Source organism: Jaculus jaculus, chromosome X (assembly GCF_020740685.1).
Source record: "Jaculus jaculus isolate mJacJac1 chromosome X, mJacJac1.mat.Y.cur, whole genome shotgun sequence".
In the NCBI taxonomy this organism is placed as follows: Eukaryota; Metazoa; Chordata; class Mammalia; order Rodentia; family Dipodidae; genus Jaculus; species Jaculus jaculus.
Window position 1 is genome coordinate 60,244,763 of NC_059125.1, and position 288,358 is coordinate 60,533,120.

The 288,358-nt window shown below is 44.5% G+C and overlaps 4 protein-coding genes, 1 non-coding gene and 1 pseudogene across 7 annotated transcripts; 5 read left to right on the top strand and 1 right to left on the bottom strand.

The window, feature by feature from the left end:
- Positions 1-396: 396 nt before the first annotated feature.
- Positions 397-719, top strand: LOC101609669 (DPH3 homolog). Its single transcript, XM_004661003.2, has one exon. It carries the CDS (start codon positions 397-399, stop codon positions 643-645), a length of 249 nt encoding a protein of 82 aa, XP_004661060.1. The 3' UTR covers positions 646-719.
- A 14,160-nt stretch (positions 720-14,879) lies between these two features.
- Positions 14,880-37,244, top strand: Yipf6 (Yip1 domain family member 6). Its single transcript, XM_004661001.2, has 8 exons — positions 14,880-14,898; positions 15,146-15,248; positions 21,767-21,895; positions 22,587-22,665; positions 24,860-24,902; positions 26,609-26,734; positions 28,000-28,157; positions 35,472-37,244. The coding sequence occupies exons 2-8, from the start codon at positions 15,192-15,194 to the stop codon at positions 35,588-35,590; spliced, it is 711 nt and encodes a 236-aa protein (XP_004661058.1). The 5' UTR covers positions 14,880-14,898; positions 15,146-15,191; the 3' UTR covers positions 35,591-37,244.
- Positions 37,245-42,978: 5,734 nt separating this feature from the next.
- On the bottom strand, positions 42,979-57,746 carry LOC101603798 (annotated as a pseudogene).
- Positions 57,747-72,467: 14,721 nt separating this feature from the next.
- Positions 72,468-158,311, top strand: Stard8 (StAR related lipid transfer domain containing 8). Of its 3 annotated transcripts, XM_045140225.1 has the most exons (15): positions 72,468-72,667; positions 90,246-90,279; positions 143,766-143,837; positions 146,831-146,912; positions 148,090-148,153; positions 149,659-151,049; positions 151,666-151,839; positions 152,447-152,606; positions 153,081-153,279; positions 154,198-154,408; positions 154,655-154,769; positions 155,016-155,240; positions 156,175-156,392; positions 156,498-156,674; positions 156,837-158,311. In XM_045140225.1, exons 1-15 carry the CDS (start codon positions 72,623-72,625, stop codon positions 156,952-156,954), a joined length of 3,285 nt encoding a protein of 1,094 aa, XP_044996160.1. In that variant the 5' UTR covers positions 72,468-72,622; the 3' UTR covers positions 156,955-158,311. The 3 variants fall into 3 exon arrangements, with proteins under 3 accessions (XP_044996160.1, XP_044996162.1, XP_044996161.1); XM_045140227.1 differs by lacking the exons at positions 72,468-72,667; positions 90,246-90,279 and adding an exon at positions 113,528-113,546; XM_045140226.1 differs by lacking the exons at positions 72,468-72,667; positions 90,246-90,279 and adding an exon at positions 120,155-120,274.
- LOC123456906 lies at positions 92,562-92,668 on the top strand. The gene has a single exon (XR_006634771.1). It is a non-coding gene; the product is annotated as a U6 spliceosomal RNA (small nuclear RNA).
- Positions 158,312-218,521: 60,210 nt separating the features above from the next.
- On the top strand, positions 218,522-231,531 carry Efnb1 (ephrin B1). The gene is made up of 5 exons (XM_004660999.3): positions 218,522-219,433; positions 227,900-228,177; positions 229,034-229,126; positions 229,310-229,435; positions 229,680-231,531. Exons 1-5 carry the CDS (start codon positions 219,306-219,308, stop codon positions 230,090-230,092), a joined length of 1,038 nt encoding a protein of 345 aa, XP_004661056.1. The 5' UTR covers positions 218,522-219,305; the 3' UTR covers positions 230,093-231,531.
- The last annotated feature ends 56,827 nt before the right edge of the window (positions 231,532-288,358 follow it).

The following is a 288,358-nucleotide window of genomic DNA, read 5'->3' on the forward strand; positions in this document are numbered from 1 at the left end:
GACAAATTTCCATAGGGACTTCCTGGTTTACAGTCCTAGATTCAAAAAATGCTTTCTTCTGTATCCTAATACATTCTGACTCTCAGTTCCTCTTCTTTTTTGTTGTTGTTGTTTGTCTGTTTGAGGTAGAGTTTCACTCTAGCTCAGGCTGACCTTGAATTCACTATCTAGCCTCAGGGTGGCCTCGAACTCACGGTGATCCTCCTACCTCTGCCTCCCCAGTGCCACAATTAAAGGCATGCCCCACCACACCAGGTCCTATTTGTTTTGTTAAATATTTTTTTTAAAATATTTATTTATGGCTTCCAGGTGGGTCACAATGGCGGCTCCGGACGGACACGCACATAGTTAGATCTTGAGACGCAGGCCTGTTCGATCCCCCTCATCCCCGTGACCATGGCGGTGTTCCACGACGAGGTGGAGATTGAGGACTTCCAGTATGACGAGGACTCGGAGACGTATTTCTACCCCTGCCCGTGTGGTGACAACTTCTCCATCACCAAGGAAGATTTGGAGAATGGGGAAGACGTGGCAACGTGTCCTAGCTGCTCTCTCATTATTAAAGTGATTTATGACAAAGATCAATTTATGTGTGGAGAAACAGTTGCAGCCCCTTCAGCCAGCAAAGAATTAGTTAAATGCTAGGAAGCCATCAGGAAGTCACATCTTGAACAGAGGAATGAACCCCGATGAACATAGCAAGTAGACAGTGACCACTTTGTCACAGGACAGCTATTTCACGTTGCTCTCTCATTCATGTGGCTCTTTTCATCAGCTGCTGAGTTCAGCTGAAAATACAAAAGTGAGCCCCTGGAAATCATGCTTAGACCTTGGAATTGGAAGGATTCCTAATTATTTATCTGAACTTTAAGGAAGATCATTTGGAATCAGTGCTTTCTCATTCTACCAGGTGCACCATTGTGATATCTTAAACCTAATTCATTATCTGGTAACATCACCATCGACCTCAGCCATTAGGTTTTTTTTTAATTTAAAAGATAATATTTTTTTAATATTTTTATTTATTTATTTGAGAGTGACAGACACAGAGAGATGGACAGATAGAGGTAGAGAGAATGGGCGTGCCAGGGCTTCCAGCCTCTGTTTGCAAGCCAGATACACAAAGTGCTGCATGTGTCTGAAGCTCATTTGTAGCAGCGGGAAGCCCTGGCATACCCATTCTTTCTTAAATAAATATTTTTTTTTCCAAAGAATGGGCTCGTTTTAATCATTGTAATAACCAAGTCAAAAATATTATCTTTTGGGCTGGAGAGATGGCTTAGTGGTTAAGCGCTTGCCTGTGAAGCCTAAGGACCCTGGTTCGAGGCTCGGTTCCCCAGGTCCCACGTTAGCCAGATGCACAAGGGGGCGCACGCATCTGGAGTTCGTTTGCAGAGGCTGGAAGCCCTGGCGCGCCCATTCTCTCTCTCTCCCTCTATCTGTGTCTTTCTCTCTGTGTCTATCGCTCTCAAATAAATAAATAAAATTTAAAAAAAAAATAAGTAGATGGCCTGTTTATCTGAAGCTTAAAGAAACCTCTAACCTACATACCATCCATGTATTGCAGAAACTGGTTTCCTGTAGTTTCAGAGTCTTCCCATCCAAGGCAAAAATATCTTCTCAAGAGGTATTGTTCTTGGAACAGGTGCTAACTCCAGAGGCACAATACTTTTCTAGCCACCATAAAAAATATTAAACTTGGGCTGGAGAGATGGCTTAGCGGTTAAGCGCTTGCCTGTGAAGCCTAAGGACCCCGGTTCGAGGCTCGGTTCCCCAGGTCCCACGTTAGCCAGATGCACAAGGGGGCGCACGCATCTGGAGTTCGTCTGCAGAGGCTGGAAGCCCTGGTGCACCCATTCTCTCTCTCTCCCTCTATCTTTCTCTCTGTGTCTGTCACTCTCAAATAAATAAATAAATAAATAAATAAAAATTTAAAAAATATTAAACTTACATATGGGCACATCTGACAAAAAAAAAAGAAAAAAAAAAACAAACAACTACATGCCTTTACGGGAATAGTGGGATACTGATAAATCTGATTTCCCAGTTTGAACTCATAGCTAAACCACTTTGTGAGGCCTTTAAGGAACTAGCCTCTCAATTGGCCTTCCAATATGGATAAGGCCCTAACTACTTCCCCCACCTTAGTCCAACCATATCTAAAAAGAGGGGGGGAAAAACCTTCTTATTATATTCTCCTGAAAAAAAAAAAAGGGAGTTGCATTGGATGTACTTCCTCAAAATACAAGGGCTAGCAACTAGGCAAGTAGCTTGCCTATTAAAGAGCTTAGATCTATTATAACGCTCAGGGACTGTGCCAATATCTCCAATCTTCAGTCACCCTTTTAGACAGAGAAGCCAAACTAACATTGATTTTTTTTTTTTTTTGAGGTAGGGTCTTGCTATAGCCCAAGCTGACCTAGAATTCACTATGTAGTCTCAGGCTGGCCTTGAACTCACAATACTCCTCCTATCTCAGCCTCCTGAGTGCTGGGATTAAAGGCATACACCACCGCACCAGGCTAAAGTAATACTGAGAGAAACAATTGCTGTATTTGTGTTATAAAAGATGTTAGATACATTAAAGTCTAAATTTTTTACTGGATTTCTGATATCCACATTCACAAGTAGCCAACATTCCTTCCATTGAGAAACCCCAGAACTCGGCATAAAACCTTGTCAAATGCTAAACACTGATACCTTACAGTCAGACCCAAGCTCTTCCTCCTTGCTGCAATCTTTTTGCCTAGAAATCATGGATCTTAATTGCGATATCAAAGAGGACCTTTAGGATACCTTTCTCCCTGATCCTGTGGCTACATGGCTCACTGGTGGCCATGGTTATATACTGGCTAGGACCTGGGTATTGAGGTATGCAACTGTCAACCTTATAGAGGTCATTAGTGCTGGCCCCTTGCCTTGCCATGTAGCACCAAGTCAGAACACAAGGCTAAACTTCTCCCCCTCACTGGTGGCCATTAGCTATAGGCAAATATGAAGCTTAATGTTTATACCAACTCAGCCTGTGCCTTCCATGTGGTTCATACCAGTGCCTTAATTGTGCAGCCAATGATGGTAACAATCATTCACCACATGGCTCACCAAAAAGAAAATGATCAAGTGTCTTTTAGAAATCACCAAACTGACAGACCAAGGCAGCAGCTAGCTTGCCCCCTCAGGCAGCTGGAATCTTTCTTTCTATCCTTCTTTGACCCCAGCACTCTGGAGACAGTTCAGGGAGCTTTAGCCAAATATTTCCCTGATGTCCCCAAGGGCTAGCCAAAAGGACCAGATGATTGACTCTTTATTTCCCAAGTCTTTCTAGTCAAATATTCTAAACAGCCTCCACCGAGAGTTCAGGCACTTCATGGCTTTGTTGACACCTTACTAATGGGTAAGAAAATTGCCCAAACTTTGAGGTCAATTTCTTCATCCTGTTAAACATGCTGTTTTTTATAACTCAGAAGGGGGTCCCAGACCAGCTCAGGAGAGAAGATTGGCAGATAGATTTCATGCCTATAACCCATGTTAAGGGACTTAGATGCTTACTTGTATATGTAAGTACCTTCACTGGGTGGATGGAAGCCTTTCCTACTCATATTGAAAAGGCCTCAGAGGTCATACCACTTCTTCATGAATAAATACCTTACTTTGGTCTGAAGTTTGTATTCTTCTGTCTTCCCTCCCTCTTTCCTTTCCCTCCTTTCACTCTTTCTTTTTTGTTTCTTTCTTAGTGTTTTATGATAAAGTTTCACATATCCCAGGCTAGCGTCTCAAACTTGCTATGTAGCCAAGGATGGTCTAAAACTCCTGATCCTCCTGACTCAACCTCTCAAGAGCTGGGATTACAGGCATGAGCCACCACACCTTCTTAATCTCCATTTTTCTCTATGATCAAATAATGGCCTAGCTTTCATGTCATAAATAACCTAAGGTATGTGTGGGACCCTTCCAATAAAGTACTATTTACATGGCCACATGTCACTTACAATTATCAGGGAAAGTTGAGAAGACCAACAAGACACTAAGGAGGTTCCTTACTAAATTAATACAGGAAAATAAACAGTCCTGGCCACTACTCCTCCCAGTAGCATTTCTAAATATGAGACATATCTCAGCCCATTTGAGGTCCTATATAGAAGGACCTTCCTTTGAACAGACTTTTTTTTTTTTTTCCAAAGCAGGGTCTCACTCTAGCTCAAGCTTACCTGGAACTAAATCTCTTAGCCCCAGACTGGCTTTGCTGTCATGGCTCCTAGATTCCAGTCAATTATACCTCTTCTGAGAAAAAGAAATCAACAATTCTACTACTGCTTCTCAATGGGGCAACATCAGATACTTTATATTTCTTCATTAGGAGCATGGGCACAAATTCATATTAACTCTGCTATCTGGATATTACCACTTGGTAGGCTTTCTTTCTGTGGAGCTCCAATGCATACTACTTCCCCCCACAACCACCAATTAGACTGATATCTGTATTTGGCATGCATTACACTAGACATTCAAATTTCTCCTGCCAATCAACCACTCCTAACCCCTCTCTTTGGTTTAATTTAAACAAAACAAGCTGTCAGTTAATGCCTCTACTTGTGGGACTAGCAAAACATTGGGAGTAGGCATGAGGACAGCTGGCATGGACACCTTGTATCCTATGCTCAGCATACCCTCTATATAATATTTCAACTGCTTTTGAGACAGTGCAAGACAATGTTGATTCATTGGTATCTATTGTTATTTAAATTCACCATGATCTTGATTTACAACTGGCTGCTTATGATGGCTAATCTCTATTGTCAACTGGATTAAGTCAGGAAACAACTAAAAGACATGTCTCTGGGCCAGCCTGTGAGGGTATTTCTAGGAATGATTAAATGAGAGAGGAAGACCGGAAGACCCTCCTATAGATTAGGCAACCCTTACATCAGGAGCCTAAATATAAAGATATGAGGAAAGAACAGTGCTACTCTTGCCCACCTTCCTTGGTTCTCGCTGTTGAGTGCACCAACTTTATTGCTGTCATTCTCCACTGACATCAGAACCCAGCTCCTTCAGCCTTCTAACACGGTCCAAAGACCACTGGCCCATCAGGAAACCTCGAAGCCTTCAGCACAAGATTGGGAGTGCTGTCAGCCTTGTGAAATGAGCAGCTGTTAGGTTCTCAGCCTCTCCAGAGTACAGACTGCCATTGTTGGAATACCCAGCCAGTCATGTGTAAGCCAGTCTACTAAATCCCCTCTGTAATATATGTTCATTCTATTGGTTCTATTCCCCTAGAGAACCCTAATATACCACCCAAGGGGACAACTACCTCATTCTAGAGGAGAACTACCCGTGTCTGGGTGAACCAGTCATGTATAGGTCAGGACATAGTAGAAACATTCAGAAATCAGACTACCACATTTGAAATTGCTTCCTAAGGTGGGTCCACATGGGAACAAACTTGGGAGTGCCTTTCAGTGGTTGCTTCCCTTTCTGGAACCACTCATTGTTACCTGCCCCCTGTATTTGATCCCTGTATTTTAAAGTACTAGTCAAATTTGTCTTCTGTCCAATAATGCTATAGCATGGACTCCAGCCAATGTCATCAAACAATCCCTTACCCCTAGGCCCTTTAGAACAAGCTTACAGACATTTCTATGCCAGCCATTCCTAATCAACTGCCCTTCTTGACTGCTCCTTGTGGTTCCCTAACAGACCAGCAACCGTACGTGGGGACAGTGATACAAACTCATTCAGCTTAAAGAAGTTCCAGAAAAGACCTTCACCCAAATGCCAAAGATTGTCTTTCTGTTCTGTCAAGAGGGAAGATAAGGAAATATACAAACCTGGGGGTCAGGCATTGCAGAAATGGTGTGACTAAGTATAGCCAATCAAAATTAATAAACGTTGTACCAAAGAACTGCCACCCTATAAACCAAGCCCTTACCTAGAGTCAAATATTTACTAAGCAGAACTGCCCTCAATTGCATGGTAGAAACTGGAGAAAAGGACAGGCTGCTCCTTATGAGACAAACCACTTTAAGGCAGGAAGTTCTGCTACTGCCTTCCTGTGTTTGTCTGCAGTGTAGTCAGATAAAGTAAATTTCTCTTGCCTACATCTGGTAGCAAACACTTGCAATCCCAGCACATTGAAGCAGGAGTATCAAAAGCTTAAGTCCTCAACTACATACAGATTTTGAGGCCAGCCTTGGATACATCAAACCCTTTCTCAAAAACAAAGCAAACAACAAAAACTCAGCATTTAAAGATGCTTGCTTGAAAAGTCTGGTTCAATTCTCCCCACATAAAGCCAGAAACAAAGTTACACATGCATCTGTGATCCCAAGTTCTTGAAGAAATGAAAACTCACAGGCCACCTAGACTGGAGCTTTTTGTTTGTTTTGTTTTTGCAGCCACAGCTGTAGTAGCAGCAGCAGCAAGAGATCTTGTCTCAAAGAAGGTATGTTGCAGTTGTCCTTTGACCTCCAGACACATGCTGTGGTACATGAGCACCCACACATGCAAACACACACATAAACACACACACACACACACACACACACACACACACACACAAATAAATATATACTTTTTTGGGGGGGTTTCGAGGTAGGGTCTCACTCCAGCTCAGGCTGACCTGGAATTCACTCTGTAGTCCCACATGGCGATCCTCCTACCTCTGCCTCCCAAGTGCTGGGATTAAAGGTATGCACCACCACACCCAGCTTAATATATACATTTTAAAAAACACACAAAAAACCCAAAATGTATGGTGTCTGTGAGCAGCATTATTTCTCACAGATTGTAGTAGAGACACCTTTAGTTGCTGGCATGAAGCTCTAAACCAGACACAAGTTATGGGACAAAGGGATTTATTGAAGGTCACAGATTCAGGGGATGTTCCATAATGGTGGAATCAGCTGGCCCACTTTCACAGGTTCAAGCAGAGAAGACAAAAAGCAACTATTACCAGCACAAGCAAGCACACTTCAGGAACCTCAGACAGAACTCAGGCACTTTGCATATCCTAGACTGGATTAAAATCAGATCTACTCCCAGTAACACCTCCCCCAGCCAAGTTACAAGCTTGAATAAAACTCCTGAATCTATAAGGGACATCGTTCAAACAATCACCTAGATATACTCAGAGATTTGTCTTGTGGGTCATTCTATATCTTTTCAAGGTGAAAATGTCAACCATCACAGTGGCCTTCTAGTCTTATTCTACTGATGTACTTGTTTTCAGAAAAGGAAGCATTTTGGGGCTGGGAGTTTAGTGGTAGAGCTCTTGTCTAACATTCAGAAGGACCTTTGTTCAATCTCTAGTACCACAATAAAAAAACAACAGTAGAATCTTCAGTATTAAAGTGTGTTTCTTTAATATCAGTTTCTTTAATATCAGTTATTTATGGAGCATTTCATCATTCTGAGTTGTTTGTATTTCTGAGAAAAAAGTCACAGGATATTATGGCTTTATAATCTTCCAGATTTTATTTGCTAACAGTTTGTTTTGGTGTTCGTGCCTATGTTGAAAAGGAAGGCTAGGCTGGAGGGATGGCTTAGCAGCTAAATCATTTGCCTACAAAGCCAAAGGACCCAGATTCAAGTTCCCAGGACCCACATTAGCCAGAAGTACAAGGGGGAGCATGTGTCTGGAGTTCGTTTGCAGTGGCTAGAAGCCCTAGCATGCCCATTCTCTCTCTCCCCCCACTCCCTTTCTCTATCAAATAAATAAATTGGGCTGGAGAGATGGCTTAGCGGTTAAGCACTTGCCTGTGAAGCCTAAGGACCCCGGTTCGAGGCTTGATTCCCCAGGACCCACGTTAGCCAGATGCACAAGGGGGCGCACCCATCTGGAGTTCGTTTGCAGTAGCTGGAAGCCCTGGTGCACCCATTCTCTCTCTCTATCTGTCTCTCTCTCTCTGTGTCTGTCACTCCCAAATAAATAAATAAAAATAAACAAAAAAAATTTAAAAATAAATAAATAAATAAATAAAAATTTAATATTATGAAAAGGAAGGCTAATATATAGCTTACTTATTTTTTTTACATTTTATTTATTATTTATTTCAGAGAGAGAGAGAGAGAGAGAATGGGCAAACCAGGATCAGTAGCCACTGTAAATGTACTCCAGACACACGCACCCCCTTGTGCATCTGGCTTATGTAGGTACTGGGGAATTGAACCTGGGTCTAAGGCTTCACAGGCAAGTGCCTTAAGCACTAAGCCAATGTTCCAGCCCTAGCTTACTTTAAAAAAAAATTGTTCATTTTTATTTATTTATTTGAGAGCAACAGACAGGGAGAGAAAGAGGCAGGGGGGGGGGAGAATGGGCATGTCAGGGCCTCCAGCCACTGCAAACAAACTCCAGATGCATGGGCCCCCTTGTGCATCTAGCTAACGTGGGTGCTGGGGAATCAAGCCTCGAACGGGGGTCCTTAGGCTTCACAGGCAAGCACTTAACTGCCAACCCATCTCTCCAGTCCTTAGCTTAGTTGTTTTTTTTTAATTATATTTTGTTTATTTTTATTTATTTGAGAGTGACAGACAGAGAGGCAGAGAGAGAGGAGAGTGGCCGTGCCAGGGCTTCCAGCCACTGCAAACGAACTCCAGATGTGTGCTCCCCCTTCTGCATCTGGATAACGTGGATCCTGGGGAATCGAGCCTTGAACCAGGGTCCTTAGGCTTCACTGGCCAGTGCTTAACCGCTAAGCCATCTTTCCAGCCCTAGCTTAGTTGTTTTTTTTTTTTTAAATTTTTTTTGTTCATTTTTTATTTATTTATTTGAGAGCAACAGACACAGAGAGAAAGACAGATAGAGGGAGAGGGAAAGAATGGGCGCGCCAGGGCTTCCAGCCACTGCAAACAAACTCCAGACACGTGCGCCCCCTTGTGCATCTGGCTAACGTGGGACCTGGGGAACCGAGCCTCGAACCAGGGTTCTTAGGCTTCACAGGCAAGCGCTTAACCGCTAAGCCATCTCTCCCGCCCCCTAGCTTAGTTTTTGATCACTGTATTTTTCATGCTTGGAATCATGTTTACTCTAGGTTCCTGGAATAGATTTCTTAATTATAATATATTTATTTAAGAGACAGAAAGAGATGCAGAAATAGGCAGCTAGAGAGAGAAAGAGAATCGGCATGCCAGGTCCTCCAGCCACTTCAGACGAACTCCAGATACATGTGCCCCCTCGTGCATCTGGCTTATGTGGGTCCTGGGGAGTCGAGCCTGGATCCTTTTGGCTTTGCAGGCAAGCGCCTTAACTGCTAAGCCATCTCTCCAGTCCTAGATTTCTTTCTTTTTTTTTTTTTGAATTTTATATATTTGAATTTTATTTATTTTTTTCTCAATTTTTATTAACATTTTCCATGATTATAAAAAATATCCCATGGTAATACCCTCCCTCCCCCCCCACTTTCCCCTTTGAAATTCCATTCTCCATCATATCCCCTCCCCATCTCAATTAGTTTCTCTTTTATTTTGATGTCATGATCTTTTCTTCCTCTTATGATGGTCTTGTATAGGTAGTGTCAGGCACTATGAGGTCATGGATATACAGACCATTTTATGTATGGAGGTTGCACGTTGTAAGGAGTCCTACCCTTCCTTTGGCTCTTACATTTTTTCTGCCACCTCTTCCACATTAGACCCTGAGCCTTGGAAGGTGTGATTGAGATGTTACTCGGTACTCCAGTCACTTCTTTCCAGCACTATGATACCTTCTGAGCTGTCTTAAGGCCACTGCCATCTGAAAAGAGAAGATTCTCTACCCAAAGTGAGAGTAGTGTTAATATAAAGATATGAATATTAAGAGAAGTGCTTACTGGGCAGTTTGATAAGCACAGTATATACATTTTTCCAGACATCAGCAGATGTTACACCTCTAGGGCTCATGAATACCCCTGTTTTAAGTTTTCAGTATCAGAGACGTATTCCCTCCCATGCAGTGGGCCTCCAGTCCAATTGGAGGGCAGTTGGTTTCCACCATGAAAGATGTGTCACTATTGCACCTGTTGGCTTGTTTGGGCTGGCTGGCCAATTATAAGGCTTGCAGTGTCCACTGTTGAGTATCTTCTCTGGTGGCATCTCTTTCTCCCATTGAACTACATGTAGAGTGGCTTCTTCCAGCCTTCTGTCAGCTGGTCTACATCGAGGAGGTTATCAGCTCAGTTCCAGCAGGATTTCTCAGTGGCCTTGCAGCCCAAGTATGTGGAGTCTTTAGCAATACAGCCCTAGATTTCTTAACGTCCATTTTTTTCTTTTCTCTGGAAATATTTATATAGCATAGGTATTATCTGTTTTTGAAGGCTTGAATGAGTGTCCTGTGAAACCATGTGGATCCAACACTTTAGGAATGGGAGGAGAGAGTATATTTTTTAAAACTCCAAAAAGTATCACATGAATATCCATGGTAAATATTTAAAACTGGCCAGATTAATAGCCCACATCTGTAATCCTAGTACTTAGGGATTATAGGGATTATTGCTGAGGCAGGAGGACTCTGAGTTTGAACACAGCCTGACCACATAGAGAATTTGAGGCCAATCTAAATTATATAGAAAAACCTTGGTACGAAAAGAAAAAGAAAAATATCAAGTCCAATTAAAGGTCACCATGTCCTCTAGGCCATACAATGGACCAGTCCTTTAGTGATAGTCAATTCACCTCTTATCACCAGCCCCATTTACATGCCCTGGGAGTAATCAGTCATCAGTTTGCTACGTAGTCTACTGGATTAGTTCATGAATATTTAAATATATACATATACATATACATATATACTTTTTATGCAGATGATGGCAGACTATACAAACTGTTCTATATATTTATATTATATACATATATATATGTGTGTGTGTGTGTTAATTTTTTTCTTTGAAATTTTGTTCTAATAAATTGTACTACTACCTTTGGAGTCAATTTTGGCTTTTTTTTTAAATTAAGGCTGTCTCACATTAGTCCATGCTGACTTGAACTAGCCTTCTACCTCAGCTTCCCATGTGCTGAAACTACAGACATCTGCCATGCTTAGGTCTTTCCCCAAAAACAAGGTCTCATGTACCCTAGCCTGGCTTCAACTTCAATATGTAGCTAAAGTTTGCTTTGAATTCCTGATTCTCCTGCTTCCACCTCCCAAGGGCTGGGATTACTAACATCTAACACCATGTCTGGCTTCTATCTCAATTTTTCATAGGGACAACCAAGAATGGTCTCCATTCTTGTTGGGTTAAATGCTAACCGGATTTCTACCACTTAAAAAATTTTCAAGCAACAATAGCAGATCTAGAAAGTCCTGTTGTACTGTAGATGTTTTGACACAAAGTAATTACTATAAACATACAATGAAAATAAATAGGGCTGGGACTGCATTTCAGTTGGTACAGTGTGTGCCTAGCATTTATGAAGCCCTGGGTTCTATCTTTAGCACTATATATACTAGGTATAGTGACTGTTGAGATCAAGCTCTGCCTTGCCTTAAATTACTTCATGCTGTATCAGACAGTATTTTTTTTAGCCTGTACCTTACCCTATAAGACTAAATTTTACAAACATTATTTGACTCCATTTTGAGGGTGGAGGATAACTCTTGTACCTTGGTAGACAAGTAAAAATCATCATCTGTTGGCTCAGCAGTTAAAGGCACTTGCTTCCAAACCCTGTCAAACTGAGTTCAATTTCCCAAGTGTCCACGTAATGCCAGATGCACCAAGTGGCACATATATCTGGAGTTCGTCTGCAATGGCGAGAAGTTGTGGTATTCTCCCTTACTCTCGCTCCTTCTCCCCCTTGCAAATAAATAAACATTTAAAAAACCATTCTCTGTCTAGCACCACCCATGAGTCCCAGACTGATAGCCTATACCCCTATACTTGGGAGCTAAAAGTGTTCCACACTGGGCGTGGTGGTTCATGCCTTTAATCCCAGCACTCGGGAGGCAGAAGTAAGAGGATTGCTGTGAGTTCAAGGCCACCCTGAGACTATGTAGTGAATTTCAGGTCAGCCTGGACTAGAGTGAGACCCTACCTTGAAAAACAAAAACAAGAAAGTATGCCACACTATATATTTATGAAAGTAATTTGGGACTGGAGGAATCCATTCAACCTACAGGAAATATTAAAATCATATCAGGAAAACCAGACTCAAGAACTTATTGGATGTACTAGGTCAAGGAAAGGGCAGAAGTGAACAGAACACTGAAATGGCAATGGCCCTACTGACTTGTCATCTGACACGTACACACATCCTTACACACATACACATTCCCAGTGTATATGTGTGTAAGGATGGGCAGATAGAGCACACCTGACTGTCCCAGAGGCTTCAGCTCAGCTCAGTCGTACTGTTGATGTGGCCTACTTGGGCTTGCACCCACCTTTTCTTTCTTCCTATTTTTCCATATGGATCAAGTTTTTGCCATTCACCTTTACAGGCTCCATAGCCCTGCACCTCACTCCTGCTGGTCTTGACTCTGAGGCTCAACTCAACTCTGATTCTGCAGACTGACTCTGAGGCATCAGAAGCTGAGCAACAGCATCTACAGTGAACTTCCAGCCTGGTTCCATTATCTTACTTCTACTGAGACTCTTTCTGCACCCCTGCCATCTTCTCAGCTTGTTTACCAAGCTTCTTTGAAATTTCATGAACTCTGTTGCAGCTACTTTAATGCTTTGTAACTTGTAACCTATAGGTGTTTATTGTGTGATGTTTCATGTGTGATGTGAGCCTTAATATCAATAATGAAGATCAGAACTAGCTTGGAGTGGTGGTCCTCACCTTTAATCCCAGCACTTGAGAAGCAGAGGTAGAGGATCACTGTGAGTTCGAGGCCACCCTGAGACTACATAGTGAATTACAGGTCAATGTGGACTACAGTGAGACCCTACCTCCAAACAACAGAAAAAGAAAACAAAAAGAAATCAGAACCAAAGACCCTGTGTTTGCTTTAGCCTGCTTTCAAGGAAACAGGGACTAATTGGCAAACTGCTAACAAAACCATGATACCTGTGAATTTATTCTTATTCAATAAATTCTGATATTGTAGAAATACATTAATGTGTTCATGGATGTTTCTGATATAGCATGCTCAGGACAGTGACCCATGGCTGCAATCTTGGCTTTCAGGACATAAAGGCAGGAGGATCAGAAGTTCAAAGTCACACTTGGCTACATAGGGAGTTCAAGTCCAGCCTGGGCTACAGACTCTGTTTCAGAAAAATGTAAAATAGTAAAAGAACACTGATTTTGGTAATTTGGGGAGATATATTTGCAATGAAAAATAGAACAATTTCACATTTAGGTGTCTGTCCCTATACCACCCCCTTCTTTTATAATCTTCCTTGTTAATTCAACATATCATACTCAACTCATATTAATTAACTGAGGAAAGTAAGCACTGTTGTTCTGAAATAATGCTGAAGTGCGCTGAAGGCTGACTTAATTGTTTTATGGTTTTTTCCTCTTCTTAACCCAGCAATTGAGGCTACCATGAAAAAGTAGAAAAGAGGCCAAGAGATAAGAAATGGATACTAGTAGTGAGAAATAGATAACTCTAACAAGTTATCAATGACTTCAGGGAAGTACCCAAAGTAAAGGCAGATGCACAAAGTGGCACATGCAACTGGAGTTCATTTGCAGAGTTTGGAGGCCCTGACACACCTATTTTCTCTATTTGTCTCTCTTCTCTCTATTTTCAAATAAATAAATATTTTCTTTCAAAAAAACCTTTAAAAAGTAGCTGGGTATGGTGGCACACCCCTTTAATCACAACACTGGGGAGGCAGAGGTAGGAGGATCACTGTGAATTACAGATCAGCCTGGGCTAGACCCCATCTCATAAAGAAAAGAAAAAGTGGGGGACTTCACATCTAGTAGCCTAAATTTTTTTTAAGACAGGCTCTCATTATGTTGCCCTAAATGGCTTGAATTCTCTGTATAGACTGGGCTGACCCCAAATTACAGGCATGCACTACCAGGCGTGGCCTAAGTTTTGATATCACCTCCACTTGTTTTTGTGCAAGTACTGAAAGTGCGTTTACTTTGAAGTAGAATTATTATAGTGCTATTTAAGCAAAACAAAGTAACAACCACTACTCCAAAAAGCTCCATTATTTGAGGAATTCTGTCTCTCCATATTCCACATTCCCCCCTCCCTTACATTTACTACTTGGGTTCTTTCTCGCACCGCCTATCCAAGAAACAAAGCATTATATTTTACACCAATTTTCTAAACCCATTGGTTAAATACTTAAAGTCAGTACGGAATTCACTGCCCCCTGAGAGGGCGTAGGCCTCTAGCATAGGGACAGTGTCAACAATGGGCTGTTCTGACATCATTAATACCTGGGGTAGAGGAGAGCGAGAGCGAGAGCAGCAGTCAGCTAGAGCCAGAAACAGCGCGACGGTCCCAGAATGAGGTAGGGTTAAGAAGTTGAGACGTGTTTGTTTTTTACACTATGTAACACTTCTTTTAGACCGTAAACATTTTCAGCGCTTTCCTCACATCGCTTAGGCACTTTACAAGTTGTAGTAGGCTTAAAAAATTTCGGTCGGTGAAGCCCTCCCTCCTCAGAGTTAAAGGAGAAAAGTTATTTTGGAGGGCAGGTGTGGAGTCAGTACAGATGTTTATAGAAGTCAAGAAGTAGAAAGCTGGCTGGGGACATGGCTTAGTGAGTAAAGTGCTTGTCGCACAAGCACGAGTACCTTTTTGTTTTTAACTGCGAGGTTGTTTGGCAGCGGGATGAGAACCTCAAGAGGGGCGATCCCTTTAATTTAAACTAGTAGGCGGCCGGAGTAAGGAGCGCCGGCTTCCTCCACCCCCACAGACATCCCCGCGCAACCATTCCCCGCCCCGCGGCGTGGAAGGGCGCCGCTTAGCCACCTCCTAAGAACTGCCAACCAGGACGTGGAGTCCGCGCGGTAAGGAAGGGAGCCGCGGCACGGCGCAAGGCCCAACGGCGCGCTCTGAGCCGAGGTGAAAAGCCCAGCGTTGTAAGCAGCGCCCGGGACCCCACATAAAAAGTGAAGCAGCGGCCACACACCCCGAGGACAAGGGAGAGTAAATAGATGGGACAGAGGGCTGAGACAGTCAGCTGTTACCGGGCGCCTTCTGGTGACGTTACCTTCGCGCGACAACTCGCTGACAGCCGTGTCCTCCACGTCTTAGGTTCCGCAAAGGCCTGTGGGAGCGACCCGGGAGAAGGAGGGCCAAGATGGCGGAAGCGGAGGAGCCTGCAGGAGACCCGGCGACAGCATCGCCCAGGCCCCTGGTGAGCTTGTGAACCGAACAAAAAGGGCCCGAGGGTGAGGCAGCGTGCCCCCTAAGGAAGTCGGAGGACGGGCCGGTGGCCTGAGAGAGCTCACGTCCCTTTGCCCCGACAGGCTCACGCTGTGCCCACCGCTAGAACCAGTACCAACACTACACCTGTTCTTTAGAATAAGCGCCCTCCCTCCGCCCGCCTGGTTCCCCACACGTTTTCGTGACTCTCCCCTCCTCTTTCCTTTCCCAAACTCTCGGGATTCCTCGTCCCCCACATTGTGTTAAATGACGAGTTTGGGGTGATTGCTGTGGTGTCTTCCACTGTCCAGATTTTTAAAACCTGTCACCAGGCCTTTGTGGGTTAGAAGTATTCTACAAGTAACGAGAAACTGCTTCCCATGAGGCGTTATAATTTTATTGCACGTCACTTGAGTCTTTACTTGTTCTGTGACACCCCCCCCCCAGTAAGCTAGTTATTATTTCCAGCACCTTGCCATCCTCTTCCAGATATTCTCTTGAAAGTATTTCAGAACACAGGTTTGGCAGCTGAACTTACATGGGTTCGAATTTCATCCACAGTGAAACCAGTGTGAAAATGGGTATGTCATTTTATGCAGGGTGTTTGATAAACAGAATTGAAATATCTACTTTGAAGAGTTTTTAGGACTATAAAATGATGTAATTTATGTAAAGTGTCTATTACAATCAAGACTATGAGTATAATAAAGTCAGTGTTCTACCCCTATGTCCTTCCTCTCAAAGAGTATTTATTTATATATAGTAACTGTTCAATCAATGGTTCCATTTTCTTTGTTTTAAACTGGCAACAGTGGAAAATTTAACTGAGAGGCAAGTGAATTTGATCCTTCTCCTGACTATGCTGCTTACTAGCTCTGTTTGTTCCTCTTATTATTATTGTTCCAGGTAGACTTAAAATATTTATTTATTTATTTATTTAAGAAAAGAGGCAGAGAAAGAGAATGGGCATTCCAGGGCCTCTAGCCACTGTAAATAAACTCCAGAAGCATGTGCCACCATGTGCATCTGGCCTGCATGGATACTCGGGAATTGAACTTGGGTCCTTGGGCTTTGCAAACAAACATCTTAACCATGAAGTCATCTTTCCAGCCCTCAGGCAGTCTTTTAGGCACTAGTGACATAACAATAAAAGGAAGGGGCAGGGCTGAGACTGTAGCTTAGTGGTAGCTTGCATAACATATACAAGGCCTTGGGCTCAATTACCAGCAAGGAAGGGGAATAAAGAGTGTTTTGAGGCCAAGTTCTTACAGTACAGTTTAAGTAACTCTAAACCCAAGGTTACTTATTTGGGAAATGATGAAACTCATCACAGTAGTCAAGACTAAATAAGCTAAGCATAGTGCCTATTGTGACATAGTTGCAGGTGCTAAGCTGTTTTGAGTTTCTCTTTCCTCCAGACTGCCCCACTACTCTTCTGTGATGATTGGTGTGTGTGTGTTGGCGGGGGTGGGGAGGGGGGGATCTTCTGTATAGCCTAGGCTGACCTAGAACTCCTGATCTTCCTGCTTCAGCTTCCTTCTTCGATTCTAAGTGTGCAACACCATACCCAACTTCAACAAGGTTCTTGCCAGTTAGTTCCAGTGGTGCTGCTCACTCATTCAATATACAAACCACTTCCATTCAGCAAATGTTTATTGAATTCCACCAGTGTATAATGCACTGTGCTACTTGCTTCAGGGATTATACAGGGATCTGCCCTTCAGGGACTATAAAGGGCCTGCATACACTTCTTGGTAGTGGTGATACAAATAATGCTAAAATAAGTCAGAGTATAACAGGAAGTTATATGCCAGATGTAAGGACAATTTAAAAGATGATACTATTGCCATTTGTGGTGATCAAGCAAGCTACATGGTAGAAGTTACTTTTGAGAAGGTCTCAAAGGATGGGTAAGCTTGGGAATTCCAGGTGATCATAAGAATTATCAGTGGTTCTTAAGTACTGCCTACATGGCAGGCATTATGGTAAACATCCTCTTGCATATGTTATTTTATTTTATTTTTTTCTTTTCCTTTTTTTTTTTTTAGGTATGGTTTCACTGTAGCTCAGGCTGACCTAGAATTCACTATGTAGTCTCAGGGTGGCCTTGAACTCATGGAAATCCTCCTATCTCTGCCTCCCAAGTGCTGGGATTAAAGGTGTACGCCACCACGCCCGGCCTGTTATTTTATTTTTTATTAGCATACAAAGTATTCCATCTTAGGGAATTCTTTTTTTTTGGGGGGGGGGATAGGCTCTCATATATCACAGGCTGGCTTTGAGTTTGCTATGTAGCAGATAATGAGCTTGAACTTCTGATCCTCCTGCCTCTACCTCCCAAGTGCTGGGGTTACAGATTTTTGTCACCACACTTGGTTTATGCACTACCAACTGAGCTATATCCTCAACCCTGAGGATGTATTTACTTTGAGTTACTGGAAAGCCATTCAGTAGACATTCAATAGGCAGTTGAACTTTCAGACCTGGATTTCAGGACTCAAAAGAGGTCAGAGGTTGGGGATGTAGCTCAGTGGTAGAGCCCTTGCCTAGTATGTACAAGGTCTGTGTTCCCTCCCTAACACTGGACAGCAATAAAATAAATAAATAATAAAAGGGTTAATAATAAAATAAATAAAATAATAAGAGGGTTAGAAGCTGGGTGTGTTGTCACAGGCCTGTTATATCAGCATTCATGAGGCTGAGACAGGAGGATTGCCACAAGTTTGAGGCCAGCCTGGCTCTATATTAAGTTCCAGGCCAATGTGCAAGTGAGCCACCATGCCTAGAAAAGATACTATTTTAGCCGGGTGTGATGGAACACGCCTTTAATCCCAGCACTTGGGAGGCAGAAGGAGGAGAATCGCTGAGTGTTTGAGGCCACCCTGAGACTACACATAGTGAATTCCAGGTCAGCCTGACCTAGCGTGAGATCCTACCTCAGAAAACCAAAAATAAGTAAGTAAGTAATAAATAAAAAGATACTGTCTTATAGCAGAGGGATAAAAATATAAATCCAAACCAGCAAAAGGGAGAGCTGCCCAACTTGAACTTTGGTGAGGTCCCAAACACAAACATTCCAGGTCTTCCCTTTTTTGACTCATTCATACTAGGCAGGTGCTCCACTACTAAGCTGCACCCCCATAACAAATGTGGACTTCCTTTCTTCATTGTATGAGGTCACTGTTACAGGAACAGTATCAGTAAAGTTGTGAGAAGCCCAACGCCTGATTACAAAGGGTTGAGTGGGAAAATAAAGAGCTCACTAAGAAAATAGCAGAGGATTTAAAATATATGAATTAAAGGAAGATTGATCAGTGATTAAGGGTGCTTGCTTACAAAGCCAGCCAGTCTGACTGCCCAGGTATTCTGGACACAAAACGTGGCACAAGTGTCTGGTATTCATTTGCAGTGGCAAGAGATCCTCGCAGTGCCCATATACACATACATACACATGTGGAAATAAGTAAAAAATTAAGAACAGTGTAATAAATCTTGTATGGACAATATTCAGTGTCTTGGCTATTTTTTTGCATGTGAGTGTGGACTGCTGTGTGGGTGTGTGTGTGTATGTGTGCATGTGCGTTCGCGCACACACACATAAAGGCCAGAAGTCAATGTCAGATATCCTCTTGCTCTCTAACATTTTGTTTTGTTTTGTTTTTTGAGCTAAGAGTCCAGCTCTAGTCCAAGCTGACTTGTAATTCACTATGTACTCTCAGGATGGCCTCAAATTCACAGCAGTCCTACCTCTGCCTCCTAGGTGCTGGGATTAAAGGCATGTTCCACCATGCCTGGCTCCACCTGACTTTTTTTTGTTTTGTTTTGTTTTGTTTATTGTTTTTTCAAGGAAGGGTCTCGCTCTAGTCCAGGATGACCTGTAATTCACTATGTAGTCTCAGGGTAGCCTCAAACTCATGGTGATCTTCCTACCTCTGCCTCCCAAATGATGGGATTAATGGCATATGCCACAACACCCAGCTTCTACCTAACTTTAAAAAAATTCATTTATTTGCAAGCAGAAAGAGAAAATGGGCACACCAGGCCCTCTAGCTGCTGCACACGAACTCCAGATACATGTTCCACTTTGTACAACTGGCTTTACGTGGGTACTGGGGAATCAAACTCTGTCAGGCTTTATGGACAAGTTCCTTAACCACTGAGCTATTTCCCCAGCCCAACCTAACTTTTTGTTTTAACAAGTCTCTTCCTGAATCTAGAGCTCACCAATTTGGCTCCTCTAGTTCTCCATCCCTTGGGCTGCTCTTTGTGCCCGCCTTCCCAGCTGTAGAGTTCCAGGTGACTGTCACCATGCCCATCATTTTACACAAGTGCTAGGGGTCTAAACTCAGGTCCACATATATGTATGGTAAGCACTTATTGAACCATTTTTCTTTGAGACAGGGTCTTGCTATGTAGCTTGTGCTGGCCTTGAAATCTTTTTTTTGCTGTTGTTCATTTTTATTTATTTATTTGAGAGTGACAGAGAGAGAGAGAATATGGGCGCACCAGGGCTTCCAGCCACTGCAAACGAACTCCAGACGTGTGCGCCTCTTTATGCATCTGGCTAACGTGGGTCCTGGAGAATCGAGCCTCGAACTGGGGTCCTTAGGCTTCACAGGCAAGTGCTTAACCACTAAGCCATCTCTCCAGCCCGGCCTTAAAATCTTAAATTTCCTGCCTCATCCTTAAGTGCTGGATTATAGGCATGTGACACAATACACTCCAGCCCCTCTAATCTTTTCTTCTGAGAAACCATTGGAAATCTATGGAGAAGAGTTTGTAAGTGGGTGTGATTGTCCCTTGTGACTTGCTTCTAAGCGCTCTGCACTTTCATGCTACACTGTCCTTGATCCTTGATCCTTAGCAATTCCTTTAAAAATGTGCCTGAAAACCAGGTATCATGGCACACACTTCAGTCTAACATTTGAGTGGCAGAGGTAGAACGATTGCAAGTTCTACACCAGCATAGGTCGTATAGCGAGAAAGTATCTCAAAAAAAAGCAATGTATACCTGTCTGCATGGTGACTAGTAGTGTTTTCTCATGATTTGCTACAGTTGAGCCAGTGCTGTTATCCTATCATTAGAATCATCTTGTCTTGTATTTAACATCCCAGAGGCTGCTTAGTTGCCTGCCCTACAACCTCAACTCTTTCACAGGTTTGAGGAAAGTTATGGTTGTTGTATTTAGCTTTTTCTCTTTGTTCCAAAGGGAAAGTACTCTTTCTGTATCTTAGAAGTCAAATAATACTGCTGCAGCCTTTCATTCCTTTCTAGGAAACATTTAACAATCATAAAGCTTATTCCTGTTTTAAAAAACATTATGAGTACGGTTGAAAGGGTTTTCATAAATTCTTTACACAGCGTTATTCTTCTAAAAGTTTTTTTGTTCTTTTTTTGTTTTTTCAAGGTAGGGTCTCACTCTGGTCCAGGCTGACCTGGAATTAACTCTGTAGTCTCAGGGTGGCCTTGAACTCACGGCTATCCTCCTACCTCTGCCTCCCGAGTGCTGGGATTAAAGGCGTGCGCCACCACGCCCAGCTAAAATTTTATTATACTGTCTTGTGTTTCATTTATTTGCAACTGCTGCCCACTAAAAATTTGTATCTACTGAGCAAAAAACTACCAGAAGGGATTGCTTTTGTTTTCTTAGAAATACGTACAGCCCAAAGTTATGAGTATAATAATCAAATTTGGCAGGCAAACAAAATAGTTAAAATATACATTCTATTCACGTTGAAATTTCTCTCTGGTCTGTAATTTTCAGGTACCTTGGGAAAAAGAATGTAGATCAAGGTGTGTTTTGCTGTTTCTGTTCTTCCCAGTCCCCTTTGTATTTTCTGTAATGCTCTTTCTTAGCCAGCAGAGGCCACTAAAACTTGTTGGGGAACAGAAGTGCAACTGCAGTAGAAATGTGCCCATTCATTGTAGCATGTGATTGCAGATCACTTTAAACAAATTCACTTGCATGCTTGCGTGTGTGAGTACGTGTGTGTGTGTGTGTGTGTGTGTGTGTGTGTGTGTGTGTAGGTGTGCCAGGGTCTCTTGCCACTGCAAATGAAATGCCTGACAGTCGCCCCACCTTTTATTTCCAGCTTTACATGGGTGGCTGGGGAATTGAACCCAGGCTGGCAGGCTTTGCAAACAAGTGCCTTTAACTGCTGAACAATCTCCCCAGTCCCAAAGATGACTTTTTAGTAGCTTTGCAGTTATTAAAACTTGCTTTTCAATGTTATATGAGCTTTTATGCATGAAAGAAACTAAATATTTGAGGGAAAGTGTCTTGGCATTTACTTTCAATATTTTTTCATTATATTTTATCACCTTAAATTAAAAGAAGTGCTTGAGAATTATAATTAACCACAATGCTTAATGTCTGTCAAGCTAACACATACTTTAACTATTGAGCCAAAGTGTACAAATGGAATATAGTCCGCACTCTAGGATATGATATTTTTAAGGAATGCTGCAATTTATTATAGGCTTAATATTTTTCCTATAATACTTTTCAGTTTGCAGGTCTTTCAGATATATCCATATCTCAGGATATCCCAATAGAAGGAGAGATCACTATTCCTGTGAGGTCTCGTACCCGAGAATTTGACAGCTCTACATTAAATGAATCTGTTCGGAATACAATTGTAAGTTGGGCTACTTGAGAGAATGCTTCAGCATTATTCACCTGTTAATAAAATTGTAAATGTTGGAAATTATATTTAGGAAGAATGCAATAGCTAGGATACAAGAGATTTGGTACTTGGGACATCATCATGTACGAAATGAGTAACATAATATATTCAGTGAGGCAGCTTTTCATGGTGACATTAGTTTCCTTAAGTAGAATCTTAGTATGGCTATGTTTCTCTTTGATAGAGTTTTCTTTTAAATTTTTTTGTTTTTATTTATTTATTTGAGAGAAAGAGGGAAAGAGAATGAGCATGCCAGGGCCCTTAGCTGCTGCAAACGAACTCCATATGCATGTGCCACCATGAGCATCTGGCTAACGTGGGTCCTAGGGAATCAAACCTGGGTCTGTTGGCTTTGCAGGCAGGCGCTTTAACTGCTAGGCCATCTCTCCAGCCCTTTGATAGAGTTTGTAAAATCAAAACACAACTAGTAAATGTAGAAAAGTGTTACATGTTAGCTTAAGGATTTAATAGAAAATGCATACCCTGCCACTCTGTTTGCATAATGAAGGAGTTGAACTAGAATTAGAGCCACAATTGAATATAAAGCTCATAGGAAATTGAAATAAGAGAAATTTTAGCAAGCTGAAAAAGCTGTCTAGTAATCTTGATCATTGCAATACGACAACTTGTTTTTATCTTTCAGATGCGTGATCTAAAGGCTGTTGGGAAAAAATTCATGCATGTTCTATATCCAAGGAAAAGTAATACTCTTTTGAGAGATTGTAAGTATATGAGTTGGTTGAGGATTTGCTTCATATCCTTATACCTTATCATTATTGCCTTATAAGGCAAAGATGGTAATAAAACCAGTGTTGTTTTGCAGGAGGGAAAAAGAAAAAAATAAAAATGTAATTTTTGATGTTTATTTTGCTTATTCTGTTCACCAATGAATATGACCTACCCTTAGCTAGAAATTACTATGATACATGCTGCAAAAAAAGAAAAAAAAATATATATAGATGTTGCTAGCACATAGAGTATCTGTTCAACCAAAGAGCCAACAATCTCCAAGGGAAGTTTTAATTTAGAATAATGAAGATATCTATTAATGACTAACAATAATACCTTTAATTATATTTCTTTTTTCAAAATTATCTTTTAGACTGGTGACTGTTTTTCTTGCTAAAGGATTGTATCAAAATACTGCAATAACTTATATTCATGGATTTTTTTCTTAAAATTATTAGCCTTTTCATTTTTCGAGCAATCTTGGTTTGCTTGGTACTCTGTCCCAGGGTCACACTATGCAGCTCAGCCTATCCTGGAACTTACTATGGAACACAGACTAGCCTGGAACTTATGATCCTCCTGCCTTGGCCTCCTGCATGCTAGCATTACAGTTATATTAAAGTATATTACAAACCTTGTGGAGAAAAAAAACCTAGGCTGACACAGAGTGAGCAACTTCTGACCAGAAATTTTCATTTTGTCCTGTACTGTTATCATAGCCTTTGGAAAAATTACAAGATAAAAATTCATAACTTAAAAATAGTTTTTAAGATATCCACTTGAGAGCCAGGTGTGGTGGTGCACACCTTTAATCCCAGCACTTGGGAGGTAGAGATAGGAGGATCACTGTGAGTTCAGGGCCACCCTGAGAATACACAGTGACTTCCAGGTCAGCCTGAACTAGAGTAAGACTGTACCTCCAAAAACCAAAAAATAAAAATAAAAATAAAAAAAGTCCACTTGAGGGCTGAGTAGTGGGCTCAGCAGTTAAAGGTGCTTGCTTGTAAAGCCTGCTGGCTCAGGTTCAATTCCCCAGCCACCCTCATAACACCAAAGAAGTATTCATTTGCAGTAGCAAGAAACTGTGACATGCCCATATATGCATGCTTGCAATTAATTTTTTTTAAGTCTACATATAACTCAGTGTTAGAGCACTTGCCTAGTCTGTACAAGAATTTGGGTTCAATCTCCATCAGTGAAAACAATAAATAAATAAGTTTAAGAAGAACCATAACACAAGGCTGGAGAGATGGCTTAGCAGTTAAGGCACTTGCCTGCAAAGCCAAAGGACTCAGGTTTGATTCCCCAATACTCATGTAAAGCCAGATGCACAAGATTATGCATGTGTCTGGAGTTCATTTGTAGTGGATAGAGGCCTTTGTGCATCCCCTCCCCCAAACAAATAAAATGCAACAATTACTTAAAAAACCATAACACAATGAAATAGAACTTCATTTATATTAGAATAGCTATTATGAAAAAAGTAGAAGATAAAAAGTGTTGGCAAGGATGTGGAACAATTGAAAGACTTCTGCATTATTGATGAGAATCTAGTGAAACCATTGTGGAAAATACTTTTTCCTTAAGATTGAACATAGAATTGCCATATGATCTATGATTCTACTTCTACACATGAATGTCAAAAAGAATTGAAAACTTGGACTTGAGCACATATTTGTATATCTATGTTCATAGAAGCATTGCAGTAGCCAAAACGTAGAAACAACCCAAAAGTCCCTCAATGGAGTGATAGAATTATGATTCATTTACCTCTTTCCAAGTTCATTGCATTGGTACCAAAATTACTTGTATAGCTAAAAAATTAAGTACATAAGTATGTATGAGTATACATATATATGTATATATGAATAACTTTGGTAAGCTTCAGATGTTCTTTCTAGTCCCTGAGGTCATGGGTAAAATTTTGTGTTAGAAGATTATATAAATTTTGGTTGACAGGTACCCCATAGTTCTCAACATGGTGGAATGTGGATCAGTCGATAGAGAGGTGATTCTATGGGATACAAAGTGAGCATAGTATAAATGGTATATACAGATGAAAGGCAGAAAAGCTTGGACAGTCTTGCCACTCAAATTCCAGTAATGGAAGAGGTAGGTATTAGGATGAAGATTTAGAAATACTGAATATTTGTTACTTAGTGGTCTCTATCTTTCTTTGCCTTGTAGGGGATTTGTGGGGTCCTTTGATCCTTTGTGTGACACTGGCACTGTAAGTACTTAGATTTTCTTTCTTTGTCATTGAGCTAACCTAGACTTTTTTTGTGGAGTTTCAGAATTAAGGAGAATTTTGACAAGATACTTCCTTTAGGACTTTTTGGAAACAGGGTTGTACTATATAGCCTGTGCTGGCCTGGAACTTGCTGTGTAGACCAGACTAGCCTTATACTCAAAATTCTCCTGCCTTGGCCTCCGAAGTGCTGGGATTATAGGTGTGTCTTGCCATACTTGGCTCAGTTAGGACTTCTGTAGCTTATTATTTAATCCTAAAAAAATCAACAAGCTTTTCAGAATAATTTTTAAATTATGGAATTAAAGATGTGAAAATTATGTCCACCTTGGTGTACCAAATACTTACCTACTTTTGTGTACCTCCCTACCATTAAACCTAGTAAATGAAATACTCCTTGGTTGAATCACTGGGTTTTAATTTTTGTTTGTTTGTTTGTTTGTTTGTTTGTTTGTTTCAGATAAGGTCTCATATAGCTCAAGCTGATCACTTAAGTTTCTATATAGCTGAGGATGGCTTTGAAATCCTGATCTTTCTGCATCTACTTCTCAAAGTGCTGGGACTATAGGTATAAGCCACCATGCCTGGCTTAACCACTATTTGTTTACAAATATAATTAGTTCTCTTATTAAAATATGAGAATTAATTAGTGAGAATAGAAGTGGCAGAGTTAAAAGCAAGATTATATTTCAAACTTAAATTTTTCCCTAGATGATGTATATAAAGGAGTGGGACAAAAGAAAAGAGATTAAGAACATAGAAGGCTGGCGAATCAAAAGTTTGAGGCTATGTTGAAATACTAGCCAGAGCAAATATTAAAAACAAACAAGAAGTACAAAGTTAGATGTGTCTTGGCGACTAGAAAACTAACCTAAATGCACACAGTACTGATATGATGACTGGAAAGCCCTTAATATGTTAGCTACACATGGTTATTGCCCTGTTGGAATGCAGGCCCAGTGTGAGTAAATTTCCTGATGTTTCACAAAATCTCTAAGTACAGATTCTTTTTTGTTTTCTGGATGATGTAACCCACGGCCTCATGCATCTTGGGCAAGTGCTCTGCCACTGCCAAAATCAGTCTTCCTATCCCAGAAATTTTCTTTTTGAAACAGGGACCCATAGTTGGGGATGGTATCTCTTGCCTTTAATCCTAGCATTCAGGAAGCTGAGGTAGGAGAATCACCATGAGTTTGAGGCCAACCCAGACTACAGAGTAAGTTCCAGGTTGGCCTGGGTTAGAATAAGACCCTATCAAAAAGAAGAAAAACAGGGACCCGCCATATAGCTCAGGCTGGCATCCTTCTTCAATATCCCCAGTGAAGCTTCTCAATTTAAAAAAAGTCAAGTTAAATTTAAAACTATTTAGTATTACATGAACCAAAATTCTCATGTCCGTGAGCCACATTTGGCCCTTTAGTTTATAACCTCTGCTTAAACAGAAAGGTTTTCACTAACCCATTTAAACATTCCAGCAAAGTCAAAATGCAGCACTCAGTATAGTCCTGGAGCATTTAAAATTTAAAGTAAGGTTGCTTTGCCAAATAATTTTTTACATTTTTCCTTTCTGCATTATCTATATATCACAGATGCTCAAATGACCAGCAGTACGGTTCAGTTTGCGAAATCATGTGTTTGTTGCTCTATATAAATGATTAGGCAGTTCTTATACTATTTTCTTGTCTTAGAATGCTGCAAAGGGGCACTGTGGATGGAGAAAAAGATGGAGGTCCCCAGTTTGCTGAAGTATTTGTGATTGTCTGGTTTGGTGCAGTTACTATCACCCTCAATTCAAAACTTCTTGGAGGTAACATGTGAGTATCATTAAAATGTATCCTTTGCACCCTTGCCAGATAGTATATGTTAAAATTTAAAGAAGCCATAAAAGTAAATGATAGTCAAAGCCAAATGTTTATTTTTTTGAAGCCAGGCATCGTGACACACCTTTCATCCCAGCACTTAGAAGGCTAAGGGAGGAGGATCACAAAGAGTTTGAGGCTGGCCCTGGGCTGTAAAGCGAGTTTCAGATCAGCCTGGCTAGAGTGAGATCCTACTTCAGAAAATTAAAAAAAAAAAAAAACTTTTTAAATACTACTGAATAGAGAGAGAACCTCATTAAAATAAAAGTGAAAGTGATTTACTTGAGGTCTGCTGATTAGCTTCAGGTCTTCTCTCTAGACCTTGAAGTCACAGGCAGAATTTTTTTGTATGTTTGTTTTAGAAGATGATGCATGTTGGGAGGGGGGTAATGGTACTTAGCTTTCAACAAGTTCTCAAATAGGTCTGTAATTAGAATGCATTAAGAACATATTCAGAAGTCCAATGGGAGGATATCTCTAGGAAGTAGAGCAGATCTCTAATATTAGAAAGTTAACTATTTTTGAATTAAATTTTAGTTTTTGACAATTGTATACAGGTATATTTTGATCATATTATCCCCATTACCTTCTCTTGTACCCCTCATACTCCCATTGAATTCCTTCTTCCTAACTAGTCTCCCTTCTACTTGGATGTCTTTTTTTTTTTTTTTTTTTTTTTGACCCAGTGACTTGAATTAGGATTGCTATTATAAGTATGGGTGAGGGTTCATTTACTTGAGAATGGGCAATTGACCAATGGCTACATGACTTAAAAAAAAAAAGTCTCCTCTCCCAGCAACCATTGAATACCTATAAAGCCTCAAGAACAGGTGGTATTGCATGAGTCCCTCCCCCATTCCCTATCCATAATGGAATATTGTTTGCCCCAATCTTGTGCAGATAACTACAGCTGCTGTGAGTTTAGCATGCATCAGTCATATCATGTCCAGGAGACAGAATTCCACAGCATTCCTTGCCTTCCTCTGACTCTTAGAACATTGACTCTTAGGGCTTAAAGCGGGGAAGATGAAAAGGATGGGTAGAGAAAATGAAAGTGTGTGTTTGATACAGAGGACTAGTGTCATAAAATTACTGTCAAGGTAAAGATGTAATGTAGCAGGAAGGGGACATCAGCCCATAATATATAGGCATCTCTACAATGAGCAGTGTATTGATACCATTCCACTGTACTTATGATCTTTGTGGATGTATGTTTTTAGTTCTTTCTTTCAGAGCCTCTGCGTGCTGGGTTACTGCATACTTCCTTTAACAGTCGCTATGATGATTTGCCGCCTGGTACTTTTGGCAGGCCCAGGACCTGTGAACTTCATGATTCGGCTTTTTGTAGTGGCTGTGATGTTTGCCTGGTCTGTAATTGGTAAGTATATACTTATCTCTACAGTAGCAGAATGGATAAAAACACAAATGAAAGCTGAAGGGCCAATTAGAAGCAGTGAGATTCCGGTGAAAATGTGAGTGGCATCACTCCTGCCAGTGTCATCCATGGAACCCTCTGCCCTTGTTAGGCATTGAAGGGAATGTTGTCTATGTTATCTGAGTTGAGTGTCTAGACCTAAAAGATGTGGAGGGTCCACTAAGCATGATAGTGAACACTTATAACCCCAGCCAGTTTGGAGGCTGAGATAGGAGAATTTTAAGTTCAAGGCCAAGCTCATCAGTTTAGCAATACCCTACATCAAAATAAAAATAAAAATAAAAGGCTAGACATAGTCTCTGAGGTAGAGTGCTTTCCTAGTATGTATAAAGCCCTGGGTTCAAATCTCAGTACCCAAGTACAGCAAAGCAAAATAGAGGTTCAAATGACCACATTTTTAAAGATAGGTTCTCACTATGTAGCCGAGGCTAGCCTCAAACTCATGGTCCTCCTGTCTCTCAAATGCTGAGATTTGGGCCCATACCATTTTGTCCCAGATCAGGTGGCTATAGCTACCTGGGCTCACATCTGGGTCCTCTATTCTGTTCCATTGATCTACATGTCTGTTTTTGTGCCAGTACTATGCTGTTTTTGTTACTATGGCTCTGTAGTATAGGTTAAAATCAGGTATGGTGATACCACCAGCTGTATTTTTGTTGCACATAATTGTTTTAGACATTTGAGATTTTTTTGTGCTTCCAAATGAATTTTGGGATTGTTTTTTCTATTTCCATGAAGAATGCCATTGGAATTTTGATGGGGATTGCATCAAGGTGTGTAGTAAGATTGCCATTTTCACAATATTGATTCTTCCCATCCAAGAACAAGGGATGTCTTTCCATTTCCTAATGTCTTCTGCAATTTCTCGCTTGAGCGTTTTAAAGTTTTCATTGTAGAGATCCTTCCCTTCCTTTGTTAGGTTTATTCCAAGGCACTTTTTTTTTTGATGCAATTGTGAATGGGAGTGATTCTCTACTTTCATCCTCTGTGTGTTTGTTGTTAGCATATAGGAAGGCTACTGATTTCTGTGTTTATTTTGTATCCTGCTACATGGCTATAGGTGTTTATCAGCTCTAACAGTTTGCTGGTAGAATCTTTAGGGTCCTTTATATATAGAATCCTATCATCTGCAACAAATGATAACGTAATCTCTTCCTTTCCAATTTGTATCTTTTTTTTTTTTTTTTTTTTGGTTTTTCGAGGTAGGGTCTCACTCTGGCCCAGGCTGACCTGGAATTAACTCTGTCATCTCAGGGTGGCCTCGAACACACGAGTGCTGGGATTAAAGGTGTGCACCACCACACCAGGCTTGTATCCCTTTTATGTTTGTCTCTTGCCTTTTTGCTATGGCTAAGACTTCCAGTACCATACTAAACAAAAGTGGACACCCTTGTCTTGTTCCTAATTTTAGTGGGAAAGCTTCCAGTTTTTCCCCATTTAGTAATATGTTGGCTATAGGCTTGTCATCAATAGCCTTTATTATGTTGAGATATGTTCCTTCTATTCCCAGTCTCTGTAGGACTTTTATCATGAAGGGATGCTGGATTTTGTTGAATGCATTTTCTGCATCTAATGAGATGATCATGTGATTTTTGTCCTTCAGTCCATTTATATAATGTGTTACATTGATGATTTGCATATGTTGAAACATCCCCACATCTCTGGGATAAAGCCTACTTGGCCGGGGTAAATGATTTTTCTGATATATTCTTATATTCTGTTTGCCAATATTTTGTGGAGAAGTTTTGCATCTATGTTCATGAGGGAGATTGGTCTGTAATTGTCTTTTTTTGTTCTATCTTTGCCTGGTTTTGGTATCAGGGTGATGCTGGCTTTGTAGAAGGAGTTTGATAGGATTTCTTCTTTTTCTATTTTATGGAAAAGTTTAAGAAGCATTAGTGTTAGTTCTTCCATGAAGATCTGGTAAAATTCACCAGTGAATCCATCTGGGCCTGTACTTTTTTTTAAGTTTGGAGATTTTTATAACTTCTTGGGTCTCCATACTTGTTATAGGTCTATTTAAGTGGTTAATCTCATCTTCATTTTGTTTAGGTAGGTCATATAAATCATTACTTTCAGATTTTCACACTTAGTGTAGTATATGTTCTTATAGTATTCCCTATGATTTTTTTTTTTTAATTTCTCTGGTATCTGTTGTGATGTTACCTTTTTCATCTCTAATTTTATTAATTTGTGTCTCTTCTCTCTTTCTTTTGGTCAGACTTGCTAAAAGTTTATCAATCTTTTTTACCTTTTAAAGAACCTACTCTTGTTTCATTGATTCTTTGGATTGTTTTTTGGTTTCTATTGCATTAATTTCTGCCCTAATTTTTATTATTTCTTCCCATCTACTGATTTTCAGTTTGCCTTGTTCTTCTTTTTCCAAGGCCTTACGGTGAAGCATTAAGTTGTTTACTTACAACCTTTCTAATTTCTTTTTTTTTTAATTTTTTTTTTGTTTATTTATTTGAGAGTGACAGACACAGAGAGAAAGACCAATAGTGGGAGAGAGAGAGAATGGGCGCGCCAGGGCTTCCAGCCTCTGCAAACGAACTCCAGATGCGTGTGCCCCCTTGTGCATCTGGCTAACGTGGGACCTGGGGAACCGAGCCTTGAACCGGGGTCCTTAGGCTTCACAGGCAAGCGCTTAACCGCTAAGCCATCTCTCCAGCCCATCTAATTTCTTTTTTTTTAATTTGTATTAACATTTTCCATGTATAAAATATATCCCATGGTAATTCCCTCCTAATTTCTTAATATAGGAACTTAAAGCTATAAATTTCCCTCTTAGGACTGCCTTCATTTTGTCCCAAAGGTTTTGGTATATTGTGTTCTCATTATGATTTGACTCTGAATTTTTTGATTTCTTTCTTGATTTCTTCATTGACCCATTCATGATTTAGTAGTGTATTGTTTAGTTTCCATGATTTTGTGTATGCTCTATAGCTGTTCTTGCCAGTGATTTGTAGTTTGATCCCATTGTGATCAGGTAGAGTGCAAGGAATTATTTCAAGTTTCCTGTATTTATTAAGGTATGCCTTGTGTCCTAATATATGATCTATTTTAAAGAATGTTCCTTGTGCTGCTGAAAAGAACATGTATGTTTTCTGTAGCATTTGGATGAAATGTCCGGTATATATCTGTTAGGTCCATTTGTTCTATGACCTCATTTAATAGAGATGTATCTCTGTTTTTTTGTTTTTGGTTTTTTTTTGTTTTGTTTTTTTTTTTTTGTTTTTTTCTTTGCCAGAACTACCTGTCAATTGATGAGAGAGGGTGTTGAAGTCACCCACTACAACTGTGTTTGGTGCTATCTGTCACCTTAGTTCTAATAACACTTGTTTGATGAAGTAGGGAGCCCCCATGTTAGGTGCATATGTGTTTATGTTTGTAATGTCCTCCTGTTGGGAGTGTCCCTTTAATCCATATAAAGTGATCTTCCTTATCTTTCCAACTAATGTTGGACTAAAGTCTACCTCGTCCAATATGAGCATAGCAACCTCTGCTTGTTTTCTAGGCCCATTTGTTTGAAACACTGTTTTCCAACCTTTCACCCTAATATAGTGTCCATCCTTTGTAGAAAGGTGAGTGTCTTGGAGGCATTAAATTGAAGGATTCTGCTTTTTAACCCAGTCTGCAAACATATGTCTTTTGGTTGGGGCATTGAGGCCATTGATATTAAAAGATATTATTGAAAGGTGTGTATTTATTTTTTGCCATTTTTTGTAGTTCTTCTGGTTTTACCTTTGCTCTCTTGTATTAACTAGTATTTGAATATGGTTTGTTTTTTCCAGGATCCTTATATATGTGCTTTTCTTTCTGTTCAGCATGGAGTATCCTTTCAAGTATTTTATGTAGAGTTGGTTTTGTCTTCAAATATTTCTTTAGCCTGCTTTTGTTGTGGAATGTCCTTATTTCTCTATTTAAGTGGATAACTTTGTAGGATAAAGTAACCTTGGTTGACAGTTGTTATCTTTCAATACTTAGAACATCATTCATCATTTCATCATTGCAGAACATTATTCCAAGCCCTTCTGGCTTTTAAAGTTTGTGTTAGGTAATCTGCTGTGATCCTGATGAGCTTGCCTTTGTATGTGACTTGATTTTTCTCTGCTTTCAATATATTTTCTTAGGTTTGTATGTTTGGAATTTAATTATAAGATGGCAAGGAGAGGATTTTGTCTGTTTGGTGTTATAAAGGCTTCTCTGTATTGGCATCACTCCCAATTTGGGGAAGTTTTCTTTTATGATTTTGTTGAAATGCCTACTATGCTTTTAGAGTGAAATTCTTCTCCTATTATACCCTGAATTCTTATGTTTGATGTTTTCATAGTGTCCCAATAGCTTGAAATTCCCATTCATACTTTCCTATTTGTTTGTCTTTCTCTTTGTTGGACTGTATTAGATCTGCTACCTGGTCTTATAGTTTAGATACTCTGTCCTCTCCTTCATTCATTCTACTGGTGAGATTTTCTACAGAGTTTTGTATTTCATTGACTCCTTCTTCCTTGCTAGTATTTCTGACTGGTTTCTCTTTATTATTTCTATTTCCTTACTTATGTCTTGTATTAACCTCCTTATTTCATTAGATTGGTTTCCTGTGTCTTCTTTGATTCCTTTGATTGCCTCTTTCATTTCTTTGAATATATTTATAATCATTCCTTTGAAATCTTTCTTAGGCATTTCCTCTAAATCAGGCTCACTGGAGATCATTTCTGATGCATTAATACTTTTTGGTGGATTTATATTTTCTTGATTTTTTTGTCTTTCTTGCATTATAATGTAGAGATTTTTTTGCTTCTTGGAGTAATTTAATACTTGGATTTCCTAATTATCTGCAGTATTATTATATGTATCAATCAATGTGATGTTATATAACTTCAGGGTAGGAGCTTAAGGTGCTAGGTGTGGCTCTTCAGACTCTCAGAATAACCATGAAAGGGATCCTAGGTATTGGGTTTGCCTGCTATGAGAGTATTCAGGTAGGCTGAGTGGAACAAAATACAAGCAAATTTGCTGGGCATAGTGGTGCACGCCTTCATTCCCAGTACTTGGGAGGCAGAGGTAGGAGGGTCACTGAGAGTTTGAGGCCACCCTGAGACTACATAGTTAATTCCAGGTCAGCCTGAACCAGAGTGAAACCCTACCTCGAAAAACCAAAAAAAGAAAAAAAAATACAAGCTAATTCCAAAATTTAACTAAACAATGTACACATTCATTTAAAAACAGCACACAGTATTTATGCAAGGGTAGGTATTATTATAACCGGATCATCTAACAAAATCACAGTCCCTAAGGATGTGTGTTGCCCTATACCCTTAATCCTGTCAACTGGTCTGTAGAGGGTTCTAAGTCAACTTGTAACTGAGGTTGTCCCCCAACAAATGACAGAAGAGACAAAGGCACTATAAATCAGGAATCAACAAATGGCAAGCCCAAACTATAGCTTATTTAAGAATGGCAAATCTGACCATCCATCAGATTTAATATATAATTTATCTTGACATGGAAGGTGCAATTAGCACTTCTGATGTAAGCCTATATACCAGGCTTATTTGGCAGGTACTGACCTGGTATAATCTCAATTACCTTTGTGGTGGCTTTGGTCTCAATTATGCTGTGCACCAGCTTGGGTCCCTCTTTCCTGTGCTGTGGGCTCAGGTAGGCTGGCTGGGTCAGTGGGTTGCCGCTTGCCTTTGCCAGATGCTGTGTAGATGAGCTCCCTTCCCCAGGTTTCTAGTGCTAGCTGGGACTTGCACTGGAGGTGGGGGGAGGGGAGGCTGTGGATAGTGGCATATGTTCTCCTGGTGGTCCTTGCAATCCTCTTCTTCATGAGCCACTCTGCTAGTCCCTGCCATCCTCCCTTTACATTTCTTGAGTTTGTAAGGAGGCTGGTGTGAGTGGACAATCTCCTCACCTGGCTGTTCCTGTGGCTCAGGCCGAGCCTGGCTGCTGTGGCCACAAGGACCTGATGCTGCCCCTGCTGGAGCTGCTTCTGCCTTGCTTCTGTGGTCTCTATATGCTCTGGATCTCTCCTACTTCTCTGCTGCAGTTGATAATTTCTTATACACCTTAACTTTTTTTGTAGAAGAGTGTGTTTTGCTGGTTTTTTTGTTGTTTATTTTTATTTATTTATTTGAGAATGCCAGAGAGAGAAAGAGGCAGTTAGAGAGAGAGAATGGGCGTGCCAGGGCTTATAGCCACTGCAAACAAACTCCAGATGCGTGCACCCCCTTGTGCATCTGGCTAACGTGGGTCCTGGGGAATTGAGCCTCCAACCAGGGTCCTTAGGCTTCACAGGCAAGTGCTTAACGGGTAAGCTATCTCTCCAGCCCCATTTTTTTTTTCTTGGACTAGAGAAATGGAATCTTTCTTTTCTTTTTTTCTTTTTTTTGATTTTTATTAACATTTTCCATGATTATAAAAAAATATCCCATGGTAATTCCCTCCCTCCCTACCCCCACACTTTCCCCTTTGAAATTCCATTCTCCATCATATTACCTCATTGCTGGGGTTTTTTGTTTTTGTTTTTGTTTTGTTGTTTTGTTTCTTTTTCTCCCCTAGGCTGCTTTGGTGTGGTTCCTATGCCACCATTTTAACCAGAAGTCCTAAAGGAGTTATTCTTGGTAGACAAAAGGATGGAACTTAAACATGTGTTGAGAACTTTCTGAGTGTGTTAACACAGGCTCATAATCCCACCACTGGGAGGTGAAAGTAGGAGAATCAGGAGTTCAAGAACAGCCTCAGATATGTAGTGAGCTTGATGCCAGCCTGGGCCACATGAGACTCTGCTTAAACACAGACACACACACACAACAATTGACACAGTATGAGGCCATTTACCACAGGAGCAAATCTGATACATATTTAAGCCTCTCTAGCCCAGTTCAGTAAATTTCCAGAAAAGAGCAAGAAATCTGTTTAGAAAAGATTTCTATCCAAACTGTCAAAAAAATGAAGTTTTAGTTTAGCACTTGAAACAAGAAGCCCTCAGCTATCAGAAGGTGACAAAACTAATTGAGTTTTTTTTGGGGTGTATTGTTGAGGATGGGCCCTGGGGCTTCATGCATGTTAGACAAGTGTTCTGCCACTGTCCTAGCCCTATAACTGAGCTTTCTCTGAGGCATCACAAATATCATTGAACTTTTAGTATATTTCTATATTCCAGAATATGCCAAGTACACTGAAGTTTGTTAAATGTTAGTACTTGTGATAATATGATTGCATTACATGTTCATTTTTGTTTGTTTGTTTTAGCTTCTACAGCTTTTCTGGCTGATAGCCAGCCTCCAAACCGCAAAATTCTTGCCGTGTATCCTGTTTTCCTGTTTTACTTCGTCATCAGTTGGATGATTCTCACCTTTACTCCTCAGTAAATCAGGAGACAGGCATTTAATGCCAGTGAACTGAAGGCTCATGTAAAAGATACATACAGTTCACCAAGGAATTTTGACACTAGCCCTCTGTTGACTAATTTTGGAGGTGATTAAAAAGGAGCCATACAGCACTGTTGTCACTTATATGAGGAATTTATGTTTGTAAGGCTGTTTTATTAATGTTATTTCTTTCAAATACATGTGCATACTACACCTAGTAATTTGCCTACTTAAGGCATGATGAAGTATGTCATTGTGGTCCATTTGAGTGGCAACCAGTGACTTGAGCACATGGATACATCTTACAAGTTGACTAGAGTTTAACTCTTTTCAGCTTTGGGAATATCTGTTCAGGTGCAGCTCTTAAACACATTGCCTTATGACTATTAGAGTATGCTCTTTTCATAATAAATTGCCTTTATCCATTTTATTTTTTCTGTCAAGTTTGAAAAGGCAGTGACCGAGTTTAGGAAGGGGCTTCATAGATGTGGGAGAAGAAAACACACATTACCCAATATTCAGATTTTGATCAGAGGCAATTCTATACTTGTTGCAGTGAAAAAAACAACAAAAAAAGCAAAGGACATCTAACAAATCAGCCCTTTGGTCCCTTTATGTCATGCTTAACAGCACCTCATTTGGCTCACTAGTTTTTTAATCTTGTCCCCTCATTCTGAATATGCAGTATTAGCAACCAATCAGCATGCAATACTCCTTTGGCTGAAATTCTGAATGGTCCGATGCTGGAGCTTCTTTCAGTAGAAGACTCAGAAATCTCAGTTCATAGCTCTCTACTGCACACTATCATATGGACACCTTCTCTTCAGGTGTAGTTTAGATGCTGCATAGCTAAAGGGAATTCTTGATTATGTTGTGTAGTCTAGACTCTGAATAGAAAGGAAAGCTGCATCAGAAGTGTGTTTTAACAATGTGGACACAGACTCTACTGTTCCAATGGCTGGTTAACAGAATAGATGCTTATAATATGATGTCAGAGTTGAGTTTGCACCTATTGCCTTTCCACAGTAAGCTCAGCTTTTTCATTAGATATGTTTTAGGGTTGAGGAACAGTCATTCATTTTCTGAGTTTTAGACTTTATTTCTAAAGTTAATTAGATCCCTTTTAGACACATACATTTTGCACATGTGCACCTACATGTACTTTCAGCTATTTATGCACATAAGTGTGAAGGCTTTTCAGGGAGCAGAGCATCTGGGACAGGCTGATTCTCAGCTAAACAGGGCTCCTATAAGGTAATATGAACTGTTGCTTTCTATAAATTGCACACTGAATAACTCTAATAGACAGAGATTAGGAGTCAGACAGAGGACATTCATTGTAAATATACAATTGCTTATAAAGATAGAAATTTTTTATTCCATGCTTTTTCTTTATCTTAGAATTTAAATATTTATTCATTTTGTATTTAAAGACTACCTAGACATAGACATATAATTCTAAAAGCATAATTTGTCCATCCCCAGATTAACCAAGTGAGCAACACTAGGCCAAATGGGTTCATGGTATACTGAATCACAAAGCATTATAAAGTTGATCCCCTCTGACCCAACCTTGTCAAGAGTTTTTGGGTATATATTTGTACTCATTGCAGTTTATCTTTTAAATTGTGAAATAAATCCTTGTGAGGACAAACCCAATGTTTCAGTCTTGAGTTGGTAAAGAAAAATCTTGAAACTAATCCTAATTTTGAAATTTGTCCTAAATTATGTCTGGGCTAGATTTTACTCAGGTAAACATTTGGTCAGAAATGCTCCAGGCCACAGTCTGAAAGTGTGTGAGCATGGGGGGGGGATGCATACTGGATATTTGTGCATCTTGGTCTATGCATTAATCTTTTGCTCTTGGGTGACTTGGGTGAATGGTTTTGTATGATTAAGTGAAAGCATAGGGCTGGGCATAGCTCAGTAGTAGAGCACATGAATGAGTTCAGTCCTCAATACTACAAAAAAGTGTGTTAGTTGGAGGTTTGATTACTTTTTTCTGAAAGTGAATGGTTCCTTTGAAATTGTAAATATTTCTGATATATGCAAAAAAGGACATTAGTTTCTTGACAAGTGAAGAACTGAGTGTCTGGAAGTTGTAACACTCAGGACAGCATTTCCTGGTTTGCTGAAAAGGTACATGGCTGCATCTGAGGACCAGAAGAGCAAGGACTCAAACATTGGAAACTGTTGTAGAATGGGCAAGTTTCATCTTCTAGTGAAATTCAAGCATAAAAACAAGTTATCACCAGGGTGGATATTTGGTTGCCACTCCCACATCTAAGATTAAGACTCCATTATTATATTCTCTAGCAATAGGGAGGGTGAAGACTGGATTTAATTGCTATGCAGATTATAAAACTACATAGTCCCTCATGGTTATGTAGCAAGTGCTCATACCCACTGAACCACCTCCACAGCCCTATTTGTCTTTTATAAACAGCATACACCAAAGTGTGGCTAGAAGGTTGACAATGCCTGCTTATTCCTGAAGACAACATTGAAATTTGTCAGTTCAAATTCTTAGGTGACATCAAGTTATTAGAATTTGCCCAAAGCTAAGAGATCCCATTACATGCACCTATTTTAGTCCAGTTTAAAGAACTAAAATTCTGATTCTTAACTGTTGGTTTCTGAGACATTTGGGTGCACGTAAATGTATGAGTATTAATTAACCAGTGTATATAAGTTAGTGATACTTTTTTAACTTCATGGGTTTTTATTAAAATACAGAGCTAAACATAAAAAATAAAATTTAAAAAAAGAAAAAAGCTAAAAAATAGAATTTATAGGGATTTACTTTGGCCATAGGATGGCTAAGCTTATAATAATGATATTACTATAATATATAACATTTATTGAGGACTTTTTTATATCAGGTTTTAGTCTTTTTTAAGAAATTTTATTATAACAGTTTTATTCAGATACAGCTTGTCATGAAATTTGCTCTCTTCAGGGGTACAATTCAGTGTTTTGTTTTTTTGCTTGGAAGTGCTTTTTTTAAAAATTTTTATTAACATTTTCCATGATTACAAAATATAACCCATGGTAATTCCCTCCCTCCCCACCCCAACACTTTCTCATTTGAAATTCCATTCTCCATCATATTACCTCCCCATTACAATCATTGTAATTACATATATACAATATCAACCTATTAAGTATCCTCCTCCCTTCCTTTCTCTACCCTTTATGTCTCCTTTTCAACTTACTGGCCTCTGCTACTAAGTATTTTCATTCTCACACAGAAGCCCAATCATCTGTAGCTAGGATCCACATATGAAGGAGAACATGTGGTGCTTGGCTTTCTGGGCCTGGGTTACCTCACTTAGTATAATCCACTACAAAGGCATAGTAGGCGTCTTCAACAAAATCATATTCAGTGTTTTTAACTGTATTTATAAAGTTCTGCATCTGGCTTTACATGAGGACTGGGGAATTGGACCCAAGCCATCATTCTTTCCTAGCAAGTACCTTTAACTCTTATTTATTTCTTTGTTTATTTTATTGACGACTTCCATGATTGTAAACAATATCCCATGGTAAATCCTTCCCCACTTTCCCCTTTGAAACTCTACTCTCTATCATATTCCCACCCCACAATCAGTCTCTCTCTTATTTTGATATGATCTTCTCCTCCTATTATGATGGTCATGTGGTGTCAGGCACTGTGAGGTCATGGATATACAGGCCATTTTGTGTCTGGTGGAGCACATTTAGCCATCTCTCCAGCCCTCTATTCACAAAGTTGAACAACTATTACTGTTACCTAATTTGAGAATATTTTCCTCACTCTGCAAAGAAATCTGGTATCCATCAGCAGTTAGGCCTGTGCCCCATTCACCTCAACCCCTGATAGCCACCATTCTACTTTCTATTAATCTTCCAAGAACTGTTTTTTGGTGTTTGGTGCACTTCCTCTACCCCTTGCCAAAGTTCTACAATTCTCATTTTACAAGTAGAAAATTAAGGTATAGAAAGGTTAAATGATTACCTGAAGTCATGCAGGAAATTGATTTATGCTTAGAATAATACATTAGATGAGTGTATTAGTTCCTTGTTGCTGTGAAAAAAAAAATCTGACAAAAGCAGCTTAAGGAAGGGAAACGGTTTATTGTAGTTTACAGACCCAGGGATTGGCTGGGGAGATTGCTCAATGTTTAAAGGCACTTGCTTGCAAAGCCTGCCAGCCTGGATTTAATTCCTTGGTACCCACATAAAGCCAAATGCACAAAGCGCACATGTGTCTGTAGTTTGTGGTAGCAAGAGACCCTGGCACATGCCCATTTAATTTCTCCCCCTTTCTCCCTCCCTGCCAAACTCTGTCCCCCTCTCCTCCTCCTTCTGCCTCCCTCCCTCTCTTAAAAACATTTTTAAGGGGCTGGAGAGATGGTTTAGTGGTTAAGCTTGCCTGTGAAGCCTAAGGACCCCGGTTTGAGGCTCGATTCCCCAGGACCCACATTAGCCAGATGCACAAGGGGGCACAAGTGTCTAGAGTTCATTTGCAGTGACTGGAAGCCCTGGTGCACCCATTCTCTCTCTTTCTGCCTCTTTTTCTCTCTGTCGATCTCAAATAAATAAGAATAAACAAAAAAATTTAAAAGAAAACATTTTTAAGTAGAATGTTTGCTCACAGTTCTAGGAATTACAGACCATCATGGCAGAGAAAGTATGGCAGCAGAACAGGAGACAGCTGGTCATACTGTATGCATATTTAGGATCTACTTCCTCCAACAAGGCTGCCTCTCCTAAAGGTTCCACAAAGTTTACAAACACACCATCAGCTGGGAACCAAGTGTTCAAACACATTATCCTATGGGCAACATTTCCCCTTCAAATAATGACCATATGCATGTGTGTGTGTGTTGTTGTTGAAGGATGGAAGACTTAAGCCAGATGTAATGGCACATGTCTGAAGTCCTAGCACTTGGGACTGAGGCAGAAAAATTGAGAGTTTAAGAGTAGTTTGAGTTACATTGCAAGATTCTTCCTAAAAGCAAAAGGATTATAAGGCATTGTTAAGCTCTTCCAAAACAGACCTATAAATTTGATTCAATCCTTAACACAATCAAATCAGGCTATTATTGTGGGGAGTTGAAAATTACCAAAAAATTCAAAACTTCATATAGAAATGCAAAAAGTCCTGGAGTATCAAAAGCAGCTGAAAAAGAACAAAATTGTAGGATATAAGATTTACTAAAATGTTGGCTGGGGAAATGGCTCAGTAGGGAAAGTGCTTGCTATGCAAAGATAAAGACCTGGCATAAGATTCCCAACACCACATAAATTCTGGTCATGGTGGTACATGCCTGCAGTCTCTGCTTAGGCAGAGACAGAAAGATTTCCAGGGCAAGCTGGCTAGCTGGAACTGGTAAGCTCTGTTTTCAGTAAAATAACTGTGCCTCAATATGGCAGAGAATGATTGAGAAAGACACTGGACATTGACCTCTGACCATAGTAGTACACACATGCACACCACATACATACACACAAAACAAAAATTATTGAAAGAAGAAATAAACGGAGATAAATGCTGTATTCATAGATTGGAAGACTTGAAATAAAGACATCAGTTCTTAATTAAGAAAAGACTAATTTTAAAACATTTTTATTTATGAGTGAGAGAATGGGCACACTAGGGCCGATAGCCACTTCAAACAAACCCGAGATGCATGTGCCACCATGTGTATCTGGCTTACATGGGATCAGGGGAATCAAACGTGGGTCCTTAGGCTTATAGGCAAATGTCTTATCCACTAAGCAGTCTCTCCAGCCCAAGGTATTATTTTCTTAACATCTTAAAATTTCGATCAAACCTGAGCGAATTTTTGTGTGCATACCCAGGCTTATTCTATAATTTATGTGGAGAAACTTAAACCATAGAATAGCTGAGTCAATCTTAAAACAGGAATTGACCCAATATTCAAGCTTATGTATAGCAAGAAAAATCATAGAAGTATTATGTTTGAGACTGGAAAGGGGTCTCAGTTGGGTAAAGTACTTGTCATGCAAGCATGAGGACCTGGGTTCAGATCCATGAAGCCCACATAAAACACTGGGCACACACCTGTAATCCCTTTGCTGAGGGGAGGCAGAGCCAGGAGGAACTTTAGGACTTGCTGGATAGTTTGACAGGGATTTTACTACCTGAGCTATAACTTCAGCCCGTCATCAGTGTTTTATATTGTACAGCATACAATCCCATGTATAAGTCTTCTTTGTTACTATAATGAAGTAATACAGTACATGAGACTTCACACATTTTTAAAAGAGGCTCTTTAGCTCATAGTTTTGGAGATTCAAGCGCATAGTGCCAGCATCAGCTTGACTCTGAAGACCTCATGAATGATAACATGACAGGAGCACATGGCAACATAAAAAGCCATAATATCACATCAAACTATAGCATATTAGAGAGAAAGTTTACAGTATCTCATAAGCAAGTATAATGTTAGCTGTAGGTTTTTGGAGATTGACTACATCAAGTTCCCCCCTTTTAAAACTGTTATTGTTAATTTTCTTGATTGATAATCCATTAATCGCTAGGACTTTGTGTATTTTCCATAGTTTTTCTTGTTAATTTCTAGTTTTACCATATTGTGGTTGGATGAAATAGAAGGAATTATTTTAATTTTCCTAAATTTGCTAAGACTTGCTTTGTGTCCTCATATATGATCTATTTTAGAGACAGTTACATGGGCCGATGAGAAGAATGTGTGTTTTGTAGTGTTTGGATATAGATCTCTAATTTTTAGGTCCATTTGATCTATAGTCTCATTTATGTCCAGTGTTTCCCTGCTTAATTTTGGCCAAAAGGCCTGCCTGTTGGTGAGAGTGTGGTGTTGAGGTTACCTACTTTATTCTTAACTGTATTGGGATTTTTTATTTTATATCTAGTAGGATTTGTTTTGTAAAAGTAGGTGCCCCTGTATATAGTGCATATATATTTAGAGTTATAATATCCTCCTCATGGTTTGTTCCCTGTGATCAGTATGAAATGACCTTCTTACTAATTTTGATTTGAAGTCTATTTTGTCAGATATTACAATAGCAACACCTGTTTTCTAGTTCAATTTGTTGAAATTTCTTTATTCTTTTACCCTCTGATACTGTGTGTCTTTGATGGTAAGGAAAGTTTCTTGAAGACATCGAAAGGATAGATCCTGTTTTCTGACTCAGCCAGTTTGGCACCCTTCGATAGCTCACCTGGTAGAGCAGAGGACTGTAGACTGAACCCGTGGTTGTGGCTATCCTTAGGTCACTAGTACAATTCCAGATTGAAAGACGTGTCTCCAGCTTTTGGGCTGGAGAGTTGGCTCAATGGTTAAGGTGCTTGCCAGGATTTTCAATATATATAAAATCTTGCTTGTTTGGTAAATTAATGTTTATTTTTTCTCTGATTTTCCTGGACACAACAAAGCAGGATCCAGTGTATCTGGTATGTTCGTAGCCATGATCATTTTAACTGTACAGAGTAGGAAATCCATCTGTGTGATTTATTAACTCCATTGAAGTTCTCTGAATCTCTCTGTCAGTTGTTGAAGTACCCTCTGAAAACCAATGACCACCATCTATTTCATCCTTTAAAATGATGTGTAGCTGATGACCCTTGGAATAATTAAACATTTCTCTAAATGAACACTTTCACTAATGTACTTGCCATGATAGAACTAGATAATGAACTTTAGGAAGTTTTAGTTCAGCTTGTTGGCAACAACTCATGCCAAGAACATTTTTCCAGTACCTGGTGGTCCAGACCTTTTAGCAAAAGAACTTATGGAGGTATTATTTCTACATGCTGGAATAATTCTGGATTTGTATGTGGTAATTGTATTATCTCTTTTAATTCTCAAACACATTTTGACAGCCCTCTAGTTTCAGAATAAGAAACATTCCCAGGATTCTTATGAGACATGTTGTAAACTAGTGGATTCCTGACAACTATCTCATGATAGCGCAGTCACATCCAAAGTAACTCTTGGCTTCAGCTTACATTTGTTAAGATGTGAACAACAACCTACAACCTATCTTGCTCCATTTGTAGCTTTAACAATTAACTATTCTTCAGTCAATACTTCACCCATTATCTGCCAAATACTTTGTAGCCTTCCAGATCATTTTCAGACTTTTAATACTGTTTGGTAAGTTCCTTTTTAAGTCTTTTTAGATATATTCATTTACAGCTGGAGAGATGGCTTAGTGGTTAAGCACTTGCCTGTGACGCTTAAGAACCCTGGTTTGCAGCTTGATTCCCCAGGACCCACATAAGCCAGATGCACAAATTGGCGCATGCATCTGTAGTTCATTTGCAGTGGCTGGAGGCCCTGGTGCGCCCATTCTCTTTCTCTCTCTCTCTCACTCTTGCTGTCTCTGTTGCTCACAAATAAATAAAAATAAACAAAATTACTCATTTTCAAGCAGAGAGAATATGAGTGAATGAATGTAGAGGCATGCCAGGGCCTCCAGCCACTGCAAACAAACCCCAGACATGTGCCTCTCTGAATCTGACTTACATGGGTACTGGGGAATTGAACTCAGGTCTTTAGGCTTGGTAGGCAAGTGCCTTAACCACAGAGACATTTCTTCAGCTTGGTAAGTTCTTTTTAATTGTTATCTTATTCTCTTGTCCTTTCCCACTTCCATCTCAGAACCATGGTTGTTTTTTATGTCACCTGGACCAAAACTTGGGCTATTTCCATTCCCAAAGCTATGCTGCACCCCAAGCTCATGGCTCAAGAACAAAGTGCCTTATCTCTGGACCCAGACCTTCACAGCCAGGACACTTAGTTGTCAGGGTTGGTCAAAGGCATCTACTTTGTCAGAAGTAGAAGTAAGTCTGGGTGTAAGATTATGTGGAGAGGTTCACTCACACTCCTTGAGACAGCCTTCCTTGTGCTACTTGTTTTCTTATTGTTGAGTTTCTTATATATTTTGGATACTAACTCCTTATCAGATGTATAGTTTGCTAATAAGTTCTCCCAATCAGCAATCATTTTGCTGATTGCTTCATTTGTTCTGTAAACTTTTTCTTCTTTCAATTCTGTTTTTCCTTTTTGTTTCTTGTACTTTGTGGATTATATCCAAAAACCAGCTTCATCCAGATCCCCTCAGCAGCTCTAGCGCATGCATAATATCGGAGAGGTAGTTCTACCAGAGAGAAGAGAGGGCTTAACTTCTAATGTTCCTCACCTTCCCTTGAGGACAATCCTCTATAGGAGAGGAGGTGCCTGAGAGTGAGAATGTCCTCATCTAGGGAGGCAAAATAGAGGGGACAGGTGTAAATGAGATTCATCACTTATTGTGGCAGGAAGTAAAGTGATGATGTATAAAATGGATAATAGTAGTGTTCAAAAGAAATACCTTAAAGAAACAGTTAAAAAATATAAATTTTGGAAGTCAGAATGGAGATTTTGAGCCCTTATGAACTATTGGAATTTTTTTAAATTTTTTATTTATTTATTTGAGAGCGACAGACACAGAGAGAAAGACAGATAGAGGGAGAGAGAGAGAATGGGCACGCCAGGGCTTCCAGCCTCTGCAAACGAACTCCAGATTCATGCGCCCCCTTGTGCATCTGACTAACATGGGACCTGGGGCACTGAGCCTCGAACCAGGGTCCTTAGGCTTCACAGGCAAGCACTTAACCGCTACGCCATCTCTCCAGCCCCTATTGGGATTTTTAATAACATATCCTTTACATTAAAAATTCTTTAACGTATTTGATAAGCAAGTCTTAAATGGTGAAACAGAAATTCTCATCCAGTGCTAATAGGAATTAGTACAACCATTTTGGAAAGTACATAAGACCTATTTAGTATTGTGTACTTGACTTTCCCTGGGGAAATGTGAACAAAAGTGTATTAAACTCAGGGCACTAATGACAGACCAATGTTTGTACTAAAATCTACCTTCATGAACCAATATGTTTACTAGAGTAACTTACAGGAGCATGGATGACTCAATGGCAGCTGCATCACAAAATGCCTACCCCAACATGGTCAATGATTCACAAAAACTGCATCCCTGGTTCTCACTGTGAGACTTGCAGGCAACTCAGAGATTCTTCTCACTAATTGTTTACTGCTTACAAAACCATAGGAAGGGGCCATGTGAATTTTGTAACTTTCTGAGCTTCCTGAGTCTTCTAAGATTCATGAATGTCCCAGGCCTGGTTTCATTTAGCTTCCTGAGTTTTATGAGCCTCCCTTCTCCCTCTGGGAATGACTCTTTCAATTCAGAGGAAAAGCCACACAACATTTAGTGAAATTGAAGATAAACATAGTCTGAGACTCAGTACATCTAATCCTAGATGTAGCTGAGGAGATGCATCTGTGTATAAGTTTCTGTGTATAAAAATATACTGTGCAGCAGCATTATTTCTAACTAAAAAAATAGTAACTGAACTGTCTATTGATACAGAAAACAATAAGTTACAATGTAGTACTTATACAGAAGTTTAATGAACTGGATTTCCATATATGAATGTTGAAAAAACCAAGAAAAGCACATTATAAAATTAAAATTAAGGCCAGTTCAGATATACTACAGGGTCAACCACCCAAAATCACATAATCAAAACTGAGACCATCTGATCCCCAAAATATTAACTTTAATCAAAGAACAAAAGGTAAGCATTATATCATTGTCATCATTACTCAGTGAAATTAAATGATACAGTTATTGGTATACCACCTTTTTCTGTTTGACAAAAAAAAATGCTAGTATGAAATATGTAACAAGAAACAAGTCAAAATACTTATTTAGCCATGTATGGCAGAGTATGCCTTTAATCCCAGCACTTGAGAAGCAGAGGAAGGAGGATCACCATGAGTTCAAGGCCATCCTGAGACCACAAAATGAATTCCTGGTCAGCCTTGAAAAAAAGAATAAATAAAACTGTAGTCATTATAACTATACTGGGATGGTTATGAGCAGTGCTTCTTACCACTTTAAGGCAATGTCTCCTGCCTCAGAAACTGTTCTTTAATGGGCATAATAAATATTTACATATTTAACTTGATTTAGTAGTAGTTTTGACAACTAGAATATGAACAAAGCAAGTTGTAGGAGGATATGAATATTTTGTAGACATGATATAGGAATAAGAAGTATATTCATAGACCGTTTTTCAAGAAAGAAAGTATTTTCTAAACCAATATCAAGATGTTGTGGGTCTCTTTGTGACCTTATCTCAGACCATGGGCTTAACTCAGGAAGTAGGGTGCCAAACTCTCAATGGTCAGCAAATGATCTACTGAGTCATGGCTCCAGGTCCTTTGCCTTGTAGAAAACAAAGGATGAAGATCATGGAGAATAAGAATGTCCTTTAAAGGAGAAACTATTATAGAGAGAAAGCCATTTTAGAGGGGGGGGAAGCTTATATTAAGTTAACTGGGAAGTGAAAGAAGCAAAAGTAAAAAGTTCTCTGTAGCAGAGAGGAACATAGATTGCTAATTGAAAAGCCAAAGAATTCAAAACTCTCAGCAACAGAGAGGGGAACTGGAAAGTTTGTTGCCAATGAGTTCCCCCCCCCCTTGGGGCATATAAAGCTTTTTGTTAAGAGAAATAAGTTGATTTTTAATATGACTGGACTGAGATATGGAGAAGTGAAGTTTGGGCCCTGTCTAATCCTCACAAGCTGTCTGGTGGTTTAAATGTAAAATGTTTCCCCACAGCCACATATATTTGTGGTTAATCCTCATATTTAATCCCTAGCTGGTGGTGCTGTTAGAAAAGTTTGTGGAGCCTATGGGAAGAATAGGTGTGTCACTGTGGGTGAGTCTTGGGGTGTTATAGCCCAGCCCTGCTTGCCACATAGCTCACTCTAGACTTCCTCCCTACTGCTGTGGAGATACTGCTGACTGCTCCTCCTATACTTCCCCCACCCCTCCCCAGCTCCTGGCTATCATGAAACTTACTCTTAAAACTGCAAGCCAAAAATAAACACTTTCTTTACATAAGCTTCTATGGTTAGGTGTTTTGTCCCAGCAACAATAAGATAACTACTACATTGTCACATTCCTCTTTGTCTCCGTGACTGGGGAGGAGGAGGGTTCAACACATGCCTGTAAGCTCTGTGATAAAGAAGCAAAACAGAATCAACAACAGAAAACCATGAGGACCTGACGTTGATCCTCAAAACCCATGTGAAAATGCTTTGTGTGATGGCAGATGCTTATAATTCCAGCAGCAAGTAGGCAGACTGAAGGATTCTTGGGTATCACTGGCTAGCCAATCTAATTTAATTGGTGAACTCTAGGCTAGTAAGACACTGTCTCAAAAAAATTCAAGATAGATGAAGCAGGGGAGATGGCTCAGTGGTTAAAGGTACTTGTTTGCAAAGCCTGCAGGTCCAAGTTCATATCTCAAGCCACCCATGTAAAGCCAACCCAATAATTGGTACACACATCTGACATTCATTTGCAGGCACAAGAGACCCTGAAGTGTATGCACATGCATGCGTGTGCACACACACACACGCAAATTTTTTTCTTTTTTTTTTTTTTTTTTTTTGGTTTTTCGGGGTAGGGTCTCATTCTGGTCCAGACTGACCTCCTGGAATTCACTATGTAGTGTCAGGGTGGCCTCGAACTCTCGGTGATCCTCCTACCTCTGCCTCCCAAGTGCTGGGATTAAAGGTGTGCACCACCATGCCTGGCAAACCCAAAGTTGTCCTCTGGCCTCCACATGCATATATGTATGATCACTGATACTCACATGCACTCATACACACATGAAAATGCATATACACAAAGACACAGATATTCCTTGCCTTGAGGGAAGAAAGAAAAGGGAGAAGGATGCAAAGGTAGCTAAAAGAAAAAAAACAAAAACTTGAAAAAAAATTGTTAAATGTGGGCAACAAGTGCTTAGATGTCAGTGTTGAAAGCATTTCTTAATTTCTTATCTATTGCTATCTATTGCTCATGTAGACTTGTCTGCTGCCAGTGCCAAAGGCTTTATATGTCATACTGTGCTTATTATTTGTACATACACACATAATGAATAAGGAAATGGTCAGATTCAGATGAGGCTTCAGGTTGCTAATGATCACTCTATCACTTACTTTCTCATTGCTAGGATAAAATACCCAACCAGAAGCAGCTTAGAGAAGAAAAGAATTTATTTTCAGCTGACAATTTCACAGGGAAGTGTTATATGGCAGGAAAGGCATGAGTGGGAATTCTGTGTCACATCTTCACATCATAGGGTGAAAGAGAGTCAATGGGGCTGGTCTATAAAACCCCCAGTGACATTTTTCCTCAGATTTCTTCAGTTGCTACCTCCTAAAGGTTCCACGTTACCACAGAGCACCACCAGCTGGGGATTATGTATTCAAGCACATGAGTTTATGGAGTGCATTGACTTTAAAACCACCATAATCACTGAACAATGAATGCTAGATTTATTTTGTCTCTGTTTAAAATAAGAAAGAGGGCTGGAGAGATGGCTTACCAGTTAAGGCGTTTGCCAGCAAAACCAAAGGTTCAATTCTCCAGGCCCCACATAAGCCAGATGCACAAGGGGGCGCATGCATCTGGAGTGCGTTTGCAGTGGCTAGAGGCCCTGTTGTGCCCATCCTCTCCCTCTTCCTCTCCCTCTCCCCCCCCCCTCTCTGCCTCTTTCTCTCTCTCTCAAATAAATAAATTAATTAAAAAATAAAATAAGAAAGAAAGAGGCAGTGGCTTGGCCAAAGACCATCATGAGGCTCATCCTAAGGACAGGTGAGGAAAATGCTCTCCAAGGCCTGTCAGATAAAGATATGGAGGAAGGATCCCTGAAGTGGCCTTCTACTTCCTAAAGGACAGGGCATCTGAAAAGAGGACAAGGGTGGAATGTCTACAATTGCCTTTCAGAAGGTAACTACATACATAAACACCAAGGAGGTAAAACCCTGCTCCTGGTAAAGTGTTCCATAAATTTATTCCAAGGATGCTCAAGAGTAGAATGCATATGATTCTGGTAAACTCAGCAAGGGAGTGCAAAAAGGAGGAATAGGAACTCTTGGAGGGGAGGGGGAATGAATACTGTTGTTACCTGCTGTATCTCACATAGGACCAAAGATGCTCTCTTAATAGGCCTCTTCACTTGCACACAAATTCCTGCAGGCCTCATCCAAGCCCAAGGGAAAATCTAGCTATCAGTGGGTTCTTAGCCTCATGAAAGAGAACTATCGATTAAGATTGTACAGCATGGAGTAGTGTGAAGGAGGAACAGGAGCCCTGAATAGGAAATGAATTATACTCAGATCTGCTGCACACAGCACAGGACCACAGATGCTCTCTCAACAGAACTCCATGTTTGTACCCATACCCTGCAGGCTTCATCCAAATCCACTGGAAAAGCATAGTTCTTGGTGGCCTTAGGCCCCCGTGCAGCCTCATGAAAGGACTATTGATGAGGCTCTTGCATGGCACGGAGTAGTCACAGTTCATAAAGTAAAATATTGCAGAGGTGGGGGGCTGTGGCAAGGAGGTGTGAGTTAGGGGCAGCCTGAACAGGGCAGATGGTTGGAGGCAGAGGCAGTGGTGGGGAGGATTGGGAAGGTACAGGGTACACAGGTACCTCAGTTTGTGCTGCCCTAGGTGGGGGGTAAGGAGCAGAGAGCTGCATCTTGGAAAACAAAGATCTCTATCAGCCCACAATATGAGGCAACCTGGAGCAGCCAGGCATAAGGGGCAAGGAACTTCATGCTGTCCAAGAGCCCTGGGCTGACAGCAAGGGAGGCCGGGGTACTGGACATCTAGACCTGGGCCTCCAGGCGTAGTTCTCAGCTCATTTTCTCCCCTATCAGTGCTCACAGATCATGGCTGCCTGTGGGCATCTGGGCTAAGCACTGGATGAAGAGGACCAAGGCCAGGCCCTGTCCCAGATACCCAAGAACTCTGTTTCCCCCAGCAAACACCAGACAAGGTGTGAGCCTGCGGGAAAGTTGGCCCCCCAAATCCATTCAGCAGAGTTCTATGGCTGGCAGTGGCAAAGGTCCCATTCCACACCCAGATGCACCCAGGTTTGGCCTGACTGGCCACCCACAAAGGGGTCAGAGTCTTGCATGTGTGCATGCACATGCACCCCCCCACACCCACACCCACACATGCACACACACTCAGTGGCTGCTGTGTGGTCCAAACAAAGAGGTGGGTCACCTTGGACAGTGTGTTTGGTGAACCTGGCTTAGCCACCTAGAGCAAGATGTCCACTCAGCCACTTACCACATCCCTGCCTTGCAGAGAAAGTCATAGTATGCTGATGGGACATGAGCAAAGGCAGATCTCCCCTGCCCCCCGACACATATACACACACAAAAGCTGCCTAGATCATACAGATTCTTGCTCTGACATTCACACTGCCCCTCACTAGGCCCTCAAGCTTGTTCTTCCCTCCCTAGGCTCTGTTTCTTCATCTACAAAAGCAGAGGCTAGACCCTACTCTCTAACATCACTTCTTTCCAGAACATTCTCTGACTCCTGAGTTTCTCTGTTTGTTCTTGTGGTGGGGGCTTCTGCAGAGGGAGGGACTGAGGAAGGCTGCCGTGAGGGCCCTCTGAAAGGCAGATGTGAGGGATGGGCCAGAAAGAGCAGAGAGAAAGGAAGGATGAGATTGAAGAAAAAGACAGGGAAGGGTTTCAGGCCAAGCTGGCTCACAAGGATGGGATGGGTTTTCTGCCCCATCACTGCCCTCAGCTTGCTCTGAGGCTGTGGGCACTCAGAGTCCCTGAACAGACCTCAGGCTCCTGCCTGCTTGCCTGACACCTTTTGTGAGTCTCTCCATGCCTGTAGGTCCCAAGACAAAAGCTGAAGGGTGGAACAGGAAGTCCAAAGCTGAGAAAGAGGGGGATCTTCTTTCCCTCCACAGGTTCCTCACCAGCTCCCAAGGCTGGATGCAGGATGCAGGCAGCCAGAATTGGGGCCCAGCAAGCTGAAGGGCTGCTTGGGCGAGGTAGACATTTACAGGTGCTGCACAAGCTGCCTCAGCCTAGCTCTGAGATTCTGGGTCTCCAGAGCGCACTGCCTTCCTCCTCCCTGCTCACCAAGACCTCTCCTGCCCCAAAGTACAGCCCTGAGAGCTCCACATGGACAAGAAAGAGGACAGCTGGAGTCCCTGCCATTCTGGAGCCGCCATTATCACTGGGTAGAGGAAGCAGGGTTACCCCACACAGAATGTCTAACCGTGGCAGCTGATCAGCCCAGAGTGGTCCCAGATGATGAGGAGGGAGGGACAACAAAGCTCTCAGGGTTGGTAGGGCCTTGTGTCTCAGATTCAATAGATTCCTCCCCATAAATGTTGCTCCTGTGCAAGACACTATCTGCTGGACACATCAAAGCCAGAGGCTAGGACACTTACTAACCTGTACCTTCCTTCTACCATTTACAACTTGTGAAGCATGGCAGAGTGCCTTGCACTCTGGACCTCAGTGTCCTCATACATATAATCAAGGTCGTATCTGAGCTTCTTTCAAGGCTCTGTCTTTCAAGTTCTTTGAGTCCTCCATCAGAGAAAATCCTTTTGGGCCTATTGTTTTCACTCTGCCTGCCTGGTGAAGGTACAGAGCTGGCAGTGAACTTCCTCAACAGGAGCTTGAGGACAGGTTTGATAGAGTTCAGGCATGTCACTTGCTCCCTCACAGTAGCCCAATCAAAGATCATTTCCAATTCCCTGGGTCGTCTTTCTTTCAGAATGAGTGCTGGGATTCATGACCAAACCCTCACCTTCATCATTCTATACATAAACTTGTCTCCCAATAGGGCTGACACAAAGAACTAGGAGTGAGACCCTGGAAGAGTAGCAATGCCCACTAAGATGTCATTTCTTTTTTTAAAAAAAAAGTATTTGTTCATTTATTTGAGAGAGAGGCACATAGAGAAGAAGACAGGGGGTGCTTCAGGACTTCTAGCCACTGTAAAAGAACTCCAGATGCATGTGCCACCTTCTGCAGCTGGCTTACGTGGGTACTGGGGAACTGAACCTGGGTCCTTAGAATTCTCAGGTAAGCATCTTAACTGCCAAACCATTTCCCCCACCATAAGATGTCATTTTATAGTACTGGTGCATTTTCTAAGGCAGCTAGGTACAATACAACATTAACCCAATTTTTACCTATGCGCTGGTAGCACCTGTGATGGTTTGAATGTAAAATGCTCCCCTTGCTGGGTGTGGTGGCACACGCCTTTAATCCCAGCACTCAGGAGGCAGAGTAGGAGGATTGCTGTGAGTTTGAGGCCACCCTGAGACTCCATAGTGAATTCCAGGTCAGCCTGGGCTAGAGTGAGATCCTACCTCGAAAAACCAAAAAAAAAAAAAAAAAAAAAGAAAAAGAAAAAAAATGCTCCCCTTAGCCTCATGTGTTTGTGATTAAGCCTCTTACTTATTATGCAGCTGGTGGCACTGTGAAATTTAGAAAGCCCATGGGAGATGGAGCCTTGTTGGAGGAAGTGAGTTTGCCACTGGGAGCATCAGGTTTGCCACTGAAGCAGCACTCTTGCTCATTCCACCAATTCTTCTGTGGTTTCACCTGAGACCTGGGTGATGTGCAAGGGGTACCTATAGTTATTCTTTTTAAAATAGTATTTTTATAGGGAGCTAGATAGATGGATTAGCAGTTAAGCACTTGCCGGTGAAGCCTAAGGACCCTGGTTTGAGGCTCAATTTCCCAGGACCCACATAAGCCAGATGCACAAGGTGGCACCTGCACCTGGTGTTTGTTTGCAGTACCTGAAGGCCCTGGTGTGCCCATTCTCTTTCTTTCCCTCTCTGTCTGCCACTCTCAAATAAATAAATAAATTCTTTTAAAGGGAAAAGTATTTTTTCTAAGCCGGGCATGGTGGCACACTCCTTTAATCCCAGCACTAGGGAGGTGTGGTGCTCAGCTGTCTGCTCTGGTCATGCTTTCCCCACCATGATGGAACTTCCCCTTGAAATTGTAAGCCAAAAATAATCCCCTTCCTTCCATCAGCTGCTTCTGGTCAGGTGTTTTGTCCCGGCAAATGAGAAGGTAACTGCTACAATATCTTTATGACAATTTAATGTTATTCACATCTTAGTACTTGGCCCATATACATCATAGCCATATCTCACCATGACCACTGAGTTACTATATACATGGGGTAAGTGAAGCTCCAAGACATGAATGTAAGTGACAGAGCTCTGTTAGGACTCCAAGAAAGATGATGGAAAGCTCTGGGACAAAGGGAGGTGAGTACTATATGGTTTTCTGGAGCTGCCTGTGAAGCCCTATCACTTCTTCCAGAGAAATCCTTGTTCTCTGGATCTACAGAGATGACACGAGGCTGGGATGCAAGTCTGTATCACTCCCCACTTCTTCTCTCTCCTTGCTCAGTTACCAGTCCAGCTCTTAATATGGAGGTGAAATTATAGAGAAATGTAGAATAGGAAACTAATCATGAAAGAAAGGTAGAAATTATCCAAAAGTCAGTATTCCTCCACAGGTAAGCAAAATGTAATGGTCTGAGTGTTTCCCAAGATGGTCTAAGTGTAAAAATAATTTACTGCAATGGAAATTCTCCTCTGAAATGCTCCAACAGAGGAATGGAAATGAAACAGGTTCACTTGGATTAAGAATAACAATAGGGGGACTGGGGGATGGATCACTGGTTAAGGCACTTGCCTGCAAAACGTAAGGACCCAAATTTGATTCCCCAAGACCCACATAAAGCTGGATGCACAAAGTGGCACATACATCTGGAGTTCGTTTGCAGCATCTAGAGGCCCTGATATGCCCATTCTCTCTCTCCCTGTCTCCCATCACCTCTCTGCTTACAAATAAATTAATTTAGAAAAAAATTGGTTTTTCAAAGTAGGGTCTTACTCTAGCCCAGGCTGACCTGTTTCAATGGTGAGCCTGACAACCAGAGCCAGGGTGATAGTGGAGAAAGACACTGAGGATACTCAACGTGCCAAAACAGAAATTCAGAAGCTCCTGAGAGCACAACACTAAAGAAGACTTAAAACACACCTAGCATGACTCAGGAGATTTTGCAGAAAAGGGGGTGGAAAGAATTCAAGAGCCACAGAGTGCAAGGGAATGTCCAGAGGCATTGCCCCTCCCTTTACAATGACTGACTGTTGCTCTCACAAATCATAACCCACAATTCCATGCTGAATACCAGCAATCCCACTAAGGGGGTTCCTCAGTGGAATGGGAGGAGGGAAATGATGGTACCAACACATGATGTGTCCATACAAAGTTTTTATTTAATAAAAATAAAAGAATAACAATAGAGGAGATTTGTGAAGTATTGTTTTCTTTTGCACATTCTACCAAGAATTTTACTGGCCAATTTATGCTGAACAACGAAAAAGGATATTTTAAGCCAGGTGTGATGGAGCAAACCTTTAGTCCCAGCACTCAGGAGGCTGAGGTTGGAGGGTTGCTTTGAGTTCAAGTCCAGCCTGGGGCTACATAGTGAGTACCGGCTCACCTTGGGCTATAATGAGACCCTGCATCAAAAAGAGAAAAAGAGGGCTGGAGAGATGGCTTAGCAGTCAAGATGCTTGACTGTGAAACCTAGGGACACAGATTGGATTCCCCAGGACCCATGTAAGCCAGATGCAGAAGATGGCACATACATCTGGAGCTCATGTGCAGTGCCTTGAGGCCCTGGTCTCTATCTGTTTCTCTCTGTGTCTCACTCATTCTCTCTCCTTTCTCTCTCTCAAATAAATGAATAATTTTTAAAAAAAATATTTAAGAAAAAGAAAATTACATCAGTGATATCAGTGTCTACTGTTGTGTTTGCTAAGGTAGCTGTTCAGTTTCCTCCTCCCAATACAGAATAGGAATAAGGCAGCTTTTTACAGGCAGTCACACAGGGACAGAGGCCCAAACAGATGCTTCCTTGTCTTCCCTGTCAGGAGCAGGACCTGTGTCTGACCCAGTCTCATGCAAGATGGCTTCAAGCAACTACTGACAACTCCCTGCTTCTTCAACTTTTCTCAGACTTGGTACAGCCTGTGGGCTGACCCCTTCTGGGTCAGCCTCTTGAATCCACCAACCAATCAGGCCCTCCCTTACATACCTGAGTCTGATGAAAAGGCTCATCCTAATTGGATGTTTGACCCAGATAAAAGAACATACCCACATATCTAAATCCCTCTTTTCAAGGAGCCTTGTTAGCTCAGTAGGTAGCACATCCGTCTCATAAATCCCTCTTTTCTTCTGGCCCCTGACTCATCTAGCCTCCTCCCCCCCACCCCCCCCTGCCCGCGCTGGAAATTTTCTTGCTTGCTTTCTACACGTGTTTTTATTTTTATTTTTTTATTCTTGGGTGCTTTCCTGCTTTGTTATATGTATGATCTCTCTTTAAGCTCTGAGCCATTTACATATATATGTGTTTTGGTTTTTGTATGTATTATTTTTATTTATTTAGTTGAGAGAGAGAATGAAGGAGAGAGAGAGAGAATGAAAGAGAATGGGTGCACCAGGGCCTCCAGCCACTGCAAATGAACTCCAGACGCGTGCGCCCCCTTGTGCATATGGCTGTTGTTGGTCCTGGGGAATCAAACCTGGGTCCTTTGGCTTTGCAGGCAAACGCCTTAACCACTAAGCCATCTCTCCAGCCCCATTTACTCTCTTAATACTCTCTGAACCCCCTATGTTAGGGGGATGTTTTGGCTTGGGCTTTCTCTGTGTGTGTGCCCAGACTTTTCCCTATGTGAGGGATATTTTTTACATCTCCTCTCCCCAGCCAAGATGAAGGGGGAGGGGTAATTCCCTTTGGCTTTGGCTTCCCTCTAGTCTTTCCTCTGGATCCTAACTCTCCCCAAAATAAACTTATAATTCATAATCTACCCTTCTCTGAGTCTGAATTTTCAATTCTTTACTAACTTGGACCCCAAAAGTTGGGGTACATGAGCCTGGGATCTCTGCATCTTTATGGATTTTAATCCCTCCTGTATACAAAATCTTACATCACTCTCATCTCATTGGGATTACAGACACACACCACCAGGTCTAGTTTTTACATGTATGGTGGTTTGAATGTGAATATATGTCTCCAATAGTCTCAGGGTTTTTTTTTTGTTTGTTTTTTCAAGGTAGGGTCTTCAGTCTAGCCCAGGCTAACCTGGAACTTAGTATATGGTCTCAGACTGGCCTCAAACTCACAGCAATCCTGCCTCTGCCTCCCAAGTGCTGGAATTAAAGGTGTGTACCACCACATCTTGCTCAGGTTAAACTACCTGCTTAAGTCTCCAACAGCCTCATGAAGGGGACATTTCACTGGGGGTGTATCAGAATACAGCCAAAATGTGAGTTGAGAATAGGTTTGAGCTCTAGTGGGGTTCATGCAGTCTGTTGATGTTGGTGTTTGCTTGCTTCAGTTATTTCTCCATGCTTGGATGCATGCAAGTAAGCAGTTTCTTCTTTCACTGAAGGAACTTTCCCCTGATCTGTAAGGTTGAAATAAATCCCTTCCTCCCATAAACTGTGTCTGGTTGGATTTTCATCCCAGCAACATGGAACTGACTACAACAACATGGGTGTTGGGGATCCAAACTCTAGGACTCACACTTATGTGGCAACTACTTTGTCTCTTGAGCCACCTGTATCTTATTTCTGGCTCTGGCTCTTAATATATTTGTACATACACATGGACGTTTTTTTTTAAATTTTTTTTTATTTTTGAGGTAGGGTCTCACTCTAGCCCAGGCTGATCTGGAATTCACTATGTAGTCTCAGGGTGGCCTCAAACTCATGGCGATCCTCCTACCTCTGCCTCCAGAGGGCTGGGATTAAAGGTGTGCACCAACATGCCCGGCTCACATGGACATTCTTAACAAGCTAGAACAGACTCATTCTTGGCAGTGGTACATGGTCTTAGCTGGTATTTGTCACTGCCTTTTTGTACCCATTTTGTATTTCCTCAACCCTCAGCCAGCACTTCAGCAAGCAGTGACTCTTTACCTGGAAGGGTGGCCCACATCTTCATTTCTGAAGGGTCTGGGCCATTTATCACTCTGCCTTGATTGGGTTGTTGTTGTTTCCCATTAAGTTTAACTACAGGACATAGTGACACCAAGAGATCATCTAAATGATATCCTGTACTCCAGGCATACTCTTCCTCACCTCCATTATAGAGGAGCAGTCCAACTTCACTTCACCTTGATAAACTAGATCAATCACCCCTAACACCATGACTCCTTTCTTAGCCAGAGAAACCTTTTTCACAGAACTTTTGAGGGCAACAGATTAGGGAGGAGTCCCTCAGCCCCTAAGATTCCAAATATCTCCATTCCATTCTCCCCCATCCTTTTCCCACTGGAGTCAAGTCTGCATTCTGACCGGGGCATGAGAAGCCATATGACAACTCGAAGGACTGCTGGTCCTGTCTTCACCCCTTTTGTTTTTGTACTCCAAATGTTAGGGTGGGGAATGAATGACTATTTGCTTTTCTAGGTATGTTCTCTCGCTATCCCAGGCTGACTGGAAATCATTCTGTAGCTCCGGGCTGACCTGGAACTCATTACAATCATCCTACCTCAGCCCCCACAGTACTGGGATTAAAGACATGTACCATCATGCCTAGGAGCCTCTTATTTTCTTTATGCTGCACCAGATTAAGTCTGTGTCCTGCTAAATGCACAAAGAAACATTGACAACGCTTCCAGACCTTTGGTCCTACATACCACATGTTGTTCTCCTCTGTGGACTTCAGGGGGTCCCACGGAACCAATTCAATTTGTGGGAAGATGTGCTCATCTTTAATGTTAAATGACTTCACCTTCCAATCAGGTCCTACTAGAATATATAATTCCATATGTTAGAAAGGGAATGTAAAGGGGCATTTAGAGCTAGAGAGATGGCTTAGCAGCTAAGGCACTTGCCTGCAAACCCAAAGGACCCAGGTTCAATTTCCCAGTACCTACATAAAGGCAGATGCATAAGGTGGCACAAGCATCTGGAGTTCATTTCCAATGGCTGGAGGCCCTGGCACACCTATTCTCTCTTCCCCCATCTCTCTGCCTCTTTCTATCTTTCTCTCTGTCCTCCATAAGTAAATAAATAAAATATAAAAGGAAATGTAGTACAATCTACACTTGAGAGTAGTAACACATTTTCATGTTGTTTTCTAATTTACAAAACCAATTTCATACATCTTAATTTGTTTAACCCATATGATTAAGAACAGCTGAAAAGCCAGCAGTGGTGGTGCATGCCTTTAATCCCAGCACTCAGGAGGCAGAGGTAGGTGGATCCCCTTGAGTTTGAGGCTACCCTGAGACTACATAGTGAGTTCCAGGTCAGCCTGAACTAAATTAAGACCCTACCTTGAAAAACCAAAAACAGAAAGAAAAAAAAAAGAAGAAAGAACAGCTGAAGATCAGAGAGAAAATAATTGAGTTACATTAGATATTTGTATATTTAAAAAATAATGTATAAATTTACATATGATTTAAATATTTAACTTACTAAAGGGCAATGTACAAGCCAAGCCAAATTCTTCTTCTCCTCCTTCTTATTCTCCTCCTCTTCCTCATTCTTCTTTTGGTTTTGTAAGGTAGGGTCTCACTCTAGCCCAGGCTGACCTGGAAATCACTATGCAGTCTCAGGCAGGTCTCAGAGTCACAGAGATCCTCCTACTTCTGCCTCCGGAGTGCTGAAATTAAAGGTGTGTGTAACTATGTCCAGAAGAGAAGGAAGGAGAATGCGTCTGCTGCAAATGAACTTTATTATTTTGGGTTGTTTTTGCTTGTGTTTTCAAGGTAGGATTTCACTCTGATCCAGGCTGACCTGGAATTCTCTATGTAGTCTCAGGGTGGCCTTGAACTCACAGTGATCTCCTACCTCTGCCTCCTGAGTGCTGGGATTAAAGGTGTGCACTATCACGCCTGGCTTGTTTGTTTGATTCCAAGACAAGATCTCACCATGTAATCTGGTTAGGCTTTATACACTTTTACACTCTAATCTTTAGTGATTGCTTCCTTTGGCTTCCTTTTGGGAAGAGTTTGCTCTTCTTTTCCAGTTTGCTAAGCTGTAGTTATGTTGCTTATTTCAAGACTTTTTCTTTTTCTTTTTCTTTCTATCTTTTTTTTTTTTTTTTTTGGAGCTAGGTTTTCACTCTAGCCCAGGCTGACTGGCAATTCACTATGTAGTCTCAGAGTGGACTCGAACTCACAGTGATCCTCCTACTTTAGCCTCCCAAGTGCTGGAATTAAAGGCTTGCACCACCACACCCAGCTAGAACATTTTTTTTTATTGACAACTTCCATAATTGTAAACAATATCCCATACTAATTCCCTCCCTCCCCCCTTTTCCCCTTTAAAACTCCACTCTTCATCATATCCCCTCCCCCTCTCAGTCTCTCTTTTATTTTGATGTCATGATCTTTTCCTCCTAGTATGATGGTCTTGTGTAGGTAGTGATGATTATTTTGGGTACAATTATGAGGTGACATTTCATCATGGTGAGGAAAGGATGCCTGGCCTAAGCAGAAAGTGTAGGTAACATCTCCATATCAGTGGGAAGGAGTATGAGTACTTGGGTTGGAGTTGGACTATATTATTCCAAAGCCTGCCCCTCTGCCCAACACGCACACCTCCTCCAGCAAGGCTCCACTTCCCAAAGGCCCCACAACTTTCCCAAATGGGAACCACATGGGAACCAAGTATTCAAAATACATGAGTCTATGGAGGACATTTCATTCAAACTCTCACAGGTCTAGCTGGAGGAAGTAGGTGACTAGAGATATCATTTGAGGGTATATTATACCTGGGCATTTCCTGTTTTGCTCAGTTGGATCTCCTCTTCCAGGTGTTCCCACCAACCTGATGTCCTGACAAAGCACCTGGAGTCAAGTGTCCATGTACTGAACTCCCAAAACTGCAAGCAAAATAAATCTTCCCTTCCTTAAGTGTTTCTATCAAGTACTTTTCCAAGCAACACAAACCTGATACCATTACCTGGGTATAATGAGCTAGGAATACAAGGTATATCTCCTGCCTGTCAGGCTAAGGTTCCTTCCTTTCCATTAAAAACAAGCTCTGAGACTAGTTATGAGCTTTCTAAGGACACAAGTTTGTCTTGTCATCTGAGTAAACCTGCAATGGCTAGCGCTCTACAGTAGCTGGTTGCTTGGCTTTCTGAATGAGGACCATTTAGCCTCTCTGCCCAATTCCTGACCTTGCCACTAGGGGTCAGCACAAGGATGGGATGCAAGGGAAGAAATACAAAAACAAAAGAGCTGGTGTTTCTAATGGTCAAGGAGTTTCCAATTGCCTATGGCAGGAGATAGCCATCATATGCCCTGTATATGGTAGACTTGGTAGTATATGTCCGGACCCAGGATTTCTAGTAGAGCTGGTGAAAAGTAGGCTGGAGGTTAAGGAGGCAGTCTAATGCCATGGAAGGAAGTCTGGGCTAGAATATAGACTAGGGCTATATATAGACCAGGGCTTGATCTACTGTGTCACTTCAGGCAAACACTTGTTGCCCTCTGGCCCTCAGTTTCTCTATCTGCTACATAGGGCTTGTTAAACCATAGCAGTAGTTCTTAACCAGAGCTGCTTATCAGTATAAGCTCCTCTTTCAAAACACATAAGCCCCCCAGGCCCTACTCCTTCTCAAAGGAGACAGAACCCCAGGAGGTACGATTTGCAATTATGTCTTTGGGTACAACTCCCCTAGAAGTCTGTGCTGCATAATTTTGCTTTAGGAACTGCTGGTTTGGGCCATCACCAGGACCCCTCCCAGCCATGTGAGTATTTTCAGTATTAAGCCAAGGGGATGATTCGTACCACTGGCTGCATCTAACAAAAAGACTTGAGTACTCCCCCCATTGTTCTCTTCTCAAATACTGGCTGTCTGGACTTCCTGGGTGGAAGGCACATGGCTCCAGATATGCCACTTCCTATGCCCAGGGGCAGCACACTCAGGCCTCTGACATCTGCCATGACTTCTTCCTGGTGTCCTTTGTATACAGGGGAAATTCTGAGGCAGCTGGGAAGGAACCATTAACAGACTGGTGGGATTGGGGAGGAAACAACCCCGAGGCAGGAGCTGGGAGATAAAAGCAAAAGGCAAAGGGATAGAAATAGGAATTACTCTTCCCATTTGGGCAGTTTTACAACTTTTAAAGCCATTTACCACTTGGTTTTCCCACTGAACAACAGTCCTTTGAGGTAGAGGCCATTATCCCCAGGCCTCTAGGCTCTGTTTTTAAGCACCCTCGTTAAAATACCCCTCCCAGTGTCATCTTTCTCATCTTCCCCTGCCATATATTTTTTCATAGCCTCTATTGTTGGTAGTCTTGTTTTGCTTTTACTGCATATTTAGTTATTTGTTATCTATCTTCCTCGGTGGAAGGTAAGATTCAGAAGAGCAAGGCCTGTACCTATCTCATTTACTGTTGTATCCCCAGTGATTAGAAAATGTCTGGTGTTTGATGACTAATATTGGGTGTATGCATAAGTAAAATGTATATGCAGAGAAATCAAGATCCACCAAGGGAAGAGCACTTGCATGTAATTACAGCACTGGGGGTGGGGGAAGAAAGAGAGAAGAAAAATCCCATGTCTAGTTGCTGCTTTCCCAGGACTGGACTCTATGTCTCTTCTCCTGACTCAGGAACAGTGCTTGCTATCTCTGTTTACCTAGAGTCAGGGCTTAGCTCTAAAACTGTTGACATGGCTTAATGATCAATAGTAGTACTAATAATCCAATGAGCAAATGATGTAGCCCTGAGCCTGATACAGAGGAAAATGCTGGCCTTAACTATAAACGGTGCCCCTAGGCCTGTCTGGTAAAGGCCACTCAGTGACAAGTACTCAGGAAGGTGTGGATTATGACCAACCCATCCCCACTATGGGAGGCAATCCAATTAACTGGTGATGGGCTATCAGGAGTAGTTGGGGACTTAAGAATTAGCATGTATTAAATATACATATTAATATTTCATGTGGTAATTCCATATATAAATAAAATGTGTACCAATGCAATCCAACCTTCCTTTACCCACAGTCCTCCTCTTCCTAACCTCTAGTAATCTCTATTCTACTTTCAAGTTGAATTTTCTCACTTGCATAAAATGTAAAAAGGAACATATAGTTCTAATCTTTCTGTGCCTGCTCACTTCATCAACATAATATTTTCCACCTCTATCCATTTTCTTGTGACAAAGACTTCATTCTTTTTTTTTTTTTTTCTTGGTTTTTTAAGGTACGGTCTCACTCTAGCTCAGTCTGACCTGAAATTCACTATGTAGTCTCAGGGTGGCCTCGAACTTATGGTGATCCTCCTACATCTGCCTCCCAAGTGCTGGGATTAAAGGCATGCACCACCATGCCCAGCCATTCTTTGCTTTGTTTTTTCTTTTGTTTCATAGTACTCCACTGTATATACATACCATATTTTCATTCATTCATCAGTTGACAAATACTTAGGTTGTTTTCAACGTTTAGCTGTTATAAATAGTGCTCCAATGAACCGGAAGTGCAGTTGTCTACTTGGTATATGACTTTGTTTTCTTTGAATGTTTCCCAAATAATGAGTGTTAGTCTCAGAGCTCCCTCCACCTCCCAACTGACCAAAACTAAGGCCTTTCTTCAAAGGGCAGGCTTGCTCCACAGGGGGATCCAGTCACCTGTCTCCTCCCTTGAGAGCTGCCGGGCACTCCCACAAGCCCCCTCCCACTGGCCAGTCTGCTACACACCAAGGGCACAGACATAAAAGCCCTGGCATCATTTAATCACTCCCTCTTTTTCCTCTGTCCCAGGTATGTATATTTCTTTCATACCTCTGTCCCAGGTATGTATATTTCTTCATACCTCTCTGTCCCTACCTGGGGCTCCTGTTCTATTCATATATGTACCTTGCTTCATTCTTTCCACTCTCTCTTTCTCCATCTCTATTTCTTTCTCCCTCTCACCATCTCTACCTTGCTTCTGCCAGCTAGTACTGCCTACCCTCTCCTCCCTCACCCCACCAATTACCCACCTTATAGTGCCTTCTCATGTGCTATAGATTCCGTCTGTGGATCCCCTCAGGAACCACATTTCCCCCTTCATCTCAGGAGATAGGCCAACTTGAGCTGCTGCAGCTGAATCTCTGGGTCCTCATCTTCCCACTTGCCCCTTCGTCTGAAGACTCCCCCTCTGAGCCATTAATAAACTTCCCATTTCTAAAGGTGTACACTCAGAGCCTCTGTATTTGAACCCCATTTATGTTTATAGTGAGATTTCTGTATCTTACATCCGTTTTACTTTTAGTGGTTTTTTTATATTATATTAATTTATTTATTTTAGTTTTTTTTTGAGGTACCTCCATGATGTTGTCCATAATGGACATGCTAATTTAATTTTTACTAACACTATATGATTTCTTTTTTCTTCGCATCCTCGACAGCAGTTTGTAACAGACATTCTAACTGAGATGAGTCCTGTACAGCTAAAGAAATATACCAGGGCCTCTGACACCTGCGAATGAACTCCAGATGCATACATCTGGCTTTATATGAGTACTGGGGAATTGAACCTGAGTTGTTAGGCTTTGTAGGCAAATGCCTTAACTTCTGAGCCATTTCTCCAGCTACAGTTAGCTCATATTTAATGGTGGTAATCTACTTAACAATTGCCATCACTTTTGCTCTCCATAGAGCCTGCTCCATGTGCTTATGCTTGACTGCAAGTGTCCCAAGGCCTATTTCACAAGGCCTTCCCAGGTTTTGTCCTCTCAGAGCATCCATATTTTCTTTAGTACACTCTGACTATAATATTCCATGACAAGGAAATTGACTACACACCAATCTTGATAAGGAGATTCTCAATATTAAGCTACCACTAACCCATATACTTCCTGAGCTGTGATAGGCCTTATGATTTGTCTGTGGGCTAAGGGCCCTAGGAGAGAGGAGTTTAGGGTTTCCATTGCTCACTAGCACAAATCAGTTTATATCTGCTGCCCTATTCTCAGTCCTCCTTACCTAACCTTTGACTCCTTTTTCCCATCCTTCACTGGATAGCAGTCTGCCCTGTCCTCTCATCCCTGTTAGTCAAGATGTGACTCCTGTGCCAGAGCACTTGGAACAACCACTGCTTGTAGAAGATTGCTCAGGTATTGGACTAGTAATGACTGACAATACTGCTGATAGTTAACTACTCATGAGATTATTCTCTAAGGGCCACCTCTTTCCATGAAGCCCTGCCAGGCTATTCTGTGACAAGTAAGCTCTACTCTGAGGAGGCTCCACTGAGACAGCTATGGCTATGAGCAGCTCTCATGCTGAGGAATGGAACACAAGGCCTCCTGGAGAGATGTAATGGGTTGGTTCAAGGTAAGAGCTGCTAGGCCTAGCAAGGAAGCATAGCAGAGCTTGGACTTTGGGGATCATATATCCACTGCCCTACTTTGAAAGTCCAGCCTAAGAGTGTGGCTGAGGTAAGAGATACAGGAGATAGGAGGTGTTAAGATGACTTACTTAAGATTACTTCCTACCCATTGCCCTAGTGGGTAGAAACCCTATGTTCCTGAGATGAGAGGTTTCCAGTTACCACTCTAGATCCTAATGACTGGAAGACAAGTGTTTCCAATGGCAGTGATTTCCCCCCTCCAAAGGAAATATCACCTTCTTTCCAGAGATCATCCTCTGACCTGCCTCAGTCTTTGGCTTTGATCCTCCTATGACACATAGAACCCCAGTCTCCATCCCATCCAAATAAGGCTCCCTTCTTTGGGCAGGAAGAAGTTTCTGACCAGGAAAAGGACATTTTTCATTAGGGAAATGATTGCCTACCCTCACCTGCCAGCATGTAACATAGCCTCTGTAAGCTTGAAAAGGAATGGGAGGAGAATCTCAAAGTGATGGGTGTATGTGTGTGTGTGTGTGTGTGTGTGTGTGTGTATACATGGCTTGACCTTGTTGATGATTAAATTCATGGGGCAGAAGGAACTCAGTCCTAGTGTCATAAAGGCAGTCTACCTCTTGTATATTCAATTCTTTAGTTAGTCACAAAGATTATCAGAAACAGGAGAATAGGAAAGCCCTTAGAGCTACCTGGCCTTCTGGTTTCTAAACCCACCTGCATCACCAGACTCCGGTCCTACCCCTTAAGTTTCTCCTTAGGATATCTAGGAAGGGGCTAATCATTTGTATTTTAAAGAGATATGCACCATGTTTAGGAACCACTAATCTAATCTAGCACTCTCACATTACAGATGGAGAAACTGAGGCTCAAGGAGGCCATGTTATCAAGGTCAGTTGGCTCTGACTTCATCTGACATTGAAGGTTCTTCCAATTACTTTCACATTGCTGAGACAAAGCACCTGACCAAAAGTAGCTGATAGAATGAAGGCATTTATTTTGGCTTACAGTATCTAGAGGAAGCTCCATGATGGCAGGGGAAAAGATGGCATGAGCAGAGGCTGGACATCACCTCTGCTACGGCAGATGAAAAACAGCAGCAGGACAGTGAGCTGACTAACACTGACAAGCTAGGGGCTAATAGACATCAAGGTCCACCCTCAACAACATACCTCCTTCAGGCAAGCCCCGTTTTCCAAATTGTCATCAGCTAGAAACCAAGCATTCAATACACATTTTATGGAGAAAACCTAATTTAAATAATTACAAAGGTCTTCTGTGATCTGTTTCTAATCCATCTTTGTAATTTTAGTTTCTATGCATATAACCTTAAGATTGTCATAGAACATCCTGGATACTAGATAAACCTGAGTTTATGATATAAGAATGTATTCATTGCTTTTCTGAATTTCAATTTAAGTAGAATTTCTGTACTCTTATTTGTTCACTTATATCCATTCATTCACCATACACAACAAATCACTTGAATGAACTTTCCCATATGTAATTCCTGAATTACCCCTACGTGCAATACCCTATCTGGAATATTCATCCCATTATTTCTTCTAATCTTGACTATCTCTCAACCCAAACACTAGTCTTCTAACTTAAGTCTTCTAACCCAGTGCCAAAAGAAGGCATAACAAGGAGAAACCTGACCAATGTAACATAGGAAAATAGCAGGGCAAGTATCAAGTCCTTCAGCTCCATGTTTGGCATCTGGGACCCATGATGAAGGCCTATAGACTTCAAATGACCCAACTCCAACCCTCTACTGTGCCACTTGATTTTCAAGCAGATCCATCCAAGGCAGAGTATTCAGCTTTCCTTGACAGTTATCCTATAGTCCTGGTATCTCTAAAGTCCTAGAATCTCTACTGCAATCCATAGTTTATCTTCACAGCTCTATACAATGGTCTTACAGAGCCTCTTTGATGGTTTGAATCAGTTATCTCCCATAAACTTATGGGTTTTGAATGTTTGGTCCCCAGGAGGTATCAATTTTGGATGTGGAGACTTGCTGAAGGAGGTGTGTTACTAAGGGCAGACATAGGGGTGTTTAAGCCAGCTCCCCATTGCTAGAATTTGCTCACTCTCTTAGTGCTAATTTTCACCTGCAGTGGCAGAAGTGATGTCCAGCTGCTGATTGTGCCATGCTTTCCTTTGCCATCATTAGATAGCTTCTCCTTGAGCCTGTAAGCCAAAATAAATACTTTAACCAGATGCTTTTGGTTGGGTATCTTGTTCCAAAAGAATGAAGAGAACTACAATAGCCTCCATGCAGGGACTATAACCATACTTCATATTGCCATTGTCACAACTGTGTGCACTTCATGGCCCTATTTCCTGCATTTCTCATACTTCTAAAACTAGTACCAGGGAGTCTTCAGCATCAAATTTATAAATACAGGGGGAAATGAGGTTTGATCTTGAAGAGCAGGAAATTCTTCAGTATTCTTCATCTATAGCCTTTCCTTTTAAAAGAATTTGCATTCTTACTAGTTTGAACCTTCAGTAGGTTATATATCACCCTTAGGGCATCTTTCCCATGGTTCTCATGCATAATAGTTGGCCCAACCTCAGTGGTGGCAATCTCCTCAACAAATGTAGCTTACTGGCCTCAAACCAATCCCTGTGCCTGTGAATTCAAACTTGCTTAAATTCCTTTCTGTACTAAATTTTATATCTTTCATATCTTTTTGCTATATACATTCTTCTGTCAAACATACAAGTCCACTACTTTTAAATTGAACTCTGCTCAAATTCTCAGGATACAAGCAGAACTCAGACAGCCTCTACCCTAATTCCAACAATGTCCTTTTTTTTTCTCCCATGAACTGAGCCTTCCCAGTCTATACTCTCTCTACATTGTGGTCTTTTAGAGTATTGATAAAATGGCCTTTCATGGTCTGTTTACAGCACTATTATGCTTCTCTATTCCAAAGTTCCCAATCTTTCCATAGTCCACCTACAAACTAGTTCCAAAAGACTACAAACCACATAATCAGTTTCATCACAGTCACAACCCCATTTTTGGTACCAATTTTCTGTAGTAGTTAGTTTCTTGTTCTGGGACAAAACATCCAGCCAGAAGCAACTTATGGGAGCAAAAGGGTGATTTCAGGCTTACAGTTTTAAAGAGTAGTTTCATTATGGTGAATACATGGCAATCAGCTTACATCTCCATATACCAGCAGCAGAGAGAAAGAGAATAGTCTGAGTGAGTAGGTACAGAACACCCAATGGGCTAGACTAATTAACTCAAGTTCCACCCCTGGCAACACACCTCCTCCAGCAAGTCTCTACTTCCCAGTGGAGCTACCAGCTGGGGACTACATAAGAGGCTTAATCACAAATACTAGAGGCTATGAGGGATATTTTATATTCAAACCACCTCAATCATCTTTATATCCTCACAGTATAGACTAATGATCTGTAAAGTCTACCAAATAAATTAATGCATGAGTAAAAGCAAAAGGTCTAACTATAAGACCCAGTGTGATCTATTGGCAGAGTATGCTGGATACCAAATTGAGTAGCTTTGTATTGAAAAGCCAAAGGACCCAGGCTCAATTCTCCAGGACCCATGTAAGCCAGATGAAGTTAAGGTGTTTCCCTGCAAAGCCTAAGGACCCCAGTTCAATTCTCCAGGACCCACATAAGCCAGATGCACAAGATGGTGTATGCATCTGGGGTTTGTTTGCAGTGAGTGGCTGGAGGCTCTGGAGTGCCCTTTCTCTCTCTCTCTCTCCTTATTTTTTTCTCTCTCTCAAATAAATCAATATAATATTTTTTAAAAGTAAAACTGGGCAAAACTTAGTACTTCTCTTTCATATTTCATTTTTTTCTCAGTCTCTGAATACTAAACAATTTTTCAGTCAATGCATTCCACTGTTATGCAGGGCAGAGCAAAGCCTAATGGCAATGGAATTTAATAGCTTTTCTTGGGAAAGTACAGACTTCTGAAAGGCACAAATGTGAATTTTCATTTTTAACCATTGCTGTAAGAACAGGTTCTCAAAAGCACTCCTAGGTGGGCTGAAGGGATGCCATAGTGGTTAAGATGCTTGCCTGTGAAGAGACAGAGAGAAAGAGAGAATGGGTGCACCAGGGCCTCCAGCCACTGTAAACAAACCCCAGATGCATGCACCCCCTTGTGCATCTGGCTTATGTGGGTCCTGTGGAATCGAACCGGGGTCCTTAGGCTTCACAGGCAAATCCCTTAACCACTAAGCCATTTCCCCAGCCCAAGAAATTTTTTTTAATTAATCAATCCATATTCTTTAAATGCCTCACTCTTAATTTCTAATGGGATAGACAGTGATAGATATAAGCTGTGTAAATAGAAAACTCTAGTGTCCTTCATTTTTTAATAGTGTAAAGCAGTCCTGTTCTAATATGTCTATTATTTCCTGTATGACCCTCTCCCCATCATCACACATGTGATCTGATCAATATCCTGCACATGCACAGACAAAGATATAATAACCTTGGAAGTGAATCCATTCTTCTTTCCTCACAGACTTTTCAGCCATGCTAGGCTTTCTTTTTCTTTCACCTAGGTTCTTTGGCATAAAACAGCACTTGGGCCTTAGACAGGATACCCATTCATGGGTAATTCTGGTTCTTAGGTGTAGAAATAGAGCAGCTGGTGAGATGAGGGTTAATGTGATAGCCTCCCTGTTTTCTTTACCACAGCTGCCCAGCTCAACCCTGTTCTACCTTCCCTAATCAATGCAATCTCCACATCCAATTAAAGCAGGTTCACTGCTTGCTGTCTGACCCATCACAGCAGGACTTCATGTGAGGCAAGGGAAGCTCTGCTTGACTCAAAGCCCCCATGGGTGTGGAGTAATGGAGACAAGGAGGCTGGAGAACTTGTGAACTGTGAGAACTACCTTCATGCCAGACCTTCTTGTTCCTTCTTTTGTTTTTTTTTAAAGATTTTATAATTTTTATTTTTATTTATTTATTTGAGAGAGAGAGAAAGAGAGACAGAGAGAAGGAGAGAGAGAATGGGCACACCAGGTCCTCCAGCCACTGCAAATGAACTTCAGACACATGCGCCCCTTGTAAATCTGGCTTATGTGGGTCCTGGGGAATCGAACTGGGGTCTTTTGGTTTTGCAGGTGAATGCCTTAACTGCTAAGCCATCTCTCCAGCCCATTGTTCCCTCTTTTATTATGACAGTAACCCTGAGAGGTTAGTGAGGATACCTGAGGTTCCCTAAGGAAGAGTAACTGACTCACTTAAGGTGATTAGACAGTCAAAAAATATCAGGGCTTAGATTTGAACTCACATGTGGATGGTGCTCAAATAAGAAGCAGGGAGTCAGGCACATCCAGGACAGGAAAAGAAAGGAAGGGACTAACATTTACAGAACACTCACTAGGAGCCAAGCACAGCAAGGGTGTGCACACAGTATCTCTTCAGCTCCTAACAGTATTCCCCCGGCGAGAGTGTGAAGCCACAGACAGACTCCAAAACTTCTGCTTCTTTACTAATAACAGCTAGCATGTTTTGAGAAGCTACATTGTGCTAGTAACTCAGTCAGTTTAGACCTCTCAACAAGGTAGGCTTTCTTATTATCTCTTGTCGTACAGATGGGGAAAGTAAGATGATAACACACCGAGAGTTACCCAGTTAGAGTAACATAACTCAGTTGGAATCTGGGTAGCCTGCTTCCAGAATTCATAGGCTTGACCACTTCAAGGTCTAGGGTTGAAATAGAAGTCTACTTTCTCAGATCAGTGTGCTGTGCCATGCACTAGCGCCTGCTGAGTGAATACCCAAAGCCACAGTGGATGTATCTCCCCTCAGTGGCGGAAGCTAAAGACAGAGATGAACTCCAGCCTGTCACAGGCAGCTGCGTCACCTCTCCTGTAGCAGTTACTCCATGGTTCTGTATGCTCAGGTTTCTGGCTTCAGGGTAAGAGGGCATATGCTTACAAGCAAATGTATTTTATCTTCCCTGGCTTCTATGTTGCACCTCCACCATAGCATGCAGGGTCTTTTCCCTTTAAGCTTGCACTCAGCTGAAGATGGCTGAGAAGGAGCTACTTATCTTAGCTCTTCATATCTCCCTGGCTCAAACAGAGAGAACTTATATATGATATATTTCTGAAGCTGGACCTAGGGAGAAGATGGGGGAGCAGATCTTGTATGCTTTCTGGAGTATAAAATAGGAAAACTTAAGACCATAGAGTAAGCTGTAAGCATAACTAGGAGGACCTTACAGACAATCTGAACAAACCTCAGGACAAAACCACTGATAAGAAAAGTCATCAAAGTTGTCACATGCATGCTCAAAGTGGGCTTTGGGCCTTCTATGATCCCTGGACTTGGCACTTTGCCTGATGAATTCGGTCTCTAAAAGTGAAACGAGCCAAAGAGAGTAAATTATTCTGAGCCTTGTAATGACATGTGCCCCCAGAGACCCAGGCTTGGCCCTTTGCCATGGGGTCCCTGGGAACCTCTGGCCACTAGCCATGGCACCCTGCCTTCTGAGGTTTGGGGAGGGGTGTGTGCTGTTCGGAGGGATTACTGTTTCTTAATGGCTTCCTGCCCAGAGAGCCTCCAGAATTTCCTGCTGCTCTATTACTGCTGAAAGAACTGACTTCAGAATATATAGAAGTTTCAAGTTTAGTTTTGATGACTTGAAGGGTTCTAGTCACAGGCATGGATAAAGAGAAGAAACCACCATCTCTTCAGAAGATGTTCAGAAAACGATGTGTACCCAGCCTATGTGAGCTAGGGGAGAGGAACTGCTCTGCCCTGAAGCAGAGGGATTGATGAAATGGCCTTTGTTCCGTTGGGGGCATTGCCTGATTTCCTATGGACTCCCAGGGGCAGCTCAGGAATTCTGAGAGATATAATTGTCTGCACCAGGGTTTTCCAGACTTGCCCTACACCTAACCCAAACAGGAGTCATATAACAGGCTTGAGCTTCAGACCTATAATCCTGCCTTTCATTGTACAGCCAAGAAAACTAAGGCCCAGAAGGAAGTGGACTGTACAAAGTGTCGGACTAAGTCAAGATTCCTGACTTTAGAGCAGGCATGGAGAATGACTGCCCTGATGCACAGCCCAAAACTCCTCTGTGAGAAGGGTGTCCAAGGCCATGCGGGCTTCATGCCTTCCCCAGTCCTTCCATGCTGGAGGGGCTCCTTCCTCAGTGCTTCCCTAGCACCTTTTTCACAGCCTCTGCATGGTCTTGAATAGGTCCAGAGACCCCACGGAGAGCTGATGTATTCATAGGTTAGGAGGCAAGCTGGCAAGCTTGCCAGCATATAAGCGACAGGATGGCCATGTGAGCCAGAAGATGGTCACCCAGGCTGGGGAAGTATAATATTCAGGGAATTGCAATTGGCATGGCTATCCATCCCAGCCAACTGGCTAACGGTTCAGTTTGAATCAATGACCCGCCCCCTGGTCCCTCCTCCGTAGCCATCCTCCTTCCCTCGCTCCAGTCTTTCCACTCCCCCCACCCCACCCCCGCCCCACTCTCCAGGAGGGGGCTGGCTTGCTGTTGAGCTAAGCCGGACTGCTGCTTGCTGCTTTCTGCCTTTTCCCTCTCAGTGTGGGCCGATGGAGCACAGAGCCAGGCCTGGCTCTCACAGAGCCCCAGATCCCCTCTAGCTTCATCCCTAGAGTGGGAGACTCAGGCACAGCGGAGCCGAAGCCCCGAGGGCCCTTCCTACTCTCCATGCCCCACCATGCCCCTGCTGGATGTTTTCTGGGCTTGCTTCAGGAAAGTGAAGGTAAGTGGTTACCCATTCGCAGCCCAGCCCAGCCCAGCCTCTTGTTCATAGGGGAAGCAGGCAGCTGGGACCATCAAAAGCTGGCAGGGAGGGGCAGATCTGACCAGCTTCTGAGACTGGTTAAGGTTCTTGGAACTAGAAAGGGTTGGGTTCAAGTTTCCCCTTTGTCACTTAACCAGCTCTGTCATCTTCTACTTCTTTCCTATGGAAACAAGTAAGCTAACTGGCTCTTTCTCATAAAGTTTGCCTCTGGCTTCCCAAACCTTAACACAAAAGCAAGATATTTGACATCTTTGAGTCTCAATTTCCTATTTTTAAAATGAGGATCGTTAAATAAATCTTATAGGGTAAGGGAGTGATGTTACTGCTTACATATTAAATGTGTAAAAACAAGAAATAAAATGTGTCAACTTTTTACATGATATCTGTCCTGTAACATCCACCATCCACACAAGTAATGGTGGGTATTACTACTGTTTTAATCAATGTTGATTTCCATTAACATATAATAAGCATCTAGTGTATGCTAAGCATCATGGGTGTTACACAAAGGCCAAAAAAAAAATAGTTGTGGCTTGTGTCCTCATAAAGGAGATAAGAAAAGTGGCAGATGCTTATGAAGACCCTACGGTATGCCAGGCACTATGCTAGATAGTTAGGCAGGCAGTAAATATATATCCTGTATATGGGAAGTGTGAGAACACAGTGGAAGCCACGGGGGTGAATAAAACATTTCTGCTCTCAAGCACCAAAGCACTAACATGTACTTAGTGTATGCATGTACCAAACTGGGGCTCCCCAATTCATTCAGTACAGTAGTAATCTTTACCACAGTGTGTTCCTTCTTTGATAGTTGGGGAAAGAGCAGTGTGACTGGTTAAGCGATATTTGTAAGACCACTTAGTAAGGATAGCACAGTTGGGGTCTGGACTCCGAAGTCCGTGTCTTCCTTCATATTATATGGCTCCTCACTGTCCAGCCTGGTAGGAAGACTTTCAACTAGCCTGACTCTAAGATGAGATGAAAGGACTGCTGGGGGCCTTGGGAAGGAAAGCTCCATTCCACCCGCAGGGACTTGGAAAGGTTTCACAGAAGGTCACATTTGGGTTGAGCCTGAGGGTGGAAGGAAGAGAAGAGTTTGTCAGTCCAAAAAGGGGGGGGGGGGGCAGGGCATTCCAGGCATGCCTGGCAGAAGGAACTGCATGAGCAAGAGTTGGCGAGCAAGTGGTGGGTCTGGCGGTCAGTGCGTGGTCTGGTGGTGGTGGGCTGGGGAAAGGGTGTGGTTCATGGTGTGGACCAACTAGGGTGGGATCTGCAGAGGGAACACACGGGGAGGAGGAAACAGGGTTATCTCCCAAAGGCTTTAGAATTGACCTGGAGCTCAGTGTCTTCACCCAGTGTGGGACCTGATTGAGATTTTCATCTATCTACAGTGGGATGGAAGAAAAGTGAGGACAATGCACTGCAATTTTCATAAACTTAAATGAATTAAATTCTAAGCACCATTATTTATTTGGAGATTAATGTGTCCTTTCTATGAGCATGGGGCTCAAATAGTCTTTGTTTTATAAATAGAAGTGAGAAAAATTTTAGTATATGTCCTGAACAAAATGAAAGTGTGTGATACTCTTTCTTTATTTACTTTAAATTTGTTTCCTTTAGCCATAAAATACCAATGTCTTGGGAAGTATGGGGAGCTGATTTTAGGGGAGTAAGCATATAATTAAATGGATGTAGGAGCTGGGAAAGGGGTGGTGCAATGGCTGTAAGGATGATGGTTGTGGGGCAAGAGAGGCAGGGAAGAGCTGAGTAGAATGATAAAGAGAAAGAAAGATTGAAAATGAAGGTTTTTTAAAAAAATTAAAAATAGTTTATTTATATGAGAAAGAGGGAGATCAACAGACAGGTAGACAGAAAGGATAGGCTCACCAGGATTTCCTGGCTCTGCAAAAGAACTCCATAAACATGCACCACTTTGTGCATCTGGCTTTACATGGGTACTGGGAATTGAATCCAAGTTTTCAGGCTTAGCAAGCAAGCACTTTTAACCACTAAGCCATCTCTCCAGCCCTGAAAATGAAGCTTGATGCCTGAGAGGCACCCCATCTACTACCCCATTAACTATATTAAGTCCTTCACTAGAAATTATGCCCTTTTGTGTTCATTAGCCCAAGTTCTCAGATGTCCAGTAAACACCAGTAATGCTGAACTAGAGATGTCCAAAGAGAAGGTCAGAGATCTTCATACCAGGTCTAAGAAACTTGCATACACTTACACATTCATTCACTCATGCACATTCCCCAAAACGCAGGACACACGTGTGCATTTGTGTGTGTTCAACAACACACGCAGACATTCCATTCAAGGAAAATACACAAATGTAGATGCACACCCATACAACACACTACACAAATATGTAGACATACACAACTACATACCCTCCCATACACATGCATGTCAAAATACAAATCCAGGTACATCCATCAAATTGTGTGCAGAGTTCAAAGGCACATGTGTTTCTGGGGACCCCCTAAAGCAAGGAGCAAAGGTTATTCCATGTTCTGAAACTGCAGGGTTAGAGTCTCAGGTCTTGTCCATTCCTTTGCCATAATTCCCCCTCAATCCTTCACTTGGTCTAGGAACAAAACACCTTCCTTGGTCTAAGAACAAAATCAAACCATTTAAGAGCTGAATGTTAACAGTTTAGAAGACAATGACACTTACTGAGGTGTTAAGAGGCCAGGTCAGGGTTTAGGATTGCTTTGTGCTTCTCTCCAGTTAGAGGCTGGGTTTGGGTGTAAAATGAGTCCAGTATAAACAGTTCCACATGTGTCTGATGTGTCTCCTCTGGGGCCAGCCAGGGGTCAGGAGATAACCATAGCTTCCCTGTACAACCAAGCACTCTATGTGCCCCCCCCAGACACACATTTCTTTGATTCTTTTTTGTTTGTTTGTATATGTGCAATGTGGGATGTGTGTCTGTGCATGTGCACATGCACATGCCCTTGCAGGACTCCATGCACTTATCTGCAGAGGGCAGGGGTACTTACCTGCAGTGGCCAGGGCAGAATAGCATGTGTCTTATCCCATTGCTCTTCATCCGTTCTTGTTTTGCACTGGAGTCTCTTACTGATGCCAGAACTTGCTATTTTTCACAAGCCCAGGTGATTCACTGGTCTCTGCTCCCCTTTGCAAGACTGGACTTACATGTACATGTGGCCATGTGGGGATTTGAACTTCAGCAGTTTGAGGGGCCATCAAGGCCCTCGTGCGTACATAGGAAGTACACTTAGCCACTGAGCCATCTTTTCAGCTCTCTTTGACTTTTTTGTTGTTGTTGTTGTTGTTGTTTTTCCAAGTAGGGTCTCTCTCTAGCCCAGGCTGACCTGGAATTCACTATGGAGTCTCAGGGTGGCCTCGAACTCATGGCAATCCTCCTACCTCTGCCTCCTGAGTGCTGGGATTAAAGGCATGCGCCGCCACGCCCGGCTCCTCTTCGATTTTTTGATGGCCTTTTGCTCACTTCTTGCACCTAAGTCAGTGTTATGTTCATAATCAAAGCCTAGGACATGAATCTTCCCTCATGCCACTCTTTGTGTTGGTTGAACATGTCTGTTTCTAGAGGGCACTGACCTGAGAGGTAGAGAATCCTACTGGAGCACCATCTCTAACCTGACCTCTGGGTAACGTTGAGAAGGGTAAATCTTCCCATTGTTCCTTAGTTCCATCCTTTTACAACATAAAAGTAGATAATCACATAGTATGAAAGATGGAAAGGGGCCAGGTATGGTGGTGCACACCTTTAATCCCAGCACTCGTGAAGTAGAGGTAGAAGGATTATTGTGAGTTTTAGGCCAGCCTGGGACTACAGAGTGAATTCCAGGTCAGCCTGGGCTAGAGAAAGACCCTATATCAAAAAAAAAAAAAAAAAAAAGAGAGAAAGAGATTGAAAGGCTATTGGGGATCATCTATTCCTTCATCCAAACTACTCATAAGGAAACTGAAGCCCAGAGAATCAATGTGCCCAAGGTCACAGGGAGAATCAGAACACAGCCAGACTCAACTGTGGTCTCTAGATATACTATAATCTCCCTACTTATTCTGTGACAAAATCCAAATGCAAGTCTAGTAAAATCTAGCAGTGATACATTTACACACATTCCAAACATATGCATTCATACACATATGTGATAACCTTGTATCATCCACCCACTTTTCAATTAGCAGATCTAAAGAAACTAATTATGATATACACTCTCAGGTCATGAGGAAACTGGCAAGGCCCTCAGTCTCAAAGAATGAGACTTCACCTCCAGGGATTCTTTATCTGCAGAATTGTCCAATTAGTCCAAACAACTATTATATCAGCTGAGTGGTGAGTACCAGCTCCCAACTTGTGAGAGTAATCCACACTGCCTGTGAGTTGTCCCTGCAGGGTTAATTAAGATGCTGCCATGTATCTGTGAGGCATAAGCCATGAACTGAGGCAACAGAATTGGTTGTGGGGAGGTAATTCACTCAGATGGAGTTCAAGAGAGCTATGGGTTAGCTTCCAGGCAATTTGGGAAGCTCTCTGGGAGGAGTTTCCTGGTTCAAAATAAGAGAGAGCTGAGTGAGGTAGAAAAAGCCCTGGAAAACTGCCATATCTAGGTCAAATGGTGTTGGTCCAGCCACCTCTTCTTTTTTTTTTTTTTTTTGTTAAAAGATTTATTTTCATTTATTTATTTATTTATTAAAGAGAGAGAAAGGGGTGGGAGAGAGAGAGAGAGAATGGGTGCACCAGGGCCTCTAGCCACTGCAAACGAACTCCAGACGCATGTCACCATGTGCATCTGGCTTACGTGGGACCTAGAAGATAAAACCTGGATCCGTAGGCTTCTCAGGCATGTTTTTTAACCGCTAAGCCATTTCTCCAGCCTGAGCCACCTATTCTTAACTCACTATGTAGTCTCAGGGTGGCCTTGAACTCATGGCCACCCTCCCACCTCTGCCTCTCAAGTGCTGGGATTAAAGGCAGGAACTGATATGTATAAGAGCCTGAAGATGAACCAGAATCTTCAGGGATGGCTAATGGGGCTTTGAATTCATTCATTAAAAATTAATTTATTAAGTTAATGCAAAAAGGGATAGGTTCCACGCTTGCATTTTTCAGCCAAGCATGGTGGTGTGAGTCTTTAATCCCAGCACTCAGGATGCTGAAGAAAAATCGCCATGAGTTTGAGGCTAACCTAGAGTTACAGAGTGAGTTCCAGGTCAGACTGCGCTAGAGTGAGACTCTACCTCGAAACAACAACAACAAAACCAAATATATACAACACCATTATGGCATTTCCATACATATATATTTTTATTCCTTGTTCTTTTTTTTTGAAATCTTTTAAAAATATATTTATTTGAGAGTGACAGAGAGAAAGAGGCAGAGAGTGAGAAAGACAGAGAGAGAGAATGGGCACACCAGGGCCTCCAGCCACTGCAGACCAACTCCAGACGCATGTGCCCCCTTGTGCATCTGGCTAACGTGGATCCTGGGGAATCAAGCCTCGAACCGGAGTCCTTAGGCTTCACAGGCAAGCACTTAACTGCTAAGCCATCTCCAGCCCTATTCCTTGCTCTTACTCATCTTCCTCCCCTACTCCCCCCTCCTGTCCTCCCTATCCCCTTCTGCTTGTCTTCTAACTCTCCTCAAATAGTCCCACCCTCTGATTTCATGCCACATGTATTCCATGACTCACTTTTCCCATTAAAATCTCTTCATCCCCTCTCTTGGTTCCCTTTCAACTTCCTATAACAGTCCCAGAGCTCTCTACCCATCCCTGCCTCTCCCTGCTCTCACCCTGCCATGTTCTAACTACGTCTGAGATTCTGCCCCATTTCCTGTTATGATCATTGAGATGTCTAAGAAAGTTGTCTTTTATCCCTCCCTGTATTCTCAGAATGGATCTGAGATCTTAGAATCTCTATCTTCCATTATAATAATTGACTAAACCTTTCTGTACCTAAACTGAGAGGAAGTGCCAAAAGGGCTTACAAGTCACTCTTTCTTTCAAATAGGTGGTTTGGGTCCCCCTTACCTCTTGCTCTGAACCCCTCCAATGTTTTGGAGTCCCTTTTCCCTCTCCTCTGAACTTTGCTACTCTCTTTTCTGGTGTTAAATAAAACTTTGAAAGCCGGGTGTTGCGGCACACGCCCTTAATCCCAGCACACGGGAGGCAGAGGTAGGAGGATCACCACAAGTTCGAGGCCACCCTGAGGCTACATAGTAAATTCCAGGTAGGCCTGGGCTAGAGTGAGACCCTACCTCAAAAAAACAAAATAAATAAATAAATAAATAAATAAAATAAATAAAACCTTGAGCTCAAGAAACTATCTTGTTCTATTGTGCACTCCAAAGTTGACAATATGTACAAGATAGTAAAGTTCATGAAGTTATTTTGCTCACCATTATATATCCTCTCAAGGCCTAACACAGTGCCAAACATACAGTAGGCCCTGAATCAACATATAAGTATCATTTGGGGGCTGGAAAGATGGCTTGCTTAGTGGTTAAGGCACTTTACTATAAAGGCTTAGGACCCAAGTTCTATTTCTTTCCAGATACCATGTAAGCCAGATCAGAAAGGTGAGGCAAGAGCAAGGTCACACATGCCCACTAGGTGGCACAGCATCTGGAGTTTGATTACAGTGGCTGATGCCCTGGCTTGCCAATTTTCTTTCTCTCTCTAAAAATAATACATATACATACATACATACATACATACATACATACATACATACATACATGTATGTATGTATGTATGTATGTATGTATGTATGTATACTTTGGTTGAATGAATTTCTTAAGGCTATTCCCATTAGAAGGAAACTTTCCATTTCATTCAACATAACAAGTAAGCATTCAGCGTACTTTGTCATCATTTTATTTTGAGAAGTAGAAATTGTAATCATGTCCAATGTACCTCAAAAACTGAAAATAAAATTATCATATGATCCAGATACACTACTGCTTAGTATAAATCTAAAGGATTCTAAGTCAACTTTCCACAAAGATACTTGTACTTCCATTTTTATTGCTGCACTGTCCATAATAGCTAGGAAATGGAGCCAGTCTATGTGTCTATCAACTGATGAATGGAGAAATCAAAATGAAATCATGACATTTGCAGAAAAATGTATGGAGCTGGAGATCATTATGTTGGAGACGAAAACTGCCTGTATTCTCTTGTACACGAAATCTAGACCTGTGTGTGTGTGTGTGTGTGTGTGTGTGTGTGTGTGTGTAATAAAAGTGTCGGGTTGCCAGGCGTGGTGGCACGTGCCTTTAAGCCCAGCACTTGGAAGGCAGAGGTAGGAGGATCACCATGAGTTCGAGGCCACCCTGACACTACATCATAAATTCTAGGTCAGCCTAGGCCAGAGTAAGATCCTACCTTGAAAAAACCAAACCAAAACAACAAAAACCTGTCAGGTTCAGGGATTGTGATAGAGAGCCAAGAGAGTTTCTTGGCTCTGAGACTTTATCATAATGGAGGAGAGAAAGCAGGGTGGGGGTAAGTAGGGATTCTAAGATCCTAGACCTAGCCTAGGCATACAGGGCAGAGGAAGACAACACAGTTTGAAATCTCAATTACCATATCAGAAGGTAGTCCCAGGCTTAGTTGGAGCATGGCCACTTGGTGGGAAGGGAATGAGTAGAAATCTCTGATATATATATATATATATATATATATATATATATATATATGTATGTATGTATGTATATGTATATGTATATATATATGCTTTCACATGCATGACCTCAAGTGTTATGTCGGTGGATACAATTGATTTAGGCCAGAATTTTTTTGAGGTAGGGCCTCACTCTAGTCCAGGCTGTCCTTGAATTCATTATGTAGTCAGGGTGGCCTCAAACTCACAATGATCCTCCTATGTCTGCCTAGATAGTGCTAGGATTAAAGGAGTGCACCATCATGTCCTGCTTAGACCAGAAATTTTGAAGCTGTGAAACCAGCTAATGTCAGTCTATCTGGTACATGTGTTTGGCAATACTGCCTGCTTCTCAAGGCAAAAGGAGGGCCACACTGAGTCCCAGTAACTTCTGCAATGCCTAAGCTTGAAACCATCTTAGACGCAGCATAGAAGAGCAATGAGCACCCTCATTCCTGAATTTCTCTGACCTGAAATCTCTAATCCCTCCCTTAGTAGCTCTACCTCAGCATAAGTGGTGCAGTTTGCCCAAAATTGACCTGAGATTGGACAATACTTGCTCTGGAGTATTGGCGACATAGGAAAGGTGACATGGGGAATAGGTGAAAATGCTTCAGCCCTGACCTATGTCTTCACAGATAAAAATTCTTCCTTTGTCTTCAGCTTCTTTGATGCCAAAACATACAAGTGGGGTCAGCTAGAGATTGGAGGGTACACCTGACACTATGGTTGGTGGAGGGAGCAGTCTAGAAGGCTATAGATTGGCAATACTGGGTTCCTTTATTTTCCCATAGAAGGTTCAAACTACTACCAGCTAGTATTTATGTGGCATGTCCTGTGTGGTGTACGTCCCAAGCCCTTCAGGTATATTGACTCACTTCACCATTATAATTACCTTGTAAGACAAATGTTGTTGTTTCCATTATCTTCACCTTACTGAAATACAGACAGGTTAGGAAGCTTACCCAAGGAAACAGCTATTAAGTGGTGACTTTGAAAACTTTAACCCAGGTAATATAGTTGCAAAGTCTACTATGGTTATATAACCCAGACTAGGTTCTCTACCCACAAAACTACAAGGTTGGATTGGTTATCTCTGATTCCTCCCAGCTCTGAAAGTCTCATTATGAAAGTTTTACACATAAGCGCGCGCACACACACACACACACACACTTCAGGGCCCAATGGGGAAAAAAAAATACTGCTCCCAAAATGTCAATGATTTCCACTCCAGATCCCTGGGGAGGAAAGAAGAAGAGGAATCTAGGATCAGAGAGCCTGCACTAGAGACTGGTCCTCCAAGCAGTCCTCAGGGCCTGAGAACAGCTGGATAGTTGGAGGCCTGGGAAGCTCTGGGAGCCAGGGCCTGACTGACCTGTACTTCCAAGTCACTGGTAACAATAACAAGAAACTTCAGCTCAGATGGCCTATCCTGGGGTTGGTGTTAGAAATTTCCCAGAGGGATGGGGGAGGGGAACACATCAACATCCTCTCTATCCAACCTGTGAGCTGCTGCCTGTGCTGAGGCTGCCAAGGCACAAAAGAAAGGAAGTCATGCACTTGGGGAATGGGGGTTGAAGCCCTGGAAATAGGCATGGGCCTTTCCTCTGCCTAGGGTTGGATTACTCTCAAGCGGGAGGAAAGAAAGTGACATGATTATATAACGGAGTAGCTAGAAACAGGACCTCCTGCTTATGCCACTCCAGCTTTCTCTGTACCTCAGTTGCCTTACCTACAGCATAAGCAGAGTATTCCTTACTTCATAAGTGATTACAATGATGGCATATATGAAAAAGCCTGCCACATAGGTTCTTCAAAAATGAGTAATATGTGACTGTAGAGGATGGCTTACTTTAGATGACCCTGGGTCCTTAGATGGGACTCTCATTTGCTTCCTTTATAAAATGAGGACAACTGATGCCAGATATTCTCTTTCTCCCTTGGCCAAGGAAAGCCTGTTCCTGAAGGCTTTCTGGACAAGAAAACCAAACCAATAGAAAACACTGATGTTACTACTCTGGGTTTGAGGAAGTGAAGTTGCTAAGTCAGTATCCCTGTTGCTCTTATTCCCACCTCTCCTCTGATCTTTGGTCACACTAGTTAAGCATCTGAAAAGAAGCCTTCACCTACACTGAAACCACTGTGTCCTTCCCCACAAGTCCCTTCCTGTTCTGTCCCTTCAAGCTCCTCTTCCAGAAAGACTCTGTGTTGCCTGGTGGGAAATGCAAATCTTTGGGATAGGACATTCTTGAAATTATCCAGGGAGCCCCTGGGAATTGCAGCTGCTCCCTTGCTCTCCTCCCTGGCCAGGCTCTCAGCCTACTGTGGAGGCAGGGAGGACAGTATGGTGAGAGGCTGGAGGAAACTTGACAGCAAGGGGATGAGAGGCAGGGAGCCTGGCCTGAATTAACCTTGAGGGCCAAGTGAGGAGTTGGAGTGGGGAAGGAAGGATGTCTTATCAGGACTGGAGGGTAAGGAGCCCAAATCAGTAGACATTTATGGGTGTGTTTGTCAGGAGCCTTTGGGGGGGAGTTGTTGAGGAGACATTAGACCATACTAGTCCTGAGAATAGGTCTTCTGAGAGGCCTATACTATCCAGGCTAGTATGGGATAGCTGGCACCCTCGGAAGATAGAGAGGAGATAGGCCATCTAGGGATTCTTCAAAAAAGTTGTCCCAGAGGCTAAGGATGTAACTTAGTTGAGAGAATTCTTGCATAGTATGCTCGAAGCCCTGAGTTCTATCCTGAGCATACATAAACCCAATTATAGTGACACAGCCTGTAATACCAACACTCGGTAGGTAGAGAGAGACAGGAGGAACAGAAGTTCAAGGTCATTGTTGACTACCCAGAGAATTCAGGGTCAACCTAGGAGATATGAGACCTTGTGTAGCCATTACTTTCTTGTTGCTGAGACAAAGCACCAGACCCGAAGCAGCATATGGAAGGAAAAGTTTATTTTCAGTTTAAAAGTTTCATGTGGAACTTTCATTATGGTGGGAAAAGTATGGCAGGGTAGATAGATAATGTTACATCTCCACAGGAGCCGGGCAGGAAGAGATAGAGTGAGATACTTATGAATACCCAGTAGGACTTGACTAATAAGCTTCAAGGTCCACCCCTAGTGTCATAGTTCCTCCAGTAAGGCTCTACCTCCCAAAGGTTCCACCAGATGGGAATCAAGCATGAGGCTTAATCAAACATGAGGCTATGGGGTTCGTTTAACATTCAAAACACACCCGGTTTCAGAGAACACCAAAAAGGTTGTTCTAGAAGGAGTTCTACAAAATTCTTGTAGAAGTATTTCTTCCATTGCTCTCTCCCAACTGGGATCATCTTGCACCTTCTTCTATATGATGGAAAGATAATAATTGCTAGGGACACAGCTATCATTATAGACAATACGACTAAAGCTCTATGAAGAACTTCTGGTTAAAGGTACAGGATAAAGCCTACAACAAACTCTTCTCTGCCATTTCCAGGGCACTGATTGGCAACCCCCACTACCAGCAGACATAATACCTTGAATATAAGCATGATCCTGGGCCACTGGCATTGGGTTTAAAGTGGCCTCATGACAAAAATACTCCAATTCAGGATCAGGTAACAAGCTTCTCCAACCCCAGCCCACACACTGGCCCCCATATACCAAGTCATAGCCCAACTCCATCTGGCCCCTTTTCCAAGCGTAGACCAGAGCAAGTTTACTGAGTGTATAGAACTCTCTCTCTCTTTCTCTCTCATGCAAGTAAAGAAGGTCAAATCGATGCATCCACTCCACAAATGAGAGACTTCAAGAGGCAAAAGCTTCAGTAGGCCCGATGGGTGGGGAGAGCCTGCTTCCTGCACTAAACATAGTCTGTTAGCTGGACCTAAGGCATAGCAAGGGCCCACTGTGGAGGGAGGAGGGCCAAGCTGTGAATAGGGCTCTGTGTGGCTGAGCTGAGAAAGAAGACTGGGGGAGGCTGGAATGTGAAGAACGTGCTTTCATGACTGTGGCTTGAGGCCTGGATCCATGGCACAGGGTTGACTAGGGGTGGTGGAGTGTAGGGAGGGAAGCCAAGGGGAGAGTGAAGCTGAAGATACCAGAAAGGGAAAGGACAAAATGACTGGCCAGGCCTCCATTCAGATAGCAGTGCAAGAACATTTTGGAGAGCCTGTAGGCTTAGCAGTGAGGATACTGGGGAAAGAGCTTGGTCTCAGCCCCTAAGCCTAAGGCCTCTCTTTTCTGGACCAAGATTTTGCATCTTGTATCCAAACTACTTTTCTCAGACATCCTTACTTCCCACCCAGCAACCATTCCTGATTTTACCTTGATTTTTACTTTGGCTTTCCCTGCTTTTACTCCTTCGAACTATTTTTCTTTTCTTTATTTTTCCTTCGGAGTGGGAGACCTAACATTATACCCATGCTGTTCTGGAACTCATGATCATCCTGTCTCCAGATCCCAAGCATTGGGATTATAAGCATGTTCTACACTGATCAGCTTCTTTTCTTTCCAAAATTCATGCCTGGTCATTTTCTTTCCTAAAAGACTGAAGAAGGTTCTTCTAGGGCAGGGACCATGTCTGTCTTTGTGCATCTTTGCTTCTACAACGTTATCATCCCAGTTCCTGTTAGATAGTGCTGGACAGATCTTTCACAGACTCTTTGAGTACACCAGATCCAAGGTGAGATTCACAGCAACAGGAAGACTTTCTTCCATAAACTCCAGACCTACCTTTCCCTCTGTTTCTGATCTCCATTAAAAATACCAGCATACATCTGGTTGCCAGGCCAGACACCTTTGAGTTCACCAGGACATATTATCTTATGCTCTATCCTTTACTATGTTTCTACCATGTGAATAGTCCATCTATTTATTGGTCTCCTCATTCCTATTCCAAAAGTCACTGCCCAATCCAGAACTTTACCACTGCTTTGATCTCCCTGTTTCTGGTTTCTGGTTTTGTGTAACACCTTACCCATTCCCAATGTATCCTTCATACAACAGCTAGGGTAACATTCTGACACATGAACAGAAAGGCTGGGGATGTACTACAATTGTGGAGTGCTTGCCTAGTATGCACTAGGCCCTGGATTCAATCCATAGAACCACCACCATGGTAGTTTAAATATATGTCCCTCACAGACTCAAGTGTTTTATTAAAGCTTACAACTTGGGTCTTCAGCCCCCTGGCTAGAGGAGGTGTCACTGGGGGCTGATCCTGGGGTCCAGCCCAGAGGTGTGCTGGGGATGGACCTAAATTCCATCCTAAAGATACACAGAGAGGTCTGAGCTCTGGGGGTCCTGCTTGCTGCAAGTTTGTGTTTGCTGCTTTTTGGTGTTGGTGGTTTCTCTCTCTGCTTGGATTTATGAATGGGAGCCAGATTTTTCCACTATCAGAGGAATTTCCCCTGTGTCTGTAAACTTAGAGCCCCTTCTTCCTGCCTGGATTCCTGTGCTGCTTGTTAGCGAGTGCCTTCACTTGTACGTGCAACTATCCCATTTAACCTTCGTTGGCAATGGAACCAAGTTTCCTTAGCCTTCCAATGTGGACTGAAGACCAGTGGTTCTCCAGAAGGCCTACAGGCCTTCAGTGTTAGATTAGAGTTGCTTAGGTATCCAGCCACATGGACTGAGCAGATACAGTGTTCTTTAACGCTCAAGCCTGCAGACTGCTAATGTTGGTCTGATGTAAGATAATCCAATATATTCCCTTTTTAATACAATTCATTCTATTGGTTATTTTCCTCTAGAGAACTCTGACACAACCAACAATAATAACACACACACACACACACAGAGAGAGAGAGAGAGAGAGAGAGAGAGAGAGAGAGAGAGAGAGAGAGAGAGAGAGAGAGCATAGTGGCTCATATCTGTAATCCCAGCACTGAGAAGACTGACACAAGAGAATTGCTATAAGTGTGAGGCCAATATGGACTATATAGTGAGTTCCAATAAAGTCTGAGCTACAGAATGTCTCAAGAAAACCATAACAAGCCAAACCAAACCAACCAACCAATTAACCAACCAAACAAGAACAATAACAACACAACAGGAATCTTACAACATTGCCTCCTTGTTTAGGTCTTTTCAGTGGTTGCCCAGACCTACAAAGTCCTTCATAATCTGGGCCCTGCTGGTCATGCTGTGTGGCATTTTGCTCTTCAGCCAGCTTTGATATCTCCTTACCTTTTTCTGTGTTCTTCCTTCTGCCTGCTGTGCTCTTTGCCCCCTTGTCTATCTGATGAACAACCACTTATCCTTCAAGACCTGTTCCAAATGCTTCATGAGGGGTACCATGACAATGTTCCCTCTCTCCCAGTAACAAATCATTCCCTTCGCTCTGTTCACAAGGCTTTGTGCTATCCAGTAGCACTCACATGAAATTGTGATGTGACAGCTTCCACACATAGCTGTGACTTCCTCAAGGGAGACAATTTGTCTGATTAGTCTCAATTCCTAAGTACTTAGCACAGGGTCTAGTCTTGAGGGGGCACCTAGGGAATGAATGAGTTAATGAATAATTCCAATAGGAGTTAGTGACTCACTGAATGGGGAGGTATAAGTACTAATTGTGGCTTTCTTCCAGAATGCTAATTCATTTAGATAGTCTTTCTAGGGAGCCAGGCTGGCCTTGAACTTAATCTTCCTGCCTTGGTCTCTAGAGTGGTGAAATTATAGGTGTCCACTACCACTTCCAGTCCATAGTGATGGTCTTGTAGCTGCTGAACCTCTGGCTCCTAGTCTCAGAACTTCCAAGTCTAGGAGGGATCTATTAGGCAACCAGGGGACAAAAGAAAACCTCTACTCTACTGTAGCATAACTCTAGCATGCAAAAGTTCATTCCTCATCTTTTTTCCTGCATGGCTTTCAGCTACTAGGAAAACATCAGGATCAAGGTCAAAATTCAAGTGGCAGGTAGTTGTGGTGATAATACACCTACATTCCAACACTTGGGAGATGAAGCTATAGAAATCAGGAGTGTCAGGCTAGCCTAGGATATATGAGAACCTCTCTCAAAAGAGAGAGAGTGGGTTGGAGAGATGGCTTAGCAGTTAAGGCCTTTGCCTGTGAAGTCTAAGGACCCAGGTTTGATTCCTCAGGACCCAGGTAAGCCATATGCACAAGGTGGCACATGCATCTGGAGTTAGTTCACAGCAGCTGGAGGCCCTGGCATACCCATTCCCCCCTCCCTCTTTCTCTCTCTCTCAAGCAAATAAATAAAATAATATTTTTTAAAAAATGTAAAAAGGCTGGGCGTGGTGGCGCACGCCTTTAATCCCAAAACTCAGGAGGCAGAGGTAGGAGGATTGCCATGAGTTCAAGGCCACCCTGAGATGACAGAGTTAATTCCAGGTCAGCCTGGACCAGAGTGAGACCCTACCTCGAAAAAAAAAAGAAAAAGAAAAAAAATGTAAAAAGAAGAGAGAGAGAGAGAAAGTAGAATCTGATTAATAAATTCAGAAGCCCCATAGGCCTCAAATGTAGACTTGATTCCTGCATTTACTAGGTGGTATACCCTTGATAGGTCATTTCAGTTCTCTGATCCTCATTTTCTTTATGAGTCATGAGAGAATAATTAAACCTGCCATGCAAAATGATTATGACAGTCAAAGAAGGCTACTCATTTGTAGGTTTTATAGGTGTAAATATCTTTTATTTTTTACTTTTCATTGCGACACTTGGGATAGGATCTAGGGTCTGGTACTTAGGCAAGTACCCTACCACTGAGCTACATCCTTAGCCTTCTTTTTTTAATTTTTATTAGCATTTCCCATGATTATAAAAAAATCCCATGTTAATTCCCTCCCTCCCCCCCACACTTCCTCCTTTGAAGTTAGCCTTCTTTTATAACCTTTTTATTTTAACACTGTCTCACTACATAGCCTGGTCTAGCCTTGACCCCATTCTGTAGCCTTGGTAGTCCTCAAACTTATGATCCTCTTGCCTCAGCCTCCTGAGTGGCTATGATGATAGGTCTGCACAACCCAGCTCTGCTCTTAAGTATCTTTTTTTTTTTTTTTTTTTTGGTTTTTCGAGGTAGGGTCTCACTCTAGCCCAGGCTGACCTGGAATTCACTATGGAGTCTCAGGGTGGCCTCAAACTCACAGCAATCCTCCTACCTCTGCCTCCTGAGTGCTGGGATTAAAGGCGTGCGCCACACCCGGCTTAAGTATTTATTCAACTAGCCTATCCATGATAGATCAGGCTGGTAGTAGGATAGAAGAGGAAGGGACTTAATTTGACTAGAGCAGGACTACAAAGAAGCTGTATGTCCCAATAGTTAATTTCTTAACTTCCCAGAACTGTTGCATTAGACCTCACAAGGCCCTTTTCCTCCTTTTCTTTCACCCCCTCACTCTTTCTTTGAGTCTCTTTTGATTGCCCATGAGGATTATACTGCTACCAATTTGCTTAATAAAATAGTTCCACTCTGTAGCTTTTCAAGTGACTTTCATATCTGTCCCTCTCTTGTCATGCTTATCTCATTTTAGAACTTTCTGTCACTTTCACTAACATACCTCAAAGGCATTGCCAGCAAACACTAAAGAGATATATACTTCCCAGTCCTTTTCTTTACTGTGGGCAAGTGTAGTCTTTCAGAAGGAACCTGACCTTTAGTCATCTTAGCATGATCTAAGGTGGAGACAAATCTCCTTGGGATTAGGAATCATTGTGGCTAAGTGTCTGCACCTGATGTGGTCATCATTGTGCTGAAGGTAAGAGATATGGCACATTATTTGACAACTTCTTTCCTGATAAGCCTTTGGTTGATTTAGAACTGGTTGATTTAGAGGCTGGTTGTGTAAAGATAAACCAAGCAAGATGGTGCTATCTTTAAGAAGTAGACCCTTCTTTTCTTCCTCCCTTCTTTCAGTAAAAACTTATCATTACCATTTTAGCTCAAGCCCCTGACATTGTTTGTCCAAGAGTACAGAAGCCTTCTGATGGATCTCCCTGTTGTAGTGCTGCAATCCATTCCCCGCCCACAGCAGCCCAAGTGACCCTTTTAACTACAAGTCAGATCTTATCATTCTCCTCTATTCCACCAATTGCTGCCTACTGTGATTCCCAGCAAAGCCAAGATACTCTGCCTGGCTTCCAAGCTCCCAAAGCCCAGCGGATTTTGGCTTCTGTCTATCTCTTTCTCTGACTTTGTCTCTCCCCAGTTTCTGCCTGAAATGTTCCGGTTGTTGCTTAAAGTTTAGGTCCCCAGACAGACCACCCCCCTGTAGCCACCTTCCTATTCATCCTACCCAATCACTCTTTATCTCATCTGTCCTTATTATGTTTCTCCTTCATCAGTCTTGCAATGTCTGAAATGTGCTAGATGCTAAGTACCTAGATCACCTTTATACCCTTGGCATCTAGCAAAGTACTCTGCGGGACATTAGTGTTCCATAAATGATTGTTGAGTAAATTTATAAGGTGCTTTATGATATTGATAAGTGTTTTCATATACATTTCCTTTCAAAGTCTACAAGCACAGGATTTAAAAAAAAATTCTCCTAGTCTTATGAACAAAGGAACTTAAGGATCAAGGGGTTATGGGCAATGTCCAGTGTTACATAATCAGTAAGCGAAGGAAGGCAGACCTGGACTTGGGCTTTCCAGTCCTAAGTACTTTTATTTCCACTAACCAACCTTGCTTCTAGCCTGGCCAGTGCAAGTCAGAGGAATTAGCCAGTAGGGTAGGAGGAAGTAACATGAAGTAGTCAGGTGTCTGGGATTGTAGGCTCCACTTTGCTCTTTTCTTCATTTTCTTCTATGGGCATCAATGTGCCCTTAATAAATTGTATGGATTGAGCTTGTCATTTTCTATAGACCTATTTTATTTCGATATTGCATCTCTGTGGTAGTTTGACTTCTTCTCTGTTTTCTTTGCAGTGCTTCCCATTGCTGCCTGTGAAGAAGAACACTGGTAAGTGTAGGGGGCATGCTTCACAAATGGCATAGCCATACATCTCCTCCCAGCTTATCATCTCCCCAGAAATGGAATCTAGGACTGAGAGGCAAATCTATGGACAGCTTCTCAGTCTCCCTCTCCTGGAAGTGGCCTGGCCTCTTGGCTCTTTATGTGTACAATGGAGCTCTGGCTCCTGTCTATAAGCCAGGTAAGGATTTCCCTTCAGGACCATCAGCAAGTGGCAGCCACCCCTGTACTTCCATTGTTCTCAAATGCCTTTTAACACTGGAAAATGTATTAGGGGTGAAACACGTCAGGAAAGGGGAGTAGGTAAGTGGGGAAGAGGAATGACATTTGTTGCTTGGTGTCTGTGTCATGCCAACACTTGCTATATCTGGAAGGCTTCCTAAAGTAGGTAGGCTTCAGAGCTAGGTAGAATGAGGGAACATGTGTAGTCCTGAAGTTAAACAAATCCCTCTGAATTTTGCTCTCTAGCAAGTTTTTTGGAGCCTGACTGCCTATCTCCCTTCTGCCCCCTGGTGTCTGACTTGAATGTAAGTAAGCCAGTGGTGCAACAAGCAGCTTCCTTCATCTGAAGAGGATGCATCTGTCTAGAGAGGGCTGGCTGTTTGGGGGAGGAAGAGAAAGCAGGATGCTGGCCAGGAAAGGGTTTGCTGTCAGAGCCAGAATTCATGGTCTAGACCAGGCTCTGCTGAGATCATCATGGCCTCAGCCATTCTCATTAACTCCACTCTCATCAAGAGGAATTCATGACTTAAATTAGCATAGATCCTAGGTGACAGCTCGGACAAAGGGTGGGGAGTCATTGAAACAGAGATGTACTAATTAAGTGCCATGCTAAGGGCCTGGATGAGGTACGTTTGGAAGGTGTTGGAAGAGAACAAGAGCCTTGCTCTCAAAAAGGTCACAAAATAGCTGGAGTTAGTTTCATCATAAGTTTACTACCAGGAGGCAGAAACAAGATCTGGAGATTTCCCAAGGACTTTTCCTCTTTGGGACCCTGAGTTCTTGAATGGTGGCTGCTAAAAAGAAGAATGAGCAGAATGAGGTGTTTATTTGCATTGTCATGACAGTAGCTAAGAGGGGCCTATTTTGAAGCCAGAACACTGCTTTGACTAGCATGCACCATACATCTGCCTCTCTACGTCCCACACCCCTCATCATTCCAGGGCTTTTTGCTGAGCTCAGCTCATGCTCTGTACTATGGACATATGGGGGCACAAGTATGGGTGTTGCCCATACTGGAGGAAAGACAAACTCCATTTCAGAGACACCAGCTGTAAAGGCTGGAAGAAACCCCTCAGGCCCTGAAATAGTAATCCCTCTTGAGATGGCATACACTCACAGCTGCCAAGTTATATCATGACCTGTTTTACCAAGGGTGCTGGGGCTGAAGTTCAGTTGGGACAATGCTCACCTAACATGCGGAAATCTCTGGGTTCTATCCTCAAGCACCACATCAACTGGGTGAGGTGATTTACACCTGCAACCTCAGTCCTAGGTATGTGAAGGCAGAAGGGTCAGAAATTTAAGGTCATCTTTTGCCATATAGAAAGTTCAAGCCCGGACTGGGATACATGAGATACTGTCTCAAAAAAAAAAAAAAAAAACTATCTGTGCCATGTTAAGATGCCAAAGCTGAAATATGGAAATATGAGCACTGCATAATTGAGTGGCCTGTGACTTGCCACAGAGAGAGGTGTATCTTACAGGGGTAGGATCTAGTAGACGCTGTCACCTATGAAACAGAGACTGGTCTTCTTGCTACTTGATTATGTTCAAGTGTGCAAATGTCTATTTAAGGGCAAATGTGATCATATTGACCCAGTCTGAATCAAATTCAATCCAGCAGAAGTTGTGAGTTTATGTGGATGTGGCTATGGTAGCAGTAAGACACTCAGAATCAGGGCACCTGCATCCTAGCCCAAATTTCATTATATATTTCACTGTGTGAGCTCAGGTCAGTTGCTTCCTCTTTCTGCAGTGGTGTCCACATTAATAAAATGGGGCTTGCTGTACAAGACTCATATGGATCATAAGAAGTAGTATATTAAAAACAGCAAAGTTTGGCCTAGAGATATTGCTCAGTAGTTAAGGTGCTTGCCTGCAAAGCCTAATGACCTGGGTTTGATTCCCCAGTACCCATGTAAAGCCAGATGCACAAAGCATTGCATGCATCTGGAGTTCATTTAGAGGTCCTGCCATGCCTATTCTCTCTGTCTCTCTCTACCTAAAAATAAGTGAGTGAATGAATAAACAAACAAAACAAAAAAGTTGTGCTTGCTTTGGTGGTATATATATTAAAATTGTAATGATACAGAGAAGATTAGCATGGCTACTGTGGAAGGAGGATACACAAAACATGAAAATGCTGAGCTAGGCAAGGAAGATCACACCTAAAATCCCAGCACTTGGAAGGCAGAGGCAGAGTGGCAGGTTAAAGGCCAGCCTCTGTTACATGGTGAGACCTTGTCTCAAAAAGAAAGAGCCGGGTGTGGTGGCACACACCTTTAATCCCAGCACTTGGGAGACAGAGGTAGGAGGATCGCCGTGAATTCGAGACCACCCTGAGAATACAGAGTGAATTCCAGGTCAGCCTGGGCTAGAGTGAGACCATACCTCGAAAAACCAAAACCAAAAAAGAAAGAAAGAAAGGAAGGAAGGAAGGAAGGAAGGAAGGAAGGAAGGAAGGAAGGAAGGGAGGAAGGAAAGAAGGAAGGAAGAGAAGGGAAGGGAAGGGAAAAGAAAGAAGGAAGGAAATTCAAAGTGCTGAACAAATGTGATTATTTTGAGATTTCAATGACGGGATGGACAGAACTCTTGATTGTCTTAGGATTTATTTCATTTTTTTAATTTATGGAGTAAGTAATGCCTTTAAGTTTCAAAATTCGAGAATTTTACAAAAAGAAAGTCTTTTGTTCCTGTCCCCCAATCATCCAACAATTGTCTTGGATGTGACCAGTTTCATCTGCTGCTTGGGCCCATGATGACTTTTAGAAGTTCTGAAGCAAGTGAAATGTCTGAGAGGGTGAGGGTGAGGAGGGGAGCAGGCAGAAGGGGCACCAGAGCAGAAATCATAGGGCAGGAAAGGGGGGGTGGCAGGGTCAGCATTAGTGTGGGACCTAGTCTTGGCTGTGCCACTCCTGTTGGAACTGCCCTTAGCAACAGCCTTCTCAGGAACCTCAGTGTGGGCATCTGCAAATTAAGCCAGATTTGTTTGCACATGCCATGTTCCAAGCACTACCACTGCAGAACAGATGTGGAAGAGAAGACTAGCCAAAGACTTTCTAGAGGCAAAAAGGCAAGGCACTGAACCAAAGTTGACAGTTGCATAAATTTGCATTTTTCTTCCTTTCCTTGATACATTTTCACTATGTAGATCAGGTTGGCCTTGAACTGTGACATTAACATGCCTCTCCCTCTCAGATGCAGGGATCATACTTCACCTCATATTTAGGATGAGTCAACCCAAGCTTTCTCTGAGACGGGATTACAATCATCCTAGTGGTCCCATGGGTAGTGGCAACTTTGGCATGTGGGCTCATGGGATCTCTGGGCACTGTCTTACTTTACAGGAGAGGATAAGGACTATGTGTTTAACTTGCCTCACTCATGTGGGCTGCCTAGCCCTGCTGTCATCATCTGCGGGCGGACCCACTAGCACAGTGTTTCCCAAACATCACTGGTCTGTGAAGCCGCTTCAGACTCTATAGCACCACTTTATCCTGAGCCAAGTGAATTCAACCTCTTTCTTTAAAACAACCCTGTTTTCAAGAGTAATGTCACTCTAAGCCATGATAGTTACTAGCATTTGGGGTGCTAGTTATGTCTTGAAAATTGTGTGTGTATGGGTGTGCATGCCACAGCATGTGCGTGGAGGTCAGAGGACAACTCTGACGGTCTCGTGCCACTGCAAAGGAAGTGCCAGACTACGAACTGTCAGACCAGCTTGCCTGCGTTGGGAACACGGATATAAGATATCACTTTGCATCCAGCTTTATGTGGGTACTAGAGAATTGCGCTCTGGCCAGCAGGCTTTGCAAACAAGTGTTTTTAAACACAGAGCAATCGCCTTAGCCTCCCAGTTTTGTTTTTCTTAGTATATGGTAAACGAAACTTATCATTTGACATGTATTTTACCCAATAACTTGGAATGTTATCCTTCAAAATGCCAAAGTAATGCGTCAAATCGTCCCATGCCAATATACAGCCACAGGAGAACACAGAGCTAACAGGAATAAGAAAGCATCAGCAGGTCAGAAGTAGATGAAAGCCTTGGACCTTGCTCCACGCTCACGCTTCTAGCCTCCCTGCATCACTCCGTTCCCTCCAAGGCCTCACAGTATTTCTTTTTATCATTATTAGTTTTGTACTCAGTGAATACAGTCAAGTTGGTGTCTTTGTTAGCCTCCTCCCTGCCCTCCCCCCTCCACAGGGACCCACCTTGTTGGGGTATATGTGTTGTCACACTGTTTCTTGAGCATGAATTATCCCTACCATGGATATAGGCTTCTGGAGCCTAATAGGAACTTCCTTTTTCCAAGTAGAACCACAGTTCAAATCAATCCCTCAAGTACTCAAGTGGCAATACTCGATGGGGAGAGTCAGAAGCTCTCTATTCCAATTTTGGCTTTGCCCTTTGCCTGCTGTATGACCTTGAACCTGTCCCTTCTCCTACCAACTATAATATGAATTAGTTTATGCTAAAGCACCTCTAAGGCATATGTTGTTCTGAAAAATCAAGGACTCTTCAACTTGTAGGCCACATTTCTGAGGAATCCATTAGTTCCCCTACCCAGCAGTCCACAAAGGTGAGAGTTCTTGATCTTTCCTCCTACCACCTTTACACCAAATCCTTTCTGAGGCCCTTGCTCCTGGTGCACAAAGCTCCTTTTGTTGCACACAGCCATTCAGGGCTTCTCTCTAGGCTTCTGCTGAAGAGACTAGGGCAACCTGGGGGTAATCATTTGCCTGCAACAAGAGCTCCTGCTCCCAACCCAACTGGCTCCTGTCTGGCTGCAGGCTCGGCCTCCACACCAGACTCTACCCATCAGCTGCCCCAATCCCTCCTCCTTGTTCTGATGGATGGGAAGACCTATGTAAAAGGTAGAAAATAGAAACAAATTTGTTTATTTTAATATATTTATTTAAGATGCTACTGGGCATCATCTCCCAGGCTTAGGACAGCAGTAGACTAAAATGCTAAATATGTGAAAATCATCATCACCATCCTAACTCAGTCCACTTCCTTTATCTGAAAAGGAATAAGTGATTAATGAAGAGTAATTCTTGATAGCTCTGATAATTTCATATTTTCTAATTTTATAAAGAACACTGACAGTGCATGACTCATTTATCATTTGACAGGTATTTTACTGAGCAACTTCAAAGAGTATAAAGATCTATTTAGTTGGCTATATCTGAAATGGATTACCATTCGAGACAGGAAATCTGTCAACCATGATCTAAAGTGAATTCAGCCAAGGCAAAGACACTGACTTTAAGTTGAGAGACCTAGCATCTAGTTCTATTTCTGCCATTAACACTTTTGTGACCTTGAATTAATTGCTTCCCTAGACCTTAGTTTTATTGTCCAAGTAACGAGAAGGTTGAACTACAAGATCCCAATTCCTTCTTCCATTTAAAATTTATTTATTTATTTGTGTGTGTGTGTGCATACACATATGCATGCTTGCATGCGTGGATGCATGCATGAATGTCCACAGTATACATGTGGAGGTCAGAGGACAACCTCAAAGTATCTGTGCTCATCATCCACCTTCCTTGAGATAGGGTCTCTTGCCATTGCAAATGAAAGCTAGACTAGCTAGTCCAAACTTCATATTTTTTTTTTTACTCCACATCCCATTGTTTTAGGTGTGTTGTGTCATTTTGTGTCTGGCTTTATGTAGGTACTAGGGAGGATTGAATTGGGGTCAGCTGAATTTGCAAGCAAGCACCTTTGACCACTGAGCCATTCGTTTCCCCTGCTCCAGTCCTCTGCATTTTGACTCCATGCTGTCCCTTGTCCTCCACCCCCACAGACCAGCAGTCCTGCCAGAAGTCAAACTGAAAGGGGAATAGGATCAATGGAAAGGGCAAGTTCAAGATGCTGCTTGGGACTCATGAAGGATTCACAGGACTTTGGAATCATAAGGACTTCCTGTGGGACCAAAAGGGTTGGGAAGCCCATGTACTTAGCTCTGGTTTTTAGGAGTACAAGACAGTCAATCCCAGGCTTATTGATGCAGATCAGACAAATCCTGAGGTACAGCATCTACTTAATCATTTTCACAGCCTGAGCCGGAATAGACAATGGCTAGGTGTGGGAATCGCAGGGAGAATGCCGGGTCTAAGAAAAACCTGAGAGATCCTATCAGACATTTTCACCAGAAAGCTCTGTGAATCCCTCATCCTTAGCACTAGCAACTGTAGTTCATCATTCTCCTCCAAGACTCCCTTTCTTGATTAATGTGCCACCATCATGCAGTCACTCAAGCAAGAATCATAGAGGTTACCTGGACTCCATCTTTCTTACTAGCTGCCATTCAGCCTCTAAGTCACGCACATGAGATCTCTTTGTAATTCTTCCTAAATCTGCCCCTTCTTTGCTACTCACACTATCAGAACCCCCTATCTGGACCCATAGAAATTCTGACATGGATGGGTCTCCCTGCTGCCATGCACCTGTCCAAGTTCATTTTCCATATTGCTATCAGAGTTCCATATTCATTTATTTACTTACTGTACTAAGAATGAACTTTTGGCCTTTTGCATTGTATGTCAGTCACGTGTTGTCCCACAGAACTGTATCCCTAGCTTTGCCAGCTTGTTGAGCCATCCTTTGGACTCCCTTCCTTCCCATCTCACCCACACCTCCATTATAACACATTATGCTGTCTGGTGTTTGGCTTCTTTTATTTCTTGTCTCTCATAAACCATAAACTCTTTTTATACAGTGGCTACATTTGACTGACCCCTGTATTCCCAGAACTAAGCCCAGAGCTTCACATAAACAATGAATCTGCCAAGGATTGTCTTTTATTTTTGATGACATAGCAAAAGAACTTCTGGTAATCTGAGTGGTGATTTTCTTTTCCCTCTCAGCAGACTTTCTTCCCTATCATTTCAGCCCTGACCTAGCTATTACAGATTGGCACAGAGCCCCACTGGCTCCACAAGATAAAATATCACAAGAGGAGCCTTCTTTTTTTTTTTTTTTTGAGGTAGGGTCTCACTCTAGCTCAGGCTGACCTGGAATTCACTATGTAGTCTCAGGGTGGCCTCGAACTCACGGCAATCCTCCTACCTCTGCCTCCCAAGTGCTGGGATTAAAAGCGTGCACCACCACGCCCGGCAAGAGGAGCCTTCTTGAGGATGAACATCTATGTTGACACGCATTTCTACTAAGCCCTTACTCAGAGGTTGTCTTACATCTCAAGGCTAGAAGAGTCCTTAAGAACCATAGTAACAATACCCTTCACAACCAACATAGCCCTAGAATCCCAAGATTCCTCGTGGGCCATGAGAGGACAGAGCTGAGGGATATCTGTTTCATTCAACTAGATCCATTTTACAAATTGAACGTCTCCTAAAGATTTCATTTGGAGACTTGAATCTGCTACACAAACTTAAATGTTGGAGATTGTAGCCTAGGTGTAATGTTCAGTGGCTAACTAGTTCTCTTTTACACCATTTCTGCTTCCTGTACAATTGGACTCTAACCAAACTCTCTAGGTATGGTGAAGCATCCTTTCTCATTCTATAATCAGTTGAAAATCCTCATCCTCTTCCCTTCCATATTTGGTTTTGAAATAGAATCTCACTTAACTTGGGCTGGTCTTCATGTAGCAATCATCTTCTTGCCTCAGTTTGCTGGGTGTTAGATTTCAGGCACCCACTACTGTGTCCAGTGAAGGTTCTTTATGTTGAGCCAGAATTGGATTTAAAACCATTTCTCTCTTCTGGTCCTATTTTTACTTTTTGGATTTTCCTAAAAGCATCATGTTCCTTCTGCCCTGTGACTGTTGACATTCATAATTTTCCAAAGTCTGAGGTGGAAGGGACCTTATTGTTTACACAGACCAATGTGCTCATTGAAGTTTAGGAACCTGAAACTAAGGAAAGGAAGTGGCTGCAGAACAACGTATAGGTGGGTGACAGAATGGAGACTAGAGCACAAATCCCCGCTCCTCTGGAATGTCCTCAGAACCTGCCCTTCCTCTTCCCCAGAGTGGATAGCCCTGGCTCTAAGAAGGCCTCTCACAGCCCCTAAGGACTTTCCCAAATGGACTCCCAAAGGACAAGAAGGTCAGCCACTGCCCTACTGATTGTTCCATGGTGTCCAGGCTTTGGTGTGCCTGAGGCAAGGGCCAGGGAAAAGCATAGCAAATTAGTGTCAGAGGCAGAGCTGATCCCTTGCTATGGCCTGAATGCTGCTCCTCATCCCACTCTTTTCATAGGACTGATTCCATTCAAGGGGCCCTCCCCTCGTGACAGAGCAGTGTAGGGATAGCTTTTGGAGGCCCCTTCTGACCTGTTTGCTAGAGGTTGCTGCTGTGTGACCTTCCACATCCCAAACCCAGAAACAGGAAGAATTGGCTTGGTTTGTATTTTGAGAAGAAAAATGAAAACATAGGAAGTGGGGTGCCTGGGAACACACAGGCTTTCAACCCGGTGTCCATTTGTCCCTAGAGCAGGATATTTCAGGGAATACATTCCACAGGGGAAAGGAACAGCCTTCCTTATTAAAAACAGAGCACAAATCCCTTCAAGATTTGGAAAAAGAAGAGGCCAAAAGGAGACTTTTAAGGGGAGGGCAATGGGTTCAGACTCTTGAGCCCAGCCCCCAACCTCATCACCATTTGCAAAGGTCATACTTTGATCTTACCACTGTTATCACCACACATGGCCCCCAGAGATGGCCTGCTCTCTTTTACCTATGGCAGAATGAGAGCTCAACCCCTTTCTTGTTTGAAGATTACCAAAGTAGGATCTTCCCTTAAACCCAAGATGGAAAACATGTGCATTGATTACAAAAACACAGAAACATCAGAACACCATTCAGTATTTACAAAAGGTTTCTTTTCAGAAACCAAGTAGACTCAATAAAGTGCCTTTTCAGTTCCCAACTGTCTCCCAGAATATCTACTTTATAACTCCTAATGAACTACTCTTGAGTTTTCCTGGCTTTCTCTTCTCAGCTCTCTACCATTGGAAGGGAGGACATCTGTTGCTGATAGAGCCAATGCAAAGGGGTGTTTTAGCCTTGCTTGTATTCTTCTTTTCTTAATTCCTTTTTGTGGTATAGGTATGTGTGTGTAGTGTGTATATGTGTGTAGGCACAAGTGTGCACACAGGTACACATGGATATGCATGTGTGTGTGCATCTAGAGGCCAGAAGTTGATGTTGAGTGTCTTCTATCATTGTCCACATTATGATTTTGAAGCAGGGTCTTGCATTGAACCTGAAACTTAGGGATTCAGCTAACCAGCAAGCCCCAGGGATCCCTTGCCTCCACTTCCCCAGTACTGAGATTATAGGTATGTACTGCCACACCAAGATTTTATGTGGTCAATAGTGATCTGCCCTCAGGTTTTCATGCTTCCATGGCAAGTACTTTATCTACTGATCCAGCTCCCCACCTCCTCTAGATCTTTTTCAGTTCTGATTTTGGTTCTGAGGAACTTGGGTAATTCATAGCTAGCTTCCAGAGGAGAAGTGTGGATCACTTTTGGGTAGCAGAGAAACATGCATATAGCTCTGCAAGAAAGTCAGCTCTACTCACTTCTGGAGTTTCTGTGGGCATACATGTATGTATGTCACATGAGTCGAATAAGTGCATAGGTACACACATACTCTTTACCAAAATCTTCGTTTTGTAATATAATGAGAACTTCACCACAGTAAAACATGCCACCACGTTCTCTGGGCTAGAGGTAAACTGAACTCCTTCTGGAGGATGATTCTAAGAGTATATATTTACTGCAGCTTGTTTGTCCTAAAAGATCTAAGGTAAAACATCATCTTATTTTTTTTTATTTTTTGTTCATTTTTATTTATTTATTTGAGAGTGACAGAGAGAGAGAGAGAAAATGGGCGCGTCAGGGCCTCGAGCCACTGCAAACGAACTCCAGACACATGCATCCCCTTGTCCATCTGGCTAACGTGGGTCCTGGGGAATGGAGCCTCAAACCAGGGTTCTCAGGCTTCACAGGCAAGTGCTTAACCACTAAGCCATCTCTCCAACCCCAAAACATCATTTTAGAATAAAGCATGTATAGAACTGTTGTGTATTAACATGTAAACTGCCCATGAAATTTTAAAATAAAAGTAGAAACTTAAAGGAAATTTCTGATTTGTGGCTGGCTATGTGGGATTCCCCTCCAGCTCCTGGGGGTTACTGGGAAAGGATTTCATTGTGCCCAGTTATTGAGGGGGGTGCAAAATCTTAGCAGCACTGAGTGAAGTGGTGTGCTCCTCAAAGGTAGCAACCTTGTTTCATGTCTCTGCAACCTCACATCTACTGAAGAGCCTGCCATAGAAAGTGTGTTTGGAAACTATTCTATCCATCCATCAATGGTGACAGGGGGAGGGAAGGGAGGAGACATAACTCCATGCTGCTGCCCACAGTAGCTGAGAAGTTGTCTTAGTCTTTAAGGACCTCTGCTTAGGTAAATCTGAGTTCTTGGTTTCATTGAGAAAGGAATTTCAGGACAAGCCAGTATAAAGCAGAGTTGGAGTTTATTCAGAGACATTTTAACTTGAATTTAAGCATGGGAGCTAATAGAGAAGCCGACACTCAGAGACAGAATAAATATAACCAAGTTGGGTATGGGTTTCTCAAGGGAGAGCTACACTTTGTTGTCATTGCAATAGTCATATATACAATTTTGTTGATTTCTGAAGTTATCATTAAAGGGTTGATAAGAAGTTGAAGTGAGGTCATGGGATAGTTCCTGGGATGTAGCTGACAGGTTTACAATTATAAAACTCTACATCACAGAGCCTGAGGACATTAGAAGATCTTAAGTGTAAACAAAAGTTAATAGTGTTGTTTGTTGAATTCTTAGAAATATCTGGAAGAGGTCATATACATTAAGGCTTTAAGCCTGGCTTATTGCTATTTTACATTCTAATTTGAAAATAAAAGAAATATATAATATATAAATATTGTCTCAGTGGCAACAACCTTCACAGCAAGCATTGTTTTTTTTTAAATTTTTATTAGCATTTTCCATGATTATAAAAAAAATCCCATGTTAATTTCCTCCAGAGCAAGCATTGTTAATTGTGTTGGAATGCTTGAGTCTCAGCCTGGCAAGAGGCTTCAACCAGACTCTGGAATGAGTAGCTCATTTCCATTTCCATGTCCCTATACCTCTCCTTGTCTTTCTATCTGGACTCACATTTACTTACCCATCCTTGTCACAAAATAAGCAAAAGAAGGTAATTTTAGTGTGGCAAAAAGAATTCAGATAGATCTGGGTCTGAATTTTCAATGTTACTTATTTGCTATGCTGTTATTTCTGTGAGCCTCAGTTCACTCAGCTGTTATTTGATTGCCTGTTTAGAAGCAGAGTCTCACTACATAGCCCAGGCTGATCTAGAACTCACTTTGTAGTGCAGACTGGTTTTGAACTGATGATCTTTGTGCCTAAGCCTCCGGAGTACTGGAATTATAGGTGTGTATTACCACTCCTGACATTTCTCTGTTTTAAAAGATTGTGGGATCTATATGTGATTATGGGAGATTATTCAATAAACTACCGAGCAATACACAAATGATAGTTTTTAAATGATGATAAAATTACAACCATGGCTAGCCCAGGCAGCATGATGAGGGAAGGGGGAGTTTTTCTTCCATTGGAGAAGTCTGATTTGAAGTTAAGAAGGCAGGAGCTGAGACCTCAGGAATCAGCCCCTAAGGCTTCTGGGATGGAGAGGGCAGATGTTGAATTGAGACTTTAGAGCCCCACCCCCACTGCAGAGAGGCAGCATGCAGGCTAGAGGGGAACTGCTGGTGGAGTGATGGAAGGATCAGATATGCCCTGTACATTTCGTGTCTCCAAAGACCAGATGTGCTTTCCTTCTCATGTCTGCCAATGAGACCCTTTGAAAAGGCCCAGTTGACAGCGAGGGTCATTCATCACCATCACAGGGGCTAAAGTCCAACCAGGCAGGATGTGTTGATTTGGCAGCTAGCCAACTCTGTGACCTTAGGCAAATCCCTGTTCTCTCTGGACCCTGATTTTCCTACTGTTAAAATGAGAGCATTGGGTTGGGTGGTCTTTAAGGCCCTTCTAGCTCTTACATTCTGTCTCTATGACCAGTAACTGGAAAGGGATTTAGCCTTGTTTATCAGAAATAATGTGGTCAATCTGATCATCAGATAGTATGACACTAAATCCTGGGCCCTGATGAAAAAGTTGGAGGAGGGGATCCCTGGCTGAGGCCTTCTATTTGGAATGCCACTGGACACTATGGTTCCTTTTGCCCATGCCTGGCTGAACTGGCCCAGCTGGAGCAGGCCATGGCAAACTGAAGGATGTGTGGATAAAAACAGGTGTTTCCCAAGCCCTGGGCTCTGGCCCAGGTACCACAATATAAAATGAGGAAAGAAAGAAAAAAAAAAAAAAAACACCAGGAAATCCTACACACTAAGTGCATTGAATTGTTCAGGAAGAATCCTTCTAGGCAGGCCTGTTGTCTCAGAAGTCAGCAACAGCTGCCCAGAGGGAATGGCTGACTTTTGCAGACACTAGGATTCTTGTATCCCCTCCCCCCATCTCAGTGTGCTTGACCTTTGGCATTCTTGGAAGCTCAGCTCAAATATTGTTCTCTCCCTCTTTCAATTCCCCAGCATAGTGTGTATCTGTCTTATAGCATAGATCATGTTCTACCTTGTGTTTGTGATACTTATTTTCATATAGAAATTACAAATATATGCTTTGAGTTGAAATTTCTATTAAGCTATCTGATATTTTATGGACATCAAAGTTCCATAATCCCCTCACTCCTTTCCACCATTAACCACTGATACAAAGTTTCATGTCTTTTTAAATTTTTGTGGAGGTGTTAGTTTTCCAGAAGGCATTTATTATGAGAACTATTGAAAATGCAAAAGTATGCTGGGCTTGATTACACAGACCTATAGCCCCAGTTGCTCAGGAGGGTAAGGTAGGAAGATTGCAAGTTTAGGACTAGCCTGAGCAACTTAGTAAGACTCTGCCTCGAAGTAAAAATAATATAAAAAGGTCTCAACAGTAGGCTGCTTGTCTAGCGTGTGCAAGACCTTGGGTTCTTTCCCAATATCTTGAAGAGGAGGATGAGGCGTGACGAACATGGCAAGAGCTTGCGGCTTGGATTGAGCATTGGCTGGGAAGTCTAAATACTGGGAGAGGGAGGCTAAGCCTGCCTGTACCCTTGCTTTCAGATCAGTCTGAGTGAATTCTGCCTTCTCTTTGATCTGTAAATAAGATAACAGTTCCTATCTCACAGGGTTGTTGTAAAAGTGAGGGAGATGAAAGCACCTTGGGAAAGGCAAGGGGTGCCCTATTTATCTCCGTATTGTCTCTACACCTTTGAAATAGAAATCCTGACCATTGATTGGGGTCTTTGTCCCCTACTACCCATAACTCCAATGTGACTTGGGTAGAATAGGCAACTGGTAATGCTGGGAAAAGTGGGAATGCACCTTCAGGTCATGCTGCACACCTAGAGCTGCCCATGTTCTGCTACTGCCAGCTTCCAGACACACAACTCTTTGACCTTCCTTTGAAGCCAAACCTAGCTGAGAGCACCATTCTCCTAAACTTACTTGGCTTGCAAAATGTTGTTCCTCCACTTACACTGGCCCAGTCTCTGTTGTCCATATGCAGTTTCATTACTTTGAAACTTCTGCAAGCTTAGTTTCCACATTCTGTCTCCCTCAGCATCTAGTTCCTCACATTCTGTATCCAATGGTTCCTTGCAAAGTTCTCTGCCCCCCCCCAAAAATTAAACATATAAAACTTTAGGAATGAAAGCAGGAAAGCTCCTCAGATATCATAAGGTTCAACCTCTATCAGTCCCCTTAAACCATTAACAGAGAAACTGTTAAAACTGTTAAAAGAAGGGACATGCCAAGGCAGTGAGTGGGTCTAATGGCCTCTGCAATGTACCTATGATCTGAGGGAGTTAAGATTGAGAGAACTAGCCTTGGGGACGTGGGTATGGCCTGAGTAAAGATGAATGTGTCCAGAGAGAAGGGAGGATCAATCAGGAGAGGCTTCTGAACTAGCTTCAGAATTCCCCTGGAAAGTGGAAATAGAAAAAAAAAATGAGGGTTGTGGTTTAGCAAATTATTAGACTATTGCTGAGCAAGGAGAGAGAAAGATAAAGATGGAGGGGGCCAGAAAGGGAACACAAAGGAAAGAAGGGAAGCTAAATGGTGAGAATCAGGAAGATTTGGAGTAACAGAGGCAGTGAAATGGAGAGATTCAGTAGAGTCTTACACGATGGGGTCACTCAGCCCTCTTCTAAGTTCTCACAACAACCGCTGCCTGGTTTCTCCTAGGTTTTGTTGAGCCTGTGAGCAGGTCCTGATATGCTCATCAAACTCAGCGCTTTTCCACTGACCACTGTTTGAAGAAGTGACCCATGGCTATAGGGTTTGCCTCAGCAGATCTTGTACATAAACAGGAAGGCATCCTGTAGCCTGGCTTGTCTACTAGAATAGATCTTGGGTTACCCAAATTGCCTGCATTCAAATCCCAATTTCAGCCTTCCTTAGCTGTGTGATCTTGAACAAACTGTGAAACTTCTCTGTGCTCCTATGTATTTATCTGCAAAATGAAGGTAATAACTGTAAGGGCTTTCTGAGAAGGTTCAAAAGAGCCAAATAAGATGATCCAAGTATAGCCTGTAAACAATTCCTACCACATAGTTAGAACTAAAAAATCGTAGGTATTAGCTGGGCATGATGACATATGCCTTTAATCCCAGCACTTGGGAGGCAGAGGTAGGAGGATCGCCATGTGTTCGAGGACACCCTGAGACTCCATAGTGAATCCCAGGTCAGCCTGGGCTAGAGTGAGACCCTACCTTGAAAAACCAAAAAAAAAAAAAATAGTAGGTATCATTATAATCATTGTTACATGCTGGGTGCTGTTCTATGCATTTTGCTTATATTATGTCATATAATGACAACTCAGTAGGTAACTGAGGCCCAAGTTCAACAATACACCTAAAGCTGGGTATGGTGGTACAAGCCTATAATCCCAGCTCTTATGAAGTGAAGGAAGGAGGATATCAAGTCTGAAGTCAGTCTGGGCTACATATTGAGACATTCCCAAAAGTCAAACAAAACTCAAAATGTAAAAGGCAACACACAATCACACAATTAGTGTATTGGCTTTGAAAACTTCCTTTGAGGGCTGGGGAGTTGGCTCAGTGGTTAAAGGTGCCTGCCAACTGGATGCACTGTTCCCCAGCATTCATGAAAGCTGGACACAAAGTGCTTCACACACATGTAATCTCAGCATGCACATGGAAATGGGAGGCAAAGTTAGGGGAATCCTGAAGCTCACAGGCCAGCTGGTCTGGCTTTCCCAGTGGCAAAACAAGAGGTAACTTGTCTCAAAAGACAAGGTGGAAGGAGAGGACCAATATCTGAGGTTGTCCTCTCACCTCCATACGTTTACAGGACATCTTCACAAACACACACACACACCAGCTATAAGAAGAATCACAATAATTTTCAAACTTCCTCTACCAAATTGAATTCTAAGTGAAAACCCACTATATAAATATCGAAAACAACATGGCTCTGATAAGTAAGGTATGGTAGGCATTGTGGTGGTCTGGAGCCTCCTGCCTCAGCTGTTCTTTGTTTTGTTTTTTTCCCCCCTGGGACAAGGTCTCACTCTAGCCCACGCTGACCAGAAACTCCCTCTGTAGCCCCCAGCTGACCTTGAAATCACTGCCATCCTCCTACCTCAGCCTCCCAAGTGTCAGGACCATAGGTGTGTGCCACCATGTCTGGCTAGATATCCATTTTCTCCCCTCACCCAATCCCCCATGGTATGTCTCAAAGCTCTTCCCTGACTGATTATCTAATCCACTTAAACTTTTCATGCTGAGATAAGATTATAGAGAGCCACATGTGATGAGACACTGCATTCATGGGAAATACCCTGCACTGGGAAGAAGATATTATAACCCAGAGAGGGCAATTCATGTGCCCAAAACTGTATAGCAAATCATATGCTTAGTGGGATATGAGTGGCACCGCTAGACATGGTAGACAATAAGTCGGGGCAAAGAGAATAGCCTCCTTGGTTAAACTAGAAGACAGAACAGACATCCCAAGTTTGGGACAGAGAAGAACTAGTAAAAGGGTCTGGTGGGATGGAAGGGAGCTGAGTATGATCAGCCCCACTGGACATGCATATCTTCTGGGGAACTCCATACTTTAAAACAGCAAGCCAAGGACCTAGCTTTGTCCTTATTCTGTTATGACAAGAGTCTCCTAACCCCTGGGTCTTTAGTCTGTACAATGAAGCTGGCCTAGGTCTAAATCCCACCCTCAAAGCTTTCTAATTCAGCTCTTGGCTTGAGTTGATATTTTTTATAAGACTCCTTCTCTTCTAAGGTTTCATAACTGACAGCGTGACTTCTAAACCACTGTTGTAGGGGAAGTGCAGGAATGGGAGAAAGCATGGCACTCCACCCTTTCCACAGCTAAAGTGCGTGCAAGCCCAATCAGGCCAGGGTGCCCCACCACTAACACTGTTTATCTAAAACCCTGTGAGTTGCTCACTTTGTTTCCAGGACTTCAACATGTGTTACCTGGGGACACTAAGCTGAAGAGGAATTATGGGGAAAATTCTCCCCCCGAACCACTGGAGCTTCTCTGGGATCCCTTCTTCTGACCAGTTCTCTTGAGACACTGAGGTGCAGTGAGAGCCCTAGAAGACTAAATCTGGGAGCACAGCAACAGCACGTACTGGCTCAAGGCCCTGAGTTGCTTTCTTCTCTCTGCATGAGCCCCAGGACCTCCATCTGCTCCATGGGAGGTGGGTGCGCTGCTCTCAGAGGGCACCAGCTCCAAGCTGTCCTTATTTGCAGGTCCTGACCACTCAGTGTCCTCTTATGCACTGGGCTTCAGCTCCCAGAGGAGCATGCCAAGGTACGGGCTGCTAACAAGGCTCTCCTGGCTAGAGGATGGGATACACATTTCAGACCCCTAAGCTTTAAATCACTTTTATTCATAGTCATACCACTTTTCCAATGGATAGGGTCTGGAACCCTGCACCACACTTCAGGGTATATGTTACTATGTGTTGGTGCTTCACTCTCAAGAGAATGAGGGACTTCTCCAAATTCTGAATGGGTTCAAGGGATGGGTACTATGTCCATGGAATGGGGACAGAGACAAGGTTCTGCTGTGGGTATTATGGAAACTATTTCATAGACAAAAGAAAGAATTAGTGGGCATGAGAACCGAATAGCCTACCTGATATGGGGACAGGAAGAAAGCAATGAAGTGGGGCGAAGCAGTAAGGATTGTGCTTCCTACTGACAAACACATCTGACTAACAATCTTGCATTTGATCTACTTAATATTTCCGGAGGTAGGTAGGTATTAATTGTCCTGGGCTTATGGTTTTTTATAGTGACATGAAATGAACCCAGGACTTAATTCTTGTTAGTCAAGTACTGTACCCCTGGGCTACACCTCAGCTGTATTTTCTCCATTTAACAGCCGAGGCCCAAAGCAGTGATATGGCATGTCATCTAGTGCGTTTCAAAGTTAGTGTCTGCCTCCAAGTCTGCTTGAGAGTTGCAGTCTTCAGGGGCCCCTTCCTCCAGAGTTGACAAAATGTGTAAAATGTGACTACCCATTCAGCAACCTTCTAAGTCTTGGCTGCAAAGGCTTAGGAATTCTATTTCACAGAGTTTTTGGAAAGCTAGGACCCACCACTGGAAGGAGCACTTATGTACTCATTTTCCACTCACAAAGTATTCACATTTCCATTCTTTCCAGGAAGAAAAAACATGCCCACTGTATGGGTGAAAAAACTAAGGTTCAATAACATTGCTTTTGTGGCACAGACAGGACTTGAGCCTAGGGTTTTGCCCAAGCTCCTCTTTATTTTCCATAAAGTACATTTGGCCAGCCAGGAAAGGACAGAACAAGTTCACCACTGGGGTATAGTGTTTCAGAGCAAGAGCAACTAACCCTAACTCCCTGAGGTGACATTGAAACCCTTCACTCTTTTCCATATGAACTGAATTTCAAAAGTAACTATGAGGGGGAAACATTCACCTTTGAGGGGAGAAGCAAGGGACTACAGTTTTCAGAGCAGCCCTCAGAACCGCTGGCTTTTGTGACTGGCACCATGACTCCTAAACCTGATGACTTCGGTGCCAGGTTTTGTGCAGCCACATGAATAGCCATTTGATGGAAGAATGAGAGTAAGAGGGGTTTCTCTTCTTTTCTCTCCAGCCACCTGAGATTGCAGCTCAAGCTTGGTTATTGAGGCATGTATATGCTCCTCTGTGGAAAAAACACTAGGGATTTGTGGAAACCCCAAATCTCCCAGTCACCATTTGATTTGGTCAAGGCTGCTTCTGGACATTTTAGAAAAATTTTATTTATGAGAGAGAGAGAATGGGCATGCCAGGGCCTTCACCTACTGTAAACAAACTCCAGAAGCATCCCTCACCTTGTGTATCTGGCTTATGTGGATCCTGGAGAATCGAACCTGGGTCCGTTGGCTTTGTAGGCTGGTGCCTTAACTGCTAAGCCATCCCTCCAGCCCTACTTCTGGGTTTTCACTTACCTGCACAAGCAGCACTTCTGTCACTATTCATTCAGACCTTTAATGAATATTCTCTAAGTAGTAACTCTGTGACAAACCCCTTTCTGAGCAGTGGACATTCCATAAATAATAAAATATAATCCCTGCCCTCATGGAATCAAACTCTTTTTAGGCAGGAAGACATATGGATAACTAGTTCAGTATGGAATCACTGTTAATACAGGTAAGTTGTAGAATCATCCAGGAAGAGAATGGCTTATACTGTTCCTAAGATATACTCAAAGGCTATCTAGGACTTTTCAAGATGCAGGAGATGGGGCAAATACCTCAACTTCTTTGTGCTTCAGTTTCTTCACCTATAAAATGGGAGCCTCCTGCCCCCCCCACCCCCCCGTGGGCTTTCTACCCGCTCCTGCCTCCCACATGTCAGAAGTTTTCTGCACTTTTTCCTCTTCCCTCTCTAAATCCCTTTTCCTTTCCTCAGCTTGTTGATCCTCTCTCTCCTGTGTATATTCCTGAATAAAAATGTGGTGCTTCATAAACTATCCTTCTCAATATTGTTTCATCCAATTCTTTTATTAAAAGCAGACATGAACTCATGGTTTAGAGTTTAAGAACTCTTTTTTGAACCCCAACACCCCATAAAAGTACTTTGAATGCCAATCTTAAAACACGTACTTGTCCCTGAAAGTGATGGACAGCATTTCTGAGGCCAGAGTTTAATGTGGAAGGTGGCAGAAGACTCCTGTGTAAAATGCTAATGCTATATTCATCTGCCAACAAGTGTGAGGCCCGATACTGTCACTAGCTGGAAATAGTTGCCAAATATGAATAAGGAACAGTTCTAGACATTCCCCAGCCCCAGGCTAAACAGTGATCTGGGGAAGAGTGGGATGGGAAAGAAATCATATCTCTTGACCTCAAGGATCTGCCCAGCTAAGTGGAATAAGGCTTGCTTCTGCCAGAGATCAAATCAGTTGTCTTAGAGGGAAGTGGTAGAGGGAAGACAGTACAAGAAGCTCTCATGTGTGTCGAGAGCCAGTACATATATTGATAACTAGCCAGAACTGACTGTATAAATTGTGACCTTGGGCAAATCACTCAAGCTCAATGTTCTCCCATCTTCTCATTTGAAAATGGAGTCAATGAGAATCATTTCACTTCCTCAGAGTTGATAATTAAAACATAGAACTGAGCATGAGGGCTCATGCCTGCAATTCCAGAATTTGGGAGACTGAGACAGGTGGAGTTCCATGATTTTGAGGCCAGCCAAGGCTACATAGTTCCAGCTTGGTGAAGACTACAGAGTGAGACCTTGTCACAAACAAACAAACAAACAAACAAACAAACAAACAAACATGTAGAAAGTGCTTAGAATTTTGGCTCCTACCACAAGCAATCCATAAACTTTATGACTTGGCTGACTTGGGGCTTATCCTGTTGCAGGTGTCTGGAACCCCTGGGATACAAAGCAGGGGTCTGGAGGCACAGGAATTCAGGGAATCAAAGTGGCACCTATTCCTGTAGTACTAAACCTCCTCACAAGCTCCAAGAAGAAAACACCAGCTTGTACAGGATAAGAACTGGGACATATACTGGAGTTAACTGGAAAATTCAAATGGATGCTTAAGATAAGAACAGAGACTTCAAAGACATTCCCTGCTTGGAGCCAAAGCTTCAAGTTACATCTTCAGCATTCTTCCCTCTCAGCCCCTAGGGGTACTTCACTGCAAAAATTACAGCAACACGAAAGTGTGAGCTTCATCATTACTTGGATAAAAATGGAGATTCAGATTCAACTTCTGTAGCAAGTTATATACCCTTGTTATCCTTCAGTTTCTATTTTGTTAAAATGGGGGCAATGATGAATATGACAATAATAAAATCCCCAAATATTAAATGATATTTGAAAAGTACCTGAAAAATGACAGATATGAAGTTAGTGCTCAATATGCCTTGACTTTTATTAAATCTTTTCTTTCTCAGCACTGGGAAGGCTTAGGCAGGAAAAATACTATGAGTTCAAAGCCAGCCTGGGTAAATGGAATGATATTGTCTCAGAAAAATAACAATTTGTTTTTGCATACCCATTTACACAACGTTGTTGGCTAGGCATCGCTGTATAAGAGGTTAGGTAAGAGACCCCCACTGCAGAAGCCTGCACTCTTGCAGTGTTGAGGCTGTGGGAATACTTAAAATTTGTGGTCCTTCTCCGCTCAAGGTTCTGTGATTCAAAGCAATATTGGAGTCCTTTCCTTTCACTGCTCTAGCCCAGTGGCAACAGAAGAACTCGGGAAGTAGGTGTGGGATGGGCAGGGAGGGAGGTGCCTTAACAGGGTAGGAAATGGCCACTGCTGCCGCCCTTCCTTCAAAGCTGCTGCCGCCCAGGGGCTGAGTCCCACAGTCTTGCCCAAATAGAGAGCATAAGGGAAACTCCTAGCCTCAAAGGAAGTGGACTGGGGCCTCCTTTTCCTCAGGGGATCGTGCCTCTGTGCTAGGATAGTGCTAAGACTTGTGGAAACCCAGAAGTGCCAGGGACCAACTGGCAGCACCATGCTGGCCACAGATGGACCATCCCAATGGCTGACCATCCTAGTCCAAAGTGATAATTGCTGTAGGCCAGAAGTAAGGGAGAAGGGAAGTACAGACTCCTTGTTGATTTATGATCATTTGGGGGTGGGGGCAGACAAAAAGAATTCCATGGTGTAGAGTCGCTTACAGGAAGGAAGACCAGAGTCAGATTTCTATCTTGGTTCTGAAATGGACTCACTGTGTGAGCTTGGGCAATCAATTCCTCATCCCTACATGAAGAATGCACTCAGTAAATATTTTGTCAATGTCTATTATGTGCTTGTACTGCCCTGGGGAAAGGGGGTGAATGGTTCTGAAATCAACATGTGACCCTCTATCTATACTTCGTTTCTGAAAAGTGGGTACTGACCTCATGACAATCAGCACATGCCAACAGCAAAGTCCTCTTCCTTTAGCTAGCCTAATCCTCACCACTAGAGTTGCTTCCTCTAGATTAGACAGATAAGGTGTGGAACTGGCAGAGGGGAGAGGCTGTGACCTGTGACACAATGGGAATATGGACCATGCTTTGTGAATGATAAGAGGCTCAAACAATGCTATGTTTACAAGCTGCATTCATTTTTCCTTTTCTGTCACAGGATTGCTCCCCTCATTTTATGGATGAGGAAACTGAGGCCTTGAGAACAGTTGTAGGCCAGGTTATGATGTAGCTCATGCATAGCCAATGTAAGAATTTTAGTTCCTTGACTGGACATCAAGAAAACTGGAGTGGAACTGACCAGGTCTGAGAGCTGGCAACATTCTGCCTTTCCTTTATTGTGAACCAGCTTTGCTAGCCCCTGCATCCAACCATCTCTAAATCAGATAAAGGAAGTTTTCTTGGAGTGAGAAAATGTTATATGCCTTAGAGTGAGCCCTGTTACCAGGCTTTTTTTTTTTTTTTGGAGGGGGGACAGGTACAACCCCTTGCTGAGCTATGGGAGAATGAAAACCTCATTTTTCTTTATGGAGCCTGTACTCTGTGCCAGGTACTGTATTCAGAGCTCTTCAGATCCTCACAACAAATCTGAAACAGAGAGATAATTGCCCCTGCTTAAGGTTTGCCAACTCGTTTGCATATTATTTTTCTATCGGTAACATAAGGGAGTCTAGAAGGAGACTGCCTGCGCACAATGAAATTCTTAGTACTAGAAACATTTTAAGGTGTCTTTGTTGGAACCAATGGTTTCATTGCTCTGACCAGCCAGTGGGAAAACAAGGTGAGGGTGACGGTGTGTGTGAAAAGCAGCAAGGTGGGGATGCTGAGGAGTCAGTCTGCTGAGATGGTGGGAACCACCCTTTCTCCATCTGGCTGTTGAACAAGGTCTTCCTCCATGACACTCGCTGGGCTCGTGGCAGATCGGAGGTGGAGGGCCTGCCCTGTGACTAGTGAGATTCCCACTGTCTCACTGTGGAGTAAGACAGCCCCCAGAAGAAGGGGAAGCAGTAGTAAGACACTTCTTAAGGGTCCAAGTAGGAAAGGCCAACCAGGAGAGGTAGAGATCTGGAGGGCAGTGTAGCTAAAGAAGGGGGTGTTCCTGAGCAAATTAGAGGCGTGAACTTTCTATTACCGAGGAGGCGGAGCAGCCACAGCCTGGCTGCCACAGCCCCTCCCTCCCTTTTTGCCTCTCTTCCTCCAGCTTGGGCTTCTCTGCGGAGCTCAGTCCATTTGCAAACTGCCCAAGCGCCAGCGCTTCACTCTGCTCGCTAACGCCTGCCCACGGGATTGGGATCGGGAGCCGCCTGGCCGGGGCGGGACGCCCACCGACACATGGCTGAGGCAGCACGGGGCTGGGGGCCCGTCTGGCAGCTCCCAAAGACCCGGACGAGTATGCTCTGGGGTGTGAAAGGCACCCGCTGGGACCTGCTGCGCTGGAAACCAGGTGAACAGAGGCCGCTGACCCAGACTGGGTGGTCAGCGCTGGGCTGCCTCTCCTGCCAGCTCTCAGAAACTCCCACTCCCAATTGCCTGCCTGCCTTTGGTTCCAGTCTCCTTTTCATCTGTTAACCCTGTGTCCATTTGTTTTAAGTCCCACCTATGGCTGGTGATCCTTTTTATCAGGCCTTCCACTCCGCTTCTTCGATTGCTAGACAGCTGTTGCTTTCTCGTAGGTATGCCATCATTTCATCCTATCTGTGCGTTTGTTGTGGTCCCCACCCATCTCCAACACCATTCTCCACTCAAAGAGTACTGTCTGGTACAGACACACAGTAGGCATTTGTAAACAGTATGTCCTTTCCTGCCTCTTTCTCCAAGAATTTCCTTGTCTCTGCCTCTGGCGCCTGTCTGTCCTCTTGTCCATGTATATGTCTGACCCTACTGATATTTTTCTCCTAGTTATTTCATTGTCTATACTTCTATCCTTTTTGGAGGAGGGGGAGCCATATGCGTTCCTGGGTCTTCCAGGATGGTGGCTATCTAAATCACTTATGGCTTTAACCACCATCCCTTCATACTTTTATTTGGTGCCTCAGATGCACCAAATGCACAGCATGGTCCAACTACTCTGGCAGCATTTTTTAGTTGTCACCCATTCCCTGAAAGCTCCATTCCAAGGTCATTTTTGGACTCCCAGGGTCCCCAGGGTGCCTGACGCTTCATCTTTTAAAAAGTGGAAAAGTTGGGCATGGTGGCCCAAGCCTATTTAATCCCAGTACTCTGGAGGAAGAGATAGGAGTATTGCTGTGAGTTTGAGGCAAGCCTGAGAATGCAAAGTGAGTTCCAGGTCAGTCTGGGCAAGAGCGAGACCCTACCTCAAAAATAAAACAAACAAAGTCGGGCGTGGTGGCGCATGCCTTTAATCCCAGAACTGGGGAGGCAGAGGTAGGAGGATTGCCGTGAGTTTGAGGCCACCCTGAGACTCCTTAGTGAATTCCAGGTCAGCCTGGGCTAGAGTGAGACCCTACCTCAAAAAAATTAAAACCCCCAAAATAAATAAATAAACAAAGTTGAAAATTTGGTGGGGGGGGCACTTATGTCTCCAAATGTTACCTGCTAGTTTTTCTTAGATCGCCCTCTTAATTGGATCCAAATGGTACGAAGGACATAACCAACTGCACTGGATTTCTTACTGTAGTTTTCTCACGGAACTTGAAGTACTGAAAGGCAGAGCCCAGAGAGATCCTCAGATGAAACCCTTGATTGTGTATATATGGGAACACTGAGGTCCAGAAAGCAGCATGCTCTGCCAGATAGCATAGCTCCTCCATGGTACGAGCAAGGTGCAAATGATAGTTACAGTGTCTTGACCTCTGGCATAGGAGCCTTAGTGTGCCAGGGAAGGTAGAGAGCACAGGAGCCACTTTCTTGGGGGGGGGCACAAGTCTTTTGATCCAGAGACATAAAGTCCCACCCACTCTAGGAGCCTTGTTAGTCCTCCTTCCACATCCTGTGAGACCTCTCTGGGCTGCTCATCTGCCTGGGTTAGGCATTCTGTGTGGGAATGATACTGCTTCCTCTACCCAGTGATAATGGCAGCTCCAGGGACTCTGAGTGCCCACAGCCTCAGGGCAAGCTGAGGGCAGTGATGGGGCAGAAAACCCATCCCATCCTTGTGAGTCAGCCTGGCCTGAACCCCTTCCCTGTCTTTTCCTTCAATCTCACCCTTCCTTTCTCTCCGCTCTTTCTGGCACATCCCTCAAATCTGCCTTTCAGAAGGGCCCTCATGCAAGGCTTCCTCAGTCCCTTCTACTTCAGATGCGCCCCACCACAAGAACAAACAGAAAATCAGGAGTCAGAGAATGTTCTGGAAAGAAGTGACCTTAGAGCATAGGGTCTAGCCCCTGCTTTTGTAGATGAAGAAACAGGGCCTAAGGAGGGAAGAACAAGCTTGAGGGCCTAGTGAGATGGCCAAGGCAGCTTGCACGCGTGCATGTGCGTGCATGCCTGCATGTATGTGAGTGTGTGTGGGTGGGGAGATCTGCCTTTGCTCATGTCCCATCAGCATACTATGACCTTCTCTGCAAGGCAGGGATGTGGTAAGTGGCTGAGTGGACATCTTGCTCTAGGTGGCTAAGCCAGGTTCACCAAACACACTGTCCAAGGTGACCCACCTCTTTGTTTGGACCACACAGCAGCCACTGAGTGTGTGTGCATGTGTGGGTGTGGGTGTGTGGGGGTGCATGTGCATGCACACATGCAAGACTCTGACCCCTTTGAGGGTGGTCAGTCAGGCCAAACCTGGGTGCATCTGGGTGTGGAATGGGACCTTTGCCACTGCCTGCCTTAGAACTCTGCTGAATGGATTTGGGGGGCCAGCCTTCCAGCAGGCTCACACCTTGTCTGGTGTTTGCTGGGGGAAACAGAGTTCTTGGGTATCTGGGACAGGGCCTGGCCTTGGTCCTCTTCATCCAGTGCTTAGCCCAGATGCCCACAGGCAGCCATGATCTGTGAGCACTGATAGGGGAGAAAATGAGCTGAGAACTACGCCTGGAGGCCCAGGTCTAGATGTCCAGTACCCCGGCCTCCCTTGCTGTCAGCCCAGGGCTCTTGGACAGCATGAAGTTCCTTGCCCCTTATGCCTGGCTGCTCCAGGTTGCCTCATATTGTGGGCTGATAGAGATCTTTGTTCTCCAAGATGCAGCTCTCTGCTCCTTACCCCCCACCTAGGGCAGCACAAACTGAGGTACCTGTGTACCCTGTACCTTTCCAATCCTCCCCACCACTGCCTCTGCCTCCAACCATCTGCCCTGTTCAGGCTGCCCCTAACTCACACCTCCTTGCCACAGCCCCCCACCTCTGCAATATTTTACTTTATGAACTGTGACTACTCCGTGCCATGCAAGAGCCTCATCAATAGTCCTTTCATGAGGCTGCACGGGGGCCTAAGGCCACCGAGAACTATGCTTTTCCAGTGGATTTGGATGAAGCCTGCAGGGTATGGGTACAAACATGGAGTTCTGTTGAGAGAGCATCTGTGGTCCTGTGCTGTGTGCAGCAGATCTGAGTATAATTCATTTCCTATTCAGGGCTCCTGTTCCTCCTTCACACTACTCCATGCTGAGTCTCCACCAAGTAGAGTCATGGAAATGTCTGTTTGTTGCCTTCCTCATGTCCATCTCAGCCATTGCAGAGTGGGGCCATGAGCCTGCCCACAGGGGGTAAGAGTTCTCGCTCAGCCCTTGTTAGGACCCAAGAATCTCAGAGAAAGTCTCTGGGAAACTGGATGTGGAAACACATTCTTCAAAGCCTAGAAGAAAAATATCTGATGACCATGCTTATCTGTGAAGTTCCTCATTGATATTCTGCCTCCTGGTAGTACCGTTTACAGGACACTCTCATACCTATTATCTCCAGTTTGCCCACTAGCTATTGTATGCTACTCCTGTTGTATAGGTGAAGAAACTAGTGGTTGTGGTGTCACTGTGCCTTATCCGGGGTGGCATTGCCAGAAAGCACTCAGCTCTCCTACTTACTAATCCAGGGCACTCCCCATCATTGCTCAGTGGATCTTTGTCCATATCTAGCCCTCACTGTGTGCCAGCTAGTACTCAAGTGTTTATGAGCCCAGTGCATCTTCTCAGCAGCCATGTAAGGTCAGTATTGTGATTAGCATTTTCACTTCACAGACAAGGAAAATGACGCACTTAGTTGGGTTTTGTGCATAGGACCCCTGCCTACAGAGTCCATATATTCACTCATGTGGGACACAGCTGGCCTGTGGTGGTGGTAAGATGAGGGTACCTTCATGCTTCAGGCATAGAAACACACACACACACACACACACACACACACACACACACACACACAGTTTTTCTAGCCCTCAGCTTGCTTCATGTAATCTCCAGTGTCCTGGCTGATGACTGAGCTGGCACCCAGGGTAGCAGTGGGGCATTACAGGGCATCCGAGTAGAAGGGAAAGCTAAGGACCTGTAGGCTCCACTAATCTCCAGAGTTCCACACATTGCACTTCTGAAAGTTGTACCTCTGTAAGGTACCTGTGAAAAAACACCTTTTCCCTCATTCTTTACCATTACTTAGTAGCTATTGTCTGCAGGATTGGCTGAGCCTGAGAGCAGGGGCTGGTGCTACTGATGGGGCAGAGCTATCTTGACTTTTCTGAAGAGGCTGAGTGTCCTTCCATTCTGAAGCTCACAAGATAAGAGAGGGAGATTTTTTCAAGATTCTAAAGAAGTAGTCCGGCTATCACATGGGCTATTTAAAAATGTAATGATGGTGCGTGGCAAATATAAAGATGGTATCTTTCCTTGATTATTGTGTTCAGTCATTAACCAAATGTTTTTGGTAATAGAATCAAACCTTTAATTTTGAAACAAAATAATTGAATATATAATTTAATTCAAACAGCCTAGAATTGACTATTTAGTTAAACTGTCCTAAATGGCAACCTAAACTTTTCTTCATATACATCGGCTACATTAAGGACATGGGTCTTTGAAACAAAGTTGGAATTCACAAAAAGTTTTTAACATAGACCTAAGTGCAGACTTTAGAGAAGAGCAAAGCGCTTAAGGGAAAGGAGAGCACACACCCAAGACATGGGTTAGGCAGAGAGAGAAAAAGAGGGGTGGGAGAGGGAAGGAGAGAAATGATTTGTTGAGCATCTCTCTATGATGCTGGGTACAGTGAAGCTGTTACTATAGTATTTACAACAGTTTCTTGGTTTTGTTATTTCCTTTTTGTTGATTTTCATCCACTTTGGCTTTTTATACATTGAGTTTTTGGAGTTTTCTGGGTTGATTGCCTTTAAAAAACAACCGGTATCTCATAATCTAGTCTATCTTAATTTGGTTAAAAGTGCCTTCTAAACTGTAATCTTGGCAATTAGGAGGCTAAGGCAAAAGGGCTGTGAGTTTGAGCCCAGCTTGGGTTACATATAGAAATCCTGTATAAAATAGTATCTACTAAATGGTAAATTTGGTTTCCTCATTATTCATATGCTTATTACTTCTTCATGATTATCCCTAAATGTTTTAAACATTTATTTACCCACTAGTAAATATTACTGAGAAATTGATGAGATCTGTGTGTTCAGTTTCATGGAGTGAATTGAATTAGCTCTAATATGATTTCTTGCCCTTAGGGAAGAGATAGTCCTATGTCAGGTTCCCTACTTTTAAGTCCTTTCTAGCATCGTGCACAGGCAAGATACACTTGTCTTCCACTCCAAGACTGAGGAATGCTTACAATTACTCTTGTTCAGCCTCAGGAGGGAGATCATATCCCTTCCCACCCATCATAAGGATTCCAGACTCTGGGTAGAATTTTGTTTTGGGGAATGAGTTCTGATGTGCACACCACAGCCACATTTCAGATCCATGGGAAACCTAGCTCACTTTGAACAAGTTATCAGACAATACCAAGTGTGGCCCTACCATTGAGAGGAGCAGTAGATGCACACTAGAGGTAGCCTTACTTCATTTTCACTCCTCTAATTCTCACAAGGTCCAGAAAGAAAGCAAGGTGGTCAAATCTCAATTTGAACTTCAGTAGATTAAAGACTCGGCAGGAGGGAAGTACCTGGGACTAGCTAGGTCTGGTTCTGTCGTTGCCTTGAGTGACCCTCAGTAAGTTGCCGTGTTTGATGCCCTTGCAATTAATCACCTGAGATGGATTCATTTCCTGTAGCCTAGGAGCCCAGCTTCATTTCTCCTGTTTGTTAGGTATGGAAAAAATAACTACCTTACAGGAATTGTCCCTTCTGTGGATTTGCTGAGTAGCCCCGAGTGAGTTGCCTGTCGTCAGTTTCTGTCATTGTTAATGTGGTTGCATGACAGTGAAATCGTGGATACTCCCATCCCTAGCTAATGAAGTCCACAGTTTACTAGTGAAAGTTGTCGGGTTGTGTTGGAATCTTTCGGGAAAACGCAGAGGAAGAATCAGTTTTTCTTAATGAATTTGAACTGGCTTTCTGCTGGTGATTGGTGCCATAACTTCCAGAAGCCCTCTCCTGCCACAATTAATTCTGGTACTCCAAGTTTTCCATGCATTTTTGTATGGAGGTAGAGTTTGTATTTGCAAGGGGCAGAAAGATATTGGTACTAGGGAAGTTGCCAAATGCTGGGAATGGTAACTTCTCTGCTCACATACGCAATTATTCCCATCTCACTTGTTGCCCTGCTAATTGGAGATAAATAATGCTGTCTTCTAGACTCCCCATAAATTATACTGGACAAGTCACTTGATTCCTGTCGTGCACATGATATAAGTATTTGAAGACCCCGCGTGCTAGCAACACATGCAGAACTCCATTGAACATTATGCTCCTGGTCAACTCTATATGCTCTGTCGTCCTTGGCTGTGGGCTTGTGCCTTCTGGCTCCCCGCGGTGCGACCAGAGATTGGAGGAGCTTGCAGGCAGCGCCCCGCCCACCCATATTTGAGCAGTTTTCTGGGGAGGCCCCCTGGGCTGGTCTGCACCCTCATTGGTGGAGAGGGCGGTAGGTGGGCGGAGCATCTCTGCAGGCTGTCTCATCGCGGGCGCTCCCTCCCCACCTGCGCGGCGAGTGGACTAGGGTTGACAACGGTTCAGCAGCTGCGGCCGCAGCTCTTCTGCTTGGCACTGTTCCGTCCGCCAGACCCCAGACGCCTGTCGTGTTCCTGCTGTCGCCTCGCTCCCGCTCGCCACCACTGTGTGGACGCGGCCTCCAAGTAAGAGTTGGGGTGACATCTGGGAAACACCCGGACAGATAGGGTGCCTCAGATGCCTCACCCTGCCTAGCCTCTCGGGTGCGCTCTGGCCAACCGGCCAGTCTCTTAGCGGTTCCGCTGAGCTGCGTGCGCCCAAGGTCGAGAGGGAGGAAGGGAACCAAGTCCCCTTTGCTCCCGGGATGTGGGTTCAGAGTGGTGAAAACTCAGGGAGCCCCGAGTGCACTGGCCGCGCGCTCAACCAGCGAAGCCCCGCGAATGAGGTGCTGGCAGGCGTGTGTTGGTCCGCTGCCCAGGGGCCTGGCTGAGGCCGGGAGCCTTCGCTCGGCGGCTTCTCAAGGGGTTTGGGCTGGGCAGGGTGGCAGGGCTCTGGGCCGCAGAGGCCTCCAGGGGCTGGCTACTCCCCTGCCTCTCCTTCCTCTGCTTTCGAGGGCATTTCCAGGAAGCTCTCCTTGGGCCGCGTGGGCTTTCCCGCGGGCCACTGCCTCACTGCCTTCCCGTCTGGGCAACGCCTGGGGTGTGTTGCTCTCTAGGTGGCTACGTCGCGCCTTTCTGTGACTCAGTTTGCCATAAAGTCTCACATGTGTTTAGATTAGACAGTTTAGGTCCTAAGGAAGGACTGTTTAGTGGACGTTTAGGGGAAGTTCCAAGTTAAGTAGTCTAGGGTTCTCTCCTTGTCTATCCCAACACTTACTGAAGTTGAGCACTGAATTACCACTCAGGAAACTGGGGTTCCGCCAGTTCATGTGACCTTAGGCGAATGTCAGCTTCAAGTGTTTTTACCGGGCACCTCAGCTGGTGACTAAATTTCAATATCCGAAAGGCCCAGTCTCTTCTGTTCTGATGTTTGCTTACTTTGTGCCTGGGGCCAGTCTCCTAGCTGGCAGGTATAGGTTATTTTTGAGACACTTAAGGCCATAGAGCTATGCAGTTGGCGAGTTTTGTGGTGATTATGCAGCTAAACCAACTGGAAAACTACTCTGGGGGGGACAGAAACCAGACTGAAAGTGAGAAATGGTGGGACTTCCCTTCCAGAGTCTGGGTCCTCGAAGTTGGGGACCCCAAATATTGGGCTCACTGTAACTACTTGGGACCTTGGCTTGAGTCTCACTCAGCGTACCCAGCGCTGCTGGGAGAATTGGGTAATGAATCACACCCAGGGCTATTTTCAAACCCTGACTCCTGCTGTACCACCAACCCCCACACCCACTCTGAGGGTTGCCCCATCATCTGTATCCTTGCCATGAGGGTATCTGTATCCTTGCCATGAGGGTTTCCACTCACTTCCACCTTCCTTGAATGAAGAAAGGACAAATGGTGTCTGGAGATGGGAGGGTGGGCAGTTGAACAGCAGAGACAAGACCACAGGTGATGTCTGGCTGAGCTCAAAATGAGATGAGGAGGATGGTGTTTGTCTTGGAGGGAAAACTTTCACTACGATGCAGTAGCTGTCACTTTGCTGGATATTCTGGGCTGGGCCTTATTTCAGAGATTCAGCCTTACTTCCAGTCATGGATTTTGAGCTTAGAATTTCTGCTTCCTGGACCACTATACTTAGGGCTAGGAAACAACACTTTTCCCTATTCTCTTGCCCTCCTTCCACACTAAACAGTTATTTAAGAAGAATGTTGAGCCTGTCTGTGTATCTACACCACCCTTCATTCTTTTGGTTTGTTACTGGGAGATGACACTTAGAGATGTAAAGACAGCACCAAGGGCCTGTATACCCTTTGTGAGTGCCTGGAAGTGGACAGTGAGTCTTGCAAGGGAGATGGCAAGGCCTTCCTTGTTAAGCCTCAGTAGTTCCTGCGTTGGAGTGGGGAAGCAAAAGATAGGGGTACCAAGAGGCCCAAACATTGACCCTCTGTCTTTCTTATCTTTTTTATCTTTTTTAGTTAGTGTACAAAATATTGAGCTCCATTGTGAGATTAGCATACATGTATGTTATTGTACTGTGCTTATATCCACCCCATCACTTTTTCTTGTCTCCTTCTCTTCTCTGTCTTCTTAAAGTTTTAAAAACCCATTATTGGGATTGCACATTGGAGGAAGCATAGGACCCCCAGAGCCAGGTATAAAGTTTGCAGTAGGGACACAAAAGCACAAGGGGAGGAGAGTTTGCGTCTAGCTGAGATGGTTCTACAGCTGCTGGTACTCTGGGATAGCTGGCTCCTGGAACTCTTTGTTCCTGTCATGGATAATGTAGATTCTGTGAATTGAATGTTCTTGAGGTAGGAGGGAAAGGGGCTCCTACATGGAAGAAGTAGTTACTTTTGGCTTGAATAAAACAGATAATTTTTGTTTGGGTATTCTAGTTTGGGTAGGGTTAAGGATTATGGCTTTAGGCCATTAAGTGCTTGATGGGGTGGGATTTCAAATAGGCTATATAGACTCCTCAAGGTCTTGAGGTTTGAGTGAGATATTTTTGATTTTTTTGTTATGTTTTGGTGTTGTGGATGTGAGGATGGCACCCTATGTCTGGCACGTACTAGGCAAGAACTCCATCACTGAGCTATAGCAGTTAGCCCTTAGTAAATTATATAAATCTACCCCAACACACAACACCAAATGGGATGTTTGAGCACTGTGCTAGTCCTACAGCTGTTGGTGTCATGTTTATTAAAACATTATTTATTCGGGGTCTTCGTGTGTGTATGTATGCTCATTCACATGGGTCCTAGTAGGTAACAATTGGTGAACTAGAGACCTTAGTTTGGGTCCTTGTCACAAGTCCAGAGTGCTGAGTTTTTGTGTTAATTTTCCTCTGGTATAGCCCTCCATGTTGAGAAGTTAGATGCTGAACAGTTGCTGTTTCTGTTTACCTCAGCCACACACAGGAATTTGAGAACTGAATGTTAAGTTCCTTAGGAGTCTAGAGTGGCATGGAGCAAAGAACGGGATTGGGGAATAGACACTTGGAGATCTAAATCTAGGTTCTACTTCACCTTTCAACCTCTCAGAACCTCTGTTTCTTCCTTCGTTTTCCTCTTCGTCAGATTAAACAAGGGGATCCATGGTTAAATGCTTTGTAAACTACCAGCTGCTGTACAAATGATTAGTCATTAAGTTCAAGCTTACTATTAGGTCTTGTGGAGGACAAAGTTATAACCTCCACCTTTAGGAATTCTGCTATCTAGTTTATGGGATAGTGGCCTGAGTAACACATGGTCCACTAAGAATCTACCTCAGTGAGGGTTTTTAAAAACATGAAAATTTCTGGACCCTTAAAATTTTCAAATATTTTATTTATTAGAGAAAAATGAGAGATAGAAGATGGACATACCAGGGCCTCTTGCTACTACACAGTAATTCCAGACGCATACGCCACCTTGTGCATCGGGCTTTGTGTGGGTACTAGGACATCAAACCCAGACCACTAGGCTTTGCAAGGAAGTGCCTGTAACTGCTGAGCCATCTCTCCACCCCCCAAACTGATTGTTTTTTAAAAAAGGACAATTAGTATAATTTGGCCTCAATTACTACATCACCACCAACTTCACTCTCTTTCTTATTAATTTAAAATGAATCCCAAACATGTTATCAATTCATCTAAAATATTTCTATTTACATTTCTAAAAGATAAAGACATAAAAAAATCATACTATCATTACCATACCAAAACCAGGCGTTACTGTCACCAAATGTCTGGTTAGCTTTCATCTTTCAATTATAAGGAAGTTGTGCCTTGGGAGACTAAATCAGGGAAAGATTGCTTTTGACTAAGAAGGTAATGGGCAGACTCAGTGACATTTGAGCTGAACTTTGGAAGAGCGACCCAGGGACGGTCTGAGATAGAGGGATTATGGAGCACTGGTTCCTCGATTTACAGATGCAACATTGCTAGTGACAGACTTTAACTGTTTATGGGGTTCCTGGTCCTGAGGCTTCTTGCAGAAATTCCATGCCAGCATTTTGCTAGTGGCAAATGAGAGATCTAGCTCTCCCACTTGCCTCCGGTGTTACAGAGCCACCCAAGGTTGAGGTCAGCAGGCCTGGGAGAAATCCTGAGAGACTGTTTTCTACCCAGGAACCTCCCGAGCCCCTGGTCCTGGAGGCTAGTTTGGAGCAAAACAGGATGCATTCAGGATGAGCGTCTTTCCCTACTTGTCATCTAATCACCAAGGCCCAGCTTGGAGCTTCCTCTCTCATTCACGATAAAACCCCTCACTGTCCCTCTTTTTCCTCCCGCCCCACTAAGGGTGTGCTGACTTCCTCCATTTCCGGGCCAGCTCTCGTCCAACCTCCTCCGCCCCCTCATGTGCTCCGGGAAAGTGCCCTAACTGTGGACCTCTCTGCCCTCATGCTTGCCACTGCAGCTTGTCCTATTGGACAAAAAGAGAAAGACCCCACAAATGCCCTTCTGGCTGCAGACTCCTGCTCTTGGGTTGTCCTTGGGAAAGGAGTGGCCCTTTCCCACAAGCCTGGGGTCCTGCCACTGCTGGGTTAATGATTGAGCCACATAATAACCACCTTGGAAAGTCACCTCTAGGGAATGGCCATTAACTAACTCCCTGTCCACTCCAAACCTTAAAGGGACCCCATCCTAAATTCACACCTCCCTAGGGGATGTTGACAAACAGTCCTGGCAAGTTTCAGGGACAATTAAAATTCTGTCCCTCTATCTCTGCTGGTACAAACAGCAGTAGTTGTTCTCATTGTTTTAGGGACACATAATCAGTTTGTATGACTTTGAAAATGGAGGGGGAGTTTTAAGTCTGTTGGAATTTAGGTGGGCAGAGAAGTGAGGGATCTCTTTAGGTATTAGAATCAGAAGGGACATTTCCAGGAGAAGTTGGCCTTCTGGTCTCAATTAGAAAGTATGAAAGAGCAAGAAATGAGCTAAGCCTCGAGACACAAATTTGTAATCCCAGCCACTTTGAGGCTGAGGCAGGATTTTAAATTCAAGGCCTGCCTGGGATAGAGAGGATTCAGGACCAGTCTGGTAAATCTAGCAAGACTCTGTATCAAAATAAAAAGCAAAAGACTGCTGGGCGTGGTGGCGCATGCCTTTAACCCCAGCACTCGGGAGGCAGAGGTAGGAGGATCACTGTGAGTTCGAGGCCAACCTGAGGCTACATAGTGAATTCCAGATCAGCCTGGTCTAGAGTGAGACCCTACCTTGAAAAACAAAAACAAAAACAAAACAAACAAACAAACAAAAAAAAAAGCAAAAGAAACTAGTTGGAAAGAAGAATGGATTCAGTGAAGAGGGTGGTTGGGAAGGGGAAAAGGGGAGTGGTGGAAGAGGATTATGATTATGGTAGTATACATATATATTGAAGTTGTCAATAAAAAGGTAAGAGAAAAGAAACTAGGTCAGAAAAAAAGCAGAAAGAGAGCTAGGGATGTATCTTAGTGGCTGAACACCTGCCTAGCATTTATGAGGCTCAATGTTTAATTCCTAGTAAATGAGTGGGAGGGAGGGGGGAAAGAGAGAGAAAGAGAAAGAAATGGCCATCCAAAGGGTCTGCTGTATTTCTCGGAGCTAGATGAAGTTATGTGCTTTCAGTGAACACACACTATAAATCTCTTCAGGCTGAGAGGCTGAGAGCCCCTGAAGTAGTGGGACATGAGAAGGGCCAGGTCACAACTTAGATCCAATTAAAACAATCTCCCAACCACAAGCAGTTTTCTGCAGTTTCAAGAAGAAGAGAGCCAACATTTAGTAAACCCTGTGGGCCTACTACAGTAAAGAAACTTGGGTTCTGTTTCTCTCTGAGTGACTTTAGGGAAATATGTTTGTTCCTCTGGTCCTCAATTTCCACATCTGTAAATCAGGCAGCGCAGGTGGCATGAATTTGAAGTTTCTCAGCTTACTTCTAGCCTAACAAGTGTATGTTCCCACTAACACCTTCTCCTTATGCGCAGGGTGATGGAGGTCTAGCTTCAAATTCAGCTAGGCCCCACTTACTAAATATTCTCAGTGGCCTGGGTCAGTTTGGGCTGGCTGAGCCTTGTACTGCCACAGCTTGGGTTCTCTTTGGGCAAGGGCTCTGAGCGATTTGCTCCCTAGCCCTTCTCCGTGTTTGCATCAGTCCTAAATGCTCACCCTCTGACCCATTCAGCCACAAGTTAATGAGTGACTGTTCCCTTTGGAGAATACCAGTCCGAGGGACTCTTGGGATCCCAGGACTCTGTGGGATTAAAGGACAGCCTGGCCTTCTCTAATCAAACTTTATTTATTAATTTTTCCCCGACAAAAGGAAAGGTATACAAACTCTGGTCTTTAAAGGACATTAGGCCCAAACTTTCTGAAACTGCAGTCTTCCCGTATAATTGTATAGTTTCTACTCATCCATTTTTAGTACCAGGGAACAAAATATGTTTCAAGCTGTTGCTTTCACCTGTGGGATGTCTGAAAGTTTTGTCTCAGGTTGAACTTATATCTCCCTGAGGCTTCTAACCATATGTTCTGCCCTCTCTCTGCCCTCCAGAAATCTGAGGACAGCACCCAAGTTCCCTGTGTCGTCTCCAGGCCAAACAACCTCAGCCTAGGCCAGCCAGCCCACTCCTCAACCTCATTGCTCTACCTTCTGTGTTGTACTACTGTTTGTAACCCCTTCATGTTTGGGTGTATGCCACATTCTATCCTATTTATTTCTAGCCTGAACTTTCCAGGATGACATCTCCATTTTTCTTTTCCATTATCCTCAATGAGTAGACAAGCCCTTAGAATCTTGGGTCCAGACACATTGTACAATTCTGTCTGATTCATTTGTTGTTCAGGCCAGCCAACTCTCATGATAAGTCAACCCTCAGAAAGCAAGTCCTTTCTGTTGGTGTCCTCTTCCTTGGCAGATGACAAGCCTGGTCAGAGTAGAAGTAAATACTTACCTTGATATATTGATTGCAATGTGGTGGCTTCTATCACACTCTGCTTTTCTTCCATTTTCCTTCTGGTAGGGGTGGAAAGAAGTGGATATTTTAGGGAGCATTGAAGCTGGAAAGGAGTATGAGCCATGCCCACAGTGGGGCTTAGAAGAGTGAATCAGGCAAGAAGAAATACCCACTCAGTCATTTCTTCCCCTGGCTAGAGCTGACAATGATCATTCTTCCCATTTCTTTGGTTCCCAAGCCTGTTTCACTTCCATGGTCCCACTGTGTTCTCAGAGAACCACCATTAGTAAAGTAGCTGGGGTGATCCTTGGTGATCTCCAGCTGAGGCTCAGGAGGAGAAGGGAGTAGTCTCTGACAAGGGAAGATTTGGAATCCAGGTCTCCTGATAGCCCTCCCCAATTTCCCCAAAGCACACCCAGCAACCAAAGCAGGAGGGCCTGACTTGGCAGCTTTCTCACATCAAATGAGCCTCTGCTAGGGTTGCAACTCTGTTCCTGTGGTAGATGGAGCAACTTGGTGGCCTAGGATTTCCTGTATTTTATCTGGGGTGGTCAGAGGCGGGACTGGCTGAGGTGAGTACCTGCAGCCCTTGCCATTCTGCTCCAGACTGAGGTCAAGCCAGGCTAGGGCCAGTCCAGATACCTTGTAAGAAGAGCTTAACCTAAAATATCTGGCTCAAACAACCCATGCCCTATCAGGGCCTTCTCAATGGGAAAAAGAAAAAGAGGAATATGGGAAAGGGCCAGAGTGAATCAGAAGTAAAAGACCTCAGGGAGGTATACATAGGGGTTTACTTAGCCCTGGGTAGCTGCACCTCTGAGCTTTTTTGGTTTGCTGTTTTTCAAGGTAGGGTCTCGCGCTAGCCAAGATTGCAAGCCTGGCCTGGAATTTCACTGTGTAGTCTCAAGCTGGCCTTGAACTCCTGAGTGCTGGAATTAAAGGTGTGCACCACTACGCCTGTCTTGAGCTTTCATTTTGTCAGCAGTGAGGAGATATGTAGCTATCCTGTGGGTTGGTTGAGTATTTTGGCCAACAATATAAATAACATCCTTGCTGCTATTATTGATTAGTAGTACTTTGTGCAGGCTTGTGCTTTGCTGTTCTTCACTGACCTGGTGATACGCAGGGCTCCAGCCTATCACCTCTGTGCATTAGGTCTGGCCCTTTCTGCCACTTCCGATTCCACTTCATGTAGAAGAGCTTTCCCTGGTCATACCCACCTCTGACCATCTTTGGTGGCATATGTGACACTGAAACAGGCTGGCTATGGTAATGAAAACACAAATAATAGTGAGATCCTCTAATTATTTGACACATTTCAGCATACTTATCTCCTGTGACAATTCTTTAATGTAGCTACTGCTATCACCTTCCCCATCTAACATACAAAGAAACTGGAGCAGTTAAAGAAATGACCTGCTCAGGGTTACACAACTGGGAGTGAGGATTGGAGACCACACATTCTGACTATATCTCCTACAACCTTAATGGCTGGCCATATCCCTCTCTCTAGATGCCTGGCACATGTTTGGGCTTTCCTCCTCCTTACAAGCACTCATTTCACCCAGGAACGACTCATCACTCCTGGACATCCAATTCCCAGGTCCTTGCCTACTTGTGCTGCACTATACCATTTTCAAGGTGGAAGGAGGGAAAACATGAAGGAGTGAGTATTGAAGCTCTAAAATAGAGCCTCATTCAGGATGGGGAGGGCACATAGAAGAGATCTGGGGGAGTGGTTTGGCATCAGCAGTAGGTCTGCTTGATTAGCACCTTCTAGAACAAGGGTGGAGAGCAAGGTGCTGGATAGTGACATGAGGGAAGAAGAGACATTTTAATATGCTGTCTTGACAACTGGGTTGCATTATTTAGAAGGTGTGGGTGGGCAGGGGCAGGCAGAATGCTAGCTGGATTAGCATTTGTGATCTCTCTTGCTTGTGGAGCTTATGTTTGCATTGGGAGTATGTGGGTGGAGGAGTTATCCAGAACATCTAGCCTCCCCCCACCCAGTGTTCCCATCTCAGGCCTTTGGGGGCTGCAAGCTTCCTTCCTCAGGCTGTACCAGCTGCCAGCTCCCTTGCTTTGGAGTTCATTCCACATTATCTCGTCTCCAAAACAAACTCCAGGGGGTGCTTCATAGGACAGACTGTCTTAGCCTCTGCCTTCCTGAGAGGAATGAGATGGGCAGCATCTCTGGCCAAGTCTACCAGGAGAGTGGAGGGTGTGTGTGTGTGTGCGCGCGTGCGCGTGTGCACGCGTGCGCTTTCAGATCTTGATATTCAGCATAGGGCTCAGTATCAAGTAGTTGCTCAGGTACCGTTAGTTGAATGTACCCACAGTTCAGGGGGTGTGGCTTCAGAGAGAAGAGCTGAAGGAGGCTGAAATGCAAACCCATCAGCAAAAGCACATCTGGCCTTTTGGCTGGCTTCTGCCCCATCTGCATTTCAGTAGAAGCCACCTGATATTTCATAGCCTTAGTTTCCTGTTGGTCCAATAGGCACTGCCTGCTTTGAACATGGTTGCTGTGAGTACCAAAAGTGAGATGGGCTAATCCAGTGCTTGTGCTTTCCCCATGGATGAGAAGTTACATCAGGCTAAAGGTTCATGCTGTCAAAAAGCCAATAGGTCAATTTTTGTGCGTGGCTGCTGTGTGCCAGGCCTTATCCCAAGCAATATTTCCTTATTTCATGAGACAATTCTAACTTAGTACTTCTTACACAGGAGCCACACTGTGTGAATTTACATCTCAGCCTACAGCTTCTTAGCTGCTGACCTTGGGCAAGTTGCTGCATATCTCTTGGCCTCAGTTTCCTTGTCTGTAAAACAAATATTATTCAGAGTACTCACAGTGTTGTTGTGAATGCTCAGTGATATAATCTATTTTTTAAAAAAATCTTGGGACATAATGACTCAAGATAAGTGAGCTACTATTATCTCATTTTATCCTTGCAGAAATCCCATGCTGCTTCTGTGATCACATCCCTATTTTAGAAATGAGGTGCACTCATACATAGGGAAATTAAGCAACTTGCCCAATATGATCTGTACAAAATCCTTGGCTCCACACATGTTAACTATTAATATCTATTATTTATTAGTGTGAATAATTTTATTCACTATCATACATATGGTTGCCATTACTGAGTACAGTCACAGTTAACAAGTAGTAGATCCAGGACTAAAAGCTCATCTTCAAGTTGCTGACCTGTTAGTCTTCCCACCTTACCCCACAATCTCTGTGCCTGTTGGCCTTATACAGCTGGTTGGTTGCCATTTGAGATTGTCCTTCTCCTGACTCTACCATGGCCTGGGCACCCACATTGTCACTCTTGTCTCTTGCCATGTGAGCAGCATCACAGCCCTTCCTTTGGCTGGCTTCAGGGCTTTGGGGTGGGGTTATATCTGCTGGCTTCATGAGGAGGCCACTTCTTTCAGGCGCATTTCCTTTCTGTCAGAGACAATTTTCTCTGGATCCCAGGGTGGAGCCAGGCTTCTTCAAGGCATTTCCTGCCCAGGAGTTTATATTTGGCCTCAGCAAAAGGAAAGGGAAATAGGCAAGGGGAGTGGGACTAAGAGGTGGTGGCATAAGGTCAAAATAAGCAAGCACCAAGTCTTTGCAGGCCAAAAGAGGGAAGCAGGAGATAGTGCTTGTCCATGAACTTCTCAGATGAACTAAAATGCTTATACTTTGCTTCAACAGCAGAGCCAATAGCTTCTTCAGGATAGAATGCCTTTACCCTTGGACAGAGTCTATTGTCTGTCCTCACACCTGGGCTTGGTTCCTGGTTCTGTACTTTCGGCCCTGGGGAAAGGCTTTCTTCCAGGCAGTGCAGCATAAAGTCCAGTGGCTGTGAGCTGCAGGTGGATGCTCAGTTCTGGGTTTCATTCTGTGATGATGCCAGATGAGAGGCTGGACCCCAAGGCATGCATATTGTTCAGTTGGGAAGCAGAGCTTCCTGTCTGGATGTTGCCAGAACATTCAGCTGCTCTTACTGTACAGCTGTGGAGGCACAAAGACAAATAGTACTCAGTACCATGGAACTACCCATAAAATGGGGGAGTCAGATTTACATGCTGATGATAAAGAATAGTATATTGAAGTTAAGAGAAGCTTCATGGGTTGGGGCACTTGACCCATATCTTGAAGGATCAATATGAGTTTGTGACTTCAAGTCAAACTTGGTCTAGTCTGTCCAGAGCCTTGGGTGTTCATTGGGAAGAAGACTGATGTCTGCTTCAGTCTGTGGACAACAAAATTCCCATTGGTTTGCAGAAACAAGTGGCCAGGATAAGGCTGGGCTCTTGGGAAAAACAGCTAGCAGGATGGTCTATTGACAGGATAGACAGACTGGAGGCTGAAAATAGAGAAGGCTGAAGTATTCTAGGTATGGTATCCTAGAACACAGTTGGGTATAAGAAACCTGACAATTTGATAGAAAAGTTGTTAGCAGATGGTAATGAAATGCATAGAAGGAAAGAGGAAGATAACATGTCTGGTTCTCTTAGAGACAAGAACATCCTGAGAGCTCTTCTCTCACATTTCCTTCTGGGGGACCCAAAACCAAATACATCTTTCCTCACAATCCAAGACATCTCCATCTACTGAACCATCCACAGTCAGTCACACAGTTCTGACTTTGGAGAATGGCCAGAAGAAAGTGGAAAACTGGGGGCTGGGGTGATGCTTAAGTGTGTAAAGTGCTTGCCATGCAAGCACAAGAATGAGGACCTGAGCTCAGATCCCCAGCACTCATGTAAAATGCCAGGTGTGGTAGCATGCACCTGTTATTCCAGTGCTAGGCAGGTGGAGACAGGAGTATCCCTATGGCTTGCTGTCTATCTTGCCTGGCAAATTTATGAGTTCTAAGTTCAGGGAGAGATCCTGTCTCAAAATAAGATGCAGAGTGGTTGAGGAAAACACTCAGTATTAATCTCTGGCCTCCACACACATACATGCACACATATGAACATGCATACACAGAGATACATGCAAAAAAGAAGATAGGAAACTGAGGCTCACACAGAGGTAGTTCTGTGTTGTGGCTTGCCTACAGTTATACACAATTTTCTTGGGGAGCTAAGGCTACAAGGTGGTTTGCCTGATCTTCAGTACAAGAGTTTGTACCTATTACATTGGAGGGCAGTTACTGCTGGTCTAACAGCTGCTTCAAACTGGTTTGGCTAGCATCTTTTCCCTTCAGGATGGAAACTTAATGGGATGGAATAGCACATAACTTACTAAAACACCTGTCTTTCCTTGTCTCCATGACTTTGTCAGTGTACCTGGGACTACTGGGTTAGGGTAGAAGCCATTGGGGACAAGAAAACTAATGGAGCAACTGTAACAGAGCAGGTGGCAGTTTTGACCTTTGCTGTCACAAGGAAGCCCTGGGCTGGGCAAGAATGTCAGCTGTCTGTTTGGCTCCACTGTGTCAATTGCTAGCCTAGGAGACCACAGGCCTGGCTGCCTCTAGACCCAAAGTCTCAAGCAGTCCCAGTGGGCCAGGGTTCTGACCTAACCTCAGAGCCCTCATGATTATCCCTTATACGTAGCTGCCTTCAGAACTCAAGTCATTCTTTTGGGGAGGAGAAGGGAGAGCCACATAGGGATGGTTTCTTATTTAACATCCTTATTAAAAGAACTCCAGGGCTGGAGAGATGGCTTAGCAGTTAAAGCACTTGCCTGTGAAGCCTAAGGACCCAGGTTTGATTCCCCAGTGCCCACATAAGCAGATGTACAAGGTGGCGCATGTGTCTGGAATTCCTTTACAGTGGCTAGAGGCCCTGGTGCACCCATTCATTCTCTCTGTCTCTCTTTCTCTCTTCCCCTCAAATAAATAATGTATATTAAAAAAAAAACCCTCCAAACCAAAAGTACCACCTCTCCCTGGGTAACCCATAAAGGCAGGGAACCTCCCTGGACAGTTACATCCATTCTTCAACTCATCACCAGGACAGTCCTTAAGGTGGTAGGGCTGCCTGAAGTACTTGAGGCCCCTGGCAACAGCCCGCCTACCTACTTGCTATAGCAAATAAAAATGTTTCCAGACATTGCCAAACCTTTCCAGGAGTAAAGATTTTCCCTGGGTGGGAATACCTGTGATAGAGATGGTCAAGATTTGCCCTTTGAGCAGGCGTGAGCCTGAAGTATTAGGCAGAAAGGTACAGTAGAGGATAGAGCTACACGTGGACCTCCTGTCAGCCAGCCAAAACCTTGGCTGAAGAGCTTGCTGCTACTTACTCCCATGATGTCCTTTTGAGCTGTTTGCTCTGGAGGTTCCTAATTTGTGACATGTAGACTCCAAAAGTGTTGTGCACATAGTCCCTGGAGCTTGGCATCCTGCTGTAGTTGAGAGACTGAAGCTGGCATCTGAACAGGTGCAGCAGGGCCCCCAGTTCTGGCCTGCGACCTAGCAAGCAGGAGGCCAGCCAGTGTCTAGTACTGCCAAACTAGGCCGGCTAAAATACAGCGGCCCTTGCTGTGGTGCCCCTTCGGCGAGGTTTGGAATGTGGGATGGGAGCTATTTTGGTCTTGTCTCCCTTCCTCCCTGTGCCTCCCGCCCCTGACAGAATTGAGTTAGAGTGGCAATTACAGCTAAGAGCAACAGCAGAAAGAGGCCATGGATATGTTGGGCCTCCCAGTAGGGAGAGAATTGTAAACCTTATCCCCACCTACAGTCAGGAAGGAAAGTCTAAATGGCCCTGGCATATCTGGTGGCTTAGGGAAGGCCCATTTCTCTCTGTCCCAGAGAAAGGTAGAAAGCTAGTCGGTCACCCGTCACAGCATCTCTTCCAGGGTTTCTGCCAACTAGAGGGAACCTTTATACAAGTTGGAATGAAGCACTACTTCTGAGACACAGCCCTGTGCTAGGCTCAAAGTTAGATAGGCAGGTGTCTTTTGGCCTAGCCTCAAGTGTGGCCTTATAATCCCTTATAAGGTAGAAGGAGCTGGTCATAAGCAGTTGGGGCCAGTACTGAGGATGATAACTTCTGATTCATAAAAGACCCTTCTCTCTCCTTAAGAAGGATACTCTCTAGGGGTGGGGACTGAGCATAGGAAATAGGACTTAAATCAACCAAGAGAAATGATTTGAGGAGCCTTTAGTTATCCAGGGCCTAATTGAAATGGCAGGATCTCCAATGATAGGAAGCACCATTGCCTCCCTTCTAATCCTACCTCAGGGTTCCAGTTTGGCCTCACAGAACCTACACTGGGAACTTACATTGTAATATGGACACTAGTAGCATCCCAGGTCTTCCTCTACCCTTCAGGACACTAGCTTTTCCTCCGGTGTTCACTGAAAGCAGGGGGAGGGAAGATCAATGCTGATAATACCAGACCCTGCTTGGGAGGCACCATCCCATGACGAGGCCTTTCTAAACAGGAAACTAATAGGTATGTTGGAAGTTGCCTTATGGAGCAGCTAGCTAAAAATTTAGGTAAGTTAGCTTCAAAAACACCCACAGACCTTCCTTCTTCTTCCCCTATCATATACATTTACATTAGTGTTGATTGCCCCTAAGGCCTGAAGAGAACATGCGCCTGTGATTAAAACAGGCCCAACTTTGGCCTCTGGCTAGAATCTTTCCAGGGCCCTATTCCTATGGTTGACATTATTTAGGGCAGTGGTCCTCTATCTTGCCTGAACTTTAGAATCATCTGTACAGCTCAGAAAGCAAAAAACAAACAGAACCCAACCTTATTCCCAGAGATTGTAATTTGTTTAATCATAGGTGGTACTGGTGCACTGGCATTTTTCAGAGCTCCCCAGGAGGCTATGCACAGCCCCAGTTGAGGGCAAGGGCTGAATGGGATAGCATACCTTTCAACTGTGTTTCTATGACATTCATCCATTCTTTGCATTAGGCCCATTGTCTTACACAGTGCTGAGGCCTGAGCTGAACGTTTTTTGTTGTTCATTTTTATTTATTTATTTGAGAGTGATGGGGGGGGGAGAGAGAAAGAGAGAGATGGAGGGAGGGAGGGAGGGAGGGAGGGAGGGAGGGAGGGAGGGAGGGAGGGAAGGAGAGAATGGGCACGCCAGGGCTTCCAGCCACTGCAAATGAACTCCAGATGCATGCGTCCCCTTGTGCATCCTGGGGAATGTAGCCTCAAACCAAGGTCCTTAAGCTTCACAGCCAAGCACTTTAGCGCTAAGCCATCCCTCCAGCCTGTGAACTTTTTTATTTTTGATAAGGAGTAGGACAAACCTGGGGCCTGGGCAGCTCTCTCATAGACCACTGAGTGACCATAAGAGTAAAGGATTTAAGTTAGCCAGTAGTAATGTGAACAGGGATCCCCAGCCTGGGAATGAGGTTCATGACGTTGGCTGAGTGAGATCCTTTCTCCTGCAACCTAGTTGCCTCTTACCTCTTCTCTTTATCCTAGCTCTCTTTTCCCACAGCTTTATAACTAATACAGTATCTAAATGTGCTTTAAAGTCTATGGGATTACAAAGTTCAAGTAGCCTTAACAATAATATACCTCTTTTTTATTTTTATTTATTTATTTATTTATTTATTTATTTATTTATTTATTTATTTATTTAAGAGCGACAGACACAGAGAGAAAGACAGATAGAGGGAGAGAGAGAGAATGGGCGCGCCAGGGCTTCCAGCCTCTGCAAACGAACTCCAGACACGTGCGCCCCCTTGTGTATCTGGCTAACGTGGGACCTGGGGAACCGAGCCTTGAACCGGGATCCTTAGGCTTCAAAGGCAAGCGCTTAACCGCTAAGCCATCTCTCCAGCCCAATAATATACCTCTTTTATGGTAACTTTCATGTGCCATATTCAAAACAAGCAAAGGATGACTGTGGATGTTTGGTTCAGCAGCAGAGTACTTGCCTGGCATGCACAGATGAAGCCCTGGGTTCTAACTCTAGCACCTACACATATCAAGAAGTAAGGAAGGAGAAGAGGAGGAGGAGGAGGCAGTAAAACCAGCACAGGCTTGATCACATCCATATGGTAACCATAGAGGTCAGCAGGAGAGTCTTTACTTTCCACCATATAGACATGGGGACTGCTATTTACAGAAGGAAGCAAGGTGCCTAAGATGATTTAGGCAGCAATAGAAAAAATGTGTGTTTTTTTCTGAATTAATTGTCCATCATTGGTTAAGAAGGAAGGAACATGTTGAACCCTGAGCCTTGGCAACTCTTTCACAGACCCTTAAGTTTCCATAAGGCACAGAACTCAAGTTGGCATTATTGCATTTCCTCTGGTAGAGATGTTGCTGCCTTTTTCTTCATAGCATACAATCTTCCATTATTCATAGAGTATTTGGTAGCAATAGGAACACTGCTTTTTTACCTGTTCAATTCTCTGCATAAAAATGCTCTTTGCTAAGAGGATCTTGAGTATGTGGCCTGTATAAATGTAAGTGCTTATATTATCACTGACCTGAATTCATGTGCTACTGCTTAACATTCCATTTAAAAAAAAATGTATCTTGCATGTGCTCCTTTGTGCACATGCCTTTATATGGATACTGGAGAATCAAACTCAGGTCATTAGGCTTTGCAGACCTTAACCACTGAGCAATCTCTCCAGCCCCAAAGTATAACTTTTTGTTTTTAGTTTCTTATTTGTTAGAGAAGAGGGAAAGAAAAAAACCGGGCATGCCATGGCTGCAAAAGAATCCATATGTATTTACCACATTGTGGGTACTGGGGAATTGAATCCAGGCTGGCTGGCTTTGAAAGCAAGAGACTTTACTGCTCAGCAATCTTCCCAGCCCAGAAGTTTAACATTCTATCTATCTATCTGTCTATCTATATACACTTATATATAATTTGTATTTTAGAGGTAGAGTCTCACTCTAGTTCAGGTTGGAATTTGCTATATAGTCTCAGGGTGGCCTCGAACTTACAGCAGTTCTCCTACCTCTGCCTCCCAAATTCTGGGACTAAAGGTATGTGCCACCATGCCCAGCATCCCATATATTTTAAATCATCTCTAAGTTACACACCTAAAACAATGTTGATGGCCATTATACTGTATTTTTGTGGAATAATGACAAAAATAATTTATATGTATTTGGTACAGAAACAATTATTGTTTGTTTTTTCAAGTATTTTTCAACACAGTCCTGTGAATCCACAAATGTGAAGCGGTGGTCATGGAGGGCCCACTATATATATTAACTAATATCAGCAGATACTATTATTATCTTCACTTTATAGATGAGGAAACTGAAACCAGAGATGTTAAGTGACCTTTTCAGGAATACACAGCTGCTGATGTCAGAAATAAATATGGTCAAACTACAAAAAAAAAAAAAAAAAAATGTATCTGCACGCGTGTGTGTGTGTGTGTGTGTGTGTGTGTGTGTGTGTATGTGTGAGTGAATGCAACGTGGTCTCTTGCCACTGCAAACAAATGCCAGATGCTTGTGCCACTTTTTACATCTGGTTTTACTTGGATGCTAGGGAACTAAACCTGGGCCAGTAGGCTTTGTAGGCAAGCACCTTTGACTGCTGAGCCATCTCCTCAGCCCTAGCATTCTTTCCTTTTTAAAAAATTCCCTGCAAGAGTCCTGTGTATATGACTCTGAAGGCTGATTTTCTCTGGAAGTTTCTAGTGCCCTCTGCCCTGGCTCTTAAGTTTGTATCAGCTGGGTCCCTTCCCCAGGGAGATAGTTGGGGCTTCAATCTGGGTGGAATCCAGTTGTGCCAGCTCAATGGTATTATTGACCTATTCTGGCACATCATACCAGTACCTGTAGAATAGAGCAGTTGAAACTGCTAGCAGCCAAGCCCTGTAATCTACATATCTGGACATAGAAGGCAGGGAGCCACATACTTTCCTACCTCACTCACCTCAGCCTTCTGGGTGTCCTCAGCCTACTTGGTGTCATTTTCCCTACTGGGCACACAGGCCAGTTCTATGTCAAGACTGCCCCTGCTCCAGCCTCAGGTGAGCTGACTCTATTGTAGGCAGGGGTGTGGTCACTCCTGGCCACATAGGCTGGGATGGATGGGTTACAGTTCTGTAATTCAGCCCTCAATCACCAAGATATATGTCCCTGACTGCTCCATCTAGGAGGGAGCCTCAGGGCTTCCCAACTCTTAGAGAGAAGGTGTATTGTCAGGAGCTAGTGTTCCTGACATCCTGGTCAGTAGGGTAAGTAATAACCCACTACATTCTCTGGATTCTTGCTAGGGAGAAGTGCTGGGGAATTCAGTCTGGAGCCCTACCCCAAACTCCTTTTCTCTTTCCTTTGTCTTGCAACATCTGCAGCCCCTTTGAAATCTCTGCTTCTTCTTCTTTTTTTTTTTTTATTTGAGAGCGACAGACACAGAGAGAAAGACAGATAGAGGGAAAGAGAGAGAATGGGCGCGCCAGGGCTTCCAGCCTCTGCAAACGAACTCCAGACGCGTGCACCCCCTTGTGCATCTGGCTAATGTGGGACCTGGGGAACCGAGCCTCGAACTGGGGTCCTTAGGCTTCACAGGCAAGCGCTTAACTGCTAAGCCATCTCTCCAGCCCGGAAATCTCTGCTTCTTAACCTCACTTCACTGAGCCACTTTGCTCCAGTTCTGAGAGAGATGGATGCAAACATTGCTCAGACACAGAAGGAAATACTACTTAGAACTCTTTATCCTCGTTTTCCTTTTTCTTTGAAACCTCTGTAATCAGAATGGGAAGAAACATACTTAAGAGCTTAGCTGGATGTGGTGGCACACACCTTTAGTCCCAGCACTAGAGTGGTAGAGATAGGAGGAGTGCTGTGAATTCAAAGCCAGCCTGGGAATATAGAATGTGTTCCAGGGCAGCCTGGGCTAGAATGAGACCCTACCTTGAAAAAAATTGAAAGTATGTATCGAAGATTTTTTCCTCTATTGTTTAATTTAATGCTCTCAGTAGCAATAGCCTTGACTCCATTTTATAGAGGAAGAGTTAGAGGAGGAGATAGAAAGGTCATATAACCTTCCCACAGTCAAAGAACTGGTGACTAACAGCATCAGGATTTAAACACAGGCTTGTGATTCCATTGGACTAGAAGGAGCAGGGGAAAAGTTTGGGAGGGCCTAGAATTAATTCCTTGCTTGTCTGGCATCTGTGGGCAGGTGGAATAATGCCATGAAAAATAACATTGAACATGGGATTAAAAGATCAAAGTTGGGCCTTAGCGATTAAGTCACTTGCCTGTGAAACCTAAGGACCCAAGTTCGATTCTCCAGGACCCATGCATAAGGTGGCACATGCGTCTGGAGTTTGTTTGCAGTGACTGGATACCCTGGCATGCCCATTCTCCCAATTTCTCTCTCTCTGTTTCTCTCTTCTTCTCTCTCTCAAATAAATAAATAAAATATTTTTAAAAAGATCAAAGTTGTAGTCTCAGCTGTGACTCTTGGTGGCCTTTAGTCTCAGTATGCTACATACTAAAAATAATAATTTGGAGATCAATTAATTTCACCTTTGGGGAAGGGGGCCCCAGGCACTGGCATTGTTTAAATGTTTCCTAGCTGATTCTAATGTGTACTCCTGATTTATACCGACATGTCTCAGACTTTAGTGTGTGTAAGCAAAAATTGGCTTAGCATTTTGCTTTAGTATATAAATTGCAACTTAGTAGTAAGTTTGTGGCATGGAAGGATATGGGATTCTGTGCCTGAGTAATGTTGAAGCCACTGTTTTGAGATCACATTTTGTGTAGCATGATACAAGAGGGATCCAGGTAGGTATGAGCAAAGTTGGCACCCACCTGAGTGAGCTGGTATTTTTTTCTTGCTAGTCCTAGGTAGGTCTACTACCTCTTATCAGTGGAGCAGGCATACTGTCACCCTCCTGTAGGCTCTATGGCTTCGGAAAACAGTGCAGATGTGTAGGGTTTAGGATTTGATTATTGCACTGTTGTACCTGTTTCAGGCTGAGAAAGTGAGGAGTAGGGGAGAGGAGTCCTTTTCTTCTTATCACAAGTGACTAAGGGCTGCAATGGGATATCAGAATGTGTGCCTCATGTGCAAGGCATTGATTAACTTCCCTGCCTAGAGTGATCCTACCAGACTTGTGACCCTTTAGGGGTCATTATCTCTCCCTGTGCTCACCTCTTTGGAAATTCCTACCTGATCCATCCTTTTGTCCTGATAACAAGAAAGCAAAGCTGGCTGCCAAGAGGGTCACTAAGATCCTGGAAGTGTCTCTGCAGTGGGGTGGGGGTTGTTGTAGTAGGGCCAAAGAACAGAGAAGTGGTTGTGGTAGCCAGCTCAGCTGTCTTTAACAGCAAAACCAAGTGCTCCCTCAGCTGGTGAGCAGTCCCTTCCAAGTCCCCCTATTGTTTGCCTCACCGCATTGCCTAGATGCTGCTGGCTTGAAGAAGTGGCTCCTTTCTCAGGCCTGCATTGCCCCCTGCCAGATAAGCTGAGGTACTGCTGGCAGGAGTCGGACACTGAGGAGGAAGTTGCAGTAAGGGAACACAGGCACAGAGCGGTGGGTACACACACAGACTAAGCCACTGGCAGGTATATATAGGCGTGCAATCCTACAGTGATCTTTGTGGTTCATAGCCCCAAGTGAATTTGGCTAGATTTATATGCAGAGACAGATGCTGAGGTAGACATTGATGCCTGCACTCATGGAAGTATAAGATTCTTACCCCTGCCCTACCCCTGTTTACCCACAAAGCCTGCCAGGACTCCAGGGTTTGCCAGATCTTCACTTTTCCTCCCCACAGTCCTCACCAGTGTGTGACACTTGAGGAGCCTATTATTGTTATTGACTGCTTTCTGCCTTGTCCTGCTCCTCCATATCTACTTGCCTGCATATCTGAAAGAGTAGATTTTTTTTTGTTTGATTTTTTGAGGTAAGGTCTCGTTCTAGCCCAGGCTGACCTGAAATTCACTATGTAGACTCAGGCTGGCCTTGAACTCATGGCTATCATCCTACCTCTGCCTCCCAAGTGCTGGGATTAAAAGTGTGTGCCACCATGCCCAACAAGAGTGTCTTAAGAATCCTTTGCCTTACAAAACCAAAGACTTTATGAGTAGGTCATATAGAAAGCTACTTCTTCATTAGCTAATTAAAAATATAATTAAAAATAACAGAGTTGGGTACCTTGCTGGGGTGAAGAATACTGTGCCCAGAAGCCATAGGTTGTTACAAGTAAATGCTGGTACCAGGGGTAGGTCAACCCCCAGTGAGTAGTTGGTCAGGGAGGCCCATGAACCCCTACCCAAACAATACAGGGTATTGTTCATGCTCTTGGTTGCCAACCAGAGCTGGATGGGAAGACCCTGTTACTGAAGACAGCACATGCTTCAGTTGCAGGACACTGAAAAATCAAGCTAGAATTTAATGGGAAGCCTCCTCCCTGTTGGCTAGCTGTCCTAGTGCTGGAAAGTACTGTGCAGGCTGCTGGGGAAGGAAAGTCATCAACAGTCTAAACCATCAGTGGATCCTGCAAGATGCACAATGAGCCAGCCAGTCAAGAAGTGCCCACTGGTGCAATAGAAACACGTCAGTTATGGGGGTAACCAACTGCTCCCTACTTGAAAGAGTATTGCTGCTAACCAGAGAAACTTCTCTGTAGAGATGGCAACAGATATTGAGGAGAGGCAAAACTCAACAAAATGCTGAAAATAAGAGGCCGTTGGGAGCTCAGTGGTAAATGAGACATCTCTATCACTCCCTCCAAGTCTCAGAGAACGCTGTGAAAGAGAAAGCAGAAAGAATGAAGAGGGGAAGAAAGATTATTAGAGCCATGGGATAGGAAGGAGTGTCCTGGGGCACAGAAACAGACATGCATTTATGATCCCACAGGGAACACCATTAACCCCCCTGAGGAGAGCCCTCAGTGGATTGAGGACAGGGGAGAGAGAGAGAATAACTTGATTTGAATATGACCAACACCTGACAGGTTCAGACAATAAAATTCATAATCAATAAATAAAAATAGAAGAATAACTACTTGGAAAGAGGAGGGGGGTCAGTGGAATAGAGGTGATGGAGAGAGAACAAAAGAGGGCAATAGGAGGGGTATGTGATGGAATTACAGTATGTCCATGTATTAAAATTCTAAATTTTACAAAAGAATCCTTTGACGTATCAGTCCTGGTTGCCAGGATCTCCTGGATTCCCTTGTGGGTGAGTACTTGGACTGAGAATTTTTCTTGTCTTGGAAACAATCATCAGGCTCCTTATAGTTTGTTGTTCAGCAAGACCCCTATATGTACTAAGGAAATGGAAGAGCTGTTGAGGGCAAGACTCCAAGGCCTGACCAGCTCTTGTGAAGCCAGCAGCTTTCCTCTACCAATCCCACAATGCCAGAGTCCACAGTTCCAGCACCCATCTTGAGATGTCTGGCAGTCACAGAGCTTTGCCACTAGTATTCAGCCTACTCTGGTAGCCAGAAGATCCTCCTCCATGGCTTCATATCTCCACTGAAGCTGGCAATGGTGCTCATCTCTGTGTTTGGCACACCTAGAGCATAAGAGGGAGGCTAACCCAGTTATTGCCCTCCAAGATGCCCAAAGGCCCATAGAAGGTTCAGCACTAGATTGTGCCCCAAGCTGCCTGAGCCAATAAGAGATGGGGTTGTCCTGGGAAGAACCCTGGGGAGAGAAGACTGGAGTTTGATGAATGGTTGGGGAAAAAAAGAACTGGTAGATCTGCTGTCAGAAGGGCAGGAAGCCTAAATGAGAGTTTGACTGAATTTACATTATAGCCCCAGCTACCATTTTGTAAGCTGTTGAGATTGTCATCTCTCCTCTCCTTTCCTCTTCTCCCACCTCTAAACCTTAAGCCTCTCCTCCCATTTTTATTTGTTTATTCCTGCAGTTATTTGCAAGCAAATGGAGAGAGAGAAAATGAATGAATGAATGAGTGAATATGGGTGTGCCAGGGCCTCTAGCTGCTGCCAATGAACTCCAGATGCATGTGCCACTTTGTGCATCTGGCTTTTCATGGGTACTGGGGAATCAAACCAGGGTCATTAGGCTTTATAGGCAAGTACCTTAGCTGCTGAGCCATATTTCCAGCCTCCCTCCTCTTTTGATAGCATCTCACTGTATAGCCCAGGCTTGCCTTAAACTCATAACCCACCTCCCAACTACTGGGATTACAGGTGTGTACCGCCATGCCTGGGTTGAGTCACTTCCTTTCTGAGCTTGTGTGTATGGCTGTTCAGTGGGCATGGTGACATCTTCTTTGCAGGCAATTGTGTGTGAAATGAAATTTATCAATGGGCTGGAGGACAATAGGTATGATGGTGAGAAAGGAAGTAGTAAGCATTGGTGGACATTTCATATGCCCTAACTGGACTAGAGTGTTCCACCTACAGTCATGGAGGAGTGGCTCACTGAGGAAGGCTTGGGGGCCAGGGATACAGCGGGGGCTTCTGCCAGCAGTGTTTCTTGACACTTGATAATCCTGGGAGTTGCTCATGGTGTTGAGTTCTGTTCTTGGTCAGGGGTGCAAGAGTAGAAGGCATTTAGGACCAGCAGGGAATGATGCTCAAGATAACTGTGGCTGATACAGAAAGGACAGATCAGGGAGCAAAGGGTCCTGGCTGGCTGTGAACTGGAACAAATGGGCCAGCCTCGCTGCCATTTCTGAACTAGGCATTCCTGCATGGTGGTTGTGAGACAGCACCCACCAAGAATCCTACTAATCCATTTTTTCTGCCTGTTTCCTTTTCTCTATTCTGTTTTAGAAGCTGAGGCCAAAAAAGCATGTGAATGGCTCCGGGCAACAGGATTCTCTCAGTATGCTCAACTATTTGAAGGTAAGCCACTCAGTTGCTCTCCCTGTCCCATTCCAAAACTTATTTTGTCCTGCAGCATTTCCTCTGTAAAATGGGTACAGCATGTCCTCTGGTAGGCCAATTAAAAGCTTCTGTGTATCCTGGGCCTACTCAAATTTATTTAGGAACATTTTGCCTAAAATTACAACTCTTTCCTACATCGTCATTTCTGCTTGATTGCTCTCATCAACTTCTACAACCTCTGATACCAGCCATGTTTCGAAGGACTTTGTCTTGTTTAGTGTGCTGCTTTGTACTTCTGAGGACAAGGTAAAGGATGGCCCCTCCCCAGGAATTGTTCACCTTGGTGACCCAACCTGGACCTCCTTTCTGTTTTTTTTCATTTTGCTCTTATTATTTTCCTTAGAGTTCATACTCGCTGTTTCCTCTTCACATACCCCTGCTGTACCCTGGCTTTATCCTTACATCACTCTGTCAAATTTCCCAGTGACATCCATGGCATCAGGGCCACTTCTGAGTTCTCATATCCTGCTCCATATTTCAGCAGCATTTAGTGCAGATTCCCAATCCTTCCTATGGCTTCTGGAGTGTTTACTCTTATCTGCCTCTCTGGCTGCCACTGTCTTTCTTTACCTGATTCTACTTCCCTGACAACTAAATGTTAGAGTAGCCCTACAACTCAGCCTTGGCCCTCTATGTTCTCTACATTTCTTTGCAGATTTCTTTCAAAGATTTCTTGAAGATCCTCATCCAGGTACATCTGTATTGTGATGACCTCCGAATCAAACTCTCTAGACCTCATTCTCAGCTTCTAATTCATCTAGTCAGTCACCAATGTAGTACCATTAGCCAGAGGTGCAATATGTGCCTCAGATTTACCAGGTCTAAAGCAACTCTTTTCTTTAAAAATATGGTTTTTATATATTTATTTGCAAGGAGACAGAGAGAAAGAGAGAATGGGAATGTCAGAGCCACTTTGCACATCTGGTTTTACTTGGGGATTACGGACTTGAACCTGGGCCCAACACAGATTGCAAGCAAGTGCCTTTAACAGCTGAGCCATCTCTGCAGCTCCTAAAACAACTCTTGAAGGTACCATCATGTATTCATTTGCTCAAGCTCCACATTCAGGAATTAGCCTGAACTCCTTTGCCACCCCTCTGCCATGTGTAAGCATCTAGTAAGTCCTTTCTCCCTTCAGAATATATCTTCACTGGGTCTACTTCTTATTATATCCACTGCCACATCTGCTGTAACCTGCCAGCATGGTTTACCTGGACTAGTAATGTCAGCTTCCTCTTGGACCTCCATGCTTCTGTTTTGTCCTCCTGTGCCTCTCTACAGCAGCAAGAGGGGGTGTGTGCATTCCTCTCCTCCAAAAAGTGAAATAAGTGCCAGTATTTCACTGTGGCTGACAAGACTGAGCCTTCCATTTATGATGGTTTTTCTTCATTTACTATGCTCTGTGTTCCTCTCTGCTTCTTACTTCCGTCCAGTTCTCTCCTTCCTCAGAGTCTTGGTGTTCATTCTCCTTCTGCCCAAAACTCTTTCTAGTTTTCTGCATTGCCAGTTTCTTCTCAGCCTTCAGGCCTTAGGTTGAAAATCCACCTCAGAAAGGCCTGTGCTGACCACTTCTCACCAAGTAGTTTCACCGCCACCAGTTTCTATGTATTGCATTACTCTAGCTCATGTTTTCCATGGCATTTGTGTTATCTTGGTTTCATGTATTCTTTAATGTCAGTTTTTTGTTTTTTTATGAGAGTAGAAACTCTGTGAAGGCAGGGACCAATCTTGAGTTGTTCACTACTGTCCAGTATTTTGCATAGTGCCTGGCATGAAGTGGTATCAGTGTCAGTGAAGTGAGAAAATGAATTAATTGGCTCATTTTATCAATAAAACACAGGGATGTAACTTTTTTTTTGAATTTTATTTATTTATTTATTTGAGAGCGACAGACACAGAGAGAAAGATAGATAGAGGGAGAGAGAGAGAATGGGCACGCCAGGGCTTCCAGCCTCTGCAAACGAACTCCAGACGCGTGCGCCCCCTTGTGCATCTGGCTAACGTGGGACCTGGGGAACCGAGCCTCGAACCGGGGTCCTTAGGCTTCACAGGCAAGCGCTTAACCGCTAAACCATCTCTCCAGCCCGGATGTAAATTTAAGGTTCTCTTTCCTCCTTTTCTTAATGTCTTCCTTTTCTCTCTCCCTTCCCCGGCATAGAGAGGGCTCCCACTGCTCTGGAAACAGAGAAAGTGAGGTATTATTTGTCTGCATACTATCCTTTCTTTCCTTACTCCTTCCCTTCTCCCCAGAATTCACCTTGAAGAGAAGAGGTTCTCTATCTGAAAAGCTCACGATTCAGAGGAGGAAGAGGAACCTAGTCCTTGGGAACTTGGTTCACTGTTGGCAACCATCCAAGGCCTCAGGCTTGCTCTCTATACCTGGACCTACTTTGCCAACTGATATAGTCTTTAATCTCAACTTTCCTGGCCTCTCTCTGGCTTTTCCCTTCCAAGTCTGAGCTCCCTGGGTCACCCTTGGGAAAAGCCGTTTTCTATTACTGTGATCAAATGCCTGAGATGAGCTACTTAAGGCAAGAAAATATTTATTTGGGCTCACGCTTGTTTAGCCCCACTGCTCTGGACATACACCCAAGAGAACATCATGGTGAAAGTGTGGAATGGAGGAGAGAAAGGGAGGAGAGATAGACAGATGATAGACAGACAGTTGAAATGTTCAGTGACTCAACTTCCTTCTACTAGGTCTCATTTCCTGAAGGCTCCACTACCTTCCATGAGAACCATCAGCTGGGGACTAAGACTTTTAACACATGGGCATATGGGAAACTCTTAAAAATCTAAACTCTATCAACTTCTTTACTCCCTATATTTCTTCTTCTGCTGTGGCCCTTGGCTTCTTGCTTTCTTTCTTCCTTATTCTTTACAGTTTAAGGGTTACTGGGGCTATTTCTGATCCCCTACCAGACTCATCTTTGCTTCTCTTTGCCACACAGAAGGTGTGTTTCCCCTGGATATTGGCTCTGTGAAGAAGGACCACGGTTTTCTGGACGACGACTCTCTGGGGGCCCTGTGCAGGTACGGGGCTGAGGGCCAGGCCTAGGAAGCCATGTGGAGCTTGTTCATGGAAAAGACAAGTTCTTGGTGCACTTGAGGAGAAGAGGATTATAGCTTATTGTGAAGCTCTTCTGCAGTCACTTTGCTTGTTCTGATGTTTCTGATACCATCCTCTACCCATCATTCTAGCTAGAGAGCCTAGCTCTGGCCTTGATTCAAAAATAATTCCTTCCGGGCTGGAGATATGGCTTAGCGGTTAAGCGCTTGCCTGTGAAGCCTAAGGACCCCGGTTCGAGGCTCGGTTCCCCAGGTCCCACGTTAGCCAGATGCACAAGGGGGCGCACGCGTCTGGAGTTCGTTTGCAGAGGCTGGAAGCCCTGGCGCGCCCATTCTCTCTCTCTCCCTCTATCTGTCTTTCTCTCTGTGTCTGTCGCTCTCAAATAAATAAATAAAAAATATATTTAAAAAAAATAATTCCTTCCAACATGCCTTGGATTCAGTCTGTCTCTATTTAAAACAGCTCTACTGTTTCCTGAGACCAAACCATGACTTCTCTTTAAATGTATTAAAATAACTCAATTAGCTTCAGTCTCTCTACTCTACCCACCTACCAATCCATCCTTTCTACAACCACCAGACTCAGCTTTTAAAGTCCCAAGAGCTCCTCCTCTGCTTAAAATCTGTTACTACCAACCCAGGAAAGTACAAAGCTGTTTTAGCATGACACTCCAGACCCTTTACCATCTGCCTTTTTGACTTACCTTATTAGTGCTCATCCCAACCTCTCATACAGGTATTTTGCTGACCAGTCAAGGCTCCTGCACAAGCCTACAATAAGAGTCTCCTGTTTCTCTTTCCCTCCAAATCTCATTTTTGTTTTCCAGGACTCCTCCTCTGACTGTACCTGGATGTTCCTTCTCCTACCCTCAGTGTTTATGCTTTGCCTTATGCCCACTCTGTTCTTCAATCTGTCCAATTCTTGTAGTGGTTTATTTCTGTATCTATAAGCTCCTAGATCACAGAGGGTATAATCTTCCTGGCAACCTGTCTGGTGCTTAAGCCATCATGAACACTGAGGGAAAGCTTTAATGGCTTGGCCATGTGAAATGGTAGATAGCATCTGAACATGTCTTGGTAGGTTATGCCAGGCTTTGGGGGGTCTGGAGCTCCTAAGGTGACTGCTTATTTTGTATTGCAGGAGGCTAATGACCTTGAACAATTGTGCTTCGATGAAGTTGGAGGTTCATTTTCAGTGCAAGCAGGTGAATCTTAGCAAGAGGTTATACTTGTGATCTCATGGTAGCTGGGGGAATTCACAACATGCATCAACCACTTGGTGTGCGCTCCTGTATCCCAGGATTTCAGGGTGTTCAAAGCAGTGTCTTGCTCCAGCCTGGGGGTGGAGAGGTAGGAAGCATGCTATATGACAGGCTCTATGAGGCCACCAGGATTTTGGGTAAGACTGACCTACAGGATGGTATGAGAGCAAGTACCCTGGCTCATGCCTCCCCCCCCCCATCAGCCCACCTCTATTTTTTTTTTATTTTGCTAATAACTTTACCTCCTGATGGCCTTCCTAGGAACTTCCCTAAAATTTGCTTCACTACATGGTTTGTGATTTCAAAATTCCTTGACTAGAAGAAGAGACATGATAATATGTTTGGAAGACCATGGTCTATATTGACTTAGAAGTCAAAATACCCATAGTGTCATGTCCATGAAGTCTTACCCCCTCAATCGGCAACCTCATTTTCCCCATCTCTATAATGAATTGGAAGGCTGTATTAATAGCCAGTAAAGACTTTCTAACTCTTGTGTTCTTGTAGTGCAGAAGCCATGAGGATTCTTGGCAATTCATAACTTCAAAAAAAAATAGGCTTCATGATCTCATTGTTTCCTGGGGACAGATTTTGTTGGTTTTCTGTAGGGCATTTTCTGCTAGAGGCATGCAGTTGGGTGAGATAGCCTAGTTTCAAGAGTAATGGCCTAGGAATTGGGAGACCCAAGGGACCTGGCCCCACTTCTGTCACTAACTTCCCAATACCCTCTGTAAATCCTCTTCAACTGTCTGAGCCTCAATTTCTTCATCTTGCCCAGGAAGAGCTGAATTAGAAAATCTAAAATTCCTTCCAGTTCTTCTGGCATGGATTTTTAAAAAATATTTTATTAATTAATTAATTTATTTGAGAGCGAGAGAAAGAGACAGAGAGAAAATGGGTGTGCCAGGGCCTCTAGCCACTGCAAACAAAGTCCACATGTGCCACCTTGTGCATGTGACTTACATGGATACTGGAAAATTGAACCTAGGTCCTTAGGCTTCACAGGCAAGTGCCTTAACTGCTAAGCCATCTCTCCAGGCCCCTGTCCTGTATTTTTTTATTGACAACTTCCATAATTGTAAACAATATCTCATGGTAATTCCCTCCCTTGTCTTGTATTTTTAATGTAAGGCTACAGAATAGATTCTTAGGAGGCTCTGTCACTGGTGTAAGCATATCAGTAAGTGACCTTGATCAAGTTCTGGTGTCTCTCTCTGGTGGGTGTCTCTTTCCATATCTGTAAAATGCCACCATATATCTGGGCTCTGTCTGTGACACCTTGAGTCCTCCAGCATGCCCAGAGACAACGTCCCATTTGTAGGCTATGTCCTCACCTGAAAGCAAGACCCTTCAACTCAAAGCCCCCTAAGACTTTGGAGGCAGAGTGGAGCACAAGGTGGCGTTTGGATGTTGGACTTCTCTTACCCTTCCCTGTGGTCCCTCCCCAGAATGAAGACTCAGAAGAGGAAGAGCAGTGTACCATCAATAGCCACTGGGCCTTTGAACAGGAAAGCAAGTGTGGGTCTCCCATGGGCTCATCTGGCCTGCTGGCCCCACCAAGTCCTAGCCTACTGGGGACTTCAAGCTGTGAAAGTGTCCTCACTGAACTTAGTGCCACCTCCCTGCCAGCCATCACTGTGAGCCTTTCACCAGAGCCAGAAGAACTGCCTTCTCTAGGTCGTGTACCTAGCCCAAGCGACTGGCCCCTCCTCAGCCCCACAAAGGGCAAGGAGGGTTCCCAGGACAAAGTCAAGAAGCACCATTCCCGTAGCTTCCTCAAGCACCTTGAATCTCTGAGGCGGAAGGAAAAGGGTGACAGCCGGCAAACAGAACCTCAGCAAAGCCTGGCCACCTCAGAGAAGGTTACCAAAGCCTCTTCGTTCCGTAGTTGTCGTGGCTTCCTCTCAGCTGGACTATGCAGAGCCAAGAACTGGGCCAACACCTCAGCCAGGGGCAGAGATGGTGAGATTCAGAAGGCCTGGCAGGCTTGGCCTGTAGCCACACTCCGGTATCCTAAGCAGGTACACCGGCGTGATTGCCTGGTGCATGTGCCTGGGGACCATAAGCCAGGCACATTCCCTCGCTCTCTATCCATTGAGAGCCTGTGTCCAGAAGATGGACATCACCTGGCAGATTGGCAGCCAGGTAGGCGCTGGGGCTATGAAGGGCGCCGGGGCTCCTGTGGCTCCACGGGTAGCCATGCCAGCACTTATGACAACTTGCCTGAGTTGTACCCAGCTGAGCCTGTACTGGCTGGGGCTGAGGCTGAAGATGAAGAGGAGGGCGAGGAGAGCTATACCCATCTAGATGACATCCTGCAGCATGTGTGGGGGCTACAACAACGAGTAGAACTCTGGTCTCAGACCATGTATCCAGACCTAGGGACTAGAGATAAAGAAGAGAAGGAGGAAGAAGAAGTGGCGGCCACTTTATCAGTGGAAGTAGCCACTGCAGAAGTGGAAGACCAGACTGAAGATTTGGCCCAGTCAGGGGCTTCAGCCCATGGAGATTCTCAAATTCAGGACCAAGCTGAAGTCCCACCTATAGTTCTGGCTCAGGCTCCTGCTGAAGCTCAACCATTGGTAGAGGCTGAGGCCCTGGCCCAAGCCCAGGCCCATGAGCAAGAGGCAAACTCAGCTCAGGAGCCCACCTCTGCCTCCAGCCTGTCTGTGGAAGGACACTCCATTTCGGACACTGTTGCCTCCTCCAGTGAACTTGACAGCAGTGGTAACTCCATGAATGAGGCTGAAGCTGCAGGGTCCCTGGTGGGACTCCAGGCATCAGTGCCCCGTGAACGGCGTGATTCAGGTGTTGGGGCCTCACTTACCAGACCTTGCAGGTGGGAGTTCAGGGTAGGGATGGAGGGCAAGGGTCCCTGTTTGGTTTCTACCACCTCTCTGCTCTGGTATCTTAGTCATAAATCCCAGGGGCATGTGCTTGGAGTCTGGGGTATCACTTCCAGGTAGCCAATCACAGAAGAGAAGTACAAAGTGCTAAAGTCTCCGAGATCAGAATTTTAGGTAGAAGATCTGCCCTTGTTGTGACCTTAAGGAAATTATGACTTCTCTTTGGACCCTGATTTTCTCATCCTTGCTGCAAGGGTGTTATAGATTACCCCTGTCCCTCAGCTTTGCCAGTGAGGATTTCTCTTGAGTAGCTTTGCCAGAGTAGTCTTGGAATGGATAGAGAGTGTCACTGCCTTTTGGCATTGAGTGGCTTGGTCTGAGCTTGATGCCACCCTCACTGAGAATTTCTTGGTCCTTGGGTGACCTAAGAGCTGAGGTTACACTTTTTCCATCCTGCTGTGCCATACAGCAGCACTCAAAGTGTTCCCACCTCCCTGTATTTTCTTTCTCTAGGCAACTAAATAGGGCCCAGAAGGGCACAGTCTTTTCTAAGGGTTAGCAGACTTGTGTCTCAGACTCTCTCCCTCTCTGTCCCTTTTATTGCATCAGGAAGCTCCGCTGGCACAGCTTCCAGAGCTCACATCGACCCAGTCTGAACTCGGAGTCACTGGAGATTAACCGACAGTTTGCAGGGCAGATCAACCTCCTGCACAAGGGCTCACTGTTGAGGCTCACCAGCTTCATGGAGAAGTACACTGTGTCCCACAAACAGGGATGGGTCTGGTGAGTGGCCCCTGGCCTGCAGGGGTTCAGGATCTGAGGACTTATGTCTGGGGTTCAAGGAGCACTACCTAGAGATGGGACAGACAGGCTGAGCCCACGATCCAGTGGAGAAATGCTATGCCAGGAGGCTAGAGGGGCCATGAGGATTGATGTAAGCTGGTGGGGGGGGGGCAATACTCCAGCTCTCCTTTCTCCATCCCAGCCTGCCATTAGCATCACTGTCCTAAAATGCACTTTGGTTGTAATGCTCTCAGTAAATAAACAGCCCTACGGCTTTCCATTGTCCGGATCCTTTCATGTTTTGACCAGTCCCATCCTTCTGATTAAAGAGCTTGCTACTTTCAAACAATACCATCTGAAGTCCAGTGTGACTAGTAGCCCTTCCCTCAATGAGTCATACTCTTTTTCCTGCCCCTTTGCCTTTGTTCACTCTATTCTTTCAGTCTGAAGTGCCTTTTTTCCTCATCCCTCCCCCCGCCCCAACACCACCTTTCTGTCCCTTAGAGCCTGCTGAGTTGCCACCTCTTTTCTATAGCCATTCCTGACCTACTAGGTGTACTTCCACAGTAGGCTGTCTCTCCCTGATCACTTGTCAACCCCAAAACAGGTCAGTGCCCAAGTTCATGAAAAGGAACAAAACTCCGGACTACCGTGGACAATATGTATTTGGAGTGCCACCCCTTATCCATGTACAGCGCACAGGCCAGCCTTTGCCCCAGAGTATCCAGCAAGCCATGCGCTACCTCCGTAGCCAGTGTCTGGACCAGGTGAGCCTTCCCCAGGGAGCCAGTAGAGAGAAGATGTTGGGGGCGGTGAGAAAGGCTCAAGACTGAAGATGAGAACTATCATGGCCTTCCCCTTAGGTTAGGCTGCACACCACAGACCTTCCCTCACAAAAGGCTCAGCATGGATGAAACCAAAGCTCCCTTCCCTTGCTCATGGCTGGAGCCTTCTGCCCATTTCTGCATAGCTGCTTTCTGGCCTAGGCTCTGTAGTCACCATAATCTCAGAATCTGCCTTAGGCTAAGACCACCTCTTCCTCTTCATCTCCACGATAGTCATATTTCTCTTTGGCCCCTTTGGACTTGTCATAAATCTCCCGCTCAGCCCAGCAGGAGGTCTGCCAGGCTTCCCAGACTCTAAGGTGACCTGCGCTGTGCCTCTGACACCCAGCCCTGGGCTGCCTTCACAATTTCCCTCCTCCCCTGCATGTCACCCTTCTTCCCTCTTAAATGGGCTAGGTGGGCATCTTCCGCAAATCTGGGGTCAAGTCCAGAATCCAGAGCCTGCGCCAAATGAATGAGACCTCCCCTGACAATGTCTGCTATGAAGGCCAGTCAGCATATGATGTAGCTGACCTGCTGAAGCAATATTTCCGGGACCTGCCTGAGCCCATCTTCACCAGCAAGCTCACCACCACTTTCCTGCAGATCTACCAGCGTAAGTTGCATGTTCCTCTCACCATCAACCTGCCCCACTTTCACCCTGCCTAATCCTAAAGGCATGTGGAAGATATACATGGTGGCCAGCCCCATGAGTTCATGGGAACATTTACTGTCTGGACTTGAAAAAAAAAAAAAAACACTTGGAGGGGGTCACATGCTACTCCTCCCCCAAACCTCTTATGTAAAAGGGTAAGCTGAGGCCTTGAGGAAAGAAAGGGACTCACTAAAGGCTATACTGCTTATTACGAGCAGAGGTGGGCACTGAAGAGTGCATTTCTTACCCAGGCATGAAGGCCAGAGGGGGCCTGAGACTGCCCAAATTCCATCTTCAGAAGTCATGTAAACAGCTGGGCATAACTATGCACATCTATAGCTCTAGTTCTGTGGGAAGCAAAGACCAGAGAACTGTTGGAGGTTTAGAAAGACAAGCTCTGGGATCAGGAAGAGACTTATTGTTGCAAGGGAAAAGCAAGCAGGTAAGCGATCATGGAAGGGGGCACTTGAACTTCTCCTCTGGCTGCTGTTATCAGTGCACAGGGCACTGTATCAGCACCTGCACATGTATACACCACACCCACAGCACTCATACCATACTACACATACTACATACAGCACTCAGGAGGCAGAGGTAGGAGGATCACTGTGAGTTTGCAGCCAGCCTGGGACTACAGAGAGAGATTCAGGTCAGCCTGGGCTAGAGTGAGACCCTACCGCAGAAAAAAAAATGAGTAAATAAAAATTAAAAAGAGAATAAGTAGATCTAGCCCTCAGAGACTTCCCAGAACACAACTGGCCCTTCCCTCTCACTGGTGCCCTGGGGACTGCCAGGCCTTGTGAAGGATGGAAAGCAGTAGGCTTGAGCTGTTGCCTTTGAGGAATTAAGGAAGGCCCTTCTGCCCTTCCTTCCCCACAGTTCTCCCTAAGGAGCAGTGGTTGGCAGCAGCACAAGCTGCCACCTTGCTGCTCCCTGATGAGAACCGAGAAGTGCTACAGACCCTGCTCTACTTCCTAAGTGACATTGCTTCTGCTGAGGAAAACCAGATGACAGCCGGAAACCTGGCAGTATGCCTGGCACCCTCTATCTTCCACCTCAACGTCTCCAAGAAGGACAGCCCCTCACCCAGGTGAACCAGGCAGGGTATCCAAGACAAACCTGGAAGAGTTTGTCCACAGAATTTTCTTGACCTCTAAGAGTTGCCACTACTCCTCAGACCCCAGGGCTTCTTGGCCAGTATGGAGCAGACCCTTTCCAAAAGACATTGGGTGGTTTTATGGTCGGGACTGACAAGCTGATTCCTTGGGACTAGGAAGCAGTTGTCAGCTATCTTTGCCTTGTACCAAGGTGCCACCCTGTTCTCATCTCCTTCCAGGATCAAGAGCAAACGCAGCCTTGTTGGTCGGCCAGGCCCTCGGGACCTGAGCGAGAACATGGCTGCCACCCAGGGCCTATCACACATGATCAGTGACTGCAAGAAACTTTTCCAGGTGAGCCAAGTCAGGCTGTTGGTACCTAACTGTCAGACCCACCAGAACCATCAGACTTGGTCTGTGGGTCCCAAGTCAGGGAGAGGGCCTAACTTGACATGACCCTCAAGCTCCAATTTGTATCCCTTTACCCCTCAAGGTTTCTTTTTACCTTACTCCCAGTGCAATGTCACCACTGCCCTGAACACAGAACTGTTTGGTCCCCTGCTCCCCACAGCCTCTTAGAGTATGTTTCTATTCTCCTAGGTTCCCCAAGATATGGTGGTACAACTGTGTGGTTCATACAGTGCAGCTGAGCTCAGCCCTCCAGGCCCAGCCCTGGCTGAGTTGCGGCAGGCACAGGCTTCTGGCGTGAGTCTGAGCCTCTACATGGAGGAGAGTGTGCAGGAGCTGCTGCGGGATGCTGCTGAGCGCTTCAAGGGCTGGACCAGTGTGCCAGGGCCCCAACACACAGAACTAGCTTGCAGGAAGGTGGGTGGTGCACTCCCCATCTTGCTGTGGGACTGGAAGAGGCATGGGGCCAGTCACATAGAACTGCTCTGAAATCCTTGCTGGGCCTGAGCATGGTACTCAGAGGATGTCAGTCTGGCCCAATACTGTCAAGAACTAGATGAGACCAAGGCATCTTTCCCAGGGGCCACCAAAGTTGTCTTTCACAGCTCCACTCCACACTTATTGCCACCATAGTAGCTCCAATGATTAGGTCTCCTTGGACTCCAGACAGGAGGAGCCCTTTGCAGTTCTCCCTATGCTTCTGCTTGAGCCATCCAACTGCCTGGACTGACCTTCCCCCAAGTGAGACCTCTCCCAGGTCCCCTTTACCTACCATGCCATTGATCACCTCTCTAACCAGTGCCTTCTGTCAGGCCCTGGGCTGGAAGTAGCTCCTCTCCATGCCCCTCCATGCCGACCTCACTGTTTCTGGGATATTGATCCTGAGGGATTTTGTGAGCCAGAAGTTTCCCATGTATAAAATGATCATGATTATACTTCCCCTGTGGAATCTAGGTAAGTGCAAAAGGCTTGGAGTGACCACCTTTGATCTAGTGCACATGTTACTTCCTGTGCTGTGGCAAGTCCACTGAGGATGATCATCCCTTTCTCTTCCCACTTCCAGAAATTCCAGAAACATGCTGTGTGTGCCCAGGTAATGGTAGGCCTTACCAGCATCTAAGTGGATGGGACCCGTCCTTGATTCATGTTCTAAATCAGACATGTAGGAAGGACAGAGGACACATGCCAGGATGTCTGGGTCTGGCTCTGGTCAATCAAGCCCTGCTGTCTACCCTCATTGGTTGGTGCAGCAAGGGTGCCCCAGGCCTTGAAATCTGAGGTCTGGGCTGAGGTGGAGTTGGAGGGATCCTGCCCTGATATTGCTCCCCACCCCCACCCCCATGGCTTGCAGGCACCGGATGGACATCCTCTACGGATGTGGAAGGCATCCACCGAAGTAGCAGCTCCCCCAGCTGTGGTGCTGCATCGTGTCCTGCGTGAGAGGGCTTTGTGGGATGAGGACTTGCTGCGGGCCCAGGTGCTGGAAGCCCTGATGCCAGGAGTGGAGCTGTACCACTATGTGACTGACAGCATGGCACCCCATCCTTGCCGTGACTTTGTGGTGCTCAGGTGAGGGGCATCTATTGCTGTGCTGCTGTGCTTTTCAGGCCAGAGAAGTGGGGCAGAAGGCAGCAGCAGCAGTCTGAGCATGGGTTCTTCCTCCTCACCTTCTAGGATGTGGCGCTCGGATCTGCCTCGTGGGGGGTGTCTGCTTGTTTCTCAGTCCTTGGATCCTGAGCAACCAGTGCCAGAGTCTGGGGTGCGAGCTCTCATGCTCACTTCCCAGTACCTCATGGAGCCCTGTGGCTTGGGCCGCTCTCGCCTTACTCACATCTGCCGTGCTGACCTCAGGTACCAGGCCTGGACTGCTTTCCTTACTTCCTTGGCCCCAGAGCCCTCCCTTTCCACTGCCCCATGCCAATGATCCCTAGGGTGGGTACTTTCTTCCTTTCCCCCACTGAAGACACCAATGGAATCACCATTACTCATGTTTGGCTTCTTCTGACTCCACAGGGGCCGTTCTCCTGACTGGTACAACAAAGTCTTTGGGCACCTGTGTGCCATGGAAGTGGCAAAGATCCGGGACTCCTTCCCCACGTTACAAGCAGCTGGCCCTGAGACAAAGCTGTGAGCCTCGGGCAGGGAATGCCTAGGCCCCTACTGCCAAGGGAGTGAATGGGAATAAGAGCCAAGTGGCCAATATCTAAGGGGCTGCTGCCAGGTGCAGAACAAAGCCCAGGCAGCTCAACTACCTGTTCCCTTACTTACTTCCTAATGCTGCTCTGCATATATGAGAGGAGAAGAGGGTATAGGTGTCCCATCTCCACTCAACCTTTATCCTGCACACTGCAGTCTGCTCTCCCAAGAGAAGAGAATCCTCTTGGTAACAAAAAGACCTCTGCTGTCTTCCACCTGGTCAAGAAGCCTCCACTCCCATTTGGAGCCCTAGCAACTCCCTACCTTCAGGGGAAAGGAAATGAAGAGTAGTATATGATCCCAGATCCTAGTCATACCAAGAGACCAGGTTATCTTATTTGGTGCTAGGGGTATTTTGAGGTTGAGCAGGAGTTCTTGGTGTCACTTTTAGGGCCAGCATTGGCCCCAAACTGGCTTTTCCAGATATGGGTCTGTCTGAAGCAGTAGATGGGCCAGAGTATAGGGCAAACCAACTACCATAAGCTGTGTTTTTAATTTATGTAAATACGATGCCTACTTTTATGAGGCTGATTGAGAATGGTCTTATGGGCCCCTAGTAGATGAAATGACAAATTTGGACAGCTTGATGGTCTCAAGAGACCAATGAAGAAGCCTCTCCTGCCTTAGTCTCTACACTTTATCTGTGGCTCCCTGAGGTTGTGAGCAGCCTGAGGTGCCAAGGGCCATATCTGCAGGTGAATGAGCTCACTCTCTCCATGCAGGGCAGTGAAGGGCAGAACTTACAGTGTCAGGGTGCTATGTAGCGGGTCTCACGCCACTTGACTATGGCTTTCAGCACAGTCTCTTTTTTGGAGAAGATACCTGACCTCTGGGCCAACCACAGGGAAGACCTGACATTAACTATCTGGCCTCCTTGATCTTGACCTAATCTATCTTATCTCTAGGCTATCTTTCTTAATATGAAAATCCAGTGGCCATTCAGAAGCACACTGGTGCTCTCTCTGCCTTTGTGCTGAGTAAACAAGAGTGGGGTTGATTGTATCCACCATCGCAATACTAAGCTTGTTTCTCTCTATAAATACTGTACAGTCAATATATGTGTGTATATGTATATGTATGTAGATATACATATGTATATACCTTATATGCCTACACATACACAGACATATATGCACGCACATAAACATAGTCCCTCCTGAGTACATTATAATGTCTGGGTGGGAGAAGTATCTGGAAGACTTGGGACACAGCTCTCCTGTTGAGAGAGGAGAGGTGGAGGTCCAACCACAGCAGGTTCCTCCACAGAACAATAAAGCATGACTGGACATGTATACTGGCTCAGTGGCTGTCTTTATGCTGAGACAATGGGCTAGGGTCTCAGGACTGAGGTTGCAACCTGTCACAGGCTATGAGCATTCACTTTGCCCTCTCCTAAGCCCCAGCTTACCAGTTTCAGGATTTGGGGTAGGATACTGGGAAAAATGAGGTGTGCTTCAACTCTTATCTTGGGAAAGTGACTGGGGTGGGAACAGTAGAATTTGGAGAAGCCAAGACTTAGGCAGAAATTGCAAACTCCATCCCATGACTGGACCAGGATTCCTGTTCTGGACAATAGCCTACAGCATAACCTCAGGTGTTCTTAATAACACCCCTAAGGAGAGGTGAGCCTGGTTTAGCTTTCCTTCCCTCCACTCTTAAACAGCTGAGGCCAAGCATGAGGAATGGGAACCCAGCCCAAAGAGGCTTGGGGGCCCTGTGGTACCCACAAGACAGCCTAAGAGAGGTCTGAGACCCATGAGACAGAAAAGCCTAAAGGGGAAGGGGAAAAGGTGCCTTTCTGGGTGTACTTCTGTTGCCTCAAGCCAAAGCACTCCTTTATCTCTCCATCTAGAAACTGTGAATGTGGATCACAGGTGACAGGAAGCTACTGGAAGTAAAGCCCAACCTCTGTTGCTGCCTGCCAAGCATCTCAGCACCCCCTTTCACTTCACTGGGCATCTCAGACCTTGTGCATTCCCCATCTCATCTGCTGTCTGATGAAGCTTGAAATACAATGGGCCAGTATTGGCTTGTTGCAGTCAGGTTCCCATTGCTGGCAGAAATCACCCCACCAAGAGCAGCTTGTGGGGGAAAAGAGATTTATTTTTGCTTACAGGCTCAAGGGGAAGCTCCACGATGGCAGGGGAAAACAATGGCATGAGCAGAGGGTGGACATCACTCCCTGGAAAACATAAGGTGCACAATAGCAACAGGAGTCTGACAAACAGTGGCATGGGGAAACTGGCTATAATGCCCATAAGCCCACTCCCAACAATACACTGTGTCCAGGAGGCTTTAATTCCCAAATCTCCATCTGCTGGGAACCTAGCATTCAGAACACCTAAGTTGATGGGGGGCACCTGAATCAGACTACCACATGGCTTAGCGTATATTTCCTGAGTGTTTTTTTTTTTTTTTTAATGAGTCAGGCCCTGTAGTAGGCACTAAGAATAGAGTGGGGGCCAGAATCATTAATAATCACTACCTTTGCTGACCCAGTATTCTACATGGAGGAACAAACACAGTCACCAATATGGTGTGTTTCAAAGTGACAAGTACTGTGGCAAACAGTAAAGCAGGAAAGGGGCAGGTAGTGGTGTCGGTGATTTGAGTAGGGTAATTGTGGAAGCAAGGTGAGGCAAGTGGCAACACTAGCCACATGAAGATGAGTATGCCAGAGAAAAAGAAGACCATCACCATGGACAGAAACTGACAGGCTGTGCTCAAGTGTGCATCTGTAAATCCAGCATGGTCTATATACAGAGGGAACCTCTGTGCTTTCCAACAATCCAGTAGAAGTCCAAGGAGACAGGCAGCTAAGAAAGCAGCTTCTTTAGCAGCTAGCTCTCCAGCTTCTAGGACCGTGATCAGGTCCCATGATGTAGGTGGGAAGGAAAGGAAGTTTAGGGCAGGAGGGTAGGTGCTAGAAGGAAGGTATGCTTTGGGATGTGGCCTCCTCCCTTTGCATGTGTGGGCGGTCATGGGTTAAATATGTTCCCCCAAACCATATGTGTTAGAAATGGTCCCCAAATTCATGTTGGAAGCATTTGAATGTGTAATAAGACAGTTCCACAATACCGGGACAAACATTCAACCAAACACAGTTTATGGGAGGAACAGGATTTGTTTCAGCTTACAGATCCAAGGGAAGTCCTATCAATGGTAGAAGAAGCTGGCTTCCATTCGTAAATCCAAGCAGAAAGAGAAACCACCAGCATCCAGAAATCACCAAAAAGCAACAAGCACAAAAATCCACCAGCAAACAGGATCCCGTTTTCTTACACCTGTGGGCCAGAATTCATATCTGCCCCCAAACACCTTTGGACTAGACCCCAGGATCCACCCAATGACACCTCCTCCAGCCATATGGCTGGAGGCCCTAGTTATAGGCTTTTATAAAACACCTGAAACTACGGGTGACATACATTCAAACTACCACAGAAGGTGAGGCCTTTGAGTGTCAGTGACCATTAGATGAGTCTATGACGGCACTAGTGGCTTTAGAGGAGCTAATAAACTGACTGTGCTTCATCATGGGTACCTTCTGCCATGATATTACATAGAAAGTGTGATCTGCTCATGAGATGTTGAGCAGATGCCACCTATGTCAGTCAGCCTTCTGTCACTTCAAAGATTGAGAATAAAGGAGTATGGATTAGTGGAGGAATATTTGCCTAGCACCCATAATACCCAAGGTTTGATAACCAGTACCAAAAAAGGAAAGATTTCAGTCACAACACATCATGGCAGGATTGAGTGGTGGAACACTGATTACCTCATGCCTGCTTGGAGCCAAGAGAGCAGAAGAGACCCAGGTGTCAAAATCACCTTCAAGGACACGTTCCCAGTGACCTGCCTTCACTCTACCAGACTCCACCTTCTGAAATGTCCAGCACCCCCCAATAGTGTCCGAGGCTAGCATCCAAACCTTTAGGACACAGCCTTTGGAAGACACGCTAGGTCCAAGCAGGAGCATCATGCTCTCAGTCTTCCTAGACTCCAGACTATGAGCTTAATAAAGCTGTCTATATTATAACTAACTCCAGTCTCAAGTATTTGTTACAGTAATACAAAACAGACTAGCACAACATTCAAGACCCTACTATTCTCTTGGCTTCCACACCCCCACTGCCTCCATTCTCACTGTTCTAGACATACCTACCTCTTCACTAGCCTTTAAAGGTCTCTCAGTTACCTCTTTGCAACCTAATTACTGATTAATTCTGACTCTACTTTCTTCTTGAGAAACTGGCTCCATGGCCCTATTTTCCTCTCTGAAGCCCTCCTTCCTCCACACTCCCAAGTTCTCATCCAAATTCTTTAACCAGAACTCCTTGACCCTTTCTGTGCTGCACCTTCACTACCTCACTTCTTACACCTCATGCCAATACCAGGCATTCCACCATGTGCTTCTTATCATTCTCCCTGCCTCACAGTGCTCATTAGAAACCTTGCTGGCCTCCACTGCTTCAGTCTGTGCTTCTGGGCAAGATGAGCCCACATTATTAGCCAGTGTCCTCATTCCTTCCTTGATCTCAGGCCAGTATTTACCAGTATATGTGTGGACAGTTCCACTTTGAGATTCCATCTGCATATCCAACTCAACAGATTCAAGTTAAGCTCATCACTTCCCTACACAATCTACTCCTCTACCATCTTCTTTATCTCTCTTTGTGACAATGTCATGTTCCTGGTTACTCATCTTTGATCCCCAAATCAACCCCCAATCCTTCCCTTCCTTCCCCCTTCCCCAAAGAATACATGCAAATATCCACTCAGCCCTCAATCCATCCATCCACCTAATCTATCCACCCACACAACCATCCACTCATTTATCTACCACCTAAAATCCACCCATCTACTCATTTATCTATCCATGCAAGACTCTTGTCTTCTTTTAATGTCCTTTCTAGTAGGAGGGTCAGTGGATGAAGGCAGATAGTAAACATTCAAATACATAGGTGGTCTTCAACTATGCCAAGGGCTATGAAGGTGAATAAGCAAAGTGAGGTAGTCATAAGTGGATGGCTACTTGGGTAGACTGGTTGGTGAAGAAGACTGAGGAAGTAATCATTGCACTAAGACCTCAAGAAGGGATGAAATTGTGTATGCAGAGATGCAGAAGGAAGAATTCTGGATAGAAAAAATAACAAGAGTAATGGCCCTGGGTGGGAACAGGTGGGCATTTTCAAGAATCAGCAGTCAATGGGGCTGCCTTTCAGGAAGAAAAGGGAGAAGGGGGAGAGCAAGTTGGTGAGGTTGGTAAGTTTCCCAATGAGGTCAGCCCTAGTATGAAACTGGCCAAATCCTCTCTGTTCTGCCTCCCCTAGGTCAAAATCCACCATTTCCTTCGCCTCCTTTCAGATGACTATCAAATTTGTGTTCAGGACCCCACAATGTGGCCTTCTGTGTCCACAACACCTCTCTTCTTAATTCACATCCCTTCTCCAACTATGTACCAAGAAGGCTCCTTCAATTCCCTCTGCCAGTTCTTTCTACCTCCCATGGATGTAGGATTTCTCTTGAGTTCAAAGGGCCCATTTTTCAAGGCCCAGTTTGGCCAGTTCTTAGCTGACAGGCTTGGGCAATTCATTTAACCTTTTAGAACTCAGTTTCCTCATAAAAGAAGGTTCATGCATATGTGGTTATAACTTAGCAATGCATGTTGCTTATTGCACTGTTATCAGCCTACTCAGAGGTTATTCTATTTTAAAGCCTCCTGAAGCCTAATCCATCTGGTGACACTCAGCTCAAACACACCTGCACTATGAAGGCATACCTAAGGCTCCCAGAAAGATCTGACCTCTCCTTTTTCTGAATTGTCATTGTTATCCACATCTTTTGTCAGGCCTCTCTCTTGCAAATCATCCTATTCCCTTTAGTGTTTTTGAGGTCCAAGTCACATGACTATGCACACTTAATTATTTTAAGTGATAAGATTCTCTGGTGTTCAATTCATTCACAATATTGTACAACTACTATATGAATCGTTAGTTTCTACAATTTTTCTTCATTTTTATTTCAAAAGATTTTTCAACATCCCAAAAGAACCCCCAAACCTGTTACAGAATCACTCTACATATCCCTCTTACTGACAACCACCTATGTACGTTCTGTCTCTATGATTTGCCTGTTCTGGAGATTTCATGTAAATGAATCATGCAATATGGAACCGTGTTTGATTTCTTTCAGTTAGCTGCATTCCCTTTTATGCTGAATGATATTTTATTATTTCCACTCTGAGTTTCTTGTGAGTAGTACTACTGTGAAGATTTGTGACCAAGTGTCTATTTGAAAACAGGCTTTAGATCTTTTAACCTAGAAGTAGGATTCCTGAATCACATAGATTTCTGTGTTGGACATTTTGAAGAACCACCAAGCATTTTCTGTAAGGACTGCACCATTTTACATTCCTACCCACAGTGTATAAGTATTCCTAATTCTCCACATTCTTCATTTTATAGCCATTTTAGTGGAAGTTATATTTTATAGTGAAGTTATATTTCATTAATGTTTTGATTTGTGCCTCTTATGATTAATTATGTTAAACATCTTTCCATGTATTTGTGGGCTACTTGTATGTTTTCTTCACTTTAAGAAGGTGTTTAATGTTTTTCCAATTTTTTTTCATTAAGAACATATTTTGTATGGATATATCATGTGTTGTTACCATCTTTTCCCTCTTCTTTGCCTCCATTCCACATGGGTCCCTCCTCAGTGAGGTTGCTGGTATTCCCCATGGGGTTGTGGGTTATGCATTGTGGGAGCAGCAGTCAGTTATGGGGAGAGGCAATGCCTCTGGGCATGACGGCCCAACCTGTGGCTCTTACAATCTTTCCATCCCCTCTTCTGCAAAATACTCTGAGCCTTGAGTCTACTTCAGTGATGAGCTGTGAGGAGCCTATGGATTTTTGCTTTGGTAAGTGTTGATGAGTATCTTGAGCATCTGTCTCCTTCATTCTGGCACTATCAGGCACACTATGGAAGCAGCACGCTTGCTCATCTCCCCAATACCTCTGTGGTTTCACCTGGGCTTTGACTGAAATGGGAGGGGTGGTTAATGTCCTCTAGTCTCTCTACCTTCTGAAGAAGGTTTCTGCATGTGCACCCTCCAGAGCAGGGGATCCTGGAGTTGGGGACCCATGGACAGGTCAATCATGAAGGCAGAGCAAAAGGCCTGCTTCCATAGCAAGTAGTCAAGGTCCAGGCTGCCCCAAACCAGCAGCAGGGATTACCGGTACCAGTACCAAGGAACTGGGTGGGGAACGAACCAGGAGCTGTAGCCTCTAATTGTATATTTTCTTTGGAGAAATTTCTTTAAATCATCTGCTCAGTTTTGATTTGGGTTTTTTTTTGAATTTTAAAATTTGTTTTAAAATTCTTTATTCTGTACAATAAGTAAGGGTTTATCAGATATATAAAGGACAAACGTTTTCCCATTTGGTATGTTGTTCCTTACATAATAGTGTCTTTTGATGCATAAAATATTTAAATTATGATGAAATCAAATTTATATATATATATATATATATATATATATATATATATATATATATATATATATATATTTTCCTTTGGTTGCTCATTCCTTTTGGTTTCAAAGTTAGAATTTGTTATTAAGCCAAGTGTGGTGGTACATGCCTATAATCCCTTCACTCAGGAGACTGAGACAGGAGGATCAACAGTTTGAGGTCAGTCTCACTGTCTCCAAAAAAGAGAATTATTTACCAAATATGAAATCATACCAATTTACCCCTGTGTTTGCTGCTAACAGTTTTAGTTCTTATATTTAAGCTATCCAGTTAATCTTGTATTGAATTTTGTAACTGGAGTGAGGTGAGGTTTCAATTAATTTCTTTGTATGTAGTTATCATTAGGTATAATTTATTGAAAAATACTTCTGATTTATCCTGATGGTTTATAAAATAAATGCACCTGGTCTGGTTTTAAGTATTGCTCATGTGTTAGTTGTATGACATCAAAGCCCATCACTTCTGTGAATCTCAGTTGTTCATCTGAAGGATAGAGATGCTAACAGAGTTATCTACCAGGCTTGTTGTAAGGATTCTGTAAGTTTATTCAGATCCAGAATGGGGTCTTGTCTTTTATCCATACAGTAGCAATTTATTTTATTTTATTTATTTATTTTTTTTTTAGTTTTCTGATATATGGTCTCACACTAGCCCAGGCTGACCTGGAATTCACTATGTAGTCTCAGGGTGGCCTTGAACTCACGGTGATCCTCCTACCTCTGCCTCCTAAGTGCTGGGATTAAAGGCATGTGCCAGTATGGCCAGCTAAGAGTATCATATTTTAGCTTATGTGAACCCAGAAACAAATGAAGTCCTCACTAGCATGATTATTACTCCTTGTGTTCTGTCTGTGAGTCCTTTCCTTCTGGAGTTAAGGGAACAAATTAGATATACTAATCAAAAAGTCCATATGCTGTCCCCCACCTAAGTGCTTGAGTAATTGCTGACAGTAGACATAATTGTATCATTGTAGAAATAAGTCTTTAAAAGTGATCTAACATTTCACTTGGACTTTCATTTGGTATTCTACCAAACTGTATCTAAAATGGCTATCAGAATAAACTTTGCAGCTCTACAATGCAAAGATTGTCACCCTTTTCTGAACTCATACAACACTGAATGTTTTAAGACTTGATGGTTCATATTTGTGGGAATTGCATTAGTTATGTTTCTCATTACTAGAACAAAATACCTAAAACAAAGAAACTTAAGGAATGAAAGGTTAATGTTGGTTCATAGTTTGATAGTATAGTCTGTCACAATAAAGAAGACATGATGACTGGCAGGATCTTGAGGCAGCTGGTCACATTGCATCTGAAGTCAGAAAGCAGAGAAAGATAAGTGCTATGCTCAGCTTGTGTTCCCTTTTTATTAAGTCTAGGACCCCAGTCCATAGAATGATACCACCCAGATTTATAATGTGTCTTCCCATTTTAATTAACCTAGTCTAGAAACTCCTTCATAGACATTCCCAGAAGTTAGTTTTCATAGTGATTATAAGCCCCACCAAGCTGAAAATCAAGGTTAGCCAACATAAATACACATCTGAAATCGAAGAAATCTAAATCAAGATACTGCATCCATGTTTATTATTGTACTGTTCTCAACAGTCTAGATGAATATACAAAGAAAATGTGATATACACATACACGAAATAGAGTTTTATCCCTGAGTAAATAAGAACAGTGGTCTGGGAAGATGGTTCAGTAGATAAAGCAATTGCTGTGCAAGCATTAGTACCTTAGTTTGGCTCCCCAGAATCCATGTAAAACCAGATGCAGTGGTATGGGTTCCTGTAATCCTAGGTCACCTACAGGAAGATGGGAGGAAGAGACAGGAAAATTTCCAGAAGTCCTCATCTAGCCTGGCAAATGCAGTAGTCAACAAGGGAGATCCTGCCTCAAACAAGGTGGAAGCCAACGACACCAAAAGTTGTCTTTTGACTGCCACATATGGATCATGGCATGAACATGCCTGAACTCACACACACACAATTATGTGATGTGCAGGAAAGTGAATAGAACTAGAGATCATCATGTTAAACACAAAATTCCAGACTCAGAAAGACAAACATCTCATGTTTTCTCTCATATCCAGATATAAATCTAAAAACTAAGACATGAATGTAGATGGGGGAGTATTTTGGAAGAGGAAGGGAACAAGAGAGGGTAATGGGCAATGAATACAATGTGCATGATATACATGTGTGAAAATGCCATAATGGGAGGATGGAGAGAGATGGCTTAGTGGTTAAGGTACTTGCCTATGAAGCCTAAGGACCCAGATTCAATTCCCCAGTACCAACATAAGTCAGATGCACAAAGTAGCACATGCAACTGGAATTAGTTTGCAGTGGCTGGAGGTCCTGATGTGCCCATTCTTTCTCTCTCTGCAAATAAATAAATAAAATTGTTAAAAATATCAACTTAAGCAAAACATCACATTCTGTCCCATATATATAATAAAGCATATAAATACATGCAGTGACAATTAAAAAGTAGTATCTTATCATTGTCAGCACTACCTGGACACTCATTTCTACACATCTGCCCTTGTTAAGTATAGACCCCAAGAGCCCATGACTTTAAAAGAGATAAAGAAATCATTTCCCATGAAAGAGCAACCTGCCCCTTTCAAAATGTATTAGTTATTTTTATTTATCTGTGACCAAATTCATGATAGCAATGAGTTAAGACATGAATTAATTACTTTGGCTTATGATTTCGCATCAGTCCATGGTTATTTGGCTCCAAACACTTGGGCAAAATATCCTGATAGTGAGAGCATGGGGTAGAGCAGACTCTTGACCTCTTGGCACATAGGAAGCAGAGAAAGAAAAATACATGAAGGGACTAAAATAAACCCTAAACACACATCCTCAATCACTTACTTCCTCTAACCAAGCCCCACCTCCTTCCTTTTACCATCTCCAGAAGATACCATCATATCATAGAATCCTGGAATTAATTCATCTGTTAGGTCAGAATACTCATGATCTAATCTTCTTTTCTTTGTTTTTTCTTTTTTTTTTTTTTTTTGGAAACACCATTGCAGACATAGTCAGAGGTGTGTTTTGAGTAATTATGTAGGCCTTTTTTTCAAGTTAATGGAAACAAGTCTTTAATAAGTAACTTTTAATATCAGAAAAATACAACTCTTATAATTCTCTTTACAGCAAATATATAATATCAGTGCTTTGGCCATCTTAAGTTAAAGGCCCTTTGTCATAAAATATATGGTTTTAAACTTTACTCAAATTGAATTTATAATCCCTATGACTTCCTTACATATACATAATAAAAGAGTGTAGTAAAACTAGCAAATACTAAACTATATTGATAATTTATCATTCTTAGTTTGTGGCTTTTAGAAACAGTATACACACCTAATATATGTCGACTCCTTGGCTTATTAGTTGCAGTGTACGATGCAACAAAATACAAAGTTCATGCTTGGTGAACATTCATTCATATCTACAAGACGGTAGCTAGAGATTAGGTTTCAATACTGACATTTAACTATCCTACAAGCAATTAGCATTACATCATAATATGCCATAAAGGCAACATTTTTTATATTGAAAAAAACAAAATAAAAACCCTTATTTGTAAACTTTTATACGAAATGTAACTCTTCAAGTGGAAATAAAAATAAAATTTGCCTATTTACTATCGAATACATGTACGATTTCAATTTTTGTTATACTGAGAATAAAAGCTCTTTTTTGTTGGGAAAATAACGCTTCAAAAAATATGGGCTGGAGAGATGGCTTAGCAGTTAAGCGCTTCCCTGTGAAGCCTAAGGACCCTGGTTTGAGGCTCGGTTCCCCAGGTCCCACGTTAGCCAGATGCACAAGGGGGCGCACGCGTCTGGACTTCGTTTGCAGAGGCTGGAAGCCCTGTCACACCCATTCTCTCTCTCTCTCTCCTTCTATCTGTCTTTCTCTCTGTGTCTGTCGCTCTCAAATAAATAAATAAATAAATAATTTTAAAATATTTTAAAAAATAATTAGTACAAAAACCCACCAGTAACTTTAAAAAAAAATGTTTTTTGTTTTTATTTTTATTTGAAAGCGACGGACACACACACACACACACACACACACACACACACACACACAGAGAGAGAGAGAGAGAGAGAGAGAGAGAGAGAGACAGAGACAGAGACAGAGACAGAGACAGAGACAGAGACAGAGACAGAGACAGAGAGAATGGGCGAGCCAGGTCCTCCAGCCACTGCAAACGAACTCCAGATGTGTGTGCCCCCTTGTGCATCTGGCTAATGTGGGTCCTGGAGAACCAAGCCTCTTGTAGCCCATAGGCTTCATAGGCAAGTGCTTAACCACTAAGCCATCTCTCCAGCCCCCACCAGTAACTTTTGTCCTTTCAATGCCAGCACAGATTTGGGGACATACTGAGGATAAAGACATCCACAAGTGAAATGTACAAGTGTATTTAAAAGAATTTTTTCCTTGTGATTGGAAATAATTTTGAAATGAAGTAAACTGATTGGAGGTTGTCACAGCTGCTTTCATGAATGATGCCAAGGGCATTATTATCTCCCTCCCCTTCCCCTAAATTACTAAAAAATAAAAAAAAAATATTTATAATGTGCAAGACAAATATGGATTGAACATAAAATGTTTCATATTTTGATCTATAGTCTAAAAATTATTTAATAGCTTAATCAGACTAAGGAATGGAATGTTCACATCCTCATTTTCAGCCAATACAGATGCATCCCAAAGCCTATCCTGAAATGGGAAAACCCAGGTGGCCATTTCCACACTTTTTTAATCCAATTAAATTGACAATTAAGATTAACCATAACATATAAGGTATCTAGGTGAGGATCTGTGTCTCCCCTACCTAGGCAAAGGTGAGGCAGGCAAGCATAGGGAATAGCTTAGCTGCTCAGGACTCCACTTGGCTTGGGAAATAGCATTTCTCTCCTTTTAAAAAAAATTATACTTTTAGTAAATATTTTATTTATTTATTTGAGAAAGGGAGAGAGAAAGAGGCAGATAGAGAGAAAGAGAATGGGCACGCCAGGGCCTCCAACCCCTGCAAATGAACTCCAGACACATGCACCACCTTGTACATCTGGCTTAAGTAGGTGCTAGGGGTTTGAACTTGGGTCCATTGGCTTTGCTGCCAAGTGCCTTAACTGCTAAGCCATCTCTCCAGCCCTAAAAATATTTATTTGCTTATTTATGAGAGAGAGAGAGAGAGAGAGAGAGAGAGAGAGAGAGAGAGAGAGAGAGAGAGATGCTCCCGTGCCTCAAGCCCTTGCTGCTGTAAACAAACTCCAAATTTATGCCCTTTGTCCATCTGGCTTTACATGGGTACTTGTGAATTTAACCCAGGCTGACAGGTTTTGCAAGCAAGCACCTTTCATGGCTGAGCCATCTCGCCAGACAGCACTTCCCTTCTTAATGCACCTAGTAAGTTAGTAGGAAAATGAAACCCCCACCTACATGGAGCTAAAAATGCACCCTACTGCAAACAATGCAATAGGTTTCTCCCCACTCCCTTAGTGACCATTATTTATAATCATTTTCCATTCAAATATGTTCTAATGTTATATATGTTACCTGGGATTGGAAGAATAGGGAACCATCAAGATTAGGCTGGTTTTAGCATGTGGCTATCATCTACAATGAGCTTTTGATCAGAGAGACCTACAATGTTTCCTAAAAGAAAGTCAGATTTCTGTCCGAGTACTTGATGACCCACCAAAGTTTAGTGGTAAGACCCTACTGCTGAAGACACTGTATGTGGTTGACACGTAAAATGGAATGGCATGGCTGGAAGCTGGAAGAGAGTCAGTCCCCAGTCAGCGCATCTAGTGTCAGAAGGTGCTACATGGGTGACTGGGGGAAAATGACCAATATCTGTGCAAGCAACTCATGGTCTAACCTACTTAGCAGCAAATAACCTATTGTGATGCCCACACAAGTGCAATAGTGGCACACAGCCATGGTGGGGAACCAACTGCTCTTGATTTGGCTAACTGATCCCCTCAGTGGTATGGAACCCATAGCTGGAGCTGGGAAACAAGTCAGAATCATATCCAAACATAAGCTCACTCTCCAATATCAAGCTACCATCAATCATGGGCTACAAAAGGGCCTACACCTATTAAATTCTCTATAAAATAAGTAAGGGTTATCTCATTTGTCCTGGTGCTAACCTACTCTCTGTTGGAGAATCTCCTTCTCTTTTTCAGATAGATGTAGATCCTAAGGAGAGAGCCACCCCATCATACTTCAAAAGGGCCCCGGCTGAAACTAAGAAAAATTGGCAAAACAAGCAAGGGTGCTGTTTTCCTGATGAACCAGATACCAGCACAAGGGGGAAGGAGATCAACACAGAGACAAATCAACTCCTACCAAATCAGAGAACCAGAGACCCAGAGGCCCCCAACACCTCATCACTGAAGCAGACCAAAAATGAACCCAACATGGCTCAGAGAAATTTTGCGGAAGAGGGGGCGGAAAGAATGTCAGAGCCACATGTTGGGTCATGATAAACAGAGACATTTATCTTACCCATAACTGTAGGCTAAGTCCACAATGCACGACTCAGATACCTCAACAAGGAGGGGCCATGGGGAGGGGGTAGGTCACGGATGAGCCTAATAATGGTACCAAACTGACTGTATTTGCTGAATACAAAACTAATTAATAAAAAAAAAAAGATTAGGCTGGTTTTGGGTACATGCACAGTAATGCAAATTGAATCCTTTAAGTGAACTTTTAGAGAGAATCTTATTTACCATCTTATATCTATGCCTAACTATGTGTGTGTGTGTTTGTGTGTGTGTGTGTGTGTGTGTGTACATATATATGATTAAAATCAGATGCACCATGGGAAGGGACATGTGCAATATAGAAAATGCCATATAACCCAAACCTTCCAATCAAACTAGAGCACCACTCAAACTACATCTGTAGCAACTGACCCTTCCATAACTAGGGCACTTTGGGACTCTTCCACTCAAGAGGTCAAGTATCTTGCTGGTGGCACAGTGTCTAGAGTTCAATTTCAGTGGCTGAGGCCCTGGTGAGCACCAATTCTCTATCTCTCATTTCTCTCCAACCTTGCACTTGCCTCGCCTTTGTGTGTCTGGCAAAGGTGGGATCTGGAAAGTAGAACCTGGGTCCTTGGCTTCACAGTTAAGTGCCTTAAATGCTAAGCCATCTCTCCAGCTCCAGCACTCATATTTAATCCTCTGCTTCCTCTGTAATAGTTCCTGGTTCCTGAAAGATATGATGTAGATGATTCATCTCATGGTAAGCAATGGGCTTTCTTTTCTTGTTGTGCTAATGGGTTGTGGGTCTTCCTGGTATTTGCTACCATCTGCAAAAAGCAGACTCTATACAAGATTGACAACTATATTGACCAAGGGGATGAACACAGACATTTAGAAGACATTTGACAGTTATAACCTCTCCTTTTCATCAAAGAACAGCAGAGGCTTCCCACTAGGGTCTATGACCTTCCAACTCATAAGGTTATGACTTGTTTCTCAATATCAGGTATGAATTCCCTCTACTGAGTGGACCTCATATCCAATCAGAGAGCAGTTGATCAACCCTATAGCCTTTGTCAGGTATGTTGTCATAGCAACTAGAAAAGTAACTGGTACCAATTCTTACTATAAGCATAAGCTGAACCTTCTTGGACCAAGCTCTGAATAGGTGGCAGGGACTCTGAGAGAAAAAAAAAAAAAATCACAATCCCTGCCTTCCACTGGTCCATAGTTACTTGAGAAGATAGGTACATAAGTAGGCAATGTATGTTCACTGGCATCAGTACCATGTGAGGAAGGCTTAGGGAATGCCAGACTGGGATTACAAAGAAAGATTGATAAAAGTTCCCAAATAATAAAAACACGAGGACATGAAGTTCAACCTGAGATACAAAGGACTGTGGGCTAACCATACAAAAAGGAAAAAGGTAGAGCCTCTCCAATAGAAGGCTGTTACTATGGTGGTTTAAATGTAAAATGTCCCCACACACCCCCTCCCTGCAGATTCATGTGTTGGAATTAATCTCCAGCTGATGGCACTGTTCTAAAAGGTCATATAGCCTTGCTGGCAGAAGTGTGTCATTGGAGGTGGTATAATACAGTCTTAGTGCCCTTTTCACTCTCTATTTCCTCTCTGCTGTGCTCCAATGTGACATTAGCTTCCTGCAATATTTTCCCCTCCATGATTGACTCTATCCTCTGGAATTATAAGTTGAGTTAAACTCTTTCCTTCCTCAAGCTGCTTATAGTGGGGTAGTTTGTCTTAGAGAAAGTAGCTGATATATGATATAGTTTCTGCATTGCTGTGACCAAATGCTTGAGAAACAGTGACTTGAGCAAGGAAAGATGTATGTTGGTTCACAGTTTGAGGGTGCAGTCCATTATGGAAGCATAGGCATGGTTGTAGGAGCATCTTACAGCTGTGGTAGCAGGAGTGGGATGTTGCTTATTCACATCTACAATACAATACATACAATCATACTGACCAGGAAACAGGAAAAAGAAAAATCCAATGCTCTGTTGGCCTTCTCCTTTTTCCTTTTTTTATTCCATCCAGGTCCCTAGTCAATGGGATGGCATTATCCCAACTTTCAGGGTGGTGTCTAGGGCTCTCTGTCATCTTGTCATCTTCCCCACACCCTATATGTATTTCTATTGCTCACTAAATGGCTATGAATTCTGTAAATCCAATAAAGTTTACAATGAAGATTAGTCATCACAAGTCAACCTCTTGACACCCAATCATAGCACTTTTAGACTGTAACAGGGTCCAGACAGATTGAGTCTAGGAAGAAAATGAAAGCATGACATATTCCAGAAAATGAAAGAAGGAATATGGTCAGAGTAGGCAATGTGAGGAAGTGGACAGAAGAAAGATAAGACTCATGAGAAGAGGCAGATATACAGAGCTACACACACACACCAGGACCATGAAATTTTATCCTGCAAGTTTAAGAGAATCATTGAGAGAGGGACTTTAACTTGGGTCCCAAAACAGACAGAGAGGGAGAGAGTCACATTTGAGTGTTGTAAAGTCCAGCTCACGTGCATTGTGACCTCTAGACAAGCACTTTAGAAGGCTGCTCTAGATCAACACCTCATTACAATCTGGTAACTACCGATTCCCTGTCTCCATTCCCTCTAATCTTAGCAGATGGCATCCTGCAGAGCTGATCTTTGTCCTTACCACCACCCCATTCCACCCCACACAGCAGGCTTCTTCCCTCGAATTGCAAGTGCCTGAAAGCAGAGGCATTCCTAGGTATTTGCAAAGGGCATACAGAATTGTGACACACCAGCCTATCACCTGCTGCCTTTTGCTTCTGTTAGTGATACTGACCATACAAGCTCAGGGCAAGGGCTACATGGTGATCAATGGCTGAGGCCCCAGGCTCCTACTCTCCTTCATGCTCATCTCTAGGAGCTCCAGCACAGCCAGCTCGAGCAGTATCCAGGCAAGTAGCTTCTACTGCATGTGAGAAGCTGTGTGGACAGCACCTCTGCCCCTGTGGTGAAGTTACTTTCTCCTTGCTGGGACAGTATCCAACAAGAAGCAGCTTATGGAAGGAAAGAGTTAATTTCAGGCTTACAAAATCCAGAGGAAGTTCCATCATGGTAGAAGAAGCTGGCTCACATCCATAGATTTATAGCAGAGAGATACCACATAACAGCCAGCAAAAAACAAACAGCCAGGGCTCAAACTCACTCTCCACATACCTTAGGTTAGGGCTGGAATAAAAGACCCACCCCCCAATGGCACCTCCTCCAGCAGGCTGCTGAAGGCATAAGTTTTGAGCTTGATCTTAATCACATATCTCTGAAGCTATGGGGGACATATATTCACATTCAAACCACCACACCCTGATTCATGGCTACTGTGTCCACCATTCAGCCTGACTATGTCAGAAGCTGAATCACCACAATCTCCCAAGCCAGGGTCACAGGGAATGACTGTGGATCTGCAAATTTATACAGGCACATGTGTATCTCTTAAGTATACTCTTGTGTGGCTCTGTGCCTGGAGTTTTCTCTGTGCTGCTGGGTGGACCCATGCCTGCGTGGCCTATATATCCTTTTAGAGCCATATTAAAGTACATTGTGACCCTGAGAACACTTTGAGGCCAATACTTTTGGCAATATTGCACACAAGCAGCATCCCCATGTGTTATTGTCAAGTGATGGGCTCTTCTAATAGCCCCAACAAGCTCCCCATTCCTGAACTCCTCCTCCAGTCCTCATCAGGGATAAGATCACCCATAGCATGAGGTTAAGTGGCATGATGAAGATGTCTTTTTCAAATAGTACTGGATAATATTGCTCATTTGTCAGCTGAAAGTTTAATGGTTTAATTTTAAAACCTTATAAAAAACCTCCTTGTGTCAAAGTAGTCAGAACGCAATGTTCCTTTGTGTATAAATGGATGCATCAAAGCTACCAGAGCAAAATGTCACATGTTTGTTTGTGTGTGTGTAGGGGGGGGACTTGCACTTATGTGTGCTTGCCTCTGAATATGCAAGGAAGCTACATGCTCCTTTTTAGGAGCATTTGGACCAGTCTAGGTCTTTGTATGCCTGGGGGCCTTTTTTAGCCTGTGTCTGTGTGGAGAAAGGTGCTATTGGCATTCCTCACAGATATGGCCTGTCAGGGTTGTCACTCTGTGATTTTTCACTCTACATTTTACCAGAGTGAGGAAATGAGGCTAATGCTTGGGGACAAAAGCCTCTCTTTGCCTATTCTTCTAATCCAGATGCAGTCTCCTGTCACAACATTTCACTACTGCATCAATCCAGCCAGCCTTTCTAACAAAGTCCCTCTAATAGGAAGTCACCAGGTTCTTCATAAAAAAGAAAAGCACTTGGGGTTTGCCCCACCAGGCTGCAAGGCCCATTATAGAGAAATGAGGTTCTGATAACTGTGGCATTCATGGGACCTGAGCCTTTAAAGTTTTGGGGTTTAAGAAAGGTCAGGGACCCAGTGTTCTCCAGTGTTACCACATAAGTGTCTGAGGAATTCTGAAGAAGCTGAAATAGGGCTGGCTAGTGCAGAGAATAAACTGAAGTCTGGATGGACTGGATGGAATAAGGGGGCCTGCACTACCTAAAACCCTTTGCTGGATATCTGCAGTTAATGGCAACAATTTCCTCACTATGTAACCTGAGAAGGCCACTAGGATTTAGGGACAAAATGGGTCTTGAAAGAAAATACACTAAGTAAATGCTTGGCTCAACAAAGAAAACTAATGTCATTATTGTAGCCCACATCAACATCTTCCTCATGCTAAGGTGTTCTGGGGCTCACCAAGAAGAAGAATGTAAGAAAAGCTTGTTGCCCCACTTCTTTGACATTAGCTCTTCTAGTCCATCTTTTTTTTTGGTAGAACATAGTATCCATAAAACCTAGTTTGGGAAATACTGTTTTAGCATGATATATGTAAATGTTTGGGACCTTGGGCTTCATACGCTCCAGTCCCTTGTCTTCATTTATGCTGTCCCCTCAACTGGAATGTCTTCATTGCTTCTTCTTGTCACCTGGATAATTACTACATACCTTGTAGAACTCTTAGACTTACAATTTTTCCATACCCTACACCTTCACTCTCCAGGCTTGGTGGCAGTGGGTTCCCCTGACAATCTGTGCCCATCTCTGACTTATACACTACTAACATGGGTTGAAACCCTTCCCATATTTGTCTACTTCATGGGATTATGAGTCCCTTGCAGTTAAGATCTGGCTCTTTTCCAGCTTAGGCTTGCCAGTTTTCAGTGAAGTGGTTGGAAAGATGATGGAAAAAAAGAAAGAGAGAGAATAAGTGTGAAGGTTTCTTAAAAATTTGAAAATGGATTGAACATATGACACAGTCATAACACTCCTGGGCATATACCCTAGGGACTCTATATTCTGCTGCGGAGATACTTGCTCATCTGTGTGTGTTTCTGCTCTGCTCACAATGACTAAGAAATTGAATCAACCTAGATGTTCACCAACAGATGACTGGGTAATAAAGATGTGGTACATATACATAATGTAATTTTATTCAGTTATAAAGAAAATTAAAATTATGAAAATTGCAGGAAACTAGAGGGATATATGTTATATTACTCAAAGTGAAATAACCTAGGCATAGAAAGATGAAGGCCACATGTTCTCACTCATATGCATATCCTAGTATTTGTTTTTTCATTTGCATTTAAATTGTAGTAAGAGTCATAGTAGAGGCAAAGAATCTAGAAATGGGCCATGAAGAGGAGGATGGAAGAGGGCTTAAGGGAAGGGGATCATAGATATGTAAGTATAGGGACAGAATACTGGGAGTCGAAAGATCTGAGGGGAATCAGGGAAAGGGATGGAATAGAGGAGGATTGAGGGAGGGTTAACCAAAACTGAAGGCAACATGAGTAACCCAGATAAAAACCTACTTCTTTATTAGACAATTCAAAATATGATTTACAAAAGAGACAGAGAATTTGGGCAGAAATACACTGCAGGAGTGAAGTATGCTATGCTCAGAAGGCATGGTTTGCTGGGGAAAGGCTCAGTGCTAGGGGTAGGAAACCTCTCAGTGAGTTGTCAGTCAAGGAAGCCCATAAGGCCCCCAAAACAATACAGGCTATTTCTAATACTCTTGGTGCCCCACAGGCACTAGATGGTAAGACTCAATTGCTGAAAATACCACAAGTGTTGGTTGCTAGACAATGAGAGATCATGTTGGAAGCCTCCTCCCCATTGGCTAGCAGTCAGGTTCTCATTGCTGATAGAAATCACCCAACCAAGAGCAGCTTGTGGGAGAAGAGGTCTATTTTGGCTTACAGGCTCGAGGGGGAAGCTCCATGATGGCAGGGGAAAACGATGGCATGGCCAGAGGGTGGACATCACCCCCTGGCAAACATAAGGTGGACAACAGGAACAGGAGACTGTGGCAAATACTAGCAAGGGGGATCTGGCTATAACACCCATAAGCCTGCCCTCAATAATATACTGCCTCCTGGATATGTTAATTCCCAAATCTCCATCAGCTGGGAACCTAGCATTCAGAACACCCAAGTTTATGGGGGACACCTGAATCAAACCACCACATTCTGCCCCTGGCCTCCATAAACTGATGACCATGCATGATATAAAATGAATGCATTCATCCAACTTTAAAAGTCCCCATAGTTTATTTTTATCAATTCCAGTGATGTTCATACATCCCATAGTCCAAGATCTTTTAACTGAGCCATAATACCAAAGAATTCCCCTAAAACCCATAATGGTACAGAATAAACATTTACACTGCAAAAAATGGCATTGGGCATAGCAAAGAAATATTCAGCCAGTACAAGATTTAAACCAACCAGGGAAAACATCAAATTCTGTAGATTCAAATCCAACAGCTTTTCCAGTGACAAATCTGTAAGGCCGATAATTCTAACCATCAATGAGTCTCTGGTATCCCAATTCCACCCCTCCAGCTAGGCTACTCACAGTCTTGGAAAACTTCATCCTGGGCCAGCAGCTCCTTGGCAGCCATCACATGGTCCCAGCATCTCTACTGGGTTTCCACTGCAACCCACAGTTCATCCTCATGGCTCCATCTGATCTCCATTCATTCTGCAAACCTGCTTCACAATGCCCATGGCTGTTTCCAAAACACAAGATCACATTACAAATTCAATGACCCTCTCTTTCTTGCATTTCTTTTTTTTTTTTTTTTTTTTTTTTTTTTTTTTTTTTTTTGGTTTTCTAAGGTAGGGTCTCACTCTAGCTCAGGCTGACCTGGTATTCACTATGTATTCTCAGGGTGGTCTTGAACTCTCAGCGATCCCCTACCTCTGCCTCCCGAGTGCTGGGATTAAAGGCATGCGCCACCACGCCCGGCTGTCTTTCCTGCATTTCTTATGCCCCACAATACCAGGTAGTGCCAGTTTGCTAATCCAGGGGGGAATAAAGCAGACTTTGAAGAACAGGACACCCCTTGAGCACTCAGGCCCCTTCAGAAGAGTCTATATACTTCCTGTTGCCCAGTACTAGTCAGCTCAAAGGTTGTAGTCTCTCATATAATTGCAGGTGAAATGGCAGAACTTTCAGCACAAAGATTTCATTTCTGTGCCATATCCCTTTGCACACACCAGTCCGTTTCTATGCACTGCAACCCTGTACAAGTTCTCAGGACATGGCCATAACAGCAAGCCTCTCACACAAACTGCTTCAAGCCCAGGCAAAGCTCTTTCTCACCCTCATAAACCAACCAAACTTCACAGTCCTTAGTTCTTACTGCATTATTTACTGCACTGCAAGGCATCTTTAGGCCAAGGTTTCAAATCCTCATTCCTCTTGAAAATCAGCTCCAAAGGGTCAAAGCCATAGAGTCAGGTGTCCAGCAGCGAACACCACTCCTTGGTATCAATGTTACTGTTGCAGTCAGATTCACATTGCTGGTAGAAATCGCCCCACTAAGAGAAGCTTGTGGGAAAAGTGCCATACAGGCTTCTGGGAGAGAAAAGTCATCAATAGTTTAATCAGCAATGGATACTGTACATTACATAACTGGCTAGCCAAGCAAGATGAACCTGCCAGTGCATTAGTGGAATAACTGTCATGGTAGTAATCAACTGTTCTTTTTCTGGATTTGAAGCTTGATTCACAGGAAGGAAATCATTCCTGGTACTGACAAGCTAGTCAAAAGCTATGGCTTGGAAGGTTATAAGCCCTATAGGAAAAGTTACTACTGTTGCTTGGTTAAATAGGAATGTTATACCCATCAAATTGCCTCTAAATGTTTATGTTTATGCTCATAGAGTATGGTGGCTCTCATTTTTGATCAAAGAAGCTTTTTTCACAGATGACAGTGACTACTGGGCAGCCTCAAATCTCATGAAAGTGCTGATAAGTGACAACTAAATAAATTCTCAGCATTAAATGAGACATCCCTCTCACACCTGCAGGGGCACAGGGAACATAAAAGAAAAGATGATGGAAAGAGCCAGAGGATGGGGAAAAAGTACTTTGGAACATTGTATTACTAACACGAGGTTGCTGTTGCATTTCCAACATCACAGCAGCTTCATTACCTGCACAATATTGGGCCCATCAACATATTATCATGGATGATGAAGGAAAGCAAAAGAAAGCAACAGAAAGACATCAAAATGTAAGAGGGACAGATTGGAGGAAGGAAGGGATTCAGTGGAAGAGGTATGGGGGAGAGGAGGCAAGAGTGATGGAAAGGGATTAATATTAAAATACATTTTGTGGGCTGGAGAAATGGCTTAATGGTTAAGGTGCTTGCCTCCAAAGCCTAAGGACCCAGGTTCCATTTCCCAGGACCTATGTAAGCCAAATGCAAAAGATGGTGCACACATCTGGAGTTCATTTGGAGTGGCTAGAGGACCTGAAGCGCCTATTCTCTCTTTCTTCATATATATATAAAATAAAAAGTTTAAAAGATACATTTTGTACATATATAAAAGTTGTCAATAGGGCTGGAGAGATGGCTTAGCAGTTAAGCGCTTGCCTGTGAAGCCTAAGGACCCTGGTTTGAGGCTCGATTCCCCAGGACCCACGTTAGCCAGATGCACAAGGGGACGCATGCGTCTGGAGTTCGTTTGCAGTGGCTGGAGGCCCTGGTGCACCCATTCTCGCTGTCTCTCTCTGCCTCTTTCTCTGTCTGTCACTGTCAAATAAATAAATAAACATAAAACAAAAATTTTTAAAAAAAAAGTTGTCAAAAAAACAAGTAAAAGAGGAATAGAGAGAAATTAGGAATAAGAGGGGAAAGTAAATATAGAGGCTTTTTTCAAGAATCCATGAGAATGCCCCAGGTCTTGTGTGTTGAGCTAATGGATTTGAAACTGAAAACTATCTGTTATACGATAGCCTAGGCAGCTTCACCAGGAATCACTTTTGCCTTATTTGGCATCCAGTGAGGCTGCAGCCCATGCACAACAGCAAGTGGGCACAATAGGCCATGGCAGCATACTCATTCAGAAATGTTCACCAAACAATGTAAGAGGACCCATCCCCAGGCCAGGTAGCCTCCATTTGGCCCCCGGGCAGCTTGTGGAGTGTCAGATTCTACTCCACTGGGCTCTGTCATTGAGCTGCTGCTAAGGCTTGCTTGGGACAAACTGGAAGGTAAAGACCTAACTTCTCTTCCACTCCACAGAAGGCAGTGGGATATCCTAGTCCCTAGTCCATCATTACTGTGGTGACATACCTCTCATCTCTGGATCTGTTTCCTTCACCTTCCCTCTGACACTCATAGTAAGGAAAGGACAGAAAATAGAAAGAAAGACCAAGATTAGGTTTTGGGTGGGTTTCCTTGAGGGTAGAATCCTGGCACTCATACAGAATACAGTTAGTTCTCAACAAATACTTGAATAAATTAACTTGAACTAGAGAACATGAATACAGGGGTTGGAGTATGACTCAGAATTTCTAAAACCCCACTTATTCCAAAAGAATTGTTCTTTTAGCCTGCCAGAAAGTCTGAATTTCTACCATTACAGGTTTATTCTTGGGATTGAAGCATTGTGTCTTCAGAGGAACTATTTGAAATACTATCATTTTACAAGTGAGAAAAACTCAGCATTTGTCTTGTCATATGTATCTACCAACTTCCTCCAGTGTTTGTTTATTGAAAAATATAGACACCTGCCTGTCAGACCTTATGTCAGTTGGGCACAGTCGTTGCTCTGACGGACTCACAGCCCCTCATTGGAAATGCCTCTGCATCATCACAGCCAACAGAATTTCTCAGCTTGATTAAGGAATTTGAATCAGCATTTAGTCATTGAATCTGTATTACATGTCAGCCAGTGTGTTTTAGATACTGAAGATACAGAGACAGACCCTGTCAGAAGCCGCTGGCCTCCTGGGGCTTTGGCTATGGATGGAGAGAGAATTAATAAGCATAAATACATAAATTTCACAGTAGGCCCACTCAGATCCAGATTAAAAGGCCAACCTTAAACTTCTGATCCTCCTGCCTCTACCTGCCACATGCTGGAATTACAGGCCTGCATCACCATGTCTGGTTTCAAAGTAGTTTTTTAATTTCCCTTTTGATTTGTCTAATTAGTTATTTGAGAGTTGTTTAATTCTACATAATTGTTAGTTTCTTAAATGCTTTTTTGATTTTGCTTTCAAAATTCATTCCACTGTAGTTCAAGAACATTGCTTCTATTATGTATATCATTTTTAAATTATTGAGGTGTATTTTGTAGCATAGCATATAGTCTACCCTGTAGGTTGATTTATGTTTACTTAGAAAAATGTACATTGAGCTGGAGAGATTGCCCAGTGGTTAAGACACTTGTCTGCAAAGCCTAGCAACCTAGGTTCAATTCCCCAGAACCCATGTAAGGCCAGATACACAAAGTGGCACATACATCTAGAGCTCATCTGCAACAACTAGAGAGCCTAGTGCATCCATATTCTGTCTCTGTGTGTCCATAAATAAAACTATTTCTAAATTTTTTTAAAAAGAAGAAAAATTTGCCTATAGCCAACATATCACTAAATGGGGAAAAACTAGAAGCTTTTCCACTAAAATCAGGAACAAGACAAAGGTGTCCACTGTCCTCACTTTTATTTAATATAGTACTGGAAGTCTTAGTCATAGTAATAAGGCAAGAGACACACATGAAAGGGATACAAATTGAAAAGGAAGAAATCAAGTTATCATTATTTTCAGATGACATTATTCTATACATAAAGTACCCTAAAGACTACCAGAAAACTGTTAGAGTTGATAAACACCTATAGCCAGGTAGCAGGATACAAAATAAACACACAGAAATTAGTAGCCTTTCTACATGCTAACAACAAACACACAGAGGATGAAATCAGAGAATCACTCTCATTCACAATTGCACCAAAAAATAAATAAATAAGGTACCTTGGAATAAATCTAACCAAGGAAGTGAGGGATATCTACAATGAAAACTTTAAAACAGTCAAGTAAGAAATTGCAGAAGACACTACGGAATGGAAAGACATCCCTTGTTCTTGGATCAGAAGAATCAATATTGTGAAAATGGCAATCTTACCAAAAGCAATCAACCTATTTAATGCAATCCCCATCAAAATTCCAATGGAATTCATCATGGAAGTACAAAAAAAACAATCCAAAAAATCATTTGGAAGCAAAAAATAACCTTGAATATCTAAAAACAATACTGAGCAACAAAAACAAGGCTGATGGTGTCACCATACCTGATTGTAACCTATACTACAGAGCCATAATAACAAAAACAGCATGGTATTGGCACAAAAGCAGACATGTAGATCAATGGAACAGAATAGAGGATCCAGATGTAAGTCCGGGTAACTATAGCCACCTGATATTCGACAAAAACACCAAAAATACTCATTGGAGAAAAGACAGCCTCTTCAGCAAATGGTGCTGGGAAAACTGGATATATATCTGTAGAAGGATGAAAATAGATCCTTCTCTCTCTCCATGCACAAGAATTAAGTCCAAATGGACTAAAAAGCTTAACATCAGACCTGAAACTCTGAAATTGATAGAGGAAAAAGGAGGGAAACCCCTTCAATATATTGGTTTTGGCAAAAGACTTTCTCAATATAACTCCAATTGCTCAGGCAATAAAACCACAGATTAGCCACTGAGACCTCATGAAATTACAAAGATTTTGTATGGCAAAGGACACAGTGAACAAAGCAAAGAGGCAACCTATAGAATGGGAAAAAAATCTTTGCCAGCTATTCATCTGATGGAGGATTAATATCTAGGATATACAAAGAACTCAAAAAAATAAATAATAAGAAATCAAAAAAGCCAATTAAAAATGGGCTATGGAACTAAATACAGAGTTCTCAAAAGAAGAAATACAGATGGTATATAAGCATTTGAAAAAAATGTTATACATCCCTAGTCATCAAGGAAATAAGGAAATGTAGATTAAAACTACATTGAGATTCCATATCATTCCTGTCAGAATGGCTACCATCATGAAAACAAATGACCATAAACGCTGGCAGGGATGTGGAAAAAGAGGATCCCTTCTACACTGCTGGTGGGGATGCAATCTGGTCCAGCCATTGTGGAAATCAGTGTGGAGGTTCCTGAGACAGCCAAAAAGAGATTTACCATATGACCCATCTATAGCACTCCTAGGCATATATCCTAAGGATTCATCTCATTAGCTTAAAGATACTTGCTCAATCATGTTTATTGCCACTCAATTTACAATAGTTGGGAAACGGAACCAGCCTAGATGTCCCTCAGCTGATGAGTGGATAATGAAGATATGGGACATCAGCAGTAAAGAAAAATGAAGTTATGAAATTTGCAGGAAAATGGATGGATCTGGAAAGGATTATACTAAGTGAGGTGACCCAGGCCCAGAAAGCCAAGTGTCATATGTTCTCTCTCATATGTGGATACTAGTTACAGATGATTAGACTTCTGTGTGAGTAGGAAGAAAATTCAGTAGCAAAGGCCAGTAAGCTAGAAAAGAGATATAAAGGGAAGAGAAAGGAAGGGAGGGGGGTACTTAATAGGATGGTATTGTATATATGTAAGTAGAAGAATAGATTAATGGGGGTGAAAAGGCCCAGGTGAGGTCAGGGGAAGAGATTGAGTAAAGGAAAGGTGGAGGGAGCACTAATCAAAATCTAAGAGGACATAAATAAATCATATGGAATCCTACTTTTGTGGACAATGGAACACTCAGGAGCCATAGATTGTTACTAGAAAATTTTCAGTGCTAGGGATGGGATACCTTCCAGTGAGTTATTGGAAAGGGAGGTCCCTGATGCCCCCAAAACATTACAGGCCATTCCAAGGCCCTTGGTTTCCTACCAGTAATAGATGGTAAGACCCTATTGCTGAAGACTTCACATACTTGGACTGCAAGGTCACTGAAAAACCTCGCTGGAACTGAGCTAATAACCTCCTTCATGTAGACCATCTGACAGAAAGCTGGAAGAAGCCATTTTTCATGCGGTTTAATGGGAGAGAGAGAAATCACCAGTGAAGATACTCAACAGTGGACACTGCAAGCCTTATATTTTGCCACACAGGCCACATGAGCTAATGGGTACAATAGTGGCACATCTGTCATGGTGGAAACCAACTACCCTCTAATTTGACTGGAGGCCCACTCCATGGGAATGAATACAACCCTGATACTGAAAACCTACCACAGGGGTATTCATGAGCCCTAAGGATGTAACAGCTGGTGCTGTCTGGCTAAACGTATGCTCATCAAACTGCCCAGTAAGCACTTCTCTTAATGTTCATACTCATATATTAATGCTACTCTCACTTTTGGTAGAAAGCCTTCTCTTTTCAGATGACAGTGACCTTGGGATGACTCAGAAGGCATCATGGTGCTGGGAAGAAGTGACAGGAGTGCTCAGTGCTGCAATATCTGTATCACGCCTTCCAAGGCTCAGGGTCCATTGCGGAAGAGGTGGAAGAAAGAATGTAAGAGCCAAAAGAAGGGTAGGACTCCTTACAACGTGCTCCTCCAGCCACAAAATGGCCTGGATATCCATGACCTCACACTGCCTGACACTACCTGTACAAGACCCTCATAATAGGAGGAAAAGATCATGACATCAAAATAAAAGAGAGACTGATTGAGAGGAGGAGGGGATATGATGGAGAATGGAGTTTCAAAGAGGAAAGTGGGGGGAGGGAGGGCATTACTATGGGATATTGTTTACAATCATGGAAGTTGTTAATAAACAATAATAAATTTAAAAAAATAAAAATTTATAACTTCATCAGAAACTATTAAGGACAGAAAGTAGAAGAATGACATATTTAAGGTAATTAGTGAAAACAGAATGACAACTAAGAATTCTATGTGCCATAAAATCTCTTTCAGAAATATTAAAATGACAAATTCATGAGGCAGTATTCAGCAGTATTAATAAATCTAGGTTAATGGATACACAATATATAAAAATACAATATAATCTGTAAAAACAACATAAGAGGGTGAGCTAAAACTGCATTAGAGCAGATTTTGCACATAATTAAATCTAGGTTGGTATTAATTTGAACCAGATAGTATAAACTTAAGATATTAATTTTATATTTTTGTTGAAATGATATTAGTTGCTTGTTCTAGCTAGTTTTCTATTGCATCTAGATTACTTAGCATATTGGCAGACAAATGTTATAGTATTTTCTTATATTATAATTAATTGTTTATTTATTTACTTTGAAGCAAGGTCTCACTCTAACCCAGACTGACCTGAAAATCACTAGGTAGCTCCGCTGGCCTTGAACTAATGGCAAACCTTTTCCCTAAGCTTCCCCATTGCTGAGATAAAAGGGATGAGCTGCTACCATACCACACCCAGCTCTTCTTTTTATTTATTATTTATTTATTTATTTTTAATATTTTTTTTATTTGATAGACACAGAGAGAAAGACAGATAGAGGAAGAGAGAGAGAATGGGCGCGCCAGGGCTTCCGGCCTCTGCAAACGAACTCCAGACGCGTGTGCCCCCTTGTGCATCTGGCTAACGTGGGACCTGGGGAACCGAGCCTCGAACCGGGGTCCTTAGGCTTCACAGGCAAGCGCTTAACCGCTAAGCCATCTCTCCAGCCCTTCTTTTTATTTTTGTAAGTAGTAATGTCTCCACTTTAATTTTTTTTTCTTCTTTAAGCAGTTTATTCATGAACCTTGAACAATCTTCTGACTCCACTTTAATTTTTGATTTTTAAAATTAAATCCTTTTCCCTCAGTAATTCTAATTAAGAATTATCCAGAATTGTTAATCTTTTCCAATGCTGTTCTTCATTGATTGTCTATTGTGAGTTTATTCTCCATTTTATGCATCCCAACTCTTATCTTTATTTCTGATAGTTTGGGCTTCTTTAGCTTCTCTTTTTAAACTTCCTTACAATGTAGAGTTAAGCTTTTGATTGGGGATTGTCCCTCTTTCACAATGAAGCAATTTGTCTTCTGAGCCCTGCTTTCAGTGTACAGGCTTTGCTATACTGTAGTTTCATTTTCATTTTGAACTATTTTGTAGTTTCTCTTCTACTGTTTTTCTTTTAATCAATTGTTCTAGGTGTGCTTAATTTTCCCATATGTGCATTTTCCCAGCGTACATTCTGTCATTGATTTCTACTTTCATTTCATTGTGCCCAAAGAATGTTCTTTGTTTGAATTCAATATTCTTCAGTTTTTCACCTAACATATGGTCTATTTCAGAGAATGTCCCATCTTCACTTGGAAAAAAAATATTTATTCTGCTGTTATAAGATGATAGATTCTGTATGTATCTAGTGTCTACTTGGTTTATAGAGGTACTTGAATTCTCTATTTCCTTATTTATCTTTTGCTTGTTTGTTCTCTACATTATTAAAAGTGGGTATAGCTGTGCATGATGTTGCAGGCAGGTTATCCCAGCTACTTGGGAGTCTGAGGTAGGAGAATTGCAAATACAGGGCTTGCCTAGGTAACTTAGTGAGAGTATTTGTCAAAAAAAAGTTTTTTAAAAAGATGGGCTGGAAAGATACCTCAGCAGTTAAAGGCATTTGCTTGCAAAGCCCAACAGCCTGGGTTTGATTCCCCAGTACCCACATAAAGCCAGATGCACAAAGTGGTACATGTGCCTGGAATTTGTTTGCAGTGGCTAGAGGCCCTGGCACACCCATTCTCCCTGTGTGTCTATTTCTATCTACCTCTCTCTGCTTGGAAATAAATTTTCAAAATACATACTTAAAAACATAAAAGGAAAGGTTGTGGATATAGTTCAGAGGTAGAGCACTTGCCTAGCATGCTCAAAGCTCTGGATTCAATCCCCAGTACCAAGAAAAATAAGTAAAAGTGGGATTTAAACTGAGCATGGTGATGCATGCCTTTAATTCCTGCACTTGAGAGGCAGAGGTAGGAGGGCTGCCATGAGTTCAAGGCCAGCCTTGGACTACAGAGTGAGTTCTAAGTCAGCCTGGTTTAAAGTGAGACCCTACCTTGAGAAACCAAAATAAAAGGCACGTGCTTGCAAAGCTTGATGGCCCAGGTTTAATTCTCCAGTACTCATATAAATCCAGATACACTAAGTGGCACACGTGTCAGAAGTTTGTTTGCAATGGCAGGAGGCCCTGGTGTTCCCATTCTGTCTGTCTCCCTCTCTCTGTCTTTCTCTTTCTCTCTCTTAAATAAGTAAATAAATACATTTTTCAAGTGAGATTTAAGTCTTTTAGTATCAATGATAACGATCTATTTCTTCCTTAAACTGTATATTTTTGGTTATTGTATTTGGGGAAAGCAAAGTCGTTGCAATAAGTAATGCTGAGACAGTTAGATATCTACATTCTAGAAAATGCAGTTGGAGCCAAGTATGGTGGTTCACACCTTTAATTCCAGCACTTGGGAGGCAGAGGTAGGAGGATTGCCATGAGTTCAAGGCCACCCTGAGACTGCATAGTGAATCCCAGGTCAGCCTGGACTAGAGTTAGACCCTACCTCAAAACAAGAAGAAGAAAATAAATGAAAATGCACTTGGACCCTCATCTTATACCATACAGAAAATAAACTCAATTTGGATCAAATAGCTAAATATACGAGCTATAATTATGTCTTTGAAATTCTTTGAAGAAAGCATAGGGGGAGCCAGATGTGGTGATGCACACTTGTAATCCAAGCACTGAGAAGGCTAAGGAAGAAGTTCATGAGTTCTAGGCCAGCCTGAACTACATATGAGGACCCTGCCTTCAAATACAAACACAAGTTGAAACCAAACATGCACATACACACATAGACACACACAAAGGAAAAACTACATAGGAGTAGATCTTTGTGTGGGCCTTTGTTTGCTTGCTTTGATGATTTCTTTGAAAGTCTTCCAGTGCAGCCCAGGCTAGGCTTGAACTCATGATTATCCAGCCTTAGCCTCACACATGCAGAGATTACAGCCATGTGTCACAACACCTGATGGAGAAAATCTTTATGACCTTGAATATTACAATAATTTATTAGATTTAATACTGAAAGTATGAACAACAGAAGAAAATAAATAGGGCTTTATCAAAAATTTCAAAAAGTGAATTCAAAAATTCAAATTCATTCAAAAATTTAATAACCATAAAAAACACTATCTACAGTGAAAAGAGCCCACAGAGTAAAACAGTCCAGAACACATGAGGAATCCTTGTGACCTAAGAAAAAGACAATGCTAAGCCTTTCTGAAGGAACTTGGCCTCTTTCAGAGCATTGGTTACTCTCTGTCTTGATCCCTGCCTGATGTATAGCAAGCTCCTCCATAGGGAAGCATTCCCTCCTAAAGAGAGGAACAAGGCTCAACAACTCCCAGACAGGTCTTGGGAAGCTTCTGAATTTCAGAATAAGAGTCATAAGAACCCTCCCCATGGTTCCAGTATTGAGAGTAGCTGTGGGAGGACTGCCCAACTGAACTAACTGCCTGCAGGTTGTGCAGCGAGCTCCAGAGATGCAGCTTCTGTGAGTCGTCATTCATGCTGGGGTGAGCTTCATGGTGATACAGGTGCCTTTGAGTCACCCATGTTCCTGTAAGTACCCAGATAAACTCATTGGTTCACCAAGACATAATTTGGTGTAATTGTTACTTTGGTCTGTTGTCAGTGCCTTACCTGGGGTGAAGAGATGTTTGTTCCTATCTCCCCAGGAAAAGTGAACACAACTTTGCCTTACCTCTTTTGTCTCCTCTGGCTCTACTAGGACTTCCTCAGGCGTGTTCATTGTTCTGATGAAGGGTTGAGAAACAGGTCTGGCAGCATGATGGTGTTGCTGTGGTCTTTCATCTGCTTCCCTCTCCCTCACTCATTTCCTCTTTCTCAAATGCCAGCCTCTCTCAAGACTCAGTGAGCTCCTGACCTTCACACAGGAGCCTCCAACTGCTCCTGGCCCACCTCTCTAACTGGATGATAACTCACTGGAGATAGTATTTTGCCTTTTTTTACAGTGACCCTAGAGACACATGAAGTTTTACTGTCTTTATTTTTCCTGGTCTTAACATGAGAAGACCAAGATCTTCACTAAATGCCCCTAGGTGGAAATGGAAATTCCCATAGTTCACTGCAGCTTTCTTCTTCAAATATAGGAAATGCATCTCTCTCTCTCTCTCTGTCATAATAGCCACTATTTGCCAAGAATGTAGTGCATGCCTGGAGAGCTGAGTACATTAGCTCATTTAGTCTGCACAGTACTCTGACAGGTAACAGTTACTTTCTTGGCATGTAGTAAGTACTTAATGAATAAATGGATGGTGTTTCTCCAGTTCAGCCTAAGGCAAACAGAAATTCAAAGAGATCACACTGTTCTTTGGGGTGAAGATAGAACTGAAATCCAGGTCAATTTGACCTCAAAGTCCAGGTTCTCGGGCTGGAGGGATGGCTTAGCGGATAAGCGCTTGCCTGTGAAGCCTAAGGACCCCGGTTCAAGGCTCGATTCCCCAGGACCCACGTTAGCCAGATGCACAAGGGGGCGCACGCGTCTGGAGTTCGTTTGCAGAGGCCGGAGGCCCTGGCGCGCCCGTTGTCTATCTGCGTACCTCTTTCTCTGTTACTCTCAAGTCAATAAAAATGAACCAAAAAAGTTTAAAAAAAAAAAAAAAAGTCCAGGTTCTCAACACATGCAATGAGATTCTTTAAAAACTGCTACATGCTACATTACTGACCTGTCAGGCAAAATGTACCCATTGGTGTTATGGTAACATTATTGGTATGATATACCCAACAACATTTTAATTGGATTTGGAACTCACTCCACAGGAAGTAATTCATGCCTAGTACTGTAACCTGGTCAAAAGCCCTTGGCTAAGGAAGTCATAGGTCTTAGGAGAAAAGCTACTACTGTGCTTTTGCTAAATGGGCATGTTGTACCATCAAACTGCCTTCTAAATGTTTGTGTGTATGATACAGATTAGTACTACTATCAGGTTTTTGATCAGAGAAGCTTCATTTTGCAATGGGCAGTGGTGGATACAGAGAATCATAACTTATCAAAGTGCTGAGAATAAGTGAATGTAGAATGTTCGTCATTAAATGAGACACCTGTATCCTTCCCTCTAAGATTTAGGGAGCATCATGGAAGAGAGAGTAGAAAGAATATAGGAGTCAGAGGATGAGGAGGAGTGCTGTGAAACACTGCCCTCTGAATAGGATGTGGCTATGTCTACCATGAAGTCACAGCAGATATGCTTACCTACACAAGAATTGGGCCCATCAACATTCCCCAAGGAGCTACTTGCAGTTAGTGATTGCTCAGGGAGGTGGAGACATTTTCTTCAGTGGGGCAGGCATTGGTGAGCTGCCCATACTCCAGTGAATAGCCACTATTCATGTTCATGCAAACAGTTCTAATTAAACTCAGTGTGTTAGCAAAAAAGCCTACCAAAATAGAAGTGTGTAGGGGGGTCTGGAGAGATGGCCTGCAAAACCTAAGGACCCAGGTTCAATTCCCTAGTACCCACTTAAGCCAGGTGCACAAGGTGGTACATGTTTCTGGAGTTTCTGGAGTTTGTTTACAGTGGCTAGAGGCCCTGGCACATACATTTCCCTCTTCTCTCTTTTCTCTTCTCTCTCTCTGTCTGTCTGTCTGTCTGTCTGTCAAATAAGTAAACAAATAAACTATAAAAATCCAAGTGGAGGTAATTGTGAAGAAGTAAGGGTTCAGAAGGAGTGGGAGAGGGACAAGAGGTGGTGATAGGAGTAATATGATCAAATGACAGTATATAGGATACATGTATAAAATTTCCAAAATAAATAAATAAATATAACTGAAAAAAAATGAAGATTTAAAAATACCATTGTTCCTTGAAGCCCAGTCCCTCATCTGGCTTATCTGCAGGGGAAGTGGAGTGTTGTGCTTAGAAACAGCTGTGGGAGTGTGGTCAAATTGCTTCATTTTTCCATACCATAGCTTCCTCAGTGGCAAATAACAGAAATAACAGTGAGAGCTGGGGGGAGTGGTGGTGGTTAGGCCACTTTAGTGAGGAAATGCCCATAAAGGGATTAGCATGGCACTTGACACACAGTAATCACTCAATGATTACCTGTGAACTGATGGTGGTGCCTGAGAAAAACACATAATGGCAACCCAGCCTCTGTCCCTTCCTCTTCACTTCATTCTCTATGCCCCTTTATCTTCCCAGTGAGTGAATAGTGTCCACCAAAAGGATATGTCTATATACTAAATCCTGGACTTATGGATGTTATCTTATTTGGAAGAAACATTTTTGTAGATACAGTTAAGTTCATTAGTTTGGATGAACAGATTATCCTGGGCTATCAAGGTACTTCCTAAAACCACTAGTAAAGGTCCTTGTAAGAAAGAGGCAGAGACATATTTGATTTTATTATCATAGTGTCTATGACAACTCTACAACATAATATTTAAGTTACAGGCTACTACTTGAAGAAGGGCTTTATGTCTTTTGGAGAAGGGGTAGTGTATTTTTTATTATACACAGGATAGTTGTATCATGCTGGATGGAATTAAGACATTTTCTTGTCTTTGCAGATTAAACCTGGTTGAAGGATATGCAGATAGGTGCAAAGATAACAAAGGGTGGTCTTATAACGGTTAATTTTACATGCCAGCTTTACTAAGCTATGAAGTGTCCAAATGCTTGGTCAAACATTCTGGGAGCTGAGGCAGGAGAATCAAGAGTTGGAGGCCAGCCTGACGACATAGAGACATCTTGTCTTTAAAAGTCAAAACAACAACAGAAATACAACCAGAAAAGCCAAGCCATTGTTCTGGGTATTTCTATGAGAGTGATTTTGAATGAAATAAATATCGAACCGTGGGTAAAGCAGATTATTCTTCCTAATATGGGTGAAATCTATCCAATGAGCTGAGGGATCAAAGGAACAAAAAGCTGCTCCTCCCCCTGTAACAGAGTTTTTCTTACAGAATTCGCCTTCTAATTGGAATACTGGCTCTTTCTGGTTCTACAGCATCCATCTGTCAAAGGACTCAAACTGAGATAATAGCTTTGCACATTTTTGTCAGGGAAAGGGGGTTCTTTGTTTTTATTTTCACTATTGTTCAAGATTACCTCAAACTCATATTCATATTGGCTCAGCTCTGTTAGTGCTGGGATTATTGGTGTATGCCACCACACTGGGCCTGACTTTGTAGATTTGGGATTCACCACCTTCTATAAACATATGAAATTATTCCTTATTATCTGTCTATCAGCTCCATCTCCTATTGTTTCTCTTGCAGACTCTGACCAATCCAAAGAGGCAATACCTTCATTCCAATTCATTCTATGTAGTATTATTCCAACAACAATTTAGACAGACATTCTAAGAAAAAAAAAAACTACAAACTAAACTGTATCCAGTAATATATAAAATGGATGAACAAGTGAGATTTATTCCTAGAGTGCAAGTTTGTTGAACAGTTGATACTTAATGCAATATACCATATATTGCCATTACTTTTCGTGACTGGAACAAAGGCCTGACTGGAAGCAGCTTATGGGAGGAAAGAGTCTATTTCTGGCTTACAGAATCCAGGGGCAAGTTCTATCATGGCAGAAGAAGCTGGCTCACTTTCATACATACATAGCAGAGAGATACCACCAACAGCCAGCAAACACAAACAGCCCTTGCTTCAACTGGCTTTTTATATACTGTAGGGCTAGACTAAAAGATCCATCCTCAGTGACAACTCCAGTTGAAAGCTTAGTCAAAAATCCCTGGGGCTCTAGCAATACCCACACAATACCCTCATAATAGGAGAAAAAGATGATGACATCAAATTAAAAGAGAGACTAAGGGAGAGAGGGAGGAGATATGATGGAGAGCAGAGTTATGAAAGGGAAAATGGGGGAGGGGAGGGAAATACTATGGTTTGTTGTCTGTAAGTATAGAAGTTGTCGATAAAAATATGTATACATTTTAAAAAAAATCCCTGAGGCTCATTCATTCTCTCCCTCTGTCCTTGAAAATAAAGAAAAAAATATATTTGTGAGCAGAGAGGGGTGAGAGAGACAGAGAGAGAGACTATGGGCATGCCATGGCCTCATGCCAATACAAATGAACTCCAGATGCATATGCCACTTTGGGCATCTGGCTTTCTATGAATACTTGGAATTCAAATTTGAGCCATCAGCCTTTGCAAGCAAGTGCCTTAACCTAAGTCATCATTAAGTCATCACTCCACTCCAGGGGTACCACCATCTTAATACTACTATATCTTTGGATCCACAACCTATATTGTAGTGTTTAAATCATCTTTAATCTCATTGAGATGCTTTATAGCTTTCAGAGGATGTTATGCATTTTTTGTTAGTTAATCCAAAGTAATTTTTTACAAGTTCAATAGACTGGCTTTAATTTAATTTATTTTGTTTATTTATTTATTTATTTATTTATTTATTTATTTATTTATCTGAGAGTGACAGAGAGAGAAAGAGACAGAGGGAGAGAGAGAGAATGGGTGAGCCAGGGCTTCTAGCCACTGCAAACGAACTCCAGACACATGTGTCCCCTTGTGCATCTGGCTAACGTGGGTCCTGGGGAATCGAGCCTCGAACTGGGGTCCTTAGGCTTCACAGGCAAGTGCATAACCACTAAACCATATCTCCAGCCCCAAAGTATTTTTATGATATTGTAAATAGTTGTTTTCCTCGTTTAATTTCAAATAAATAGATATGCAATGCAAAGAAAGAAAAATAATATTTTTTAAAGTACTGGAGAGGAGGCTCAGCAGTTACGAAGCTTGCCTGGAAAGCCTAACAAACTGCGTTTGATTCCTCAGTAACCACATAAAGCCAGATGCACAGAGGGGTACATGCATCTGGAGTTCCTTTGCAGTGGCTGGAGTCCTTAGTGTACCCATTCTCTCTCTCCTTGAAAATAAATTTAATTTTTTTAAATTCCTGAGGCTATGTGGGGCATATATTCACATTCAAATCACCACACCATATTAATAAAATAAAGGTAAAGACTATATGATCATATCAATAAACACAGAAGAAAACATTTGTTCTGGGGGCTGGGGACATTGCTCAGTAGTTGAAGGTGCTTTCCTACAAAACTTGATGTCCAGGTTCAGTCTCCCAACTACCTACAAAAGCTGGATGGGCATTTGTTTGTAGCAGCACCACACACAAAAAGAAACATTTGATAACATCAGCATCGTTGTATGATGAAAAAACACAGCTCAAACTAGGATTTGAAGGAAATTCTCTCAACCATATACGTAAGTAGTAACTTCAAAAACCCCACAGCTAGCAGGGCATGGTGGTGCACACCTTTAATCTTGGCCCTCAGGAGGCAGAAGTAGGAGGGTTATGGTGAGTTGGCTGCAACCCTGAGGCAACATAGTGAATTCCAAGTCAGCCTGTGATAGAGTGAGACTCTACCTCAAAAAACTAAAAACAAATTTAAATGTGGCACAGTAGCAGAATATATGCTCACAGTGTATAAAGCACTAGGTTCAATCCTCAGCCCTAAAAGTAATACTAGAAATGTACCTTGTATGCTCTAAGAGGCTCTATAAAGAAAGTAAAAGATAATTCACTGAATTCTTACAGATTATCTACCCAAATAACTGATTTATATCCATAGTATACTAAGAAAACTTATAACTCAACAACAAACTCAAATAACAACTGGATAAAAACATGAAAATAGAAACTTTCCTAAGGCTCTAAAGAAGAGCTATACAAGTGGCCCATGGCACTTGAAAATATTCTCCATATCATTAACTACCAAGGAATTGCAAATCCAAATCAAACAAAACACCACATCACCTGGAATAACTATAATTATGAAAATAGAAAATAAAGGTTTAGGAAAATGTGGACAAACTAGAATGGGAAAATGTAATACTATGACTGCTCAAAAAACTTTGTGGTTCTTCAAAAGTAAAATGTAGAATTAACATATGACCCAGCAATTACACTACTAAGTATATAACCAAGAGAAATGTAAGTAGCAAATCCATAGAAAATTCTGCATGAACTTTCATGGCATCATGATTCTTTTGTTTTGTTTTGTTTTGTTTTTGAGGTAGGGTCTTGCTCTAGCCCAGGCTGACCTGGAATTCACTAGAAAGTCTCAGGGTGGTCTGGAACTCATGGAAATCCTTCTACCTCTGCCTCCCAAGTACTGAGATTAAAGGTGTGTGCCACTAAACCCAATTGTAGAAGTGGAAACAATCCAAATATCTATGAAGTAACAAATGCCTAAAATTATGCAGTATATCCAAACACTAGGAGATCATGTAGCAATACAAAGGAAGAAAGTACTGACACATGCTCCAATGTGGATGAATTTCAAAAATAAATGCTAGGGGCTGAAGAGATGGCTCAGGGGTTAAAGACACTTTCTTGCGAAGCCTGCCAGTCCAGGTTCAAATCCACAGTGTCCATATAAAGACAGACATGCAAAAATAAATACTGCATGACAAAACCAGTCACAAAAGATCACATAAAATATGACTGCAATTACACAAATTGCTCTGAACAGGAAATCCACGCAGAAAAAAGGTAAATTAGTAGTCACAAAAGGTTAGGAAGTAAAAGAAATGGGAATGGATAGTGACTGTTAATGGGTGTAGCTTTATTAGGGTGGTGGTGAATTTTTTTTTTGTTTTGGGATATATATATGTTTCAAAACTATATATATAGATGTTATAGTCTTGTATCCCTTACCACTGATCCGCATTTCCCTGGGGGCCCTCCTCAGTAGGGCCTTTAGTGTTCAATGTGGGGTAATTAGGGCCTCTGTTTAGTTTTGGGGGGGAGAGGCTATACTTCAGGATATTTCTACCTGCCCTGTGTATCTTAGAATCTTCCCACCCAACCCCTTCCACAATGATTACTGATCCTTGGCGGGTGTGTGAGCAGAAGATTGTTTTTAGTGTTGAGTTCTCTGTAGTCTCTGTATTTCTGTTACAATGTGTTTCAATTCACTTCCATGTTGTTGCTATTTTCCTGGAGGCAGTTGTCAGGCTAGCATCGGAAGCAATAATCCTGTTGCTGTAGTTACTGATGAATGTGGTAGAGATGGTACATCTAATGGTGAGTAATTGGCCATCTTTTCTTGTTGACTGGGTGGATTTTAGATATACTCAATCAATATTTTCTGCCATCTGTAGAATAAAACAGATTCTCAAACCAAGGGTGAGAGCAGGCTTGGAGTAAGGGGGTATGCTTATAATTTTGAGAGACGTTTTGATGAAGATACCCACTCAACTTGTCCAGAGAACAATGGAAGCTTTTCTCTGGGAATCTTGAGTTTTCTACCTGTGGGGTGCTGGCTTGGTTCCCAGCAGCAGTTTGAGCTCTCTCCTACTGAGCAGGCTTCATGACCAGTTGGAGGGCAACTAGTTATGCACATAGGCTGTGTGCCACTAATGCACAAGTAATATTTACACAACAATTTTAGTGCACTAAAACCCATTGATGTATGCACTCTTTATTTATTACTGATTTTAGTGGTGCTGGGGACTGAACCAAGAGCCTTGCACATGCCATAAAAAACACTCTACCACTGAGCAACACATCCAGTCCTCTGGTCTGTATACTTTGAAGGGACAGATTTTATAACATGTAGAGTCTATCTCAATAAAGTAGTTATAAAATAAGAAAGAATCTGAAAAATGGTACCCTAATAAAAAGATTTTGGGCTCCAGATAATTTCAATACAAGTGAATTTATTTATTTATTTATTTATTTATTTATTTATTTATTTATTTATTTATTTATTTATTAAGAGAGAGAGAAGCAGACAGAGAAAGAGATAGAATGGGCATGCTAGGGCCTCCAAGCACTGCAAATGAACTCCATATGCATGTGCCACCTTGTGTAACTGCCTTTATGTGGATACTAGGGAATCAGAAAAGGTCGTTAGGCTTTGCAGGCAAGTGCCTTAGCCATTGAGCCATCTCTCCTGCCCACAAGTGAATATTTTCATATATAAATTAGTTTCAAAAGTTAATAAGGAAAAACTAAAAAGGCAAAGAAAATAAATATGCAAATCAGAAATGAGATACAAATGTCAAATAATTTTTTAAGAGGTCAAAAGATAACTCATAAAGGCCTACTATGTCCATGGCATTTTCTATATAAATGCCTCTTGAGTCATTTAACCTTCACCATAACTCTATGAACTAGACTACCAAGCCCTTGAAAGTGTCAGTTCCGTCCAGGGCTCTCCGCTGAGCTGTGTGGTGTGACACATACTCCTACAATGCTTCACACTTCCTACAATGCACTGAATCCAGTGGCCTATCATCACCAAGGTGGTGAGTAAGGGTGTCATAAGTGCTTGCTGGTCCTCATGCCTTTTTGCTAGGCTGTTGTTCACATTCTTTCTGGAAGTAAGTGCAGGTTGGGCTATGTGCTAGTCAGCCAGCATGTGAGCCCATCTTCTCTAATGCCCTGGATGCAGATATGTTCAATGGCAGATACAGGCACACTGACCAACTCTGGTAATCTATCAGGCTGAGAGGAAGTTTGTCAGTATCTGGTGGGAGTTTAGTTACCAACTGAAGGCCAGTCCCCTCTGGAGATAATGTCCAGCAGCGGGACCTGCAAGCTCTCTGGTGGTTGGAGAGGACCAAGTTTCCCTGCAGGAACCAGTCTGTTCCTGATTAAGTGAAGTAAAAATGAGTGATCACAGAGTCCTGTCCCTTAATGCCTACCTGTAATCATGTCAGCCTGGATGTTTTAAAAACAGATGCTAGGGCTAGAGAGATGGCTCAAGGATTAAGGTGCTTGCCTGAAAATCCTAATGACCTGGGCTAGATTCCCCAGTACCCATGTAAAGCTAGATGCACAAAGTGGTGTGTGCATCTGGAGTTCATTTTCAGTGGCTGGAGGCCCTGGTGTGTCCATTCTTTTTCCCTTCCTCTCTGTCTTTCTCTCTTTGCTTTCAAATAAATAAATTTAAAAATATTTTAAATGCAAAGGCGATATAAAGGGAAGAGAAAGGAAGGGAGGAGGGTATTTAATAGGTTGGTATTGTATATATGTAGGTAGAAGAATAGATTAACGGGGTGAAAAGGCCCAAAGTGAGGTCAGGGGAAGAGATTGAGTAAAGCAAAGGTAGAGGGAGGGCTAATCAAAATCTAAGAGGACATAAATAAATCATATGTCCCGTTTCGGACAATGGAACACTCAGGAGCCATAGATCCTTGTTAGAAAATTTTCAGTGCCAGGGATGGGATACCTCCAGTGAGTTGTTGGCCAGGGAGGTCCCTGATGCCCCCAAAACACTATAGGCCATTGCTGAGGCCCTTGGTTTCCCACCAGGAATAGATGGTAAGACCCTATTGCTGAAGACTTCACATACTTGGGCTGCAAGGCCACTGAGAAATCCTGCTGGAACTGAGCTGATAACCACCTCCATGTAGACCAGCTGACAGAAAGCTGGAAGAAGCCATTCTACATGTAGTTCAATGGGAGAAAGAGATACCACCAGTGAAGATACTCAACAGTGGACACTGCAAGCCTTATAACTGGCCAGCCAGCCCAAATGAGCCAACGGGTGCAATAGTGGCACATCTGTCATGGTGGAAACCAACTGCCCTCCAATTGGACTGGAGGCCCGCTCCATGGGGGGAAACACATCCCTGATACTGAAAACTTAAAACAGGGGTAGTCATGAGCCCTAGGGGTGTAACATGTGCTGATGTCTGGATAAATGTATATACTATGCTTATCAAACTGCCCAGTAAGCACTTCTCTTAATATTTATACCCTTATATTAATGCTACTCTCACTTTGGGTAGAGAATCTTCTCTTTTCAGATGGCAGTGACTTTGGGATGACTCAGAAGGTATCATAATGCTGGAAAGAAGTGACTGGAGTACTGAGTAGCATCTCAATCACACCTTCCAAGGCTCAGGGTCTAATGCGGAAGAGGTGGCGGAAAGAATGTAAGAGCCAAAGGAAGGGTAGGACTCTGTACAACGTGCTCCCTCCAGACATAAAATGGCCTGGATATCCATGATATCCTCATAGTGCCTGACACTACCTACACAAGACCATCATAAGAGGAGGAAAAGACCATGATATCAAAATAAAAGAGAGGGCTGGAGAGATGGCTTAGCAGCTAAACGTTTGCCAGTGAAGCCTAAGGAACCCGGTTCGAGGCTTGATTCCCCAGGACCCACGTTAGCCAGATGCACAGGGGGGCGCACGCATCTGGAGTTTGTTTGCAGTGGCTGGAAGCCCTGGTGCGCCCATTCTCTCTCTTTCTCTCTCTCTCCCTCCTTCTCTCTGTCACTTTCAAAGAAATAAATAAAAGTAAACAAAAATATTAAAAAAAATTTAAAAAAATAAAAGAGAGACTGATTGAGATGGGGAGGGGATATGATAGGGAATGGAATTTCAAAGGGGAAAGTAGAGGAGGAGGGTATTATAATGAGATACCTTTTTATAATTATGGGAAATGTTAATAAAAATTGTGGAAAAAATAAATAAAGGAAAAAAAAAGCAAAACACACTACTAATGATTATAATGATTCACTCTGTCCATAAAACCCTTGAATCAGAGGACTCCCAGGTAAGATAGTGGCATAGTAGCCACACTAAGGCAGCCTAGGGAGAAAAAAAAAACACAGGAAAATAACTCTTCTACAGAAAAGTGAAGGTGCATAAGTTATTATTAACCACAGCAGAGAAGCAGACTCAGAAGAGACTCAGATCTTCTAGAAAGGAGGAAACCAGCCAGAATCCTGCTGAGGCGCTGGCAACCCTGGTCTATGTGCCAACCCACCCAGCTGGCACCGAGCTGCAGGAACAGAAACAGGTGGAGAGATTTTCCACTCACAGCAGCCTCCTCGCAAAGTCAAGAAACCTAAAGGAGAAAATAGCAAAGACCAGCTGAGCAACTGCTAAAGGAGAGCACAAACAGGACCAGCTGAGCAGTGCTGGTACAACTCCAGGCATCCTGCACAGTCTCCCATTCCCCAAATGCCATGATGAACCACCAGAGAACTCATTCAGTCCCTGGCTACAGGGCATCCAGCACAGTGGATCAGAACACCAGATCCACAACACAACAGAAAGGGATCGAGGTGGGAACTCACAATGGTGAGATTGTAAGTCATCCCAAAAGGTAACATGGCCTACTTATACAAAGGCAGGAGGTACATAGGCCTGCACTGGAAGTTCTACTCTCTCTTTCCATGTCAGGGCAGGCTGTTTTACATATTCTTGATTGTATTTGCCATTGTCAAATAAGCTGTATTTTGGTGTTGACTCTATTGTTGCCTTAGATGCTTCCTGACTTATAGGGCTTTTGTCTTTTTCTTCTGTCGTTATTGGGGGCAGGGTCTGATTCAGCTCCAGGCTGACCTGGAGCCCATTTCAGACCAGAAATTTCAACCTCCCAGTTGACAGGATTAAGGGTGTGGGGCAACACATACCCTTAGGGACTTTCACTTTATTACATTATCTGTTTGCTTTAACCCACGCTCTTGCATAAATATTCTATGCTGGTTTGATTGATGTGTATATTGCTCAGTTGAATTTTAGAATTTGCCAGTAAATTGCTTACCCAATCTACTAGAATACTTGAATACCAGACAAACTCAACACCTAGGGTCACTTCTGCTGTGTCTCTTGGCATGTAAGAGCTACACACCTTGCACCTTAAACTTCTATCGTGAAGATATATAAAGTTGGATTTACATAGCTTAAGAACACTACAGATAATTAGAAAACCCAAGCATCAAATTAACTCAAGATGTAAAGATCTCTACATTATAATATAAGAAACACAAAAAATCAAGACAATACAATCTCACCAAAACTTATAAATCCATCAGAAATTACCTCCACTGAGACTGTTTTAGATGAAATGTTTGACAAAGATTTCAAAGAAATGATTATATCTATGCTCAAATAAATCAAATGAATCAAAGAAGAAAACAAACTCCTGAAGGAATTCCAAGAAAACATTATTAACTTAATGAAATAAGGAAGCAAATCCAAAATGTGAGTAAGGAAATAGAAATAATGAAAAAATACCAATCAGAAATACTAGAAATGAAAAACAGACTAAGTTAATCAGAAAACTGTAGAAAGTCTCATCACTAGAATCAAGAGAGGACAGACTACCTAAACTAGAAGACCAGGTGACAGATCTAATACAGTCCCACAAAGAAAAAGACAAACTAATAGGAAGGTATGAATGGGAATTTCAAGATGTTCTGGACACTATGAAGAGATGAAAAATAAGAACGCAGGGCATAGTAGAAAGAGAAGAATTTCACTCCAAAGGCATAGTAGGCATTTTCAACAAAATAATAGGAGAAAAACCTTCCCCGAAATAGGGAAAGTGATGTTAATACAGATACAGGAAGCCTATATAACACCAAACAGACAAAAGCAGGAAAGAACCTCTCACTGTTGGGTTATAATTAACTAACAAATGTACAAGCCAAAGAAAATATATTGAAAACACTTAGAAAGAAAAATCAAGTCACATACAAAGTAAGCCCATCAGGATCACAGCACATTACTCAACAAACTTTAAAAGCCAGATGGGTTTGGAATGTGTTCCAAGTTCTGAAAGATAATAACTGTCAACCAAGATTACTTTACCTGCAAAGCTATCCATCCAAATAAATGGAGAAATAAGGACATTCCACAACAGCTGGGCATGGTGGCATACGCCTTTAATCCCAGCACTTGGGAGGCAGAGGTAGGAGGATTGTCGTGAGTTCAAGGCCACCCTGAGACTCCATCGTGAATTCCAGGTCAGCCTGGGCTAGAGCAAGACCCTATCTTGAAAACCAAAAAAAAAAAAAAAAAAAAAAAAAAAACACCAAAAAAGAATATTCTACAACACAACAAACAAAAGCAGACTGAAGGGATATCTGAAGACAAAGCAAGCTCTACAGAAAATACTTGACAGGATCCTCCATGCTGAAGAGAAAGAAAAGCACACACATAAGGAACCTGGAAACAAACAAACCATAATCAAATACTCATTTACACAAGAGAGCAAAGGTAAAACTGGAAGAGCTACAAAACAAGAAAAATGGTGAAAGTAAACACACAACTTTCAATAATAACTCTTAATATCAATGACCTCAATGCCCCACCCAAAAGACATAGGTTTGCAGACTGGGTTAAAAAGCAGGATCCAAGCCAGGCATGGTGGCACACGCCTTTAATCCCAGCACTCGGGGGCAGAGGTAAGAGGATCACCATGAGTTCAAGGCCACCCAGAGACTACATAGTAAATTCCAGGTCAGTCTGGACTAGAGAGTGAGACCTTATCTTGAAAAAAACAAACAAACAAAAAAAAGCAGGATCCAGTTCCCATCTGAAAAACTGGATCCTGGTTTTTAACCCAGTCTGCAAACTGAAACCACAAAGGAATTGGGGAAATGAGCAAGAATATTGCTCTCTTAATTAAGCTGATATCAGCACAAGGATAATGGAGAAAGATACTGAGGACACTCAACACCTACCAAACCAGAGATCTAGATGCTCCTAAGTGCCCATCACTGAAGCAGACTTAAAAGGCTCAGAGAATTTTGTGGAAGAGTGGGTGAAAAGATTGTTAAAGCTACAAGTTGGAACATTTTGCACAGAGACATTGTCTCTTCCCCATAACTGACTCTACCCCTATAATACATGATCCACAATCTCCATGGGGTTGACCTGCATCCCCAGTGAGGAAAACCTCTACAGAAAATGGGCAGGGAGGAGGGAAATGATGGTACCAACATGTGGTGTTTATATACAAAATATGTCCATATCTAATAATCAAAAACAGAAAGAAAAAAAAAACAGATAACCAAAAAAAGCAGGACCCTTCTAATTTTTTTGCCTCCAAGAAACTCATCTTTCCATAAAAGATGAAATATCTTAGGGTGGAAGGATGGAAAACAGTATTTCAAGAAAATGGGCCTAATAAACAAACAGGTGTCACTATCCTAATATCTGACAGGGTAGACTTCAGGTCAAAATTACTTAGGAAAGATAAAGAAGGTCATTTTATATTGATTAAAGGAACACTCAAACAGGAAGACATTACAATTCTAAACATATATGCACCTAACATGGAGGCTGCCAATTTTATCACACAAACAGTATTAGAATTAAGGTCACAGATAACACCAAACACAGTTGTAGTGGGTGACTTCAATACCCAACTCTTATCAATTGACAGGTCACCCCAGCAAAATATAAATAGAGATGCATCTGGATCAAATGAGGTCAGAGGACAAACAGATATCTACAGATCATTCCATCCAAATGCTGCAGAATACACATTCTTTTCAGCAGCACATGGAACATTCTCTAAAACAGACCATATATTAGGACACAAAGTAAACCTTAACAAATACAGGAAAATTGAAATAACTCCTTGTACTCTATCTGATCACAATAGGACTAAACAACAAATGAACAAAAAGAAAAACTATAGCATACACCGAATTATGGAAACTAAACAATACACTACTAAATGATGAATGAGTCAATGAAATCAAGAAGGAAATGAAAAAATTCATAGAATAAAATGATAATAAGAACACATCATACTAAAACCTTTGGGGCACAATGAAAGCAGTCCTAAGAAGGAAATTTATAGCTTTAAGTGCTTATACTAAGAAATTAGAAAGGTGGCAAGTAAACAACTTAATGCTGTACCTTAAGGCCTTGGACAAAGAAGAACAATGTAAACTAAAAATCAGTAGATAGGCAGAAATTAATGAAATAGAAACAAAAAAAAATACAAAGAATCAATGAAACAAAGAGTTGGTTCTTTGAAAGGATAAACAAGATTGATAAACCCTTAGTAAATCCTACCAAAGGAAATATAGAACACACAAAAATCATTAAGATTAGAGATGAAAAAGGCACCATTGCAACAGATACCAAAGAAGTTCATAAAACCATAAGGACCTGCTTTAAGAACATATACTCCACTAAGTTTGATAATCTGAAAGAAATAGATAATTTCCTTGATTTATATGACCTACCAAAATTAAATCATGATGAGATTAACCAGTTAAACAGACCAATAACAAGTATGGAGATCCAAGCAGTTATATATATATAAAAAAAATCTCCCAACTAAAAACAGTTCAGGCCCAAGTGTATCCACTGGTGAATTTTACCAGACTTTCACAGAAGAACTAATACCACTGCTTCACCAATTTTTCCATAAAATAAAAAGGAAGGAATGCTACCAAATTCCTTCTATGAAGCCAGTAATACCCTGATTCAAAAACCAGACAAAGACAGAACAAAGAAAGAAAACTGGGGCTGGGGAAATGGCTTAGCAGGTAAGGCATTTGCTTGCGAAGCCTAAGGATCCATTCCCCAGGACGCATGCAAGCCAAATGCACAAGGTGGTACATGCATCTGGAGTTCGTTTGCAGTGGCTAACGGCCCTGGTATGCCCATTCTCTCTTTCCCTCTGTCTGCCTCTACTTGTCTCTCCCTCAAGTAAATAAATAAATAAATAAAAATACTTTAAAAAAAGAAAATTTCAGACAAATCTCCCTCATGAACATAGATACAAAATTTCTCAACACAATATTGGCAAACAGAATATAAGAATATAGCAACAAGGGCATTAACCCCAATCAAGTAGGCTTTATCTCAGAGATGCAGGGATGGTTCAACATATGCAAATCTATAAATGTAATACACTACATAAATGGACTAAAGGACAAAAATAACATGATCATCTCAATATTTGACAAAATCCAACATCCCTTCATGATAAAAGTTCTACACAAAGTGGGAATAAAAGGAACATAACAAAATAAAGGCTGTTTATGACAAACCTACAGCTAACATAATACTAAATGGGGAAAAAACTTGAAATTTTCCACTAAAATCAGGAACGAGACAAGGGTGTCCACTGTCCACATTAATATAGTACTGGAAGTCTTAGCTATAGCAATAAGGCAAGAGACACACATAAAAGGTATTCAAATTGCAAAGGAAGAGATCAAATGATCATTATTTGCAGATGATATGATTCTCTACATAAAGGACCCTAAAGACTCTACCAGAAAACTGTTAGGGCTGTTAAACACTTTTAGTAACATAGCAGGATACAAACTAAACACACAGAAATCAGTAGCTTTCCTATATACTAACAACAAACCTGCTGAGGATGAAATCAGGGAATCACTCCCATTCACAATTGCCTCAAAAAAAGTACTTTGGAATAAACCTAATCAAGGAAATGAAGGATCTCTAAAATGAAAACTTTAAAACACTCAGTAAGAAATTGGAGAAGACACTAAGAAATGGAAAGACATCCCATATTCTTGGACTGGAAGAATCAATATTGTGAAAATGTCAATTTTACCAAAAGCAATCTACACATTTAATGCAATCCCCATCAAAATTCCAGTGGAATTCATCATGGAAAGAGAAAAAACAATCCTAAAATTTATTTGGAAGAACAAAAAAAAACCAAAATATCCAAAACAGTTTTGAGCAACAAAAATAAGGCTGGTGGTATCACCATACCTAGTGTTAACCTATATTACAGAGACATAGTAACAAAAATGGCATGGTACTGGCACAAAAACAGACATGTAGATTAATGAGACCGAATAGAGGACCCAGATGTAAATCAAGGTAGCTACAGCCACCTGATCTTTGACAAAAATGCCAAAAATACTCATTGGAGAAAGGACAGCATCTTCAACACATGATGTTGGGAAAATTGGATATGTATCTGTAGAAGGATGAAAACAGACCTTTATCTCTCTCCATGCATAATAATCAAGTTCAAATGGATCAAAGACCTTAATACCAGACCTGAAACTCTGAAACTCCTATAGGAAAAAGTAGGGGAAACCCTTCAACATATTGGCATAGGCAACTACTTTCTGAATATAACCTTCATTTGCTCAGGAAACAAAACCACTAATCAACCACTGGGACATCATGAAATTACAATGCTTTTATACAGCCAAGGAAATTGTGAATAGAGCAAAGAGGCAACCTACAGAATGGGAGAAAATCTTTGCAGCTATACATCTGACAGAGGACTAATACTCAGGATATACAAAGAACTCAGAAAACTAAATACTAAGAAATCAAACAACTCAATTAAAATGGGCTATGGAACTAAATAGAGAGTTATCAAAAAAATAAGAAATACAGGGCTGGAGAGATGGCTTAGCAGTTAAGCGCTTGCCTGTGAAGCCTAAAGATCCCGATTCGAGGCTTGATTCCCCCGGACCCACATTAGCCAGATGCACAAGGGAGCGCATGCATTTGGAGTTCGTTTTCAGTGGTTGGAGGCCCTGGCATGCAAATTCTCTCTATTTCTCTCTATCTGCCTCTTTCTCTGTCTGTCTCTCTCAAATAAATAAACAACAATAAACAAAATTTAATTTATAAAGAAATACAGACGGAGCCGGGCGTGGTGGTGCACACCTTTAATCCCAACACTCGGGAGGCAGAGGTAGGAGGATTGCCGTAGGTTCGAGGCCACCCTGAGACTCCATAGTGAATTCCAGGACATCCTGGGCTACAGTGAGACCCTACCTCAAAAAACCAAAAAAAAAAAAAAAAAGAAAAGAAAAAAAGAAAAGAAAGAAATACAGATGGCCTATAAACATCTTTTAAAAAGTTCTACATCCCTAGCCATCAAGGAAATGCAAATTCAAACTACTTTGAGCTTCCATCTCACTCCTGTCATAATGGCTATTATCAAGAAAACAAATGATAAGTGCTGGCATGGATGTGGAGAAAAAGGACCCTTATTGCACTGTTGGTGAGAATGCAATCTGGTACAGCCATTATGGAAATCAGTGTGCAGGTTCCTGAGACAGCTAAAAATAGATTTACCATATGACCCAGCTATACCACTCCTAGGCATATATCCTATCATACTACCTTAGAGATACTTGTGCATCCATATTTATTGCCACTCTATTCACAATAGCTAGGAAGTGGAACCAGCCTAGTTGTCCCTTAACTGATAGATAAGTGGATAATGAATATGTGGTACATTTATCCAATGGAGTTCTATTCAGTAGCAAAGAAAAATGAAATTATGAAATTTTCAGGGAAAATGGATAGACCTGGAAAGGATTATATTTAGTGAGGTAACCCAGGTCCAGAAAATCTGGTGCCACATGTTCTCTCTCATATGTGGATCCAAGCTACAAATGTTTTGACTTGTATGTGAATTGGAATAAAACTTAGTAGCAGAGGCCAGAAAGCTAGAAAGGGGCTATAAGGGAGGGCGGAGAGGGGATGTCTTAAGGGGATGGCATTGTATATATGTAAGTAGAAGAACAGATTACTGGGAGTGGAAAGGCCTAAGTGGGGTCGGGGGAAGAGATTGAGTAAAGGAAGGGATGAGGGGGAGAGTTAATCAAAATCTAAGCAGGTATGAATAAGTCATATGGAAACCTACATTTTGGACAATAGTGCACCCAGATGCCATAAATTGTTACTAGAAAATTTTCAGTGCCAGGTATGGGATACCTTCCTGCGAGTTGTTGGCCAGGGAGGTTCCCAATGCCTCCAAAACATTACAGGCCATTGTTGAGGCTCTTGGTTTCCCACGAGGAATAAATAGTAAGACCCTATTGTTGAAGACTCCACATTGTTGGTGTGGTGGTTTGATTCAGGTGTCCTCCATAAACTTAGTTGTTCTGAATGCTAGGTTCCTAGCTCATGGAGATTTGGGAATTAATGCCTTCTGGAGGCAGTGTATTATTGGGGGTGGGCTTATGGGTGTTATAGCAAGTCTCCCCTTGCCAGGGTTTGGCACACTCTCCTGTTGCTATTACCCACCTTATGTTGGCCAGGAGGTAATGTACACCTTCTGCTCATGCCATCATTTTCCCTGCCATCGTGGAGTCTGTAAGCCAAAATAAACCTCTTTTTTTCCCACAAGCTGCTCTTGGTTGGGTGATTTCTACCAGCAATGCGAACTTGACTGCAACAGATGGGGTGCAAGTTCACTGAGAAATCCTGCTGAAGCTGAGCTGAAAACCTCTTCCATGTAGACCAGCTGACAGAAAGCTGGAAAAAAACTATACTGTATGAAACTCCATGGCAGTGAAAGAAGTCATTAGTGAAGATAAACAACAAGGGATACTGCAAGCCTTAAGTTTGGCCAGCCAGGCCAAATAAGCCAATGGGTGCAATAGTGGCATGTCTGTTATGGGGAAAACCAACTGCTCTCTAATTGCACTGGAGGCCTACTCCATGGAAGGGAATACACGCCTGATACTGAAAAACCTATGATGGGGGAAGTCATGAGCCCTAGGGATGTAACAGCTGCTGGTGTGTGGCTAAATGCATATATTACTCTCACCAAACTACCCAGTAAGCACTTCTCTCAATGTTCATGCCAATATGTTGATGCTACTCTCACTTTGGGTTAGAGAAGCTTCTCTTTTCAGATGGTGGTGACCTCTGGGATGACTATAGTGCAAGTCATCATAGTGCTGAGAAGTGACAGAGGAATGCTCAGCACTGAAACATCTCGATCACACCTTCCAAGGCTCAAGGTCCTTTGCAGAAGAGGTGGTGGAAAGAATGTAAGAGTCAAAGGTAGAGTAGGACCCTTTACAATGTACTCTTTCAGACCAAAATAGCCTGGATATCTATGACCTCACAGTGCCTGACACTACCTACACAAGACCATCATAATAGGAGGAAAAGATGATGACATGAAAATAAAAGAGACAATGATGGAGAAGGGGAGGGGATATGATGGAGACTGGAGTTTCAAAGGGGAAAGTGGGGGGAGGGAGGGAATTATCATGGTCTATTGTTTATAATTATGGAAGTTGTCAATAATATTTTTTTTAAGAAAGAACGTTGGAAATGGTTCAACATTTAATAGCTTAAACTCTCTGGCTTTTAGTTCTGAGATACCTTCTCCTTCCTGGCAATTGTAAGTCTGCATGGGAAAATCCAGTGTGTTCATACCTGGATACCTCCACCCCTGCTCCTACCTACTTCTGCACTCTGGAACTATATAACTTACTGTAATGCTTTATGTGACCGTGCTTCAACTATTGAAAGTGAGTACTAACTTCTCAGTGTACTTTTTAATCTTTTTATTATCTACTTCCATATATATAAATAGTAGACCGTGCTAATTCAGTATATTTTAATAAAGATTATTATTTAAATCCAGAAGAAAAAAAACCTTGAATCACCTGGGCAAATCCAAAGTGAACCCTGTGGGCTTGCTCCTTGCAGAACATACCTGGGAAACAGAATGGACTGCCTCCTTTCCAGAATGTTAGCTCTCAGCCAGATCCTTATTAGATCCCAAATGGAAGGAGGGATAGGCAAGGAAAGCTAGGCGTGCATGCACCTCCACTCCTCAGAGTCAGCTCCAGGTTGAATAGCCACTCTTCCTACCAAGAGCTCCTAGCAGCCAAGTGACTAATAGTCTCCAGTGGGTGGCTTTCTTGGGCAAGAATTACCAGCCTCAGCTTCCTCTAGGGCCATCAAGCTGGAGAGAGGGGAACTTTCACAGGTAAGGTCAGAAAAGAGTAAGCCTCAGATTATTGGGCCTTTTACCATAAGGCACTTGCTGACTTGGAACTTTTTGGCTAAGGAAGCACACACAACATAGAAAGAGGGGTCTCCTCTAATCTCCTCTTCTCTCTTCCCTCATCTTCCTTCTTTTTTTCTCCCCCTCTTCTTCTTCTTATTACTCTCCCCCCCCCCCTCTCTCTCTTTCTTGATCTCATGTAACCCAGGCTGGCCTCAAACTCACTATTGTAGCTGAAGATGGTCTTGAAGTTTTGATCATCCTGCCTCCACCTCCCAAGTGCCAAGATTGTATATGTGTGCCCCTGAGCCCAGATCTGTCCAGTCTCCAGTTTCAGGTCTCAGCTATGGCAGGATTCCAGGGGAATCCAGCAGCATTTGTGAACTGAACTAACCATGGAGATCTCTGGGAGAGGCTGAGAGGGATTTCTGATGAAATTTCCTGCTTTTGTCCTGGAATCGTGACATTGCTCCAGGTCCATTGCCTGTAAGACTTCTACTTGGCCATGGCCTTTTTGTGTGGAAGCATTCAGGAGATTGTCCATTGACCTTGGATCTCTCCTGCCAATGATTATAGAGCAGAGATGCCTTGGGCTGGGTAGAAGGGAGGAAGCAGTGCAAAACTAGTCCCTCCATACCCTAAGCAGCACAAGACTTTTGTTGGGGCCCACATCAACCATGTTGTTAGGAACTGAGCTGTCTTTTTCAAAGATATAGTATCTAGCACATAGAAGAAAGAGGTGCCCTGGCTTGAAGAGGCTACATCAAACCTCAGGCTCTGCCTGTTACTGTACAGGATATGCTATTTAGTTGCTTTACTTTTGACAGCCTTAACTTCCTTGCCTGTACATAAAATAAATTTTGTGAGAGATAATGGGATACACTAGGTTATCAATAAATGGTAGCTGTCACTATCCACTACCACCATTGTCATCATTAGCATTTTGTTGAGCAGTCTTCTATGTGTCTGTTATTGTTCTTGGCCTTATCAGAGAAGAAAAAGAAGCAGGGATTCTGCCCAGGGTAGTATTTAGTGGAAAAGCAAAGGTTCACACAAATAATCAGAGTCCAAATGGTGACTCCAGGCAGCTCTGTGAGGCTCTAGGGCTCAGAGGAATGATCAGACCACGCAGGCTAGAATCTTAGTGCCTCAGGATGGCCTGGATAAACTGGCTTTTCCGCATGAGAGAGAGAAATAAGGAGGGAAGGCATTCCTGGGTTCCTTCAGCCTCAACCAGTAATGAAATCCTCAGTGTCCTGGATTCAGCCACAGGCTCACTACTGGGGCAGCTTTGAGTCTGTATGTCTCAATCTGGCCACTAGAGGGCGACAGAGTTTGAGGAATAAGGAAGCTACCAGGAGGTGGAAAAGATTTTCTTGGGATCTCTACCTCTTTGATTCCCTGACCAGCTCAAATTCCGCCTTTGCAATCTCTGAGACACATTTCTTCCATCCTTTGTCTTTGGATCTATAAGCCCTTCGGGTGTTCTTTGTTGAAAGGCTCCAAAACTTTCTGCCTTCATACCCAGGACACAAGTCCCTAGACTCCCCACCTGCCATTTGTGTCTAGGATAAGGGCTATGAAAGGCAAACAAGTCAGTCCAGGAAGTGACATATGCCTCAGAGGTGCAAGGGCAGGCTTTCTGGTGGGGAAGGTTCTGGGTGGTTTGTCAGTTCACATGTCAGCACCTCAGCCTTGCTCTAACCCCTCTTGGGCTGCCTTGGGGAGGCCGAGTCTGTGGGGAGGTTCTTTCTGGGGAGACTAAAATCTAGTGAGAAACCAGGGTCTCATGCGAGATAAATGAAAGTATGAAGGGGCTGCTAAACTCAGCTGGACTATATTGTGAGTAGAGAGGGGAATTTTCAGTATTAGCTATCCCAGTTGGGTTGACTCAAGAGAAGTGGGAGGGCAGTGAGCCTGAGTGTCACGTATCTTCTGGTAGTTATCTGGTCAGCTGGGTCTGGCCCCACGTCTGTTTCAGGTTGCCCCTTTGCACTTGTGGTCTGTCTCCAAGCCTGCCTGTGCAGTGTGTTGGAGACAAGAAGCTAGCACACAAGCTTGCGAAGGCTCAGACCTAGGAGAGGTGGGGAGATAAGGCCCCGAGTTCCCTGTCCCTCTCCTACTTAGGTTGTTTCTAGGCTTGTTGAGAGTGAGCTATGCCTCTCAGTTCCTCCATGGCAACTTTACACCTGTGTTCAAAGATCCTGGGGTGTCCGGTATCGTATGTTCACGGACCTTGGCAAAGATTCTGCTTTTCCAACCAGCATCATTCTCCCTGCTGGCCTGCTAGCCCTCTGAGATGGAGAACCAGGCTGGGGTCGGTGACAAGTGGGGACAGCTGCTATTCCCCTCCTCTAAATTCCTGAGCCCTAGAGAGTGATGAATGGCCTGGCATCTCCTTGCACATTCCCCAGGTAACAAGAGTGAAAAAGCAACAGGTGGTCTGGGCAATAGTGCTACAGTGCCCCCCTCTCAACCTGGGTTACCTCTTGCTGGACCAGAGATCAGACAGGACAGGGAACCTTGTAGAGGAAGCTGAGCTCAGCTCAACAAAATGCAAGAAGGCTAGGCTGCCCAAAGATGAGGCTTTGGAGAAGGCCAGGGTCCCAGCTGCAAGTTAGAGCCTTGTCCAACAGCTATGCACCTGCCCTCCAAAGCTCTTTGCTAGCTCTTCTGGGGACAGGGACAGAGACAGAGACAGGTTATTTGCCTGAATGGTACCTGAGAGCAGGGGACAAATGTCTAGGAGTCCACGGTAGGTGCAAAGGAGCATGAAGAGAGGATAAAGAGACAGGGAGGGAGAGGGACCTGGCCTATCTTAGAGTGATAGGGCTCCTCTCATTCCTAGTATCACCCTACTATCAGTTTGACACAAGTCCAGGCTGGTAACTGGCAAATCCAGGTGATATCAGTGTAAACACCCATAAATCAGACATGCAGCTGGTTCAAGGACAGGGAGGGACTGAGGATACAGGGTGGATGAACCTTTGGCCTTTGGAACCACTCTTTCATTCACCAGACATCAGTGATAGGAGACTTCCAGAGCAGATCCACCTGAGGCTCCATGTGACCCTGAGACATGGTGAAGGTAGGCAGAGAAGGAAAAGGTGGAGCGTTTGGCCCAATCCTTCACTTGCCCTGAGAATAATCTAGAGATAGAGGGACTTGAAAAAAGCTAAGGATTCACAGAAGGGAGAGGTCAGCCTGGGCCAACCTGGAGATCAGGTAGGAGGTAAGGGAGTCAGCAAAAAGAAGCAGGGAGGGAATAAGTTGGCTGAGAAATAGAAGCCTCTGAAAACTGAGGTTGGCAGGGTAGGGGATGCATCCACATTGAATCTAGAGCCTTTCATTCGTATCACTAAAGCAAGTTAATCCATAAAAACAGAAAGGATGTTGTCAGGATTGAACAAAGGGGCCACAGCATCAGTGAAAGTACGTGCCTGGCAGTAGTGGGTCCAACAAAGGTAGTGCTTCTCTCCAGGGAAGAAATGGAAGCATGGATCTGTAGGAGGGCACAGGCGGGAGTAGGGGGTCTTTAAAAGAAAAGAACAGGGGCTGGAGAGATGGCTCAGCAGTAAAGACTCTTATCTACAAAGCCTAATGACCCAGTTTTGATTCCCCAGTATCCACATAAAGCCAAATGCATAAAGTGGGCATGTATGCATCTGGAGTTCATTTGCAGTGGCTGGAGGCCCTGGCATGCTCATTCTCTCTGTCTATATCTGTTCTATCTCTCTAGGTTTGCAAATAAATAAAAAATATTTTTAATTTTCTTTGCTTTTATTTTATTTATTTATTTGAGAGCGACAGGCAGAGAGAGAGAGAGAGAGAGAGAGGGAGAGAGAGAGGGAGAGAGAGAGGAGAGAATGGGCACGCCAGGGCCTCCAGCCACTGCAAACAAACTCCAGACGCATGCGCCACCTTCTGCAGCTGGCTTACATGGGTCCTGGAGAATCAAGCTGCAAATTGGGGTCCTTAGGCTTCACAGGCAAGCACTTAACCACTAAGCCATTTCTCCAGCCCAAATAAAAATATTTTTAAAAGAACAAAACAGGAAGCATGTGATGGCAATAGACCACTGTCAATAGGTGAGAGGGTGGCCAGCCTCACTTAGATCCCCACTTGGCACCTTGGTTTAGGATATTTGCTCTCTGACTCTACAGTCTACATTTTCAACCATTGGCTCTGGCTGAGGCTCATATCTTGGCCCGTACTCCTTTCCAGAGCCCTGGAATGTCAGCATAGAGTCATGATAAGAGACTCCAGTTGTTTGGCCAGATGACCTAAGTTTGAATCTTGCCTTTTCCACTTCCTGGCTATATATCCTTGGGTGAGTGACTACACTGCTCTTTTTATTTTTTTTTAATATTTATTTATTTACAAGCACAGCGAGAGACACACACACAGAGAATTGATGTGCCAGCCAGGGCCTCCAACTACCGCAAACAAACTCAAGATGCATGCGCCACTTTGTGCATCTGGCTTTACATGGGTATTAGGGAATTGAAACCCAGTTGTTAGGTGTCACAAGCAAGTGCCTTAACCATTAAGCAATCTCTCCAGCCAGTTTTTAAAATTTTTTATGTATTTATTAGAGACAGAGGGAAGGAGGGAGAGAGATGTGAGAAAGAGAGAGAATGTGTGCACCAGGGTCACTAGCCATTACAAACGAACTCCAGACGCATGTACCATCTTGTACATCTGGCTTATGTGAGACCTGGAGAATCGAACCTGGGTCCTTAGGCTTTGCAGGCAAATGCCTTTACTGCTAATCCATCTTTCCAGCCCCTCTTTTTTTAAAAAAAATTCATTGTGAACTTATGAACATGTTGCATATTGGTCATATTCTGATTGGGTTATATGCTTATGTTCTCTCTCCTCTGCCCCATTCTACTGAGGGGATTATAGGTATTCTCTCAGAGCACAATGCAGGCAGAGAGAGGTCAAAGACAAAGACCACAGAAATAGAAAGGAGGTGTGTATGTTTATATAGTCAGGTATCTGTATAGATAACTGAAACATGAGACAATGTGGGTATTCTAAGTTCCACCAGGGCAGAACCTAGGCTTGATCAATGAAGAACAAGCACTTGTATGTGAATGTGGACATGTGTGAGAGACTACTAGGGGAACTGGAAAATATGTGTGTGGTACACAAAGCATGTGTGAACGGGTGCAAACTTGTGTGACTGGGAGTTAAATTGTCTCTGTGGGAGGCTCTGTGGAAGAATAAGAGTTTCCACTTAGTAAGCACTGTAGTAGACCAGGTGTGATGCTGAGTCCTTTATACATCTTATCTCATTCAACCCTCACAGGGGTATAGAAGAAGGGATGATCTTCAGATCGCAGAACAGTAGCAGAGACCCACAGAGATAAAATTACTTGCCCAAGGAGACAGAGCTCAGCCTTCTAAGTCTCCTATGGATTTGGGCAACTGGGCCTGAAAGGACACCTCTGTAGCTCCAGTCAGGAGGTGGGGGTTTTGCCCCATGCCTGAGGTTTTCTATAGCAGCCAGATATTTTCTATACCCCTGGGCTGAAGAGGTCCTACAATCCTGTGGACATGGCTTGGTTGGGCTCCCAGTACCAGCCCAGCTCAAGGGAGAGCATAAAGCCACAGCTCAAGAAATGTGAGAGGGGGCTGGAGAGATGGCTTAGCAGTTAAGCGCTTGCCTGTGAAGCCTAAGGACCCCGGTTCGAGGCTCGGTTCCCCAGGTCCCACGTTAGCCAGATGCACAAGGGGGCGCACGTGTCTGGAGTTCGTTTGCAGAGCCTGGAAGCCCTGGCACGCCCATTCTCTCTCTCCCTCTATCTGTCTTTCTCTCTGTGTCTGTCGCTCTCAAATAAATAAATAAGTAAATAAATAAATAATATATTAAAAAAAAAAGAAATGTGAGAGGACTTGAATCTTGAGTGTGTACTTTGTGTGTGTGGTGACACTCTGACCTGACAGCCTTAAGTTTTGGGTGACAATCAGTAGACTGGGGAGGGTTTGGCTAAGGGAGGGCATCATCTTCCACAAATCCTGACCTCCTCTCAGACTCCCCTGGGGAATAATTTTTCCCTACCTCAGGGGTCTGAATCACTGCATGTGAGGCCTTACCAGGGTGGGGCAGAAGGTGGGAACTTGTAGTCACTGGTTCTGGCTGTAGCAGGGTGTGGATCTAGTCGTGCTTCTGAGGCCCCTGAAGCTAGTGTGGGCAGGCTGAGGCAGAAAGGCTGGACCATGACCAGAAGTGGCCAGCATGTGGAGCAGGCCTGGACATAAAGAGTCTGTTCCTCATTTCCTCTGATGCCCTCCTTGCCCAAGATTGGCTGTTGGCACACTCAGTAACTGCTTCTGTCTTCCCAGGTTTTCTGAGTTTAGCAGCGAAGCCACATTTCTTCTGTCTCTACCTGGTTTGGAGCTGTCCTCTCCAGGGGCACAGGGCATGTTTTCTGTGAAAGGAAAGAACTGAGGACATTCAGGGGTTGGCAGTAGTGGTCCTGGCTGAAAAGAACTTTGGCCTGAGGCCAAAAGAGATGATCTTTCCCAGATCCACTGAGCGTCTGAGATCTGTGGAGGAAGAGTAGCAGTCTGGCCATTGCAAAAGCTGCTGCTATCAGTACTGTATAGAGGAATGGGCACAGGCTTTGAGGACAGAGGCACCAGGAATCAAATCCTAATTCCCCCAATGACTCTCCATGAATCATTTCTTCCTCCTAACCTTTGGTTTCCCTCTTAAATAAAACATGGATTGTGGAACTAGTCTCAAAAGTCTGTGAAAGGAGAAAAACATCTAACGTGACTCTTGACATATAAGGCTGTTTTCTACATTCAGGTTTCAATGTCCTCCAGATGTGCATGCCCCTCAGATGGCTGTTGGTGTGCCTTCCTATCTTGTTATCTCTCCTTACTCTGTGTTAGGACTAGTTCCGGGTCCAGTTGGGAGTGGAGGGACCCTAGACTATCAATTCAATGCCAGCCCATGTTTTAGGATCCCCATTTCAGAAGGTAGAAGGGTTCTGCTCTTTCATTTTCTCCCACATAAATGTCCTACTACAGGTCCTAACATCATTAGATGGTGCAGTGAGAAACGTCATAGCTCAGTCTCCCATTAAGTGAGATAATGGACATAAAACTGCATACAAATGGTAAAGCACTTGAAGAATGATGTTCACCCAATTATCTCCATAGAGAAGCAGCAGGGAGGGTTGGGAATTTAGAGTCCTTGCCTATCAAAGCATGAGGCCCTAGGTTAGCTCCCCAACACAAAAAGGGAAGGAGAGGAGGGGAGGAAGAGAAGGGAGGAGAGAAGGAAGAGGAAGAGGATGACATCACCATCAGTAGCAATGGAGAGTCTTTCTATCCTGGTAATCTCAAAGACAAACTCAAACCAATTTCTTTCTCAAAGTGTTTTCCATCTTTCTCACCCCAGGCTGCGGAGGTTTTTTCTAGTATTATACCTGTCTGCGGTTTTTTCGTGCCTCAAATTCACGTGCCTTGCTCGTGCTCAGAGTAGGAACTCATGGTTTGTCCCAGGCGCCCGCAACGTCTCTGGATGGCCATTAGGGGGAGACATTAGCACGTGGGTACGTAGTCGGGGTCTGAGGAACAAGAGTAGGTCAGACCCAGAGGGTCTGAGCTAGGGGATGGAGCCAAATTGTAGCGAAGAAGCAAGGAGGGGCGGAGAGAATGGGCCAGGGCTGGGAGACAAAGACCCAGATGGTGAGGCTGAGGCCAGGAAAGGCTGGAGTCCGAAATCTCAGGGCCCAGATGCCCACTTTTGCTTTTTCAAAAGGCTCCTGTTCTTGGCCTTTTTCGTTTTTGCCCTGAAGTTCTTTCTGTATAGAGGTGTCATTATCCCCACTAGCCTATCCCAGGGCCGTTGGCACCTTCCGAGAAGTCAGGCCTCTAAATCTGGGCGCTCAGTGGGTCCTATAAGGCTCCCTGTTGAAGATGAGCTCCTCCACATCAGGTCTCTAGACCTAGTACTTTTTCTCTCAAGAATACCACTTTGATGTTCAGTGGAACTGGACAGTGAATGCATTTCCAGGACTGAAGGAAAAATAACTAGAGCTCTATGTGATAATGAACCTTGAACAGGCAGGCTGAACACAGAAGTGGCCATAGAACAAGGACCCCAGGGTTTCTGCGTGTGTGCAGAAAAAAAGAATGGAAACACTGTACTTTCCAGAGGGGCACGGGACAAAACTTGTTTGATCCAGGCCACTGTGCTGGGGTATTGACTGTGAGTGCGGAAAGAGGAGGCCATCAACTCTAGAGAAGCGCCAGCTTCCCACGGGCCGAATGCGCTGGGAACAGGACTAAGCAGAGAACAATCCTAACCACAAGAGCCGCACACTCACATTGGTGCCATCCGGAGCGCGGCGTCCTTAAGAATTCCCGAAGCCCCGCCCCTTCCTGCTCTGGGGGCGTGGTATGGGACAAGGACCCCGTTACGGAGCTTGCTATTGGCTGGGAGGAGCAGGGTTGGCCTTGCGTTCGCCTGAGCAGGAGAGTAGAAAGCTCAGCGGCAGCGGAGGGAATCTATGCGCGCTGGACAGCAGTGGGAGGTGTGTGAGACTAACGCTGTCTGCAGACCCTCTATCGTCGGGGAGCAAGGATTTAGCTACGGGGCTGCCGGGGCTACCCGGCCGAGGCTTCAGAGGCGCAAACTCATGGGACTGATTTATTCGGCAGGGTCGCCTCGGTCTTTTAAGTACATTGAGCTGGGCCCGCGTTGAAGTAGAAGCTGTCGGGGGGGCGCGCAGCCCGGAGTCCCAGTGTGGCCCGAAGGAACGGAGCCCGTACCAGGGCGACCCAGTCGGGAGCCTGGGGGCCGAGCTTGGATTGTGGGGAGATCCCCCACTTCTTCCCAGGGCCGTCAATCCCAGGGCGGTCGAGGCGTCGGAGCAGCCACAGAGTACTCCGCGGGGAGACCCCGTCGGGGAGAAGGCGCACAGTCCCAAACAGTCTCCGGGAGCCCAGCGGAACCAGGGGAAATCACCCGGGGGCGCCGAGCCCCCGTCACGCCTCGTGTGGCGGAGAGGCTAGGGGAACGAGCCTTCGGAGGCCGCAGCCCATGCCCGGGTTGGGGGCGCCTGCCCAGTGAGTCCTCCTGGCCAGCGGGGCGAAGGAGGGCGACACCGAAGCCGGCGGGAGGCGAATACTTCAAGGCCGGCGGCAGCGGAGGATGGGCGCCTGAGTGGCTCCGAGCACAGCGCGGCACGAGAAGGCGAGGCGAGCTTTGCTGAGGAGGCTCCCGGGGATCCCGAAGTGTATCCTGCCCCCGGGAAGATGGCCCGGCCTGGGCAGCGTTGGCTCAGCAAGTGGCTTGTGGCGATGGTCGTGTTGACGCTTTGCCGGCTTGCCACGCCGCTGGCCAAGAACCTGGAGCCTGTGTCCTGGAGCTCCCTCAACCCCAAGTGAGTAACTTATCTGCTCCTGTCCCTTGGGGGTGGGAGACACTTCTTCGGGGTGTGGTTGTGCGCCCCCAAGTGCGTGTGGGGAGGTGTCCGGAGGAGATGCGGTGCCCCATTTTGTCGCTGGCTTTTTCTCTAGTGTTTTCTTGCGGGCAGGCGGGGTAGGGTGCGGCGGAGTGGGGTGGGGGCACTTGGCCGGATTGTGACCCTTAAGCTTCCCAGCCCTTGCCTCCGCACGTCCCGGATCAAGTCGAGATGGTCGCAACAGAGATAGGATGTCCTAGCTCTTGAGAGCGCACCGGAGAGCTGGGTGGAGGCGAGAAAGCAGCTCGTTTGGGGGCCCCTGGGAACGTGGGGTGGTTTTCGCCCAGAGCGGTTTCAGGGGCGATCTTGACCTGAGCGGGGGACGAGGCCGGAATCCAGGTTCCTTGCTCGCTAAGGTGTTAAGAAGACACTGCGCGGGACCGAGCGCCTGGGGCGGGTGCCAGCGCCTGTATCCCCTTTCTGGCTTCTCCCATTTTCATTTTTCTTTCTCCCTTGTTTCCCTCCCTGGTTTTCCCTTTACCATCTCTTCTTGCCCCCCCTCCCCGTTTCTCCCTGCCTGGGCGGTAGAAAGGCGGGCGCTGCTCCCAGGCTCACAAAGGCAGGCGGCGGGTGGAGAGGGGCGGAGTGGGAGAGGGGTTGTTGTGGGGGGGTTCGATCCAGCGCCCGTCGGGGGTCCAATGGAGTCTGGCAGCAGAGCTTCTTCGAGGGCCAGGCCGAGTAGAGAGTGGTGGCGGAGCCAGCCAGGGAGGTGGGTGGGAAATATTCAATTCCTTCCCTGGCAGGTCCCTTCGGGCCCCCCACTCTATAAGTCACCTAGGTTGGGGGAGCCATTCCTTGAATTTCTCCAAGGGCTTGGGAGAAAATATACAAAGGAGATCCTTTCTTCTCCTTCCCCTCGTAACTCTCCCCTCACCTTCGAACAACACACACCTTTTAGGGCGGTGGCTCAGTGGTTTCTGGGCTGTTGGTCGGGAGTCTCTTGAGCTGTTGTAGTGACCTATGGCCTTTTTTTCGCTCTCTCTTTTGGCATCCAGGACTCAGGTTAGAACACAGGGTCATAGTCTCTCTACCCTGTTTTCTGTCGGTCACGCAGTGTATGCTCAACCCCAGTTAGTTAGAAACTGGGGGCCTTGACTTGCCCCTTCCATGTTCTCAAATTCCTGTTTCTGGAATTTCTTCCTGTCCACTCTTCTGGTTTCTCTGCTAACTTCCAAGGTTCCTGCTTGCCTTGGCCTTTTCTTGGTACCAGGTGTGGTGCATCTCAGTCCTGGAGTGAGAGAGAGAAGGCAGTTTCTTCAGTTCTCTTCTTGGATCCTGTTACTGGTGGACCCAATAGGAGGGTTAGGGTGGAAGGCTCTCGCTGGGGATCTGCAAAATTTTCTCCCCTACCTAGAAAGCAGATTGGGTTGCACTACCTGAACAGCTGGATTCAAAATGGTCTGGGGACCCTAGGCTGCTAAGCCCACGGAGAAACATTGTGAAGTGGCCAGTTCTCTCCCTTTAAGAGTGGAGGGCTGAAATGCTCTTGAGTCAAGAGAGTTGCAATCTGCCTCAGGTTAACCCATCCTAGGGGCTCATGGGAGTGACCTAATTGCTCTCTTAGGTCTCTAACCAGAGATACTATGCAACTCCACTGCTGGAAAAGTGGCCTCCTGCAGAGTTGAGGGTGCTGGGAGAAACAAGATCTGTGGGAGCTTCCCCTTTCATGTGTTCTGAGCCTTTAAGGCTCTGTGGCCGCTTACAAGCGTGGGGGAGGTCTTCTCTGCCTTCCCTTCTGTCCACCTCAAGCTAAGGACCAGCATAAGGTGGGAATGGGGATGACTCTGGTCTCAGTAGAACCTGCCTGGATTCCATCCTGTAATTGACAGATCTAGGGATAGTAAGAACTGATTTTGGTGTCCCCCGATTCCCCCCCCCCAGTTCATCTATGATCAGGGGTCTGGAATGCAGCTGATGTCTTCTTGTGTTGGTATGGGGTGCGGGGCAGGAGGACAGGAGGGAGGCATTGCTCTCAGCTCTGGAGGCTGTCTGTGCCACCGCGCCCAATCCTCAGGCTGCCATAGCTTTGCCAATAAACAGTCTCTGTCTGTCTTCCTCTGTATGTCCTACTCCCTCTATATGCCCTGCTGGAGTTCTCCCTCAGTGGCCACTGTTGTTAGTGTTGTTGCCCTCTCACCCCCTGAGAGAGCAGTGCTCAGCTCCCTCTCAGCTAGGCTCGCCCGCTCTCCCTGTTTCTCATACTCCCTCTTACTCTTAGTCACTCTCTGCCTCTTTTTCTCAAGTCCTTTTGTTTCTCGCACATGCCCGAGCTCTCCCTCGCAGGCTCATTTTCTCTCATCCCTCCCCTCTTCCTCTCCTGGCTTTTGGTCTCTCTCCTTAGCCCTGTCAGGAGCTGGCACCCCTCCCTCAAAAAATCTCCCAGTGCCTATAAACCCTGCTTAATTGCTTCCTCCTTGGGAAAAAAAAAATCAAAATAAAGAAGTGATGGGGTCTGCTTTCAGGTTCCAGGGCACACACAGCCCCAGCCCTGACTGGGAAAGGGAGCCGGAAGGGCCAGATCAAGACTCCTAGCCTATCTCCAAATTGGTGCTGCAGCTTTCTGGGGTGGTAGTCCCTGGGTAATGAGAGCTTCTGCTTCCTGTGCCCCTTATCAGACTTGCCCCAAGAGTGCAAGGTGGGAAGATGGGTTTAATTCTGCTGGGCTTTGGTAGATAACCCGGGTGTATGTGCTGGCCTGGGTTGGAGACTGTGGTCTAAATGGTCCCAGGGCAGCCCCCTCCTTCATGCTCTTCCCTGGAGAGCTTGGGGCAGCCGGTAGGCCTCACACTTGAGTCCTCAGCCAAGTCCAGCTGCTGCAGTTCATTCTCTTGGTCCCATTCCGACCCCTCTCTTTCCCACTCAGGTTCCCCCACCTCCAGGGAGTGGGAATGTGCTTGAGATCACATTACAATTCTTCTTCATATGAGAGTGGGGGTTCAGTTTGGCATCTGGGACCCTTGACTCCAGCATGGGTGGGGCAGCTGCAGACCCCAACCCATGCTTGCCTGCTACAAGCCAAAGTGTTGGTCCCAGCCCCCTCACAGCTGTTCTAATTCACAGTCCTGGGGAGGCCTATTCAAGGGGCTCCTTTCTGGGGTAGCTAGGGACCTGACTCTTCTACTTTGTTTCTGAATGGCCACAGGTGAAGGCCTAAGAGTGATGGAAATGCAACAGTTCCTAAAGTTCCCTATCCCCTGCCTCTGTGTCCCCACTCAGGGCAGCCAGGCAAGGGAAAGAAGGGCCTGTGAGGAAGCTGGGGTGGGGACTGAATCGAAGGTTCCCTTTCTTCCCTCCGGCTCTCCATTGCCTCACTAGCCCAGGTGAATGGAGATGGTTGGGCCTCTGATACCTCTGTGCATCAGTGTTTCCTGGGGTTAGGACTGGGAACAGAGGGCCAGCCAGGAAACTGAATGTTGCCATGGAAACACCAGGTTTGGGGGAGAGTCCACCCTGTGATTATAAGGAGAACCCGAGGTGGGGGTTGCCTGCCAGTGGCTCCTCCTCGTGGGTGTGTTTTTTGTGGTAGTGGTTTGGGGTCGGGGTGCTAGCAGCCAGAAGTATAAGCACTTTTAGCTTGCTACCTCTAAATGATATTGTGGTTGGCATGCTAACTAATAGGCAGGCAACACCTTGCTACTTACAAGGCATTCTCATCTATGATCTCATTGGGTGCTCCCAACAACCCAGTAAGTAGGCATTGGCCCTAATTTCCAGAGAAGAAGGCATATGCCCAGAAAGGGGAAATGAATGACTTGCCTGAGGTCACTTGGTGAGACTCGTCAAAAGGAGCAGAGTTGTGCTATGTGCCATCCTGATGCCTCAGAATCTAGAGGAGAAATTCAAAGTGTAACAAGGTGCCAGCCCCTGGGTTCCCCTTATCTCCTAGGTATGCATGGATCTGTCCTTTTGACTTACGCCATGCCTGTCTGGGGAGAACAGTACTTATAACTTCTATAACTTTCCTAGGCTCGGCTCCGAAGACAGCCTGTTCAAGGGACCTACCATTGCCTGGTACACCCCCACTAGCAGAGCAGTGCCTCTCAGAACCAAGAGTCTCTTCTTAGGGAACCATACTGTGGAAAGAAGGGGAAGGTGTTAAACCCCAGTTTACTAACTAGCTTTGGTCAGGTGGAACAGAGGGAGGACATAGATCCTGTAGGTGGGGAGGGGACTTCCTCTAGGACTCTCCTGGCTTCCCTGCCTCCGACAGAGCTGTGTATGTGCCAGGGCCCAGCTGCTGTTCCTGCCCACCCACGCCTGGGCGGGCACTGCTGGGACACGCCAGGCCTGCTCCTGCTGCCTCAGGGGTTGGGTGGAGCTGGGGGAGTGAAAGAGGAGCCTTTAATTTGGGGGCTCCCCACCCTAGCTGGGATGAGAGCAGACTTGAGCTCTGGCTTGGGGTCTGTCTGTCCTCTAGCAGCCTTGCCACCCCGGGGGAGGGGGCTAGTAGTGGTGGGGTCACCAAATCAAGGCTGTGGCTAGAGTCTTCTACCATCCGTAGACTTGCATGGTTGGGGAACAGGCTCCCCCTTAGATCTCTCTGGCCTCCAGTTGACAGAACCTGATGAAAATGTAGGTGGGAAGGGAGTATAGCTTTTTGGGCATGACTGCCCCAGCTGCAGCCTGCTCCCCCGCTCCCCCTTAGAACACATGCATAGGGGTGGAGAGGGACTCATTTGAACTAAAGGCACTTGAGATGTGTGTGTGGTGGGGGTATTGGTTTCTGATCAGTCCAGGGTCTTGCAGGCTGCTGTCCCCAGATCCTCTGGGTTTTTCATAGCTTAAGATTCCTTTGAGTAGTAATGGTAGCAATTCTAAGTCGAAAGATTTGAGGGGAAGGTCTTGGGCTAGGGAAGAAAGGTAGAAAAGGCTGTAAGACAAGAACTGAAAAAGTTCTGGCTTCTTCCCCTACAGTCCCTTTACTCCTAGGGTGGATCCCTGGGGTCCCAGGGCTATCACAGGCTAGGGAGGGAAAGTCTCAGGTTGCCATGGTGACCTGCTTCAGGCCTCCCTGCTGGGCTATGTCAATCCCCTTATTTTCCAGAAAAGAGCTTTGTATGGAGGTGGCCCCAGGCAGGAAAGCTTGTCTTGATCATGGAGGGAGTAGTGGTTTTTGAAAGATGGCCCCAAAGAGTTTAAGTTAGTGACCTCTACCTCCTCTTCTCCTATCCCCTCCTCTACCGGTAGCCTGGTTAGGAAAAGGGGGGAGATATTGTAGGTTCTCCCTTAAAGTACCAACTAATACTGTATATTGCTTGGGCTTCATTCTCACTGACTACACACTCACCCCTTGAACTTTAACAACTCCTAGACCTAGCTGAAACTCACCCCATAGGAGAAAGTGTGAAAAAGTTACCAGTATGGGGGATCACAGTTGGGGATGTGGGTCTCATTAGGCTCCTTTCCCTTCTACACTTTAGGGGAAGGTAAGTTTCCTTCTGCCAGCTGCTATGCAAATATGCTTATGAATATTTATGAAGCCTGCTGACTGAGGTTGGAGAGACTCTGAGAGGTTTGGGGCCAGTAGTCCTCTCTTTCTCCCCCTTTCCCCCGCTGTGTAGACATCTGTTTTCTCAATCTCAATTCAAAGTAGAACCCCAAGTAGCTAGAAGCCTTGTTCCAGTCTTGGGGCTCTGAAATCTGGGTGGCAATGGGAGACTGCACCAAGGCTGACACATCTCCCTGGTAAGTAAATGGGAGCCTGCCTAATGATTAGAAAGGTGAGCTGGCCTGTCCCCCTTTCCATGCCTCCTTGAGGTGCAACTGTCCATAGGCCAGCCATTGTTGAGGTCCTTTTAGAACCTGAGGGATGTGAGGACATCTCAGTGGGAACACTCCTCTGATCATTCATTCTCTTAGTTTAGCTAAAGTCTCTTAAGTCCTGTTTCAGGCTCTACAATGTTAGTAATTATCTATTTTCCTATCTAGATAGAAGCAGTGTGAGGGATGGAAAGTGAAAAGTGCCTTGGTAATTACAGAAGTTTTGGTGGAACTTGTTGCTTGGGTGCATGGGGTGGGGGGAATCCCCTCTCAAATATTTGTCTGGGCCTTTATGGCATGTTTGCTTGCTTTCTGTGCCCTGTTGTTGAGTTAAAGGCCAAGGGGGAAGGCATCTTGTTCTGGTTTGACATCAAGATAGTGGCTGCTAGCTTGGCAAAACATCATATGGCATGGAAGAAAGGTTGCTTTTCTAAATTTTCTTCATCCACTTAATCAATTCCCACTCCTTGCCTTGTGGATATCAGTCAAGGATACATGTTTGGCATTGTGAAGTCGTCTGCCTAGAGTTCCCAGTTTGCCCTCATTGCTTGCCCCCATGGTCCTCAGCAAATGGGACCAGATGATTGCAGTAACCTATACAATGCAATGGAGGTGAATAACACTCTAAGCTTCATTCTTCTTAGGCCTTCAGCCCTCCATTGTCCTTTCTGCTACCGAGTCTGTCACTAGGGCTATGAAACCCTCACTGCTTGTTATGGCCCTTGAGGCATTTCCATTTGTCCCTAGCTGATCTTTTCCACCTCTTCTGATCCTCTCTATCTACTCTTTCCCATCCAAGCTGGATCAGTCACTGGCCTGGGTTTTGTGTCTCATCCATTGCTGCCCACTATTGCTGTGTGTTGACTTTAAAAAATAATATATATATATATATATATATATATATATATATATATATATATATATATATTTGTGCACGCACGTGTGGGTGCATATGCACATCAGTGTCTCTAGCTGCTGCAAATGAACGCTGGTGTGGCTGAGGAACTCAACCTTGGCTTTGCAAGCAAGCACCATTAACTACTGAGCAATCTCCCTAGCCCCTGTATATTGATTTCTTATCCTTCACCCAGGATACACCTTTATCCTGATCTCTCCATGGAGCCACTTCTGAGCCTGCAGCATTGCAGTCAGACGAGCCATAGCCTTCCTCCTGCTGCCTCCCACCCTGGCTGTCTGAAGCACCATTCTCACCTGTAACCTACAGATAGTCTGGACCTATCTCTGCCTACTATGAGGCCCATTTACTTCTCTAGGCTAAAGCAAGCAGTAAAGTTCATAACTGTAGGGCTGAATCTTCTATTTCCTGTCAAGAAACAAGATTGGGCTCACAGGTACTCGTGTTAGTATCTGTTCTCCTGCCGCTTGGCATACTGCTTGTAAGAAGGATTCAAGCATATTGAGTACCTACACCTATTGTGTGCTAGGTGCTAATCACCCCACCACCATCACCGTTCATGAGAGAAGAAACTGAAGCTGAGAGAGACTGGGAAGCTCATCTAAGGCCACAAAGGTAGTAAGGGCCTAGCTTTGGAATCTGATGCCAAAGCCTTGTGTTTTCTCCATGCTTTTAGTTCTAGCCTGCTCAAGCTCAGAACTCTCCTTTCTTCTGTGCTTAGGCAAGGACAGAAACAAATAGGTGCCTCTGGGCCAGTGCTCAGTTTTGTAGGTTAGACAATGAATCCTAGCTCAAGGCATTTAGTCTTCTCATTTTGGGACCTGTAGTAGTTGGCATGTGGAGGTGAGAGGTAAGAATACAGATAAATGTATGGAGTTCCTAGGACCCTCTCTGTTACATGATCTAGGGGCCTTCATAGGATCCCTTTCCCCATCTCTTTAGTCATTTTGGGAAACAGACTTGGTCAAGTTTGAAGATTTAGGCTCTTATACTAGAGGGGTGGAATAGATCACCAGCAAGACACCTTGGAGCCACCCCTGGCCAGAGATGGGCCATCTAGTCCTGGCTCCATTACCTGTTCCTATCTCATCATCATGCCCAAGATTAGCAAGATGGGGGGAAAGGCCTTGGTCCCAGGCAGGTTGAGCTACCCCAGCCTTGGGCTGGGAGATGCGGGGGTGGTGGTAAAGGCATGTGTGGGCTCGCTTGCTCTCTCTCTCTCTCTCTCTCTCTCTCTCTCTCTCTCTCTGTGTGTGTGTGTGTGCGCGTGCGTGCGCGCGTGTGTGCGTGTGTGTGTGTGTGTGTGTGTGTGTAAGTAGCAGCAGGAGGCCATGAAGGAATGTGAGTGTACTGGGAAGTATGGGGGACAAGGCAGCCTGGGCCTGACACCTTGATACCTGGCCCATCTGGCCACGTCAACCCCCTGCGGAAATGCCACATTAGGACAAAGGGCTCCCCCAGCCAGGTAGTGCCCCACCCTGCCAAGTATTGAAAGCCTGGCAGCCTTGCCTATGGGCCACCCCTTCCACACCCTGCTGGCAGTATGATTCTCTTCCCCACCCCAGCCTGAGATTATTGGAGGAAAGGCATAAGGCTTGCTTACTATCTCTATCCAGTAGACCCAGCCTTGGCCTTGTTGCTCCCTTGGTTCTGGTATGGCCTTGGGCACCCCTAAATTTGAGGCTGACAATCTCTTCTCTTCTGGGCAGGTTCTTGAGTGGGAAGGGCTTGGTGATCTACCCGAAGATTGGAGACAAGCTGGACATCATCTGTCCCCGAGCAGAAGCAGGGCGGCCCTATGAGTACTACAAGCTGTACCTGGTGCGGCCAGAGCAGGCAGCTGCCTGTAGCACCGTGCTTGACCCAAATGTTCTGGTCACCTGCAACAAGCCACAGCAGGAAATCCGCTTTACCATCAAGTTCCAGGAGTTCAGCCCCAACTACATGGGCCTAGAGTTCAAAAAGTACCACGATTACTATATTACCTGTGAGTCCCCCTACCACCTTCCAGCTGGTGCTCTCCCTGTTCTTAGCTGTGCCTTTCTGCAGTAGTGGCAGCTTTTGAATGGTGCCACAAGCCCACCTGCACACAGTTAAGGCCCTGCCTGAGCTGATCCTCTTTGAAGACTTGCATGCTCTCCTCTCAGCTTGGCCTTGGAATTCTGGCCCCAACATTCACCATGCGGCCTGCCGCCAGCTTGCCTCAGCTCCAGGGCATGGGTGGGAAAGGCTTCTAATTCATGTTGCTTTCTCTTTCCTTTCTTGGGACTGGCAGAGTTGGCAGAGTTCTTTGAGATCAACCAGCTGTTCTGCCTTTTCTTGGGAAGCTAAGGCCCCCAGAGGTGAATGGAGCTGGGGGTATAGCTCAATGGTAGAGTGTATACCTAGCATATATGAGGCCCTCGCCTCCTCTCATTCAGGGAGTTGATTGGGAGAGGATTGAGACTTTAACCAGGCTCTCCTGGTCACTCACCTGGAATTTTTTTCCAGTATATGTAGATGTTCCTCTCATGGTGTGATTTCTATTTGTTTTGCCTCTGGGTAACATCTAGTGAGAAGGCACACCCTATTGTTGCCCCTGAGAAAAACAGGTAAAAGTCCTGTTCATGAGGAGTGGTGTTCCTGGTGGAGGGGCTCATTCTTGGCCTGAGGGCCAGGCTCCTCTTCCTTCAGGTTTGGAGGGAGGAAAGTAGAAGGGCTCATAGGTAGGCAGGTATGAGCTGCTTGCCCTACTCCACTTCCACTATTTTTCGTTCTCCCTCAATGATTATGCCAAAAAAGATAAGTGGGAAAATAAGTTTAAAAAATCCTCTAAACTTCTGACTTCTGTCCTCTTCACACAGCAACATCTAATGGGAGCCTAGAGGGCCTAGAGAACCGTGAGGGAGGTGTGTGCCGTACACGCACCATGAAGATTGTCATGAAGGTTGGGCAAGGTGAGTGCCTGGTAGGATATCCATGTTTGTGGCTGGTTGGGGTGTGTTAGAAGTGGGGGGCAGGTGTAGAGGGTTAAAGTAGCTGAGATCTAATTGTCCAGCCACCTTTGGCCCACCCACAATAATTGAGTTCACTCGTGCTGGCATGGTTCCCCCTTTGATTTGTTCTTTCCTTGCCCTCAGATCCCAATGCTGTGACACCTGAGCAGCTGACTACCAGCCGGCCCAGCAAGGAGGCAGACAACACTGTCAAGACGGCCACACAGGGCCCTGGTCGGGGTCCCCAGGGTGACCCTGACGGCAAGCATGGTGAGTGTACGTCAGTGTTTTGCAGGGAGCACATATCATTGTTCACTTACCCCTGAGACCCTATGCCTGAAGAAATGCAGACTGGGTCTAGCCAGAGCCCCACCAGGTGTCTAGTGAACGTGGGGGACAGCAAGAACAGAACCTAGGCAGCTTCTTCAGCTCCATGGGGCCCTTGTTTGCCTCCATCAGTGTTCTCTGCGTCATCTCTCTCTAACTGACCGTTGCTTCCCTTGCCCTTCCTCAGAGACTGTGAACCAGGAAGAGAAGAGTGGCCCAGGTGCAAACGGGGGTGGCAGCGGCGACTCCGACAGCTTCTTCAACTCCAAGGTTGCATTGTTTGCGGCAGTTGGTGCTGGCTGTGTCATCTTTCTGCTCATCATCATCTTCCTGACAGTTCTACTACTCAAGCTGCGCAAGCGACACCGCAAGCACACACAACAACGGGCGGCTGCCCTCTCACTCAGCACCCTGGCCAGCCCCAAAGGGGGTAGTGGCACAGCAGGCACCGAGCCTAGTGACATCATCATCCCCTTACGGACTACAGAGAACAACTACTGCCCCCACTATGAGAAGGTGAGTGGGGACTACGGGCACCCCGTCTACATCGTCCAGGAGATGCCACCCCAGAGCCCGGCGAACATCTACTATAAGGTCTGAGGGCCTGGCAAGGCCTCAGGCCCCAAGAGACACATGGCCTGGACCGGCTTCTCTTTTCTCCCCCACAACCCTCCCCTTGCCAGCTGTGCCCACCTTTGTATTTAGTTTTGTAGTTTCTTGGCTTTTATAATTCCCCTTTTTCCTGCCCCCTGGGCTTCGGAGGGGGGTGCTTGTGCCCCAATCCCCATGCTCTTGTGCCTTCCCCCTCTGGCCAGTCCTCTGGGCTCTGTGGGGGCGCCCTTTCTTGGAGGGCAGAGTTGGACACTGATGGACAGCAGGCAGGGAGAAAGCCCCCTGGCCCTGTCCCCTTCTCTCCCCCTTTCCCCCTTCCCAGGACTGCTTGTCCACTATCATCACTGTTTTTAATGCTTTTTGTGTTCATTTTTTTTAGCTGTCAACTCACTTTCATCTGTTTTTTGAAGAAAAATGGAAAAATGTACAAGGCAGCCCCTCCCCAGGCTTTCTGAGCCTTGCCTGACCCAGTATAAGAGGGCCTGGGGCAGGACATGGCCAGCCAGGAAGCATAAGATGGCATTTCTTTTATAGATTCCTTAATATTTCAGGGGGTGGGAGAGGGCAGGCTAGGGCTGTTCCTACCCATGAGGGAAGAGGAGAGTGCTACTGGGCAAGGTGGCCCCCACCCTCCCTTCCTGATCCTCATAATACAAAGCTTGATCCTGGCAGTGGGGTAGTGACTGCCACCCTTCCACCAAAAAATTCCCTTCCTTGTGGGATTCTTGGGCATCTCCTGCCTCCCTCACTCTCACGGTAATTAATGTCTTAATTGGCTGTTGCCTGGGGAACAGGAGAGCTGCTGCAGGCAGATGACCTCATGGGGGGTGGAGGGAGGTGAGGTGCCCAGGTGGCTATTTGCCCTGCAGAGCTGGGAGTTTCCCCCCCACCACCACCACCCTCTTCTCTCTTCACCTTTGGCATCCTTTGGCCTGGTGGGGAAATAGAGGTCTAAGGTGGAGACCTAAGCGGGTACAAAGCCAAGTGGCCTGCTTCTTTTCTGGGCTCTAGTACAAGTGGGCACCCCCCCTTCCCACCCAACTTGGCTCCCACTGGTCTCCTTAGTCTTGGGCTGGGGCCTGGAAAGAGGAAGAGGCTGCTTGCTCGGGGCTGGGCCAGCCTGCAGTGCACTTTGACCCTAGCTCCTTGCCAGCACGGCTGCTAACAGACTGCCACTCAAGTGCGCCTTGCAGGCACTTCCAGAGCTGCTGCCATAGAAGGAGCTGGGCCTTACACCATCCACCTCCACACTGCCTCCTGGCCAGCTGCCCACCCCAGTGCCAGGTGGGAGAGGGAGCAGAACAGCCAGCCCCTTCCAGGTGGCAGTCGGAAGGGTTTTATGTTTTTGTTTCTGTTGCCATTTGTGTAAATACTAGTCTTTTTTGGAAGAAATAATGTAAAGATGTTTGTATAAACTCTGAATTATTTTCTTGTTGCTTTTTTCTTAGAAAAAATGAGAACTAAAAAAAAAAAAATTAACCACATGGAGAAACGAGTGTAAAATGGTGTCATGATATTGGGCATTGAAGTGTGAAAGTGCGTGTGCATGTGTGTCTGTGCATTCCTGTGCCTGCACTGTGGATGATCAGGGCAGGTAGAGGAGAGAGGTGGCTGCTCTTGTAGAGCAAGATATTTTATGTTCCCATGCTCCTTCTATGCCCTCCACCCCCTTACACACACACACCTTTTCCATCTTGACATCTGTGGCAAAAGCCATAGGTGCCTTTCCCAGTTTGGCACTAGGCTCAGACAGAAAGGATTTATGGGGAAGAGGTGCTCCCACTAGGACCTGGGTATGTCCATAGGCACTGATATCATCTGGCTGGGGCTTGATCTGGGACCTGCTGGAAGGCCCAACTATGCCTTACCTCAAGACTCCTGGAGAGTAGATAAGAACAGCTTCCCAGGAGTTGAGCCACACTGTGCCCACTGAAGTGCCAGGATAGCTTAAGATCACCCAGTTCACCTCTCTCAGCCAGAATAGTTTTCCTTTTCCTGTCTTCCCAGTTGGGCCAGAGGTACCACCATAGCATACTTGGGGCGGGGGCTCTGGATGACAGTGGAAGCCCTGAAGGTAAAGCAGCTCTGAGTGCCCAGGATCCCTCCCACAGACAGATGAGTAACTTGCTCGGGTCAGAGAGTATGGTGAGATCCTTGAACAGGGTTTGGCCTCCATCCCACTGAGAGGTGCAGACTGGAAGAGCCTGGGGACTTCCTGATCCAGCCGGGAGCAGCATGCAGGTCTTATTGGGAGACTGTGGCTATGGCTAAGACAGATGTCAGGGGAGGAGGACAACTGAGATCCCAGCAGTTAAAAATGGGTAAGGAGGAGATAAGAGGAAAGGGGCAGGAGGAAGGAAGGGGAGGGTGAGTTAGGGATCCTGAACAGGAAGCCCAACAGGACAGGCTAGAAGTAGGCAGGGCTCAGAGGGAAATGGGGAGCACATGGAAAAGGGAGGGGGAGGAGGACCGTGGGACTTGCCCAGGGAGGGAAAAGGGGCTGGGCTAGAGCAGGGCTGGGCCAGCCTGAGGTGCTGCTGGAGCCAGCTGGGGCAGAGGCTGTTTATTTGGTTTCTCATTAACCAAAGGAAGTTCCTAGATCAGATGTAGCTGCTGCTACTTGACTGCATGCCTAGAGTGGGGCCCTGCCTGGGCCAGGGGTCTCTGACCAGGGCTGGCTCAGACCAGATTAGTCTCTAGCCTTGGGTGAGCCTTCCTGTACTTCCCAACACTGGGGCAGAGTATCCTTCATCAGGACTCTACCTACCACTTTTGTCAAATACATAAACATTCTTGGGAGCCATAGAAAATGCCCTATAAGGGTGGTAGGTAGGGATTGCTTACCTCATAATTGAGGCAAAGGAACTGTGACCCTGTAAAGTGCTATAGCTTGTCCAAGAATGCACATAATGCAAGTGGGCACTAGGAGTCAAGCCCAAGCCTTTATTTATATTATGAATGAATAGGATAAGTTCCCTGAGAGAAGTATGTGACTCTCCTCCTTTGCACTTCCCCAGTTACCTGTATCTTCCTTGAAGAACTGCAGTCCTTCCCACTCCCATTCTCTTCCTCTGTCTGGGTCAAGGAAGGACTGGGTCTACCTAGCTAGAGTCAGGGGGAGTAGGGACCTTGAGCAGCCCCACCCTCTACTCTCCTTCCTGTCCCAGCTGGGCCCAGGCTCCTGGTGAGTCAGGGATGGAGGATGCTTCCCAGGTGAGGGTGGGGCTCCCTGTCTTAAGTGGAGCCTGGTTCACCTGTGAAGCCAAACTGAGCAGGTACTACCCAGGCCTCAGTTTCCCTGAAGGGAAAGGCTGTGTAGAACTGGAAGGCCAGAGTTGTTGTGACCTTGTTTACATACAGTTTTTAAGTTCCCAGGAGGCATTTCCAAGGCTTGAGGGATGTGAATGGCCTGGCACATTCTAGGCAGGGGTATAAAAATGGGACAAAGAACCCAAGGAGCATCAAGCCCCTAGGGCCATCCTAGGGCCTGGCCAATCAAGTGGCCTTCCAGCAACCTGGCATCAATCACTCAGAAATCCAGCCCACTAGCCTGCCTGGCCACTGACACCCTGGCTGGGTCAGCCCCAACCTGCCTACGGACCCACCTCACCCATCTCCTGCTGGCCTCCTGTATAGCTGCCCATCAGATCTGGGGGTTCTGGGATCCCAGCTGGTGTTTCTTATGTTGGCTCCCCAACATTTGGAAGATGGCTGGGGGGGAGCCAGCCCCAACCCAAGACAGGGATCACAGAGCCCAGAATGAGAGCTATTGTAGGGCATGAGAGAGATGATAATTGTAGGTTCTGTTTCTAATGGCTACTTACCCCGCTGGCAGAGAAAAAGGAAAGACAGAAATCTGAGGTTTGAGGGTAATATGAAGGAATATAGACAGGTGAAAGAACTTTGCCATGGAGTCCTTTGATCCAGAGGAAAGAATCTCGTGGGTGAGCCATTGGAGACCCAAGGGCCGGTCCCTGCTCTGCCATGACTCACCTGTTGACCAGGAGCAAACCCCCCTGACTCTTTTGGGACTTCAGTTCCATGCCTCATCTAATACTGCCCGATGATAGGATAGTATTAGATTTATTCATCTGTTCAAAAATACATACTGCTGCATGCCAGCCGTTGGTCAGGCACTGTAGTATAGAGGTAAACAGAAGAGATGAGGCGGTTCCTGTTCCCATGCACCTCATAATCTAGAAAGCTTTTTTAGTGCTTAGTTAACATGATTCGACTTGTGTGGTGACGAGGTTGAGAGAATGTATGAGAGGCAGATTAAAAACTTGGGCCTGAAAGTCAGTCTTTCATTCATCTGTTTTTTTTTTTTTCAACAAATGTTGGATGCATTATAAGTAGCGACACTGGCAGCTGATGCTTTGGCAGTGAGGAATAAAGTGAATAGTTTGGCTTATCTGATGGCTCCCCCTGCTTTGAGAAGGGACCACCCGATCTGCTGTTCCCATTACTGACCAAAGCTGACCTTTTGCAAGATTCCTAAACATAGAAGTTGCTCTATTACTAGCCTGTTTCCTCCCTTTTCCCCCACCAAACACGTGCGTGCACGCACGTGCGCGCGCGCGCGCACACACACACACACACACACACACACACACACACACACTTCCCATGGCGTGCAGGAGTGAGCTGCTCAGTCTCGAGAGCAGACTCTGCCCTTGCTACGCCAGCACACACATGGCTGAAGTGATGGTGAGGAGCTGGCATCGACAGGAGGAACTTTCTCCCTTTCTCTGACCAGGTCCCTGGGGGAAGGTTCTATATATTTCCTCCAGTTCTAGGTTCCAGGAGTAACTTGGGGAGCTCCTGGAAGCCACACCTGCACTGGAGACCACAGTGGCTGACTGAATTCTGCAGGTTTCCCCCTTATCAACTAGCAGGTAGCTTGCTTGGCCTCCTGCTCAGATAAAATGGGAGGAAGTCAGGAGTCAGAAATGGCAGAGCTAGGATTTAACCTTGTGACCTCCTTTCCAGACCTAACCCTTTGTGAGGAAACTGAGGCCCCATGCACACACAGGAATGCTACCAGGGCCAGACCAGCTTGCTGCTTCCCAGGCCCTTCAAGCTGCCTGCTGTGGCATTGTTCTTCCACAATCCTTATGGGCCTAGGGAGGAGGTGAACCAAACAAACCTATATGTGCTCCGTACTGAAAAACTGGGTAAGTTTACACATGGCAGTTGCTAGAATGACACCGAACATGGCTGAGGAAAATGGCCCTGGGAGATTTAGACCTGGTTCCAAGCTGACTCGGAAAATTAACTAACAGTCCGAACTCCTCCATAGAGGCCCCTCCCCTGGGGCACCTCACACAGTTCCAAAGCCCCACATCAGCGTGGCAGCATCTCTAGGGGCCAAACCTGCTGGTTTGTGGCCCAAACTCAGACTCGGGCATCAAAGCGCTGAGCCTAGCAGGCTTAAAGAAACAAGAGACTTTAACCTTTCGTGGATGGAGAAGTTCTAAGGCTTCCGTGGGCACACCTCAAGTCTGATACCCTCCCTCCCCCACCAGTCTGCCTGTGCCTTTTCCGGCCAGCCTGACAGCAGTCCTTGCCCTGTCTTCAGCCCCCCTGCACACACTAATAGCCATGGCAGTAACATGCTTTCACATGCAAATTGCTATGGAATTCTCAGCCCCTGCCAGTGCCCCAGCCCCCAAGGCCTCCCCCTGGGCAGATTCAGAGAAGAGAATGGAATCTTTCAAGCTGTTAGGGCGTTTTTTTGAGACCTTGGAGTCCAGCCCCCTTGTTAGATGGATGGGAAAACTGAGGCCCAGAGAGGGGAGGCAGGAACTGCCCAAGTCACGCAGAGAGTTCACCAGCACTGGCCCACACCCAGGTTTTCTGACTTCCAGCCCATTGCCTCTTCACTCACCCACCATCTCACCATCCCCCGCCATCCTCCTTGTTTACTATGGACCCTGGGATCCATCCCTCTGGCACAGAAGCTTCTCCCAGGCACCCCTCTGTGGAGCCTGGGAGTGTGAAATCCAAAAAAGAAAAAGCCAGAGGTGTCCATGACTTAGGGCATTACCCAGCGAACTTTGAAACAGGCAGCCAGGGGATTTGCTGGCTGCTCTCTCTGCCTTCTATGCCTGATCCTGGCCAAAACTGCTCCTCTCCAAGGTCCAGCAAGTCTGCCAAGCTCCACCAAGCCGGCTCCAGTCCCCAGGTGTGTCCATCACTGCTGGAATTGCCACAAGAGAAGCCTGGGCACTGGGAGGCCCTAGAGGAACTCTGATCCCAGCTGGGGTATGGGGAAAAAAATCTCTTCAGTTAAGCTGAACAAAATGGGGTGAATTTTCTGAAATGAAATTTACAAGGAAACAAAAATAAACACCAAAGGGGAAAAAGAGACTACAGAACACAGGTGTCTGCTCTCAGCTCAGTTGAGGTCTTGCCTCAGATGGACCCAGGGAGAAACCTCTGCATTAGCCTTGAAATATGCATTCAGTGCTGCCTCTTCACTTGACTCTTCACTTTTGACCAATCCCAGTGCCATCACCCACTGGTTCAAGCCACTTAAATATTTTGCCTGGACAATGGTAGCTTCGCATAATGTAGCCGTGTAAAATGGCAGTAGGAGGCGTATTTCCAAAATGCAATCCTGATCTTGTCTATTTCTGCTTACCTTATGGGTTTGTTAGCCATCCCTCAACTCCTCAGCGTGGCTTTCAGGGCCCTGGGTGACCTAACCCTCATCTATGTCTTTAGCTTCTCTTCTCTGTCTCTCTCCCCACATGCAACAATTGTGTACCCAATCCCATCATCCTATTCAAGGTGCCCAACTAGGGCAGGTACCTTCAAATGCCTGATTTCCATGTATACTGCCATCAGCCAGAGATGCCTGGCTAGTAGCCTGTCAAATTCCTGCTGATCTTTCGTGGACATACCAGGTTGGTACTCTGTTATCCTGTCTCATGGGGCTTCTGCTCACACTCTGCATCTGCGGCTACTTCCCTTACTAGATGGCCAGCATCTGGAGGGCAGTATCTGTGTTTTCTCCTACATCTCGCCTCTGGGGATACCCAGCACAGGGCTTACACAAAGGCAATGTCAATAAACCTTTGAAATATTGATCCAATTGAAGGGGCTTGGCTGGGCTGGGAAAGTCAACCCAGGACTCTGCCCCTGCACTCCACTGCTTGTATTACTGCCCAGCCAATCCAGGGAGGCAATGCCTCATTATATTACCCTGCAATAAACACTAACATTTACTGAATACTTATTACGGGCCTGGCACTTTGCTCAATACTGCATGCGTATGCCTTCATTGACACCTGTTACAGTGATGTCTCAGTGAGGTTCCTATCTGAGGCAGGACTATGATTAGACTTTTATGGGTGAGGAAATGGAGGCTCAGAGAAGGAAAGTGCCTTGCTCTCAGACACATACTAGGTAGTTGTAAAGCATGGATTTGAACCTGAGATCCAGTGTCTATATGTTAGTGAGGCGGACTGCTTAGTGCCCTTGATGGCAGCCATGTGGGTGCAGAGGTGGGGTAGGGTCTGGATTAGGCTGCCAGGGTTCACACACCAGCTTTGTCATGTTCCAGTTAGGAATTCTCAAGCAAGTTATTTAAACCCCTCTATCTATACTTCTGGTTTATTTTTTTTTTAAACAAACAATGGGAATGAACAAAGTTGCCACCTTACAAGACTGCACTGAAGGTCAAAGAGGACCCAAGGATGGTGAGCCTTCAGTTCTTCTAGGCCCCAGCCCCAAGGGTTAGCAAGCCTGGCCTTGAATACTGCAGGCCCAAGTGAGTTTGGTGAAAGAATAATTTTGGTCTAATGACTTCCACACAGACAAGAGGCTACTGAGGCTCCAGAGGGAACAAGTCAAAAGAGTTAAGAGGGCTGGAGAGATGGCTTAGCGGTTAAGTGCTTGCCTGTGAAGCCTAAGGACCCCGGTTCAAGACTCGGTTCCCTGGGTCCCACGTTATCCAGATGCACAAGGGGGGCGCACGCGTCTGGAGTTCGTTTGCAGTGGCTGGAAGCCCTGGCGCGCCCATTCTCTCTCTCTCTCTCTCCATTTGTCTTTCTCTCTGTGTCTGTCGCTCTCAAATAAATTAAAAAATGAACAACAACAACAAAAAAGAGCTAAGACTACACCTCAGGTCTCTTCGCCCCTCCCCCCCACTGTGGTCCCCTAGAGCACTGTGTGTGGGATTGGAGTGAGGCAGCCTTGGCTCTTTGCAGGCTTTGGTCTGGCCTCTCTGTGATGAGAGGGTGTCCAGAGCTAAGGCAGTTGTGCTGCTCCTCCCCATTCTTGTCCTCATTCCCTCCATCCTGGACTCTGGTCTGGCCTAGCAAAACAGGAAGATTCATTAACCATCTAAATATACAGAGCCCAGGGGCCATGTGCAGCCTGCAACAGAGCTAAGGTCCCAGCAGGGCCAGAGCCTCAGGCAGCAGCACCAAAGAAGGGCTGGCTGGGAGGGAGCCTGGAGAGGGGAAACCCAGGCAACAGCTGATGTGATGAGTGACTGGGAGGTGAGTAAAGCCAGGCCAGCCCCAGGCCCTCAGAACCCCAGTCCAGTCCCATTCTTAGCTACCTATGCCTGTGACCCCACCATCCCTGTCCAACTCTGTCTCTCCATACCAGTAATGGCACCATGCCCCTCTTTGCATAGTGACCCCACAATCTGGGGTCTTGGGCCTCACAAGCATGGAACATAAGAGGTGGGCAGCAAGGGGGTGGAGTAGCTTTCCCCAGGCTCCTTCCTGCTTATTATTGTAAGGGCTAGTTCTCTAATCAAAACTCCTCAATTACCCAAGGACCCTCTGATTAATATTCCATGATAACAGGAACAGATCACATCTGGCTGCAGAAGCTAGAATTCAACACTTCAGGAGCCCTGTGATTGGTCTACAAGAAGAATAATAAACTTCCTTTTTCCTTCCCCCCTTTCCTCTCCATTGCAAAGTCCCCTTTTCCTCCACCTCTCCCCTTCCCCAGGCCCATGTCCGCCTTCCACTTGTATCTCATGTCTCCACTGTGTTTTCTGCCTTCGGTTAAGGTGGAGGCCCCTTCACAGTCTGGTTACTGTTGCCCTTTTCTTTGCCAGGCTGGCTCTTTGGTATGGAAACATCCTATACTGGGAAGGGGTTGGGAGAAAACAAGGAGTGACTTAGGGGCCTTTAAACATTATCTCATCAAATTCCCCTAACCTTATAAGGGAGGTAGTATTCTCCCTGGTATTGGGGTCCAGTGTCACTCACATGCCTTAGGACTTGGCCAGGGTCCAATAACGGAGCTGGAGTTTCCAACCCAGGGCTTTCTGCTTTCCAGGCTTCTCTTCTCACTTCCACTTTACCTACCTATGGCTTTGGTCCCTGGATGGAGACAGGCCTCACTGAACTTGACACAGAAATAGAGCCCAGAACACCCACACTCCTACACTTCCGTTACATTCTAGATGGGTTCTGGGGCAAGAATGAGCCAAGACTTTCAGTGGAATCTTCAGCCCAGAAAGAAAAAAAATGCCAACACCCATACTGGAGACTTGACCCCAGATGTGCTGCCCTTAAGTTGAAATGCGCATCTATTATCTATCATGTGGGTGGCACTGGGTGGAGAGGTTTCCCGTGATACCAGTGTGCAAGGAACCACCAGCACCTCTTCCATTGATCTAAGCCACAGACACCCTAGACAGAGTCCAGCTGTCTGTTCTTTCACTGGGGAGTTTGCTTGGGTGGGAGGGTGGTAAGCAAGGATTGTGGTTGCTGCTAGTAGCCAGAAAGGATTCCCTTTCAGCCAACACTACCTTGTGGCACTCAGTCTTCTGGCCAAGCTCCCTCCTGTTACACCATGTATCTCAGTTGGCAGATGAAGACCCTTGAGTTTCAGTTCTACAACACTCAGCTTTTCTCCCTAGCAAACACCAGTTTGGTTTGATGACAGACAGTGTCTCCCCAGCCTAGCCCTTTCTGGCTCTCTCATCTTGTTCCTGCCTCCCCTGGCCTGCTTCACTCAGCTGTAGTCAATCAGAAACACTTGGGAACCATCGCCTTCACTCACAGCGAGGTAAACTTGAAGGCTATGGTTGAGGGCACTCATGAAGGCTTGGCTCACTGAGTGGCCTCTAACTAGAATCATGTCTCCCACCTGCTCCATTACTTGCTTGGTACTGTCCTGGGTCCAAGTTGAAACATGGAGTTTATTGGTCCCCATGTCCAGCTCCCTACTTGAACGTTTATTTACTTTTGAGACAAGATCTCACTAGGTATCCTAAGCTGGCAATAACTTGGAAACCTCCTACCTCAGCCTCCAAGTTCACAAGAAGTAATTTGTTTTCTTGTAGTACTAGAGGTTGAATGTAGGTTCTCATGTATGCTTAGGCAAGTTCTCTACACCCCTCGCCCTCAGTATTAATGGAGGGCCAGGTAAGCCTTCTAATACCACCATTTCTGCTTAGAGAGCAGAGGGCCCCCTGGCTTGCTCGCTCCGTGTTGCTGCTCTCATTACCCTCCCCCACTCTCCAGGCCCACCCGACCTCTCCAGTTGCCTTCGTAATTTTTCTTCTACACACTGAAGTTCAGCTAACATTTTGCTCCACATCCTGGTGGGTTGCTTTACTTCTCTGAATCTCAGCTTTCTCATATGGGGAGTGTAAGAAAAGCCATAACATAGTTCAGGGGATTGTGAGGATGAGCAGGGAGCATGCTCATGAAGCGCTTAGAGCTAGAGTAGTGCAAGTGCTCAATGTCACCATGCAGCCTGCTGATTGGGAAACCGGCTCACATCAAGGGAGCAGTTCCCATGCCAAGTACTGTTCTGAGCACTTCATGTGGGCTAGTTTACTTAAGTTCCCCAACAGTTTGACATGGGATTGCTACTATCTTCTCATTTCACAGATGAGTATCTGAGGTACAGTGATATTATGCAATGAACCACAGTTCACCTTGCTAGCAACCTGCAGGGCGAGCATTTAAACCATGCGGTGTGACTGTGGACTTGGCCTCTTAACAACTCTGCCATTTTCTCTCCCTAGGAAGAGACCCTGACTCCACCAGTACCTACAGCATAAACTCTAAATTCCCCGAGTTAGCATGCAATGCTCTCTATGCGTCCTCTTCTTCACACTGCAGTGCATAGGGAGTTTACTTGCAAGCCATTGCCCAGTCGGTTCCCTCCACGTGGATTGACCTCCAGCCCAAGAAAACTTTGACACCCACCCACAAACCTCACCTGCCTAGGGGTTTGCAGTTTAAGCTGTTGGGGTCTAAGTAAGCACTTGGAGAGGCAGGCACAGTTTATGGGTGGAAGTGTGGCAGGTTTGGGATTGGGGCTTAGAGGGTCACTTCAGCTATGATCATCCTTGCGAAGCTGCATGGAGCCTTAGACATGAGGTACCCTGGTACAGAGGTCCTTGACTATTTAGTCACCAAAGCCTGCCCTTTGAAATTACGACCCTGCCCCTCCCTGTACCCGGGTTCTGAAAGGTCTTGTCTACCAAACACTGCATTTAAAAATATAAAGCAGGGCTGACACAAAAGGCTGATGTCCTGGAAATCAGATACCACATTTGAGAAGTGTGTGGGTTTGCCCCCATCCCCAGTCTGCTTCTTCTGAAAATGAGTTTGAATGACCCTGTGAGGCTTCTGGCATACTGGATGCTTGTACTGGGCCCCCTGCAGGGGGAAGAGAAAGATTAGTATTTTCCTCTTTGCTGCTGATATGGTTTTATTGTCATGCTCTAGGATTGACTGCAACAGACAATTGATCCTACTGGCCAATTATTGTCAGAAAGCAGGACTTAAGATCAACTACCTGAAACCCCAGATCATCAGCGTTGGCAGACGGCCCCCAGCATTCAATTGGTTTCTCTCCAACAATTTAATACAGCAGGTCAAATCATTCAGTTACCAGCGGGTGCAATTTGCAACTAATTCATCTTGGAGGGTTCACCAGGAAGCTATATTGCCTAAATTAGATGTTCTAGGGGTGTTTTATTGAGAGTTTTTAAATGGCCACAGTGGCAATTGGTAACGCCTGCTTTGAAAGCGCTCCAGACAGAAATGGCTACAAGCCTGGCTCAATGGTGGAGAACTTAGCACAGGGAGGGGTTGCAGACCTGTTTTCAAGGGAAGATTAGGCCCTTGTCCGTGGGTACACTCTGGGCCCATCTGTGAGCAACACCCTAGGTCTTCTTGATCCCTCTAAGCCCTCCTGTTTGCCTATCACTGCCCCATCGTGGGGTTGTGCCCTAAATGAACAATTCACAACTGTGACAGCCCCGGAACACACTAAAGAACTCAGCCCCCAAATGCCTGCCACCTGAGCCTGACTGCTGGCTCCGTTGGGAGAAATAGTACTGAGTATAGGCTCGTGACAGACAGACAGACAGTGGAGCCTCTTTTCTCAAGTGTCCTGTCGTCCTTAGCACAGGGAAGCTCTTCAGAGGGCTGCACATTGGGCCTGCTGGGAGGGAGGAGAGGGTGGTGACTATGAATCTGGGCTCTGGTAGCAAAGAATCTTGGGTTCATTTCTAACCCTACCACTTCCTGCTTGTGTATCCTTGGGCTAGTGATTTCGCTCGATCCCAGTTTCCCCATCTGTACAGAAATGATAATAACAGTGTTCAACTTCTGGGTTTATTTGGAGATTTCAACACCTGGCATGTAATACATGATGGCTATTGTTACTCATCATTTTTCTTAGAGGTTGTCACACGTCTTCATAGTAGATCGATTGGAAGGAACACCATGAGACGCCAACCTCGTACTCATTGCAGGGACATCATTGAAGACACTATGGTGGCCTTTCCTGGGGTCGTCTTCGTGAACAATGAAAAGAAAAATACTATTCCTTTGCTGACTTGCCAAAGCCACGCTCTAGAATCCTTGCTTTATTTCTAAGTTATAAATGTCTTCAAGCATGTAATTGATGTTTCCCTCCCTCATTTCTGTGACTATCAGGCAAGCCAAGAGCCAAATGCCAAATGCAGGCTCCAGTGACTATTTAGAACTTTGTGGAAGGCTGTGTGTAAGAAAAACTGTCCCTGGAATTACTATTTTCCTAACATATTTTATCTTGATTTCTTGTCAAATACACATTTGATTATTTTCGATTTTATGGCATTTGTTCAGTTGTTCCAATTCTTTCCACGAATAACTGATATGAATAACTGTTGTAAGCACCAGCGTCATGTTTACTGTCACCAGCACTTACCAAGAATTAGTCGATTTAATCTTGCAACAGCCCTGTGAGGAATGGGACCATTATTATCAGCCCTTTTTACAGATGAGGTAGTTGAGGTCAGCAGGGTTAAGTTATTACATCAGGTCATATGGTTTGCTGGGTCTGGATGTCCATCTGTGCCGGCTGAGTGCAGAGTGGTATTTTCTCTCACTGGCCGCCTTGGATACCCAGAAGACAAATAGGTACTCTAGGGGATGCTTGAGTAGGGATAACAGATTATACAAAGAGATATGAACAAGCATGATAGGCCTAGATGGCAGGCAGTGAGATAAAGATATTATTGGATTTTCTATATGATAACAGGGTTGCCTCATCCAGGTAATATAATTCTAGCCGAAGGCAAAAGAACTTGATGTCTTGGTGCATACAATCCTGTCACAAGGAAACACTGTCCTACGGGGATTTTTCAAATGCAGATACTCTTGGCTGTTCATTGATGCCTTTATGGACCCCTATTCCTTCATGCATGCCTCTGTGGCTGGGCACTAAGATATAATGGATCCCCACCCTGAAGGAACTCCTGACTCTGAGTGAGATTTACACGAAGATTACATGTCATGATTTAGATGTCTTAGAACCAAGGCCTCTTTGGTGAGGTTGGGAAACACCAAGGAAGTCCCAGGTCAACCAGATCAGAGAGGCAGGAAGTATTTGAAGTCATCATCTCCTTGGGCAAAGCTTCCAAGAGAGGAGGTGAGCAGAGAGGAGGTTGTGGTGAAGAGGTCATTATACTACAGAGGCACCAGAAGACAGACAGAGCTAAGCCATATAGACAAAGACACAAAGGCAGGCACATGGAAGAATCTGCATGCAAGCCCTTCTGGCTAGTGGGCATGAGGCGTGTTGGTGGCCTAAGAGACAAAGTGGCTTGGACAAGTGAATAAGAAGGCCAGATCATGCAGCGACAAGGCATTTGGAGTTTATTATGTAGCTGCCTGGGAGGGGGTTGAGGCAGGGGAGGGACCTGGTCAGCCTAGCGTTTTGGAAGCTATCCATATCCTCAGAACAGTGTGGAAAGCAGAGACAAGGAGAACAGCTGCCATGCCCCCAGCCTGTCTCTGTGTGGCTCCTTCAACCAGTATCTACAAACTAATTAGCTTATACATAGCAATTATTTTTTTCTCATGGTTCTGGAGACTTAAACTTCAAGATCAAGGTTCTGGCAGGTTCATGGTCTTGGGAGGGCCCACTCATTGGTTTATAGATGGTTCCTCCGCTGTGTTCTCACATGGTGGAAGGAACAAGGGGTCTCTCTGGGGCCTTTTTAAAAATAAGATCATTAATCCTAATCAACTGTCAATAGTCCCATTCTTCAATATCAGTTCCTTGTGAGGTAGGACTGCAAGATATGAATCGGAGGGCACAGATGTTCAGAGCATGGTTAGCAAACTTCTATTAAGCACCAGGCACCAGCAATATCACACACACACACACACACACACACACACACACACACACACACAAAAGGGACGGATAAAGTTCTCTGCCCATAGAGAATTTGTATGCTGAGGGAAGGAGATACATTTAAAAAGCAATAAAGATGACAAACAATTTACATATTATTTTAGAAGGGGTAAGAGCTACAGAAAAAGAAAATGAAGCATGTAAGGAGAGGTAGGATTGTTAGGGAAGCTGGTTTTAGGTGCTCTAGAGAAGGTGACATTGAAACAAAAACAGAGGCCATGCAGGGACTTTGCTCAGGTCTGATTTTCCTAGACTTTCCTAGTCCTCAACATTAGACCTGGGATCTGAGTCTCCTGGGTTCAAGTTCTGGTACCTCAAGGGGAGAAATCCCCTTGGGGAGTCTCTATTGCTCCTGTGCTCTCTCCTGCTCAGGCCTGTGGTGAGAAGATGGATACATGTGCCTCGTAGCTGGACAGGCAGTGCTCAGGGCTAAAGTGCTTCTCAGGAATCTTCCTCAGTTCCCTTTCCAGGCCTCTGGCAGCCCCAGGGCACATTGATGAGACTGTGCACGAGAAGGCAGTGTGTGAATCTCTGCTCGTCTCTTGTTCATGAGAGGATACACAACATCTCATAGCTCTAGGAGGATAAAACTGGGCCACGGACTGGGCCTGCGGCATTGTGGCTGTTGCTTCTACCACACACCAGTGGGCATGAACCCAACACTGTGGCACAACTGGGAGGAAGCAATGACAAATGCCACAGCTTGGTCCCTATGGGATAATGGGGATACTGAGGTCTGGGCAGTCCAAGGAGTATTTCAGGTATACAGTGAGGGAGTTAGAACCATAACAACATTTGAGGCTAGGTCTCCTGCTTCCCGAGTGGGTCTTGGTTGAGTCGGGAAGCACAAAAAGCTTGGCTTGGCCTTTTCCTAACCAAGGCTTCCATTGGGAGTTTGCAGCCCAATGCTCAAAATGAGTTACAGACGTTTCGTGTTTCAAAGGCTTTCCCTTTGTTACCTCACTGAATCACTCAGTAACCATGGGAGATATTGTTGCTCCTAATTTCCTTGATGAGGAAACTGAAGGACAGGGAGGTTAGGTGACTTGTCCAACGCCAGACATCAGGAAGTAGGGCAGTTGGCCAATCTCAGCAGTCCTGCTCATGTGTCTTTAGCCACAAGGTTATACAGATGTGGGATGTGTGTGTATGTGCTTGTGGTTGTGTATGCATGTATGGCTGAATGTGTCGGGGGCGAGGAGGACTTTCTGGCTTATTTTCAGCAACTCTCACATTCTCTGCTCTGGGGTAGGACAGACAATATGGGAGACACTGTAAGGCAGGAATGTTGTTGGAAATACACATTTAAAATTTTTTTAATGTTTTTTGGGAATACACATTTTTGGGCCCTCCCCTAGTGTTGCTGAAGCAGGTTGCATGGGACTCCTCCCAGCTATCTGTGTTTCAGCAAATCCTTCAATCCAGGGCTTCTGAAGCATACTCAAATGTGAGCACGGGACACAAACAGGAGAGAAGTGTCCTGGTGTGTGTGTGCATGCACATGTGTGCTCAGGGAACATTGCTTTATAGTTTCTGAAGGGCCTTTGTGGTGGTTTGATCAGGTGTCCCCCATAAACTCAGGTGTTTTGAATGCTAGGTTTCCAGCTGATAGCGATTGGAAATTAAAGCCTCCTGGAGGCAGTGTATTGTTGGGGGCAGCCTTATGGGTATTATAGCCAGTTTCCCCTTTCCAGTGTTTGGCACACTCTCCTGTTCCTGCTGTCCACCTTATGTGGGCCAGGGGGTGATGTCCACCCTCTGCTCATGCCATCATTTTCCTTGCCACCATGGGGCTTCCCCTCGAGCCTGTAAGCCAAAGTAAATCTCTTTTTTCCCACAAGCTGCTCTTGGTTGGATGATTTCTACCAGCAATGCGAACCTGAGTGCAACAGCCTTCTCACCTGTAACTTTCTTCAAGCTTCCAGCAACAGGGATCCCACACATTTCTCAATGAGTAAACTGACATCAATGGAGGTGAGGTCATATGGTGGCTAGTCCCTGACTAAAACATGGCAGTTTTCTCAGGCACATAGTCCCTTAAAGCCTCCTCATGCACCCCTAGCCTGTGCTGGGCCAAGGTATGCCCTTCCTACATCAGCCTTTCAGAGGAAAGAGGAGAAAGAGAGCTATCCTCAACCTTCTCCTGCCCCGCCCCATGCCCGTTCTCTCCTTCCTGTCAGCAACACCTGTAGAACAAGTTCCATCTTCCCCAAGTGAGTTCACCTGGCATGAATGAAAAGGGCTAACCTGGGCTGGAGAGATGGCTCAGCAGTTAAAAGCACTTCCTTGCCAAGCCAAAGAACCCAGGTTCAATTCCCCAGGACCCATGTAAGCACAGGGCAGCACATGCATTTGGAGTTTGTTTACAGTGGCTAGAGGCCCTAGTGTGCCATTCTCTCTCAAACTTCCTCTTTCTCTTTCTCACTCCCTCTTAAATAAATAAAACATAAAGCCCTCTTTAAAAAATATTAATAATAACAAAAAGAAAAGGGGGCTGAATAGATTGCTTAGCAGTTAAGGCACTTGCCTGCAAAGCCAAAGGACCCATGTTCGATTACCCAGAACTCATGTGAGCCAAGTGCAGAAGGTGGCACATGTGTCTGGAGTTCATTTTCAGTGGCTGAAGGCCCTGACATGCCCATTCTCTCTCTTTCTCTCTTTCCTTCTCTCTCTTGCAAATACATTTTAAAAATTAAAAAAAAAAAAAAGAAAAGAAAAGGTCTGAGCAAGGAACGAAGCGGGCACTGGAAACCCAATGAGCACTGTCTAGGGAATATGTAGAGGTAGATCTCAGGCAGCTCAAGGTGAGGATTTAGAGAGCCCATCTGTTTTTTTTTGTTTGTTTGTTTGTTTGTTTGTTTTTTCAGCTGGATACGGGAGCTCTGCAGGGCCTAGTCCAGAAGATAGGACCCAAGCCCCACCGGAGGGAAAGATGTAGGGTCTCAGGCTGACTCCTGCCTAGGCTTGTCCTCAATTCCAGCCCTAGGCCTGCTTTGGGGGTCTCTGATGGAGAAATCAGAGTGTTGTCTTGTCTAGCCTGCCAGAAAGATTGGGGTTGATGAAATGGGACAAGTAGAGGGGGAGTAGCTAGGTCCCCCACTCCCCAGACATAAATATGCACACATCTACCAGATTGTAAAAGTTGGCTTTTGCCCAGAGCATATTGGCAAGCATTTGGTCCACTGATTCTCTGAAGTTTGTGGCATTTTGTGGCGTCTACTGCTGTATTATCAAGGACCACAACTTATTTCTTTTTTTCTTTTGTTTTATGAGATAGAGTATGGCCATGTAGTCTAGACTGACTTTGAACTCATTATGTAATGTAGCTCAGGCTTGCCTTGGACACATGATTATTCTGTCTCAGCCTACTGACACCACACCAGGCCACAAGTTCTTTTAGAATGAGAGTTTTTATTTTTTGGTTTTTCAAGGTAGGATCTTGCTCTAGCCCAGGCTGACCTGGAATTCACTATGTAGTTTCAGGGTATCCTTGAACTCTCAATGATTTCCCTACCTCTGTCTCCTGAGTGCTGGGATTAAAGGCATGCATCACCACACCCAGCTTTAGAATGAGATTTTATATTTTTTATGTTTCACTTTAGCCCAGGTTGACCTAGAATTCACTATATGTAGTCTCAGGCTGGCTTCAAACTCACAGTGATCCTGCTACCTCAGCTGGCTTCCAAAGTGTTGGGATTAAAGGTGTGCATCACCACACCCAGCTGAGTGTGAGATTTTTTTATGCTTTTATTTCAATGGTCAATATAATTGTTTTTATCCTTCTAAACACAGCTACAACTCACAGTTGAAAATGATTTTCAGAGCCAGAATTTATTTTGAGGGTGTTTCTTAAGTGGGAGACACACAGATCTGGATGTGGTTACAGTTGTCCATAGGCATCTTCTCCTAGTCAGAGGGTGGCTCTCCTAGAATGTCTGTCCTATAGAGTGAAAGTCTGTTGCATCTATCCCAAGCCTGAGGAAGACTCATCTCATGTAGCCTCTCCAGATTTCACTAAAGAACACTGAGGCTCACAGAGAGCCAGATATTTGTTTGATTTCTTCCAGAATGTCCCAAGAAGATTGGATAGTAGAAAGCCAGGCTCCTGTAGCCAGGCCCAAGGCTTATCCGGTCATATTCTGCCAGAATGTCCTATTTTTTTTTTTTCTCTGTCTAGTAGGATTACCTGAAACTGAATAATTTAAAATGAACAAAAATGTATTTGCCTCATAGGTCTAAGTGGCTTGCAGTCTAAAAGCATGGTACCAGCATGTAAGGTGTGCCTTCACATTCCACTATCTCATGGTGGACAGACAAGAGATAGCAAGAAGAGACCAAACTCACACGTAATAAGCTGTTCTTTCCATACCTGACCCACTCTGTCATGATGACCTTAATCCACTCATGAGGATAGAACATAAGTGACATAGTCACTTCTTATTAGGGTCCATCTCTCAACACCATTACATTAAGCATTAAATTTCCAACACATGAACTTTTGGCAACATTCAAACCTCTGCAAGGGGCCAAGTTCAGGCCAGGCCAGAGACTGTATGGGTGGCATAAATGTGTGCCTTTGATGTCCCCATTATAGATTTGTCTCTCCTCTTTCTAATTACTGGAACTACAATTTTTGTTGCTGTAAGAAAATACCTGATATAAAAAACCAAAGGGTGAAAGATTTGTTTTGGCTCACATTCCAGAGGTGTTAGTCCCTAGTCCTTGGTTCCATTGATTCTGGGCACATGGTGGTACAGACCATCATGGTGACAGGAGCATGTGGCAGAGGCTACTCACTTTATGGCTGTCAAGAAAAGTGAATGGGGGGGGAAAGAATCAGAGTTTCATGTCATGGTGAGTGCTGTGTTTCTATGACATATACACAATCAGATAAGGTCTAGTCTTAAACATCTTCTAGCTCCTGGACTGTGTATGATGATGAGGAACAGACAATTCTCCAAAATGGACTTTGCCACCCATAATGACAACTAACATTTATTAAACTAGACACTTTACACTTGAGATTTCAAGATGTTATTAAGGAAGGTATGGCCATGTTTTGTATAGGGGGAAATGAGGTCTAAAAGAAAATAAGCAAACTGATTGGGTTTGGCCCAGCCCAGTAGAATGAATCCTGAGCATACTTTCTTCACACTCCTTGATTTCCTGTGATCATCCCAGTAGCTCTAGAAAGGAGCCAGAACACATCGCTTGTCCCCAGTTCACAGGGGAGGAAGCTGCAACTCAATGTTGAGGGGAGCATTTGGATCACGGGATCACTTCTGTTTGCTGTGTTTCTTCACTAACCACATACTGTCCCATCAAAGATCCAACACTGTGAGATCTTTGAGGATTTGGGTGCATGCACGAACAGATTTGTCAAAAGTCAGTGACAGTAGCCAGTTTGTTGAAATTAGAAACTGGATGAGAATGTTTCCAGTCAGTGATTTTCGATGTAATAGTAATTTCCATGTACTATGGGGAATGTTTTTTACAGCCTTTGAGCATGTTGGTGTATTTGCTAGATTTGAAATGTTCTACTTTGGGGGAGAATAATTTGGGAAACTTGTTCTTCCTATCTTGCTTATTTATGATCTTTGAAAAGTTACCTGTGGTTCTAAGTAAATTGCCCTCCAAAGCAAGTAAATTGAAACTAAAATGTATTCCTTTGCTGATTTTGGCTTCTATAGCTTTCTGATACGGTTCAATACAATGACGTCTGATTTTCAGTATTTTCTTTTTTTGATTTTCAGTATTTTAATTGACTTTTTTTTGTCAACTTTCTTTTTAGCCCTCATCCTCATTGCTATTAGCACACATCCCATTCCCATGTGAGTGACTTTGACTTAGCATCTTCTCACTATAATCACTGGTTATCATTGGGGATGCTGCTTGTTGGCAGAATCAAAATGATATGTCATTTAGGGGACCAGCTTGTACTTGAAAATATTGGTGAAGAAAATGCCAGTGCCCACACAGAGGACCAAGGACCCTACAACAAATGATATAGAGACATATACTGAAAATGTGTCACCAAACCACGTACCTAACATGATGAAGGGTCTTTTGGGTTTGGGGTGTGGATCCTGAAGGGGCCCCTCTAGCATACTCTCTCAGCTTTTAAGTAATTGGGCTTTTCCCATACCTTTCCTGCCCACATTCAATTCATTTGCCAAGAAGGCTGAGAATGTAGGTGGGGAACTCCTATCTCTGTCAGCAGAGGAGTGATTAGTCTGAAGGCACAGAAAATAAATTGAGATTTAGTTGGAAATTAGATAGCAAAATTTAAGATATATGAGTAGAAATAGGAGTGGGGGTTCAAGGACGCTTGTGGCATGTAAACACAGAGAGGACGATACTGGGAGAAGGGTGTTGGGGAAAGGAGAAAGAAGGAGAATCAACTAAAACTAACTATGTTTGAAAATGCCAGAATGAATGATACCTTAATCTCTCTATGTGAACTAAAAAATAAAAAAAGATGCAGGAACAACCATTTGCTACTTATTTTCTGAGTGCTAACTATGTGTCAGCAATGGGGAATGTTCAGTAAGGCAGAATTCCACCCCTTAAGAGGCAATGGGACACAGAGGCATAAGCTTAGGCACTTAAAAGCAAAAAGAATACAAAACGGTTCAAATCTGGCTCTACCATTTAGAGTCCTCATTCTTTCAACTTCTCATCATCTATAGATGCAGGCAGCACATCATCACCCGAAGTGTGCATTGAAGGCTTACTAAGCACCAGCTATCTATCTGTACTTTGACATCACACCTCATTTTTTTCTTTCTAAGACAAAGTTTCTCTGTGTAGCTGAGATTGGCCTTGAACTGAAGATTCTCTTGGCACAGCGTTGTAAGTATTAAAATTTACAGGTGAACGACGCCCATCTTTCTTTTCATTGCATTTTCACAGCAATCCAATGAGGAAGGTACCTAAGATCCATTCAACAGAAGAGGAAACTGAGTCCAGTAGAGATTATACATGCTTTGCCCAGTTTCCCACAGATAACAATGAGATCAGAAGTTGAGCAGTTATAGGTGTTCCCACAAGTGAGCTGGCCACCTGAGTCAATGGGGCATCGGTACATCAAATGCCTGGCCAGTACCAGGACCCCACATATAGTAGTTGTCCAGCACCAACTGGTCTACCTCAGAGGGTTTCACAGACAATGGGGGAGAGCAGAGAGAGAAGGAAGAGGCTGAATTTAGTCCCCCAAAGTATTTTCACACCAAAGCCTAAAGACCTCTCAGGTGGGTATGTCTTCTCTCACTCCCCACTCTGCTGATCTCCCTTTCCCTGCCCCTCCCCCAGTTCAGGGCAGACTTTTGCCCCTCCATACATCTGTCTGAGCCAGTGTGTCTCCCCCACCCTGGCAAGGCATTAAAAATTGAAACCTCCTTTGAAGAGAAAACAGTTTAATAAAAGCTCCATTCATTTTTCATGAGAGGATCAGGACAGGCATGGTGGAGAGAGGAAAAGCAGGAAGAAGAGACAAACAGTGGGGTGGGCAGTGAGAATTTTGGGATTCCCTGCTGGGGCTCAGTTCCCATCCCCTCTTTCTGTTAATAGGATCCTTGCTGGGTCTACCAATGAAGGGGGGGATGACTTTATGCTTTGGGAATACCTTCCACTTTCTCTTGAGGCAAGGTCTCAGATGATCTGAACTGCACCCCCTCAGATGCAGGGGGAAATATGTGACCTCTGACGTGGGTGATGTGCCTCCACCCCAGAGCTAAATGACACCCATCACTTGAGACCTGGTCACCCATTTGACACCCACTGGACAGCACAGGGAAGGGGCTGACTAAAGCCCTCGGATGGACACTGGGCAGGGACCTGAGCCTCAGGAAGAAGCTCAACAGAGTGGTTAGGATAAGAGGAGTCAAAGGGAATTAGTTCCAAGCTATGGCTCCTGTCCTCTGGCCCCTGGAGCCTGCTTTAATCACAAGAAACACAATTGCATGCATTCCATACCCTTTTTTTTTTTCTCTCTCCAACCCTAACAAGGACAGGTCTACCCATGAAAGAGAACTCACGGCTTGACTATGGCAGGAAATATGTGTACTAAAGTCTAAAGGGATTTCTATCTCTTCACAGAGCTGTTTGTGTGTATGTCTATGTATCTGTGATAGTACATATATTAGTGCAGACAAGTGTGAGTAGCCATGTGTATGGATGGTATGGTTCCCCTGTGTGAGCCTGCATGTTCCTATTGCTCCCTACTTGTGAACAGGAACAAGCCATCCCTGCCCATATGCCAAAGGTCAGGTGGGATGGGTAAGGTGGGTGAAAGAAGATGAGAAGAGTGGAAAGGAGAAAAGGTCCCAGAGAATTCAGTAAGCCATGGGGTCTGGAAGAGCAGCAGCACTGACCGGGCCAGTTCCAGCCACAAAGCTAGCCCTGGGAACCCAGAAGGGATTTCTTCCAAATTTTGCACAGCTACGGCAGGCAGCAGGTTGCTGTGTGTTGGCATAGGAATGGGACTCCTGCTTCGTCATCCTTGTCAAGAATGGCTTTGGGGACTTTCCTGGAGTGGTCCTTGTGGAGGAGGCTGAAAGGCTTATTAATAGAGGCTCTCCTAGTTTGGGAGATCAGCTTTCCCTCAGCACCCCAAACTAAGTCAGCTGAGCATCCTTCCTACCCCTCTCTGGCCTGGACCCCAAGGCCCAGCCTCTGCATAGTTGGAGGGATATAAGAAGTCCTGGCTCTGGGAATTAGTGGTTAAGGCACTTGCCTGCAGAGTCAAAGGACCATGGTTCGATTCCCCAGGACCCACATAAGCCAGATACACAAGGGGGTGCATGTGTCTGGAGTTCATTTGCAGTGGCTGGAAGCCCTGGTGTTACCATTCTCTCTCTCTCATAAATACACTAAAAAATTAATTAATTAATTAATTAAAAATGAAGTCCTGGCTCTGTGAGAAAATTTGGTATTGCTCTTGGGAGATCCAGTCTGAACTCCAAACCTATGTCCACTCTAGCAAATTTTCTATCAATTGGTCTAACGCATATTTCCTGAATACCAACTCTGCATCAGGGATTTTATCAAGATCCTGAATGGGCAGACATGTCTCTGTTCCTCAAGACTACTGGGCCTAGTACATTTTTGGCTTTTCATCCTCATCTTTCTTCATTTACTTATGTTTTTGGGGTACTCAGAATTAAACCCAGGGCCTGGAGCATGCTGGCTATGCAGGATCTCACTCTTCCACTGAGCTACAGTCGCCCACCCTTGATTTGTTGGTTTTTTTTTTTTTTTTTTTTTTTTTTTACTTTGTTTGTTATATACCCCAGGCTGGTCTTGAGCTCATGATCCTTCTGCCTCAACCTCCTAAGTGCTGGAGTTATGAGTGCATGTCACCACCCCTGTCATTCTTGGCTTGTCTTCCTAACTTCACACATCGTACCTCTGTACCTCTTCTATGTCCCTTTAAGTCAGGTGGCAACATTACAGGGCAGGAAATCAGGAGACACTTTCCTTCACTTGTGACCTTAGGCAACGTGATTGCTGTCCCTGCTAGGTCTTCTTTGTCCTCAGTTATACAGGGAGATGCTGCACCAAGACAGGCTCAGAGGGTACTCCCTTCTCCACTGGCTTTATTTATTTATTTATTTATTTTGCCTCTGAACATACTCTCGAAGACCTGGGAGTGAGTTTTCCTCTTGGTCCATAGCTCTGGGCTGGCCTTGGGCAACTGGTGATATCTCCCTAAGCTCAGTTTCCTCAATTGTAAAAAGAGCTTAAGAGAACTGACTGGATCAGAAGGTATTCAAGGTGTTGTAGTCAGCTTCACATTGCTGAGAGGAACTTCCAACCACACAGTTTATGGCAGGAACAGGTTTATTTCAGCTCACCAATCCAGGGGAAGTTCCAGCAATGGTGGAAGAAGCTGAGTCCCTTTCATAGATCCAAGCAGAGAGAAACCACTCCAGCAAGCAAACATCACCACGCAGCAAGCAAGAACTGCCAGCAAGCACGAACAGCCACAGCTCAAACTGCTCTCTCCACACCTTTGGGATGGAATTCAGACCTGCCCCCAAACACACTTGGGACTGCACTCCAGGACCCGCCTCCAGTGACACCTTCTCCATCCAGATGGTGGAAGACCCAAATTACAAGTTTACTTTTAATAAAACACATAAGTCTATGAGGCCATACTTTTACACTGTCACATTCAAACTACTACAAGGGCATTGATTGTGGGCACTCTTATATGCACAAGACTTAGTCTCCAGCAACATGGGACCTGTCTTAGTCTAGGTGGGCTGCATAACAGAATACTAGAGTGAGAAATTTATAAGGCAATGAAAGGGGCTGGGCAGATGGCTCAGTGGTAAAGTGCATGCTTCACAAGCATGAGGACTTGAGTTCTGATCCCCAGCATCCACATCAAATATTAGGCATGCTGGTGTGCACATGTAATGCTAGCTCTGAGGAGGTAGAGACAAAATCCCTCACTAACTAGCTAGTCTAGCTGAATCTGTGAGCTCTAGCTTCAGCAAGAGACCCTATCTCAAAGAATAAGGTAGACAGTGATCCAATAAGACCTCTGACACTGACTTCTGGCCACTACTCACATGCACTCACATGTGTATCCACATACATACAAAACACACATATACACATGCACATATATATATACACAAAACAACAATAAAAAGGAACAAGAGATGAATGCCTTACAGAAGTGAAGTCTGGGAAGCCCATAGTCCAGGGGCCTGCATCTGCTAAGGACCTTTTGTCTGCATTTTCTCGTGGCAGAAGGGCAAGACAATACATGAGGGATCCTGAGGGAAGGGGCTAGACTCTTCCTTTGATCAGAAATCCACTCCTGTAATAACTAATACTAATTAACTAATTAATTGTGATTAATCCATTTTATGGGAACAGAGCCCTCAATGCCAAGTCACTTCTCTTTTTTAATTTTTATTTATAAACAAATTCCAGATGCATGAGCACCCTGTGCATCTGGCTTACATGGGTAGTGGGGAATTGAATCAGGGTTGGGTCATTAGGCTTTTCAGGCAAGTGCCTTAATTGCTGAGCCATCCCTTTAGCCTCTCCCCCCTTTTTTTATATATTTATCCCAGTCACTTCTTAAAGCTCAACCTCTCAACATTGTTGCATTGGAGCCTTTTTCCAACCTGTGAGCTTGCGGTGGCGGGGGGGGGGGTAGGGGCATATTTAACTATAACTCTACTGACTTGGGTTTTCAGAAGCATCCTTAATAGTGAACCTATTCCCAGAGCAAAGCTTAACTCCCACTGTGCACTGAGGCAGGGGGTAAGTTAAGGTGGTCGGTGTAGGGATTGATGGTTAAGAGTGCTGGTCAAGGTCTTGATGCAATCTGGCAAGGGAGCCAGGGAGAAGCCAACCAAATTCCAACTGTCTCCTCACTGCCACCTGTGTCCTATGCGGGAAGCTTCCAGAGGCCCCAGAGTAGGAAAAGGGGTACTTGGAGGACTCCCACTTCCCTACCCCTCCTAGACTTTCTGTCTGTGTAAATGCCAAAGCTGAGAAAGAGCTACTTAATGGGCAAGGTATAGCGTGACAGTTGGGTATAGCAGAAGTATAGGCTATAGTGGGAGGTAGGTAGTCTCCCTTTTCTTCCTCCTTCTCAACTGTACTCCTCACTCCCACTCTACCCTCTTCAGAGGAAGGCGTGACCTCCTCCTCCCAAGTCCAACCAGCCCATCCCCCAGGGGAGCACACTTTAGTAATTATCTCCCCTCTTCTGGCTCCCTGCCCTCAGCCTGCAAATGCATTTAGGTTTCTCCCATCTAAAAGAATCCTTTCCTCCCTCCCGGGTGGGCGGGCTACCCCTCCAGAGTGCCCTCCCTCATCCTGCTTTCTTAGCCTCTCACAGCCAAGCCTTCTGAGCAGTTTCTATGCTCCCTGCCTCCAGGCTGTTCTGTCTCCCACTCCCTGCTGTCCCTGTGAGAAGCAACCATGTCTGGGGGACTGAAGGTCATCTCCTCCCTCCCAGCCTTGGGCCTTGACAACCCCCACCTGGCATTTGGACATGTGTGCCTAGCCAGCTTCTCTTCCTAGGTTTTTTTAACACTGTGCCCCCAGCTCTTCTGTCTCTCTGCTAGTTTTGCCCAAGCTTCTTCACGCCTGTCCTTGGATTCCTTTTGTTCCCCTTCCAGGACCTTCCATTTATGGAACTTTTTTCATGGCCTGAGTTCTGTGTGTGTGTGCAGGAAGAGGAGGCATGTGTGCTAGGCCAGGAAGGGGATGCCCTGCCAGGAGGCAAGCATGGTGGCTCACCCTGGAAGGAAGGCTCAGTACTTCAGAGGCGGGGGCAGGAGCATTACTACTTTGAGACCAGCCTGGGCTACACATCAAGACCCTATCTCATAAACAAAGAGTAGATAAAAGATTATACGTAGGTAGATAGATAGATAGATAGATAGATAGCCAACCTCTTGTCAGAGTTCCTAAAGTCCTTCCTTCCAATCTGGCCATCCTCTATTCTCCTTGTTTTTTACCTACCACTTAACATCTTCTGAGTGCTAAGTACCTGTCAAGCCTGTTGTGTTCAGGGGTCCAGCAAGGAAGAGGCAGGTGGGAATGAAGCTGAGCAAGCAAGATGGGCTCAGCAAGAGCTAAACAGGATTGAGAGGCACTGTCACTGGACCCTGGAAGGCAAAGCCATAGGCAGGACTTGGGGTGGGGGGTTATTCTGAATCTGACAATTATTTTGTAAAGATAGCAACTGGATCTGATTTGCCTCTTTTTTGTTTTATTTTCTTTTTGAGGCAGGGTCTCAAGTAGTGCAGCCTGCCCTCAATATAGCCAAGACTGGCCTTGAACATGAACTTCTAATCCTCTTGCCTCCATTTTCCAAATGCTGGGCTTACAGGCCAGGCAGGCTGATTTGCATTTTTAGATGAAAAATCACTGTGGCCTCCAGGTTGAGAGCCGGCGGTGGCAGAGCACTGGTGAGGGGAGACTCCTTTGATCTTCTGAATGAATGAGGCTTGCAGCAGAGCGGTAGAGAAAGAGCTATGAGCAGCGGCTGCATTTGGATACATGTTGTGAAAAAGCAGCTGGACTTGGTGAATTGTATCTAGAAAGTGATGGGGGGATTCAATAGTAATTACTAGGCTGGAGAAATTGGGTGGATAGTGATGCCATTTATTGAGCTGGTAAACACTGGGGTAAACAAGGTTTGGTGAGAAATCGAGAGCTCTGTCTTGGCCATGGTAAGTTCAAGATCCCATTATATATTTATGCAGAAGTGTCAGGATTTCTGGAGCTATGTTGAATGGTCAGGGCAAAAGATATGAATGTGGAAGTATCAGGGTTTTTATGTTTGGGACTTGAACTTGCTTTTCTCTGCCTTCCAAATTTCACATGATTTTTTTTGTCTTTTTTTTTTGGCCTCATTTACTTCTCAACTCTTGTATCATCTCAATGTAAAGTCAATTCCTAGCCAAATGTGGTAGACTTGGGAGGCTGAGGCAGAAGGATCACAAGTTCCAGGCCAGCCTGAGCTGCATAGTGAATAAGACTGCCTCAAAAAAATAAGGGCTGAGCCGGGCATGGTGGTGCACGCCTTTAATTCCAGCACTCAGGAGGCAGAGGTAGGAGGATCACGAATTCCAGGTCAGCCTGGGCTAGAGTGAGACCCTACTTTGAAAAACAAAAAAAAAAGTAGGGTCTGGAGAGTTGGAGCAGTGGTTAAGGGCACTTGTTTGCAAAGCCTGATGTCCCAGGTTTGATTCCCCAGTACCCATGTAAGCCAGATGCACAAGGTGGTACATGCGTCTGGAGCTCGTTTGTAGAGGCTAGAGGCTGTGGCGCGCCCATCCTCACTCTTTCTGTCTGCCCCACCCTTTTAAATAAATAACAATTTAAAATAATAATAATAATAGTTGCCTCCTGCCTGGTCACACTGTATCCCACACATATGTGTTCTCTTCTTGCCACCACTGGGCACTAGCTGAAGTTAGCTTGTTCACTGACTTAGATGCTCTCCACTACACTTCACTATGAGCTCCATGATGGCAGGAGTTGGTGTTGGTTTTGTTCACTGCTATATCTTCTGAACCTAGAAGAATGCCTGGCACACAACAGATCTTCCCTGGATGGTTACAAGCTGAAAGAATCAGCGCTTTTGCAGCTTATGGGTTCCTTTTGTCCCAGCAATCCTGTAAGAGTGGTAGTTACCCTTGGTTTTCAGAATAAAAAAAAACTGAGGCATAAGGAGCTTGTTGACCATCAAAGGACACATGGCTAAGGAGCTTTGTAATTAGGACTCTACTTTAGCTCTATCTGACTCGGAAGCCCATGCAGTTAAGCAGTCTGTCCTGCCGGGAAGTGCCATCTAGAAAAGGCTGTCGTGGAAACCACCCCTGTCATATCCTTGCTCAGTTGGCAAAGTTCTAAGCAATTTTCTCACTCCAGAGTGGGGGTAAAAGTCATGGCTTACAGGATTGTCCTGAACATTCCCTGTGGCAACACATGCTGAAGACCTTTATTGACACTATCAGTGCATACTTATACAATGGCTTAATAACCTCTCAGTGCCTTGGCCTTCTTATCTTAATGATGGCCAGGAGTTGGGGAAAGTGTAGTGGGACACTATGCTTTCTGAATGTCTGTCTGTAATGTCTTTCCAGCTCAGCTATTCAAAGTATCCTCGATCTCTAACATTGGTAGGAACAAATTGGGTTTAAGTGCTCCAAATTGTGAGCATCATGAATCCAGGGGCCTCAACTTTGGCCATCAAAGCTCCAGCTCTGTGGATGTGGGAGGCCTCTTTGAAGCTTGAGGGAGGTAAATTGAGGACAAATCAAAGAAAGTCCTTCTTCACCCCAACTTAATGAGCTTATGGCTTTCATTATACACAGGAGTGGTCCAGGCAGGAAACAGGAGTGGCTTTGGATGGATGATAAATGCCAGAGACATGGATGGCTCTGAACAGGAGCTGGCGGTGCTGACCTAAAAGGTCAATGGCAGGGAAGTGGCCCCTTAGGGCCCAATCAGAGAACAACCCCAGGCTTCCAGAGAGGCAGTCTCCTAGACCATTTACCTGTCCCCTACCCCAACTCACCTCTGGCCCAGTGGGGGAAAGCACAGATAGAGCATGTGTACATGCATGTAGGATGGCAGCAAAAAGTGTAGGAGAAGAGAGCCCAGCTTGAGACTGTCATCCACCTTCTCAGGAGGGTTCAGGATAGTGGTGCCAACCTTCCCCAGCAGCTGGGGAACATCTGGCACATGATCCTTTCCTTCTGCCTCACCTGCATCCATACCTGGTAACACCATCTGGGGAGGGAAGACATTCCCTTCTACACACCACAGGACAACTGTCAATTGGTAGCCTTTGGAACTTGCTAGGGTTTGACCATTGTACTTCCTTTTTACCCTCTCAAAGCCCCTCATTTCTACTATTCCTGTCCTTCTTCCAAAAGCCAGTCCTGCAGGGTCTTGCTCTCAGCTGGCTGTCAACTAAGGTGTTAGCTGTCAAGTAAGGTGTTAGCTGTCAACTAAGGTGTTAACTGATATCTAAGGTGTTAGCTGATAACTAAGGTGTTAGCTGACAACTAAGGTGTTAGTTGATAAGGCTTAACACCCCCCAAGGGGTATGTGCATTTTAATAGGAGATTGTTGAAAAGGAATGGCCTTCAAGACTCAAATGATATATGCTATATTGGTGGAATTTCAGGCAACAGTGCTGTTTATGGCTGGAAGTGTGGGGAGTCCCCTCTAAATCAGACCATTTAGATAATCACTTATTCATAAGGTCACCCCACCCCCCAATATGCACATATGCAAGCACACACATCTATCACTTTTGCAAAAGGTTCTGAATTGAGTGTATATAGCTATACATTTTTATGACATGTAATAACAACAACAAACACTTCCATAGCACTCCAGTGACAGGCACTGTTCTAAGCACTTTACATATATCAACTTGTTTCATCATCCCATTAGCCTTATGAGATAGGTACTATTATCATTCTGATTTTACAGTTGAGGAATGCAAGGCTCAGAGAGGCAAGGTAAGATGAAGCCAGGCCACCCAGCTAGACACCAATGTCCACACTCTTCCCAACCACCCCACCCCACCCTCTTCTCACTCGCTGCAGTGTTTTTTGTCCTATGTGCTTATTTGCAAGGCTCCATTACAGGGCTGGACAGAGGCTTCTGAGGGAGGATGGCCATGTGAGGGGTGGCATATTCTGGGATGTGTGAATGGGTAGGATTTTGCATTTGCTGCAGGTTGGAATACTGTGGACTGAGGGATGTGTTGATGGTCAACTACTGTCAGGGCTGATGCAGACACAGGTGTGCTGGGTGCCCAGGAGTGGGTGAGTATGTCCCCATTGGGGGATTTCCAGTCACATGACACTGCTTTGCAGCTCAACCTGCTATCCCTTGTGGTTGTCTCTATTAGAGCCCTATCTTCTACTCCTAAACCACAAGAATTAGTCTCTGGCCACTAGGGGAGAAGATAAAACCAACCCAGGGAGGATAAGCTGAAAGAAATGAACTGGGTGAAAGGAGAAGGCATGTGGTGGGGCAGGGATATGTGAAAGGGACATCTTCAAGGCTGATGCTGTATAAGTCCTTCCTCCTTATTGCTGATTGGAGAGGAACCTAGGAAGTTAGGTTTGCAAAGAGGCTTGATGGCCTCAAAAGCTTTTCCTATGGGTACATGGGAACAACCAACTTGTTTTTCAGGTGGGAGACATGTGATTGGATGGAATTTGTCACAAAAGTAGCTCAGATTGCAAAGTGAGGAAGGTGGGGGGATGGGGCCTGGCTAGCTAGGGGAGACGCCAGTGGGCAAGCTGCGAGGCCCTAACCCAGATCAGAAGGTAGTCTGGGCTGGTACGTGGTTGTGAGGAAGGAGATAAAGGCTTAGAATCCAGGGACACCCTGGACTTAAAATTGCAGGGGTCATAGGAGCAGAGGAGCCTGTGGCCCGTTTTCTGGCCCTGAGCCCACCTGGCTTGTGGGAACAGCTAACAATGAGGTTTGGAGCCTGGATCAGGAGGAAAGTGGAAACTAGTGATGATTTTTTTCTTTTAGTTTTACATGTGATTTTTTTTTTTACTGCTTCCCCCCCCATAAGCCACACATGGTTATTCAAGAAAATATAGAATATGTTGACATACAAAACATGATGGCAGTCATTTGCATATTCCTGCTAGAGAGAACTAAAAGTATCATTTTGGCACATTTCCTCCTTCTGGTCTTTTCCCCTGCACATATTTACTATTTTGGTTTTATAAACTGGTGCTATCTGTACACTTTAATCATTTTCTTAGATGAAATATAATCAATAAATTCTTTTGTTACAAAGTAATCAACACTATGGATGAATTGGAATTTCTTAATACCCTTTTGTTATTGTTAAATTTCCCCCACTATCATTATTGTAATGAGTGTTTTTGTGGTCAATGAGATAGAGGTTTGGAGGGTGTCACTGTCCCTCGTAGACCCTCCCCTCCCATGGTGACTCCTGGGGTTGGTTGTTGGGAACCCTGCCAGAGACGGGCAATAGAATCTGGAACAAGCCCTTCCACTCACTGGGGCCTCAGTCGTCCCTGTGAGCAATGGATGAGCTGGGAATCTTCCACAGTAGTGTGAGCTCTCGCCCAGCTGAGTGTGTTTCCCTTTCATTCTCTTCAGTCTCTTTCTCTGGCCCTGGCTCCTTCCCACCTGGTGATTTCCTGTTTGTCATTTCCCCCTCTGCCCTCCCCATCCGTCTCTCCTTGGCTCCCCTGTGAGTCAGAAAGCCATGTTTGTGGACATTTCTCAGTTGGCCCAACAAGCCTGTAGAAACCACTGATTCCAGGACCCTGTGACAATTCTGGCCTGCCAGTGACCACAAAGACATGGAAGTTTTCTAGCATCGGCTATCAGACAACTGGGAAGGCAGGCAAGAAAGCCATGAAATAGAAATGAAAGCTCTGGGAAAGAGAAGGGAAGGTAGAGATTATTTGAACTCATCCTAAAGGCTCTACCTTAAGACGAGTGGGATCCTGCTGAGAAAAGCAGGAATCTTGAATCCACGTTCACTGTCAGTATCTTTGGATAACTCTCATGGGTCCCAGGACCAGTTCTTCAAAATGACTTACAAGCCAGATAAGTTTGTTTCCACAGTCCCTTCTCTCTTCAAGGCTCATGACTTCTGAGACATATAAAGAAAATTTGTTAGGAGGGCATCTTGTCTTTCTCACAATCTCTCTCTCCCTCTCTCTTTCTCTCTCTCTTTCTCACACACACATACATACGCACATGTCCTGAAGGTGGGGCTTGACTCCAGTGCCATCACAACCTTGAGAGGTTCATACTGGCATCACTTGGGGCTGTGCTGTGTTATCCATGCATTGCTTTCAGGTATCATGGCCTTCTAGCCCCATCTCCGGTCTCTGCACCTTCTTCCCCTTGCAGAGTGCTTGGTGATAAGCAGTGGCTTGTTTGGAAGATGGTTTTGGCTTTTGGGTAGAGCATTAGCAAGAGCTTCAGCATCTGCTGCCTGCAGCCCCTAGAAGTGCTGAAGGATTCTGTGTGTGGAGCAATGCAGGCAGCATTAGAGAGAGCTAGATAATTGACCTCATAATTGACCTAATTAGTGAGTGGCTGTGTGGAGAGCCCTTGGGGATGCTGGGCCTGCAGGTGGCACGAAGGCCAGGCAGAAAAGCACAGAGGCTGGGAGAGATGAAGTCTGGGCATTTTGTCAGCAAGTAGAGCAGAGATGCCTGACAGAGAAAGGAGCAGGACATGGGCAGCAAGTAAAGAGGTGATGGGAATCACTGACAGGATGTGTGTAGGGGGGCGGGAGAAGACCCTAGGAAAAAAGGCATATCAGCTGAGGGCCAGTAAGAAGAGTCACATCCGGGGACACTGAGGGTAGATGAGCAAGGACTAGCAGGACTACTAAGGGAAAGGAGCAAGGCTTGGGGTGCTGGACAGAGAGAGACAGAGGCTAAGGCATCTGGCGAGGCAAAGGACGCTTTAAAGGGAACACAACAGCAGTGAAGGAAACTTGGGAGGGGAAGGGCAGAACCTGGGGTTCTCTGGAGCTGTTGGTCAGTGATGGAGTCAAAGAATGCGTTCTGGGCAGTAAGTGTGCAAACATGTGTGAGTGTACACACAAATCTGTGGTCGTGCATGTGTATTCATGGTTAGTCTATACCAGCCTGGGGCTGTGGGGAGCTCAACAGCAACCTGGTAAAAGGAAGCATGGTTGGCTGCCATTGAGAATGGGAACCAGAAAGCCTGTACCCTAAAACTTATGGAAAGTTGCCCTCTGAACCCCAAAGAACTTGACTCTTGAGACTTCTTCCTCAGGGTACAACCTTTCAAGAAATGATTACTGTGTGCCAACTAGATGCCAAAAAACATTTTAGAATATGGGATACATCAGTTTAGATATGGCAGAGATCCTTAGGGAGATAAACGTGAGAACTCCTGTGGGGACAAAGGACTAGGGTAAGGAGAATAGAGAATGCACGAGGGAGTGAATGGGCAGAGATGTGCAAATTTAGCTCAAGTTCTCCTTGTGAGCCTCATTGGGAACATGTTGGGTGGCATGTGAGGAAATATACGAAGAACATGAAGGATGAGAGGGAGTGGATCAGATGTCTATTTCAGGGAAGAGCCTTGCAAGCAGGAGATAGAGCAAGTGCAAAGGCCCCCTGAGGCAGGAGGATGTCTAGCGTGCTGGAGGACCAAACAAGGAGATGTGCCTGGTTGCTGCGAAGTGAGCCTGGGAAGTGGGGGAGGAAGAACAGCCAGAGAAGCAATAGTTGAAGGTGGAATGGCATGCTACACACATCCTGGCGCGACGGGAAGACCTGTGAAAGGATGGAGGTTTTTACTGTACAGGACATGCTTAAAGGCCTCCTCTCACTGTTATGTGAAAAATAAACTTTGGCAGGGCCAAGAAGGAAGCAGAGAGCAGTGAGGTAGCCCTGCAACCATCTGGGTGACATCCACTGGGGACTCTGGTAGAGCAGCATGGGAGAAGTGGTTAGTTGGCTCAGCATCATCAGTCTCCTGTGCTTGTCTGACATGGGCAAGGACTCACAAGGATTGAGTGAAGGGCCCTGTCTACATAGAACCTGAATCTAGTTCTAGGAGTTTACACCCACTGGGGTCTGGCGTGTTTGAGAACTATGTGCAGGGATGTTCTGTTGGAAGCTGGTGTCTATAGTGTGGTCCTTGGCACTTTGTGAGCAAGTAATTTACAAGAGAAATGGCAACCACAGTCTCTGTCTTTGGGGTGCTTTCAGTGAGGTTGAGGGGACCAATTACAGAGGGACATGGACATGCCAGCCAAGGAAGAACATGTCCCCAGCTCTGATCTCTACTGGAATAGAGGGGGAATGGAAGCAGGGGCTTTGGAGGTGGCTCAGAAGAACACAGGAAGACTTTCTGCAGAAGGTGGTTTGGGACCCATCAGCCAAGCTACAGACAGGTACACCCTGGAGCACACGTGACGATCTCATGCTCAGCAGAAGTAACCATCACTGCCCATGCACGCAAGCTGATATGTGTGGTCATACCCACAAGCACATGCACATACTGATTCTCGTGTGACTCTCAGGCTGTCATTGGTATGCCAAGGCAGAAGCAATCATCTGTGCCCCACCTCACCCTCTCACTATCCCAACATGACCAAGCCCTCAATCATACTCCAGCCTTGTGCTTCTGCCCATGCTCCTGTGCTAGAGATGTTCTTTTTCTCTGACCTCCCTCACTCTCCTGCTATGGGACTGAGCACATGTGACTTGTGCACCTGTCCTCCTGCCGCCTGCACTGAGAGCCCTCTGGACCCTTGCTCCACTTGGTTACAACCGGACTCAGATCACAGCTTCACATGTACAATGTGCTCCATAAATTGTTGCATGAAGACAGACCTTAACGGACTAGGGGGTCCGAGGGTGGAGGGGATGATAGACCCAAGGTAAGGTGGTCAGAGCACCCTGGGCTCTCTGCTCTAAAAAGTAGAAGTGACAACATCGCAGGGAGCTGGCTGGAGCCCTTGCTGCAGCTCTAGAAGGCCCAGTGTCCTCCATTGCAACCCAGGCCTGGGGGACTTCTCGAGGCTGAGGCTAGAGGCAGATGGAGGGGAGGGGACATGGCAAAGGGTCAGATTAGTCTGGGGATTAATTGAGGGTCTTGGTATCCCAGCAGTCTGTACTTGAGGCAGTAGCTCTATTGACATAGTCAGATTACAGGCCTCAGTACATGGTGTGACCCAGCACAGTGCCCATCTCACCTTCAACAGCATTTCGTTTCTGTTTTCCAAGACGGAGTCCACACCAATCTGAAGCCTGGCCCCTGAGCCTGCACAGTGGAGATCTCCTGCCTCGCCAAGCTAGTGAGGCCCAGGTCCAAGAAATAAGCAGATTTGGTTCGTAGGAATGGGGTTTGCAGTAGAGATCTGGACAGGTTCAAAGCTCAACTCCACCTCTTCCTTAGCTATGTGAACACTGGCAAGTCATCTAACTTCTCTGAGCCTCCTTTTTTTGTCACCCACAAGAAGGAACAACAGTAAAACCTTTGAAGCCCTGATAAGAGACATAAACAAGATGTGTTGGGTGGAGAGTGTAGCTCAGTGGTAGAGCGTTTGCTTAGCGCGCAAGGCCCCAGGTTTAGTCTTCACACCACAAAAGATGTGTTAAGTGAAAGTGCTTTGCAAGTGCTCCTAGGTGCCTGTGGACCTTTTCTTCCTGCTGAGGCCACAGCTGAAGAATTCAGAAGGAAAAAGTAACCACAATGAGCGCAGCTATTCCAACAACAACTCCATTGTGACACTTTAAACTTGAGGAAGCACTTTCTCTTCCGTGAGCAAATCTCACATGGAGGGCAGCCATAGGGAGCAGGCAGCTGGTGGGGGGGAAGGACCAGCTGCCTCCACCAGGGTCCACAGCAGAACTGATTGACTTCAGCCAGGGGTGGTCGCCGTGCCCTCATATTCCCCCTACCCACACACATGTGGCAATAGGGCCAGGTACTAAGTAATTTGGGGCCTCCAGAAAGAGCTGACAGGCCAAAACGCCACCTGAGCCTTGCCTCCATCATCCCCATGCCAGGCAGAACAGGCTGTGATCCTTAGGCTTCAGGGAAACCTGAGACACCCCAGACCTTGGGCTGGGATGGGCAGACTTGAAGATGGACGCTCCAGAGGCCTAGACTATCAGGACCTGGCCAGGTAGGCAAATGGCAGAGGGACCATCTGATGAATCAGGAAACACATAGAGGTGTTCCTCGGAGAGCAGGCTGGTTTCCGGCCTCCCCTTCCCTTGCCCCTGGTAGTTTATTAGGAGTAATTTGTTAAGCCGTTTTAACTTGTCAGCAACCACTTCAGTGCTTCTGTCTCTGCCTGCTTTTTAGGGGGATCCAAAAATGTTAGAAGCTGAAAATAAGCTCTTTCAGAAGGTTGTCTGAAAGACAGGCCTCTGGGGAAGGGTTCAGGCCTCTCTCCACCTCGAAGCCTTGTCTCCATGGGGTGGCACATGTGAAGGAAGAGTTGGTCCATGGAGATCCTTTCCTCCAAGCCCTCCAGCTTTGCTCCAGGCTCAGACACCAGGGAGGGGTCACGGGGAGAACCGGAGTGTTGATCGGGTGAGTAGAGGCAGTTGGAGAGGCCACTGATGGACAGGGGTAGAAATGGCTGGGGAGGGGTTGTTGGGTACTTAGATCTCCTGCTGTTCTTTGGAGCACGCATGAAGATGTACAGTCGGGGACGTCACATTTGTTCCAAGTAACAAGCTCTAGCCTTCACTGCCATTAACTCGTCATCCTCTTAGCCATATCATTTTATAGGTGAGAACATGGGTTCAGAGAAGTAAAGTGACTTGCTGGAAGTCACATAGCTTGAACAAAGCCAGGATCTATCCACCAGCAAGAACGTTAGAGTACCCAGAGCTGCTTTGAGTACAGAGCCAAGGCGCTTTCTAGAGTAGGCCTGGCCTCTGGCCCTCACCTGGGTCTTGATTTTGCATCAGCCCAAGAAATGGGAGCTGGACTGCAGGGTCCTTAAGGGTCCTTTCATCTCTGATGGTCCATGGTTTCTCAGATTTCATTTTCTTCTTGCAGTGGACAGCCTGCCAGCCAGCCAGGGCTAAGGACAAGAGGCAATCCTAAGAGAGGTGAAGCCACCCTGAGGTGAGGGAGGCATGGGGGGGCATCATTCCTGAGAGGGCCAGGCCCACGGTACCTGACCAGGTGTGGCTTTGAGCAAGACTTGGCAAGAGGAGACAGGTTTGAGGCGAGCTTTGGCTCTTAATCACTGTTCCCGCCCTCCTGCACGCCCTGCCACCCTCCGAGGAGCTGGGCGCCATGGGGGGCTGGGAATGGGCAGGGCCTGCCTGCCACATCCCCTCCTGGCCCTGGCCCTGCCCCATGGACTGTGGGGGAAGCTCATTAGCTCGAGGGGCGCCCTGGCCCTCCCCTCACAGCTTGTCACACAATTAGCCACCCTCTCTGTACAAGTTGCTGTGTAATTATTGGGTCTTGGCGGGCTTGGGGCCATGTAATTAGCCTGCCCCAGCCTCCAACCAGCTCTCAGGGTCATTAGTGGGCCCACTGGGGGTGGGTGGGTGGGTAGAGCATCTACATGACAATGTACACATTGTGGCGCCTCTGCCTGCACCCAGGACAGAGGTGCAGCTGGTGCCATTGTGTGGCCAGTTCTTGGGTACATCTCCCCCTCTGCAGTGACCCCTGCTCAGGAGCACCTCCACCCTGACTGGCCAGCCATAGGCTCTAAATTCTTTCCTTTTCCCTCCCTTTCCCCTCTTTACCTACATAACCCTGGAGAGGAGTGTTGTGCTAGTCCCCACTTCACAGATGAAGCAACTGAGGCTCACAGAGGAGCCTGAGCTCCCCAAAGGTCACTCAGTGCAAAGGTTGTGCCCAGCTTGTAATACTAGATCTATCTTTCATTTGGTCCCTGCTGCCCCTCCCCCAAGCTCTTTTCTGACCTGGGAACCCTCCGCCAGCCTACCCCTTGGCCACCATCACACCTTTCAGCTCTTCTCAGTTCCTTAGGAGTATCCCACAAGACAGAATGTGAACCATTGCCCTGAGCTTTTGGACTTCAAGGGAAGAGCTGTGAAGACCTCCATGGTAAGTCGGCCTGTCTGGAAATGTCTCTTCTGTCCATTGTAGACAAGTGCACCCTTAGAAGGCTAATGCAGAGCATGCATGGCTTTACAATGGTTGTCCTCACTGGGGACCCTCCAATCGGCCTCACTCCTACTCCCTCTGGGAGCCCGCACTATGCTTCCTTTCTTAGGATTCTCTGGTGGGTTGATGGCTGTGAGGAGGGATGAGAAAGGGACTACTGGATGCTGATGCCACATCTCAAGGAGTCATGGGACCTTGGCTTGCCTGATAGCTCCCGCCTAGCCATTTTGAGCTGGAGACATTGAGCAGATTACCTAACCTCTCTGAGGCGCCCAGGAGTTATGAAGACCAAGTGATCTGACTTTGGCAAGTGCTTGGTTCTGCTAGTGCAGGGCAGAAAGTAACAAGTTCCAGTTCCCAGCAATTCTTGGTGAGCGAAGCCAACCCCATCTTCCATTCCTCCCAGGGTTCCAAACCGAGTGCACACAGAGCATCCCTGTTCAGCACCTTGCGACTTCCTGCAGCCACCCTCCGGCTCCCCAAGAACCTTCTCCCCATTTTGAAAGCTGCATTATCCAGGCGGCAGGGAAATTAGTTGTTCCCTTGAAACCCTCTGTCCCGCCCTCCCTGCCCCCCTCCCAGGGCTGGTGACAAGTATGTGGGACTTAATTGGCTGGCATGAAAGGCAGCACTGACATTAATTGGCTACATTTGGCAGGCAGGCCCCCAGCCTCCCCCTCCTCCCTCCAAACCCCTACCGCTTCCCAGGAACCTTATCAATCCCACCACGGGGACCAAGAGCTTCCAGGCCCCTGCCAATTAGGCACTTTTTGCTCCTTTTCTTCCCCTGATGGGGTTTCGTTAGAATTTATGACACTCTATAGGGCTGGGGGTGAATGGGGTGGGAAGCAGGAGATGGGGAGGCTGGGGGAGGCCCATTCCTATGGAGAACAGGCTGGGGGAGGGGAGGGTGCGGATGTGAAAAGGACACTTGGGATTAGGCCCCAAGCTGGAGGGAGGCTGTCTGCCATGCAGGATGTAGGGTGGTGGGGGAAGGGGAGGAGGGCTTTGGCCAGGCCAAGAAGACTGATTTAATAGACGATATGTGCACACTTGGAGGAAGGTTTGTAACGTTTGACGTGATCTGGTAATGTGGCTTCAGGCCAGAGGCCAGAGACTTGGCTTTGCTCGGCACCTTTCTCTGTATGCCCTTGGGTGAGTCCCTGGCCCTCTCTGGAGCATGAATGGGTGGGGCAGGATACATGGTTTCCAAGCCACGGAAGCAAACAGCTGGAAAGGCCTGTGAGGGTCAGCTTAGCACTCCAGAGAGCCTGTACTGGTTTTGGGTTCCTGTGCCAATGATGGTTCAATGTGGTGTTGGCCAACCTCACACTGACCAGAAGCTTTGATTGGCAGGTTGAGGTGTCTTTGCATTAAAACGGGGTGGGGGGGGTGGGGGGGGGGAGGCAGCAAATGACTTGTTACTCCACTGGATTATATGTGTTTGGGAGAATAAGTGTGTTTTTTATTGTTCTTTGGCACAGGATCTGGCTGTGTAGCCCAGGTTGGCTTGGATCTTACCATCTTCTTGCTTTAGCCTCCCAAGAGACTAAGTCTTTCTGAGCTTGAAGAAGCTCGCAAGAAGGTGATGCTAAGGGGGGACGATTCTCTGATTGGCGCCAGCATGGGTGAGAGAGGCGACAGAGATCAGACACCCGCTCTTGTCGCCCTCTGAAGCCACCTTGCAGCCATCATTCCTGCACAATGGGCAGCATTCATCAGACTTGGGGCACCCAGGTGCATCTGGGTACATCAAGGCATTTTTTTTGTTCTAGTATTTTGATGTTGACAAGCAAGTCCGATTCAGTTTTTACCATTCTTACATGTCACTTGCTGCTGCTTTCACATTTGCTCATTGGCCACTTCATCCTGCTCTTTAAAATATGGCTACTTTCATTTCTCTTAACTCTCTCTTTCAGGCCACATGCAAGCCTTCCATTCGAGTCATTTCTCCTGGGTGCTGTCCTCATTTCCTACCCTGGCATTCCTGGGCTTTGTGTTTCCAGTGCCCAGGACTGGTGCCAGGAGGGTGGACAGGCCCACCCCTCCATCTTGGTGAACAGAAACCCCTAACATGCCTGCTACTTTACTTCTGGGGTGCCCATACCATCTTCTCCCCAGCAAGGTCCTTTTTGGGGGCCAAAATTCTATTCAGACAAGACATTGTTCTCCCAAGCCCTCTGTCCTCTGGCAGGCTCACAGTCACTGAGGGCCACCAAGGATGCTACACCTGTTCCCTGTTCTAGCAACAGGAGTCCCATGCCCACTGCTATCTAGAGGGGGAGCACCCACTCCTAGACCCCCATTTCTGCCCTGTTTTGACAAGGAAGGAGGCATACAGTCCTTCAGTCCTCAGGGTGTGTCATTGCATCACTGGATGTCTTGATTACTCAGAACTCATTCTGGCTTGTGTCTGATGGTCTCATTGCTTCCCACATGACTTAGCAGGACTGGGCAGAGATGGCTGGCACTGAGGTGTCTCGGCTCCTCTCAGACATGTCTTAGATACAACTTACCTGTCAATTGTACCCCTTTGTCTCCCTGAACAGATGTTTCTGAGGGTCTCACTTCATCTTTTTTTTTCCTATGGAGATGACACTATCCTTATGAATCTGTGAGTAGATAATTGTAACAATTGCCACTTTGAAGCTTTACAGTGGCCTAGGCAGCATTCTAAACATTTTATTTACCAAATTGGTTCTTACAACAACCTTATAAGGTGGGAACAATTATCATTTTCCTTTTATAGATACAGAAGCCAAGGCTCAGGACAGAAAGTCACTTGTCCTGAGCCATACAGCTGAGAAAGTGGAGAGATGAGTGTTGAATACAGGCTGGTCTGTGTGGCTTAGCGCTCTGTGCCTCTTGCCTTTGGGAGCAGCTGGGGGTCCTCCTCACTTGGCACGTGATCCAGGACTGCTGATTCCATAGTACACCAATGAGGGGCACTATGAGGAGCCTGTGCGGTTCCTTTCTTCCTGGATCCCGTGGCATCCACTTTGATGCCCTTTGAGATGAATGTGTTATCTGTGTTACCTTCTTGTTTGTTTTTTGGTCTTTTGAGGTAGGGACTCACTCTAGTCCAGGCTAACTCACTCATGGCAATCCTCCTACTTCTGTTTCCAGAGTTCTTGGATTAAAGGCATGCGCCACCACACCCAGCTGTTTGTTTTTGAAAATGCACTTCCCTCTGTAGCCCAGGCTAGTCTTGAAATTCTCATCTTCCTACCTCAGCCTCTTGGGTGCTGAGATTACAGGTGTGCATCACCACATCTGGCCCTTTATACCCTCTATCCTTTTACATGATATCTTCCATCCTGTCTAAGAATCCTGCTCCCCTCCGATGCTGACTTAGGTTCCATCTGAGAAATGCAGTCTCCTCTGCAGATTCTGGTGCTGGGCTCGAGTGACCAGCAGAATGCACAAATGGCCCAAACCTCCAGCCCCAAAGCTCAGGGACAGACTCCAGGGACTAGGAGGATTGAGTCTGAACACCTTTAGAGGCCTTAACCTCTAAGAGTCTAAACAGACTGCATAGTCCACTCACACTACTGGCCATATGTAATTAAATTAGGAAAAACTCTAGAGCATGAAATATGTATAGGTAAATCCAAAAAAGTTTGTGTCTTTCTCAAGATATTACTTGGATGTTTGAAAACATACTATCAAATTCAATTTTTTCAGAACATGTCCTCTCTCTCTCTCTCTCTCTCTCTCTCTCTCTCACACACACACACACACATGTTACTATGCTCGTGCTTTAAAAGTAGACCTCAAGAGCCCTTGTTGTCTTCCCCTTGTTGGCCAAGTTCTCTACTCTCACCTCCTCTCTGATACTGCCTCTTTTCCCAGTTTGTACTTCCTTAGCCCTGTGCTCTGCTCCCCGATCTGCTTATCTGCTAACCTGACAAACTGTTGGGCAGTGTGGTACTGAACTATTTCCAGCCACTCATATATGCCTTGGTACCCAAAGGGTGGTTAAACCAGCAGCACTGGCATCTCTGCAGAACCTCAGGCCCTGCTGTAACCTGACTCCATCAGAATCCAATGCTCAATAATTCCCCTTGGTATTGAATGTGTTTTTGAGGTACTGGGGATTGAACCCAGGGCCTTACATATGCTAGGCAAGGGTTCTACACTGAGCTACATTCCCAGCCGCCCAGGAGTTTCAGACATACATTAATGATGCTGCTCTGAAGTTTTGTTCTCCAAGTGTGGTCTTTGGAAGAGCAGCATCAGGAGCTTCTGGGAAGCTAGAAATGTACATGCCCAGGCCCCACCCCAAACTTCCAACTCTGGGGCTGTGGCCCGACAGTCTGTTTTAACAAGCATTCCAGGAGATCATGATAGACTGAATAGTTTGCAAAGTGTGCTTCGTGAAGTTTTCCAGGAAGATTTTCCAGCTGCCTCCCTCCTTCCTTGAAGATGGACGGACACCAAGCTGATTGAAGGAACTGAAGGGTCTTAGACTTCCCTGAAGGATTGGTTGAGCATCTGCAGCAGTCTGTGGAAAATCAGGCCTTATGCCAGGTGGGGTCGGGGGGGGGTGAATAGGCTGTCATTTATTGAGCACCTACTATATGTTTAAATGGCCAAACATACCCACAGACATGACAGTCTCACCAGCCACTTTAAAAGTGAGGAACTGGAGGCTCAGAGGTCAAATCAGCACTGAATACATTATGCTAAGATTTGTCAGAGTTTAACCCAATGCCATAGACCCTCTGCCACCTAAGCTGTAGCTCTCTAGAAGTCACAAGTGTTTACAGCAGGCCAGGCAGCATTCTAATGGCTTTACCAATAGAAAGTCATTCAGTTCAACTACAGTTCCATTTTACAAAGAAGAGCATTGAATCACAAAGATGTGAACTCACCCACCCAAGGTTTCACTGCTAGTAAGGGGACAGCTAGGGAACACAGTGTGATACAAGAGAAGAGGCCTCACCTAAAACCCAAATTATTTGCTATTCTTTGGGAAGCTAAGCACACATGAAGCAGTTGCAGTAGGAGGCCTTGGCAGCCTTCACCAGGTAGGCTGTTTCATTCCCTCAGTTTCCACCTCAGCAGTGGAACTCATATCCTTTCCCTCCCTTGCAGCTTCACCTGGTTCACCTGGCTGTGGACCCCATCCTGTCCACTCTGGTGCTTCTCAAATCCCCTGAAGGTTGCCTGGGGCAATCACCAGCCTAGCTTAGGCTGGTCCTCTGGAGTTTTCAATCCGCATCTGCTGTCCAGCCAGCAGGAAACCATGAACTGGGAGTCACACAGGTTCTGAAGACCCCTGAGGTGGGTTAGACTGAACCCCCAGGAGTGAGGTTTCCCACTCCTCCCTCTGTGGGGCTCTGCCAGGTGTTGTCAGAGTCCGAGTCTGGCATGGATCCTTGGCTGCCAGCTTCCTGTACTGACAGGTGGAATGATCGGCTGCCAGACAGCTGGACAAGCCAAGCCCATCGGTCAGCTGGCTTTCTTCAGAGTGCATTGGGCCATGGCCTGCCTCCAGAGGTCATGACATGCTCTAGCTGGCAGGCCTGCTTGAGAGTGCTTTTGGTGAGCCCTCACCAAATGAGGGTTCCAAATGAGTCGATGAGCAAGGCATTCCATGACTATCCCTTAAGGTGAGGGAATGAAAAAGGCCCCAAGAGGTAAAATTAGTTGAGGGAACACAGAAGGCTCACCTACGCTTCCCTGTGCTGATTGGGTACTCTGTCATTGCCACCAAAACCTTGACTTTGGTTTGTTGAGCAGATGAAACAAAGTGCCTGGTAAGGCTGAGATATCTCTAGGACAAGGGGAGCCATCCATGCTGCATATCTCAGATGTGGATGCAGGCAACCCTATTTATGGCTCTCTTGGCTGAGGCTCCAGAGACAGGATGCACAAACTGCTGTACTCATGTTTCCAGCAGCCAATCCTCCTCCCTGCTGGGCCCCTGTCCATAGCCCTAACTGGGAGCCCTGACTGCTTCGGGATAAGTCCCTCTCTCAGGCACCACCTGGCCTCTCATCCTGTTATCCCTGCTCTGGCCTTCGCCAGTGACAGTCCTAGCTAGTCTCTGTGGAAGCAAAACTGCCAGGTTCTCTTTTCTGCAGGAGCACTCTCCCTGCAGCCCCACATCTGAACTGAAACCTGAAGACCTTCTTAACAGTTCCTACCAACGGATACTCCGTTTTTGCCTGCACCCCAAGCACAATGCTACCTCTTCCATAGGAAGCCTTTTTATTGCTTTTAAGTTCCTACTGTTCTAACTTTACCCCAGAACACAGGTCCCTCGACCTTTCTCTCCACCTTTGTCCCTATTGTCTTTCTTTCTGTCCTCAGCATCTTCATGCATATCTCCTCAGCCCAAGCCCCATTCATCCAATGATCTCTACAACTGGCATGTCCTGTCTATGGAAATTTCTCACTGCTTTGGCCAGAACTTGAGCTGTGCCATGACTTAGGGTGACATCAGGAAAATGATTTCCAGTTCCACCTCACTTTTAGGGTACGTGCTTCCCTGCTTTTTCCTGCACTTCGTCTTGGTCTCAGCACTTGGCTGGGCTAAGTAACCACTTATTGAATAAATGAAAAAAGTTGACTCCCCTCCCCCTTGCTCTCCATCAATACAGTTCCTTGCCCTACCTTTGACCCCATACTGCCATTCCTTAAATCTCCTCAGTTATCCTCCACCTCTCTGCTTTATCCACTCTTGACTTTGGCACCAACCATGATTTTCGTGACTTGGAGCCATTCAACATTTTGCATCTTCTGCTGACTCTGCCTTCTGCTATTCCCATCCCTAGTCAGTTAGCTGATACCATTTACAAGTATGACCCTTTCACCGGGAAGCCATCACTGACAGTCCCACAGTCCTCTGACTCTTCACAAGAAGACCACCATGTGGCCTTTCACTTTCCTTCCACCCCAGCCCCACATATTCTCTCCTCATGCTTGGCTTCTAGTTTTGCCTAAGGCTATGTACCCCAGCATATTTCTTAATGTCATCTGTCCCTTTTGCATCATAGGAAGACCTGTATATTGTCCTTTTTATACCTACCCACTAACTTCATCAATTATTACATTCCTTCTACCTCTACTTCTCCCTCTCTTTTGAATACTGTTTTCTGCTCAGCCCACAAGAGTTTTAGTTCTTTCCCAGTCTTCAAAAAGACCCTCCATTGACCCTGCTTCCTTCATAATTGAGGATTTCACTCTTTTCTTCCCTTCCCAGTCAGACTCTGTACAGGGTCACCTCTTCTCACTGTGCCTGCGTCCTGGCTCCCCACTCTCACTTCAGTCTACTACTGCAATATGATTGCTCTCTGTCTTGGGGCAAACTACTCATTCAAAGGTCATCAGTGACTCCCTTGTCATTAGGTGGAGTGTTCGTTCCCATCCTCACATCTGACCATGCCAGCTGACCCTCTCTGCTTGCTATTCTCTTCTCCCTTGGCTCTCCTACTGTATCTTATGTCTTCTTTACTCTTCTCTTTTGCCATACAGGTGTCAGCTTTGTTCTAGCTGCTGGGTTTGGTCATGTTTCATTATACAGTCTTTCCAGGACAGTAATGTCTACTCTGAATTTCCCAATTCTCTACTGCGAGCTCTGATCATTCTTCAGTTGCAGACCTGGATCTCAGTGTATCTGCTGGATGTGTCAGAGACTTCAAATTCAATGTAACACTAGAACTCATTTTTCTCCAAATTGATCCCTTCTTATAGTGTCCAGCATAGTCAAGGGTATCACCATACCTTTAGCATATAAAGCCAGAAAGCTGGGAGAACGCTTTTCTCCCCTTCACCATGTCCCCATACATCACCAAGTCTCACCTTACCTACCTCTTCATTCTTTCTCTAGTCATCCCCCTTCTCTCCAGCCCCACTCTCTTTGGTTCATTCAACTGAATTCTTTTTTTTTTCTTTTTTTGTTTTTTTTTTTTTTCGAGGTAGGGTCTCATTCTGGTCCAGGCTGACCTGGAATTAACTCTGTAGTCTCAGGGTGGCCTTGAACACACGGCGATCCTCCTACCTCTGCCTCCCAAGTGCTGGGATTAAAGGCGTGCGCCACCACACCGGGCATTCAACTGAATTCTTTGTAACAGTCCTCATGCCAAATTCTTCCTTGGGGCAACTACAGTGAACAGGATGGCTAAAGTGTCTACCCTAATGACACTTGCATTCTACTGAGGGAAATGAACAAGAAATGCATACATAATAAGCAGGCAGCAAGGTTGGTCAAACAGATCACTGTGACAGAGAGTAATAAGATGAACAGATTTTACCTGTTATTCAGAGAAGGCTTATTTAGGGAGAATACATTTAAGTTAAGAGCCAAGTGCCACTGGTGAGTCAAGGTGAGGAAAGGAATATCAATGTCAAGATCCTGCGCTAGGGACCTGAACAGATGACAGTGAGGTTGCTGTGGAAAGAAGAGGTTCCTGTAGGACATGCTGTGGTCAGAGGGAGGCAGGCACCACATATCTTGAAAGGAAATTTGCCTTTGATTCAGAACTCGGGCAGAAACCACAGCAAGGTTTGAAGAAACCAAGAGGAGGAGTCTGATAAACATTTTGAAACATAGTCACTCTGATGGTTGCTAGAAGACCAGGCTATAGCAGCATAGAGGAAGCGGGGATGGAGTAAGGAAGCTCACACAGTTGTTTCTAAAAGAGAAGATGTGGCAGTGGTGCAGGTTGGAGACACGTAGGTGGATGACATCTACTCAAGGTAGGACAACAAAACCTGCTGATCCATTGGCAGCTGAGAGTGAGGGGGAAGGAAAGCATTAAGGATGTGCACTGCGACTTAGGCTTGAGTGCCTAGTAAACAACATCGTTTCCTAAGGCAGGGGTCTTGGGCTTTAGAGTGGAGTAATGTATTTCTCTTTGAACACATCAAGTTTGGGCTGTTCTCAAAGCAAGATATCCAAGTAGGCGGTTGATTAAATGATCCTAGAGGTCAGAGGGGCTTGGGATAGACATTTGGGGGTTGCAAGCTCACCAGTAGAAATCAAAGTTCTAAGTTTAGCTGTGTTCGCTGAGGGAGAGAGAATATAGAGGAGAGGGAAGAGTCCACCACAGGTACCTGTGGAATTTTAGTATATAGAGTTTGGAGATAGGAGGAATGAGCTGAGGAGGCCGGGAGGTAGGAGAAAAATAGTGTGTTGTTATAGGGATGAGGAGAAAGTTGGTCAACACATGCGAGGTCTAAAGGGATATAAGATAGGAGCTATGGATAAAGCTAGCCCATTTGTAGCATCTGCCCCTGATGGGAACTAGGGATGGTTACAGGGTTTAACTTGGAATAACTCCTTTAATCCTCACACTGATGCTATGTTATGAGGTTAGTGGGCCTGATCTTAAAGCTATCCCATTTGTAGCACCTGCCCCTGATTGGAATTAGGGATGGTTACAGGGTTTAACTTGGAATAACTCTTTTAATCCTCTTCTGAGCATCTCCTTCAGGTAATCACAGGCTGCTCTGATTTCAATGGCCATGTCATGCCCAGAGAATAGAGTTCTATAACCAAAGATGAGAAGTGGGATGCAGAGTTTAAAGGGCTTCTATGAGATAGGAGAAAGGTCTCCTTTTCCATCATCCATAGGAAGCAAGAAGAAACAGTGGGACAGATGACAGTAGGATTGCAGAATTTGTGGGGACAATCAGAAATTGCTGACCAAATGCATTGTTTTGCTAAGGTGAGGTTAGCAGCAGTGAGAAGTGGGAACTGAGGAAGGACCAAAGGGCTGAAAGTCAAGTCCCATCATGAGGTCCCACTGCAGCAGCTGTCAGCTGGCCATCTGCCTCTTCTTTCCCCTCCCCCTTCACAGAAGGTAGTGACTCCTCAGCCTTCAGCATCGTTACCTATATTCTCCTTGGCTTGAAACAGTTCCTCCTAGGCCACCTCTAGAAGAGGGTACCAACTTTCTCTCCCAAAGGAATGCATCACTTTTTCTTCTTTGTGACAGGACCATACACCTGAATCTGAGCCCTCTGTCAGCAGGGACACTGCCAAATTTACTTCTGTGCATCTTCCCTGCCAACGCAGTCCCTGCCACATAGTAAATATTCAAGATCCAAATTTCTAGTTTCTTTACCTTTCTGCCCCATGTGTCAGGATAACTTGATGGCTTCTAATGCATCTCTTGGTCTAGATACTTCACACTTTCACCATTAATGATCTGACCTTTCTGGAAAGCCATTGCCATTGGCAGCCTGACTTTTATAGCCTCTGGAGGAAGTGGGATGGCTTTTGAGCCCTATGGCAGGCTCTGCCTGTATCAATCTCTCCAGCTAATGATACAGGCCCCATTTGTGGAGCACTTCCTGTGTATCCTGCTAATCCTCTTAACAATTATAGACATCAGACTCTGTGGGGAAGGAAGCTGAAGTTTAGGACAGATAGGTAATCTTGGACCTAATCTTGGATTCTAATCTAGGCCTCTCTACCTCCAGAAGTATCCTCCTGCCTACTGCCCACTAGCAGTGATAATGACCAGCTGTACATGAGACTCACTTGGGGAGCTGGATCTGACTCCTAGGGGTCATGACCCAATTGCTCTGGGATGTGGCTTAGTTCTTTGGGATGGAACTTAGAGTCTCGTGCCTGCTAGGCAAACACTCTATCACTAAGCCATATCTCTAGTACTTGGGAACTTTTTCAAAGCTCCTGATGGGATTATATATTGGTTAGGAAGGATTGAGTTCCACTGACCTAGTGATCCAACCCTCAGGTTTGAAGTAAATGCTGACCTAAATAAGATGCCTTAATCTCAAATTTATAGGATAAGGTGTCAGTGAAGCTGAGGCTGGATGGAGGAGAGTAAAATAAAGAGTCTTTGGAATTATTCTTTGTAGCAGTTACTTTCTCATTGTTGGGATAAAATACTCAACCAGGAACAGTTTATGGAAAGGAAGGGTTTTATTTTGGCTTACAGTTTTGAGGGGTAAATGTCCATCATGGCAGGGAAAGCATGGCAGGAACAGACAGTTGGTGTTGCACCTTTACATCAGCAGGGAGGAAATAGAAAAGCACAAGGGCACTAGGTAGGGCTGGACTATTACACCTCAAGGGACTACCCCAGCAACACAACTTCTTCAGCAAGGCTCTACCTTCCAAAGGCTTCACAACTTCCCAAACAGTGCCACCAACTGGGGATTAAGCATTCAAACACATGAGTCTATGGGGTGCATTTTATATTCAAACCACCACATTTTACTCCTGCGCCCAAAAGACTCCTGGACATCTTATGGAATAAAATACACTTATTATGACTTCAAAAATGCCCATAGTCCCCACAATTCCCAATACTGTTCAAAAAGTACAAAGTCTCATCTGAAGAGACTCAAAGGACTCTTTAAAAACAAAACATTTATTGACAACCTCCATACATATAGATAATGTATCATGATCAAAAACCCCTCCCACCGCATCCCCCTTTTCCCTCCCTTATATGCCCTCCACTAAGTCCCTTCTACTTTTATTCTATTTTTTTAAATATTTTTGTCCATTTTTAATTTTTTTTTATTTGAGAGTGACAGACACAGAGCAAAAGACAGATAGACAGAGAGAGAGAGAGAGAGAGAATGGGTGCACCAGGGCTTCCGGCCACTGCAAGCGAACTCCAGACACGTGCGACCCCTTGTGCATCTGGCTAACGTGGGACCTGGAGAATCGAGCCTCGAACCGGGGTCCTTAGGCTTCACAGGCAAGTGCTTAACTGCTAAGCCATCTCTCCAGCCCGTTTCTTCTATTTTTATGGCATCATTTTCTTTCTCCTATTATGCAGGTCTTGTGTAGGTAGTGTCATCTGGAAAATAAAAAAGCTTATTTAACCAAAAGGGAGGGTAGGATAAATATATGGAATAAACAAACATTCAGATGGCAGTCTAATGAGGATTACATATCCATTTTCCCAATAACAGTAGTAGTTTTCCCCCTGGGCCTCATGACCTCCATAGCCATAGGGATTAGGTTTTCAGTACTGGACATGAATTCCCTCCTGTGTAGCAGACCTCAAATCAAATCAGAGAATAGTTGGATTTGCCTATAACAGACATGCCACCATTGCCTAAGTTGGCATATTTGGCCTGACTGTCCAGCTGTAAGGATTGCAGGGTCCACTGCTGGTTAAAACCATTAAGAACTTAAAGAACTCTCTTAACTGTGGGCCCTGGGGGGGGGGGAATACAAGTTACACACTTCCAATATATAATGGCACTGAGTAAACATTTCCAATCCAAAAGGGAAGAATGGGGGTACAGCAATGAAAGACTGGACAAATGCAATATTTAAAAACAGCTGGGTGAATATCAAATCCTGCATCTACTTGTCTGGCACCTAGGACTTGTGATGAAAACATCTGGACCCCAAAATGCTTGGGCAGTTTTGCCCTATTCAGCTTTGCTGCTTGCAGCCCCTCTGTTGGGTAGGATCTGTCCTAGCACCACAGATTTTCACAGACAATATTGTACTGTTCTGGCATCTCCAACATCCTGGGTTCTCCACTGCAACCTATGGTTTATGTCTACACCTTCACACAAAGACTTGCAGTGCTTCATTGCAAGCACCTTAATCCTGCTTCACATTGCCTAGCCTCAGTGGCTTTCTGAAATGGTAGTGCAATCCATGACCCTGTATTTCCTACATTTTTCATGTTTCCAAAACCAGTACCATGTGGCCAACATTACCTTTTTTTTCCAAATGGGGATGAAGCTTGACCTTAAGGAGCAGGAAATTCCTTCAGTATAATTGATTCAGTCCTTCACCTTTCAAAAGAATTAGCTTTCTCATTAGTTTCAGGCCTTCGATATGTTGAGCCTTTTTCTCAGGTCATCTTTCTCACTGTCCCAATGCACAACAGATGGCCCATCCTCAATGGTAATAATCTCTTTAAAAATTGCAGCTGAAGCGGCTTCAGTCTCTTGACCTGGGACCTGAAACTTGCTCACACTTCTTTCTTTGCAAAATTATTTATATTTCTTTCATTTTTAAATTGATGATATTAATAGATTAACATATTGCAAATTAGTCATATTTCCATCAGGTTATATACTCTTATGTTCCATCTCACTTGCCCCCATTCCATCTCCTCAGTGAAATTATCATTTTGTGCTTTTATTGCAGATTTGAACAACTAAAGAGAAATAAAACCATGCACTATATGGTTTTAATTCTTGAAATTTTCTCCACCAAACACATTAGTCTATTTCTTTTAAATTCAACTTTGCTCATCTTCTCAGGACATGAGAAGAATGCAGCCAGTTTCTTTGCCAGAATATCACATGAACTGCCTCTAGCTTTTCCTGCCTGAAACCTCATAAGCTGAGCCTCCATTGTCTGCATTTTGGGCCTCCCAAGCTCTTACCAGACAGCCTATTAAGTTCAGCTTATAGCATTGCAATATTTCTCTAGTTCATGTTTACAAATCCTTACATATTACTCCTGCAAACCAGTTCTAAAAAACTAAGAAATAGAACCAGGAGTGGTGGTGCACACCTTTAATCTCAGTACTCTGCAGGCAGAGGTAGGAGGATCACCATGAGTTCAAGGTCACCCTAAGAGTACATAGTTAATTCCAGGTCAGCCTAAGCTAGACTGAGATCCTACCTCAAAAAAACAAAAACCAAATAATAATAATAACCTAAGAAATAAGGACAGGTTTATTATAGTAATGACTCCATTCCTGGTACCAATTTTTGATATGAGTTATCTTTTTGTTGCTGAGAAAAAACACCCAACAGAAGCAGCTTATAGAAGGAAAGGGTTTATTTCAGCTTATAGGTTCAAGAGGAAGTCTCTCATAGTAGGGAAAGCATGGAAGAAACAGCCAGCCAGTGTCACATCTTCTTATCAGCACACTGGTAGTGCAAATACAAAAGCACCAAGTACAGCTGGACTGTAACACATCAAGGTCTGTCTCCAGTGACAAACTTTCTCCCTCAACTTTCCACACCTCAAACATCTGGAAACTTCCCAAATAGCACCACCAATGGGTGATAAACACATGAGTATATAGGGGACTTTTTTTTTTTTTGGTTTTTCGAGGTAGGGTCTCACTCTATTCCAGACTGACCTGGGACTCATTATGTAGTCTCAGGGTGGCCTCGAACTCACTGTGATCCTCCTCCCCCTGCCTCCTGAGTGCTGGGATTAAAGGCGTGCACCACCACACCCAGCAATGGGGGGCATTTTTATATTCTAACCACCACAAGCTTGTTCTATAAGATTTGGTGCCTGTGGTTGACAGGGATTCCTCTGCCCATTGTGTGTCCATTGTGACTTTCTTGCTATTCCAAACCATACAGCTTCAAAGTTGTCTGACTTCCTGCACATCAGAGCACATGTCTTCTCTACAGGATTTATGCTCAGTTCAAAGGCCCTAAGCAAAAAGATTCACCAGCTCCCTTCTTGGGTTGGGATGCTATTTCCCTTGAATTTGGCCCATGGCTTAGAATGCTGTAGTCACCTCAAAGTAGCTGCACTTGGGGATGGGGGAGATGTATCAGTGGTTAAAAGTGCTTGTTTGTAAAGCCTGCTGGCCTGGATTCAATTCCCCAATACCCATGTAAAGCTGGACAGGTGTTCCCTTTGCAGCAACAAGAGATCCTAGTGTGCAAATTTAAAAAGAAAATAGGGTTGGAGAGATGGCATAACACTCACTTGCAAAGCCAAAGAACCCAGGTTTGACTCTCCAGTACCCACGTAAAGCCAGATGCACAAGGTGGCACATGTGTGTGGAGTTCGTTTGCAGTGGCTGCAGGCCCTGGCACACCCATTCTTTCTCTACCTGCCTCTCCCTTTCAAATAAATAAGTATTTTTAAAAAGAAAAATAAATTTAAAAACTTTAAAGTAAATATACTCTTAGTGCTCTACTGCCAACAGATGGTCACCCAACAGCTGGCCTCTTGTCATTGAACCTGGACCAACACTAAACCTAAGGGCAAGGTCTACACTTTGTTGGATCAAGTTTCTATTCTAGATTCAGGTCTTAGAACTAGTCTCCTCAATGTCTGGCTTCCTTTTTTCCATCAAACCAGACTGTGGCTAAGGTCACAGCCTGCTTTGTACATAGTCCCTAAATTCTAAATTATTACAAGATGGAGTCAAGCAACCTTTTCACAAAGGACTGGAGTGCTCTGTTGAGGGTTGTGCCCAGCTAGAACAGTGCCCCCTGGGCACTGCACTCTGCATGTCTGCATGCCAGGGTGGGTACCCTTGAGGTGTTGAGGACCAGGTCAGGCAGGAAGGCTATGAGCTGCTGAGTGGGCCAGGTGGGTGTTGAGGAATTCTCTGTCCAGCTGCACATCTTTATTCATAATGCTTGATTGTTCCTGGCCAGGGAGCTGGGCATGCTGTGTGCATGCGTGTGAATGCGAGCCCACGGTGGGCGGGAAGTGGGGCAGGCGATGGGCTCTCTGTTCTCCCTTCTTTGGTAACTCTAGCAGGAGTGGGGGCAGCCACGAGCCTGGGGCTCTCAGGCTGCTCACAGCTGGTCCCGATTTGTGGACAATGGGAATTCCGCTCCACTCCTAGGGCATCCCATCCCAGCCCCTACTCAGTCTGGGGCTGCTTGAAAGCTTGCATAGGAATGTGGGGTGGAAAGGCTCCGAGAGTGTGCTGCTGTAGAAGACAGTGCAAGAAACAGCCCTGCTAGAAAGGGGAGTGATGTGATGTGTAAGGGAGACCTGCAGGTTGACCTCACCAAATCGGGTGGGAGCCTCAGCAGTGACCTCCAGTTCTATGTAACCTGAAGTCTACTCAGCCTCACCACTGGGAGAGGGGTGCTGGATGACACCTATATAAGGACAGGGCTCAGCCAGCCAAGGGCACATGGTACATGTAGTCCCTGGAAAATCTGGAGCTGACAACCTGACCTTCTGACCTCAGGCCACATCCTAACTGCTCCACAACTGACTATTCCCTGATCTCAGTGCCTGGACTAGACTGAATCCCTATGACCCTGGCCACCAGGACCACCAGAGAGTTGGTATGGACTCCTAATGACACTGCCCAACTTTCCCTGAAAGTGCTTTCATCTGGCCCTTCTTCCCTAACAGGCATAGGGGCACCTGGGCTGTCCAGAGGGGATTAGAATGTGGGCTGGGCCCAGTGAGATGGGGATGACATGAGAAAAGGGAGGTGGGAGCAGTATAAATAGTAGTCCCAATGAACTGATCATCTAGTGTGTGTTTGGCTTAGCACTAAGCATTTTGCGCACTCACAAGAGTTATATGGGTACTCTCAGTCCCCACTTTACAGAGCAGCACACTAAGGCTCCAAAAGGAGACTTGACTGCTCAGGGTCTCTTGGCTAGTGATTTGTAATACTGAGATTGAATCCAGGATGGCTGCACCCCTAGATGAACACTCCTGCCACAAAAGCTGTTCTTAGGAATCCAATGGGCTGAGAGAACTGGTGAAAGGGCTCTGAACTGAGGGGCTCTGAATTCACCCATCAAGCTCAAGCAGAGAGGAGGCTCAGCCTGAATTTCCATCTTTGAGAGATTCAGGAGGAATTGACAAAGGTCTTGTTCCTCTGTGGGGTTCATGAAGTACTGTGAGACCTGGACCTGACCTGGGGTGGGTGGAAGGGGGTGGAGGGAGGGCACAACTTGGTTGTTGTAGAAAAGGAAGGGACAGTATGGATGTCCCAGGTTTAGATCTTCTCATTTACCCCGGGGCTTGGCTGAGTGCTGTGAAAGACTGAGCTTGGCACTGAGCTGGGCTTCTCTGCATTGGGAGATGTGAGTTACTAAGAAACCAAGAATTCTGAGAGAAAGAGAGCTGAGTTAGTTCATTAGGGCTACTTGGGACCTTTGTGGAGATGCAGAGGCTCCCTGCCCCTGGGCAGCTTTGTCTGTTACCCAAGCAATGGTCCATGAAAGCAGCCTGGGCTGGTGGTGACACAGGCCAATAGTGGCAAGAGGGGAGGGAGCCCAGCAGGGCCCAAGCCCTGAGGCTGGGCTGTTCTGCTGCCCCCCCTCAGCACAGAGGTGGGGGTGTATTCAAGCCTGACCCATTGAGGGCAAAGCCCTGGGAGGCTTGCTGCTGGGCCCTGGCATTCCTGATCATGCTCTGGACTCCTTGGACGCTGGGACTTTTCCTCCTGCCAGCTTTGCTAAGTGGGCCTGGGGATTCTTCTGTGACAGATGAGGAAACTGGGGTCCTGAAAGAGGCTAAGTCCAAGGCCCTGAGCTACTGAGGCTCTGAACCAGAAAGAAGGTTGCAGGTTCTGATCCTAAGTCTGGGGGCCGTGCTGGTGCGGGCAGAACGGGGCGAAGGATATCAGGAGGGAGAGCTGTGTATGTTTGCGTGTCTTTTGTGGGCGTATGTGTGCCTGCGCGTTTCTGTGTGTGTCTCTCCCGGCGGCTGTTCTGCTTCCTCAGCAAGCCCTTCCCTCCCCCTCCACTTCGTTTTTCTTTCTTCTTCGCCTTATTCCTCATTGTCGTCTTTTTTTTTTTAATGAGACTTAATTAGCGTCGAGTTCCTCCTCCCGCTCCCTCTCCGCCCCGTCCCCGCCCCTGCCCTCCCCTCCCTCCTCCCGAGGTATAGGCCAAGTGATCTGACGAATGCACTTGAGAACAAAGCGCCAGGCTAATTCGGGGCCTGCTCAGGAAGCCGGAGCTGAGCTGAGATAATGGGTCTGAAATAGCCCGGCACGATTATGCTTCCTCAGCCTGTGGCCAGGCGGGTGCAGGCTCAGGCGCGCGGGCGGATGGACGGGCGCCGGGAGCCGGGTACCAGACGTTGCTTGCCCAGGGTGGTGAGGGCCATGCTTTGACACCCCTGGCTGGCGTCTTATGGTCTTCCAGGAGGCCTCCAATCCCCAGCGGGGACAATCCAAGGGTCAAAGGGGATCACACACTCACTCAACCACAGTCATCAGAGAGGTCAAAGGCAAAGTTGAGACCAGAATCTCAGAGGCCAGGGTGGCTGGTTTTACTTCTTGCTTGGCCATGCTGTCCCCATATCAGCACTGATACGTAGCAGGGTTTGGGGACCCCAGTTAGGCCCCTGTAGGAAAACAGATCCTTTGAGGATAGCCAGAGAAGAGGCAGCTGGGGCTGTTCCGGCATGCCAAGCGAGACAGGACATTGGCATGGTGCCCATCAAAGGAACAGGTCAGGTGTCACTTGGATATCCTTTGCCTGGGTTTCCTGGAGGCCATCCAGAGCTTGACACTAGCCTGAGGAGAGACCAAGTAAGGAGAAGCAAGGATTCCCCTTTGTGGGCTATTGCCCCATCCCACCTCCCTGCCCTACTGTTATGCCATCACCCTGATGCCAGACACAGTCTGGGCACTGTCAATGAGAAGAGTCATGTGCTATTACTCCCTGAGTCGTCCAGCAAGGTCGCTGTCCTTCCCAAACCTGGGTGCTGATGACCTGTGTTTGAACATGTGTTCATATTGCTTTACTTTACATCTGCCCAACAACCAGGATGCATGCCAGGTTTGGAGAAGGAGAGAGATAGGGTGCAGTGTGGCTGTGTGATTACAGTTGGAGTCTAAGAATCCATGGACAATTATATGGAAGGCAGGGTGGGCCATCAGGGGAGGCTTCACCAAGGAGGTGACATTTGAACTAGACCCAGAAGATACAAATAGCTTTGCCAGGAAAAAATGGAGTAGCTAAACATGTACTGTCTTTAAGACAGAGGGAGCCAGGATGTGAAGCTGCTAAGCTGATGGCTGCTGTTCTAATAGTGCTTTCCAACTTTACCTTCCTGGGGCTAGGAGGGAGCAGAGACATCTAGTGAAGTGGGCCAGGCTTGCACACAGTTCTGATGGCTGCATGCATGGCTGAGGCTGGACTTAAGACAGGATTACCAGCCCCTTTAGTTCTGTTGTATTCACCTCCCACTTCCTATCAACCTGCAGCCCTAACCACACTGGTGCAATCTGAATGTCAGCCCTGAGCTGCTGTTCTGCAAACCAAACCCCAGGGCTTCTGCTTCAGTGTGATTTCCATTGTGAATTTCATTTCTGCCCCTGCTCCTCAAGCCTACCCGCAGCTCTGACCCCATTTGCTGGCTAGGAAGATCCCAGAGACCAATGGATGGCCCTTGCCATCTGCACATGGGCTGAGATGCAGCCTGGTGCTCCCAGACGGTTCAGAGGTTTAATATATAGCCTCCTCAGCTTTTCTTACAGCAGGGCCTCTAATTGTAGCCCTGTCTAGGCATTCTTTTTAAAAGTTATTTTATTTTATTTATTTGAGGGTGGGGAGAGGCAGAGAGTGAGAATGGGTGCAAACAAACTCCAGATGCATGTGACTTTACATGGATCCTGGGGAATTAAGCCTGGGTCCTTTGGCTTTCCAGGCAAGTGCTTCACCACTAAGCCATCTCTCCAGGCCCTGTGTAGGCATTCTATTTATGCCTTCCAAGGCTCAGTCTGTGTCTCCCAAAGTCATGGATAGTGGTCT

Coding starts and splice junctions, on each gene's coding strand:
- LOC101609669 (XM_004661003.2), top strand. CDS start 397: ATGGCGGTGTTCCACGACGAGGTGGAGATTGAGGACTTCCAGTATGAC.
- Yipf6 (XM_004661001.2), top strand. CDS start 15,192: ATGGCGGAAGCGGAGGAGCCTGCAGGAGACCCGGCGACAGCATCGCCC. Junction 21,896..22,586: donor AATCTGTTCGGAATACAATT/GTAAGTTGGGCT, acceptor TTTATCTTTCAG/ATGCGTGATCTAAAGGCTGT. Junction 24,903..26,608: donor CTTTGTGTGACACTGGCACT/GTAAGTACTTAG, acceptor TTCTTGTCTTAG/AATGCTGCAAAGGGGCACTG.
- Stard8 (XM_045140225.1), top strand. CDS start 72,623: ATGCCCCTGCTGGATGTTTTCTGGGCTTGCTTCAGGAAAGTGAAG. Junction 146,913..148,089: donor TCTCTGGGGGCCCTGTGCAG/GTACGGGGCTGA, acceptor TTTGTATTGCAG/GAGGCTAATGACCTTGAACA. Junction 156,393..156,497: donor CGTGACTTTGTGGTGCTCAG/GTGAGGGGCATC, acceptor CTCACCTTCTAG/GATGTGGCGCTCGGATCTGC.
- Efnb1 (XM_004660999.3), top strand. CDS start 219,306: ATGGCCCGGCCTGGGCAGCGTTGGCTCAGCAAGTGGCTTGTGGCGATG. Junction 228,178..229,033: donor CCACGATTACTATATTACCT/GTGAGTCCCCCT, acceptor CTCTTCACACAG/CAACATCTAATGGGAGCCTA. Junction 229,436..229,679: donor TGACCCTGACGGCAAGCATG/GTGAGTGTACGT, acceptor GCCCTTCCTCAG/AGACTGTGAACCAGGAAGAG.